This window comes from Mustelus asterias, chromosome 26, assembly GCF_964213995.1.
Source record: "Mustelus asterias chromosome 26, sMusAst1.hap1.1, whole genome shotgun sequence".
NCBI lineage: Eukaryota > Metazoa > Chordata > Chondrichthyes > Carcharhiniformes > Triakidae > Mustelus > Mustelus asterias.
In genome coordinates this window covers 25,408,457-25,696,814 of record NC_135826.1, presented here as the reverse complement: position 1 = coordinate 25,696,814, position 288,358 = coordinate 25,408,457, and the positions used below count along the sequence as shown (strand labels likewise).

Here is a 288,358-nt window from a genome sequence, read left to right as displayed (position 1 = left end):
TTTGTATAGCACCATAACACATCTTTCAGATGTATCACAAAATAATTTTAAGTTCATTTATTAGTGTCACAAGTAAGTTTACATTAACACTGCAATGAGGTTACTGTAAAAATCCCCTAGTCGCCACACTCCGGTGCCTGTTTTGGGTACACCGAAGGAGAATTTAGCATGCCCAATGCACCTAACCAGCACATCTTTCAGATTGTGGGAGGAAACCGGAGCACCCGGAGTAAACCCACGCAGACACGGGGAGAACGTGCAGACTCCGCACAGACAGCGACCCAAGCTGGGAATCGAACCAGGGTCCCTGGCGCAGTGAGGCAGCAGTGCTAACCACTGTGCCACCGTGCCATCGCAGAGTACTTTTCGTGTCACTATTGCCACAAAGGCAGTTGCAGCAGTTAATTTGCGTACGGAAAGATGCCATGGGCGGCTGAGAGAGTAAAATTTAACAGTTAAAATTGCGTATTATTATTAAGGACGGTCAATGTCTAAGATTTGCTAATATTGAAAGTACTGGTTGGCCGCGTTGGGTAAACCATGCATAACCTTTACCTGCAATCCAATTGATGCATTAAAATGAAAATGAATCAGGAGCAACTGCAAGTAAATAATTAACTGAGGTGTCGAAGTGACACAAGCAAAATTACTTTGTGAATGAGGAGGCTGTTAATATTTTACCACCATCAGTTTATAGGATTGTCATTCCAAAGACATTTTCCTTTGTTCACAACAGGTACTGCTGATTGCTTAATTTGAATGTGGACACTGGCTGCATTTTGATAATGCATCATGGCTTTTTAAATTGGCTTACTTGTTAAATGATTATAATGGCTATTTATCTTTCTGCACTGGGTGTGGGATTGTCATGGCTCCAGAATTAAAACATTTACTTTCTGAAGGTTCTATTATTTGCGTCTTTTTCAAAGTAAATCCATACTTTCTAATATCGTTTCCCGTCAGGTCCCGAGTTCCTCTGCAGGCTTTGAGTGCATACTCGAGGCAGGCACACAGTAAAGGTTGTGTTATCAGAGAAATTTAACACCTATATATTATAAGATTATGAAGGGAATAGATAAGATAGAACCAGGGAAGTTGTTTCCAGAGGCAGGTGAAACTAGAACTAGGGGGCATAGCCTCAAAATAAGGGGGAGCAGATTTGGGACTAACTTGAGGAGGAACTTCTTCACACAAAGGGTTGTGTGGAATCTGTGGAATTCCCTGCCCAGTGAAGCAGTTGAGGCTTCCTCATTGAATGTTTTTAAGGCAAAGGATTGATAAATTTTTGAATAGTAAAGGAATTAAGGGTTATGGTGAGCGGGCGGGTAAGCGGAGCTGAGTCCACAAAAAGATCAGCCATGATCTTACTGAATGACGGAGCAGGCTCGAGGGGCCAGATGGCCTACTCTTGCTTCATGTTCTTACATTCTTTTCTAACTCAAGCCAATGAAGTATGGTCGCTGTTGTAATGTAGGAATCTGTCGCTGCCAATTTTCCCACAGCAACATCTCACAAGCATCAATGTGATTGTAACAGTTCAACTGTTCATTGAGAAATCAATGCTGGCCTGGACAGAATCTTTTGGATGAGGTATTTAACTGAAGCCCCTTTTGCCTGTTCAAGTATAAAGTGTAAAGTTGAAGCATTGGAAGAACTGGGAATTCTCCTGGTGGCCAAGATAACATTCATCCCCGAACTGCCATTGCCAAAACGGTTGACTTCTTGTGAAACCTCACCATGAACAATTGGCTACTCCTACCTCTGTCTATATTACATCAGCGACTCCAGAAATAATGTGAGGGGCAACTTTTTCATACAGAGGATGGTGCGTATATGGAATGAGCTCCCAGAGGAGGTGGTGGAGGCACGTACAATTACAACATTTAAAAGATATTTGGATAGGTACATGGATAGGAAAGATTTAGAGGGATATGGGCCAAATGCAGGCAAATGGGTTTAGGAAACGGGACTAACAGGGTAAATATGTGGGGTTACTGGAATAGGGCCTGGGTGGGATTGTGGTCAAATGGGCCAAATGGCCTCTTTTTGCACTAAGGGGATTCTATGAAGCCTGGTCAACATGTAAGAGTTGGGCCAAAGGGCCTGTTTCCCTGCTGTATATCTTTACAACTATGACTCTAATTCATCGGCTATGAAACATTCTAGACAACTCGAGGTGAAAGATGTGATATAACTGCAAGGTCCTTCTCTTTCTAATTATGGTGGACTTTGGTACATATTTCAATTGACATTCAACTGTGCAAATTAACATTGAGGACTCATAGAATGACATTGATTTTGTGGGACAGACAGAGGGCATCTCGCCCACTGGCCGGAGAATAGGCAGGAATCACTCTCACTTCTGTGGAAGAGGCCCAATGGAATCAAATGCCCTTCAGACACTCTCAACCTCTGCCATTTCCGAGGTCCCTTGTGACGGAAGCCCCGCCCACCAAGAGGTGCTGGCCAACCAAGGCTGGCAGCTATTTGTTGCCACCAGCATTGGCACCTGGCTACATTGCACCCACCGGAGACCCAAGAATGCCATGGGACCCCAGACCTCACATTTATCTACATTATACTGCATCTGCCATGCACATGCCCACACACTCAGCCTGTCCAAATCACGCTGAGCATCTGTGCATCCTCCTCACAGATCACCCTTCCACCCAACTTTGTATCATCTGCAAATTTGGAGATAATACATTCAGTTCCCTCTTCCAAAACATTAATATATAATGTGAACAGCTAGGGTCCTAGCACAGATCCCTGTGAAACCTCACTTGTCTGCCTGCCAATCAGAAAAGACCCATTTATGCCAACTCTTTGCTTCCTATCTGCTAACCAGCTTTCTATCTCTCTCAAGACATTAACTGCAATCCCATGCGCTTTAACTTTATACAGTATTCTGTTATGTGAGACCTTATCAAAAACCTTTTGAAAGTCTAAATAAACCACATCCACTGGTTCTCCTCGGTCAACTCTACTAGTTACATCCTCAAAGAATTCCAATAGATTTGTCAAGCGTGATTTCCCTTTTGTAAATCCATGCTGATTTTGTCTGATTATACCACTGCCTTCCAAATGCTGAGTTATGAAAACCTTGATAATAGACTGTAGCAACTTCCCCAGTGCCAACATTAGGCTCACTGTCCTATAGTTCCCCGTTTTCCCTCTACCTCCCTTTTTGAATAGCAGGCTTAGATTAGCTATCCTCCAATCTATAGGAACTATTCCAGAGTCCAAAGAATTTTGGAAGATAACCACCAATGGATCTACTATTTCCAGGGCCACTTCCTTAAGTACTTTGGGATGTAGTTTATCAGGACCTGGAGATTTATCCACCTTCAATCCCATCAATTTCCCCAAAATAATTTCTCCACTAATGCTGATTTCCTTCAGTTCCTCACTAAAACATGTTTCTTTCAGCACTTCTGGTACATTATTCATGTCTTCCTTTGTGAAGACTGACGCAAAGTACAAATTTAATTCCTCAGCCGTTTCTTTATTCCCCGTTATGAATTCTCCCGTTTCTGACTGTAAGGGGCCTGCATTCATTTTTGTCAATCTTTTTCTCTTTACATACCGTGGTCATTAACAGAGAATTTAACATGATAAGGAAAAATAAGATACCTGGAGAAACCAGAGTGACGAGCTTAGAATAGATACTGATTGCGGCTAGCAATGTTGGAGGCACGATTTGCTGAATGACCTGCTTTGCTGAAATGTCTATCGCTCTATGGATGTAATTGAACTTGCATTTATATAACACCTTTTACACTCTCGGGGCAACTCAAAGTGCTTCACAGTCAATGGAATAATTGCAACACATCTCAGTAATCCAGAATAGTTGAAACATCCAACCCAGTAGCACAGAAAACAGTGTTGACAAAAGGATTGATTGACAAGCACAAAGGTCTTCTTCCATGCATTGAAGTAACTTTAAGAGCAAGTTGGGTAGCTATTAGAAAGAGAACCTAATAGACATGAGAGATAAAGCAAGAGATGACATTTCTCAAACATTATGTTCATGCAGACTGATCATAATGGTTTATTGTTTTGCACGTTCCTAAGTTCTTACATATATATTACACTTAAAAATACATGTGTTCAACTTCACAGGAGACTTCTCAAAACTGTCCAACTACTAATGTTCACACCTAAGGTTTCAATACTCAATAATATGTAAAATATTAATAATTTACAATTTAGAAGATAGAAAATAATACTGATCCAAAGGTTTTATACTGCTCAATGGAATGTAGATTCATAAAGAATTATAAAATATTTATTTAAATGTTTACCAGAACGCAGCCCTGAAGAAAAAGCGTCCTGTGAATCCCATAGGATCCTACAGTGCAAAAGGAGGCCATTCGGCCCATCGAGTCTGCACCGACCACGATCTCACCCAGGCTCTATCCCCATAACCCCATGCATTTACCCCAGCTAGTCTCCCTGACACTAAGGGACAATTTAGCATGGCCAATCCACCTAACCCAGCACGTCTTTGGACTGTGGGAGGAATCCGGAGCGCCCGGAGGAAACCCACGCAGGCACGGGAGAGAATGAGTAAATTCCACACAGACAGCGACCCAAGCTGGGAATTGAACCCGGGTCCCTGGCACTGTGAAGCAACAGTGATAACCACTGTGCCTCCCGTGAAGAAGGTCATGGGTGAAGGCCAAGCCCAACGTGAAAACAGCAAAAGCTCAGAAATCAGTGTCAGGAAAGAAGTGAAACAACCCGAGCAAATTGTAAACCTCTGAACCCAAAGGCTCTTCTCAGAGCCATCCACATCTTTGAGGAAAGAGCCAATTCCTCAATCAATAAATCCCTGTTCTGGTGCTGGGAGCAGATTTCAGATAGAAATGATTGATCTGAAATTGAAAAATGCGGCAGGGTGGCAATGTAGTAAGCACTGCTGCTTCACAGCGCCAGGGACCCAGGTCCAGCCTTTCGGTCACTGTCTGTGTGGAGTCTGCACGTTCTCCTTGTGTCTGCATGGGTTTCCTCCTGCTGCTCTGATTTCCTCCTAGAGTCCAAAGGTGTGAAGATTAAGTGGATTGGCCATGCTAAATTACCCCTTAGTGTCCCAATATGTGTAGGTCAGGCGGATTTACAGGATAAATACATGGGGTTATGATGATGGGGGGGGGGGGGGAGGGGTAAGTTAATCTTTCGGAGAGTCAGTGTGGACTCAATGGGCTGAATGGCCTCCTTCAGCACTGGAGGGATTCTATGGTTCTATGTTGCACCCACATCATGAGCTTTTAATTTTACACAATACTCATTTCAATTGGATGATTTCTTACACATACCATCATTTTATCACCTATTAAAAGTGTATACAATCTGCTCCTTGTTTTGGTATTATTTGCAACATTCCTGTCAAACATTTTTGAGACTAAATGCCTTCACCATCTTTATTTTTCTCCTAAAGGATTTCTAGGGCTCTTTAAAATGAAAACTATGGGCAGAATTTTCTGGCCCTTCCTGTTGGTGGGATTTTCCGGTCTCGCCAACGGTGACCCCCAACGGTGGAGGATGCAGGCCACGCCAAACCCCACAAGCATCGGCAGGACCGGAAGATTCCACCACCGGAAAACTGGAAGGGAGCTGGAAAATTCTGCCCCATATTTTCTTTGATGGAGGACTGTGGATTTGGTCAGACTTACAATGATTCATTTCTGTCGGGCAAAAAGGATGGCAAAGGCATTTAAAATGCCTTGAGTGGATTATCCAGTCATTTGTTTTCTGTTTCACACTGGTTCCCATTTTTACTTCACTGAGGAGGCAGCAAAGGCTTCTTTTATAAATACGCAGTTAAGAGTCCGGTGACATCCAGTCCGATTGTATATTAGTTATGTTTAATTTGTTACATGTGTGAGATTTTATAAGATGATTATGTTTTGAACTGTCTCTTTAATTTGAGGTAAAATGTTAGATAGATTCATACTAAACAAAGGTGGTTGCATGTATGAGGGTTTTGGGTTTCACTTCAAACTGTGCCTCACTATGATTAAAGTGTTTAAGGTGTAAAAACCAATTGTTAAAGAAAGACTAGGCTTTTGCCTAGCAACCAGGGCCACTTTAAGCTAGAAAGACATTTTGAGTTTAGTTTTAAGGTGGACCCAGTAGCAATTGGAATGAGGTGGCTGGTGAGGAATATCTCACAGACATTGTGAGAAGCAGAGAAGTAGAACAATGGAGTAAGATGCAGAAAGCAAGTCCCAGAAGTTAGAGAACAGATAGCCCCAGAAACCAGGGAATGAAACGAGAAATTCCAGGAAGACTGAAGTCAAAAGGACAAAAGGAATTAGAAATTGAATAAGGTATTGTTTACTGAAGTTAAAGGAAGATGCAGAGAGAGAGGCTCCCAGTTAAAGATAGGGCTGAAAGGTGCAGAATTGGTAAAGTTGACTAGCAAGAAGACATCTGAAATAATTAAGGTTGGTGACCTTAGTACAGCTTGTGAAGCAGTAGTGTTTTGTTGGCCTGAGAGACTGTGTAGAAGCTTGAATGAATGTGGCAATCCAGGGCAGACGAATATTGAAAGGAGAGATTAAAATCCTGGAAGTGGATCCTTGGTGAAGCATCTGAAACAAAGCATTGTTTGGGAGAAGATTCTAAGACATGTTTAGTCAAGAGTGGAGATTGGAGTTACTCATGTGGAAGTGAGAGTTTCAATGAGGCCACTTGGCTCACAATGTGAGAAGCACCTGGAGTGGGGGGGGTGGAATTTGATGAGAAATCCACATAAGTTTTATTGGGGTGGTGTCTGCCACTTGGTTTCAGAATGTGTCTGACCACATTTGGCCTGTTGGTTTACAGGGAGTGTGTACTTACCAAGACCATTATAGCACAAGATATATATTGTAATCTATGTTATCCTTAAAATCTGTGTATATTTGTGAATATATAGGTGGAGTGAATGAGTATTGTATTATAGTCAAATTTTTCATGCTCAATAAATGTGTTTATTCTTTTGTTAAAAGCTAACTTGCAGTCCTGGGACTCTGTTCACCCATGATTTTAAAAAAAGTAAACATTACGGTCTTTTGATAGGGTACCATTGTGGGACCTTCCTGTCTAATAGTAACATCAGCTGGGACCATAACAGCTCCTCCCACCACCCTTTGTCCTAACACCATCCTTGCCAACTCACTCAGCATCCAGCATGGGCAGACCTTGGAGCCGGGACGAGATAAAATAAAGTTCTACGTGTCCATTGCAAACTTCCCTATATTTAAAAGAGACACTCCCATTCAAGTATTTAATCAATATATGAAAACAAACATTTTGTATTTGTAGCCACACATAAAAGACTTTATAACCACTTGGAGCTGTCAATCAAACTGTGAATTTACAGTCTCCCCACTGTGATAAAGATAGGTTGTGGAATCAGACATGCAGCATTAATCCTATCACACAGTGACACAGTGGTTAGCACTGCTGCCTTACAGCACCAGGGACCCAGGTTCAATTCCCGGGCTTGGGCCTGTGCGAAGTCTGCACATTCTCACCGTGTCTGCGTGGGTTTCCTCTGGGTGCTCCGGTTTCCTCCTGCAATCCGAAAGACATGCTGGTTAGGTGCATTGGCCATGCTAAATTCTCCCTCAGTGTACCCGAACAGGCACCGGAGTGTGGCGAATAGGGGATTTTCACAGTAACTTCGTTGCAGTGTTAATGTAAGCCTACTTATGACACTAATAAATGAACTTAAACTTAAACCCTCAGGCTTATGTCAGCAGACAGCTCGTGAAATTGAAAGCAGCCGCAACAGGCTGTTTATTTAAAAAAAAGTCTTGGAGATTCAAGTGACTTGACAGCTTGGCAGTTCCACTGAGCTTATCCACATTATACACACATTAACAATCCCAAAGGACACCTTACCTCTCCCAAAGAACTTTATTTTGCCAAAAGGGACACCTGATCTCTCCAAAAGGGTACCCCCTACCTCGCCAAATAATCCTGGCAGCTTTAGACCTTTCCCCCCTAGATGCCTAGAGCCAATGAATCGTGTTTTGGGCATCTCAGTTACAAAAATTGCATCTGTTTGAAAGCAGCTGCACATTCTCCAACCTACAGCCTTTCACTAACACCCCGCAATGGCTGGGCAAAAATAGTGGGTGCCAGGCTTGAGACAGAACTTTCGGAATCAGGGCTCTTGCACGATTTCCCATAAGATGTGGAGCTCTTCCAGCTTTGCAAAAAATTCAGTCTGTCTCACGGAATATCATAAGTTTCTTCCTGGATAGATTCACAATTTTGTGACATATGAATGCACAGGCAAATCTTCTAATGACAGCGCAAGTGGTTAAGATGATCAAGAAGTTTGAGTTATAAGGAGAGGCTGGATGGACTGGGACTTTTTTCTCTGGAGCGTAGGAGGCTGAGGGGTGATCTTATAGAGGTCTATAAAATAACGCGGGGCATAGATGAGCTAGATAATCAACATCTTTTCCCAAAGGTAGGGGAGTCTAAAACTAGAGGGCATAGATTTAAGTTGAGAGGGGAGAAGTACAAAAGGGTCCAGAGGGGCAATTTTTTCACTCAGAGGGTGGTGAGTGTCTGGAACAAGCTGCCAGAGATAGTAGTAGAGGAGGGTACAATTTTGTTTTTTAAAAAGCGTTTAGACAGTTACATGGGTAAGATGGCGATAGAGGGATATGGGCCAAATGCGGGCAATCGGGACCAGTTTAGTGGTTAGAAAAGGGGCGGCATGAACAAGTTGGGCTGAAAGGCCTGTTTCCATGCTGTAAACCTCTATGACCTTTTGACACTATGAAGGCACACAGCATGATTGCGTTCATCAGGCGGGGCATCGAGTATAAAAGTTGACAAGTTATGTTACAGCTGCATATAACTTTAGTTAGGCTGCATTTGGAATATTGCGTGCAGTTCTGGTTACCACACTACCAGAAGGATGTGGATGCTTTGGACAGCATGCGAAGAAGGTTCACCAGGATGTTGCCTGATCTGGAGGGTTTCAGCTAGGAGGAGGGGTTGGATAAACCAGGATTGTTTTCACTGGAAAGAGGGAGGCTAAGGGGTGACCTGATAGAGGTCTACAAAATTATGAGAGGCATAGATAGGATTGATAGTCAGAGGCTTTTTCGCAGGGTGGAAAAGTTGACTACAAGAGAGCACAGGAGGTTCAAGGTGAGAGATGGTAAGTTTAGGAGAGACGTGTGGGGAAAGTTTTACACCTAGAGGGTGGCGGGTGCCTGGAATGCGCTGCCAGTGGAGGTAGTGGAAGAAGGCACGTTAGCAACATTCAAGGTGTATCTAGCTAGACACATGAATGGGAGATGTACAGAGGGATAGAAACCATGTATCGGTGCAGGCTTAGTGGGCCGATGGGCCTGTTCTTGTACTGTATTGTTCTTTGTTCTTTGACTTTTACATTTCAATTGGCTGAGTGTAAGGCATTGATGCTGAGTGGTGGCAAACTGGTACGGATATGGGGGAGGGAAGAAATCTGATGACATGAAGATTACAACAATTTACCTCCATTTGAGACCATGTAGCTTCCTTGCAAAAAGGTTTTGTGCGTCAAACTGTCCTTTGCAATTACAAGCACTCTTTGTTGAAATGACTTTCAACTGTTAGAGATACACTCGATAATGCACATCATGATTAACAATGTAAATATTTTAAAAGGTTTCCTACAGAAAGCTTTCAGAGGGCAATGGTTTTTAGGCAGATGCAGATCTGACCAGCATGAGTCAGCTTGTTATTATTTAATTGCGCACGTAAAGGTCATCAAAATATTAATCTTGACTGGTGCATTTTCAATAACCGGTACATGTAAGTTTCTTCAGCAGAGTTTTGAAGATATTCAGAAAGGAAATATACTTCATGCAGGTATAGCTGGCAAGGGACAGTGGTATCATCTCAAAGTTTAATTATATCTTCCCCTAACTGAGCTTTCAGGAGCTGTTCAGCAGTGCAACTCATAGAAAGGTCTCAATGTAGAAATGACAACTAAACATTGTACTGAGTGTGTAATATGAAGCAGTGCTTCAACCTAACCGCCATCTAATATGACTCCGCAAATCAGGTAATGCTCTGAAATATAATTGATCCAAATAAAGTGTCCCTATCTTGAACTGGAATGAAAATCCAATTCGTATCCATTCACTGCATATTGCCATTGAGATATTGGCCGGAACTTTACCGCCCCGCCCTCCACGGGAATCAGAGTGGGCGAGGGACGGACCGTGGGAAGGTCAATTGACCTCGGGTGGGATTTTACGGTTTCTGGACGAGCGAGGCCATAAAATCCCACCCATGATATCTTGCATGAGGTGGCATAGTTCCACAGTGGTTAACTCTGCTGCCTCACAGCGCCAGGGACAATGGTTTGATTCCTGGCTTGGCTGACTGTGCGGAGTCTGCATATTATCCCCATGTCCGCATAGGTTTCCTCTGGGTGCTCTGGCTTCCTCCCACAGTCCAAAAGACATGCTGGTTAGATACGTTGGCCATGCTAAATTCTCTCTCAGTGTACCCAAACAGGCTTACTTCACATGGCATGTACCACACATAACAGCAATAAAATTCGAGGTCACGATGTCTGTCTGAATGTAAACAACTTCCCTTGTTTAATCAACACAGGAAGCTTCAGACACAGCTCCCAGTCCTGATACCTGAGTCAGAGCAACTTTACAACCTGCATCTGGTATTAATTATAAGTTGACCAAAAATCCCAGCATACTTAACTCTGAGCCAGAATAGCCATTTTAAAGCCACTATTGCCATTATTGTTGTTAAATCGTTGTTACAGCCATTCTTTCTCCATCCACACCTCCTACAGTCCAAAGATGTTCACATTAGGTGGATTGACCATGCTAAATTGCCCTTTAGTGTCCCAAGACATGTAGGTTAGGTGGATTAACCATAATAAATGCACGGGTTTACAGGGATAGGGCGGAGTGAAGGCCTGGATGGAATGCTCTTTCGGACAGTCAGTGCAGACTTAATGGGCCAGATGATATCTTTCTGCACTGACTCTCTATGGTTCTATGGTACTCGAATGAAGATAAATTTCAGGGCACAGGGGAGTGAATGTTACCTTCCCACATTTTTCCCTCTCATAAAGATGAAACTCAGGCCTGGGAATTAAAGGCAACCAACTGCCTTCCCATTGAGAACACAATTAGAGCCAGTGGAAGAGAAGGTTCCTTTTTATTCCCACTCTAGCCTGGTTCTCCTTACTGCTCCTGGCCTATGGATAGTCACCAGCTCCAGATTGGAAACAACCGACATTAAGGCTCCTTTTCTCTTAAAGCAAGCTCTGTTTGCAATAAAAACCAAAAATGCTGGATAAACCCAGCAGGTCTCGCAGCATCTGTGGAGAGAGATACAGAATTAACCTTTTGAGTCCATAAGACTTCTTCAAAGCTGACAGGGGGTAGAGATGGGATGGATTTTATTCTGTGAAAGAGGGGATGGAGCAACTGGAGAAGAATAGAAGGTCAGTGATTGGTGGGAGCTAGCAGAGATTGAAACAAAGATTTGTAGATCATGAGACAGAGGAAGGATTAATGGCAGTGGGAAGGACTATAGAAGGTGCTGCTCGTGGCATTAAGATAAGGTAACAGAATGTGTTCATGGGAGAACAGGGTTCAGTGCTCAGCAAAAGCAGAACTTAAGAACGGATGACAGATGGCTCAATTAGCACAAACATTTGGATTAAAAAAGGGTTTAAAATGGAAGAGAAAGGTCACAGTCTAAAGTTGTTGAACTCAATGCTGAGTCCCAAGAGGTGTAAAGTGCCGAAGATTAGGCACTGCCGTTCCTTCAGTTTGTGTATAGCTTCACTGGAGCATTACCACAGGCCAAGGACGGACATGTGGGCATCAGAGCTAGATGTTGAGTTGAAAAGGCAAGCGACAGGAACATTGGGGTCATGCTTGCAGGCTGAGCAAAGGTGTCCTGCAAAGCGGTCACCCGGTCCGTGTTGAGTCTCTCCGATATAGAAGCGACCGCGTTGGGAGCAGCGAATACAATAGACCAAATTGAAGGAAGTGCGCGTGAAATGCTGCTTCACCTGAAAGGAATGTTTGGGGCCTTGGACGGTGAGGAGTTAAAGGGGCAGGTGTTGCACCTTCTGCATGGGATGGTGCTGTGGGAAGAGGGGGGGGGGGGTCGGGGGGTGAGGATTTGGGCATGATGGAGGAGTGGACCAGGATGTCACGGAGGGAGCGTTCCCTGCGGAATGCTGATGGTGTTTGCATCTGGAGCAAGAGAAATAATCTTTATTATGTGCGCTGTGCCACTCCTGACACAATTTAAGATGGCAATGTGGACTTGTGTGAAAGATTGGGGATTGCAATCACTATTTTTACGTTTTTAACCTATGCTTCCCCCCCCCACCTGATTATTTCAGGTCAAGTTGGGGAAAGCCTAAACTGACGAAAATTGAATTGAACTACAGTTTGGGTCAAGTATTTTCTTCAGGTAGATTGTTATTATCTTTGGCCTTTTACATTTAGTGTTTGTTCCTTGAACATTACACATAAAATCACCGCCTCCTATAGAACGATGCAGCTGCAGCATATTAGTAGGAACATTGATCATGGGCTGTTAGCATTGTGGTGATGTAATTGCACAGTGGATATTTTTTGCCATTCATATCAAATTTGCAAGATGACATTTCCCTTTTAATTCATCATTATTGATAAAGGGTTCACGCAGAGGATTACAACACTGGTTCTTTTCTTCAAGGTTTGAGGTGTAGTGGCATAATGCCAATGATCCAAATGGGATGAAAGAACACAATCCATATTGAGCCTTGATATTGGCACAGCTGGAAACGGACTGAAGCGGAATCTCGCGTCAATGTTGTTTAAAGGTTTAGCATCATCAGGAGCTTGTTGTGCACAAAGATCTACGCTTTCTGCCCCAAATCTAAACCCCAAGTGAATGTACAGAACCTGCTTAGCAATGCAATTCACAGAATGGACGCAACTTGAGTCACTGTCTGTGTGGAGACTGCATGTTTTTCCCATGTCTGTGTGGGTCTTTTCTCCCACAGTCCAAAGATGTGTGGATTAGATTGATTGGCCATGATAAATTGACCCTAGTTTGGGTGGATTAGCAGGGTAAAAATGTGGGGTTACGCGGATAGGGTGGGATTGTTATCTTTGCCAGCTCGATGGGCCGAATGGCTTCCTTCTATACTGCAGGGGTTCCTGATTCTATGATTCTATGAACTTGGAAATGAGCGCCGCTCCCTTTAGCAATTTCAGCCACTGTGCGGTAAATGGGTTCAGCTTTGCTCACTCACCCTCTCACCTTTTTCCAATGGGAAGTGCCATCTTTTTGCAAAGATGGCTCTTGTTTTTAAATATGCCTGAGGAGAACAATAATTTCTTGTGCATGGAATTAGGAACAGTCCATGTTGGTTTGCTTTTGCTGGGGTGTAGATGTCATTGACAATGTCATTGTTTCCCATTCCTGTAATTGCCGAGCTAAGCCGTTTCAGAGGGCGGTTCAAAGTCGACCACATTAGTTTTAAGTTTTATTTTAAGTTTATTTATTAGTGTCACGAGTAGGACTCCGTAAGTGCGTACAGTTTTAGTCTAGGTAGGCATCATGCTCGGTGCAGGCTTGGAGAGCCGAAGGGCCTGTTCCTGTGCTATACCTTTCTATGTTCTTTGTTCTTTAGGCTTACGTTAACACTGCAATGAAGTTACTGTGAAAATCCCTGAGTCGCCACATTCCGGCGCCTGTTCAGGTACACTGAGGGAGAATTTAGCATGGCCAATGCACCTAACCAGCACGTCTTTTGGACTATAGGAGGAAACCGGAGCACCCGAAGAAAACCCACACGGGGAGAATGTGCAGACACCGCACAGACAGTGACCCCCAAGCCGGGAATCGAATCTGGGTCCCTGGCGCTGTGAGGCAGCAGGGCTAACCACTGAGCCTGGAGTCGCACAACGGCAGATTTGCTTTCTTAAAGGGCATTCGTGAACCGGATGAGTGTCATGGTCGCCAATCATTTTATATTCCAGATTTTTTATTTAGTTGAATTTAAATTTCACCAGTTGCCATGGTGGGATTTGAACTCATGATCATCTAAATTACCAACTCAGTGGCATTATCACCGAGCCACCATCTCCCCTGTTATTCTGGAGCAGATTGTGAGAAATAACTTTAAGAGGAAAATGTAGGAACAATAAAGGATAACTTTTACAGAATTTAACTAAGCACACATCTACAAAGATGTTGGTATTCGCTTTGAGTGTGCAAGTCACTGGATGAGAACATTGTAGCTCTCTCTCTAATAGCACTGTAGGTGTACTGACACCACATAACCTGCAGCGGTTCAAGATGTCTCTGAGCCTTCTTAGCAAGCTGAAACCTTTGAAAACTCTCCACCTTCTCAAGGGGAATTAGAGTTGGGCAATGAATGCTGGCCTAGCCAGCGATGCCCATATAATTTGGATGAATAAATAATTTCACAATAAATTAGTTTTGCAGTTGGCAATGGGAAGATTTGTATATTAAATAGAATATGTAGAATAAAAACAGGCCATTTTACTGGTCCGATGCTTACCACAAAGTCTCCTTCCATTCCATCTGCCTCATCTCAGCCTTTCAGACAATCTACCTATTTCCTTTCCTCTCATGCATTGGTTTCTTCAAAGGGAATAAATGGTTTCACTTCCTCTTTTGCAGACTAATTATTCCCTTTGAAGAAACCACAGCTGTCAATCAGGCTTAGCTCCTTTGTAAACATTGTAAAAATGGAGGTACTTGAGATGCATTCAAGCATGAAAGGAAAGGTAAATAAACACAACTGACTGGAGGCTAAGTAAAAATTCATTAAGGTGTCAATGCAAGCCTATTTCAAAGCACTGCACTATGAAATTGACAAAGATCAAAGGTTTTCAATGGAATAGAGAGGGTTGCAAATGTTTCAGCTTGCTTGGGTGGCACAGTGGTTAGCACTACTGCCTCACAGTGCCAGGGACCTGGGTTTGATTCCTGGGTTGGGCCACTGTCTGTGCGGAGTCTGCACATTCTCCCCGTGTCTGCGTGGGTTTCCTCCATGTGCTTTGGCTTCCTCCCACAGTCCAAAAGACATGCTGGTTAGGTGTATTGGCCATGCTAAATTCTCCCGCGATGTACCCGAACAGGTGCTGGAGTGTGGCGACAAGGGGATTTTTAAATTAACTTCATTGCAGTGTTAATATAAGCCTAATTCTGACAATAATAATTTAATTTAAACTTGCTGGGAAGGCTCAGAGACTTCAAACATAAGCTGTGTGAATACATTGGGGCTGAGTGCACAGCTGTGGAGAAGAGATTCTTCCCCCCCCCCCCAACCCAGTGAAATTGACATCTCCTCTCTGTCAGAGGACTTCAAAGGGGTCTGCTCACAACTGCAGCTTCTGACGGAGAGAAAGGGAGATCCCTGCTGCAGAATGGAGTGCTGCAGTAATTTGAAAGCTGGTCAGATGATCAGGGGCATGGAGATTAAAATGGCCAGGCTGCTTCGAAATTTCATAGCTGGCAGGCAGGCGTGAAGATGTTGATCACAGAGCTGCCTGAAATCATCATGCCAGGGCTGATCTTCAGGTCTGCCAGGGCTAGAAGGGCCATAAGACTCCCATTCTGGGGAAGAGTAGCGAGGTCACCCCCTTTTCCCCGGCCTAAGCCCACCCAACCCTTGAGGGAACCCTCCCCCTGCAGCCTGGCAGCAGCAGAGGGGCAGATGGCCACTGAACCTACCTCCTTGACCTCCTTGGGGCCCAAGGCAGGTTGTCAGTGCCAGGGTGCCAGGATACGTGGCCTAAAGGGGGGCTGAGGGGGAGGTGGAGATTGAGGGTGAGGAGGGGCTGCTTGGGGGTGTGAGGGGGGAGGGGACCAAAGGGGGGAGGGTCAACCTTATGCTTGCATGTTGGGGGGGTTAGTGAGCCATTATATGAGTGTTGGGGTTGGTGGTGCTCCCCGGTCCTCAGGGGAGCTCAGGGTCCAGCACACCAGTTCCACATTGGTGATTACCAACACTAAAGCCTGCGCTGTTAATTTCCCACTGGCGAGGCGGGTGAATGGCAGGGGGCCAGTGAATGTGTTACAATTAACGGGTTTGCATAATTATCGGGTTGCTACTCGATCTGGGCGGCGATTCAATTGGGGCCAGTGGCGTGGGTCGGGTAAATCCCAGTCGGCCTCACACCTGGTGGGAATCCCAATTTTTGGCTGACGCCCATTCACCAGGACACCTGAATCCCCGCTGGCCCTCTGATGAGTGGGGGGTGAATCCCGTCGGGTCTTTATTTTAAACTAATCCTTTATAAACCAAAATGACTCTAGAACAATACAGGGAGAGCAGAAACTGTTTAAACAAGTCAATCATTTCATAACTTGATAAGCTACGTGACATCAAATTCTGACAAAGCCAAGCTCAAGATTAATGTTCGGCGTCCAATCCAACCAGGATTAGTAAATAAGAAAGTTATTGTCTTGCACAAACTGACTTTTTGAACCAATGTGTCAGTATTAATCCAATGTATTATTTAGCTACCAGTCAGCAATAATGATTGAATAATTAGTGAGCCTTTCTTGAGTTACATTTAATGAATCAATAAGCCATCAGTAGTTACATTAGAAAGAATGAGATTTTTTTGCTCTGAAATGTAAAAGTTTAATTGCATTAGACCGATCTTCTTGACCAGATTTTTGGTCATCACTCCTCAGATCTTGGCCGGGATTCTCCCAGAAAGATTCTAAGTTCCCAATGTGCTGGAAAATGGTAGTAAATCCCGCCTTTCTTTAGTGTGATTTTGAGAATGAATCTCCCACACTCTGTGCATCACAGAGCGCCCTAGCGGGATTCACTCTGGAAATCAGGGAACGGAGCCTATTCCTGCCCGAGAAGCCAGCAGCATAGGGCCGCTCTGCACCTGTCAGCGCTGAGATCGGCACCTGAGCAATGCCCCCCCCCCCGCTTCCACCCCCCCACCCCCTCCTACCCACCCCAAAATGCCGGCCTTCAGCTTGCTGGCCAGTCCAATCATAGCCCCCACAACCCCTATTGCTGGCCTTCCGAACCCCCCACCCCCTGATCGCTGGCCTCCCAGACCTCTGCGGGCCCGCCCCCATGCTCCCCCCCCCCCACCCCCACCAGTAGGGCATGTTGGAAGCCATGCACAACTATTCATTGGCTTATTGCCGTAGTGAGAGAGGGACACAATTCTGGGTCGGTATTGAAAAGGACTTGGAAGTCCAAAATTCTATCAATGATACTTAAAGGATTAAGTTAACATTGTCACCACCACACTCCTCATGCAATCTGTTGGGTCCATACACATAATAGACCAACCAGATTCAGAAAATCAGGGACTGGACTCAATCTGTGCCAAAGTGAAGCTCTACTGAAGCACCATAAAACAAAAGGACGGAATTTTCCAGCCGCACTCGCCCCAAGGCTGGAAAATCCCACCCAAGGTCAATGGTCCTTTGCATGGTTCGTGTGCCACCCGCTACGATTCCTGTGGTGGGCAGGACGGGAAAATTCCACCCAAAAAATTTGGAAAAGAAACCGACTCTAATGATTTTTTTTACAAAGTGACTCCAGTAGAACTTCCAAAGCATTTAAACAGAGAGAATTCAGGTGGAACTACAGTCCTCTTGGGGGAAAAACACAGGCATGGCCTAGATTTTGTGGCCTGTCGTATTATCGCAGTCATTAAAATAACAACAATCAGAAAATCTAGGCCAAAGTTAGATGTTTTTGCAGTTTTCGCTGAATTGCTGTCTTTAGTTATTTTCTGTGCCACTTAGGAAATGAAGTACAGGAAATTACTGGGAAAGGGGGAGATGGACATTCTTCTGGGTAGAGGGTGTGGACTCTGGTAGATCTTATTACATCTGTAAAAAATATTTTTTATTTTTCAGTGTGGTTTGCTTTTCTCTCCTTAATTCTGCCAGTCTGCAAAAAGAGCTTGGTGTTGCTGTGAACATTGTACCTAAAGTAAAATAAAGTTTATTATTTGTATTATTCACAAGTAAGGCTTACATTAACACCGCAATGAAGTTACTGTGAAAATCCCCTAGTGGCCACATTCCAGCGGCTGTTCAGGTACACTGAGGGGGAATTTAGCATGGCAAATGCATCTAACCAGCACGTCTCTCAGACTGTGGGAGAAAACCAGGGCATTCGAAGGAAACCCACACAGGCACGGGGAGAACATGCAAACTCCACACAGCCAATGACCCAAGCCGGGAATCGAACCCAGGTCCCTGGCGTGTGAAGCAGTAGTGCCACCATGCCGCCCACACCTTTATGGATATCTTACCGGGAACAACAATTGGGACAGGAGTAGGTACTCAGACCACTCAAAACCTGTTCTGTTATCTAATTAGACCATCATTGACTTGTACTGTATCTCAACTCCATTTCATCCCTTTTGCTCCATAATATGGAAGGCTGGCATGTGGCACAGTGGTTAGCACAACTGCCTCACAGTGCCAGGGACCCAGGTTCAATTTTTGGCTTGGGTCACTGTTGTGTGAAGTCCTTCTCCCCGTGTCTGCATGGGTTTCCTCCGGGTACTCCGGCTTCCTCTCACAGTCCGAAAGACGTACTGGTTATGTGCATTGGCTGTGCTAAATTCTCCCTTAGTGTACCCGAACAGGCGTCAGAGTGTGACCATTAGGGGATTTTCACAGTAACTTCATTGCAGTGTTAATGTAAGCCTACTTGTGACACTAATAAATAAGCTTTAAACTCAACATATGTTTACCTATTGAACTCAATCTTGAAAATATTAGTTAATCTGACCTTCCTAGACCTTATGGAGGAATAGGTTTCAAATTGTCACTACTTCTTGCGTGAACAAAAATGCTTTTTCTTTTCACTCTTAAATAGCCTAGATCTTATTTTAAGATCTTGTCTAGATCTCATTTTAAGATCATGTCTTCTGGTTTTGAATCTCCCCACCAGAGGAAATAATTTCCCCACATCTCCCTTAATCATTTTAAATGCCTTTATAAGTCTCCTCTTTGCCTCCAGGGAATTTAAGCCAAGTCTTATTTCACCCTTTATGGTGTGGTGACTCTGTCCTGCACTCAAAGAACAAAGAGAACAAAGAACAATACAGCACAGGAACAGGCCCTTCGGCCCTCCAAGCCCGCGCCGCTCCCCGGTCCAGGATTGAATCCTGAATCCAGGATCCCCGCCCAATTTTCCAGCCTATCTACATACCAATATCCTATCCACCGAGCTGTCCCTCACAGCTATGATGCTTTGTTCATTACAACCTATTAACTTACCCCCACCCCCCCATTCCAGACCATGTGATCTCCAGGGAGAGGCGAAAACCCAGAGTGAAAAACCCCAGGGCCAATATGGGGAAAAAAAAATCTGGGAAATTCCTCTCCGACCCCCTGAGGCGATCGAAACGAGTCCAGGAGATCACAATGGCCCCGATCGGAAAATGCTTCCCAACCCTAGTCATTTCCACTTCCACGAACACCATATGAATTCCCTGCCCCCGAGACAGGTTCCCAACTATCCGCAGTCTCACTCTGTACTGGCACCAGCAAGATGATCGTAGAATGAAGCCTTGAAACGAGAAACCAGGAACAATTAGCCCGCGCCGCTCCCTGGTCCAAACTAGACCACTCTTTTGTATCCCTCCATTCCCACTCCGTTCATACAGCTGTCTAGATAAGTCTTAAACGTTCCCAGTGTGTCCGCCTCCACCACCTTGCCCGGCAACACATTCCAGGCCCCCACGACCCTCTGTGTGAAATATGTCCTTCTGATATCTGTGTTAAACCTCCCCCCCTTCACCTTGAACCTATGACCCCTCGTGAACGTCACCACCGACCCGGGGAAAAGCTTCCCACCGTTCACCCTATCTATGCCTTTCATAATTTTATACACCTCTATTAAGTCTCTCCTCATCCTCCGTCTTTCCAAGGAGAACAACCCCAGTTTCCCCAATCTCTCCTCATAACCAAGCCCCTCCATACCAGGCAACATCCTGGTAAACCTCCTCTGTACTCTCTCCAAAGCCTCCACGTCCTTCTGGTAGTGTGGCGACCAGAACTGGACGCAGTATTCCAAATGCGGCCGAACCAACGTTCTATACATCTGCAACATCAGACCCCAACTTTTATACTCTATGCCCCGTCCTATAAAGGCAAGCATGCCATATGCCTTCTTCACCACCTTCTCCACCTGTGACGTCACCTTCAAAGATCTGTGGACTTGCACACCCAGGTCCCTTTGCGTCTCTACACCCTTTATGGTTCTTCCATTTATCGTGTAGCTCCTCCCTACATTATTCCCACCAAAATGCATCACTTCGCATTTATCAGGATTGAACTCCATCTGCCATTTCCTTGCCCAAATTTCCAGCCTATCTATATCCTTCTGTAGCCTCTGACAATGTTCCTCACTATCTGCAAGTCCTGCCAATTTTGTGTCGTCCGCAAACTTACTGATCACCCCAGTTACTCCTTCTTCCAGATCATTTATATAAATCACAAACAGCAGAGGTCCCAATACAGAGCCCTGCGGTACACCACTAGTCACAGGCCTCCAGCCGGAAAAAGACCCTTCCACTACCACCCTCTGTCTTCTATGACCAAGCCAGTTCTCCACCCATCTAGCCACCTCCCCCTTTATCCCATGGGATCCAACCTTTTTCACTAGCCTACCATGAGGGACTTTGTCAAATGCTTTACTAAAGTCCATATAGACAACATCCACGGCCCTTCCTTCGTCAACCATTTTGGTCACTTCTTCAAAAAACACCACCAGGTTCGTGAGGCATGACCTCCCTCTCACAAAACCATGTTGACTATCGTTAATGAGTTTATTCCTTTCTAATTCCGCCCATACTCCATCCAATGCAAGTATGGGCGGAATTCTATTGCCCTCATTGGGGCAGGGACAGACCTGGAAAATACGGCGGGTTTTTCAAAATTCCATTGACTTCAGCAGGACTGGAAGGTTCTGTTGGCGGAAGGGATCCACAAAGTTCCACCTTCTGTCTTTCCCATGGTTCGGCACCTAAATCCGAATGCGGCACCTCCTGATGGAGTATGACCCAGGTTCCATATAACTGATGCGCGACAATCAAGCACGAGGTACAAGGCTTCAGCGATTGAAGGCTTTTATTGACAAACAATGGAACTATCTAACACGAGTACACCAATCCAGATTGGAGGGGTCCCACCTGAGCAGAGGGTCTTATACCTCTCCCCAGGAGGCGGGGCCCGACCGGGATGTGCCATAACAGCATCCACCACAGGTATATTAATCCCACAGTGTAAACACCCTAACCCAACAACAACATTATAACAACCCCCACAGTGGCAACACCCTAACCCAACAGTAACATTGGAATAACCCCACAGTGGTAACCAACGATGGTTCACCACATTCACCCCTCCTTTAAAAACAAAGGCCGGCGGGGTGCGAAAACAGATCACATATATACAAAATTCACAAGTCCAGATGGTCTGGAGGACCGCACCGTCGCTGTGATCTCCTCAACACCGGTTGCGACACCGGAGCAGGTGCTTGCGGTGGCGTTCTCTCCAAAACAGCGTCCGGCTGTCCCCTCGAGGACTCCCGGGCCGGTTGACCCTGGTGAGGCGGTGATGCAGGGGATCCTGGTACCGTCTGTGGTGGTGCCGATCTCCGAGTCTCAGGCAAGCTGTACATGGGAGTATAACTGTTATGCACTGGTCCCGGTGCTGACCGCGCCACGTCTGGGGAAGAAAGAAGTGAAAGGGGGTTCGTGACAGGGGGTATAGGAGCGACAGGAGTTGCTACGTCCCCTGCGGGCACCAGGTCTCGAATCGAGACCGTGTCCTCTCGCCCGTCAGGATATGCCACATAGGCATACTGAGGGTTGGCGTGGAGGAGTTGGACCGGTTCGACCAAGGGGTCGGACTTGCGGGCCCTCACATGTCGCTGCAGAAGGACGGGTCCTGGGTACGTCAACCAGGCTGGTAAGGAGATCCCCGAGGACGACTTCCGAGGGAATGAGAACATCCTCTCGTGGGGAGTAGCATTGGTTGCCGTACACAGGAGGGAGCGAATGGAATGAAGCGCATTTGGAAGGACCTCCTGCCAACGGGAGACTGGAAGGCCCCTGGACTTCAGCGCCAATAGGACAGCCTTCCAGACTGTAGCATTCTCCCTCTCCACCTGTCCGTTACCCCTAGGGTTGTAGCTCGTGGTTCTACTAGAGGCAATCCCGTATGAGAGCAGGAATTGCCTCAAGTCGTTACTCATGAACGACGAGCCCCTGTCGCTATGTATGTAGCAGGGGTACCCGAACAGGGTAAAAAGATCACTGAATGCCTTAATCACTGTGGCAGTTGACGTGTCCGCACAGGGGACAACAAACGAGAACCGGGAGTATTCATCTATGATATTGAGAAAATAGACATTCCGGTCCGTTGAGGGAAGGGGGCCCTTAAAATCCACACTCAGCCTCTCGAAGGGGCGAGTGGCCTTGACCAATTGTGCCCAGTCCGGTCGATAAAAGTGCGGTTTGCATTCCGCGCAAATCCGACAGCTTCTCGTTACTGACCTGACATCCTCCACCGAGTAGGGCAGGTTGCGGGCTTTTATGAAGTGGTAGAGTCGAGTGACTCCAGGATGGCACAGGTCATTGTGGAGGGCCTTCAAGCGGTCCTCCTGCATGATGGCGCATGTTCCGCGCGAGAGGGCATCCGAGGGCTCATTGAGCTTCCCTGGACGATACATAATATCGTAATTATAGGTGGAGAGCTCAATTCTCCACCGCAAGATCTTATCATTCTTGATCTTGCCCCTCTGCGTATTACTGAACATAAACGCCACGGATCGTTGATCCGTGATCAGGGTGAACCGCTTCCCCGCCAGGTAATGGCGCCAGTGTCTGATGGCCTCCACAATGGCCTGAGCCTCCTTCTCCACCGCTGAATGCCGAATTTCGGGACCTTGAAGGGTGCGGGAAAAAAACGCGACGGGCCTGCCTGCCTGGTTTAGTGTGGCGGCCAGGGCGAAATCCGATGCATCACTTTCCACCTGAAAAGGGATGGATTCATCCACCGCGTGCATCGTGGCTTTCGCAATGTCGCTTTTCAAAGCCTTGAAGGCCAATTGGGCCTCCGGCGTGAGTGGGAAGGTCGTGGACTTGATGAGCGGACGGGCTTTGTCCGCGTAGTTGGGGACCCACTGCGCATAATAAGAAAAGAAGCCGAGGCATCTCCTCAGTGCTTTTGCGCTAGCGGGCAAGGGAAGTTCAGTAAGGGGGCGCATACGGTCTGGATCAGGGCCGATGACCCCGTTTTCCACCACGTATCCAAGGATAGCTAACCTGCGCGTACGGAATACACACTTCTCCCTGTTATAGGTCAGATTCAGGCGAGATGCAGTGCGCAGAAAGTTTTGGAGATTCGTGTCATGGTCCTGCTGGTCATGGCCGCAGATGGTGACGTTATCCAGGTACGGGAAGGTAGCCCGCAACCCGTTCTGGTCCACCATTCGGTCCATAGCACGCTGGAAGACCGAGACCCCATTGGTGACACCAAATGGAACCCTAAGAAACTGATATAGACGACCATCCGCCTCAAAAGCCGTGTATTGTCGGTCCTCTGGGCGGATGGGGAGTTGGTGGTAGGCGGACTTAAGGTCTATGGTGGAGAACACCCGGTACTGCGCAATCTGATTGACCATATCAGATATGCGCGGGAGAGGATACGCATCCAGCTGCGTATAACGGTTAATGGTCTGACTGTAGTCGATGACCATCCGGGGTTTGTTCCCGCTTTTAACCACCACGACCTGCGCTCTCCACGGACTAGCACTGTGCTGTATGATCCCTTCTTTGAGGAGCCGCTGAACCTCAGATCTGATAAAGATCCGGTCTTCAGCGCTGTAACGCCTACTTTTAGTAGCGATGGGCTTGCAGCCTAGTACCAGATTCTTAAATAAAGAAGGTGTGGTGATCTTTAGTGTGGAAAGATTGCATGCGGGGCGCTTTGGGCAATTTGGAGGCTGCGGCTGATTCCCTACTGCCAGCGAAGGGAGTGGCCCACCATACTGTAGGATCACACTCTTCATGTGGACCATAAAGTTTAGTCCGAGGAGAATTGGCGCGCAAAGGTGCGGCAACACAAGGAGCCTGTATCGCTCGTAAATTGTGCCCTGCACCTCTAGGGTTACCATACAACGTCCTTGGATCGGTACAGACCGGGACCGTGATGCCATAGAAATTGTCTGTTTGGCAGGTAGAACCCGGAGTCCACACCTTTTTGCAGTGTCAGGGTGAATAAAACTCTCGGTGCTCCCACTGTCAAACAGACAATGCACAGTACGACCATTTACCTTGATGTTCATCATCGAACAGTGAAGCCTGTGATGCTTTGTCTGGTCCAGAGAGATCGACGCCACCGTTGGCCCTAGGGCGTCACTGCATGCAGCCGAGGTTGATACTGAGGACCCCTGCTGGTCGCTCCTGGTCATCGTCGACCATGATGGCCGCCCCCATGAATCGCACGTGGGTGAGGGCGCCAAGCGTAGCGACTCCTGGTGGTCATCCTCCTCCTCCGTCAGCCACGATGGCGCCGTCCTGGATTCGCACGTGGTCGGGCCTCGCGGGTACTGCGACGCCGAAGGAGATTGTCTCCGCTCTGGAGGGTCGCAGGCTGCACTGCCGTTCTTGGGCTTCGACCTGCAGACTTTAGCATAGTGCCCCTTTTTACCGCACTGACTGGAGATCGCCGTTTTTGCTGGACACTGTTGCCGTGGATGCTTGGCTCCTCCGCAAAAATAGCATCGCTGGCCGCCTGGAGCTGCCGCCGTCATCGGGTCGATATGGGAGCGCGAGCCCGTGGGGCGAGGAGGGATTTGTGCTTGCTCCTGCCACGTTGTCTCCACGTGGTCTTCGGGGTACAGAGCCAAGCTTTTCGACGCTGCCTCCAGCATCTCAGCCATCTCCATCGCTTGGGTCAAGTTGAGGTTCCCTTTCTCCAATAGCTTAAGCCGGATGTACGAGGACCCTACCCCTGCTACAAACGCATCTCGGGCGAGGTCGTACATATACTGCTCAGCCGACACAGCTTTGCAGTCGCAGCCCCTGGCAAGCTGCAAGAGCTCATTGGCGTAGTCCTCCATGGTTTCGCCTGACTGCCGACGTCGTGTAGCGAGGAGGTAACGAGCGTGAATCTCGTTGGGTGGTCTCGTGTATCGTTTCTTCAAGAGCTCGATGGCCCTCGGGTAAGTGGTGGCCGCACGAATCGCGAGGTAGACCGTGTCGCTTACCCTCGCGTGGAGGACCTGGAGTCTGTCGTCGTCCGTAGTAACTGCTGCAGAGGCCGCCAGGTAGTCCTCGAAACACTTCAGCCAGTGGTCGAAGGTGTTAGAGGCACCGACCGCACGTGGGTCCAGCGTCAGACGCTCTGGTTTCAGCATTTGCTCCATACTCTCTTTACTGTCGAGAGTTTTATGTTTGTCAATAAAATTGATGCGCGACAATCAAGCACGAGGTACAAGGCTTCAGCGATTGAAGGCTTTTATTGACAAACAATGGAACTATCTAACACGAGTACACCAATCCAGACTGGAGGGGTCCCGCCTGAGCAGAGGGTCTTATACCTCTCCCCAGGAGGCGGGGCCCGACCGGGATGTGCCATAACAGCATCCACCACAGGTATATTAATCCCACAGTGTAAACACCCTAACCCAACAACAACATTATAACAACCCCCACAGTGGCAACACCCTAACCCAACAGTAACATTGGAATAACCCCACAGTGGTAACCAACGATGGTTCACCACAATAACTGAGCATCACTTCTTAACTTTTCAATTCCGATCCTCGCAAGATAAACTGCACAACTTAGACTGTCGCTGACATATTTCGACAGAGAAGCCAAAAGTGAGGTTGACAGAAAGGGATTACTGAATTGGTGGCACAGTGGTTAACACTGCTGCCTCACAGAGCCAGGGACTCGGGTTCAATTCCGGTCTCAGGTCACTGTTTGCACCTTCTCCCCGTGCCTGTGTGGGTTTCCTCCGGATGCTCTGGTTTCCTCCCACACTCCAAAGATGTGCAGATTAGATTGATTAGGCTATGTCAAATTGCCCCTTAGTGTCAGGGGTACCAGCTGGGTAAATACGTGAAGTTACGGGGTTAGGGCCTGGGTGGGATTGTGGGCAGTGCAGACTCGATGGGCCGAATGGCTTCCTTCTCACTGTAGGATTCTATGATTCTATGAAATCGACAATTTTCAGTTCCTATGTCAGTTTCATAATTGAGATAAAGATCTGATGCAGATTTTAATCCTTAACCATTGTCATATACTGTTTTCATTCCGGACACAAGTGTTTTAGTTGAAATAAATACTGGTTTATATCTGATGCTTTACACAGTATTTTAAAAACTCTACAATTCCATTTTTCTCTTCCTGAGAATCTGTTTTATTTTACCTTCTTTTATTCACTTGTAGGACATGGGGGTCATGTGGAGTTTGCACCTTCTCCCCGTGTCTGCGTGGGTTTCCTCCGGGTACTCCGGTTTCCTCCTACAGTCCAAAGATGTGTAGGTTAGATGCATTGGCCATGCTAAATTCTCTCTCAGTGTACCCGATCAGGCGCTGGAGTGTAACAACTCGAGGATTTTCACAATAACTTCATTGCAGTGTGAATGTAAGCCTACCTGTGACTAATAAATGAATATTTAATTAAAAAAACTTCATAGGCTCCTGTAATACAAACTTCAGATGGTGCACACCTGCACAATTGCAGCTTTAGAATTCACTTCTCAATTTTCCCTCTCTTCCTCTACCTCTTTGGATCTGTACAATCTGATGACACCTTCAAAGATTCAGGGGAAAGTGAATGTGGAAATTGCAGAGGCACTGGCCATAATTTTTCATGATGTGGAGATGCCGGCGTTGGACTGGGGTAAACACAGTAAGAAGTTTAACAACACCAGGTTAAAGTCCAACAGGTTTATTTGGTAGCAAAAGCCACACAAGCTTTCGGAGCTAAGGGGCTAAGAGCTCCGAAAGCTTGTGTGGCTTTTGCTACCAAATAAACCTGTTGGACTTTAACCTGGTGTTGTTATACATAATTTTTCAATCAGCCCCTGACTTAGGGATGGTACCAGAGGACTGGAGAATTGCAAACGTCACACCCTTCTTCAGAAAAGGGTGTAAAGATAAACCCGGCAACTATAACCCAGTCAGTTTAACTTCAGTGTTGGGCGGCTTTCTGGAAATGATTCAGGATAAAATTCACAGTCATATAGACAAATGTGAGTTAATTAAGGAGGGCCAGCATGGAATCCCTCGAGGATAATCATGTTTAACTAACTTGCTGGAGGTTTTTGAAGGGGGAACAGAGAGATCTGATGAAGGTGACGCTGTTGATGTGGTGTAACTCGGCTTTGAAAAGGTGTTTGATACAGTGCCACACAACAGAGCAAAGTTACAGCTCATGGAATAAAAGGGACAGGAGCAATAAGGATATGGAATTGGCTGATTGAAAGGGAACAGAGAGTAGTGGTTAATAGATGTTTTACAGGCGAGTGGAAGATTTGTAATGGAGTACGCCAGGAGTCAGTGCTGGGACTCTTGCTTTCCCTGATATATATTAATGACCTAGATCTTGTTGTACTGGACACAATTTCAAAATTTGCAGATGGTAAAAAAACTTGGAAGGATTATGAACTGTGAGGGGGTTTTCATGTAGAACTTCAAAAGGATTTAGACAAGTTGGTGGAACAGGCGGACAGTTGGCAGATTAATCATTGAATCATAGAATCCTACAGTGCAGAAGGAGGCCATTCGGCCCACCGAGTCTGCACCGACCACAATCCCACCCAGGCCCTATCCCCATAACCTCATGCATTTACCCTAGCTAGTCCCCCTGACACTAAAGAGCAATTTAGCATGGCCAATCCACCTTTGGACTGTGGGAGGAAACCGGAGCACCCGGAGGAAACTCACGCAGACACGGGGAGAATGTGCAAACCCCAAACAGATGGTGACCCAAGGCAGGAATCGAACCCGGGTCCCTGGTGCTGCGAGGCAGTTCATTGTGGAGAAGTGTAAAGTGTTTCACTGTGGTAGGAAGAACATGAAGAACATACAACTCTAGAGGGGGTGCAGGAGCAGAGGGACCTGGGTGTGTATATGCATAAGTCATTAAAAGTGGCAGGACAGGTTGAGAGAGCAGTTAATAAAGCATGTAGTATTCTGGGCTTTATTAGTCCAAGCATGGAGTACAAGAGCAAGGAGTTATGTTGAACTTGTATAAGTCACTAATGCAGCCTCAGCTGCATCCAGTTCTGGGCAATGCACTTTAAAGTTTTAAAGTTTATTTATTAGTCACAAGTAAGGCTTACATTAACACTGCAATGAAGTTACTATGAAATTCCCCTAGTCGCCACATTCCGGCACCTGTTCGGGTCAATGCACCTAACCAGCATGTCTTTCAGAATGTGGGAGGAAACCGGAGCACCCGGAGGAAAGCCACGCCGACACGGGGAGAGCGTGCAAACTCCACACAGACAGTGACCCAAGGCCGGGAACCGAACCTGGGACCCTGTGAGGCAGCAGTGCTAACGACTGTGCCACCATGCCACCCACGGGAAGGCATTAGAGATAATGCAGAAAAGATTCACATGAATGGTTCCAGGGGTGAGAACATTTGGTTAAGAAGACAGATTGGAGAAATTAGAAGTTTTCCTCAAAGAAATAAAGGTTGGGAGGAGATTTGATAGAGGTATTCAAAATCATGAGGTGTCTGCACAGAGCAGACAGGGAAAAGCTCTTCCTACAGGTAAAAGGATCAAGAATGAGAGGACACAGATTTGAAGTATCAATAAAAGAAGTGATATGAGGAAAACTTATTCACACAGCGAGTGGTTAAGGAGAGGGCCTGAGAGTGTGGTGGAGGCAGATTCAATTAAAGCATTCAAAAGGGAATTGGACTGTTATCTGAGAAAGAAGAGTGCACACAGGGTTACGTGGAGAAGGCAGGAGAATAGCACTAGGTTAGTTGTTCATTCAGAGGGCTGGTGCAGACAGATGGGCCAAATGACCTCCTTCAGCGCTGTAACATTCCGTGACACAGCCGTGCCCAGAAATTTCATTGATGGGATTGTAAGACTTCTTTAAAATTACATTTTCACTTTATCAGGTCCCTGCTGCTAGCTGTCCAAAAAGCAAGGATGAGTCACGTATTGCTCCAGGGAATGTCTGTCCCTTTAAAATCAATCCACACTGGGCTGATGCAGCTAACAGCTTGGTGATATCTAATTCCACCAAGCTCTCTGCTATCATAAAGATCTCCTGGTTCAGATCGTGGGAAGTCACTTATTGAGGGTGAAAATTTCAAATATCATTTAAGATCGTGAGAGAGAGTCACACAATTTAATTGCCCTTAGCTTTGAAAAATAGTCAATTTATCATCAGAGATCCTTGAGCTGGATTTCCCAAAAGTTGTCCCTACAATTTCTCTTTGGCAGGCTGGTTTGCCTCTTCTCACTGGGCTTAAATCTTTCCGCGACTTGCCCGGGGAAGAAGGGATGCTGACTGGGCGGCACGGTAGCACAGTGGTTAGCACTGCTGCTTCACAGCTCCAGGGACCTGGGTTCGATTCCCGGGTCGGGTCACTGTCTGTGTGGAGTTTGCACATTCTCCTCGTGTCTGCGTGGGTTTCCTCCGGGTGCTCCGGTTTCCTCCCGCAGTCCAAAGATGTGTGGGTTAGGTTGATTGGCCATGCTAAAATTGCCCCTTAGTGTCCTGAGATGCGTAGGTTAGAGGGATTACAAAGAACAAAGAACAAAGAACAATACAGCACAGGAACAGGCCCTTCGGCCCTCCAAGCCCGCGCCGCTCCCCGGTCCAGGATTGAATCCCGAATCCAGGATCCCCGCCCAATTTTCCAGCCTATCTACATACCAATATCCTATCCACCGAGCTGTCCCTCACAGCTACGATGCTTTGTTCATTACAACCTATTAACTTACCCCCACCCCCCCATTCCAGACCATGTGATCTCCAGGGAGAGGCGAAAACCCAGAGTGAAAAACCCCAGGGCCAATATGGGGAAAAAAAATCTGGGAAATTCCTCTCCGACCCTCTGAGGCGATCGAAACGAGTCCAGGAGATCACAATGGCCCCGATCGGAAAATGCTTCCCAACCCTAGTCATTTCCACTTCCACGAACACCATATGAATTCCCTGCCCCCGAGACAGGTTCCCAACTATCCGCAGTCTCACTCTGTACTGGCACCAGCAAGATGATCGTAGAATGAAGCCTTGAAACGAGAAACCAGGAACAATTAGCCCGCGCCGCTCCCTGGTCCAAACTAGACCACTCTTTTGTATCCCTCCATTCCCACTCCGTTCATACAGCTGTCTAGATAAGTCTTAAACGTTCCCAGTGTGTCCGCCTCCACCACCTTGCCCGGCAACACATTCCAGGCCCCCACGACCCTCTGTGTGAAATATGTCCTTCTGATATCTGTGTTAAACCTCCCCCCCTTCACCTTGAACCTATGACCCCTCGTGAACGTCACCACCGACCCGGGGAAAAGCTTCCCACCGTTCACCCTATCTATGCCTTTCATAATTTTATACACCTCTATTAAGTCTCCCCTCATCCTCCGTCTTTCCAAGGAGAACAACCCCAATTTCCCCAATCTCTCCTCATAACCAAGCCCCTCCATACCAGGCAACATCCTGGTAAACCTCCTCTGTACTCTCTCCAAAGCCTCCACGTCCTTCTGGTAGTGTGGCGACCAGAACTGGACGCAGTATTCCAAATGCGGCCGAACCAACGTTCTATACATCTGCAACATCAGACCCCAACTTTTATACTCTATGCCCCGTCCTATAAAGGCAAGCATGCCATATGCCTTCTTCACCACCTTCTCCACCTGTGACGTCACCTTCAAAGATCTGTGGACTTGCACACCCAGGTCCCTCTGCGTCTCTACACCCTTTATGGTTCTTCCATTTATCGTGTAGCTCCTCCCTACATTATTCCCACTTAGTGGGTAAAATATGTAGGGATATGGGGGTAGGGCCTGGGTGGGATTGTGGCCGGTGCAGACGTGATGGGCCGAATGGCCTCTTTCTGTACTGTAGGGATTCTATCTTCTATTCTATCTAAATCTCAGTCACAGACCCTTACTTGGGCAATTGGAGGGTCTGCCCCAAGCAAACAGCATTGAAAGCTCTGGGAAAGGTTTGGAACTTGATGGACGGAATTTTACGGCTCCGTCGAGACAGAGGCAGGGCTGGAAAATGCAAGGAGCCATTTCAAAGTCCACTGACTCCGGCGAGACTGGAAAATCCCACCGGCAGGAGGGGCCACAAAATTCCATCAGATATATCTGACTCTTGGACTAATCTTTTGCCAGACTCCTCATCAGTAATATGGCAGGAGTATGTCAGATGGATAAGAAATTTTAGCTTCATTATGTGCACAGTCATCATTACCCAGGGTCTGAATTCAAAGAGATGGATGCTTCTTCTGCACATTCCCCCCACTTGGCATGTCTTTGTAGATCTCCTTGCTCATTATGCTTCTTGTACAGCTTGTGATGATTACAGTTGCATAAAGCAGGTACACTTGTTATGCAGGGATTGTTGAGAGGCCCCATTGTGACATTTAAGGGATCATGCATTCGATTTTACTGTTGCGTCATGCCAGTTTCCAGGCGTGAAAACTTGGTAAAGTTGGGCGTGAGGTGATTAGCGCATCATGCAGATGCCCGCTTTACCAAGCCCCAAAAATGGCCGCAATCCAAACCACGCCTGAAACGGGCGCAACAGCAATTTAAATGCATTTGCATGCATTTAAATTGAATTAATGGGCTGCCCGCCCAACTTTACCAGCCTTTCCCCTTTACCATCGCGTTTGCCCATCCAGATTCGGCGCGAATGTTCGGCAAAGGTCTGTTTTGGGCACTCTAGCTTCTGAAGAGGTAAGTTCAGAGCTTCCAACTGCTCTCTAACTCAGATCGGTGGTGGGTGGGGTGGGGGGGCGGTGGGGGGGTGGGGGGGGGGGGGGCAGAGAGCGAGGTGGGCCAGATCATTCTCCAGTGAGGGGGGGAGGAGGAAGGAGGCCCGATCTTTCTTTGGTGGGGGGAGGGAGGAGGGAGGCCAGATGGTTTTTTGGCGGGGTGGTTGGGGGGGGAGGGGAAGTGGGAGTGGGAGGCCAGGTCGTTCTCTGGTGGGCTGGGTGAGGGAGGGAGGCCCGATCATTCTTTGGTGGGGGGGAGGGAGGCCCGATCGTTCTCTGGTGAGGGGACGTAGGGGGGAGGCCAGATAGCTCTCTGGTGGGGGTGCGGGGAAGGAGGCCAGATGTTTTTCTGGTGGAGGGTGGGAGGCCAGATCGTTCCCTGGTAGGGGGAGGATGGAGGAGGGAGGCCTGATCATTCTCTGGTGAGGGGAGAGAGAGGGGAGGCCAAATCGCTCTCTGGTGGGGTGGGGGGAGGGGGGAGGCCAGCTGTTTTTCTGGCGGGGGAGGGAGGGAGGCCAGATCATTCTCTGGTGGCGGGGGGGAGGGAGGGCAGATGGATCTCTCGTGGGGAGGGGCGGGGGTGGACCGCTGCCACTCTGCAGGCGATCGGTGGGGGGGAAGGGGGGACCGCTGCCACTCTGTGGGCGATCGGTGGGGGGGGGGGAAAGGGGGCAGAGGGTCACGATCGGTCTGGGTAGCGGGGGGGATGGGTGGTTGTTGGTGCAGGCTCAATGGGCTGAATGACTTCCTTCTGCACTGTAGAGATTCTATGATTTGTGAGGAGTCTGTTTTGCGCTGTTGACATTAACTGATTTCACTGACAACTGTTAAAGCTGAAACTTCAAGGACATATTTCAACTTCAGTTAATTAATATCTCAACAATGATATCTTTGATTAAAAGACTTCTTTGGCGTATATCTCACTGCTCACCCTAAGCTGAGTCCTAAATTTTCAGAGGTGTGTTTAACTAGGGGAAATAGTGGTGCAGTGGCATTGTCACTGGTCCTGGTAATCTAGAGACCAATACCCTGGGGTCCTGGGTTCGAATCCCACCATGGTAGACTGTCACCAACTTTTACAGATGCACCATAGAAAGCATTCTTTCTGGTTGTATCACAGCTTGGTGTGGCTCCTGCTCTGCCCAAGACCACAAGAAACTACAAAAGGTCGTGAATGTAGCCCAATCCATCACACAAACCAGTCTCCCATCCATTGACTCTGTCTACACTTCCCGCTGCCTCGGCAAAGCAGCCAGCATAATCAAGGACCCCACGCAACCCAGACATTCTCTCTTCCACCTTCTTCCGTCGGGAAAAAGATACAGCACAGGAACAGGCCCTTCGGCCCTCCAAGCCTGCGCCGCTCATGTGCCCAACTAGACCATTCATTTGTATCCCTCTATTCCCAGTCTGTTCATGTGGTTATCTAGATAAGTCTTAAACGATCCCAGCGTGTCCGCCTCAACCACCTTGCTTGGCAGTGCATTCCAGGCCCCCACCACCTTCTGTGTAAAATACGTCCCCCTGACATCTGTGTTGAACCTTGCCCCCCTCACCTTGAACCCGTGACCCCTTGTGTTCATCACCTATGACCTGGGAAAAAGCTTCTCACTGTTCACTCTATCTATGCCCTTCATAATTTTATACACCTCTATTAGGTCCCCCCCCATCGTCCGTCTTTCCAGGGAGAACAACCCCAGTTTACCCAATCTCTCCTCATAGCTAAGACCCTCCATACCAGACAACATCCTGGTAAACCTTCTCTGTACTCTCTCCAAAGCGTCTCTCCAAAGCCTTCTCCTAGAGTTTGTGATGGCATTGTACGATTAAATCCTCACACCATTGCACTCCAAGTGGCATAGCAACACGATGGCACAGTGGTTACTGTTGCTGCCTCACAACACCAGAGGGTTCAATTCCGGCCTTAGGTCGCTATCCGTGTGGAGTTTGCCTGTTGTCCCCACGTCTGCATGGGTTTCCTCCGGGTGCTCCGGTTTCCTCCCACAGTCCAAAGATGTGTGGGTTAGGTTGAATGGCCATGCTAAATTAACCCTTAGTGTCAGAGAGACTAGCAGGGTAAATATGAAGGGTACATATGTGGGGTTACGGAGAAAGGGCCTGGGTGGGATTGTGGTCGGTGCAGACTCTATGGGCCAAATGGCCTCCTTCTGCACTGTAGGGATTCTATGAACACGGCTGGGATTTCTGGGATATATTTTACTCTTAAATGGTGAGATTCAGAAGTCCTTAGTTCAAGCAAATGTCCATGATGACTCATTCATGCAGTGTTCACACGTTGTGAGTTTGCCTTGGGGAGTAGTTGCCGTACTGCAGTGTTGCAAGTAATAGATCTGATACCTTTTCAGATTTCAAATACTAATTTAGCATGTTATTACAATTAAAGCAACAAAACTGCCTTCCATTTTTTTTTCAGATCACTTAGAAGTAAGTAGTTAACAAATATACAAATGAGTTTATATTATATTCATTGTCATAGCACACAGTCAAATCCAATAACAATGACTTCTAATGGGATTGGCCCTTATTAACTATGGAGTACTCACTGACTTTTTCGAAAATAGGTACAACAAAGTTCCCGACTGTAGCTCCTGCTTAATTAGTTAAACATCCCTTACCATAAGACCATAACACATAGGAGTAGAATTAGGCCACTTGGCCCATCGAGTCTGCTCCGCCACTCAATCATGGCTGATATTTTTCTCATCCCCCATTCTCCTGCCTTTTCCCCATACCCCTGATCCCCTTATTAATTCAGAGTCTATCTATCTCTGCCTTAAAGACACTCAATGACCTGGCTTCCACAACCTTCTGCGGCAAAGAGTTCTACAGATTCACCACTCTCTGGCTGAATTCCATGCTTTGCGAATTTATAGACTTCCACATGAAGATTAATATTTCTTTACATACAAGGAAAGCTAAAATGCTGCATAAAAATTAGTTCAATTTTTGCTTCAAGTCCCCTTGTGCTTTTTGCAATATCACTGAAGAATCAGGCATAGAAATGTACAAGAACAGAACAAGAACAAGAACAGTAAATACCAGTGTCCTTCTGATGGAAGAGGTTGCAAGTTTGGAAGATGCTGTCAAAGGAGCCTTGATGAGTTGCTGCACTGCATTCACTGTAGTTCTCTCACTACATTATGAAAAGTGGGGTGGCACGGTAGCACAGTGGTTAACACTGCGGTTTCACAGTGCCAGGGATCCAGGTTCGATTCCTGGCTTGGGTCACTGTGTGGAGTTTGCACGTCCTTCCCGTATCTGCGTGGGTTTCCTCCACATTCTGAAAGACATGCTGGTTAGGTGCAATTACCCAAACAGGCGCTGGAGTGTGGCGACTAGGGGAATTTCACAGTAACTTCATTGCAGTGTTAATGTAAGCCTTACTTGTGACTAATGAATAAACTTTACTTTATTTACGCCATTATTTACCCAATCTGCCAATCAGAACCTCTCTGTCTTTATTTGCTTGGGCGGCACGGTAGCACAGTGGTTAGCACTGCTGCTTCACAGCTCCAGGGACCTGGGCTCGATTCCCGGCTTGGGTCACTGTCTGTGTGGAGTTTGCACATTCTCCTCGTGTCTGCGTGGGTTTCCTCCGGGTGCTCCGGTTTCCTCCCACAGTCCAAAGATGTGCGGGTTAGGTCGATTGGCCATGCTAAAATTGCCCCTTAGTGTCCAGAGATGCGTAGGTTAGAGGGATTAGCGGGTAAATATGTAGGGATATGGGGGTAGGGCCTTTGGTGGGATTGTGGTCGGTGCAGACTTGATGGGCCCAATGGCCTCTTTCTGCACTGTAGGGTTTCTATGATTTTATACCGTGCTTTGGTCCATTCCAGATTTTGACAAAACATCCTCCTCTAATGTTGCAGATGAGCAGAAAACATCTGTATTCTATCCATGGTCAATGTTATAGAACGTTGTCCCAGCTGAAACCCACGTTATGAAATGCACAACAATTTCTCATTTCCAAACCGATCAGTGCAGTGTAAAGCTCCTTTCTTATTACCAGTATGTCGCTGGTTCATTTAATGAATTGCTCTGACTCATATGCCAGAGAAGGCAAGAAAACGTTACTTTCCCCAGCCATCACAATCGGTACAGTCAGTCCTTAGTTATGAGTCACCTTAAAGTTAGCAATAAAGGGAAAAGAAAAATGTGATTTCTTCCTGTTAGTTTAGTCACTCTAGGTAGACGGTCTGACTCATGGATGTGGAGGAACTTTATTCCCTCAATCATTGCTTGCAGGTTACCTCCATAATGTTTTTCATGTAAAATTACTCACAAAGGAACTTGTGGGTTGAAATGTGTAAGCTAACAAGTCTTCAATTTTAATTAGAATTTCAGTAGCTAATATTAATAATATTTGTATTGCATTCAGTGTGCTAACATGAAATAAATAGAATGAATTCTAAGAACATGCTTTCTTGAAGGTCAAAATGGAATATGACCATTCTGAATAACATATTTGCATTAATATAGAACTGTTAATGTAATAATGTGGTGGCGTAGTGGTACTGTCACTGGACTAGTAATCCAAAGGCCCAGAGGACATGGGTTCAAATCCCACCAAGGCACCTGGTGGAATTTCAGTTCAATTAATTAATCTGGAATTGAAAGCAAGTCTAAACGAAGCCATTGTTTGATCTACATGTGACTCCAGACCCACAACAACGTGGCTGCCTCTTAACTGCCCTCTGAAATGGCCTAGCAAACCACTCAATTGTATGAAACTGCTACAAAGTCCGTAAGGAATGACACTGGATGGATCACCCGGCATCGACCCAGGCACTGGAAATTTCAACGGCAAACCCAGCCCAGTCAATCCTGCAAAATCCTCCTTACCAACAGCTGGGGCCTTGTGCGAGAGGTGTTTCACAAACCAGTCAAGCAACAGCCTGATGTAGCCATACTCACCCAAACATATCTTTCGGACAATGTCTCAGACATCCCATTACCTACCCTGGGTCTTCTGTGCCCCACTCGTAGGACTGACCCACCAGAAGGGGCAATGCAGTGGTATACAATAAGGAATGAATTGCCTGGGAGCCCTTCACATCAACTCTGGACCCCATGAAGTCTCATATGGCTTCAGATCAAACATGAGCAAGGAAACCTCCTGTTGACTATCACCTACTGCACCCACCCAGGAATGTCCTGTACACAAAGTAGAACAAATTTAATCCAGCCAATTACGGCCCCATCTGTCTACTCTCAGTTCTCAGTGAAGTGATGGAAGATATTGTCGACAGTGCTGTCAAGCAGCACTTACTCAGCAATAACCTGCTCACCGACATTCAGTTTGGGTTCCATCAGCGCCGCTCAGGTCCTGACCTCATTACAGCCTTGTCTCAAACATGGACAGAAGAGCTGAATGCCAAAGATAAGGTGAGAGTGGATGCCCTTGACATCAAGGCTGCATTTGACAAAGTGTGCCATCAAACAGCCCTAGCAAAACGGGAGTCGATGGGAATCAGGGATAAAATTCTGCACTGTTTGAGTCATACCTAGCACAAAGGAAGATGGTTGTGGTTGATGGAGGTCAATAATCTCAGACCGAAGACATCACTGCAAAAGTTCCTCAAGGTCCAACCATCTCCAGCTGATTCATGAATTACCTCCCTTCCATTGTAAGGTCAGAAGTGAGGATGTTCGCTGATGATTGCACAATGTTCAGCATCATTCACAACTCCTCAAATACTGAAGCTGTCCGTGTCCATATTCAGCAAGGACTGGACAACTTAGACTGATAAGTGGTAAGTAACAACTGTGCCACACAACTGCCAGGCAATGACCATCTTCAACAAGAGAAATCTGACCATCTCGGCTTGACATTCAATGGCATTACCATTGCTGAATCGCTCACTATCTACATCCTGGGGGTTACCATTGATGTGGAGATGCCGGCGTTGGACTGGGGTAAGCACAGTAAGAAGTCTCACAACACCAGGTTAAAGTCCAACAGGTTTATTTGGTAGCAAATACCATAAGCTTTCGGAGCAGAGCTCCTTCGTCAGATGGAGTGGATATCTCTCGTACTTGTTTCTCAATGTACTTCATTCTCAAGAGCAATGGTTATCCACTCCATCTGACGAAGGAGCTCTGCTCCGAAAGCTTATGGTATTTGCTACCAAATAAACCTGTTGGACTTTAACCTGGTGTTGTGAGACTTCTTACTGTGGTTACCATTGACCAGGAACTGAACTGGAATAGCCATATAAATACTGTGGTTATGACAGCAAGTCAAAGTCTAGGAATCTTGCAGTGAGTAACTCATCTCCTGACTCCCCAAGTCTGTCCACCATCTACAAGGCACAAGTCAGTGTGATGGAAGATTCTTCACTTGCCTGGGTGAATGCAGCTCTAACAACACTCAAGAAACTTGACACCATCTAGGACAAAGCAGCCCGCTTGACTGGGCATCCCATGTACCTCTTTCAACATTCACTCCCTCCACCACCAACCCACAGCGGCAGCAGTGCATGCCAATCACAAAATGCAGTGCAGCAACTCATCAAGGCTCCTTTGACAGCATCTTCCAAACTTGCAACCTCGACCATCTAGAAGGACAAGGGCGTCAGATGTATGAGAACACCACCCCCTGCAAGTTCCCTTCTAAGCCACACACCATTCTGACTTGGAAATATGTTACCGCTCCTTCTTTGCTGCTGGCTCAAAATCATGGAACTACCTCCATAACAGCACTGTGGGTGTCCCTACACCACATGGCCTGCAGCGGTTCAAGAAGGCAGCCCACCACCACCTTCTCAAGAGCAATTATGGATGGGCAATATATACTGGCCTAGCCAGTGAAACCCATATCCCATGAATGAATAAATTAAAAAAAAAAAACAACCCAAGGAAAGTAACAAAAATGTTGGTCATAAATGTGGGCTTTAATAGCATCTTAAGGAAGAGAGAAAGGTGGAGAAGTTTGGAGAGGGAATTCCACAGTTGACAGGCTAGGCTGAATGCTTGATCACCAGTGGTGGGGCAACGACTGCGCAAGAGGCCAAAACTGGACAATTCGAGAGATCTGAGAGGAGTGCTGGAGGATGTCACAGAGGTAGGGACGGATGTGACCACGGCAGAACTTGAAAACAAGTAGGAGATTTAAAACTGTGGCATTGCCAAACAGCGGTTAGAGCGCACAGGTAAACAGGAATTGATGCACATTAAGATACGGGCAGCAGAGTTTTGGATGAGCTTAAACAACTGAAGGGAGGAGGGTTGGAGGCTGATATTACGTTCAAAGTATTTGCACTTTTGTACACTGCTTCTGTGTAATTATTATCCTTCTAAATAAATTTGCTTTTTTACTTTTAACCTCTCCTGTTGATCTGGCATTGTGTTTCTTTCCCCTTTAGAGGGGGCACAGGTGCACAATCAACAGCTATTTTAGTCTCTAGTGCGGAATATCACACGGTAGAGAAAATGGTGCATCCACTCACGGTGTACATAAAATTGAAAGGTTCAGATCACATGGGCGGGATTTTCTGGCCCTGAAACCAGAAAATCCCGCCCGAGGTCAGCGGACCTTTTCATGGCCCACCTCTCGCCTGCCATGATCCCTGTGGCGGGCAGAATGAGAAAATTCAACAATTGTATTTTGTCAGAAAAAAGAACAAAGATAGAAGGGAATCTGACTTATAACAAGAAATATGGAATGGGAAAAGGCCTATTAGTCTACCTAACTTATTCCTTCAAAAGACCATATGTACAATCGATCATACTATAGATTTCCACTCCAATTTAAGTTCCTATGGGTGAATACTTTAAAAGCACTGCATGAATCCTTAAAGGCAATTGTATTACACTCATTCTTACCACACGGATTTGTTTTGTACAGAGTTCAATAACAATTTGTTTTAGTATTTTCTGTGCTCAGATTCACTGAGCACTAGATCTCAAAATTACATCCATCGTTCCCTAAGTGGACTTCAAGGGAATGCTAGCATCATTTATCATTCGATGTTGATGAATCTTTTTAGTGGTTAATATTCAATGTTCATTGCGTGTCCTAAATATTGTGCATAGATTTCAAGAACCCTAGAGTTTAGATAAAGTGTACTAACCAAGTAATTTATTGACAGAATTTAGCAATTTTTACTCATGAACCAAAGGCTTAAAAATTCTGTTGAATTGTTTGGTGTGTAGCTATTTTGTAAGTACAGCAACTTCATGCCATGCTATGTGTTTCAATGTGAGTCTGTCAGCCAGCTTATGCAATGTTAGCATTCATTTCGAGAGGATTAGAATACAACAGCATGGATGTACTGCTGGGGCTTTATAAGGCTCTGGTCAGACCACATTTGGAATATTGCAAGCAATTTTGCACCCTGTATCTCAGGAAGAATGTGTTGGCCTTGGAGAGGGTCCAGAGGAGGTTCACAAGATTGATTCCGGGAATGAAAGGCTTGATGTATGAGAAGCGTTTGAGGTCTGTGGGTCAGTACTCGATGGAGTTTAGAAGGATGAGAGGGGATCTCATTGAAGCTTACAGAATACTGAAAGGCCATAGAGTGGATGTGGAGAAGATGTTTCCATTAGTCGGAGGTTTTGATTTGATTTGATTTATTAGTGTCACATGTATTGATATACAGTGAAAAGTATTGTTTCTTGTGCACTATGCAGACAAAGCATACCGTTCATAGAAAAGGAAAGGAGAGAGTGCAGAATGTAGTGTTACAGTCATAGCTAGGGTGTAGAGAAAGATCAGCTTAATGCGAGGTAGGTCCATTCAAAGGTCTGATGGTAGCAGGGAAGAAGCTGTCTTTGAGTTGGTCGGTACGTGCCCTCAGACTTTTGTATCTTTTTCCCGATGGAAGTAGGTGGAAGAGAGAATGATTGGGGTGCGTGGGGTCCTTAATTATGCTGGCTGCTTTTCCGAGGCAACAGGGAGTGTAGACAGAGTCAATGGGTGGGAGGCTGGTTTGAGTGATGGATTAGGCTTTGTTCATGATCCTTTGTAGTTTCTTGCAGTCTTGGACAAAGCAGGAGCCATACCAAGCTGTGATACAACCAGAAAGAATGCTTTCTATGGTGCATCTATAAAAGTTGTTTATATAAAAGTATAAAAGAGAGTCGTAGTGGACATACTAGGATCCGAGGGCACAGCCTCAGGTTAAAGGGATGGCCCTTTAGAATCGAGATGAGGAGGACTTTCTTCAGCCAGAGTTTGGTGAATCTATGGAATTCATTGCAAAGAAAGCTGTGGAGACCAAGTCATTGAGTGCATTTAAGACAAAGATCGATAGATTCTTGATTGGTGAGGAGATCAAAGGTTACAGGGAAAAGGCAGGAGAATGGGGTTGAGAAACATATCAGCCATGATTGAATGGCGGAGCAGACTCGATGGGCCGAATGGCCTAATTCTGCTCCTATATTTTATGGTCTTATAGTGGTATGTTGCAGCTTCTGAAGGAACAGAGGAATTTGGTCAACAACTTCCTGATTTTCATACTTAGTCACTCTGCACTGACTGGAAGTGACTGCTCAGTTTAGCCTCACCATTATTTCTGCAACAAAATCTAGGCGATATTGTGAATTCTCAGCCCCATTATTTTCCTCATGGTATATCTCTATGTTTATTTTACTCTCATTTCTTCTTGTGTGTGGAGTATTTTAGAAAGAACTTTGCTCCTGAAGTTCTCACCAATACACACATTCTATCTGAACAACAAATAGCTACCAATAGCCTTTCACTTGTTTCTGATTTTGCTGGCTTTTGATAAATACTTTTGATTAAACACTAAACGTTAATGGATAGTCCTGATGCCAGGTGTTGTGGGAATTGGCCAGGAGTCATTACCGAGACTGTCAGCCTGATGCACATTAATTAACAATGGAGTTGTAGTCATTAACCAGATGTACCTCAGCTTCAACATTGCCTGTTCAATTAGCTCTCACACAGGGGCAGGGAATAAACTGATTGTCTGACCCACATTCCCAAGCTACACAGGCCTTTCGGTGGACTACAGGGCAAGAAGAGTGTCTACAATGGCAGTAAATTATCAAATTGACAATTAAATTCCTGATTTCCTGATCAGAATTTTTTAAAAGCTAAATTTTGTCGCAGAATACTAATTAACAGAGGTTGTAAAATGGCTGTGCTTCTCATAGAATCCTATGGTGCAGAAGGAGGCCTTTCAGCCCACTGAGTCTTCACTGAACACAATCCCACCCAGGCCCTATCCCCATAACCCCATGCATTTACCATAGCTCGTCCCCTTGACACTAAGGGTCAATTTAGCATGGCCAATCCACCTAACCTGCACATCTTTGGACTGTGGGAGGAAATTGGAGCACTCGGAGGAAACCCACACAGACACGGGGAGAACATGCAAACTCCACACAGACAGTGACCCAAGCCGAGAATCGAACCCGGGTTCCTGAAGATGTGAGGCAGCAGTGCTAACCACTGTGCCACCGTGCCGTCCCTTTACAGAAGAATGACTTAGTTTCACAGATAGACATTTAATCAGTTATTTCATATCTTAAACCACAAGTCAAAGGACAAACAAAATGTCAAGGGTGATAAAAGATAATATGGTCGGTTGTAAGTTATTTTCATTGTCATCACTCTCCCCTCCCCCCCGCAAACTTTTCCCAGGAGTTGCTTCACACAACTTCTCATTCCCAAATTCCATACCCTTTCGCATCCACTCCCAACACACTACTCCAAAATATCCTGATCATCAAATTCTCCAATAATCCCCTTCCCATAAATATTCTTTATCAGTTATCTTGAATATAAATGCTACTGTAGTAAAAAGGTCTGGCACATAAAGGGTTAACGTGGGGCTGAGTATAGTACCATCCACATAGTGATGTAGGAGAGCACATGACACGCACCGAGGGGGTCAGTGTAGTTTTGGATAGAGCCATGTGTAGAAGAAAGCATGGAGACAACTCCAGCTTGGACCTTTACTGTACCTACGTATATAGCTTCTAGTAGTTAATAAAGATTTACTTTGGAACTACCTAAGACTATGGATACCTTAATAAGACCCATCCATCTAGGCTCACCACTGTACAACATAGGAGCAGCAAATGCACATTTCAAAACCTCCCAGAGACTGCAAAAGAAAATTAAAATCCTGAAAAACTGAGGGAAAAATCAAATAAAGTTTTTAAAATTTATTAGTTACAAGTATGCTTACATTCACAAAGCTACTGTGAAAATCCCCTAGTCACCACACTCTAGCACCTGTTTGGCCATACTGAGGGTGAAATTAGCACGGCCAATGAACCTAACCTGCACATCTTGGACTGTGGGAAGAAACCAGAGCACCCAGAAGAAACCCACACAGACACAGGGAGAATGTGCAAACTCCACACAGATAGTGATTCAAGCTGGGAATTGAACCCAGGTCCCTGGCACTGTGAGGCAGCAGTGCTAACCACTGTGCTACCATGCCACCAGCATTCTGGCCTGATGAAAAGCTCAAGAAATGAAGGCACAGAAGGAAATCACCAGAGAAAAACTTTAAAGAAAGTCTTGGAAGCTGAAGGCAGAAATTAAAATCTTCACTGCAGCACAGGACTCCATTGAATCACCTGGAAGTCCAGCTTCAATATCCAGAATGTACAGAGTCAGCAGACCTAGCAGGAGTGAACTAAAAACCCTGGACAAAACTGGTCCTGATAAAAGTTAAATATTGCAGTGGTCAGAAAAAGCTGTTAAAATCGCAGTCTGAAAAACCCAATTCCTGGGCCAACACCCAGACATGAGATGGAAGAGCTCACTCTAAACAAAGGAAAAAGATTAAAAGTTAATTGTGACTGAGTAGGCAACTTTTAAAAATCAAGCCAAAACTGGGATTGAAAATTTCTATGGCCTGAGAATCTCGTGCTAAAAATGGGGAATAATCAAACTGGTCAAACCAGGCAGCCAATTGTGAAAAGCTTAAATGCTGAGATTGCAAACTGAACAGTTCAACAAAACCAACAAGCGGAGGAACATCCTGGTGAAGAAACATACGGTGAGGACTCCAACTTGGATTTTCAGAAAGTTTTTAAAGCTGAACCTGTAATTTAAAAATTTTAGCCATGGATCAGAAATCCATTCTTCCAGATCTGTTTGAATTCATGCAAAGCCCAAACCCGACACTAAATTGGGCCTCCTGGAGAAGGAATTTTAAAAATTACTGGAATACATCAGGTCTAAGAAGAAAATCAAAAATCCAGATTGATCCATTGTTGATCTAGTTGGGGTGAATTTGCTGATAAAATAGTCCTAATGCAATGAGTTGATGAAGCCTCAGCTGACTTCAATTAAATATTAAAAGCCTTTGACAAATACTTTACACTTCAAGTTGTGGAGCATACAGTGATGGAAAAGAGGGATGGAAAATCCCAAGTAAATCTATGAAAGGGAAAAAGACACTACCCATGCAAACCACACAAGGGTGTTAAAGAGTCAGAGAAACCTCTGGAAGTCTCAACAGGAAAAGATTAACCTGCCAAATAGGCCAACGATAATGATGGGAGTAGAAATTGAATGCCCAAGCTATCGCTTCTCAGCCTTTTGGATAAGATCAAGCATCAGGTCAAGTCCAAGATGGGATGCAATTCCTTATCTTGTCAGTTTGGATCTTGTTTGTCTCCCTTGTGGGGACCATGAATTGGATTCATAGAATCATAGAATCCCTACAATGCAGAAGGAGGCCATTCAGCCCATCGAGTCTGCACTGACCACAATCCCACCCAGACCCTATTCCCGTAATCCCACATATTTACACTGCTAACCCCCTGACACTCGGGTCAATTTAGCATGCCCAATTCACCTAACCTGCACATCTTTGGATTGTGGGAGGAAACCGGATCACCCAGAGGAAGCCAATACAGACACGGGGAGAACATGCGAACTCCACACAGACAGTCACGTGAGGCTGGAATCGAACCTGGGTCCCTCGCGCTGTGAGGCAGCAGTGCTAACCACTGTGCCACCGTGAAATGGGTGACCATCAGACAGTCAAAAAGGAATAAGCAGGAGAAGGACACCCCGCCCCCCCCACCCCACCAACAGACTTTTGAATGGACCTAACTCGCATTAAGTTGATATTTCTCTACACCCTAGCTCGGACTGTAACACTACATTCTGCACCCTCTCCTTCCCTTCTCTATGAATGGTATGCTTTGTCATATTCAGAAGTGAGTACAGTGGGAGAAAGGGATGCATTTGGGAGTTGGTGGGGGTTTGATTTGATTTGATTTATTATTGTCACAGTGAAAAGTATTGTTTCTTGCGCGCTATACAGACAACGCATACCATTCTTAGAGAAGGAAATGAGAGAGTGCAGAATGCAGTGTTACAGTCATAGCTAGGGTGTAGAGAAACATCAACTTAATGCGAGGTAGGTCCATTCAAAAGTCTGATGGGGGGGGAGCTTCCTTCTCCTGCTTATTCCTTTTTGACTGTCTGATGGTCACCCATTTCACGGTGGCACAGTGGTTAGCACTGCTGCCTCACAGCACAAAGGACCTGGATCAATTCCGGCCTTGTGTCACTGTCTGTGTGGAGTTTGCACATGCTCCTTGTGTCTGCGTGGATTTCCACCGGGTGCTCCGGTTTCCTCCCACTGTTCAAAGATGTGCGGGTTAGGTGGCCCAAGCTGGGAATCGAACCTGGATCCCTGGTGCTGTGAGGCACCAGTGCTAGCCACTGTGCCACCGTGCTGCCCCAAATATTGAGGTACTTATTCATACTTCTAGATTTAGGTTCCTTCTAAAAGGAATGCAGGAATTGTAGATTCAGGTGCCAATTAAGAAAAAATGCCCAGGCAATTGAAAATGACCTCTAATTAGCCTTGATCTCTGCCTGAGAGCAATGGCTTGGAATTGGTCAATGTGTAACCCATCCACATTAACTATCTGAGGGCCCTTAGAATGCTGGACTTTTAACAAAAATCATGCTTGTCCTTACCAAGGGTAATATCCCAGCTGCTAGCTGAATGGTTAAAATTTGAAATAAATTCTTAAAGATTAAAGATTAAAAAATTAAGATTAAAGATTAAAAAATGTCAACATCCCTTTCAGGAATATTGTTACCATTTTCAGGAGCTCCTCACAGCACCAGGGACCCGAGTTCAATTCCAGCCTTGGATCACTGTCTGTGTGGAGTTTGCACGTTCTCCCCGTGTCTGCGTGGGTTTCCTCCGGGTGCTCCGGTTTCCTCACACATCGAATCGGTTTACTCCCAAAAATATGTAGTGTCGCTGGTTGGATTGGGCCGCTGATGGTTTAGTGGCAGAAGGCAATGTGAATTTTCATGGTGCATCTTTTGTCTGGGGCTGTTTCCTTTTGCAAATATATATAGATTTAAGATTCAGGGACGTGCTTGATAGCACGTATGACATGATTGCGAGCGATGCCCTGTCAGAACACACAATGCAGTACGCGCTTGGTTCTACTCATGAGGAAAAAGTACATGACTTATCCATTACCTCAGCGCTCAAGATATATTAGACTCTATGCGATAAAAAAATCCTGAAAGAGCCAAAAAATGCTTTTCGCAAGCTTGTCCTCCCACACCCCCAAACTTGGTAATGCCAAATATAAGGAGACAGATCCTGTTGTGAAGATAACAATGAGGTTAACTGTGTTCACCATTATTAGTGGTTAAGTGGGACAGCAACGTCTGGCAACCGGGAATGCGCAGTTCAAAGCGAAAATTAGGATGGTGCTATCCATGAGGCAATAATCCTCTGTGAGGGCCTCACAAATGGCACCTTCCTGTCAGAATCCCCACTCAAATGTATTGAACAGCATGACATTGCTGCACTCATCTCATCTCAGCTATAATTTCATGTGTGCTAAATACAGATGAATAATATGTTATTTTAATTTCTGTGGACCAATCTGGAATATCCTATTTTACACTTATTGGCCTAAGGTTTCAACTCAGCAAGTAAAAAAGTGTATTTATTAGTGTCACATGTCGGCTTACGTTAACACTGCAATGAAGTTACTGTGAAAATCCCCTAGTCGTCACACTCCGGCACCTGTTCAGGTACACTGAGGGAGAATTTAGCACGGCCAATGCATCCAACCAGCACGTCTTTCAGACTGTGGGAGGAAACTGGAGCATCCTGAGGAAACCCACGCAGACACGGAGAGAACGTGCAAACTACACACAGACAGTGGCCCAAGCCAGGAATCGAACCTGGGTCCTTGGCGCTGTGAGGCAGCAGTGCCAACCACTGTGCCACCGTGCCCTGAAGTTCTGTGAAGCTCCTTATGCTCACCCGATTGCCAAAATCAAAAGTAGAAGTTGGGGACCAGGCTAATTTCATAATATATCTTGAAGTGTCTGATCTCATCCCTAACAATTAATATTCCTTTATTGCCAGTGCTTATTTTCATCCTCCCACAGCACCAGTATCAAAATCTTTCATAGTATGCATTACTGCTGATGTTATTTTAAGGGTGGTGACATTTGATGCTTTAAAAAGTTCCAGTCTTTGGATTCAGCTTCAGTGTAACTTAGTTTCCTCTTGTTCTTCAAGTTGGTAGGCTGTAACGAGGTTAGTACCACAGGGAGCCTCTGCTATTTACAATCTATAATAATGACAGCCAAAAAATAACATATCTAAATTTGCTGATGAAAAAAGCAAGGTGGGAATGTAAGCTGTGAGGAGAACACAAAGAGGGTGCAAAGAGATATGAAAGGGTTAAGTGCGTGGCCCACAAGGTGGCAGATAGAGGATGACGGAGGTAGTTATGAGGCTATTCACTTTGGTCATAAGAACAGAAAAGCAGACTATTTTTCAAAAGGTGTGAAACTCAAAGCACAGATGTTCAGAAAGACACCCATGCGCAAGTACAAGGAATACAGAGGGCGGGATTTTCCAGCCTCATTCAAGCAAGACCGGAAATTCCTGCCCGAGGCCAATGGAGATTTCTGTTGTCAGACACTCACCCGCTCCGATTCCATGGCGGGCGAGGTGTTAGAGCTCCGGCCAGAAAGTCAGCATGCAGGTACAGCAAGCAATAGGAAGGCAAATGGATGCTGCCCATTATTACAAAGGGACTGGAGTACAAGAATAAGGAAGTCTTGCCACAATTGTACAGGGCTTTGGTGAGATCACATCTGGTGTATTGTGCAGAGTTTTGGTCTCCGAATCTAGGGAAGGGAGGTTCACCAGAAAGTTCACTAGGTTGATTCCTATGATGAGAGCCTGAGTAAATTTGTCCCAGGCTCTCTGAAGTTTAGAAGAATGAGAGGTGATCTTATTGAAATACAGAAGACTTTGAAGGGATTTGACAGGCCGAGAGGTTATTTCCCCTGTCTGGGAATCGAAAACATGAGGATAGTCTCAGGATTAGGAATTCTACATTTAAGAACAAAGAACAAAGAAAGTTACAGCACAGGAACAGACTCTTTGGCCCTTCAAGCCTGCACCGACTATGCTGCCTGACTGAACTAAAGCCCCCTACCCTTCCGGGGACCAGATCCCTCTATTCATATCCTATTCAGGTATTTGTCCAGATGTCCCTTAAAACTCACTATCGTATCTGCTTCCACTACTCCCACCGGCAGCAAGTTCCAGACACCCACCACCCTCTGTGTAAAAAACTTGCCTCGTACATCTCCTTTAAACATTACCCCTCGCACCATAAACCTATGCCCCCTAGTAATTGACTCTTCCACCCTGGGATAAAGCTTCTGACTATCCAGTCTGTCCATGCCCCTCATAATCTTGTAGACTTCTATCAGGTCACCCCTCAACCTCTGTCGTTCCAGTGAGAACAAACCAAGTTTCTCCAACCTCTCCTCATAGCTAATGCCCTCCATACCAGGCAACATCCTGATAAATCTTTTCTGTACCCTCTCCAAAGCCTCCACATCTTTCTGGCAGTGTGGCGACCAGAATTGAACACTATATTCCAAGTGGGGCCTAACTGAGGTTCTATAAAGCTGCAACTTTAGGACTGAGAAGAGGAGAAGAGTCTTCACTTAGAGAGTTGTGAATCTTTGCAAAGTTCTGCCACAGAGGGTTGTTGGTGTTGAATATATTCAAGGCTGAGATGTTTGGTCTTCTGAGGAACATGGAGAGCAAGTGGCAACATGGAGTTGAGGCAGAAGATCATGTTTGGGGTGGTGGCACAGGCTCAAGGGGCCAAATGGTCTATTCTTGCACCTATATCCTATGTTCTATAAATAGCCCAGATCTTCAATTGTGAGAAAACATTTTAATACCACTGGTGTACACACTATTTTCTGGGCTCTTCACCACCAGAAGCACAAACAGGTTGATTGAAGATAGTGTGAAAATCATAGAGTATTTGTATGTTATGTTATTTATCATCAATCCTCAGAGGTATCACCAGTTCCAATTTTTCCTTTTGGAACAGATTTGTAACAGCTTTCTCATAAGACTTTAACTGTGTTGTGTGTAGGAGTGTACCACCAAATCCATGGTGTCAGCATTGATCAGATGTAAGCTCGTCTAAGGTGACCAGATTTTCACATTTCAAAACTGGGCATTGGGGCTCCTTGATGATGCGTATGTTGGTTGACTAATGGCAAGAGTCTTGGGGGTTAGGGGGGAGGGAGGGTGTGCTGGGGAGACAGTTGAAGCTAGTAGGAGGTTGTAGGATGACATCTTCTGGAGTATGTCCAGCCAGTGTTAGAATCATAGAAGCCTACAGTGCAGAAGGAGGCCATTTGGCCCATCGAGTCTGCACCAACCACAATCCCACCCAGGCCATTTCCCCACAACCCCATGCAGTTACGCTATCTAGTGCCGCTGACATTAAGGGGCAATTTAGCACGGCCAATCCACCTCACCCGCACATCTTTGGACTGAGTTGGACTGGGGCGGCACGGTAGCACAGTGGTTAGCACTGCTGCTTCACAGCTCCAGGGACCTGGGTTCGATTCCCGGCTTGGGTCACTGTCTGTGTGGAGTTTGCACATTCTCCTCGTGTCTGCGTGGGTTTCCTCCGGGTGCTCCGGTTTCCTCCCACAGTCCAAAGATGTGCGGATTAGGTTGATTGGCCATGCTAAAATTGCCCTTAGTGTCCTGGGATGCGTAGGTTAGAGGGATTAGTGGGTAAATATGTAGGGATATGGGGGTAGGGTCTGGGTGGGATTGTGGTCGGTGCAGACTCGATGGGCCGAATGGCCTTTCTCTGTGCTGTAGTGTTTCTAAGATTTCTAAGAGTTAACAAACCAATTAGAAGACCCAATCATTGAAAACAGAACAGACCAAAGATTTTTGTTCCCATGACATTTCTGCTTCACCTCTTAAAAAACCGAACCAAGTCTTCATTTGTCACACGATCCCAACCAGAGACCTCTATTCCACTCTAACTTTACTGAGTTATGCACAATGGTGAGACCAAACTCCATTTAAAAGCCTTTTTTATTTTCATTTGCAAACTGGGTTTGAACAACAGACGTCTTTCAGTCAGAAGCTGGATTCCAAATTGACAAACGTGTGGGAGATTCTGTTTACACCCACAGCCATTCGCAGAAAAGCAACCGATCTGTCAATTCGAAGTTTGGTTGAATGTGCCATGGCTCATCCAACCTTGATTTGATTTATTATTGTCGCATGTATGGGGATACAGGGTGAAGTAATGTTTCTTGCCCGCTATACAGACAAAAATATGCTGTTCATAGAGTACGTAAGAGAGAAGGAAAGGAGAGGGTGCAGAATGTAGTGTTGCAGATACAGATCGGGAGGAGAGAAAGATCAGCTTAATATATTCAAAAGTCTGATGGCAGCAGGGAAGAAGCTGTTCTTGAGTCGGTTGGTACGTGTTCTCAGGCTTTTGTATCTTTTCCCGATGGAAGAAGGTGGAAGAGAGTATGCCCAGGGTGCGTGGAGTCCTTCATTATGCTGGCTACTTTTCTGAGGATGGGAGGCTGGTTTGTGTGATGGATTTACCCTGCCACCTTCCTCTTTAGCGGTTAACCGATGGGCACTGTCCCTCTTCAAATGCGGCTTATGGTTGGCAGACACCAGTGTCACTCTTCTTTATCACCCAGAGACTGATTGTCTGAAGGCCCTGGATGTTGGGGAGAACGATTTCTGTGCGTGCGAGAACATCTTGGTGAATGGGCAGCATTCTGCTTCCCAGGTGCAGTGCAGCTCAGAGCAATAGGGTTTTTGTTTTTGGGGGCGGTTTTGCAGATAGAATCATAGAATCCCTACAGTGCAGAAGGAGGCCACTTGGCCCATTGAGCTTACACTGACAATAATCCCAACCAGGCCCTATCCCTGTAACCCCATTTATTTACCCTGCTAGTCTCCCTGACACTCAGGGGCAATTTATCAAAGCCAATTAACCTACCCCCATATCTTTAGACTGTGGGAGGAAACTGGAGCACCCGGAGGAAACCCACGCAGGCACGGGGAGAATGTGCAAACTCCACACAGCTGGAAATTGAACCTGGGTCCCTGGCGCTGTGAGGCAGTAATGCTAACCACTGTGCCACGTGCCATGGAATGCGAGGGGCAGGTTAAAGGGGAGGGGACTTAGAAGAGCAGAAAAACAGAACATTTGAGATATTTGGAGAACACTGTCTGTACACCAGAACGTTTAATGGAAAACCAGGACTGTCCCAGCAAAACCAAGATATCTGGTCAGCTAATTAATGAACATAAGAACAATGGATGCTTAGGGCCTAATTTTAACTCTGTACAAGTGAATGTGTTTTGAATGAGTTTAAATCTTGGAGGTTTGGTCCATGGAAATTCTTTCATGATGGACAGCTTTGCTGTCTCTGTGGGGTGTAGAATATGATTTGCATATCCCATAAACATCCACTTCCAATGCCCAACTTGCTGTAACCTTAGCAATCTGTCCTGTGTCACTATAGACGTCTTTTTCTTTGCATTTATCGAAGAACAACTTTCCTTCATAACCATGTGTGTTCTATGCTCACGCTGCACACTCCTACTCATACTTTCTCTTTGATCTCCTTTTGAAGTCATGAAGCATCTTCCTTACTCTCTATTAGGCTCACCGAGCCTCTGGAAACATGAACCCTGTGACTTCCTGCCATAGTTGCACTGTCATGAGACATCCCTTTTGACCTGTAGCTGAGAAGCAATGATGTGCAGTGCCTCTAGAGTCTGAAAAATGGACTTTTAAATAGTCTTTGATTGATTTATCACGTTTCATGGTGGTACAGTGGTTAGCACTGCTGCCTCACAGCTCCAGGGTCCCAGGTTCAATTCCGACCATGGGTAACTGTCTGTGTGGAGTTTGCGCATTCTCCCCGTGTCTGCGTGGGTTTCCTCTGAGTGTTCCGGTTTCCTCTCACAGTCCAAAGATGTGCAGGTTAGGTGAATCGGCCATGGTAACTGAAGAAGGGAAAGGGTTAATGTTTTTTGTACTCAATGTATTTTGTACCTAAAAGGTTGAACTTTGTACCTGGAATGTATCACAAACCTAACGTTTCCTTGTGGCGAGTCATCCCTTTTTTATATTGCTCCTGGTAGTAGCATAAGCCATTTGTTCATGTCTTTCATCTTTTACTTTAGTATAAGCCATTTGTTCATGGTTCTCTCGCTTGTTTATATCATTCTGATAAAACAGACAGTTGAATATAGATGTTAGGAGGCTTTCCCGGAGGCTTGTCTGTGATTTAAGCAGAGGAAGCAGCCACCAAATGGTAGAGTGCGAGAATGGCCGTTTGAAGGAGGACTCCAACTGGGACAGTGGCACTCAGTCACTCAGTCACTTCAAAGGAAACGCTGCGGGAAGAGCAGGGGACCAGAGGTGACACCTTGACTGCAACGACCAGAAGAATTGTGCTTTATGACCCAAGGATACCAGATGGTCTCTAACCATGATCCAAAGACTATCAGAAGCTGTTAAAGGAACTATAATTTACGATCAAGGACTGTTAACTGGACTTTGCTTCATGACTTGTATTGGGAACCCTGATGTATAAATATCCATGCTTCTTGTGTTCAGTGAGAACTTTGGCTTCCGCTTTCAAGGGGTCAAGTTCTCCCATAAGCTTGTGAGAATAAACCCTGACTGTATTTTTGACTCATACCAGCTTATAGAGGTATATTTTCCGACTTCAGTAACTTGCCCCTTAGTGTCCCCAGATGTGTAGGTTAGGTGAATTGGCCATGGTAACTTGCCCCTTAGTGTCCCAAGATGTGTAGGTTAGGTGAATTGGCCATGGTAACTTGCCCCTTAGTGTCCCCAGATGTGTAGGTTAGGTGAATTGGCCATGGTAACTTGCCCCTTAGTGTCCCAAGATGTGTAGGTTAGGTGAATTGGCCAAGGTAACTTGCCCCTTAGTGTCCCAAGATGTGCAGGTTAGGTGAATTGGCCATGGTAACTTGCCCATTGGTGTCCCAAGATTAGTGGGGTAAATACATGGAGTTACAGGAAAAGGGCCTCGGTGAGATCCTCTTTTGAAGAGTTAGTGAGTACTTGATGAGCCGAATGATCTCCTTCTTCACTATAGGCGTTCTATGATTTTGCACAATTAACGGCTGGATAAATGATATTTTTGACATTCCTTCAAATTAAATGTTGCTGTGGTTGCCTGGGAAATCTCAAAGCTTCACGAGAGTCTTTCAAAACAAAATACTGCCAACGTAATTATATCCTGATGAATGGCACATCCTTTAATTGTGTGTTCTAATGATTCTGACAGCAAATCATACACTTTGATGAAGTACAGATATTTCTCTTCACTGGGGAAGAATATAGCCTAAGGCCTTGTATCCACTGTTTAAGTTTGAATTGTAGGTTGAATTTATTGAGACAATCAAAGAGATTTATTTTCTTGAGTTAATCAACAGCTCTGTTGTTTTGGAGGTGAAAGAACGCTCATTGTACAAAGTCATACAATGGAACCAATCAGTGCAGATGTGGAAGGGGCAATGTCTCCTCTGTTGTTTTGGTGACATTGGCCAGCCTGTGCTTAATCATGCTGGAAAATCTCAGCAGGTCTGACAGTATCTGTAGAGGGAAGATTAGATCCAAAGGGCAGGATTTTCCAGCTGCACTCACCCCAAGGATGGAAATTCCCATCTGAGGTCAACGGGCCTTTGCATGGTCTGCCCCCGTGGCGGGCGGGATGGAAAAATTCCACCCTATGTTTCTAGTCTGGATGAGCCTTTGTTAGAGCATGAATCGTGAATACATAAGCACATAAGGTTTGTTGGAGAAACTCTTCATCAAAGGCTTAGACAACTGTATTGGCTTTGACATCTAAATGGTGGGGCCAACCAGGCAAAATCTTAAAGTAAAGTAGGATGCAATAATCCACCTACTGGATTTAAAGCCACAGTGTTATAAATAACCAGATTGTCTTTAAATGGCACAGCCAAGGTAACTTGGAGGTGAAAAGCCACATCCTTCATATGATCTTCATAAGACTTGTAGAAGTGCAAAAGGAAAATTGTGAAATAGGACAACCAGCCAATCGCCTTTGGTTTTATACATCTGTGTGTTGGCTTTGACATGAGTGGTTAAACGCAGGCTCTAAAAACAGCACTGAGATTATTTCAAAAAGCGATTGCATCGACCATACCAGTAATCTTGGAGATAGACTGCGGAATTTTTCAGCAGCAGAGGTGCCTTGTCTTGGCCGCCAGGAGGATCTTCCAGTCCCGTCGATGTCTACAGCGGTTTGTGCGATTTGCCTGTCTGGCTGCTGGGGAACCCACTGTGAGCGGTCGTCTTCCAGTGGGAAGGACTGGAAAATTCAGCCTCTTGTTTCAAGATTGGAGTGGCGATATATTGGAAGAGGTACAGTGAATATTTGTCAGAACGATACCAGGGCTTAAATGGTTAAATCAGAAAATTGCGTAAACCTGGCTTGCATTTCTTTGCGTGTGTTTTGTTCTGGGGGAGGAGGTGGAGGAGTAGTGGTGATCTAATTGAGACATTTAAAATGATTAAGGGATTTGAATAAAGAGAAACTATTTACGCAGTTGGGGCAAAATCTTCAATTAACAGCTACGCAATTTTAAAAGTTTTTTTAAGGATTATTTATCAGTCACAAGTAGGCTTACATTAACACTGCAATGAAGTAACTGTGAAAATTCCTGAGACGCCACACTCTGGTGCCTGTTCAGGTACACCGAGGAAGAATTTAGCATGGCCAATCCACCTAACCAGCACGTCTTTCGGATTGTGGGAGGAAAAATGGAGCACCCGGAGGAAACCAACGCAGACATGGGGAGAATGTGCAGACTCCACACAGACAGTGACCCAAGTCGGGAATCAAACCCGGATCCCTGGCACTGTGAGGCAGCAGTGCTAACCACTGTGCCACCATGCTGCCAGTTTAGGAGTGATATCAGGAAGCAATGTTACCGCACAAAGGCAATAATGCATAAATACTACCTTAGCTTTAGGATATTCTGAAGACTTGGAAGGGGATATATAAATCCTACTTCTTCTATTTTGTGGATTTTCCTTTTGCACTAGTACTGATGTTATGACAGTTGTTTGCTAGAAGGATATCCATTTCCAAGTTACTTTTGGTCTGTGCCATTCAAAGGCAATTTGGTAATTGTAGAACGGTGCTGCTTTAAATCCAATGAGTAGATTATTGCAACAGGGTTAATAGTGAATTTCTTTACTAATCACTGCAACGTAGATAAAAGCATAAGAATAGTAGGCCATTCAGCCCCTTGCTCCTGTTTCGCTATATAATTAGATCGTGGCTGATCTAAATCTCAACTCCATTCCATATTGCTTTATACCTATACATAATCAAAATGAATTGAACTAAAGATATTGAGTGATCCAGAATTCACAACCTTTTTGAGGACTGAGTCCCAGATTCTCATTAACCTTTGTGTGGTAAAAATGCTTTCCGACATCACTCCTAAATTGTCTATCTCTTACTGGAAGATTTTGCCATCTTTTTCTGGGTTACCCCACTTGCATGGATAGTTTCTCTATATCCCTTAATCATTTAAAATCTCTCAATTAGTTCACCATTACACCTCCCCCTCCCCCCCAAAAAAAACTTTCTACTGTCATACAAATACAATAAGAAGTCTCACAACACCAGGTTAAAGTCCAACAGGTTTATTTGGTAGCAAATAAACCTGTTGGACTTTAACCTGGTGTTGTGAGACTTCTTACTGTGCTTACCCCAGTCCAACGCCGGCATCTCCACATCATGAATACAAATACAAGCCAGGTTTATTCAACTTTCTGATTTAACTACTTAAGCTCTGGTGTCATTCTGATATTCACTGTACCTCTACCAGTATATGTAGGAGAGGTTTACCAGGATGCTGCCTGGATTAGATGGTATGAGCTATAAGGAGAGGCTGGACAAACTAGGGTTGCTTTCTCTGGAGTGCTGGAGGCTGAGGGGAGACCTGATAGAAGTCTATAAAATTATGAGTGGCATAGATAGGGTTGACAGTCAGAATCTTTTTCCCAGAGTTGAAATGTCTAATACAATGGGGCAGCACGGTGGCATAGTGGGTAGCACTGGTGCCTCACAGTGCCAGGGATTCAGGTTCAATTCTGGCCTCGGGTCATTGTCTGTGTGGAATTTGCATGTTCTCCCTGCGTCTGCTTGAGTTTCCTCCGGTTTCCTCCCACGGTCCAAAGATGTGTGGGTTAGGTTGTTTGGCCATGCTAAATTAACCCTAGTATCAAGGAGATTAGTAGGGTAAATATGTGGGGTTATGGAAATAGGGCCTGGGTGGGATTGTGGTTGATGCAGACTTGATGGGTCCTTTTGCACTGTAGGGATTCTATGATTTCTATGATTACAAGGGGGCATGCACTTAAGATGAGAGGGGGAAAGTTCAAAGGAGATGTGAGGGGCAAGTTTTTTACACAGAGAGTGGTAGGTGTCTGGAACTTGCTGCCAGGGTGGTGGTGGAGGCAGATACGATAGGGGCGTTTAAGGGGCTTTTATGTTGCCCATGATTATGCAGACTCACAGCATAGGGATATGGGCCAAGGGCAGGCAGAAGGGATTAGTTTAATTTGGCATCATGTTTGGCACAATGTTGTGGGCTGAAGGACCTATGTTACTATGATGTAGTGTTCTATGTTCTATATGTCAGAGGCCAGTATATCTTTTGTGAAGTTTGGTGCCTAAAGCAGTGATTTTGTTGCAGTCTGCCAAAGTCTCAATACAACTGAAGCATCACTTTTTGACTTGTGAATTTCAATCCCCTCAAGAAAAGCCACATAATTTACATTGTTAGTGACATGTTTTGACAAAATGATTGTGAGTAATATTGACAGGTATGGATTGTAGAAATCTACAATGTTCAGTTTCTATTGTCATTGTATTAGTTGGGATCAGGATTCACTGCATTCTTTAAACCATAGCGATTGTCAGGTACTATTTTGATGTCAGGATATAGGTGCTTTAGCTGAAATAAATGCTGTTTTAGATCAGATTTTACTTTTAAAAAGAATCTTCCAATTGCATCTTTTCTCTTACTGAGATGAAGTCTTGCAATTACGATTGCGTCAATTGCAGCTCCTCTTAGATCCTTCCTTCCTTCCTATTCTGCCTTTGATCTGCACAGCAGCTGTGATCACCAACTCCACTTGTGGGATTATAGCAGTTATTGGAATTTTATTTTCCATGCATCGGGACCGACTGCTACTGTCCACTGGGACATTTTCTAACCTGTAATTGAAATTACAAGTTTAAAATTCTCACCCTTGTGTTCAAAAGCCTTCATGGTCTTCTCCCTCCCTATCTTATTTTTTATTTCATTCTTTCATGGCATGTGGGCGTTGCTGGAAATGCCAGTATTTAATCGCCCATCCGTAATTGCCCCTGAACAGAGTGGCTCGCCAGGCTACTTCAGAGGGTATTTTACGAGTCAGCCCCATTGCTGTGAGTCTGCTAGGCCAGACCAGGTGAGGAAGGCAGATTTCCTTCCCCATATGTTATTAGGATGGGTTTTTACAACAATAGTTTCACGGTCATCATTTTCAATTCCAGATTGTTTTTATTGAATTTAAATTTCGCCATCTGCTGTGGTGGGACTTAAACCTGAGTCCCCAGAGTGATCCCCTGGGTCTCTGGATTACTAGTCCTGTGATAATGTCACTATGCCACTGCACCCCCAATATCATTTAGCCTTCTCCAACCCTACAACTCTCAGTGAATGCAGTGTTCTTTCAAATCTGGCCATTTGTGCATCTAGATTCCCTGCACTGCATCATTAGTGGCCATACCTATAGCTTGTTAAAGCTCGCAGTTCTATTCACTTCCTAAGTCTCACCGTCCCTCCCTCTCATTCTCCTTCTTTAAGAATCTCTTGACTAAGGGCGGGATTTTCCAACCCTTCCCCCAGCAGGATCTTTCAGCCCTGCTGAAGATGACTTTCCAAGATGGGCTCCGCGGCGGTGGGGCAGGTGAGCCATATAAAACACCATAGATCTCGGGGGGACCGGAATACCCTGCCGGAAAACATGCCGCGGAAGGCCAGGAAATTTCTGGCCAAAATATTTAGTCACCCATTCCAAAGTCTCCTCAGGATGGATTACTGTCTGTTTAAACCTGTGCGAAGCACCATTGGATGATTTTCCTGCACGGTGACGCAGTGGTTAGTACTGCTGCCTCACAGCACCAGGGACCTTGGTTCGATTCCCGGCTTGGGTCACTGCCTGTGTGGAGTCTGCACATTCTGCCCGTGTCTACGTGGGTTTCCTCCGGGTCACAGAGTCATAGAGGTTTACAGCATTGAAACAGGCCCTTCAGCCCAACTTGTCCATGCCGCCCTTTCTTTTAAACCCCAAAGCTAGTCCCAATTGCCCGCATTTGGCCCATATCCCTCTATACCCATCTTACCTATGTAATTGTCTAAATGCTTTTCAAAAGACAAAGTTGTACCCGCCTCTACTACAACCTCTGGCAGCTTGTTCCGGACACTCACCACCCTCTGTGTGAAAAAACTGCCCTTCATAGGGGTGTTCTGGTTTCCTCCCACAATCCAACGATGTGCGGGTTAGGTTGATTGGCCATGCTAAATTGACCCTAGTGTCAGTGGGATTAGCAGGGTAAATGTGTGGGGTTACAGGAATAGGACCTGGGTGCGATTGTGGTCAGTACAGACTCGATGAGCCGAATGGCCTCCTTCTGCACTGTAGGGATTCTATGTTTCTGTGCTCCATAAATCTGAATTGATGTTGTTCCAACCAGTCTGTGAGGTTAAAGTATAGCCAAATAACACATTGAATGAAAACAGCATTTATTGATTTTCAAGATAAAAACAGTGGCTTTCTCGCCACCCCTCAACGAACGGCATGCCTGTATCTGAACAAAACAATTAGAAAGGGATATAAGAATTGGAGACAAAAGGGACACACAGAGGATACTGTAATGCTCCGAACTGAAACAGTAGCATCAGTTTGGAGGAAATCCAAAAGCACAACAATTTCTGACTGAAAGAAAAAACAACGGCTTCAACCTGGAGCTACATTTGTCAACAAGGAAACATCTGCCGAGCACAACTAGGCCAACCTCAACTTGTCATTGGTATGTGGGAGATGTTGTCCACGGTCATTCAGTTCAATGACAAGTGTTGCCTTTGCTCATGCTTCGAATGACCATCAATGGACTAAATGCGATTTGCAGGAAAGTTCTGACGATACCATCTACAATCTGAAACAATATGGCGGACAACACAACATTACACGATCCAGCATTTGCTTAATTTTGTTACATGGCGACCACGGGACAGCAGCAGCAGCCACAAACTCGAGTTACAAATGCCACGATTATTGTACAATTACTGCCTGAAGGTAACGAGCAAGGCTACTGGCTTACAGTGGCTGGATGAGTCGAATCCCATTTTGATTGAAGGGAGATGAAGGATTCGCAACAGCTTGCGAGTGGTGCTCTCCCCCGGTTCAGTCAGTTTTCTCCCGAAAGTTGATGTCCCAGTGACCTGGGTGATGAGGTACACTGCACAACGTTGCTTGTGAGTTCCTCGTGCGATTTACACCTTGGCGCCTTTGCTTTCTCTTCTCCTGCAGAGACGCTAACCATTCAGACTGAGAAGGCTGTGTACGAAAACTGGAAAAGCGCACGTTTCACTGTGCAGGTCTTCAGAACCATTTCCATTCATTTCCTTCAAAACTCAGCTTAAACTCAGGGACCTGAAGGGAGGGGAAACAAGAGAATCAGGTAACTGTCAGTTCTGCAGCAAAATACAATTGAAATTATTGCCATTTTCTGATTATTACAAATTTAATGGGTAAAACCCAAAGTATACAAAAATAACTTCCCAAATTTTGAAACATTACCCCTATCACACATGTAGCAGTTTAAAACTATTGCATTTGACTGCATGTCACAATCAGCATCCATAAAAGACTCCAAGAGTTGAGGCAAAATAAATCGTTTCATTCCAATGGAAATGTTTGCATTAAATAGCAGCTTATAATGCAACTGGAATGTCGCAAAATGCTTCTCCAATTAATTATTGAAAAAAGTTTATTTACTAGGCTTACAAGTAAGGCTTACATTAACACTGCAATGAAGCTACTGTGAAATTCCCCTAGTCACCACAGTCCAGCGCCTGTTCGGGTCGGTGCACCCTAACCAGCATGTCCTTCAGAATGTGGGAGGAAACCGGAGCACCCGGAGGAAACCCACACAGACACGGGGAGAATGTGCAAACTCCACACAGACAGTGACCCAAACCGGGAATCGTACCAGGTCCCTGGCGCTGTGAGACAGCAGTGTTAACCACTGTGCTATCATGCCATCCAATTGAAGGAAATACTTTGTTAAGAAGGCAAAGATATTGGGCAGAGAAGGGGATTAAGTGATGGTTATGTTGCAGATTTAATATGAGCATTCATCTGATTATGCAGACACCCTATAGCTGTTCCTTTCTTATTCCTGTCTTTAGTTTTCTCCAGACAGAATATTATCCTGATCTGATGCTGTCAGATTCGTTACAAGGTGCTTTACAGTTTGCAGTTCCCATTGATACTTACATTGATATGCAAATTGACCATCTGGTCCCAACCAACAGTGTTTGCGAACCAAAGAGTGAATAAAAATAACTACGTACGTGGTGGCATTTCAAAAATAATAATTCACTTCCTAACATGAGAATATTTTACTTTGAAGATGTGGTGAATGTAAAATTGAATCGGTTGAGGGTTTGCATGCAAGTCTCCAGCTTGTCCATTCTCTCATTATAAAATACCTCAGGTTTTTAAGCTAGTTTTTGATCAGCCCCCATTATCACTTTAAGAATGATTACTCACTGCCCTATGATGCCAGTTGGAATCTTGCCTAATGTTTGTAGCTTGGGCCTCCGTATTTCTAAACTGGTTCTTGTTGCATCCATTTTTCATGCGCGTAACAATCTCTGTACCCTGTAGTCAACAAATCCCCGGATCATTAATCATATTCACCTTATCTTGAAATTAAGGGCGGGATCTTACCAGCCGTTCATGCCACGCTCCCGCTGCAGTGAAGTTGGAGAATTTGGTGGCCAGCCAAATCTTCGTTCACTGCGGCGGGATGGGAAAATCTCACTGGCATGAATGGTGGTAAGATTCCGGCCTAAGGGTGGGATTCTCCGACTGCGCTCGTCCCAAAACTGCACCCCCCCCCCCCCCCCACCCCCAAGCCCGCTACGATTCCCGTGGCGGGCGGGACAGGAAAATTCTCCCCTAAATCTTTCCATAGGCAGTGACCCAATTTCCAAACTTTGATTATCTATATAGGCCGAATATCCTTCATCCATAAATCCGGAACCAAAGACATTCAGAAGTTGTACTTTTTTAAAAACCTCATTGACCTCTAGTACGGCAAGTCTGTGGCTCGGGCTGACACAAACCTCACCCAATGCACCTGGCCTTTGTTATTCAGCGGTACATGTTACTTTTCTGGCCATTTTGTTTGACTGTAGGCTATAGCTTGCCTAGGCTTCAACCATTGTAATGTAATCTTGCCTAGGCTTAGACGCGGTATACAGAATTATCTGGAATCCAAAATGCAATTGGCCCCGAGAATTTCGGATGAAGGATACTCGACTTATACTAATGAAGACCTTTCTCTTTCCCCTGGTAGATTATGAAAATTGGCCTTCAAATCTTCCATCAATATGAATTGTGAGTGAACTATTTAGTTTAAGCATTCTGAAAATATTAAACTGCTGGTTTCCAGTTGTGAGACACACACCTGAAGCAAAAGGCCCGGTACAGAATCAAGAACGCAAACAGTTGGAGAATGATTAATTAAGATTCCACCATTGCAATTTATACCATTTTTTCCCCCCAAATCATTCTTTGTCTGCAAAGGCTGGTGTCAATTACATTGATAATTTTTGTATATAAATGTAAATATTAACAATGAGGAGTACAAAAGCAGAAACGTAAGTTTAGAAATGACTATTGACTGTATTCATTGGTCAACCTGAAACAGATTCACACATTATTTTCCCTGTTTAGAAAGGCATTGCACAATTATTTTAAATGGTCAATGTCTCTGTTTTATAAATGATACAAATTGATTGATATAAATTAAACCAAATAAAGCAATTGGGATATGAAGTATTGGAAAGAAAAAAAGTTAGCCTGTTTAAATGACATCATTTTACAACAAAAGACAAAGTAAATAGTGCCATACAGGGCGGGATTGTACAGCCTTGCTGGTCCCGAAACCGTTAAAGCCTGCCTGAGGTCAACTGACCTTCCCTTGCTGTGCCCACCACCCGCTCCGATTCCCGTGGCGGGCGAGGCAGTATAATTCCAGCCATAGTGTCATTATCATCCCCCAATGCCAATGAATCTTACACCTCATTGGATGGACTGACACGACTCTTTGTTTTCTGAGTGTTTATTAATCATTCAAGCACCGGTTCTTAAAGTTAGAGCGAGGTAGTTCTTTCTGAAGGACAGTAGTGGGAGTGTAGCTTGACCATTCTAATAGTGGGCCATGGTTGAGACCCATGTAGTGTGGGTGTAGCACTGGAAGAATCACATGGTAATTGCAGATGGGTGTACTTTCCAAGAAAGAGACCATAGTCTTCGCTTTAGAACATAGAACAGTACAGCACAGAACAGGCCCTTCGGCCCACGATGTTGTGCCGAGCTTTGTCTGAAACCCAGATCAAGCTATTTCCTCCCTATCATCCCGAAGTACTCCTTGTGCCTATCCAATAGCTTCTTAAATGTTCCTAAAGTTTCTGACTCCATTATCCCTGCAGGCAGTCCATTCCACACCCCAACCACTCTCTGAGTAAAAAACCTACCTCGGACATCCTTCCTATATCTCCCACCATGAACCCTATAGCTATGCCCCCTAGTTACCGCTCCATTCACCCGAGGAAATAGTCTTTGAACGTTCACTCTATCTATCCCCCTCATCATCTTATATACCTCTAAGTGATGAACTTTAATGATGAATCAATGAAAGGCCTCATAATAAAGTCCTGGTAAACATTCTGCGTTGTGACAAAATCTGCTTGGTAATGAATGGCTGGTCGAAGAATGCTAGCTGATGTCAATTGGACCAGAATATACCTTCTGAAACTTTGGACTTTGAAATGGTGAATAAGATTGGATCAGGCTGTCTGGAAAATTATCGAGATCGCAAGCACTGCTTAGAGTTCTCAGGAAAGGGCACAATGCACAAATCCAGTGAGGTGACATTCTTGCCCAGCTAGTTGGGGGAGGAGAGGGGGGATCTTCTAGATTAAAAAGTGTTATGGCCAGACAAAGAATGACAGTACAAAATCTGACTCATCACATGTGCCATCTGGTGTGTGCCTTAGGTTAATAGAATGACTTCTGTCAGAGTGTTTGTTATAGGGGGGGCAAGTTCATCAGAGCAACTGGAGTTAGATTCCCTGCACTTCCCCAACCATGTTTCTTCTGAAAGTGAGTTACAATCAAGTCACGCCAAAAAGTCTTTGTTTTGAATGAGAAAAGAATTTATTTATATTAACATGGAAAGCAGAAGAAACCCAATGGGACGGTTGTTCAGGGCTGTTTTTACAGTTCAGATACACAAAAATAAAAACAGGAAAAATGTCTTTGTAAGAAGTTCTTTGTGAGTCATATAATAACACATACATATTTTATAAAACTATTTTTATATAATTAGTAATTGTGAACATAGCCTAAAGACATAACATAGATACCTAGTTCCTGGCATATGTAGTAGCCACCTTGTTTGAACGTTGAGTGCAAAGTGATTGGTGTGAGCCAATCTAGTAAAAGCCTTTGGAAACAAGATTTCTATAAGAATTAAATTGAAATCAGAAACAAAAAAAGTTGTCCATTTATTGCGCCGAGCCCATAGTTAAATACAAAATAGCACTGTTTGTGTTCAAAGATAAAATTACAGCAGACACTTCTACATTTGAGGAAATGTGCACATCTTGTTTAATGCTTTTAGGAATTTGCTCTCTAATTCACAAACCAGGACACAGAACGATGATTACAACTCAACTCCACTGAAATCCAAAGTCTAGGGGAGAAAATTATATTTTATAAAAATCTGAAAAAGCTTCAAAAAGTCTAAGTTACTTGCACCGATAATGATATTATAATATAGAACTGCAATTGTAGAGGAATCATTTCTGTAACGCTATTCTTAAGAATGAAAAGTATGCATGCAGATCTAGCAATGCAGCCCACTCTCAGAACAGGAAGCTTCTGGTGTACAAGGCTATTCATCTAGGGTTGATTTGATTTTCTTTTCAAATGCTAAAAACATTGAAGGGTATTTTCGGAAATACAGAAACAAAATGACAGGCAAAATGATTCGAGTCTAAAGCTTCCCCAGGTCATTCATTCATTCTTTAAAAGAAAGCAAGCTATTTTTTTTCTCTAATAAAACATTTATATGTACTAGGGATTCAAGTTCCACAGACATCTAAAACATTCTTTGATGGAAAGAAACATGAAGCATGTCGTGTTTATAGCAGCAAACATTCTTTGTGTGGTTGTCCAGAGTGTCTCATAGTAAAGACGAGCGAGAATTTTACAAAAAAAACACAAAAATTGTGAGTAACCCTTCTTCCATGACAAAACAAAAGGCTAAACAGGGCTGTGGTCCGGTGAAGCATGTGTGACAGCTACTATATAATCAACATTTTCTTTTGATTTCTTAAGGTTGGTATACAGCCTGTCTTCAATGCTAGTAGTTAATTTGTCTATGGGGTCTGCCCCTATCATCTGAGGCCCATATGCAAAGTTTGTGGAACTATGTGTCTCTGTGAAGCCACTGATTTGACCTAAGGACTGCGGGATGTCTGTTTGGTCTGGTTGTTCAGTTTGGTCAATGACGTTTCCTTGCTCGGTCGCCTCTTCCTCGATTATTTGGATTCTTTCCTCAAGGCCGGTGTGTTCCGAGCCTGAGGGGTCTGCCTCTGAGTGTTTGGACGTTGGTGATTTGATGGGTTCCTGGCCACTCTCGCTTGGTTCTTCATCGGTGGCGCTGACAATGCGTGGCAGGGTGCTCTGGTATCGATGGTCAAGTGGATAGTTCACGCTGTCGCCTCTGCGTAGAGGCGTTCGGTGCCGTTCCAGTGCGGGGGGATAACGGATTCCTGGATCACTGTATTGCTTGGTTCTCTGCCATTGCTTGCGTAGATGGATACGAGACCGGTGCTTAGATTTCAGTGGCGAATCATCAAATTGAGGGTCATGCCGGAGAAATTCATTGAATAAGGCATCTGTTTTCTCATCAATACTGTAATCCCGTCTATGTAAATAGTCTCTGGTTACAAACATTTGGCCATATGGTGACCACCCAATGGGACTTTCTAGTTCACCACCTACTGCTCCTTCCTCCTCTACCTCTTCACTCAAGGTTTTTGCATCATAACTTTCAAAGACAGTCCCTTTGCGCCCAGAGCTTGTGAAGAACCTTCTTTTCTCTGAAGCAGTTTTGTTCTTTGTTCCACTTTCACTTCTTTCTTCAAGCGCTCTGCTGGGAGCCTCGATGGACGCGTAGCCGCTGTCCATCTGCAGCAGCTTCCTCGTGTTGGCCTCGCTGTCGCTACCACGCTCTGACTCCACACTATCCTGCTTGGCCCGCTTGCTTACGGATTTCTCTTCAAGATCCTCGGCTTCGTCGGCTGTGTCCTGGGAGAGGGTACTGGGCAGGCCGCCCGTCGAGCATACGCTCTCCGCGTCGCTTCTGACCGAATCCTTATCGTTGCTGCTCTGGTCCGATGATATGTAAAGCTCGAGGGAAGCTCGAAGGTTCCAGATATCCCGGTAGATCCTCTGTTGATCTGAGCTCTCCCTCCTTTCAGCACTTTCACTCCCGTTTGGCAGATTCTCTGCCGCATCTAACCTGAAAAAAAACCAAGCTGATCTCAGGAAAATGTGGCACACAGCAGCACAGCATTTATAAAACTTAACTTCAACACAGCTTGGTTTTTCACAATACTACTGTTATCTTCCTACCAATAGGAGATAGATTGATTTGGCTGACGTGCTGGTTGACCCTGCCAACTCAAGCTCAGTTCTGAGCTGTCAAAAATAATTAATTTTTCTGCCTCCTAATTCCTAACCAGTGATTTGTAATAAAACCGTCTTCCCAAATGACGAGGTCTCTTTTCACAGCCCCGACACTCTGATGTCTGTCCACATATGAGAACGCGCCAGCTTCGTTTTAGAGAGGAAAAAAAATGACAATAAGCCGGGAAAGATGGGCTGTGACCAACTCCGCTCCATCTTTCACTAACAGAAGGGTGTGTCCTGTAGTTGATGCAATGTCAGCTGAAATGATCCATTAGCAACAGGATGTCCAGCTGAGAACTGGAAAGAAAATCTTACAACGCTTGTCTGGTTGACTTAAAAGGATTTAAACCTTTGCCATGGGAATGGGAAGTAGCACCTAAGCTGCCCTGCTACCAGCCACCATGTATTTTAAACAATTACTCTTGCTGCTTACACGTCCTTTTCTGATGATAATGTCACCTCTTTCCCCCGTCTAATCGATTCTGCTCTGGACTGGAATTGAGCAGCGAATTAGCATTTGAACTGGCAACGAGGATAAAATTAACTAAATGTGCGCTGTCAGCAAAGAGCATCATGGGAATTGGTTTGCCCTATACAAACGAGTCAGTGGGAAGGGAGGTTAATTGTTTGTTTGTATTCTGCCTCCTGCACATGCTCAGTGGGAATTTGCACAAATCTCACCAGGAAAACTGTGGGAAGGCATTCTAGCTTGGATACACTCATTCATAGAATCCCTACAGTGGAGAAGGAGGCCATTCAGCCCATCGAGGCTGCACCGACAACAATCCCACCCAGGCTCTATCCCCATGAGCTCAGGCTCGTCCCCCTGACACTAAAAGGCAATTTAGCATGGCCAATTCACCTAACCCACACATCTTTGGAGTGTGGGAGGAAACTGGAGCTCCTGGAGGAAACCCACACAGACACAGGGAGAATGTGCAAACTCCACACATGATATGGAAATGCCAGTGTTGGACTGGGGTAGGCACAGTAAGAAGTCTCACAACATCAGGTTAAAGGCCAACAGGTACCAAATGAACCTGTTGGACTTTAACCTGGCGTTGTGAGACTTCTTACTGTGCAAACTCCACACTGACAGTGACCCGAGGCTGGAATTGAACCCAGGTCCTTGGAGCCATGAGGCAGCAGTGCTAACCACCGTGTCACCGTGCCACCCTCATTCATTATTCATTATCTTCAGATCAGAAATAATCCATGCAGCATCATGCTAATGCAGCCCTGTTCGGGAAAGAGGCACTTAACGTATAACTTTACCTTTGAATGCCAAAACTCTTTAGCTTCAGGTGGCAGTGGTTAGTTTTCAATTTAAAGTTAAAATCCAGACAAGTTCCAGGTCAAGGTTTAGAAACACTGATGTTGGTCTGGATTTAATGGTTGTGGCAGTGGGCCTGTCCACCAGCTGGAGAGCCTGTGGCAACCTCGTGGCCATTGCTGGGATCCCTGGTGTGATTTAAATAGTAATCGGGCAGTTTGCTGTCCACCATCAGGTTGCCGGGGCCTTCAAGAGGAGGGTTCTTGAGTGCTGCCGACCAATCAGATGCTTTGCAGACTCAGACCTCACTGGGGGGGTGATAGGCTCTCCACCCTGTGCCGTCCCACTCGGTTAAACCGGCCCTCCCCTCCCCCCTGCGATCCCACCCTCTCCTTAGCCTCCCAGAGGTAGCTTTAAATTCCACCCACTGTCAAAACTGAATCAAGTTTCAGAGATTATGGTCAAGCTAACATAAAATTCCAGCTGAAATATTTTCTCAAGTTTGTTTCCGAGTTGAGGTTAGGAGTGGCCAAAACAGTGAAACAATGGAACGTAAAGAGGTTGATGGGTTAACAAAATGATGGCTCTTGGAATAGGAGGGTCAGTGTCAGTTTGGATCAAACCATGCCTTAAAGGTCAGAAAGCAGTGAGTCTTGGTAAATGGTTATTTTTCAGACTGGAGAATGGAAGACAGTCGTGTTCCCCCGAGTGTCAATACTAGGATCGCTACTTTTTTCCTAAGTATAAATGATTTGTAGATTGGAATACAGAATAAAATTTCAAAATTTGCCATCTTGAAGGAGTTGCAGACAGTGATGATGATATTAACTAACGACAACAAGACGTTAGCAGAATGGGCCGATTCATGGCAAATGGAATTTAACGGACAGAAGTATGAGTTGATGTATTTTGGCAAGAAGGATAGAAAGGTGCGATATAGACTGAACAGGACAGTTCTAAAGGGTGTGCAGGGATAGAGGGACTTGGGGCTACATGTGCATCGATCTTTCAAAGGAGCAGGACACATTGAGAGAGTGTTTAGCAAAGCATATGGGATCTTGGCTTTCACATGTCATTGAATAGAAAAGCAGAGAAATTATGTTGAACCTTTGTAAAGGTCTGGTTAGGCGACGGGCAGAATTTTAATACTGGAGCGATCTGCGCCACTCCAACAGGCATGCACCGGACTGTAATATACCCACGCTCAGTCACTTTTTTGGATGGTGAGTTGCACATTGGCACTGGAGGGAGGGGGGCCTAAACACACCAGTTGGCCAGCTGCATAGCACTCAAGCACCATTTGCAAGGGCGCCCCAATCTCACAGTGCACTGGGAGACCCCTCCCTCCCCCACAGACGTCAGGGCCCCCCTGCTTCATTGGCAGCATGTTCCCCCACCCCCTCCCCAACCCGGCATTGGGGCACTTCCAAAGGGTCCCCCTGCCTGACATCTAACATGCCCTCCCAAGATGATCCCTTACACTCCCCCAATTATTACCCCCTTCATGCACAACCCTTGCATGACCCCCTCCGTATAGCCCCCCCCCTTGCATAGCCTCCTCTGAATAGCACCCCCCCATTATAGCCCACCAGCCCCCCCCCGCCCCCCCCCCCGCATAGCTCCCATTCAGTCCCCACACCCCACTTAGGCCCATCCCCTTGACACTGCCTTGGCACACTGGCAGTGCCCAACTGGAAATGCTAGGGTGCCTGGTGGGCACTACCGGGGTGCCAGGTGAGCATAGCCAGATAGGCACTGCCCAATGGGCACTGCCCAGTCATGCCGTCGACTACCAGGGGGCTTCAAAAGGCCTTTGAGCCCTCTGGCATGGCCATCACCTTGGTCTCCGCTAGTGGGGACCAGTTGTGATTGTTGCTGTTCTCGCACCACGCCCAAAGGTCAGACGATCCCGGAAGCTGGGAGAATTCGGTGTTGAACGGGCTATGCATATTTAAATGCTACTTTAAATATGCTAATCGGCCTCACGCCCTTTCTGAGCGTGACCTGGTTTGTGCCATTAGAAAGGGATCGGGATGATTGCAAACTGCTAGGTAGTGGGATCAAAGCCAATTTTTAGGCTTGCACGCTATTGCTCGATCTGTGCCCCCCACAACTAGAACGTTACATCCAGTTCTGGATGCCACGCTGGAAGAACGATGTGAAGATCCCTGAAGGGATGCAGAGGAGATTTATCAGAATGGTTCCAGGGATGGTGGACTTTAGCCAGAAAGCCGGTGTTGATCTCCTTGGAACATTGGGGATCGTGGGGAGATTTGATCGAGGTGTACAAGCATGAGTCGGGTTTGGATGAGGTAGAGAAGGAAAAAGCTGTTCCCATTAGCTAACGGTACAAGAACCAGTTGAGACAAGAGTTAAGGTTTTGGGAAGAAATGCAGAGGGGATGTGAGTGAGACATTTTCACACAGCGAGTGGTAAGGTCTCGGAGCTCACAGCTGAAAACAGAAATGATCAATGATTTTGAAAGGAAATTGGATCGATACATGAAGGAAACAACCTGCAGAATAATGGGGACAGAGCACAAGACTGACTGGTTTGCTCCACATAGAGCTATCATGGAATTGATAGGTGCTCCAATGACTCCAAGAGTGCGATCTTACTGGCTGTTCACGCCCTGCTGGCGCAGCAGCAAGGACAGAGAATTTGGCGCCCAGCCAAATCTCCATTCTTTGCAGAGGGACTGGATAATCCCGCCGGCGTGAATGGCCATAAGATTCCACCTTCAGACTTTGTGCAGTGAATGTTTAAATTCATTTTCTCTACTTATATTTGCTATTGAAGATAAGGTCGCTGTTTGCGATATCATTCCCCATTTGTGTTACAAGTAGAACTAGCAGTTTGGTTCGGGGAGCCCACTGACCACCTTGGAGTAAAGAAAAGTTATCTGTTATTGTGCCTGCACGTCACAGCTGAGATTAGGCAATCCACATCTCACACATTTTAAGCCTTCATAAGGAACCTGTGCCAAATCCAATTTGAGTGTTATAATAGTTCTTAAAAAATAGCAGGTCTTGCAGTTTTGTGGGTGCAGTCAGCTCCTGGGATGACTCTGCGTACAAAAACCTGTGCTACCATGGTAACCTCCCCATCCTGCTCCTGGATTGGTTCCCCATGTGACCCATACTCAGCCGATTGATCCTTAAAGGGACAATCACCACAAAAGTTGCTTGAGGAACAGAAGTGCCTATTTGGTAGTTTGCCTCAGAACTGATTCTACTAGAATTGTTTCTCCATTGCCTGAGACTCCCATGGGCCCTAAAATCTGCCCTGTTTGCATAGCATTGGCTTCAAAATTTAAAAAAGACCTGTTTGTGTGTAAGTTATTCCTAGTTCAATTTTTTGTCAGTTCATTTAGGTGAAGGTCCACACAGATCAGCAAAGCTCGCCCCAAGCTGTGACCAAAATCACTGTGCAGCAGTGGAATGTTCTAGATAGCAAAGTGTGATTTTAGTGTACCTTTAAGAGTTTTTAAAAAAATTCATGCTCATAGCCTCAGGTGATGACATTGTTGGGAGGAGAAAATACTTTGGGAAGCTCAGGTTCAGGGATTTCATTTTTAGTTTCAGTTTGGAGCTGCAGGTTTGAGTTTTTAGTTTTAGAAGGGACAGCAAGTTAAGAAGAAATGTTTTCCCTCTCTCCCTGCTGTTTTGAAAATTCTGTTGGTTCGCTGAAAACAAATTCTTGTTTTCCTGAAGGGTGAAAATCTGTTGTTGTTGGGGGCTGGACCAGAGTGTCTCTGGTGTTTTGGGAAACTGTCTTGTCTTCAAACTGCTTTGAGTCTCAAGAGCATTTGACTGCAGAATTCATCTAATGGCCTCGATCCCAGTGCCACGTGAGCATTAGTCTGTGCTGTGTTAAAGTTGTGAAAAGGGTATTTTGTCTATGGAGGTTGGCTTTGATTGGAATAGCTTATATATATTCATTAAGGATTACACATTATCATGATTGTTTCTTGTTTGTAATTGATAAAAATTCTTGCTTATTTTCTTACTATACATATTAACTATATTATTAAATAAACATTGTTTGATAAAAGCTCCCTAGTGGGTCACTTGAATCATACCTGAAGTGAAACATCTCATGCTTACCCTAGCCAAATTCAAAATGCAAAAATTATGATTCGGCGAGCTTCATAAAACACTTTGGAGTTTCGAACCTGAACCATAACAATAGGGAAAAGCCATCAACAAACCTGCATTATCCACCACCCCCCCCCCCCCCCCCGCCCCCCCACCACCACCCCCCCTCCATATGCTATTCTTCTACATTTTATAGACAAATCCTCCAATTCATTTTAAGGCTGCATTATCATCATCATCAGATCAATCTTTTCCTCATCCATGGTTTGTGGGCACCTGGACCAGCATTTATTACCCCTCCCCCTTAATAGCCCTTAAACTGAGTGGTTTCATAGGCCATTAAGGAGGTAGTGGCGCAGTGGTATTGTCACTGGACTAGTAATCCAAAGGCCCAGGATAATGCTCCAGGAACCCCAGGTTCGAATCCCACCATGGCAGATGGTGAAATTTGAATGCAATAAAAACCTGGAATTAAAAAGTCTAATGAAGATCGGAAAACTATTGTCGATTGTCGTAAAAACCCATCTGGTTTACTAATGTCCTTTCGGGAAGGAAATCTGCTGCCCTTATCTGGTCTGGCCTACACGTGACTTCAGATCCTCAGCAATGTGGTTGATTCTCAACTGCCCTCAGAAATGGTCTAGCCACTCAGTTCAAGGGCAATTATGGATGGACATCAAATGCTAGCCTTGCCGACGATGCCCACATCCCAGGAATGAATAAAATAAAATTGCTGTGAATCTGGAGTCTGGTCTTACCAGACCAAGTAAGGATGGCGGATTTCCTTCCCTAAAGCACATTTTGTCTACTGGGTGCCACAATGGCTAAGTGGTTAGCCCTGCTGCCTCACAGCACCAGGGACCCAGGTTTGATTCCCGGCTTGGTTCACTGTCTGTGCAGAGTCTGCACGTTCTCCCCGTGTCTGCGTGGGTTTCCTCCGGGTGCTCCGGTTTCCTCCCACAGTCCGATAGATGTGCTGGATAGGTACATTGGTCGTGCTAAATTCTCCCTCGGTGTACCCGAACAGGTGCCAGAGTGTGGCACCGAGAGGATTTTCACAGTAATTTCATTGAAGTATTAATGTCAGCCTACTAATGTCAGCTGACACTAATAGATTAACTTAAAACATTAGTGAACTTGACGGGTTTGTTTTTAAAACAACAACCAGCAATGACCTCACGGTCATCAGTTGACTTTATAAGTCCAGATTTTTAAAATTGAGTTCAAATTTCAACATCTGCTATGTTGGGATTTGATCCCAGAACCCAAGGCATTATCTTGGGTTTCTGGGTGACTAGTCCAGTGACAATACCATTGTATCAGTGCCTCCCCAGTTATGGGGAAGTGAGTACTCGATTAGAACCTACCCCCACAATTTCTAAGGGCAATTCGCCAACCAAAACATCAGCCTTAACTGGGGCAGAGAGGAATGTGAAAGTGGAGAAGCTGAGTGTAAGAAGATTGAAGTAGAGCTATTTTAATTCGTGTAAGCTTTTACTTGTTAGAGCAACTCAAAAATTCAATAAAGAATTTACACAGAATAATGGCATAGAAATGGTTAATTTGGTCCCACTAATCAATGTTGGCCTGAATTCTCGGTTGTTCACGCCTCACCATCGCTGTCAGAGAAGACGGAAAATTTGGCACTCAGCCAAACTTCTGTTCCCTGCAGGGAGAGTACCGCAGGTGTGGACGGCTGGAGAATTCCATCCGGTGTCTTTTCTGCCACAAATGTGTCAGTTCCCACTGTACTCATATGACCGTGTATTAATTAAAGTTCATTTATTACTGTCATAAGTAGACTTAGTTAATACTGCAACAAAGTTACTGTGAAAATCGCCACACTCCGACGCCTGTTCGGATACACTGAGGGAGAATTTAGCACGGCCAATGCACCGAACCAGTACATCCTTCGGACTGTGGGAGGAAATCGGAGCACCCCGAGGAAACCCACTCAGACGTAGGGAGAACGCGCAAACTCTGCAGACAGTCACCCAAGCTGGGAATTGAACCTGGGTCCCTGGTGCTGTGAGGCAGCAGTGCTAACCACTGTGCCATCGCGCCGCCCCATCACAATGTAAATTACAAAACAAAAGCCTGGAAAGTCTCCAACGGCAGCTGAGAACTAATTCTAAGTGGATGATCGGCACAACACAGCACACAATAATGGTGAGTCGGACAGCATGAGTAGCAATCTGTAATATGCTACTATTATTCACGATTCGAGTTTAAGCATTTATCTGCCTGGACAATGTGGCTTGAAATCAGAGAAAGAGTGCAGGACAGTGGCAATGAAGTGTGAACAAGTTATAAGGGAAGAAAATGAATGTGTGGAACTCAAATTGCATTGCATTAAAGTGAGGCAGAAGAATTTGGAGGGACAATTCTCACTATAGCTCCAGTCCAACCTGCTAACATTGCTTTTTGCTGACAGGTTTCTCACTTCGTTTCCCCACTGGACTTGCTATAGAAACAAAGAATTCCTACAGTGCAGATGGAGGCCATTTGGCCCATCGTACCTGCACTAACAACAATCCCACACAGGCCCTATCCCCGTAACCCCACATTTTATCCTGCTAATCCCCCTGACACTATGTCCGGAATCTTACCGTCCTGCCCGCCATGGGCATCGGAGTGGGCAAGGGGCAGACCATGGAACGGTCCGTCGACCTCGAGTAGGGTTTTATGGTTGCGAGACAAGCGAGGCCATAAAATCCTGCCCTAAGGGGCAATTCAGCGTAGCCAATCAACCCAACCTGCACATCTTTGGACTGTGGGAGGAAACCGGAGCACCCGGAGGAAACCCACGCAGGCACGGGGAGAAGGTGCAAACTCTACACAGACTGTGACCAAAGCCAGGAATCGAACCTGGGTCTCTGGCGCTGTGAAGCAGTAGTGCTAACCGCTGTGCCACCCGCAGCTTCTTGCCATTAGGAAGGTGGAAGGCTGGAATGTTATCGTTGGCATAACAATCAACGGTATCATCGACAGAAAATGATGGAAAATCTCAGCAGGTCCGATAGCATCTGTGGAGAGAGAATAGAGTCAGCGTGCCATCCAGACTCGAAACGTTGGCTCTATTCTCTCTCCACAGATCCTGTCAGACCTGCTGAGATTTTCCAGCATTTTTTGTTGTTGTTTCAGATTCCAGCATCTGCAGTATTTTGCCTGGTATCATCGATGCTGCTAACAAGAAGTATATTCACAGCAAATCCAGTGCTATTATATTTCTCTGCTTTGTAAGGCCATGGTTTTGGATGTTATCGATCCAGCCAAGAATGAATGAAGTTCTCTCCAAATAGGAAGCTCATGCACCTGAACATCTGGTTGGAAAGCAGCCATTTCCAGTGTCTGACATGTTGCGATATTTGCATTTTAATATATAATTTTAAAATATTTTATATTATATATACATTCACATATTCAGTTTGTGTGCACATGTTCAATTAACTATATCTTCATTATGCAGAAAGCGTCTATTAAAAGTAAATGAAGAGCAGAATCCTTTGCAAATTGTCGAGTTATTAATTAAAGGAAAATGTTACAGTGCAAAAGTATTTTCAACTGTCTGGCTGGAGTTTTCCATCTGTTCACGCTCCACCTCCATTGCAAGCAAGGATGGAGAATTTGGCGCTCAGCCAAATCTTCATTCTTTGCAGCGGGACCGGAAAATCCCGCCGGCGTGAATGGCTGGAAATTTCCGACCTGTATTTTTCTTTTGAGTTGAGTTTACAGGACAAATATGGAGGGGATTTGCACATATAATTTATGTTTTAAAATTTCAGCTCCCCGCACCCCCCCCCCCCCTCCCCCCCCTGCCACCGCCCCCCGGCCCCTGCTGCCTTTTAGATTTTAATTATAATTCCCACTTGGTTCCAGCAGTTGATTAAAGAAAAACATAAATGAAACCATAAATTTTTCAACAGTCTCCAGTGTCACAATGCAAAAACAGCTTGTCTGCTGTCTACTTGCCGTAAGGTTCCTCCCTATCGAGAGTTTTACATTCACAAAATCAGACAGGAGTTGAATTTGCATTTGCAGTACAGTGTGCTTACTCTTGCTTTTTTTTTTAAGGACTTGGCTAATTTAACTCTTGGCGACTCAGACAGAATGGGATTTCTGTTCATTACGCTGCACCAACCTCTGGATCTCTTGCGCATGATGCATGGGGGGATAGTCTGCTTCATTAGGGAAGGACGAGGACATTAAACGATGTGATTCCAAACGTACAATTTGGCTGTTAAGATGTCTTTGAATTCTCTAGACGAGACTTAAATGTGCTGTGACCAGATATGTCTCAAAGCCAGTCAGAAATTAGCACATCATGAGGTCAGTTAGAGGATAATTGTTTTTCAGACTGACTTTTCCCCAAGGTTACACAGCATTGCAGAAAATGACTGTCTTCTGTTTCCCTGAGATTGTTGTACAACAGGTTGACATCTCTGACGTGTGATGGATTCCAAAAAAGCCGACACCCCACACAGAACATCCCAGTTCATCTGGGAAGCTGGTTACAATAGATTCTTGCCAATTATTACCTTAGAGACACAGTTATGTACAAGTGACAACGCTAGGTTTGTTAGATTTGCAGAGTCCAACTTCCAACTTTGTTCGGCGGGTGGGGGTGGGGGGGGGGGGGGGGGGGGGGGGGCGGAGGAGGAGGAGAGGGAGGGGGGGGACAAATATGGGGAATTTTGGTGCTGAGGTCAGTTTACTCAACACCAACTTTCCAGCAATTAAATCAATGTGGGTCATGCTGAGATTAGAGCCATGTGTGCCTGGTGTAGGAAGCTCAGCACTGGGGAGTACTAATCCATACATTTTACCCCAAAATAAATAAACTCCAAAGCAATACTGACAGATGTTTTATCCTGGCAGTATTGTAAATTGGGAAAAATCACATGGGCTGCCACTTCCATCCACCACAAAGTATTCACAGAGTATCATAGAATCCCTACAGTGCAGAAGAAGGCCATTTGGCCCATTGAGCCTGCGCCGACAATAATCCCACCCATGCCCTGTAACCCCATACATTTACCCTGCTAATCCCCCTGACACTAATGGGTAATTTATCATGGTCAATCCACCTAATTCGCAAATCTTTGGACTATGAGAGGAAACCGGAGCACACCCACGCAGACACGAGGAGAACGTGCAGACTCCACAAAGACAGGGACCCAAATTGGGAATTGACCCCGGGTCCCAGGCGCTGTGAGGCAGCAGTGCTAACCACTGTGCCACCATGCCTATTCAATTACATTGAAGCCAGATAGGACAGGGGGGCACTTCTACCCCAATATGTCCTTAGGAAGTTTTAATTCGTTATTTAAATAGTTGCTACATGAGATGCATGCTACCTGTCTTTATCCAATTGCCATCTATCAAATCGGCACTTAGAATCATAGAATCCTACAGTGCAGAAGGAGGCCATTCAGCCCATCGAGTCTGCACCAACCACAATCCCACCCAGGCCCTATTTCCATAACCCCATCCATTTACCCTAGCTAGTCCCCCTGATACTAAGGGGCAATTTAGCACGGCCAATCCACCTAACCCGCACATCTTTGGACTGTGGGAGGAAACCGGAGCACCCGGAGGAAACCCACGCAGAGAACGTGCAAACTCCACACAGACAGTGACCCAAGCCGGGAATTGAACCCGGGTCCCTGGCGATGTGAGGCAGCAGTGGTAACCACTGTGCCACCGTGCTGCCCTTTGGGAATGCAATTAAGCAAGGAGGGTTTTGCAGTGTTCACTTGATGCTACATTGAGTATAAAATAGAAAATGCTTCTCCTTTACAACCGCTTGTCATCACTCGTTCCTTTTAACAAGACATTCAGAAAGATGAGGGCGGTTCACTGATTGCGACACAGCTACTTCTGAACTCCATCGACCTTAAGGCATGCCATGCACTCATGTTTATGAAGTGATTACGTGAGCTCAGTCTGAGCAGTTACAAATTTTAGTGAGGCTCAGAGGACTTGGTCAATATGTGCCATTCACAATATTTGATAATAGATTGAGGGGCCTTGCTAAGATCTAGGGGGAAGTTAATATCTACCTCGTTCCTTGGACAACTTGTCATGTTGGAGAGGCAATATGGAAACAATGAAATGAAACTAAGGGGGTAGTTTAGATGTGTGCAGGGATTAAAGAGGAAAAATAAATACCCAGGCATTGGGCACCCGATCTGCATCCTTTCATCTCTGGATTTCGATTGTGAGTGAAGGGAGGTTGGTCAGTAAATTAAATATGCAAAAACGCAATTGTTTGATGATTTAATTCTGCATTTTGCCATTGCATGGGTTTGCTGGGCTGTCTGAAACTGAGCAGGATGAATGTTGGGAAATGCGGCAACATTTTGAGCAACATCTTCACTTCCATGCGCAACTTTCGCCATCTTCTGTCTCATGGTTGACCTGCACTTCCCTGCAAACTAAGAGCTGGAGAGCGCTGAATGGCTAATCTGAGGCTTTCCTCCAAACTATTTAAACTGAGGACTGAGGGTGCAGGTCATTGGTGAGCGTCAACATGTATTCAGTTGCCTGCTGTGCTAGCCGGTCACTCTTTCCACGGAGGTGAGCAAAGACCCCAGACATCACGCCACTCAAGCTGGAGGCAAACTCCTCCCATCTTTCTCCATTCGTGCATAGTTCCCTGGAAATGTTGTCAGAGTGTCACCAATTCTCTGCTGTGGCTCCAGCCGGGGGCATTCCAGACTCAGGCATATGCCTCCAGTTGAGCAGAGCTTGGGAGGGGTGGGTGTACACCCTCCGATGTGTGTTCTCCACTACTGTCCTTGTCTTCTACACCTGCTCCTGCTCACTTGCAGTGTGTGGCTCACCATGTGAGAAACTGGCTACCTGCCTGAAAGGCATCACCGTGTTGTGTGTATCTGAGCTTGTGGAGGGTGGGCAGGAATCGTGTGACGGTGTTTCCTCAGGGTGTGCGACCTGGCCTGAGGACCCCTTGGCCTACTCCTGCACCATCTCCTGCATTACCTGTGAAGGACCTGTGGGAGATGAAAGATGTGAATTAGAACTGACAATAGGAAAGGGTTCAAAGTAATCACTGTGCAGATGATTGTATTTCAGTTGCAGGTGACACTGCATCAATGTGAGTAAGTGTTCTATTTGGATGTGTGATATTTAATTGTGGTTGCCAGGTATCTGTGAGACCTTCATCTCTCCATCTCCGACGGCCATGTTCTCCGTCACTCCGCTAATATTTTAGTGTGTGGTTCTCCACAGCATTTGGAGAGTTCATTACTGTTGGGCGCACCCATAGTCTCTGCCTCTCCCTGGAGCTCTGCAAGAATAGAAAGCAGAGTTGGGGCGGCATGGTAGCGCAGTGGTTAGCACTGCTGCTTCACAGCTCCAGGGTCCCGGGTTCGATTCTCGGCTCGGGTCACTGTCTGTGTGGAGTTTGGGGAAACTGGGGTTGTTCTCCTTGGAAAGACGGAGGATGAGGGGAGACTTAATAGAGGTGTATAAAATTATGAAAGGCATGGATAGGGTGAACGGTGGGAAGCTTTTCCCCGGGTCGGTGGTGACGTTCACGAGGGGTCATAGGTTCAAGGTGAAGTGGGGGAGGTTTAACACAGATATCAGAAGGACATATTTCACACAGAGGGTCGTGGGGGCCTGGAATGTGTTGCCAGGCAAGGTGGTGGAGGCGGACACACTGGGAATGTTTAAGACTTATCTAGACAGCTATATGAACGGAGTGGGAATGGAGGGATACAAAAGAGTGGTCTAGTTTGGACCAGGGAGCGGCGCGGGCTAATTGTTCCTTGTTTCTCGTTTCAAGGCTTCATTCTATGATCATCTTGCTGGTGCCAGTACAGAGCGAGACTGCGGATAGTTGGGAACCTGTCTCGGGGGCAGGGAACTCATATGGTGTTCGTGGAAGTGGAAATGACTAGGGTTGGGAAGCATTTTCCGATCAGGGCCATTGTGATCTCCTAGACTCGTTTCGATCGCCTCAGGGGGTCGGAGAGGAATTTCCCAGATTTTTTTTTCCCCATATTGGCCCTGGGGTTTTTCACTCTGGGTTTTTGCCTCTCCCTGGAGATCACATGGTCTGGAATGGGGGGGTGGGGGTGAGTTAATAGGTTGTAATGAACAAAGCATCGTAGCTGTGAGGGACAGCTCGGTGGATAGGATATTGGTATGTAGATAGGCTGGAAAATTGGGCGGGGATCCTGGATTCAGGATTCAATCCTGGACCGGGGAGCGGCGCGGGCTTGGAGGGCCGAAGGGCCTGTTCCTGTGCTGTATTGTTCTTTGTTTGTTCTTTATTCTCCTCGTGTCTGCGTGGGTTTCCTCCGGGTGCTCCGGTTTCCTCCCACAGTCCAAAGATGTGCGGGTTAGGTTGATTGGCCAGGTTAAAAAAATTGCCCCTTAGAATCCTAAGATGCGTAGGTTAGAGGGATTAGCGGGTAAAATATGTGGGGGTAGGGCCTGGGTGGGATTGTGGTCGGTGCAGACTCGATGGGCCGAATGGCCTCCTTCTGCACTGTAGGATTTCTATGATTCTATGATTCTCTATGAGTTGTGTGGGAATGAGGTGGATTGTAATGAGAGGATGGAGGGACAGCATTTGTGGTGACAGGGTGACTGCAAGGGATGGAAATAAGCTGGGGGGGAGGTGAATGTCAGTGGTGGTTGTTCAGGTGAGGATGTAAGGAGATGCCTCGATTGTGAGAGGTGAAGAGTGGAGGAGCAACTTGTGTTGAGGAATGGTGTGCTGGGCAAGTTTGGTGTGGTCAGAGTGAGGGGTGAATGTGGCATGGCACTCACCTTTCCTGCCCTGATGAGGTTGATGGATCTCTTTCAGCAACGTATCCATGAGCGAGGGACCCGCAGCCCCCTTCTTCAACCACTTCCAGCAATGCACACTTTGTTTCAGAGGCAGAGCACATCCTCCCATCCATTGGGTGAAGTATCTTTATTCTGGTCCAATAAAGTCCACAGTGCGACCACCAGGAATGCCTCCGAGAATTGGGGTGCAGTGGCCGGGGTTGTGGCGGTGGGGGAGGGGTGTAACCCTCCCACATTGCGGCTCCATCACTGTTGCCTGACAATTGTAACCCGGAGCCATCCCAACTCCTGGCAGGGTCTATTTACCCTATTAATCCCCCTGACACTAATCTTCAATTCAGTGGCTAATCCACCGAACCTGCACATCTTTGGACTGTGGGAGGAAACCGGAGCGCCCGGAGGAAACCCATACAGACACGGGGAGAATGTGCAAACTCCGCACAGACAGTGACCCAAGCTGGGAATTGAACCCGGGTCCCTGGCACTGAGAGGCAATAGTGCTAACCACTGTGCCACCGTGCTGCTCCTATTTAAATAGTGAAGCTGGAAGACTCGAACAGGTAGTGATCGCACCCACCTGCTCAGATTGGCTGAGAAGCCAGGCAGTGGGATACGAATGCCATGACGGAGTTAAAAAGCTACGGCAAAGCTGGTGCCACTAACCTTTGCGTCCCTTCCCCACTGCTGTCAGGTCCATCAGTTAAAATTCTGCCCAGAATTTCAAACAACACTTTCAATTGTAGACGCTTCTTATATTTTTATATGAATGGCACGTGGATTGTTGCAGGATACAATTAGATGCGTTAATAAAGTAGGCGGCACGGTGACACAGTGGTTAGCACTGCTGCCTCACAGCGCCAGGGACACAGGTTCAATTCCCGGCTTGGGTCACTGTCTGTGTGGAGTTTGCATGTTCTCCCTGTGTCAGCGTGGGTTTCCTCCGGGTGCTCCCGGTTCCTCCCACAGTCTGAAAGACATGCTGGTTAGGCGCATTGACCCGAACAGGCGCCAGAGTTTGGTGACTAGGGGAATTTCACAGTAACTTCATTGCAGTATTAATGTAAGCCTTACTTGCGACACTATTAAATAAACTTTAACTTTAAAGTTCTCAAATTAGAATTATCCATTTTTGCTTTTTCCTGAGCGACAGTGAGGTAAGACAAAGCAGTGAGAAGAATTGTATCTCCATTGGGTGGAATGATAAGTCTAAGAAACATCTACTTCCCACCACAGCAGTGGTGAAATTTGAGTTCAATTCGTAAATCTGGATTATAAAGCTAGTCTCAGCAGTGGACAGGATTTTCTAGTCACGCCTGTCCCAAGACCGGAAATTCCTGCCTGAGATCAACAGAAATGGTCTGTTAAATTATCTGTCCCGCCCACAATGATTCCTGCAGCCGGCAGGATTGGAAAATCTACCCCCATGAAACTATCACTGAGGGTCATAGAAGCCCACTGATCACTAATAGGGAAGGAAGTCTGCCGTCCTTACTTGGCCTGGCCTGCATGTGACTCCAAACCTACAGTAATGTGGTTGACTTTTAACTGCCCTCTGCAATGACCTAGCAAGCCACTCAGTTCAAGGGCAATTCAGGATCTGCAACAAATGCTGGCCCAGCCAACGACACCCACATCCCATGAAAGAATTAAAAAAAACTTCAATATGATATTTTAAATCCCATAGTGCTTCTGAGAGCCGGATTTAAATATAAGGCTCACCAGCCAGGTTTCCCAGGAAACCCAACAGTTAAGTGGAGATGAGAACATCCCAGATCATCCCACAGTCCAAAAATGTCCAGATTAGTTGGATTGGCCATGCCCCTTAGTGTCCAGGGATTTATAGGCTAGGTAGATTAGCCATGGTAAATATTTGGGGTTACAGGGATGGGGCGGAGTGGAGGGCCTAGGTGGGATGCTCTTTCGGAGAGTCGGTGCAGACTCAATGGCCCAAATGGCCTCTTTCTGCACTGTGGGGATTCTATGCTTGTGAACCAGGAAGAACATGTATGTTCCCCTTTGACCTTCAAGCAAACCTACTGCCAAATGTACTCTCTGCCATAATTGGTCAATTTACCCCACCGGCCCCATTGAACCCGTGATCTGGGACATGTCTGGGAAACCTGGCTGGATTTCTACTGCAGTGGGAGTTATTTTTACGACAAAGTTCATGTTATTGTGCCACAACCATCTTCCCGTAGATTGAGGCTTGCATCGTTGCCTGTAGATCTGGTCCATGCCAGGCACGAAGCTGATTTAAAAATGATAACAATGTCCTGCTATTAAACTTGTCAAGTTCTGCTTGTTCCCAGAACTTTCAGGTTTTCAATCACAACTGTGCTCACTAACTCCCTCCCTGAAAATATCAGGGAGAATGAGCCAGAGGAAGAGATTGTGTGATGGAGGAGGAAGAACTTATTGGATGACACACTTGGAGATTAATGAGGAATTGGAGGCTAGATGTGAGAAAAGATCAATAATCACCCAAGTTTTTCTTTGTTCCAATGATGCAAGAGAAGCAAAAAAAAGCTTCCTGCAAACATGGAGAAATATATCAAAGTCTCAGTGAGATTTGTGCTCTAATGAGATTGAAGAGTATTGTGGGAAAAAATGTCTGGTATGAAAGAGGAAATTGGGTTTTTTGTAGGTATTTTTAGCAACGGAGGATATAAGTTTGTTCTATTCGGGTTCAGGTGCAATATGTGGAAGAGGAAAGGCTAAAGGTGAAGTCTTCAAAGACCAAAGTTAACTTCAGATGGACTTGCGAGACATGAATGAACTCTGGGCCAAATTTCTGTGGAGTTGGGAAGACTCTGCGGACTACTGAAAATGGTGGGCTCGATCCGGATGTGGAAGACCCCTCCCCATTTCCAAAATTCCAAATTTTGTTTGGCGGGCGAAGGAGGCAAGGTGTGATTCACACAAGAGGGAAACCCAAGCTCAAGGGGGCCATTTGGACCTATTACTGAGTTCAAACAGACCACACTTTGACAGTTGCAAGGGCCTTGACCCGCAGTGTGGAAGGCACAAATTGATGGAGTTGACACAAATGCACTTGGAGAGTGGGTAACGTCTGTGGAACTGTCATGATCTGAATGTTTTTAAATGCCTTGCTTCTTTAAACTTAAAAAAAACAGACAGTAGCTATCAGTGAGAATTAAAATAAATTGTCTTATGATTGACAAGTATAGGTTAGGACAAAATAGTCGCATCTGTTTGTGCAGTTTCAACAGACCTCATTTTCCAAAGGGCTATCACAGTGTCATTATGAATGCTTGGGTGCATTTCAAAAGCTTAAATTATCTCATTGGGAATAATGAATACTTCATAGCTTGATTGTTAGTTTAAAGAGTCTATTCAAGGATTAGCTGTCTTTAATGTGGGTCTGAATAGAAATGTGTTTGTTTTTGTAAGAAATTATCCACTTGAGATTTAAGTGCTTTTATGGGAGGTTTTTTCACGATCAAGTGTGTAGTATTAAATTATAGAACTGTATTAAATTGTAACAAGTTTATTCTTTTCATATCCACATGGCTCCTAAGGTCTGCCCACAGTCAATACTGGGTAGGTAGCTCTGAATATGGTATCGAGGGGTGTGAGGGGCCATGGGGATGGGTGGGGAGCATGAGGTGGCACTCAGTGGGCATGGAGGATATGAGGGACCATGGGGTTGGGGGTGAGGTGATGGGATGTCAGGGGTGAGGACAAGAGGGCCAGTGACTTCTGAAGCAACTGGGATGACGCCCCAGAGCACTGAAGTGGGCCTGCTACCCTGCCTGCCTTGGCACTCCACACGGTGTTTCTGGGTCAACAAGCCCAACTCCACCCAGCACACTCACCCTTCCCCGGGGACAAAATCACGCGTTTCGGGGTTCTTTTTATCGTGGCTGGTCCGGCGAGTCAGCCAATTTCTCAACTTGAGCTACCCACCCTGGCAGCCAAAATCTGGCCCTCTGTCCCTGAGCTGCCAAAGGAGACTCTTTAATTCAATATTGTACCATTCAACATGGAGGAAATCTATGCCAATGTCAAGTGAAGTAGATTTATAGCCTGTAGGTAATTTAAAGACCCCAACGATTGCTTTCAATTTGCTTCTCAGATAGTCTCATTCATGTTGATTTCATATCAGGACAAATCTTGCTTGGTATAAACTTTGGGAACTAAGTGGCAATATATCCCTCCCCTATACTTGTCTCAGGATGGTATGGAAATCCACCCACCAGTCACAAGTGTTTTTAATGATAGGATACTGTTAATAATGGCAGTTTAGGTGGGCGTTTAGCCTCGGGCTGTGTGGAGTTTTTGATCTAATTGTATCTCCAGTCAGGATGTGACGCTGGTGCAGTGACACCCGATATTCTTGCCCAGCTGAAAACTGGATAGGAAATGTCTAATTCTCTCTCCAAGCCTGGGTTGCTCTCTAGAAAGGATTTGCCATCAGTCTAAGTGCAAGGACGGCATGGTGACACAGTGGTTAGCACTGCTGCCTCATGGCGCCAGAGACCCGGGGTTCAATTCCTGGTTTGGGTTCCTGTCTGTGCAGAGTCTGCACATTCTCCCCATTCCTGCGTGGGTTTCCTCCAGATGCTCTGATTTCCTCCCACAGTCTAAAAGACGTGCTGGTTAGATGCATTGGCCATGCTAAAATTCTCCCTCAGTGTACCCGAACAGGCGCCAGAGTTTGGCGACTAGGGAATTTTCACAGTAACTTCATTGCAGTGTTAATGCAAGCCTACTTGTGACACTAATAAATAAACTTAAAATCGGAATTCAGGATTTGCCTGGTTAGAGAAGAGATACCGAGATCGCTACTTCCTTTTCTGTTATGAACCAAGCCACCTTCCCTCAAAACCTTAGAATGAATCAACCGTTGTTGCTCCAGTTTGAGTTCAAGTGTGAATAAGCCATGTTGATACTCCCAAGTTACATCCGACTCAAAAGATTTCCGAGCATTTACATTCCTTTGTGCACCAAGTCATGTTTTCAGGAGGCTGCCACTAAATTACTCAACCTAACGCACACATGGAGGCCAAACTTGAGACAAAACAATGCAAAGATGTCCTTCTTTGTGACTGTATCCTACAGCACATCTCAAGAGAGGTAGCACTGTGTACTCCACTTACCAATTGGAGTATGGATGCTACATCATTTACATTCAAATTATCCATCAAATTAGCTGCAAAACTTACAACAAAATCTAAGCAATAAGTGAACAATACAGAGTAACAGTAAAGTTTCACAAGATGATTTGGGGAGAGGCAGTGGGGTGGGTGGGTCAGATGATTTGCTCTTGCCATATATAGCAATGCCAAATGTATTCAACTCATGTATTCAACAATGCCATGGCATGAAGTAACCAAAGACATTCTGCTCGCCAACCCATCCCCCACCCTCCCCACAGCCACCCCTGCGGAATTACTGTTTGTCTACTTTGTGTGATACAGATCTCTGGAAGAATATATGTCAAATAACGTGCTGAATAATATCCTGAACTCCCATGCTCAGGGAAGAATCGAAAATTCTTAAATTTGCCGTAAAACATAAAAAGTGAATGGAAATAATTTAACAGCATCAGATGAACAGCAAGATTTAATTATGGGTTTTAAAACTCTTAGCGGTATCTGCTATATTCTACACTGCAGTCAGTTTTGAAAAATATCTATGAAGTCATCTGGGTAAAGTGTCACCTGCAGTGTAGCAGGGAAGTTTGCCCTAACAGAGCCTCCAGGATTGAACTTCCATTTATATTTCAGGGAAATCTGGTTGACCCTGTTACTGGCCTGTGATTCACTCCTCCAGATTTTCCTTTCCGCACATCGGGCAGGTGTTGTGTCATTTTTTAAATTCATTCGTGGGACATGGGCGTCACTGGCTGACCAGCATTTATTGCCCATTGCCTAGTTGCCATTGAGAAGGTTGTGGTGAATATGCCCATCATAGTTGCAGTGTTTAGGTGTATTTCCTGCAGTGCAGGAGAGATTATTTAACGGTTGCTCAGTCTTTGGTGTTAGTTCAGGATAATTCAGATTCCGCACCCACTAAAAATAAGCCCAATTTGTTGCCTTTAATTTTGACTCTCCGAGGTAGTGAAAAATGGGCGTGAGAGAGTCAGTGGCTCACTTTAATTTCCCTTGAAACCAACCAAATTTAAGTCGAGGGATACTTAAAATAAGCTGCTGACCCACTGTTACCCATTGTACATTGCTGCGCAATGTCAAAATGACCCTCATTGTGACATGTTCAGAGCAAGAGAATATTAACTCACACAGAAAATTGGTCAGTTGCCATTCAGTACTTAGAAATATGTTATTCTTTTCTCAACAAGTTTGGCAAGGTTGTGAGTGTATGCACTCGTGCATGTGCATGTTACACGCACACACACACTCTTGTATGTGCACACTCATACGCATACATTTGTGTACACAGGATCATTTACATTTGTGTTATACAGGTACACCCATGTACATGCACACGCACACTTGTAACTGCACACTCTCACTCCTATATGCATACATTTATGCACACAGAATCATACATATTTGTACCATATACACACATGAACATGCACACTCACACTTGTATATGCTCTCTCATATGCATACACTCGTGCACACACAGAACCATTTACACTTGTATCGTACACAAACACACATACATTCACACTTATATATGCATACTGATACTGTGCACACAATCATACACACTTGTATCATACACACACACATCTCTTAATAAATAATTTAAATTCACATTGCAAATGCAAGAGAAATTGTTCTGATTCATGAATCATAACAGATTGAACAATACCTGCCAGTTGACGGAGGTGGACTAGACGGAGGTTGTGCAAATGGAGTTGAAGGGGTGCAAAAGGTGACGTCATCTGTGTGGGCAATGTACTGGATGATATCAGTCTGGTGAGGATCCAGGTCTTCACGTTCCATGCTCTCACTGGCAGCACGCTGTCGATGGAACTGGTGCCTCTTTGGAGATCCTAACAAGTACAAATAATTCCATTAGTAAATGCAAATGTATAAGTGAACACTGAATGCCTTTCAGACTGCAGTTATACTGCTTGCAGATGGACGTAAATAGGATACCCTGCTTCCAAAGAGACATTGAAAACTATTTGTCTTCACACTCTTCCTTGAAGGGAGACTTAATAGAGGTTTATAAAATGATGAAGGGGATAGATAGAGTGAACGTTCAAAGACTATTTCCTCGGGTGGATGGAGCTATTACAAGGGGGCATAACTATAGGGTTCGTGGTGGGAGATACAGGAAGGATATCAGAGGTAGGTTCTTTACGCAGAGAGTGGTTGGGGTGTGGAATGGACTGCCTGCAGTGATAGTGGAGTCAGACACTTTAGGAACATTTAAGCGGTTATTGGATAGGCACATGGAGCACACCAGGATGATAGGGAGTGGGATAGCTTGATCTTGGTTTCAGATAAAGCTCGGCACAACATCGTGGGCCGAAGGGCCTGTTCTGTGCTGTACTGTTCTATGTTCTAAGTACCATTTGCTTGCATTGCTATCTCCATTTAACCTATTGTATCCATAATGTGCAATTTATTGATATTATGCAGCAATATATTTTATATCTTTTCACTTTCTCTCACTTGTGTCATCGGTAAGGATATTTCAAAATTCCTACGATGTAAGCTTGCAAACGTATACAGCCACCCAAGCGAGCTCTATTATTCATGGATATTTGACCATGCTGTCACAGGAATTTGAAGCCTCCCTCACTTCCCTAATTACTCAACATTGTCTGGCTTCATTTCAAAGAGTCTGAATTCCTCTACACTACTTTTAGCACACTAATTAACATAGTGGCAGCAAGCGCTTTGTATGTACCAGATTAACAAAGCCATCTGTTTTAAACAGGTTCAAAATTTGGTTAAAATGGAGAATGTCTAACACATGTCCATTAATCAGCACATTGGTAACATGGCTGAAGAATTTTACTGTAAAGACCATTTAAAAAAAATCTTTATCTTTATCCACCTATCTCTAGATCACATTCCAGCACAATTCCCCTTATGAGGCAAGACCATTGCCCATATATGGGACGATTACCCACAAACTGGGCCATTTCCTGTTGAAAGGGGGTACAGGAACCTCTAGGATTTTGAAGACTATTAAAACAAAGTAGGATAGTTTAGAATAGGGATCACAGTGTGCCTTATATATACAATAAGGAATCACAAAGTGCCTCATATATATATATGTCATGTGAAGGTATAGGCTGGTATTTTATGACCTCGCTTGGGTGAGGCTCGTAAAATCCCATCCGAGGCCAAAGGAGAATTCTTTTCTGCGAGCCTCGCCCGCCTCGGAATCGGGACAGACGTGCCAGTAAAATTCCAGCCATTGTCTGCATAGACACATACATAATGATTGGTAGAGAATTTTGAGTAAGTATTGTCGATTGCAATAGTACTTTCAAATGTCTTGTAAGCTTTAACCAAGATGTCGCCTGCCCCAAAGCATAATGGGAAACCAGCAGAATTAGACAGCCTGCATTCAACAATAAGGTATCGAATATATTCAGTATTATCAGTAAGAGACTCTGCAGCTGCAAGCTACCAAGGTTTTAAAATGAATAGAGGCATTTAGCTTCTGGTTGCAATGAACAGACGTATTCAGCTTTTACTGATAAGGGGGTAGCTAGCAGACAGGATGAAATGACCCCCCTCTCCAATCCCATGGTTTGCAGGTGGTGAGGGCGATCCCTAGAACCCACCAGATTTGCATAGGTAATGTTGCTAGGCAATGGGGGAAGAACTTCTGGGTCCGGCTGACCAATGAATTCCCAATTCTGTTAGAAGGTAGAATGTTATTGGCCAAGGTAAATAATGTGCATTAATGTAATTGGATCATCCAGTTTGGATGACAGGTTGGGCGGGAGAAACGAACCTTCGAAAAGGTATATCTGTTTTACACATGCACTGTAATGTCAGAGAGAAGTTGGAATCCTCCTGCTCTCTCCCAATGCGTATTGGTCAAATAAAGAACGTCTTTTAACAGCATACTGTTTTTTGCGAGTCTTTGAATTAGCTGAGTTCAGCTTAATACATAAAACCAGTGGGAAGCCCCCTGGAAAACCCCCTAACATTTTCCATAGACAGGGCCATTACCCACAGACAGGCCATTGGCCATAAACAGGAACACTTCCCATGGACCGCACCATTTCCTGTTATATATTAAGGTTAACAAAGACACCAAACATTGAACTAAAACAGTCAAAGTTATATAGAAAACCCATTGAAGTTGCAAATATAATGGAGGGAGAACACACTTTAATGTAAATGATTAGACAGTGTTTGGGCTTTGCAGAGTCACCTGTCAACAGATTGTACACTGAGAAGCTGGGTTTTTGTGGTCAAATTCAGGCAAATGTAGACTTGATCAAAAAGGAATTCCAATTGAAGGTCAGAACCGATTTACTCCTATTATTCTGAATTCTATTGGCTGTGAAGTGTTTTGGACGATTGGAGGCTGTGAAAGATGAAAGTATTGATGAAGATTTACAAATATAAGCTCTTCCTAATATTTAAATCCAAATTCTTGCTGTTTAGATCTGTTTTAAGTGCTCAAGATTACTCGGAAATTAATAAGTGCTCATCGGAAACTTATGATAACTTCTATCTATTTCCAGATTGTTTTGAGATATGGACCTCTATATTGGATGTCTAATCACTTTTATCACTGTTTTTCTGTTGGTTTTTGTCGTGGTTTGCACTGAATCTCAAAACAAATGGCTCATTGTACCGTGGTACAAAAGTTTTTAATTTGTGTGTCTTTCTCTGTAACTTTAAAGACAGACTCATTTATTATCTTGGTACAAGCAAAAGTACTTGGCAAACTAATCATATACTTATCAGGTGGGTGGTCTGTATAATAGGGAAGTTTAATAATTATATGGAAATTGAAGAGCAGTTTAAGAAAAAGAGGCAAAACTGAGAAATGGAAAAAGAAAAGTGGTTTCATGAGGGGGAAAAGGGAAATTTTGGGACAGAGTTTATTCACAGGATGTGGGAATCACTGGGTGGCACAGTGGGTTAGCACTGCTGCCTCACAGCGCCAGGGATCTGGGTTCAATTCCTGGCTTGGGTCACTGTCTGTGTGGAGTTTGCACATTTTCCCTGTGTCTGCGTGGGTTTCCTCCGGGTGCTCTGGCTTCCTCCATAGTCCAAAGATGTGGGGGTTAGGTGGATTGGCCATGCGTAATTGCCCCTTAGTGTCAGGGGGACTAGCAAGGTAAATGCATGGGGGTTATGCCGATAGGGCCTGTGTGGGATTGTGGTCGGTACAGACTCAATGGGCCGAATAGCCTCCTTCTGTACTGTAGGGATTCTATGGATTTTATGAACCACAGGATTTATTGCCAACTGAGTTCTGAGGAAGAGCCACACGAGGTGGAATTTTCCAACGGCAAAGTCAATGGACTTTTGAATGGCTCGCCACATTTTCCATCCCCACCCTCTACATGATGGGGCCATAAAATTCAGCCTGCGGACTTAAAACATTAACTCTGGGCACGATTATTCGGCCTCCCTCCCCCCTACCCCCCCAACATTGTGGCATATTTTTCAGCTGCAGAGACTGCCCGCCATTGGCCCGTGTTGGAATCTTCCAGTCCCGCCAATTTCAATGGCCCACGCCCTCTGCCACTGCGGGATGCACCATGGCAAAATCACACTGATGGGAAGGGCCAGAAAATTTCAGTTTTTCTCTCTCCACAGACACTGCCGGACCTGCAGAGTCTTTCCAGCATTTTCTGTTTTAATTTCAGATATCCAGCATTCACAGAATTTATTTATCAACCGACTTGCTAGACTATTTCAGAGGGCAGTTAAGGGTCGTAGAATCGCTGCAGTGTAGAAGGAGGCCATTCAGCCCATCGAGTCTGCACCGACAACAATCCCATCCATGCCCTATCCTCGTAACCCCATGTATTTATCCTGTTATTCCCCCTGACACCAAGGGGAAATTTCGCATGGCCAATCCACCTAACCTGCACATCTTTGGACTGTGGGAGGAAACTGGAGCACCCAGTGGAAACCCACGCAGACATGGGGAGAACATCCAAACTCCACGCAGACAGTGACCCGAGGTCGGAATTGAACCTGGGCCCCTGGAGCTGTAAGGCAGCAGTGTTAACCACTGTACCACCATGCCGCCCATCAATCACATTGCTGTGGGTCTTGAGTCATCTTAGAATCTTAGAAACCCTACAGCACAGAAAGAGGCCATTCGGCCCATCGAGTCTGCACCGACCACAATCCCACCCAGGCCCTTTCCCCATATCCCTACATATTTACCCACTAATCCCTCTAACCTACGCATCCCAGTACATGAAGGGCAATTTTAGCACGGCCAATCAACCTAACCCGCACATCTTTGGACTGTGGGAGGAAACCGGAGCACCCGGAGGAAGCCCACGCAGACACGAGGAGAATGTGCAAACTCCACACAGACAGTGACCCAAGCCAGGAATCAAACCCAGGTCCCTGGAGCTGTGAAGCAGCAGTGCTAACCACTGTGCTACTGTGCCGCCCATAATTAGGGCAGACCAGGTAAGGATGGCAGATTTCTCATCCTAAAGGACACGAGTGAACAGATGGGTTTTTACAACAGTCTGGTAGTTTTGTGATCATCATTACTGAGACAGGCTGTTTAATTTCAGATTTATTTAATTAACTAAATTTAAATTGCCATGCTGGGATTTGAACTTGAGTCCCTGGATCATTAGTCCAAGCCTCTAGATTACATAACCACCATTCTTGCCTATCCATATTTAAAGGTATGCAAAACCAGAGGTAATTCACTGAGGTAGAGTTGATTAAGAAGTTCAATTTTTATTTCTTCCGTGCATTTTTTTTCAATGCGCTGCTAATGTATTCAACTTAAACGCTGCACTAACTCCCCCATTAATATAGCAGAGAGATAAATCTAAGGGAAGGTGTCAGCTACTGTGATAAAAACAAAATTGCCGAGGTAGTTAATGCACTGAAATGTTTTTCTTTCCTTCACTGGCTCCAAATTTCAAATCAGACCCTGGGCAGAAATCAGATCTTCCTGCCTGCCCTGATGTTTGAGTAGAATATGGCTGTTCCTGCTGGTGCCAGCCCATAACTCAGCACGTTTATTGAATTCAATTTCTCAACTTACCATAGTAGGCTTTTAACCTCTGTGTTACTGGCCAAATAACCCAACTGACTCGGTCATTAGGAAGGCAAATGCAATGTTGGCATTCATTTCGAGACGACTAGAATACAAAAACAGGGATGTACTGCTGAGGCTTTATAAGGCTCTGGTCACATCACATTTGGAGCATTGTGAGCAATTCTGGGCCCGTATCGAAGGAAGGATGTGTTGGCCTTGGAGAGCGTCCAGAGGAGGTTCATGAGAATGATCCCAGGAATGGAAGGCTTGATGTAAGAGGAAAGTTTGAGGACTCTGGGTCTGTACTCGATGGAGTTTAGAAGGATGAGGGAGGGGATCTCATTGAAACTCACAGAATACTGAAAGGCCTGGATAGAGTGGGCAAGGGGAAGATGTTTCCATTAGTAGGAGAGGCTAGGATCTGAGGGCACAGCCTCAGAGTAAAGGGACAACCCTTTAGAATCGAGATGAGGGGGACTTTCTTCAGCCAGAGGGTGGTGAATCTATGGAATTCATTGCCACAGAAGGCTGTGGAGGCCAAGTCATTGAGTGTATTTAAGACAGAGATAAATAGGTTCTTTATTGGTAAGGGGATCAAAGGTTATGCAGAAAAGGCAGGACAATGGGGTTGAGAAACTTATTAGCCATGATTGAATGGTGGAACAGACTCGAGGGGCCAAATGGCCTTATTGTGCTCCTATATCTTATGGTCTTATGGTCTAATTGTTAGACTACCACAGTCCATGTGGAATTGTGAGACAATTATTCGTTAGATTTAACTTCTGCCGCTTCATAATCGAATTGTACGATATTTTCTTTTTCAGTTACTCTGTTTTCCGGTAATAAAAAAGCTGCAGGAAGTTGTCTTGACCAGCAAGGCAAAATGGATGCAATTGTACAAGGTTGCCTGCCAAATAGCCAGCCTGGTATAACTGGTGAGATATTGTTGTCTCCCATGCCCAGGAAAATGATGCAATAATATATCCTGTGGAAACAACAGTTTCTTTCAGGTCCAGTACCACACTGACTGTGCTGATAGTCACTGTGCTGTAAACACAGCTTCCTGTTACCAACAACTGCCAGTGTTAGTGTCCTTTCTTACCCTGAGCCGAGCTGTCTCAATAGCTCTTACTTAGCCAAGAATCATGATCAATCACTCCAGTAATGTCAATTGCGGGTAGACACCAGTCAATATTGAAAGATAGTGTGTGGCAGGGCTGTAACATAATGAAATTGCAATACATTTGTGCCACTTACACCTCTAGGGCTGACTTGAATCCAAGTTTGCTGAGACTCTGCACCAGATAAATTCCCCAGAACAGTCGTGTGATCTGAAACACCTTCTGTCCAAACAAATAGGGCGGCACGGTGGCACAGTGGTTAGCACTGCTGCCTCACAGTGTCAGGGAGCTGGGTTCGATTCCTGGCTTGGGTCTCTGTCTGTGTGGAGTCTGCACGCTCTTCCCATGTCTGTGTGGGTTTTCTCCGGGTGCTCCAGTTTCCTCCCACAGTCCGAAACACGTGCTGGTTAGATGCAATGGCCGTGCTAAATTCTCCCTCAGTGTACCCGAACAGGCACTGGAGTGTGGCGACTAGGGTCCAAGGATGTGCCGGGTTAGGTAGATTGGCCAAGTTAAAATTGCCCTTAGTGTCCCAAGATGTGTAGGTTAGGGGGATTAGTGGGGTAAATACTTGGGGTTACAGAGAACAGGTCTGGGTTGGATTTCCCCTTAATGTCAGGGGGATTATGTTGGGTTACAAGGATAGGTGGGATTGTTGTCTGTGCAGACTCGATGGGCTGAATGGCTTCCTTCTGCACTGTAGGGATTCTATGATGGGGGATTTTCACAGTAACTTCATTGTACTGTTAATGTAAGCCTACTTGCGACACCAATAAATAAACTTTAAACAAATGCCTGTTTTCTATTCCAACACAAAATCAACTTTTTCCTTAGTGCAAATCTGGGATCCGCACCTCATTTTCTTGCTCTGATCTTTCACCGGTGTTTGTAAGTTGGCAATGCAGCAGTAATATGGAGTGAGATATGTAGGTCCTCAAAGGCTCCGATAAGAGAAGGTTTCTTCAGTGGCAGGACCCATTGTGAGCGAACAGAGTATCTGGCATTCCAGACACAACTCCATTCACTCTCAGCGGCACCAGAGAAATCCCAGCCACGAACGAGGGCGGCAGATTTCGGCCAGAAGACTGAGTGCTGCAAAGCATTGTGGGTGGGATTTTCCACTCCCGCCAGCAGTGGGCATCGTCATGGGTGGGTGGGACAGGAAATTCTGCTCTCCCAAACTTTCCGAGTCTCACCCGCGATGCTGCCCCCTGCTGGCAAGACTGGAGAACCCCAACCTCTGGAAAGGTAGAGAATGAAAAACATGAGGGGGTGCCGTGACAGCATTGAGGAAAGATATTGGAAAACACTGCATTGCGATGATGTTCATGAGGGTTCAAAGACAGAAACTATTTGGTTTAGAAATATGGAGCAGTAGTGGTGAATTAAATGGTCAAATTTGGTGAGATGGATTTTATCATCCTGCTCTTGGAGGAGATAACATAGAATCATAGAATCCTAACAGTGCAGAAGGAGGCCATTCAGCCCATCGAGCCTACACTGACATCAATCCCACCCAGACCCTATCCCCGTAACCCCAGGTATATACCCTACTAATCCCTCTAACCTATACATCGTGGGGGACTAAGGGATAATTTAGCATGGCCAATCAACCTAACCCGCATATCTTTGGACTGTGGGAGAAAACTGGAGCACCCGGAGGAAACCCACACAGACACGGGGAGAACGTGCAAACTCCACACAGACAGTGACCCGAGGCCGGAATCGAATTCGGGTCCCTGGCGCTGTGGGACAGCAGTGCTAACCACTGTGCCACTGTATTGGCCTAACATAATCCGCCTATGTGAATGTTTCTGTGAGTTCTCCTTTGCAGCAGATGACAAAAAGGCTGATAGGCTCTTCAGAATTTTCAGTGAGGGATATGCCTGTATTCACGCTGTGTGGGTTTCCTCCGGGTGCTCCGGTTTCCTCCCACAGTCTGAAAGACGTGCTGGTTGAGTGCATTGGCTGTACTAAATTCTCCCTCAGTGTTACCCGAACAGGCGTCAGAGTGTGGTGACTAGGGGATGTTCACAAGTAACTTCATTGCAATGTTAACATAAGCCTCCTTGAGAGACACAAATAAATAAATAAAAATAATAGAGGGTTGCTGTTACAATGGAGGATATTCTTGGCCTTCCTTTAAAATCAGTAAAGGGCAGGTAGTTTAAGGAGGTTCTCGTCTTGTCTGTAGAGTCTATAAAGATTCAATGCCATAATTCTCCAGAGTCTGACCATCAAGTGCTAGTGATTGAATTGTAAAGGCTGCACCCTTCTTCAGGTTTGGGGAGCTCAAGGTGTTGGAAGTGTATTGGTGCTTTCTTGTCAGCCTATAGGTATCTGCAGAAGCATATCATGATTTGGGAAGTATTGGGATGGGATTCTGTGTCTGAAAAAGTCAGAGAAGTGACAAAGTACACTCTTCATCCCCCCTCAGGAGGGCTGTGGGCAAGGCTGTCCTATTAGCCATGTCACCAATGGGTCATCAGAATGGGGTTGTGAAGCCAGTCAGTTTTACTGATGTACAGAAGCCCCAGATCCTGACTATATCACGGTGTTTGACCCGGGAATTGGTGTGGAGATGTCTTGAGTGAGGGGCATTTCTCTGTTTGGAAACAGTTGAGTTTGTGCCTTGAGAAATCATCAAATTCCTTAATGTTTTTTGATAGGTTCTGGAGTGGAAAAGTTAAAAGCAAGTTACTGCAGATGCTGGAGTCAGAAACAAAAACAGAAGGTGCTGGAAAATCTCAACAGGTCGGTCAGCATCTGTGGAGAGAGAACAGAGCCAATGTTTTGAGTCAGGATGACCCTTCGTCAGAGCTGAAGACAACAGAAAATAGGATGAGATTTATACTGTTAGGGCAAGGGGGTGGGGAGAATTGACAAAGATGTCATAGACAAAAAGACAAAGGGAATGTAACTGGTGGAGATCATGGTTAAGAAGGGTGCTGATAGCGGCCATTAAGAGATCAGAATGTGTAAATGACAGAACAAAGCAGGATGCCAAAGGATAACCTGAAACATGTAACAAATGGCCCTAGTGGGGTGGGAAGAAGGGAGATCCTGGTGGGAGAAAAAGGATGGATAGTGAGATTTACAAAAAGAAGAGAAATGAAATGATAGAAGAATTTTAAAAATTCAAAATTTCAAATAAAAAAAATTGAAATAAAATAAAATAAATGGGATGAAGGTGGAGGAGAAAGTTCATGCTCTGAAGTTGTTGAACTCAGTGTTCAGTCAAGAAGGCTGTAAAGTGCCTAACCGGAAGATGAGATGCTGTTCCTCCAGTTTGCGTTGGGCTTCACTGGAATATTGCAATAGGCCAAGGACGGACATGTGGACAGGAGAGCAGGATCGTGTGTTGAAATGGCTAGCGATATGAAGATCTGAGTCCTGCTCGCGGATGGACTGGAGGTGTTCCGCAAAGCGGTCATCCAGTCTGCGTTTGGTCTCTCTGATGTAGAGTAGATCACATTGGGAGCAGCGAGTGCAATAGACCAGATTAAAGGAGGTCCATGTGAAGTGCTGCTTTACCTGAAAAGATTGTTTGGGCTCTGGGATGGTGAACAAGGAGGAGGTAAGTGAGCAGGTGTTGCCCCTGGAAAAGTAAGATGTCAGTGGCATACATGTATATTTAAGTTCAGGTTTTCCTTTTGGTGTCCAATTTGACTCTAATGCGTGTTGCTAGGGGCTTATTGCCAGGCGATCTCGGGCCTGGGAAAGGAAGAGTGGCAACAGAGGACATCCTTAACATGCGAGGAAACAAGCCATTGGTGCAAGTACTGAGAGTTGAATTGGAGTACGATTCTAACTACTTTCCAAAATGCATCACTGCAGACAATTGATTTGAGTGCAGCAAAAGAGAATGATCATTTCACATGGGTGGGGAGCCTCACTTAGGTCTGATGTTAGTTTACCCTCTACATTCCTAAAGCTTGCTATTGAAGAGATGGGTGCTGGGTGCTCTTGCTCAGAATATTGTGCCTACTAATCCCTTTTTAACAATGGGTGTAATTTGCTACGCAACCCGCAGTATGTTTCGCAGTGGTGAAGGTGCCCCCTCCCCCATTGTCCAGTGGTGGGAACGGCTGGTCTCGCCATTATCAATGGGATGTTGTGTTGAATGCCCCCCTCACCATTGAGAAACCTACGGCGGGGTGTGCTGCCGGCAGGACCAGAAGATCCTACCAGCGTCAATGGCTGGCAAATTATGGCCAATAATTTACCTTGTTTTATTGGAAGGAGCCTTTCTGCTCCTTTTGCTCCCTCAGGCTGTTTGGTTCACCTCTGGCCCGAATTAGAGCGAGTTCATTATCCTCCAATTATTGTAAATTGTTGGAGCTTTTTAGCTCAATAACCTTTGCTCTATATCTTTGGATTTCCAGTCCTCTAAGCTTCTCAGTGACAAAGAGGATGATAATATTTCCTTCCAAACCCGTGACCTCTACCACCTAAAAGGACAAGGGCAGCAGAAGCATGGGAACACCCACCACCTGCAAGTTTCCCTCCAAGACACACACCGTCCTGATATGGAACTATATCGCCGTTTTGTCACTGTCATTGGGTCAAAATCCTGGACCCCTCTTCCTAAAAGCACTGTGGGGTGTACTGATACCACATGGAATGCAGCCGTTCAAGAAGACAGCTCACCACCACCTTCTCAAGGGCAATTAGGGATGGGCAACAAATTCTGGCCTCGCCAGTGATGCCTACATCCTGTGAAAGATTAAACAGGGTAACATCGGGAGCTATCAGGTTTTTATATACAGTGGATTAACAGCAAAGACAGAAATGCTGTGTTTGCCAACTCACATCCTTTCAATAATATGCCTTGCTATGGCTTCTTGAGGTTTCCAGAAAATATCTAATACAATTTTGTGCTATCCTTACACAGTAAGGAGAACAAAACCGAACAGATATCTCCTGTCATCAGCAATATCAATGTTTTTTTCAGAATGTGGCATATTATTATCACACAAACTTGTGTGTAATGGACATTAATCAATAGCAGGAGTCTCTCGGTAATACACTGATCTATAGCAATATAAACAGGATTACACGCAGCTGACACCCGTCAACAGGGACAGTTTAATCTCAGTGATGATTGGGATGGTTTTGAGCCCGCACTCTCCGTCTGTGGGGATGGTGATGCACTCTCAAAATAAAGGGCCAGTCATTTAAAACTGAGGTGCATAGAAATTCCTTCTCATGGAGGGTGGTAAATCTCTAAAGTTCTCTGCCCCAAAAGGTGGTGAAGGTAGAAGTGTTTGAAGTGGGAGGTGAATAAATATTTGGTATGTCGAGAAATAGAGGGTTATGGGGAAATGACACAGTATCGGAGTTGAGGCCGGCATAGATCAGCCATGATCGTATTTCTTTTAGTCATTCATGGGACATGGGCGTCGCTGGCTAGCCAGCATTTATTGCCCATCCCTAGTTGCCCTTGTACAGAGGGCAGTTGAGAGTCAACCGCATTGCTGTGGCTCTGGAGTCACGCGAAGGCCAGACTGGGTAAGGATGGCAAATTTACTTCCCTAAAGGACATTAGTGAATCAGATGGGTTTTTCCGACAATCGAAAATGGTTTCATGGTCATCGATAGATTCTTAATTCCAGATATTTTTCTATTTAATTCAAATTCCACCATCTGCTGTGGCGGGATTAGAACCCGGGTCCCCAGAACATTCGCTGAGTTCCTGGATTAATAGAATCATAGAAACCCTACAGTGCAGAAGGAGGCCATTCGGCCCATCGAGTCTGCACCGACCACAATCCCACCCAGGCTCTACCCCCACATATTTTATCCACTAATCCCTCTAACCTACGCATCCCAGGACTCTAAGGGGCAATTTTTTTTTTAACCTGGCCAATCAACCTAACCCGCACATCTTTGGACTGTGGGAGGAAACCGGAGCACCCGGAGGAAACCCACGCAGACACGAGGAGAATGTGCAAACTCCACACAGACAGTGACCCGAGCCGGGAATCGAACCCAGGACCCTGGAGCTGTGAAGCAGCAGTGCTAACCACTGTGCTACCGTGCCGCCCTGGATAGCACTGGATAATACCACTAGGATAATACCACTGGATAATACCACTAGGCTATTGCCCCCCCATTGAATGGTGGGACAGGCTATAAGAGCAGACTCCTGCTTCTACTTCTCATGTTATTGTGTTCTAAGCCAATGCAGCCCTCACTCAGTAATGCACTGATACGTACGCCTGTATTATCAGCTAAAGTCTATTGGGACTTCAAAGTTTTAAGTCTATTTATTGGTGTCACAAGTAGGCTATGTTAACACTGCAATGAAGTTACTGTGAAAATCTCCTATTCGCCACATTCCGGCGCCTGTTTGGGTATGGGTACATAAGAACATAAGAAATAGGAGCAGGAGTAGGCCATCTAGCCCCTCGAGCCTGCCCCGCCATTCAATAAGATCATGGCTGATCTGAAGTGGATTAGTTCCTCTTACCCGCCTGATCCCTATAACCCCTAATTCCCTTACCGATCAGGAATCCATCTATCCGTGATTTAAACATATTCAACGAGGTAGCCTCCACCACTTCAGTGGGCAGAGAATTCCAGAGATTCACCACCCTCTGAGAGAAGAAGTTCCTCCTCAACTCTGTCCTAAACTGACCCCCCTTTATTTTGAGGCTGTGCCCTCTAGTTCTAGTTTCCTTTCTCAGTGGAAAGAATCTCTCCATCTCTACCCTATCCAGCCCCTTCATTATCTTATAGGTCTCTATAAGATCCCCCCTCAGCCTTCTAAATTCCAACGAATACAAACCCAATCTGCTCAGTCTCTCCTCATAATCAACACCCCTCATCTCTGGTATCAACTTGGTGAACCTTCTCTGCACTCCCTCCAAGGCCAATATATCCTTCCACAAATAAGGGGACCAATACTGCACACAGTATTCCAGCTGCGGCCTCACCAATGCCCTGTAGAGATGCAGCAAGACATCTCTGCTTTTATATTCTATCCCCCTTGCATATAGGCCAACATCCCATTTGCCTTCTTGATCACCTGTTGCACCTGCAGACTGGGTTTTTGCGTCTCATGCACAAGGACCCCCAGGTCCCTCTGCACAGCAGCATGTTGTAATTTCTTTCCATTTAGATAATAATCCAATTTGCTATTATTTCTTCCAAAGTGAATAACCTCACATTTGTTAACGTTATACTCCATCTGCCAGTTCCTCGCCCACTCACTCAGCCTGTCCAAATCTCTCTGCAGACCTTCTACGCCCTCCACACGATTCACTTTTCCACTTATCTTTGTGTCGTCTGCAAACTTTGTTACCCTACACTCAGTCCCCTCCTCCAGATCGTCTATATAAATGGTAAATAGTTGAGGCCCCAGTACCGATCCCTGCGGCACGCCACTAGTTACCATCTGCCAACCAGAAAAGCACCCATTTATTCCGACTCTCTGCTTCCTGTCGGATAGCCAATCCCCAATCCACGCTAACACCCTACCCCCAACTCCGTGTGACCCAATCTTCTTCAGCAACCTTTTGTGAGGCACCTTATCAAACGCCTTTTGGAAATCCAAAAACACCACATCCACCGCGGTGTTCCCCTTCGCCAACCGTACTAGTCACACCGAGAGAGAATTTTAGCATGACCAATGCACCTAACCCGAACGTCTTTGGAGTGTGGGAGGAAACCTATGCAGACACGGGGAGAATGTACAGACTTCACACAGGAAGCGACCCAAGCCGGGAATTGAACCCAGGTCCCTGGCACTGTGAGGCAGCAGTGCTAACCATTGTGCCACTGTGCCATCCAGATTTTAATACTCAGTCCCAAATATTACAGAAGTAAGTGTGCTACAAACTGACCCAAGTTGACACTGGTGGAACTATAAAAAGCATTAGTTCCTAGTAGGACTGGAAAATTCTGTTCACTGAATAAACAGGAAAGTTATTAAACAGGTTCAGGGAACCGGAAAGCCAAGCAGCTTAAAGGCTTTCAAATTCCATCCATGTCTTTATGCATTGAAGTCCGACAGTGCTTCTTGCTTTGTTTTGCTTTTTGCTGCAATTTGGCCCTTTGTGTTTTTGGAGCTTTATCCTTTTGCCAACTCCTGGTCTATTTCATTTTATTTTATTAATTTCTATGATTCATTTTCCTAAAAAACTGACAATACTTTTTAGAGAGTGAAAATTAATGTGTGCAAGTTCATAAAACTTTGGAATTTTCAACACTTGGAATGATCAAGGAAATCCTCGGTTTGATTGCAATTAATTCACTGTGAAACCGAAACAAATATGAATATTGTAGTAACTCTGAATAACTTAGTACTACAACATTAATCTTGTAAAGAAGTTAAAATCACCATTGTACCAGATACCATAGAAAGCACTCTTTCTGGTTGTATCACAGTTTGGTATGGCTCCTGCTCTGCCCAAGACCGCAAGAAACTACAAAAGGTCGTGAATGTAGCCCAATCCATCACGCAAACCAGCCTCCCATCCATTGACTCTGTCTACGCTTCCTGCTGCCTTGGAAAAGCAGCCAGCATAATTAAGGACCCCATGCACCCCAGACATTCTCTCTTTCACCTTCTTCCGTCAGGAAAAAGATACAAAAGTCTGAGGACACGTACCAACCCACTCAAGAACAGCTTCTTCCCTACTGCTGTCAGACTGTTGAATGGACCTACCTCACATTAAGTTGATCTTTCTCTACACCCTAGTTATGACTGTAACACTACATTCTGCACTCTCTCCTTTCCTTCTCTATGAACGGTATGCTTTGTCTGTATAGCATGCAAGAAACAATACTTTTCACTGTATACTAATACATGTGACAATCATAAATCAGGTCAAATCAAATCAAACTGAAAGATGACCATAAGCTGCTCTCCCCTTTGAGGGGGAAGAGCTGACTGGTGGTGATATAACCTGAGGATCACCACACCTCAGGCGAGGGGCAAGGTTGAGAAGGCAGGGCCTTCATGAGTAACCATTATTCATGAAGGCTATTCATTGATCCTACACTACAACATCCAATGCTCAGAAAGCTATTCTAACAGTTTATGGGGGTGGAATTCTCCAACCTCCCAGCCACATGTTTCCCAGTGGTGGAAGGTGGCGCGCTGTTCACTGGCGGGCGGGCTTCTCTGGTGCTGCCGTTGTCAATGGGATTTCCCATTGATGTTACCCCATGCCACCACGAAAGCTGCAGGAGGAGATGCACTGCAGTGGGATCGAAGAATCCCCCCGGCTTGACGGGCTGGAGAATTCCCCCCCCCGATATGTACCTACTTCCAACTTCCAAATTTGGCCTCTTCTGTTTTGATTACTTTAATTGACCGTTTTTAAATCTATAAATTAAATATTATATACTGAATAAATACATCTCCTTCCACTAGTTTTTTAACCTCCCTAGATCATATTATCCATGTCAAAAAAACTAACACAGAACTGCTCTTTCCTAACCTCAAGATTTGGTTCAGTCATCAGGTTTCAAACTATTGAGATGCAGAAGTTGAAGGATTTTGCTTGTTGCTTCATAGTTAGAACTAGGACAACCTCGGAAAGGATTTCTTGAAGTCAAACGTCCTAACTATGTCAGGGGTTTTAACAAAAAGGAAAGGCTGTGGTGTGCACACGTTGATTCAAAGTAACAACAGATTTATTGAGGAGCTGCTCGCTATACAGAGTACAAACTGAAAATAAAACAACAGCCTGTGCTAACACCCTAATGACATCACCATCAAATCATGTGACCATCTCTTAAAGCAACCATGCAACCATTTAAATATATAACAAAACGGAAGCTGACAACTGCTGGATGAGTTATTTTGGCAGTGATACACAATTGGATCATACCTGAAGGGAACATCTCATCCATGGGACATGAAAACTTGATGTTTGCTCCCGAACTTAATTCCCTGATTTTGTGATTTGCAAAATATTGTAATACAGGGCATAGGAATTAATATTCAAGTACATAATTAACATTCAAGTTCGAACAACTGACTTAATAAATAAAAATGATTTCTTGAAGCACACAGTTCCTTTGCTTGCTATTAGCAGATTTTTTCAGGGGCTTGACAGAGTAGATGTTGAAAGGTTGTTTCCTCTTGTGGGAGAGCCTGGGACCAGAGAACACAATCTCAGAGTAATGGGGAGGCCTGTTTAAGACAGAAATGAGGAGGAATTTCTTCTCTCAGAGGGTAGTGAATCTGTGGAATTCTTTTCTGCAGAGGGCTGTCGAGGCTGGGTTGTTAAATATGTCCAAGGCTGTGATAGACAGATTTTTAATCAGTAAGGGAATCAAGGGTTATGGGGGCAAGGTGGGAAAGTGGAGTTAAGGATTGTCATCTCAGGTCACTCATGGTCTTATTGAATGGCAGAATACACTCAAAGGACCGAATGGCCTAATTCTGCTCCTACATCTTATGGTCCATTTAGACTTTAGTTTAGTATCTGAGCTCAATGTAGCCTCAGTAATAACACTAGCAATTAGGTAAATAAATCATACTGCCAAACAATACAGAATGTCAGAGGACTAATGGCCTTTGTCATGGAACAAAGGGATCCAGATTTAATTCCTTAACTGACTGATTTCCAAAGGTGGACTCATGCGCACTATGTGGCACCCCATTATAGGAAGGATATACTAGCCAATGCAACAACAAAGATTCATTCAAAATTGTACTGTGAATGTTAGAGATTTTGCAGTCAGTGGAAAACAGCCACTGGCCAGCCATTGCATTTGAAAGGCCTGAAAAGTTGGAACTTTTACAGAGCAGCAGAAGAGATGTGGGCAGGGTGATCTCATCGTGTGGTCAGGATTGTGAGAGGGTCAAAAAGTCCTGAAAGGGCAGAAAATGAGAAAAATGTGAGGACATATCCTGGCCAGAGTAAATCAATTTTTGCTCATTTGGATAAAGGAAAGTTGGACAAGCATTTGAAGGAGAAGGGAATACAATGGTAGATTTGGAAGGGAAAGATGAAATAAGGCTCTGGTGGAGCATGAACACCAGCATGGATTGGTTGGACCGTATGGCCTTTTTCTGTGCTGTATATCCTATGTAAACATGTGAATGGAGTTTTAGCTGGCTCCTAAACACCAAGATAAGCACTCAAAAATGCGTTTTCCTGATTTTACTTATATATATTAAAACTTTTAATTCTAAAATAATGAAAAATATAGATTAAACCATATTTAGGTACATTTCGTATGGAAAGTTGGTGTGATTAATGTGGTAACATGGCCCCTTTAAGGGGTGATTCTTCGCAGGTCACATGATCAGGCCAGACCCTATGAGGCGGAGGGAAGCTGGGCCAATCGGGAGTGAGTCCTGGGACTGGGAGGACCTCAGTTGGAGCCAGGGAGAAGAGCGCAGACCTGTGCATATGTTCTATCAGACCCTTATTGTGTAGGTAGTTATTATAGTTTAATAAACCTTTTGTTTTGTTAGAACCACATTGAGTTGCCTTCGATCTTTTACACTGAAGATGAGGAAAAAATCTATGTCAGTCTTTGGGGGATGGCAGCACAGAGTTAGCGGGGGAGGAAAGTGATCATTGAAGCTAAGAAGAGAAGGGTACAGATGACCTTAAGATGCCTTTAATCGAGAAGATAGAGCCAATTGACCCATAAGTTGAGAGCAGGGGGCAATATATTGAAAGGTTGAGTTATTTCTTTGTGGCTAATTAAATCACTATGGAAGAAAAGCAAAAGGTGATGCTACTCATAGCCTGTGGCTCACAAACATACAACGTAGAAGCCTATCATTACCTGAAGCTCCGAACATGATGTCTTTCAATCAAATATTGGGACTGGTCTAAGACCATTTTAACCCCTGACCTTCACTCATACGTTGAGGTATAAGTTTCATTCTGTTGTGAGGGAACCAGGGTAGATGGTTTCTGGGTTCGGGGCCAGACTGCAATGTTTAGCAGAGCACAGCGATTTCAACCCAGCTTTGGGGGAGATGTTGAGTGACCGATTGGTCTGCGGGATCAACAGCCTCACAATACAAAAAAAAGCTGCTGGCTGAGATTAAACTTCCTTTGGGACAAGCTGTAGAGGTGGCCCAGGTGACTGAATGTGCTGAGCAAGGTGTGAGTGAATTACAAGGCGTGCCCAGTGAGGTGAACAAGTTGTGGTAGGAAACAACTGCTGCGAGGGACAGCTCAAATGAAGGTGCAGCTGAGTCTGAGACGGGCAGTCCAGCACCAGGAATGGAAACACATTTTCGGTGTGGGGGAAAGTACTCCCAGGAAACGTGCTGGTGCAAATATTATACATGTTTTCGCTGCAAAAGGAGGGATCATTTGCAGGTTTGGTGCAGAGTAAAGCAGGCAGGAAGGAATGCACAAAATAGGGCAGCACGGTGGCACAGTGGTTAGCACTGCTGCCTCACAGCGCCAGGCCTGGGTTTGATTCCTGGCTCGGGTCACTGTCAGTGTGGCGTTTGCACATTCTCCCCGTGTCTGCGTGGGTTTCCTCCAGGTGCTCCGATTTCCTCTCACAGTTTGAAAGACATGCTGGTTAGGGTGCATTGACCCGAACAGGCGCTGGAGCGTGGCGACTAGGGGAATTTCACAGTAACTCCATTGCAGTGTTAATGTAAGCCTTACTTGTGACTAATAAATAAACTTTAACTTTACAAAATGGAAACAGCGGATAAGGCAACGCTGTTAAACCAACTGACTGAGCAAGCCAACAAGGGATCCAAAACCTATACGTTCAACCATCTCCAACTCAACAAGGTGCCCCACTCAACGAGATAGTCCTGATGGTTAGCTGGAGACCTATAAAGGTAGAGATTGACACTGGTGCTGTGGCCACAGTTATAAGTGAACAAGCATTCAGAAATCTCCAGAAAGATCCGCAACCCTTGAGGTTGAGTCATTCCAAGGCCATTTTATCAAATTTTTCTTTGTTCTTTTGGAAGGGTAGGGGTTTTTAATTCGGAAGGGCAACATGGTCGGTGCAGGCTTGGAGGACTGAAGGGCCTGTTCCTGTGCTGTAATTTTCTTTGTTCAATTTTCTTTGCAGATGCTGAAGACAGTGCCGGTATTTTATATGAACTAGACAGCCCAGTTACTAGTTCTAATGATTGCGGGTCACAGACCTTGTCTCGTGGGTTGGGGCTGGGTGAAACAGACAAAATTGGACTGACTGGAGATATCGAATGTCAGGGATGGAAGTTTTCAAGAGCTCCTGAGTTGGATACTCAGAGGTTTTCCAGAAGGAACTGGGTCAAATAATAGGGGCTAAAGTCAGAATTAAACTGAATCCTGATGCCACACCTAAATTCTTTTGAGCCCACCCAGTGCCTTATATACTTTCCCAAAATGTGGAAGTCGAGTTAGAGAGGTTGGACGACTTGGGTGTCATAAAATCAGAGCAGTTTCCTGAACGGGCTGCACCCGTCATCCCTATTTTGAAGCTAGATCATACTGTGAGAATCTGTGGAGACCACTAACTGTGAACTGAGGAACCCAGATAGATCAATACCACATTCCGAGGACAGAAGACCTCTACGCAAAATTAGCAGGGGGCTTAAAGTACACCAAGTTAGATCTTAGTCATGGATACCAGCAGCTGGAGCTGAATGAAGACTTCCAAAGATCGGTCACCATTGACACCCACAAAGGGTTATATGAGTACGCACGTCTGCCATTTGGGGTCTCGTCAGCCTGTGCCATTTTCCACGTCCACTATGGAAAGTTTGTTGCAGGGAATCCCCAAAGTGGTGGTATATTTGAAAGATGTCCCAGTTATTGGAGCGTTCCCCCAAGGAGCATGGGGCAAACCTAGAAGAGGTCCTAAGAAGCTTTAAAGAAGTGGGCATCCGCTTAAAACATGAGAAATGCACCTTTCTAGCAGATGAGGTGACGTACTGCGGTTTCAGGGAAAATGCCAAAGGTTTGCATCCCCTTGAGGACAAGGTGAAAGCTATTAAAGAAGTATCACAGTCTAGGAACATGACAGATTTCCAATTTTCCCTAGTAAATTATTATGGGAGATTCCTGCAGAATGTATCCACGACTCTGGTCCGATTACACCAGCTTCTGATGAAGCATCAATGATGGAAGTGGAGAAAGGGGCAGATAGAGGCATTCATTGAAGTAAAGCAAGCCTTACACTCATCAATGCTACTCTTACATTTTGATACGACCGAACTGTTGATGGTTACCTGTGATGCATCACTGTATGGAGTTGGATCAGTCCTATCCTACAAGATGTCAGACAGAGTAGGGAGGCCAATTATAGAGAACAAAGAATAGTGTAGCACAGCGCAGGAATAGGCCCTTTGGCCCTTCAAGCCTGCACCAATTACATTGTCCTATCTAGACAAACCACCTGCATCCCTCTATTCCCCGTCTGTTCATCCAAATAAGTTTTAAATGTGGCTAACGTAACTACCTCAACCACCTCACTTGGCAGTGCATTCCAAGCCCCCACCACCCTCTGTGTAAAAAACCTCCCCTGCACATCTCCACTGAACCTTTCCCCCCTTATCTTGAACTTGTGCCCCCTTGTAATTGTCACTTCTGCCCTGGGAGAAAGCTTCCAACTGTTCACCCTATCGATGCCCCTCATAATTTTATAAACTCCTATCAAGTCACCCTTCAGCCTCCGTCTTTCCAGGAAGAATAATCCCAGTTTATTCAATATCTCCTCAAAGCTAACACCCTCCATATCAGGCAACATCCTGATAAACCTTTTCTGTACTCTCTCCAAAATCTCCACATCCTTCTGGTAGTGTGGTGACCAGAATTGGACTCCGTATTCCAAATGTGGCCTAACCAATGTTTTATATAACTGTAACATAATTTGCCAACTTTTATACTCGATGCCCCGGCTGATGAAGGCAAGCATGCCGTATGCTTTCTTCCCTACCTTTTCCACCGGTGCTGCCACATTTAAGGATCTGTGGACCTGCACGTCCAGATTTCTCTGTGTACCTATTACACTCACATCAAGAACATTATCCGATGCTGAGAAGAAATATTCACAGATTGACAAGGAGAGTCTTGTGGCAATCTATGCAATGAAGAAATTTCACCACCATATACATAAATGGGAGACAGTTCCTCATTGTATCGGATCACAAGCCACTGTTCGAACTATTCTGAGAGGATAAGCCTGTGCCGCTGATTATTTCTGTGAGGGTGCAGACATGGGCTTTGCTGTTGACTGCTTACAACTACTCCTTCCAGCAAAGACCAGGGACGCAAATTTCAAATACGGATGCACTCAGCTGCCTCCCTCTGCCACAGACCATCACCACTTGTGTGATAAGAAATAGAGTTGGCATTGCACTTTCTAGAGACATTGCAGGTTTCAGTTGCCAGTATAAAGTCCTGGACTGAGAGGAATCCATTGCTCTCCAAAGTTAAGAAGATGGTACTACATGGTTGACACTATGACAAGCGTAGGACAGAGATAACCTGTGAGGATGGCATGTTATTGAGGAGGGCTTGTGATATAGTGCCACCACGGGGCCACTGGCTTTTCCTACAGGAGCTGCATGATTCACACCCCAGGTAGAGCAGGCTGAAGGCACTGGCTTGAAGCTATGTCCAATGGCCTGGTATCGATAAGCAGAGTGAATGAATGGTCAGCCAGTGCGCGCGTTGTCAGATGCAGCAGTCATTGCTGCCACCAGCAAGCATGCATCTGTGGGAGTGGCTGGGCTGGCCATTATCGTGTTTGCACATAGACTTCACTGGACCGTTTATAAGACGTGTTCCGCATTCCGGTTGATGCATATTCAAAATGGCTCGATGTCCAACAATGAATTTTACAATGGCCACAGCCACCATTGACAAGTTGTGGCAGATCTTTGCCATTCGTGGCATCCCTGAGGTCTTAACGTCCAATAATGGCACAGCATTTACAGCTGAGAGTTCCGCCAGTTTGTCAAGCCAGCCCCTTACCACCCAAACTCAAATGGCTTGGCAGAGCATGCCATATCAACATTTAAAGCTTCTAAGAAGAGGCAAGCTCAATGGCCATTGACCTTACACTTGGCAAATTTCTTGTTATTTGTATAAAACTATGCCAAACACGATTACTGGGGTTACGCCAGCTGAATTATTAATGGGGTGCCGTCTATGAACCCACTTGGATTTAGTGTTTCCAGATTTGTCAGGGAGGGTGGAGGCTCAGCAAGCCTCCCAGAAAGAACACCATGACTGAAAGAAAGGAGACAGCGCGTTCGAGGTCGATGACGGAGTCATGGTGAGAAACTTTGCTGGTGAACCGGCCTGGGTGTTAGGAAGAATTGGTCGCCGTGTGAAAAAACATGTGGATAATTTGAGGAAGGGAGCTGGGCCTGATCCAAGAGACCAACAGGTGTGTCCCACTGTGAACTCCTGTGCACCAGCCGTGAAACCAGAAATAACTGCGGCCTTGTTGTGCCAAGGCAGCCTTGGACTTCTGTAGCTGAGGAGGAAGAAGCCACAGGGGGAGGATTTTGACCCCGAGCTGATGACTTTGCCTTTTGCTTCTGCAGGACCGATTCATTGGTTGCTGAAGGACCTTGTATAGAGTTACAACGTTCCGCAATTGTCTGGAAGTCTCTGAACCGACTGACTCTGTGAATGGACTTTCCCTTGCTGTCCCTAATGTGATATTGTGTCTGCATGCCTATGTATAATGGTGTTTCTCTTTTGTTTTCGATCATAGGTGGACTCTAGAGTTAGGGGGGAATGAGTGTGGTAATGTGGCTCCTTTAAGGGGTGATCCTAAGCAGGCCATGTGATTGGGGTAGACCGTATGGAGCAGAGGTGCAGGAAGCCAGACCAGTCGGGAATCCTGGGACTGGGAGGACCTGAATTGGAGCCAGCGAGGGGAAGAGAGTTGACGTCTGCATGTATTCTGTCAAACCCTTAGTGTGTAACTAGTTATTATAGTTTAAAAAACCTTTCTGGTTGTTGGAGCCACATCAAGTCACCTCCAATTTTTTACAATTAACATACTGCAAACTCCTGAAACCGTCGAAGAATATAACTAATATTTTGTTTTTGATGGAGGGCCTATCTGAAGCTATTTGAGGTGGAGAGCAGAGTTGTCAAGGTCCTCCCCTTCCTTCTCCTCTCACACCATCTCCCAAAATGCGCCACTTAATATCCACTACAAGAGCTTTATTCAATAAAGCTGCTTGGGGTGGTTTTGAAATGATTACTTCCCAGCCTTTCAAAGCAGGACAAATAATCGACCCACTGCCATCGCATTAACTCTATTACAGCTGGATTTTCTTTATCTATCCATTTCATTATTCTACTTCCTTTTTCATCAGAGAATATAAAAAAAGTAGCTTCTTTCCAAATCCTGTAAGGCTTGATAGCAGCGACATGTATTGTAATCCCCAAGCATCGTTGGTTCAGTGAACATAATTCATGTCAATTCATGAAAATTTAATGACTGGGTAACGAGCATCATTCCATGTGCTGATACCAACACACACACACGTGTGTCTGGTGGCCACTAAATCTCTTTCATACTCTAGATTGTGACACCTAGCTTCAACAGGAACTCTTTAGGTTTTCAAAAGTGTTGTGTCACTGCTTTTTTAAAGAAATTCTCTGCAGGTTTATCTTATTTTTGCAGAGCTTGCACAGATTGGTCCTGCAAAAAAGTTGTCGGTTAGTTTAAGTAAAAGTAAAAAGTAAAGTTTATTTATTAGCCACAAGTAAGGCTTACATTAACACTGCAATTAAGTTACTGTGAAATTCTCCGAGTTGCCACAGTCCGGCGCCTGTTCGGGTCAATGCAACCCTAACCAACACATCTTTCAGACTGTGGGAGGAAACCCATGCAGACACGGGGAAAACGTGCAAACTCTGCACAGACAGTGACTCAAGCCGGGAATCGAATCCGGGTCCCTGGCGCTGTGAAGCAGCAGTGCTAACCATTGTGCTACCGTGCCCCCCCCCCCCCAACTCCGTCCGCAGAGGATAAATGAGAGAGAGAGATTAATGGTTAACTGAGCAGCACACCACTTTGTGCCATCAGACTGTACAACTGGGCCCAAGGGAGTTTTGTAGCCTTGATCCCACAAGGTGCTATATACTAGATCAAAACCATTTTGCACCTTAACACCAGCAATAACAGGTCGGTAATAGGGATGAGCGGGTAGGGCCTGGGTGGGATTGTGGTCGGTGCAGACTCGATGGGCCGAATGGTCTCCTTCTGCACTGTAGGGTTTCTATGATTCTATGAATAGGTGAGTATTCCCGGCAGTTTGCGTGTCAGAGAAATAAGCTAACTGGGAAAGGTGTACTGTTGAAACTGCCACACACATAACATAAATCAAACCTGACCCGAGCCTTGCATAATAAATGCAAACAGTAGGCAAAGAAGAACTGGCATTACGACAAACTCAAAGCTCCTGTAGAACTTACTTATTATTTCTAAAGCAAAACAAGTATGTAAGATACAATAAAATTGTACAATATTTACAGAGTGACCTGCTATGTGACTGATCTCAAGAACTGTAACACTCTTTAAAGATGAATAGAATATCGATACCCACCTCTTCCTGTTAAGTGAGATTACTGGGGTCTGCAAATATCACAGAAAGTTGGTTTCACGCGAATTGCTGGTTTTGCAATGATCTTACCTCTGGTGTCAAGGCTCAGTGCTTTCTGGCTGCTTTCAAACTTCCACTTTTTGATCTTGAAGTAGGGGCTTGCTGATTCTAGGCTGGCGTGTCTCCGCAGCTTGGTGAAGAACTGCAGCACCGTGCCTTGGCTGGGAGCCGTCACCGCCTCGGCGGCACTGCTGCTGCCGCCTTTGGTGCTGCCGGCTAGACTTTCAATCTGGCCAAAAGGAAAAGATGCAAAAAAGAACCCGTTCACGATATTTGTCGAATTCACTCTGACAGTTTGCCCTCTGGTGGCTTCAGGCAAAAGAGAGATGCGGAAGCATTGAATGAACGAGCACAAGGCAAGTCTTATGTTCGGAATCAAGGCTGATGATACTTCAACCTATTTATACCTTCCTTAATTTATTTAAAGCAAGTCTGTAGCAAGGAAATGCCTGAAACTAATGGAACAGGTGGATTTTATCCCCCAGTCTTTTGCCTGCACAGTAAGCTTGCAAACAAAAAGTATTTACTTCTTTTCCATACAATTGAAAGCAACAAAGAAATACAAAAAGAAATAGTGAGGGATCCTTTAGGTATTTAAGTTACAAGGGATAGGGCCACTATGGAATGAGCAAGATAAACTCACATGAGATGAGGTCGAAATGGCAAGGATACAGAAGAGGTCATCAAAGTGGAAATTATGACAGTGAAAGAAGTCAAAATGAATAATTCAACAGTGAAGATAGAAAGGCAATACTAGACAAATTGGACAAAGCCCAGGGTTCAAGTGGAGTGTAGATGTACATTTTCAAAGACATTAGGGAGGACTGAGTTGAGGTACTAGCATATAAAAATAATACAGAAAGGAATAGGGCCACAGGGCTGGCAACCAAAAAATATAACCTCCAGTTTCGGAAAGAGAGATCGCACTAAGCCAGGGAAATACAGGCCAGTTAGCTTAATGTCAGTGATTGGAAAGATTGGACAATGCTTCTTAAAAGATCAAATAAGGGAACACCTAGAGTCAGAAAATATAATAAATGATAGATTGGGGGATGAAAGAATGGGTCATATATGACCAACCTTAATGCATTTTTTGAATAAATGAAACAAAGGGAAGACAGGGAAATGCCCTGGATGCGGAATGCATGGACTTCCAGAAAGTCTTTGAAAAGTTGTTACATATGAGACTTGGTAGAGCAGCCAGGGTTTGTGGAGACAGGGTCAGAAAGCAGAATGGATTAATAGATGGCCAAATAACTAAAAACAGGTGAGGAGTTAAGGAAAGTGTCACATTCTGATGGGTAGTGGAAAGTGTTTTCTCACAGTTATATATATTGGGGCCATTGTTGTTCACTATTTTATATATATGTATATATATATATGATTTGTACCGAATTGGGTGCCAAGGAAATGTGGAGGATTGTACCAAAATACAGGAAGACATAAATGGTCTTTCAGAGTTGGCAGATAACCTGCTAGAGAGAGAGTGTGGGGTCCTTTAAGTAGATAGAATAAGGAGGCAACTTGCGGTGCAAAGTGATCTGGAAGTACAGGTACAAAAATCACTAAGGCAGCAGCACAAGTTGAGAAGGCCTTGAAGAGTCCAGACAAAGTAGCAGGATTCACTTCTAGGAGCAGAGAAAAAGCAGTAGGCCATTCAGCCCCCCTAGTCTGTACCATCTTTGAATTAGATCATGGCTGATGTGTACCTCAACTCCGTTTACTTGTCTTTGATGTCTTCACCGATGTCCTCACCAAATAAAGTCTGTCAAACTTAGTCCTGAACACTTCAGTTGACCCTGCACCCACAGGCACTGGGGAAAGATAATAGGTGGGATTTTAGGGCCTCGCTTGTCCCAAAACCGTAAAATCCCACCCGAGGTCCATGATCCTTCCCACTGTCCCTCCTCGTCCACTCCAATCCCCGTGGCGGGCAGGGTGGTAAAGTTCCGGCCAATGCCAGATTTCCACAATCCTTTCCTGATTTCAGTTAGTTCTAATCTGAAGTTTGTGTTCCCTTATTCTGGAAACCCCTCCAGAGGAAGTAGCAACTATTCCACCGAACCCTCGGATCATTTTTAAAAACTCCAATTGGGTCACCCCTTAAACCTTTCTAAACTCAATGAAATACAAGCCAGGTGAGAAGAGAATACAAAAGCAGGATGGTCACCTTAAATTTACATAGAACCTTGGTGAGACCGTGCTGTTATCTTGTTTGTTCACAGGATATGAGCCAGCATTTATTGCCCATCCCTAGCTGCTACTGAGAGAGAAGGTGACATCGAGTGACCTTCCTGAACTGAGTGCTGAGGGTTCTTCCACAGCGCTGTCAGGTAGGGTGTTCCATAATTCTGACACAGTAACATTGCAGGAACAGCAACACATTTCCAAATCAGGATGGTGTGTGCCTTGCAGGGTACCTGAAGATGGTGGAATTCCCATGGGCCCTTCCAGGTAGAAGAGGTTTAGTCTGCGCCAAATGAAGAAGCCTTGGTGAGTTGCAGCCTTTGTCATACCCAGAGTAGTGTATGTAGTTCTGGTCTTACACTACAAAACGGCACAGGGAAATAGAGCTCTGGACAAAGCATAACCAGAACTGAGAGGATGCAATTATAAGAAAAGATTTAAGCAACAGGGGCTCTTCTCTCTGGAACGGAGAAGGCTTGATGGAAGGTCTTCAATATTAAGAAGGGTTTGAGAGGGTGAATGTGAAAAAAAACTTTCTATTTGTGGGATAAATCCAGAACGATGGAGCATAAATATGAAATAGGCACTAGCAGATCAAACAAAGAAATGAGGAGTGATGAGACTGTGGAATTCACTGCAACATGGAGTGGTTGAAGTAGATAGCACTGATGGATTTAAGGAGAGGCTTGATGTGTATATGAGGGAGAAGGGAATAGAGGGATACAGGGGTAGGTTGGGAAGTGGTAAGTAATGTGTGAGACAGCCCGTGTGGAGTATAAACACTGGCATAGACCAGTTGGGCCAAATGACCTATTTCTGAGCTGTAGGTTCTGTTTAATTCTATGCAATTTTACTTACCACGCTACTTTCTCCAGAATCAGCAGGTGTAGGAACATTTGCGTCAACAAAGGTAGTATTAACTGATGAATTGAATGTGTCCCCAGGCAAGGCTGAGCTGGGGTTAACTGAGTGGCTTGTCAGAGCGGTTTGTGGCAGTGGATTTATGATGGACTGCAAACAAAATTAGAAATAAGCTAAATTCACAGTAAAAAACAGTTAGCTCACAAAAAATAGATCTAAAGAGGATGAGTCTAAATAGTTTTAATCTCTACTTCTCGAGTGGTTGAGCAGCCTTTGTGGATTGGAAAAATAAACAGGACGCTAACACACTGTGAAAACAACATGTTTTGATTCCGTGTGTTATTTTCGGTGGATTTAAAGGTGATAGCCACAGAACCAGATTTCCTTTCAAAACAGGAGTGAGTCAATGTGGGGGCCGGGGGGGGATTTTCCCGTCTCGCCCGCCACAGGAATCGCAGTAGGCGGGTGGGGGGGGGGGGGGGGGGGGGGTGGACCATGCAAAGATCCATTGACCTCGGGCAAGATTTTCCGGTTTTGGGGTGAGCGCGGCTGGAAATTCCTGCCCATCATGTTTCTGTAAGAGAATCTTGCATTGCTCCATACGTTTCAGTTTTGGATGTATTTTCTGTGGGGGGTGGGGTTTTTGTTTGCCTTTCTATGTAGCTCCCTTCCTCTGGAACCTAAGCTGTCTCTCCTCGGTTACAACAGGGCACTCCTGCCTGTGGTCAATGTCGATACTGCTTTGCAATTAACTCTCTTGATTGACACAAGCAGTCCTCCCTCTCTCCTCCAAGTGAACCGTCTAAAATTGGAGAACTTACCCTCCGAGGGAAACTGGAGTGCGCATGTCTCTCAGGACTGGGATCTCCGAGCGGAGTCCAATTCTCTTGGCATGAAGCTACCAGAGGGCCTCATATTTACATTACTGATGACCGCAGTCAATACTTAATCTCTTTGAGATGAAAAAAGACAGCTCTGATTTACACACATGACAGTCAAACTCAGATCTCTAGCAGTTAGTTTCGTTGAAATAAAGGTGATATTTCTGTGAACGATTTTACAGCAAACACATTTTACCAAGACATGTTAGATCATGAAACATAAGGCCTCTTGGACAAAAATTGAATGGGTTTATATGCACGATGCTGTTCTAACTTAGTGTGCTAGGTTACGTTAAATGTGCAAGACATCTATTTTAAAATGAATGGAAATTAGCAATGTAATAACAAACATGGAAAATATTTGACTATACCATCCTAACCACAGAACATTGATATAAGCATGTTAACATTTTGATGCATGGTAGCACAGTGCTTAACACGGACACTGTGGAGGCCCAGGGGCCAACTGGAAAAATATTGTCAATCTCTGATCAGTTGATCAATGACTTTGACAAAGGGTTATCTGGACTCGAAACATCAGCTTTTTTCTCTCCTTACAGATGCTGCCAGACCTGCTGAGATTTTCCAGCATTTTCTCTTGTGATCAATGACTTTAATTGATTCTTTAATTATCTAATTGCATTACCAAGCTAACCTTGTGCTTCTGGGCAAGGCACGGTGGCACAGTGGTTAGCACTGTTGCCTCACAGCACCAGGGACCCAGGTTCGATTCTGGCCTTGGGCGAATGTCTATGTGGAGTTTATACATTCTCCCCGTGTCTGCGTGGGTCCCCCCCACCCCCCACCCACGGGTGCTCTGGTTTCCTCCCACAGTCCAAAGATGTGCAGGTTAGGTGGATCGGCCATGCTAAACGGATGGGATTACGGGGATAGGGTGGGTGTTTGGGTCTGCATAAGATGCTCCTTTGGAGAACTGGTGCAGACTCGATGGCCCAAATGGCCTTCTTCTGCACTGTAGGGATTCTGTGATTCTGTACATTATTGGTTATTAATTATTGGGTTGCACTTTGGTTTACATAATGCTCCCTCGCAAAATCTTTAACATTCCTCGAAGGAGAGATTTGTTTGTGTTGCACACTTTGCAAGCCTGCATTGATTCTCTGGGGGCAAGCAGCAACGCAGACTGCTACCTGCTTGGCCTGAACATTCATCATAGAAACCCCACAGTACAGAAAGAGGCCACTCGGCCCATCGAGTCTGTACCGACCACAATCCCACCCAGACCCTACCCCCACATCCCTACACATTTTACCCGCTAATCCCTCTAATCTATGCACTAAGGGGCAATTTTAGCATGGCCAATCAACCTAACCCGCACATCTTTGGACTGTGGGAGGAAACCAGAGCACCCGGAGGAAACCCACGCAGACACGAGGAGAATGTGCAAACTCCACACAGACAGCGACCCAAGCTGGGAATCGACAAACATTGTTTGTCATTGATATCAATGAAGTACGCCGCATGGGCTGTGTGCGTTGTAGTCCAAGGCGCTGGCTGCCCCTGGGAAATCTATGTAAGTCTGCGGAGCACTGCTTACATGAACACATTTCGATACCTTCCTCTCCTGGTTGCATCCAATGTTTTTGTTCATCAGTCATAAAAATATGTGAGATTTAGATATCTGCAAACTGACGGGTAGCCAAAGGCATCAGATGGGAATAAGAAGGAACCTGCAGAAAATAACTACCAAGTGTTGGTGATGGCTAAAAATACTCCCCCAAAGACAATAGGTTGAATTTAATTCTTCAATATTTCATTAAGAGTATTGCTGATGCATCATGTCTTTCAGAACCTAGTTGTGCAACTATGCCATCAAATGAATATTCATTAGTCAGCTTCCACCTATTTCCAACAATAACCTGCACCAGGCTGCTGATATTTCACTGAGAAGGGAATCATTTCAAGTCACACCTCAGTGAAGGAAAATTCATTTCCTCCGCAGATAATTAACCCTTTGACTACCATGTTAGATGGCGTGAAAAAGTTGCTTTGGATTCAGTGCTTTAGCCGCCCATGTTTACACACCTTGGAATATCCTATTGCAAATCAGTTACATCATTAACATTTAATCAGTCCCAAACATAAATAAAAGGCTATTTATTTCAATTGCTTTGACCTCCCACTTAATCATAACTTGTAGCAGTCAAATTAATTTAATCTTGTCATAATCATTTTCATACACAGCATAGTCATTTTGGTATTCCTCTGCACAATTAGTGTGTTAACTATGTTAAGTTGGTGTCCCTTCATTTATTTCTTTAATGTATTGCCTACAATGCATACTACATGTGACCCTATACTATATGTGTCACAGTGGTTGGCACTGCTGCCTCACAGCGCCAGGGACCCGGGTTCAATCTGGCCTTGGGTGACTGTATGAAGTTTGTACGTTCTCTGCGTGGGTTTCCTCCGGGTGCTCTGGTTTCCTCCCACAGTCCAAAGAGGTGTGGGTTAGGTTGATTGGTCATGTTAAATTGCCCCTTAATGTCAGGGGGATTAGCAGGGTAAATATGTGGGGTTACAGGGATAGGGCCTGGGTGGGATTGTTGTCGGTGTCCACCTCCCCCCCCCTCACCACTGTTGGGAACACAGCTCTCAGTAGCTTTGCCCAGCCTGCTGGAAATCCCTCAAGGGGGGAGTGGAGCTGGTTGAATAGCTCTGTCAAAGAGCCAGCACAGGCACAATGGGCTGATTAGCCTCTGCTCTGTATCATAAGGTTCTGTGTCAACACTTTGCCTTCCCGTTTCGGTGTCTTTCTTTTAAAGTCTCCTCGAGCCTTCCAAATTCTTTCCCTTGTCTTGGAGTCTGGTCATCACAGGAACTATTCCTACTGAAGATGACTTGGGGCATCTTGTATGCTAGTGGCATCATATAAATACACTTGTTGCAGTTATTATAAGATCATAAGAACGTAAGAACTAGGAGCAGGAGTAGGCCATCTGGCCCCTCGAGCCTGCTCCGCCATTCAATAAGATCATGGTTGATCTTTTCGTGGACTCAGCTCCACTTATCTGCCTGCTCATTATAACCCTTAATTCCTTTACTGTTCAAAAATGTATCTATCCTTGCCTTAAAAACAATTAGTGAGGTAGCCTCAACTGCTTAACTGGGCAGGGAATTCCACAGATTCACAACTCTTTGTGTGAAGAAGTTCCTCCTCAACTCTTATATCCCGAATATATTTTAACAACCAATGTTGAAGTAAACATTAAGTGAGAGATCATAAGCAAATATATCTGATATTTAGCCTTCTTTTCTGTCTTATAGTTGTGATTGTAAAGACTCTTCACACACTACAAATTATCCTCTTACTTTTCTCCTTTGTATCTTCCTAAATCCTGATGTTTCACTGAAAAAGATGGAAGTTGCACCAGGATACAAGATATCGTACTTGGAATGCATCCATCTGGAATCATAGAATCCCTACAGTGCAGTAGGAGGCCATTCAGCCCATCAAGTCTGCACCGATCCACCGACACAGCATCCCACCCAGGCCCAACCCCCACCCCCATATATTTAATTTCCCTAACCTACACATCTTGGGACACTAAGGGGCAATTTAGCATGGCCACTCCGCCTAACCGGCACACCATTGGACACTGGGTGGTGGTCCAGCCAAACCAATTCAGGTCCATCTTCTTACTCTTGTATTTTCCGCTGTTATTCCTGCTGACCAGGTGAAAACAAAACGAACCGCAGCAAGGCCCGTTTGTACATGAAAGGCTCCTCTGATTGACATTGCATTGCTAGGGACCTAACCAGCAGACAGGACTTGCATGGTGTCAAGGGATTTCCTTGAGTTCCAATCCATTTCAGTTGTTCTTGTTGCTCCCATATGTTTTGCCTGAAGTCAACAATGCTACATTAACGTAAGGGCAGCACGGTGGCACAGTGGTTAGCACTGCTGCCTCATAGCACCAGGGACCCGGATTCAATTCCCGGCTTGGGTTATTGCCTGTGTGGAGTTTGCACATTCTCCCCGTGTCTGAGTGGGTTTCCTCCGGGTGCTCTGGTTTCCTCCCACAGTCCAAAAATGTGCGAGTTAGGTGGATTGGCCACGCTAAATAATGTCTGGGGGACTAGCTAGGGTAAATGCATGGGGTTATGAGTTTAGGGCCTGGGTGGGATTGTGGTCGGTGCAGTGTCCTTCTGCACTGTAAAGATTCTATGAAGGTAGTTATTTACTGTCATCTGTGCTTTGCCCCTTCCCTCAGCAATAATTTATCATCCTATTACCATCCTATTATCATCCTACTTACATAAATGCTATTCTGCTTGGGGGAACTTATCGACATTTCTCTGCCCATCCCACTCCTGAGAAGACACAAACCTAAAGGGCAGATAAGGTAACAACTCAAATGTGCGAGAGACAGGGTGAGAGATCCAACCAGCTGCTGCATTAGCCACCGAACACCAACTTATGTGTGGGCTGTCAGCAAAGGCAAATTTTTTCATACATAAAAGAAGTCAGTAATTACAGTACTTTTAAAGACACTAACCGTGTCTTTTGGAAAGTGACCTTAAGGGCATTTTCCACTCGCAACCTTTTCTGCTTAGCAACACGTGATCAGTCTTTGAAAAAGACAATTATCTGGTACTTGCCTGGAAAATGGAAAGGTTGGTTTTGTTCGATGATGGAGCTTGGGTAGTCATTGCCAAGCTATTCTCACTGGATTCACACTCGTGAATTGTTACAATTTTCAGTGAAGGCGGTGAGATGTGCAAATGGGTTAATCGAGCATTCTTTAAATGGTGAAAATCCCCTTCAGTCAGAGTATACCTAAATGAAGAATGAAATAAAAGATAAATAGAAATTTTCATTCCGTTTTGTCCCATGTCATGGACTCCAGTGTAGCTTTTGTGAATTGTTGACAGGCCTGATTATCACGTTGTGTTAAGCTTGATCAGCAGCACAAAGGTCATTGGGTAAGTTCTGCCCAATTGGATTCTTCTCTTTCAGGGAAACTGCACTCATGGGAAGTCTGGGTTGGAGAGTTGAGCCACAGTTCTGCCGTCCTCTCCCTGGCCTGTGCCAAGTCAGGTGCTTCTGCTGGGAGTGTGGGACTGCGAAATTTCCCTCAGTGGGATATTATAGAACACCTTACTCCCGAGACTTGTACTGTGAAATGTGAAATAGCTGTAGACAAACACATGTTCATATGGCATTCATTATTTTAGTGATACCATTAATCAATTTACTTCAAATGAGTTATTGCTTTGTTAAAGTGACAAACAGGGGATATGACATGAAAGCATTAAGCACCCGAGTGTTGATATAGAAAGCAATCTTTTTTTTATTCATTTGTGGGACATGGGTGTTGCTGGCTGGCTGCATTTATTGCCCATCCCTAGTTGCCCAAGAGCATTTGAGAGTCAACCACATTGCTGTGGCTCTGGAGTCACATGTAGGCCAGATCAGGTAAGGACGACTGATTTTCTTCCCGAAAGGACATCAATGAACCAGGTGTTTTTTTTCTGACAATCGACAATGGTTTCTTGGTCATCAGTAGACTCTTAATTCCAGATATTTTTATTGAATTCAAATTCCACTATCTGCTGTGGCGGGATTCGAACCCAGGTCACCAAAACATTAGACGAGTTTCAGTCTGGCGATGATACCACTGGGCCATCGCCTCCCCACATTTTAGGCTGTTGTTCCTGAAGTTCCGGAACTCAGGCAGTATTAAAGTTGAAAGGAGGAATGTGTAATTCATAATTCTCTTGGTGCCATTGGACAAAAGTGAAATAACGGAGTTGCAGTGACTATGATTTTTGGAACATCAAATTGTTCGATTTTGACATTCATTCAGCAAAGTGCTGAGCTCAATCTGGACAGAAACCAGGATGTGGATATTTAGTTATCATGCAACCTGCCATTCCATTAATATTTTATGATTACCTTTTGTATCCACGCACTGGTTTTTAATGACATTGTGGACACCAAAATCCATTTGATCCTCTACAGCCTTTCACCAATTGGAAATATTTTGTCTTTCTTGAATCCAAAGTGAATTACCCTGAACGTCCCCACATTGAGCAGCATCTTCCAATAGTTGCGCCCTGCACAATCTTGAAGTTCATTGTTGGATCATTCCCCCTGCTGCCCCCTCACAAGCCCCCACCTTTTCTCCCCCCCCCCACCCCCGCACCCCCCCCCCCCCGCCACACCACCCCACCACCCAAACCTCTCAGTTTCCATAAAACATATTCTAATCATCCTAAGCCTCTCTTCACAACCACACCTCCTCACCCTAAGCAACGTCGTAATGATTTTACACTTTACCTTTTCCACTGTTTTTGTAACCTATGTCGGGGTTCCTGACACTTCACTATCTTTGAAAAGTAGCCCAATATAGTTTGATAAGTTCGATAGAATGCCCTTTCTTTTGCATTCTTTCCTCGAGACATGAATCCAATAATCTATCATTTTATACCTTAGAATAATATCTGCCATCCTTCCTGCCGGCCTAACTGTGTACAAAATTCAATCATTCACACTCATTGCCATATTTTGCTGCATCCCTCAATTTGGTTTCGTCAGGAATTTTGCTATTCCCGAATTCCTAATTTAAATTTTTGTTTACAGTAAATCCAACTCATCAGTCCATGGACATTCCTCGGCACAACTTTACAGTCTGATAAACTTCATTTTGCCCTGAGAAACCTCCTTTTACACATCTACTGTAAAGCTTTCATTAAGTGTTCCCCCACTGGTGTAGTTAAGTGTTGGAAGTTGAATTGTTTGTGAATTAGGGGGTGTCAGTGTACGCATACTACTCCCAGTGTTATCACGCAAACGTCAATATAGTTGGAAGAAACATCTGCCAGATGACCCCCGTATAAATTTGATATTATAAACCTTCATTGGCTATGTGAATCAATTATGACAGTATTTCCACTGCGATTGGATTGAGACAGTTAGGATTGCTGTTAGCATAAATGCAACCAATTACTAGCTAGCGTTCATTATTTTCTCGTAAGATCAATAAATGAGGGTTCACTCTCCTCATTCTTTCACATGAATGAAACTAATGTTTCTTTAAAGGAGCTATTTGGAGTATTGCATGCGGTTCTGGTCACCACACTACCAGAAGGACATGGAAGATTTGGAGAGTGTGCAAACTAGGTTTACCAGGATGTTGCCTGGTCTCCAGCGTGTTGACTATGAGGAGAGGTTGAATAAACTAGGATTGTTTTCACTGGAAAGACGGAGGCTGGGGCTTGTTAGAGGTCTACAAAATCATGAGAGGCACGGACTGGGTGGATAATCAGAGGCTTTTTCCCAGGGTGGAAGTGTCAATTACAAGGGGGCACAGGTTCAAGGTGAGAGGGAGAAAGTTTAAGGGAGATGTGCGGAGGAAGTTTTTCACGCAGAGAGTGGTGGGTGCCTGGAATGCACTGCCAGAGGAGGTGGTGGAAGCAGGCACATTAGCAACATTTAAGAGGCATCTGGATGGGTACATGAATAGGGAGGGAATAGCGGTATATGGACTGAGTAAGGTTTTTTTTAGTTTAGTTAGGGCATCATGATTGGCACAGGGTTGGAGGGCTGAATGGCCTGTTCCTGTGCTGTACTTTTCTTTGTTCCTTGCTACTTCCCAGAGAGAATACAGCATCATTTTCCAAAAACCTCAAAGTTGTTACCTGCAACAATTGCACAAAATGATGGTGAGTACAATAAATTAATTTTTATATTTGGACAGCTTTTAAGATCTATGAATAAAACATTTTAGAGTCCACAGGTTTACTCAGGCACAGACACTGTTAGAAAGACTACATCAGGCTGTAACCTCAATAATTAACTTTGATAGAGGGGCAATAATTACTCTTTGGTAACAACCTTTACTTCAGAACTCTAACAGCGCTCTTATATACAGTTCTGTGATGTTTCTGTTGTCCGTAAAACATATGAGAAGCAGAAGCATATTTCATCTGCTATTTTGTTTCATTGGGCAGAATTTAATGACTCCACCCCTGTAGCAAGTTTGAAAGTCAAGAGGGGCATTTAGTCATCTGGGAGGATGCAGACTGGGGACTGCGCTGCCTTCCTGCATTTGCCCGATTAAGTCTGGTTGGGGGGCTCACTTAAGGACCTCATCTCACCGCTGCTGACTTTCAATCAGTGACTGGAGTCACCACATGGGAGCCTGAAGAGGAAACTCTGTCGGATTTGCTTGCAGGTTCCCAGGGAGGTTGGGGAGGGAGGTCTCTCATTCAAAGGCACTCGGTTCCTTGTCATCAGGAATGCGGTCCATGTTGAGTGCCGCTCTTCCGTCTTTTTTACCAATGCCCTCCCTACCATGCAGCAACCCCTTTCCCCCATCCCACCTGCACTCACTTGCAGCCTGGATCCCTTGTTGATCCTGCAGCTCTGGCGGGTACGTGAATACAGTAAGAAGTCTCACAACACCAGGCTAAAGTCCAACAGGTTTATTTGGTAGCACAAGCCACAAGCTTTCGGAGCACTGCCTACTGAGACTTCTTACTGTGCTTACCCCAATCCAACGCCGGCATCTCCACATCATGGGTACGTGAATGGCAACTGTCACTGCCCATGGTGACACTGACAGGAAATTGAGAGCCATCAGCCGCCAGCAGCCCTTGAGGGGCAGGATTTTCACCTCGAGGTCTTAAATCCCACAGAAGGCCCATGGCTGGCTGGTGGGTCTTCCCCAATGGAGGTGAAATGGGGCTCCCGCAGGTTCTCCAGCGGGCAAGCAAGACCCCCCCGTTACCACATCATTGCACCTAACAACACTCAGGGGGGAATTCTGTAATTGGATGAAAATGTTCGGGTGGAATTCCTCTGTCTGCCACTTAACAAAATCCTGAGGCTGTTTAAGATAAGGGCCAAAGGGAGGCGTTCGAGCACTGCATGTGCTGAGACCTGTTGTTTCTGGTAAAGGAGAAAGTAGACACCTCTATCGAGAGGTGCCCTACACTCAGCACTTAAATAGCCACAGTTGCTAGACCTCCATTGTGGATGGGGAGCTCTTGCACAGGATGGCCTGTGGGCACATGTGTGGCCATGTAGCTACGGCAACTGATTGGTGGGCGGGAGTGAGAGGAGGGGGATGCTCAAAGCGATCCAGGTGTACTGGATCCTGGTCTGCCACAAGGAGGCTGCTTCCAGGCGCCACCAAGCTCCTGACACTGTGGAGGCCCAGAGGCCAAGTGGAAAATTATTGTTAATCTCTGATCAATCGTTCAATGGCATTCATTGAATTAACAAGCTTGCGCACTGCTTGTGGGTAAGGCATGGTGGTGCAGTGGTTAGCACTGCTGCCTCACAGTGCCAGGGAGCCGGGTTCAATTCTTGCCTTGGGGTGGTTTTCTATGTGGAGTTTGCACGTTCTCCCCATGTCTGCGTGGGTTTCCTCCGGTTTCTTCCCACAGCCCAAAGGTGTGCGGGTTAAGTGGATTAGCCATGGTAAATGCACATGGTTACAGGGCTAATGATGTGGAGATGCCGGCGTTGGACTGAGGTAAACACGGTAAGAAGTCTCACAACACCAGGTTAAAGTCCAACAGGTTTATTTGGTAGCAAAATCCACTAGCTTTTGGAGCGCTGCTCCTTCGTCAGGTAAGTGGGAGTTCTGTTCAAAAACAGGGCATATAAAGACACAAACTCAATATACAAAATAATGATTGGAATGCGAGTCTTTACACGTAATCAAGTCTTAAAGGTACAGACAATGTGAGTGGAGAGAGCGTTCAGCACAGGTGAAAGAGATGTGTATCGTCTCCAGACAGGGCAGTTAGTGAGATTTTGCAAGCCCAGGCAAGTCGTGGGGGTTACAGATAGTGTGACATGAACTCAAGGTTGAGGCCGTCCTCATGTGTGTGGAACTTGGCTATCAGTCTCTGCTCAGCGACTCTGTGTTGTCATGTGTTGTGAAGGCCGCCTTGGAGAACGCTTACCCGAAGATCAGAGGCCGAATGCCCATGACCGCTGAAGTGTTCCCCAACAGGAAGAGAACACTCTTGCCTGGTGATTGTCGAGCGGTGTTCATTCATCTGTTGTCATAGCGTCTGCATGGTCTCCCCAATGTACCATGCCTCCAGATATCCTTTCCTGCAGCGTATCAGGTAGACAACGTTGGCCGAGTTGCAGGAGTACGTACCGTGTACCTGGTGGTGTTCTCACTGTGACCACGACACCACACAACCCTGCCGCAGCAACCTCTGCAAGACGTGCCGGATGCCATCATCTCACGTGAGAACACCATCCACCAGGTACACGGTACATACTCTTGCAATTCGGCCAACGTTGTCTACCTGATACGCTGCAGGAAAGGATGTCCCAAGGCATGGTACATTGGGGAGACCATGCAGACACTGACAACAGATGAATGAACACTGCTGGACAATCACCAGGCAAGAGTGTTCTCTTCCTGTTGGGGAGCACTTCAGCGGTCACGGGCATTCGGCCTCTGATCTTCGGGTAAGCGTTCTCCAAAGCGGCCTTCACGACACACGACAACGCAGAGTCGCTGAGCAGAGACTGATAGGCAAGTTCCACATACATGAGGACGGCCTCAACCGGGATCTTGGGTTCATGTCACATTATCTGTAACCCCCACGACTTGCCTGGGCTTGCAAAATCCACTAACTGTCCTGTCTGGAGACGATACACATCTCTTTCACCTGTGCTGAACGCTCTCTCCACTCACATTGTCTGTACCTTTAAGACTTGATTACCTATAAAGATTCGCATTCCAACCATTATTTTGTAAATTGAGTTTGTGTCTTTATATGCCCTGTTTGTGAACAGAACTCCCACTTACCTGACGAAGGAGCAGCGCTCCGAAAGCTAGTGGATTTTGCTACCAAATAAACCTGTTGGACTTTAACCTGGTGTTGTGAGACTTCTTACAGGGCTAATGCCAGGGGGTGGGCGCGGGTAGGATGCTCTTTCGGAGAATCGGTGCAGACTCAATGGAATAAATGGCCTCCTTCTGCACTGTATGGATTCCATGGTTCTATGGAATCTGTTCCCCGCTCAATCCAGCATCCAGTTAAATAACCAGCAATCAGGACAGTGGCCGGGAGCTAGATACACATCTTTTGGTTCTGGGAAATCCCAGGTTTGATAGCTTGGTTATAAATAACACACAAAGGAATTTCTTCCCTTTCAATGTTATTTTTGCCTCCCACAGGATGTTTGGTGAATTACTGTTATTGGTAAGAAAAAGATTGTCACTTTTGACTTGTGACTCACTTTACATCTCACCTTGTAAAATAATTGACAAATCTCAAATTTAAAAATAAACATTTATAATTGTGTCTAATTTATATATATATTTTTATAGCATCTTTAATTAATAATGATCAACCAGAATTCGACAAAACATAATTGCTTTTAATCCATTTTATTAATGGTATATATAAGGCCTTGATTGTTGCCAATGTTGGATTTACAGACTTCTGGTTTTAATTTATTTCTCTCGCTAGTTGCGACGTTTGGGTTAAATTGATTCTGAGCTGTTTTATCTTTCTGCAGCTCCCTCTCAGGTATGTCAGCTTGGATCAGCTGCTAACCCTTCAGCCTGTGGGTCAGGAAATTGCAGAATCATAAATCTGAATTCATTATTTGAACTATTGCAGTTTCTTTTGGCTGGCCTCCCACTTTTCACTCTCCCTAAACTCAGAGCGCGATTCTCCCAGAACATTCCGAAGTGTGGTCTCCGACAGCAAACGCGATGCAATTTCCACCAGGTGGCCCAAAGAACAAAGAAAATTACAGCTCAGGAACAGGTCCTTCGGCCCTCCAGCCCAGCACCGACCATGCTGCCCGACTTAGCTAAAATCCTCTACCCTTCCGGGGACCATATCCCTCTATTCCCATCTCGTTCATGTACTTGTCAAGACGCCCCTTAAAAGTCACTACCGTATCCGCTTCCACTACCTCCTCCGGCAAAGAGTTCCAGGCACCCACCACTCTCTGTGTAAAATATCTGTCTCGTACATCTCTTTAAAACCTATGCCCCCTAGTAATTGACTCTTCCACCCTGGGAAAAAGCTTCTGACTATCCACTCTGTCCATACCTCTCATGATCTTGTAGGCTTCTATCAGGTCTCCCCTCAACCTCCGTCGCTCCAGTGAGAACAAACCAAGTTTCTCCAACCTCTCCTCATAACTAATGCCCTCCATACCAGGCAACATCCTGGTAAATATTTTCTGTACCCTCTCCAAAGCCTCCGCATCCTTCTGGTAGTGTAGCGACCAGAATTGAACACTATATTCCAAGTGCGGCCTAACTAAGGTTCTATAAAATTGCAACATGACTTGCCAATTTTTAAACTCAATACCCCGGCCGATGAAAGCAAGCATGCCATATGCCTTCTGCCATGAGGGACCTTGTCAAAGGCCTTACTGAAGTCCATGTAGACAACATCCACTGCCCTACCCTCATCAATCATCTTCGTCACTTCCTTGAAAAACTCGATCAGGTTTGTGAGATATGACCTCCCCTTCCCAAAACCATGTTGCCTCTCACTAATACATCCACTTATTTCCAAGTGGGAATAAATCCCGTCTTGAAGAATCCTCTCCAATAATTTCCCTAACACTGATGTAAGACTCACCGGCCTGTAATTACCTGGATTATTCTTGCTACCCTTCTTAAACAAAGGAACAATATTGGCTATTCTCCAATCCGCTGGGACCTCCCCTGTAGCCAGTGAGGATACAAAGATTTCTCTCAAGGCCCCAGCAATTTCCTCCCTTGCTTCTTTCAGTATTCTGGGGTAAATCCCATCAGGCCCTGGGGACTTGTCTACCTTAATGTTTCTCAAGAACCCCAATACCTCCTCCTTTTTGATTTCAACATGACTCAAACTATTTACATATCCTTTCCCAGACTCATCATCCAACAAGTCCTTCTCTTTGGTGAATACTGACACAAAGTACTCATTTAATATCTCGCCCATTTCCTCTGGCTCCACACATAGATTCCCTCCCTTGTCCTTGAGTGGGCCAGCCCTCTCCCTGGCTACCCTCTTGCTCTTTATATATATAAAAAGCCTTGGAATTTTCCTTAATCCTGCTGGCCAATGCTTTTTCATGACCCCTTTTAGCCCTTCCTACTCCTTGCTTAAGTTTCTTTCCACCTTCCTTGTATTCCACACTTGCTTCGTGTGTTCCCAGCCTCCTAGCTTTGACAAATGCTTCCTTTTTCTCTTTGACTAGGCTCACAATATCTCTTGTTATCCAAGGTTCCCAAAACTTGCCATATTTATCCTTCATCCTTACAGGAATGTGCCGGTCCTGAATCCCTATCAACTTACACTTGAAAGCCTCCCACATGCCAGATGTTGATTTGCCCTCAAACATCTGTCCCCAATCTACATTCTTCAGTTTCTGCCTAATATTGTTGTAATTAGCCTTCCCCCAATTTAGCATCTTAACTTGAGGACTGCACTTATCTTTATCCATCAGTACCTTAAAGCTTACTGAATTGTGGGTCACTGTCCCTGAACTGCTCCCCTACTGAAACATCGACCACCTGGCCGGGCTCATTCCCCAATACCAGGTCCAGTATGGCCCCTTCCCTAGTTGGACTATCTACATACTGTTTCAGGAAGCCCTCCTGGATGCTCCTTACAAACTCTGCCCTCTCCACGCCCCTAACACTAAATGAGTCCCAGTCAATATAGGGGAAATTAAAATCTCTCACCCCAACAACCCTGTTACTTTTACACCTTGCCAAAATCTGACTACATATCTGTTCCTCAATCTCCCGCTGGCAGTTGGGTGGCCTATAGTAAACCCTCAACATTGTGACTACACCCTTCCTATTCCTGAGCTCTACCACTATTGCCTCCCTGTATGAGCCCTCTGAGGTGTCCTCCTGGAGTACAGCTGTGGTATTCTCCTTAACCAATAGTGCAACTCCCCCACCCCTTTTACATCCCGCCTGAAACATCTGTAAGCTGGAATGTTCAGCTGCCAATCCTGTCCTTCCCTTAACCAAGTCTCTGTGATGGCAACAACATCATAGTTCCTAGTACTAATCCAAGCTCTAAGTTCATCTACCTTACCTGTTACTCTTCTCGCATTGAAACAAATGCACTTCAGTCCACCAGACCCTCTCTGATTAGCAATCCCACCCTGCCTGCTGTTTCTCTGAGTCTTACTGGCCCTACTCTCTGGTTCCCCTTCAGCTAATTCACCTTTGCTTTGGTTCCCACCCCCCTGCCAAACTAGTTTAAATCCTCCCGTGTGACACTAGCAAACCTCCCGGCCAGAATATTTGTGCCCTTCCAGTTTAGATGCAACCCGTCCTTCTTGTACAGGTCCCATCTGCCCCGGAAGAAACCCCAATGGTCCAGACATCTGAAAGCCTCCCTCCTACACCAGCTGTTTAGCCACATGTTGAGTTGCACTATCTTCCTATTCCTAGCTTCACTCGCACATGGCACAGGGAGTAATCCTGATATTACAACCCTGGAAGTCCTGCTTTTTAACTTTCTACCTAACTCCCTAAACTGCTGCTGCAGGACCTCATCACTCTGCCTGCTTATGTCGTTAGTACCAATATGTACCACGACCTCTGGCTGCTCACCCTCTCCCTTCAGAATGCTTTCTGTCCGTTCAGAGACATCCTGGACCCTGGCACCAGGGAGGCAACATACCATCCTGGAGTCTCTTTCACGTCCACAGAAACGCCTATCTGTACCCCCTAACTATAGAGTCCCCTATAACTATTGCTCTAGTCCTCTTTGTCCCTCCCTGGTTCGCAACAGAGCCAGCCTTGGTACCACTGCTTTGGCTGCTGCTGCTGCTGGTATCCCCTGATAGCCCATCTCCCCCAACAGTATCCAAAATGGTATACTTGTTAGAGAGGGGGATGACCACATTGATTCCAACTCGATTCCAATTGCAATCCACCCACACTTGACAATTGTTTGGAGGCTGGGTGATTTGTGCTGTGAAGGAGATGTGCGAGACCTAAAAATGCCAGCAAGGCTGGCCCCTCAGAGATTGTGGCATCCAGCTTTCAAAGTAATGTGACAAATGCCCCCTCCCCCCACCTACCATCCCAAATTCCACCCCCCCCCAGCCCTGAGTGAGTGACACCCCGCTATGGGGTTCCACCCCCTCAGGTTCCCCTTCAGGCCCCATCCCTTGGTGGCCTGACAGTGTCAACCATGCAGTGCCAAGTTGGCATTGTCAGGCTGGCACTGTCAGGTTGGCATTATCAGATTGGCAGTGGTAGATTGACAGTGCTAGGTTGGCAGCACCAGGGTGTCAGTGCCAGGTTGGTAGTGGTAGGTTGGCAGTGGTAGGATGGCAGCACCAGGGTGGCAGTGCCAGGTTGGTAGTGGTAGGTTGGCAGTGGCAGGTTGGCAGTGCTAGGTTGACAGTGCTAGATTGGCAGTGCCAGGTTGGCAGTGATAGGTTGGCAGTGATAGGTTGACAGTGTCAGGTTGCCAGGGGCAGTGCCAGGTTGGCAGTGATAGGTTGGCAGTGCCAGTTGCCTGAGGCAGTGCCAGGGCACTGCACAGCCATTTCCCTGACCACCTGGGGGGTCTAATGGCCTCTGGGCTCCTCAGCATGATCATCAGGTGGAGCCTCCGTTTTGGAGACCAACAATGATTCCTGTCAGCTTCTTGTTGCGCCGGCGGGTGGATGAATTACAGGAGTTGTGTGAATCTGGCTTCAAACAGTTTCTGCATATTTAAATAAAGGTTCATGCCTTCCCTGGGTATGAATCAGATTATGTCTCCAGCCAGAGGCGGGGAGAATCTCAAAATGAGATCTCCACGACACAAATCACAGTATCGTCCCTGAGAGTCTCTGGTCATCAGGGGGCTTTCATCTGAATGAGTGGGGTCCGAGAAGTGCTCCCTCAGCTTTTGCAGGAAGTCTGCTGTTAATATCTTAACTTGCACCAATTATTGTTCACACTTCGCTCCCCTGATAGGCTTTCGGTCCAGCAAGTGCCTCAAATTTAAAATTCCTGTCTTTGTGTTCCAACCCTCCATGGTCTCTCCAAATCCAGCTATAATCTCTTCCAGCTGTTCGCTATCCGGGATCTTTGTGCTCTTCCATGTTCCGGCCTCTTGCGCAGCTTCAATTTCTGTTGTCCCACTATCGTTAGCTGTGACTTCACCCACCTCAGTCCCAAGTTCAAGAATTCTTCCCTGAACCTCTAAACCTCTCACTGCTCCTCTCCTCCAACCTGACATCAAGCGTTGGGTGACTGACTGCCCTCATACGGCCTCTATGTGGCTCAGTGTCAAATCACGTGTGGTACGGGGTAGGCCATTTAGGACTGAGATGAGAAGAAATGTCTTTACTCAGTGCGTGGTGAACGTGTGGAATTCTCTACCACCGAAGGTCAGGGCGGGATTTTATGGCCTCGCTCATCCCGAAACCGTAAAATCCCACCCGAGGTCAACGGACCTTCCCATTGTCCGGCCCTCGCCTGCTCTGATTCCCTTGACAGGCGGGGCGGTAAAATTTTGGGGTGTGTTTTTTTGTATAGTGCGCAAGAAAATATACTTTTCAATGTATACTATCACATGTGACAATAATAAATCAAATCAAATCAAATCAAAGTCTGGGTGGGATGCTCTTCGGAGAGTCAGTGCAGACTTGATGGGTCAATTGGCCCCTTTCTGCACTTTAGGGGGTTCTATGGTTCTATGGAACATCTTCAAGAAAGAGGGATGGTGCGGGGGAGAAGTTTGGCAAGAGGATCCCAGAGCTGTGAAGGCCAAATCATTGAATGTTTTAAAGAAAGAAATGGAGAGATTTTTAGACTCTTAATTCATCCAGGTGTATGGGGGTAGTACAGGAATATGGTGTTAAAATAGAGAATCAGACACAATCATGTTGAATGGTGGAGCAGGCTCGAAGGGCCAAATGGTATATTCCTTCTCCTATTTTCTTTGATTCTATGTTTCTAACACTCCAATGAAGCACCTTTGGGAATTTGCCACCATAAAGGGCACTTTGAAATGCAAGCGTTTCTGTTATTACTTAAGCTATATTGATGGAGATTTGCCCTTCAAGTTGAGTGTTAATCGCAGTCCCATTTTCCTGTTTAGGTAGATAGCAACGATCCCCGTGTGATTTTCAGAGAAGAGCTAGGATCTTGGTCAACAGTTCTTCCTAACCAATCCACCAAAAGACTTAATTTATTAATCATAAAGGAACTTGCTGTGCATTTCAGAGCTGCCATGTTTGCCTTTTTTAATTTCAATCATGGGACATGGGCGACGCTGGCTGGCCAGCATTTATTGCCCATCCCTAGTTGCCCTTGTTAAGAGGGCAATTGAGAGTCAACCGCATTGTTGTAGCTCTGGCGCCACATGTAGGCCAGACCAGGTAAGGACGGCAGATTTCCTCCCCTAAAGGACATTAGTGAACCAGATGGGTTTTTCCAACAATAGACAATGGTTTCATGGTCATCAGTAGATTCTTAACTCCAGATATTTTTTATTGAATTCAAATTCCACCATTTGCCGTGGCAGGATTTGAACCCAGGTACCTAGAACATTAGCTGAGTGTCTGGATTAACAGACTAGTGATAATACCACTAGGCCATCACCTCCATAGTAACAATCCTTCCATTCCAAAAGTCTGGAAGATGCTTTTGAGCGACGTGATAGAAGGCTACATAAATGCAAGCTTTTTCATTTTTCTTCAATATTACCTACCTGCCTCTATCTTCAGTTCATCTGATTTCTCTTTTACCTCAGTTATCCTTTCATCCTTTCTCATTTATTTACAAGTCAACTAAGAACTCTGCAGGCGGTCTTTAGAACAACTGTGTTTAATGAACTCGGTATGATATGTGGGTTAGAGTTTGTAAATTGCTGGGCTGAGCTTTGGCTACATGAGTGTAATTGTTATTTTTAGCTTCCGGTTACATTTGATTCATGTCCTCAATCACAGCGAAGGCCAGGCTGATAACATGACATTACTGGTTGTCAAAATAATCAATCTTCAGGCCGAACTGTCAGTTCAGCTATAGTTCTGCTGACAGGGATTATTGAAGTATTAGTGTATGGTTGATCTGGATTTAAATTTGTTCAACGATAACAGCTTGCATATATATAATGCCTCGAGTGTGGTCAAACACCCCAGGCACGTCATAGGAACGTTACCTTTCAGAATTTGACATTTAGCCACATAAGGAGACATTAGGATAGGTGACCAACCCTTGCTCAAAGAGACAGTTTTTGAGGAACATTTTGAGAGCGGCACACTGGCACAGTGGCTAATATTGCTGCCAGGGTCCCGGGTTCGATTCCAGCCTTGGGTGACTGCCTGCCTGGGTTTCCTCCGGGTGCTCTGGTTTACTCCCACAGTCCAAAGATGTGCGGGTTAGGTGGATTGGCCATGATAAATTGCTCCTTATTGTTCAAAGATATGTAGGTTAGGGTGATTAGCCATGGTAAATGTACGGGGATAGGGCGGAGGGGAGGGACCCTCACCTTTCCTTCTCCTCTATGTACTCTATGAATGGTATGGGCTGTATTTTACACCCTCATTCGTCCATAACCGTAAAATCCCGCTTGAGCTCAACGGACCTTCCCATTGTCCGTCCTTCGCCCGCTCTGATTTCTGTGGTGGGTGAGGCGGTAAAATTCCGAAGTATGTTTTTTTTCTGTATAGCGCAAGAAACAATGTTTTTCACTGTATACTTATACATGTGACAATAATAAATCAAATCAAAGTCTGGGTGGCATGCTCTTCGGAGAGTCAATGCAGACCTGATGGGTCGAATGGTCTCTTTCTGCACTTTAAGCGATTCTATGGAACATCTTCCTGAAAGAGGATGGTGCGGGGAGAGGTTCAGCAAGAGGATCCCAGAGTTTAGGATCTTGGCAGCTGAAGGCATGGCTACCAATAGTAGAGCAATTAAAACTACAGATGCTCAAGCGGCTAGAATTAGAGCAGCGCAGAGAACTCAAAGGGTTGTAAGGCTAGAGGAGATTACTACGGTTGACAGGGGTGAGGCCATGGAAGGAATTTGAAAACAAAAAATGAGAATTTGAAATTGAGGCATTCTCAGATCAGGAGCCAAGAGAGATCAGCAAGTACAAGGATGATAGGTGAATGACATTTTGTGTAAGTCAAGACATGGATTTTAGATGGTCTCAAGTCTACAGAGATTTGATTTGATTTGATTTAATTTGACTTGACTTGACTTGATTTGATCTATGGGGTGTCCAGAACCAGGGATCACAGTCTTGAGATACAGGGTAGACCATTTAGGATGGAGATGAGGAGACATTTCTTAACCCAAAGAATTCCTGTGGAATTCATTACCACAGGAAGTAGTTGATGCCAAACCATTGCATGTATTCAAGAGGCGGCTGGATATAGCACTTGGGGCGAATGGGATCAAAGGTTATGGGGAGAAAGCAGGATTAGACTATTGAGTTGGACAATCACCCACAATCGTGTTGAATGGTGGAGCAAGCTCGAATGGCCTCTTCTATGTTTATATGTTTCTATATATTATTGTCACATGTATTAGTATACAGTGAAAAAGTATTGTTTCTTGCGCGTTATACAGAGGGTAGAATGTGCGAGGCTGGCCAGGATTGTATTGGAATAGTCAAGCCAATAGGTAACAAAGGCATGGATAAGGGCTTCAGCAGCAGATGAGTCAAGGCAGAGATGGAGTCGGGCAATGTTATGGAGCTGGAAGTAGGCACAGATAGGTGGCCGGAACTCCACCAAGATTGCAAAGAGTCTAGCTCAACCTCAGACAGTTGCTCAAGGATGGATTTGATGGCTAGAAAACAGGTGGGTACTCCTTTTTATTGAATTCTCCAAAGTTTCTCTGGTGTAATGCAAAGTATGACCAATGAAACATCAGGAAATACTTGTAGACATATTTTAAAACTAACATGTTGGCCGGAATTTTCACGCCCCACTAAAGAGGATGGAAGACTTGGCACGCAGCCAAATCTCTGTTCACTGCAGTGAGACAGGAGAATCCCGCCAGCTTCAATGGCCGGAAAATTCAAGCTGTTATTTTTCACCACTTCTCCACCTCTTTCAGAATCACAGATTACTACAGTGCAGAAGAGGCCCTTTGGCCCTTCGAGTCTGCACCGACGCATGAAAGGTCCTGACCTGCCCACCTAATCCCACTTGCCAGCACTTGGCCCACAGCCTTGAATGTTATGGTGTGCCAAGCACTCATCCAGGTACTTTTTAAAGGATGTGAGGCGTCTCGCCTCCAGCACCCTCCCAGGCAGCGCATTCCAGACCATTCCTTCTTGTCCCCTTATCTCTCTTGGAGGGTACCAACTTCTTGTTCCAGATGTTATCTTGTCAGGTGACTATTATTCATGTCCAAGCCTCGAAAGTGTGTGTTGGCAAGATGTCGACCCAACTGGGGTATTACACACAAAACCAATTATGTCCACAGCTGATGTTCATACAGCATCGTGAGGAGCAAGACCCCTGACTGATCTTCTGTTCATATTTTTTGAAGGAGATGACTATAAAAAATATGTTTTGCTGTTATTAATTTGAATCATTTGTAAAGACTTAAACCAGGAAATGTTTGCAAGGCTTCTTCTTGTCCTGTTTGAACCAAGGCAGGAGACCCAGAGGAGCCCCATAGCAGATTTATATAGCAGAAACTGTGATTTCAAGAAGAAATTAGATATTGCTCTTGGGGCTAAAGGGATCAAGGGATATGGGAGGAAGTCAGGATCAGGATAATGAGTATGATGATCAGCCATAATCAAAATGAATGGCGGAGCAGGCTCGAAGGGCCGAATGGCCTACTCCTGCTTCTAGTTTCTACGTTTCTGTAGAACATTGAACGTGCGAGCACTTTATCACAATACAATGTTAGCCCTAATATTCCCTCCAAAGAATTTAAATCCCTGATAGAGGAAACCTACCTAGCTAGATCTGAGAGCAAGTCTTGGGGTAAAATAAACAACATTATCATTTATATTATATTGTGTACAGGACAACCAGGTATGTCACTGTGAAAAATAACCTTAATCCATCCTTTTTACCAATTAGGAGTTTGATTTATGGTATGCTATTGGTTTTATCACACTGCTTGTGTCACCAGTTCACAGAGTCTGCAGCAGCTGTAAGAACTGGGAAATTATTGATAATTTATAGTTTCCAAGAATAAAACTAAAAGGAGTACATTTTTTTACTCATTCGTAGGACATGGGTATTGCTGGCTGGCCATCCCTAGTTGCCCAAGGGCAATTGAGAGTCAACGACATTGCTGTGGTTCTGGAGTCACATGTAGGCCAGACCAGGTAAGGACGGCAGATTTCTTTCCCTGAAGGTCATCAGTGAACCAGATGGGTTTTTCCGACAATTGGCAATGGTTTCATGGTCATCAGTAGATTCTTAATTCCAGATGTTTTTTATGGAATTCAAATTCCACCATCTGCCATGGCGGGATTGGAACCCAGGTCCCCAGAACATTAGGTAAGTTTAACGATAATACCACTAGGCCATCGTTTGACTTTTGTGATCTATACCAGCTGAAGTTGAATACTCCAGGTCCGAATAATATCAACTTCCACTTTACACAGCCAAACTGGTTCAGGAAGAATACATTTTAGATAGAATTGGCAACGTGAATTGCCAGTACTGGCGAAGGAAGGTATTATTTCACAGAAGGGGAAGAAATAAAGACTCCAAAGAGTTTGCCCTGCAGCTATTGTCAGGGATCATCCATCAGCCATATTGTAAGGGAAGACTGTAATTATCCATAATTAGACAGTAATTATGCAGCATGGCGGTTGGTACTGCTGCCTCATAGCATCGGTGACCCGGGTTCGATTCCTGGCCTTGGGTCACTGTTTGTAGAATTTGCATGTTCTCCCCCTGTCTGTGTGGGTTTCCTCCGGGTGCTCCGGTTTCCTCCCACACTCCAAAGATGTGCGGGTTAAGTGGATTGGCCATGCTAAACGCATGGTTACGGGGATAAGACTGAGGGGAGGGCCTGGGTGGGATGCTCTTTCAGGGGTCGGTGCAGACTTGATGGGCCGAATGGCCTCCTGCTGTAGTATGTGGTTCCATCATGGGGAGAAAAGGAAGAGAAAGCCTTGGAGGGGAGGAGAAAAAATTGGAACAGAAGAAGGAGTTAGAGGACAAAACTCTAATTGCTGAAAGTCATAAAGACTGAAAAAACACTCGGCACCTGAAAGTGACAAATAATGTTTGAGGTGGAGGAGACCCTGGAGTTCTGATGAAGGATCTCAGCAAAGATGTTCATCTAACTCTCACTTGAACCAAGTGACTCTCTGGATGTGGACTGCCTCAATTGTATTTGAAGCGGAAATTCAGAGGCTGTTCTGTGTCACATATCCTAAATACAGAAATAAGCTGCGGGAAAAGGATTAGAAACAGTAACGCGGGGCAGAATTAAATGTCTACCCACTGCCCCCAGGAGCGAGCTGGGAGGCGGGGAAGCCCATACAATGCAGATGAGATAGCGGACAGTGGAGTGACTTCCTGAGTCTCCCTGATTAAGTCAAGGGCGGGGAAGGTTGAGGTCGGCCCTGCCAAATGAGACCTTGAAGTGTCCAATTCATGGCCAACTAAGAGCCTCATCCCTATCACCACTGGTAAAATACAAGCGACTGTGTTTCAAAGTTGGGGGGGGGGGGGGGGAGAGAGAGAGAGAGAGAGAGAGGGGGGTGCATCACCATGTGGGGAGGCTTGCGGTACACCCTGCACAGTCCACTGACCTCTCCGAGCCTCCTGCAGTATCATCAGCGGCCATTGCTCACAGTGGCGCTGCTGGGAGTTAAATGCCAACTGCCTTCTGATTGACTGGCAGCCTTTGGAGGCAGGCTCTTTGCCTGAAAGGTGTGGAAACCACAAAGGCAGGGCAGCAAACAGTCTGACAGGCATTTAATTCCATCAGCGCTCCCGGAAATGGGCATGGCGGGTTCAGTCAATGGATGAGGCCACAACCATGATCTCAGACTCAGGGCTAAGATACTAACGTAGAGTATTGGCCCATAATCAATAATAGCATGATTAGTAATAGCAATATCAAAATCTCTCACCACAGTAAATGAAGCAAAATTGGGGAAGATTTCCTCTGGCACGAGGAACAGTTTCTCCCTGTCCACTCTGACCTGACTGCTCATGATTTTGAATATCTCTGTCACATCACCTCTCCATCATCTTTTTTCCAGACAGAACAGTCCCAACTTCCCCAATCCATCTGCATGACTAGAGTTCCTCATTCCTGGAACCATTCTTGTGAATCTTTTCTCGAATGCCTTCAAAACTGGCTGAAAGAATGATGCCCAGAACTGGATACAATACTCCAATTGAGACCAAAGCAGCGTTCATTATGGGTTTAGCATAATTTTTTCCTTTTTTAAATTCTTCGTGGGACATGGGCGGGGCTGGCTGGCCGGCCAGCATTTATTGCCCATCCCTAGTTGCCTTTGGGCAGTTAAGAGTCAGCCACATTGCTGTGGCTCTGGAGTCACATGTAGGCCAGACCAGGTAAGGACGGCAGATTTCCTTCCCCAAAGGACATTAGTGAACCAGTGGGCTTTCCAAACAATTGGCAATGGTTTCATGGTCAAGAGTACATTCTTAATTCCAGATTTTGTACTCTACGCCCCCATGGATAAAATCCAAGAGGCCATATCCATTATTTTCTGCACTCTTAATCTGGCTGCCACCTTCAATGATTTGTGCACATGTGCACTCAGGTCCCTCTGCTCCTGCACCTCTTTTAGAATTGTAGCCTTTGTTTTAGATTGTCTCTCTGCATCCTTCTATCAAAATGAATTGCTTCACAGTTACCTGAATTAAATTTCATCTGCCACTTGTCCACCCATTCCACGAAATAGTTTATGCCCTTCTGAACTTCTATGCTGTCCTTCTTATGGTTCACAATACGTCCAAGTTTTGTGTCATCCACAAATTTTGAAATTGTGCCTTGTACACCAAGTTCTAGGTAATTAATATATACCAGGAAGAGCAGAGGTCCTAACATTGATTCTTCCACTATAAACTTTACGATAGTCCAAAAAGAAACACAACCGTTCACCCCGACTTTCATTGATACTCATTTGCTGAACTGGGATTGATTCTATAATAACAATTGATAATTGATGAGTATAAACGCTCTCAGAAAGTAACTCCCGGTGCCTCTTTCTGGAATGAAGCAGCTTCTTCCCTGCTGCCATCAGACGTTTGAATGGAGCTACCTTGCATTAAGTTGATCTTTCTCTACACCCTAGCTATGACTGTAACACTACATTCTGCACTTTCTCCTTTCCTTCTCTATGAACAATATGCTTTGTCTGTATAGTGCGCAAGAAACAATACTTTTCACTGTATCCCAATAAATGTGACAATAATAAAGCAAATCAAATCAAATTGAATCGAACGTTAAAAATATGAAACTACCCTTGAAATGTAATTAAACATTTCACCACATGAATTAGATTATGATAAAGGGATGCATGGGAGTGAATACAGAAAATGCATTTTAGGGTTTGCCATGTAGCCCACTCAGTTCATCCTCTCTTAGTTCATGATGACATCTCACTTCCTCCATAAAATTGCTGTTTTGTATTCACTTCCAAAAATGAATCGTCCTATAAATAGATATTCTGCTATAAATGAGCATTTGCTGAGCTGACTGATTCTTGCAGCCTAGTTTTATATTTTTGTTTTAGTCAGGAAAACTGCACGTTCATCATTTCTGAATGATCAGCGCTAACCACCCTTTGGACCATTGCACACTTTCCCCCACTGATGTGTCATGAAAATCCAAGTCACTGAAAGTAAAATGTTTAAAGAAAAAGTTTAGCTATCCAAATCACCAAGTCATTTCCTAACCTTTTCCATAATCCATCCTATTACATTGCAAAAGAGCCAGTTTAGTGCCATCCATTTTTTAGTGCTTCAGCCAGCTGCAACTAAGCTTAATTCAACAAGCAAGTGTGCCTGAACCTGGCCTCGGGTAACTGATTTAATAATCCTTTCCCACTTACTTCATAACATTTCTTCCATGCTTCCTACTTTTTCAATTTATTTTCGGTTGGGATTGCATAGGATCAATTCCAAATACTGATGTATTAAGTGGTCTGCGATTCACATTTGATCATGATAATAGAACACAGTACAGCACAGGGACAGGCCCTTCGGCCCACAATGTTGTGCTGAACATGACGCCAAATGAAAATAATCCCTTCTGCTTGTCCTTGGTCCATATCCCACTGTTACTTGCATATTCATGTGCTTATCTAAAAAGCCCCTTGAATGTCCCATCGTATCTGCCTCCACCGCCCCCACCCCCACCCCCACCCCCACCACCCCCACCCCGGCAGCGCGTTCCAGACACCTGCTGTTGTGGATCTGGAGTCACATGTTGGCCAGACCAGGTAAGGATGGCAGATTTCCTTCCCTAAAGGGCATTAGTGAAACAGATGGGTTTTTACGACAAACACCAATGGTTTCATGGTCATCATTAGGCTTTTAATTTCAGATTTTTGCTGAATTCAAATATCACCATCTGCACTGGTGGGATTTGAACCTGGGTCCCCAGATGATTACCCTGGGTCTCTGGTTCAGCGACAATGCCACTACGCCACTGTCTCCCCTAAGCGACAGTGAGAATAGGGAAAGAGCTTCCGTAAAGAGTTTGAACAGTCACCCTGTGAACTTTAGTGGAAAAAAGATCTGGTGTGATATTAAACCGTCTGCTGGCTCTGCTGCCACAGAGCTGTTCACTGATAAGGACCTCGTTCACTCTGATAGTCTGCGGGGATATACCGTTGAGGATATGTCTTGGTCTCTCTAAGCTGAACATCAAAACTAGTGCCAATTAGCTTCTCTCTAATACTGGGGATAAGAAGTGCAGTACCTCCGTCCTTTTTCCTGTGTTTTCTTCCCGTGGTCAAATAGCGACGCTTCATTAAAAGAAACTCGGCGACCAGTAGAACAGGTGGAAAGAAATCGCTCTGTTTCCAGGTCATGATAGCTGCCAGAGGACAAACACTCGGAATCATCAACTTTGATTGTGATTTCTGAAACAACATGGAAACAAAAGTTAAAATCACCTCCAGCGTCACATTGCCAATGTTGATTGGTGGTAGCATGGCAGCACCCTGGAGCATGACCCAAACTCCAAAACTATTACAACAAGAATTGAAAAATGCTGGAAAATCTCAGCAGGTCTGACAGCATCTGTGGAGAGAGAATAGAGCCAACGTTTCGAGTCTGGATGACCCTTCGTCAGAGCCTCTAAAACTATTAGCAGTTTCAAATCGGCATCCAATGAAAACCCGTGTTGAAATTCATATCTTTATTCATTCCATAGAATCATAGAATTCATACAGTACAGAAGGAGGCCATTCGGTCCATTAAGTCTGTACCAACTACAATCCCACACAGGCCCTATTCCCGTAACCCTCATTTACCCTGCTAATCCCCCTGACACTATGGGCAATTTAGCATGGCCAATCCGCCTAACCCGCTCATCTTTGCACTGTGGGAGGAAACTGGAGCACCCAGAGGAAACACATGCAGACACGGGGGAACGTGCAGGGAGTGACGCGTGGTGGAGTTGAACCCAGGTCCCTAGGACTGTGAGGCAGCAGTGCTAACCACTGTGCCACCATGCCACCCAAAGGCTGTTCTTAAATAACTCTTACTGCATTCAGTGGAGCATATCCGATTGTTAGATAACAATGGCACCTGAAACCGCTTTTGAGTTCTCAAAATTATTTAAAAGTTCAAATTATGAAATCTGGTCAGCCCTGGTAAAACACGTTGTCATGGTTTCCGGTTTCCGCCCCCCACACTGCGGTTTCAGCGGGAGTTCATTTCTGCTTGTATGTTTCAGCATAAGTACAGCTGATGGCACTGGAATCTGCCTGGTACACTGCTCTCCCTGAGACTCAAGATGAAAATTGCACAGTCTCTGCCAATCTATAGGGAAATCTCTTCTATCAATGTTGTTCAAGTTTGATATTGAAAGGTATTTTTTATGTGATACTTCTCTGTCCCTTCCCCCCAGAACACAATACCGTTCATACTATTCTCCCCACCCATGAGTCACTTCCTTGCTCGGTCGTTACATATTACCCTACAGTGCAGAAGGAGGCCATTCGACCCACCGAGCCTGCACTGACAATAATCCCACCCAGACCCTATTCCCAAAGCCCCACATAGTTACCCTGACACCAAGGGGCAATTTACCACGGCTAATCTACTTAGCCCGCACACCTTTAGACTGTGGGAGGAAACTGGAGCACTCGGAGGAAATGCATTCAGACACGGGGAGAATGTGCAAACTCCACCCAGACAGTTAACCAAGGCCGGAATTGAATCTGGGTCCCTGGCAATGTGAGGCAGCAATGCTAATTAATCATTGTGTCACCGTGCCATCCATGGTGTCCAGCCTCATCCTTTGAAAAAGTAAAGCCGTGGACAAACCACGTGAGGACTTGGTTTTCGTTTTTACTGGAGAGTTGTGTGTGCTGATCCCGTTGAAGGATGGCAGTATTGGGAAAGGAACATTTTTCTGTTTTATGTATTTAATGTCACTGTCAGAACAGACACATAACATCCAGAAAAAGATTCCCCTTACGCTATTCTGACAGCATATTTTCAAACAGAATTCCCTATTGTACCAATGTGACATATCCATTTCCCACAGCAGCTATTCATCTGACTGCTCACGGTAAGATTGCTGTATTCATGTCAATTCGTGCTCTGATTTGGACAGTTCTTTACCATGGAGTCACACTCACTCAAGAACTGGATTGAGACCATCCAAACTCGGTTTACTTACAACACATCCAAGTGTCAGTGGAGGAACATTCATCCCATGAGTCTGACAGAATTGTATTCAGCATCCATTTTAGCCCTGGCCCATCCACTTCATGCAGTTAAAACATTGATGAATACCGCGCTTTGTTTCCACCGCATGCTGCATCACTTAATAATTTATTTATTAGTGTTAACACTGCAATGAAGTTACTGTGAAAATCGCCTAGTTACCATACTCCAGCGCCTGTTCGGGTACACTGAGGGAGAATTTAGCATGGCCAATGCATCTTTCATACTGTGGGAGGAAACCGGAGCACCCGGAGGAAACCCAAGCAAACACAGGGAGAACATGCAGATTCCGCGCAGACAACGACCCAAGCAGGGAATTGAACCCAGGACCGTGATAATGTGAGGCAGCAGTACTAACCACTGTACCACTGTGCCACCCATGGACATAAGAAATAGGAGCAACAATGGCCATTTGGTCCCCTGAGCCTATTCCACCAATAAATAAGATCATGGCTGAGCTGGTTTAACTCCACTTTCCTGCCGGCCCCCCCAACAATTACTCTCGATTTCCTTGTAGATCAAAAGTCCACCTAACTCAGCCTTAAATATATTCAACGTCCCAGTTTCAACTGCTTTCCAGGATAGAGAATTACAAAGATTAATGACTCTCTGAGAGTATAAATTCCTCCTCATCTGCATCCTTAATGGGAGAGCCCTTATTCTGAAACTGTGCCCCTAATTCTAGCTTCTCCCGTGAGGAAAGACATCCTCTGAGCATCTACCCTGTCAAGCCCCCTCGGAATCAATAAGAACACCTTTCATTCATCTGAACTCCACAAGATACAGGCCCAACCTGCTCAGCTTTTGCTCACTCTCTCCTGCCACCGCCAATGCACAGTGGCAGCAAAGTGCATCATCTACAAGTTGTACTGCACAAGCTCACCAAGGCTCCTTAGACAGCACCTTCGAAACCCGAGACTGCCACCGTCAAGAAGGACAAGAATTATAGAATCAAAGAAACCCTACAGTGCAGAATGAGGCCATTCAGTCCATCGAATCTGCACCAACAACAATCCCACCTTGGCCTTATCCCCGTAATCCCACATATTTACCCCGTTAAGCCCTCTAACCTACACATCCCCCTGACACTAAGGGACAATTTAGCATGGCCAATCCACCTAACCCGCACATCTTTAGACTGAGGGAAGAAACCGGAGCATCTGGAGGAAACCCACGCAGACATGGGGGAGAACGTGCAAACTCCACACAGACAGTGACCCAAGCCGGGAATCGATCCCAGGTCCCTGGAGCTGTGAGGCAGCTAACCATTGTGCCACCATGCCATGCCGACAAGGGCAGCAACAAATGAGAACACCCCACCTGGAAGTTCCCCCCCCCCACAATGATCTTCCTGACTTGGAAATATATTGCCGTTCCTTCACTGTCGCTGGGCCAAAATCCTGGAACTCCCTCCCTAACAGCACTGTGGGTGTGCCTACACCACAGGGACTGCAGCATTTCAAGAATGCAGCTCGACACCATCTTTTCAAGGGCAATTAGGGAGAAGCAATATCCCTGTTTCAATCTAAAAAGAAACACTAATGTCTCCAATCCCATGCACCACGCTTTATTTTCTCTCTCTCGATCACTCAGAACCTGTGTGCCAGAAGAGCTTTGAGATATCCTTGCAACAGCATTTACACACCGGGATGCCATGATGTGGAGATGCCAGCATTGGACTGGGGTGGGCACAGTAAGAAGTCTCACAACACCAGGTTAAAGTCCGACAGATTTATTTGGAATCACGAGCTTTCGGAGCACTGCTCCTTCATCAGGTGAGTGGAGAGGTAGGTTCGCAAGCATGGTATATATAGGCAAAGACACAATTAAGACAATTACATCTTTTAACATAATATATATATTTTAATATAATTTTTAAGACAATTAAAAAAATGTGTCTTTGCCTATATATGCCATGTTTGTGAACCCACCTGTCCATTCACCTGATGAAGGAGCAGTGCTCCGAAAGCTCATGATTCCAAATAAACCTGTTGGACTTTAACCTGGTGTTGTGAGACTTCTTACTGCACACACTTGGATGTCAGTGACCCTGCAGTTATATCCCCCATACATTTATCATTATTAGGGTGTTTGATAATAAATGTGATTTCATATGTGACTTTAACCAAGGGAAAATGTTTGCGCAAATACATGAAACAATAGTGGGTGGATGTAAATTATGTACACAGGAATTCACAAGAACAACACCGATAAAAACAAATTCAACATGAGTCCAACTAGGTCAGTAATCCCGATGTGAAATAACCTTGCAGAGCGAGTTGGCAGCCTCCTACCTGAGACATGACTTTGGGTTTAGCACAGCCAAGCAAGCTCAGGTGGCACAGTGGCAAAATAGTCAGCGCCAGGGATCCGGGTTCGATTGCGGCCTCGGGTAACTGTCTGTGTGGAGTTTGCACATTCTCCTCGTGTCTGCGTGTGTTTCCTCTGGGTGCTGAGGTTTACTCCCCCAATCCAAAATCTGTACAGGTTAGGTGCATTGGCATGCTAAATTGCCCCTTAGCATCAGGGGGATTAGCAGGGTAAATATGTGGGGTTACGGGGATAGCGCCTGGGTGAGATTGTTGCCGGTACAGGCTCGATGTGCCGAATGGCCTCCTTCTGTACTGTAGGGATTCTATGACTCTAAGCGTTAAGCCACTGTGACTTCATCTCCATAAACCACCAACCTCTATTTCTTCCATGGACCAAAGATATGTGTGTGCGTGCATGTGCTGAGTCATGAATAGTTATCCTTTTCTTTTTAAAACTTCTGAGGAAATGTATCACTTGTCTGTTCTGGAGAGTTACACAAATTGGGGAGAGGAGGTGTTGAACCACTTTTCTTTTAAAGCACATCTGTCTTTAGTCAATTGAAGGGGGACGCTGCTGCAAACAAGGATCCACCAACATTGTTGTTTTAGTTCTTAATAAATGAACACCTTACAATGCTGATGAACGTATTGGCAAACACTTGAGCAAAGTGACGAGTTATTAGTCTGCCAGATTTAATTGCCATGCAAGTTTATGCAATTAAGTTACAGGAATAGGTTTGCTGAAACAGAATATGCCTGTAACTAAATTACTAATATATTAAAGACAGTCTCACTAGAAATTTGCTCAGGAGTCTCAGGGTACAGCAGATTGAATGTTTTGGGTTATTTTTTGAAAGGCCAGGGGGAAGAGGAGAGAGAAAACCTCCTGAGTATACCTGATCTCAGTAGAAATCTCCACACAGAACAAACACACCCCGGGAAGATCTGTTGACCCAGCAGAGGAACTACAGGGGTAGCCCGAGAGGGGAGGGAGAGAGGTCAGCAGTGTAACTCATCACTACCGAAGAACTGTAGTTCCCAACTTGCTTTTGATCCATGACTTGAATTTGTGAGTGGGAGGGCGTGTTATTCCCCACATTTTACACTTTGGCTGTGAGGAACATAAGAAATTAAATGAGGCAGTGGTGACATAATTGTTTTCTTTATTTATTCGTCTCACAAGTAGGTTTACATTAACACTGCAATGAAGTTACTGTGAAAATCCCCTAGTCGCCACACTCCGGCGCCTGTTCGGGTACACTGAGGGAGAATTTACCATGGCCAATGCACCTAACCCGCAGTGCTAACCACTGTGCCACCGTGCCGCCAATCGTCCTTTCCTGACCGATCCTGGTACAAGTAGCTGCCGAGTTGGTTTGAGCCGCACCGTAGCGGCACCTCGTGCTCTGCGATGAGGAGATGCAGGCTCACCTCAAGAGTGAGCTGAATGTTAACAGGGGTGCCGGAGGATTGGCACGACTCTCTCTCTCTCAATGGACCACACAGCAGGAGAAGCACATATCCACTCGGTTTACAAAGCAAATCGGTTCCCATTTCACTCAGTGATGTAAACAAGATGCATCCAAATAAAAGTTCAAACTGCTTTTTGGCCACACAAAAGTCAGGTTGAAAACCACTGTCCTATGCATGCATAAACATCCTTAAATAAGGTGATCAAAACTACAAACTGAGTATAGGTCCATCGACGCCATGTAGTCAATTTTGTATCAAGGCTTCCTTACTTTTATACTCCATCAGCCATGCAATAAAGACCAACATTGCATTTGCCATCCAGAAAGATGCTCATTCACAGGTTAGGGAAAACACAACTCATTTATTGATGGGTTAAAACTATACAGGGGCTTACAACCTAGTGGCTGTAGTCAGATCCCGAGATGATTTTGAGTACAGAAACCCACACTTACCAGGGTGATCCTCCCTCCCCCCTGCTCCCTGATTGACTCCTTGGAGTATGTGACTCCTCAGATTGATCCTTACGACGACAATCACAACACCCCTCCCCCTCTAAGTCCTTTTGTACAAATGTGAATACTCAAAACCACGTAGACTGCATAGACTGGATCCTCTGAATTTATGCTGCTTGTTCTATCCCCAAAGAAAGGAATGTCTAAAGGGCTGGATTTTCCATAGCCCGCACCCCACCGCGAAGTGTTTCCCAGTGGCAGAGGTGGCTCGCAATGACCACCGGCGGGGTCTTCCGGTCCTGTCAATGTCCACGATGTTTCGTGTAATTCTCCCGTCCCACTGCTAGGAGACCCGTTGCGGGAGGGATGCCTTTGGCAGGACCAGAAGATCCTGCTGGTGGGAAGGGCTAGAAAATCCCACCCTAAATCTCCATTTACCTCACTTGACATGAGCAAATGCTCTGTTGCAATTCTACATTTCCTGCACAGTTTTGTAAGATAAGCAGTCCTTCTTAAATAGTACCTTCTGTAATGACAAATTTCAGTATATGTTACTGTGTATGCGAAAATCATGCTAACTGGAACCAAATTGAGGACTATTCATATATCCTGATCAGTTTGAGATGTGTGAAGATTCTCACACCAAAGGTTTATTATTTGAATGCATTTGCTCAATATCAGGAATACCACAGCATGTTTTCAGTTGAGATACTATTGGTATCATCTGAACTCACAGACACTCCAGATTATTAGCACTGATTTGCATGCATGCTAATATCTCTCATAGAAAAAAACTCCACTTGTGGGATTTTATCAAAATGATTTCTTCATTTGTTTGGAAGCTAGGACAGGAGTGGAGTAACCTTTGTGTTCTCCAAAACTGTGCAAGGTTAATTAAATAAAATATTCAGCTGTAGCTCTTTAAGGATTGATATTTAAAAGGGTTTGCATTTCCGGCAGAGAAGGAACCACCAACAGTAGTTAGCACTGCTGCCTCACAGCGCCAGGGACCTGGGTACAATTGTGGCCTTGTGTCATTGTCTGCATGTTCTCCCCGTATCTGCGTGGGTTTCCTCCGGGTACTCTGGTTTCCTCCCACACTCCAAAGACATGCACATGAGGTTGATTGGCCATGCTAAATTGCCCCTTAGTGTTAGGGGGATAAATAAGTGAGGTTACGGGAATAGGACGTGGGTGGGATTGTTGTCAGTGCAGCTCGATGGGCCGAATGGCCTCCTTCTGCACAGTAGGGATTCTATGATTCTAGAGTGAGGCAGCACAGTGACACAGTGGTTAGCACTGCTGCCTCACAGCGCCAGGGACCCGGGTTCGATTCCTGGCTTGGGTCACTGTGTGGAGTTTGCACATTCACCTCGTGTCTGCGTGGATTTCCTCCAAGTGCTCTGGTTTCCTTCTTTCCATAGATTCCCTCTCTTGTCCTTGAGTAGGCCAACCCTTTCCTTTGCTACCCTCTTGCTCTTTATGTATGTATAAAAGATCTGCAGGTTAGGTTGATTGGCCATGCTAAATTATAACTGAGTGTCAGGGGGACTAGCAGGGTAAATACATGGAGCTACAGGGATTCATGGGTGGGATTGTGGTTGGTGCAGACTCGATGGGCCAAATGATCTCCTTCTGCACTTGAGGGATTCTATGAGTTGTTAGATGGTTTCATTGAAGGGACTTCTGTTGGAAGTGTAGGAATGGAGAGTTTCCCTGTTTGGGTTACTGGACAAACATCCCTGGTCTGTCTGTGGGTGAAATGGCAGCATATTCCATTGCTCTGGCACTGACTTTCCCAAGAAACTGAACCAAAGTGCAGTTTCCCATTTCAGACACTGAAGTGTAACATCCAGACTGACACCCCAGTGCAGTTCTGAGGGTGTGCTACACTGTAAGAGGTGCTGTCTTTTGGACGGGATGTTAAATTGAGGCCCTGTCTGCCTTTAGATGAACATAAAAGACCCCACGATGCTCTGTTGAAGAAGATCAGGGCAGTTTTCTCTGTTGATGTACCCAATATTTATCCCTCAATCACCATCACTGGAATAGATTATCTAGTCATTGTTTCAATGCCGTTTGTAGGGGCCTTGCTGTGTTTGAACTGACAGGTGCATTACCTCCAATATAGCTGTGATTATACTCTAAGAATACTTTGTTAGTTGTAAAGTGAGTCATAGAATCATAGAGGTTTACTGCATGGAAACAGGCCCTTCGGCCCAAATTGTTCATGATGCCTTTTTTAAAAAATCCCTAAGCTAGTCCCAATTGCCCGCATTTGGCCCATATCCCTCTATACCCATCTTACCCATGTAACTGTCTAAGCCTCTATAAGATCATCCCTCCGCCTTCTACGTTCCGGAGAAAAAAGTCCCAGTCTATCCATCCTTTCCTTATAACTCAAATCATCAAGTCCCGGTAGCATCCTAGTAAATCTCTTCTGTACTCTTTCTAGTTTAATAATATCCTTTCTCTAATAGGGTGACCAGAACAGTACACAGTATTCCAAGTGTGGCCTTACCAATGTCTTGTACAACTTCAACAAGACGTCCCAACTCCCTGTATTCAATGTTCTGACCAATGAAACCAAGCATGCTGAATGCCTTCTTCACCACTCTGTCCACCTGTGACTCCACTTTCAAGGAACTATGAACCTGTACCCCTAGATCTCTTTGTTCTGTAACTCTCCCCAACGCCCTTCCATTAACTGAGTAAGTCCTGCCCTGGTTCAAGCTACCAAAATGCATCAGCTCGCATTTATCTAAATTAAACTCCATCTGCCATTTGTCAGCCCACTGGCCCAATTGATCAAGATCCCGTTGCAATCGGAGATAACTTCTTCACTGTCCACCATGCCACCAATCTTGGTGTCATCTGCAAACTTACTAACTATGCCTCCTATATTCTCATCCAAATCATTAATATAAATGACAAATAAGAGCGGACCCAGCACCGATCCTTGAGGCACACCACTGGTCACAGGCCTCCAGTTTGAAAAACAACCCTCTGCAACCACCCTCTGTCTTCTGTCATCAAGGCAATTGTGTATCCATTTAGCTACCTCACCCTGGATCCCGTGAGATTTAACCTAATGCAACAACCTACCATGCGGTACCTTGTCAAAGGCCTTGCTAAAGTAAAGAGTTTGGAGTTATCCTGAGGACATGAAAGTTGCTATATAAATGCAAGTCTTTCTTTCCTTAAATAATCATAAATAGTTCTTCTTGGGTCTGGTCAGATGGTAGCATAAAGATAGATGAATAGGGGCAATCCACCTCAAGTGCAAGAAAATGTGCCTCACAATCCTCTTTACAACCTAAAAAAAGCACAGAAAAAAGAAAATATCCAAAGGAAGTGTGGTATTCTGATCTTTAATTAGGGCAAATCAAACATGTTCAGACTAAAATTTTGGACAAATACCTGAATTTTTGCAATGAAGAAGAATTCTGGAAGTCCCACCCCCAAACATGGCACCTACTATTTTTGAGGTGGTCAGGATTTGCACATGGATGTTCATGGAGGCAGGTGCCCATGTAAAACAGCAACTACCTCCAATTATGTCTGATGTTGGTTATCCAGGATTGGGAGGTGTGCAGATTAGAAGTGGTCGGAGCAGGTCTAAACTTTGCAGAGTCCTTTGGAGAGTTGGGGTACCTTTTTGGATAGGGTAATGGGATACCTCTGAGAGAGGTACGGTGCCACTTGGGATTGTTGAAAGGTGACTTGGTTGTGTGCAAACTGTGCAAAAACTCACTGGAACTGTCAAGAGAGCCGTCCAGAGGAACTGTCAAAGGTGCCAAAAGTAACTGCCGAGCCGGCAAGGCACTTACAACTCCTGCCCTTTAAATCTTTGAAAAAACTGCACAGAGTGTTAAAAAAAAATTCTCTTGTTATTTCACTCTGTCTGTTGACATATGCCTGAGGGGAATAATTACTGGTGCATGAGTGATTTCACAGTCATCCATTATCACAATAGGATACCTTCCATTTCACAGTTTGATCCACAGCACTAAGTGGTTATACAGACTTTGAAGTGGGACTATGAATTCCAAGGCTTGTTTTTGTAAGGGATTAAGTAGATGAATTAAATGTTTGCTCATATTAAGGAATGTAAATGTAGTGAATAGGTTTTTATGAATGAGAGCGTTTTAAAAAAATGTCTGCAGTAGATACTTTGGACTTTATTTTATTTAGTCTCAGCATGGCTCCTGAGGTTTGCCCATGAATGGTTATTGAGTAAGTTGGCATGGTGGGTGTCAGGGCAAAGGGTGGTGGGTGAGTGGAGCACAGGTTTGCACTAGGTTGTCATAAGGACTATAAAGGGCCACAGGAGAGTGGGTGGCGGGACATAGATTAGCATGGAAAGAGTTAGGGGCTATGGGGAGGTAGGCAGAGGGGCACAGGTTGGCATGGAGGGTATGAGGGGTTATGGGAAGTTTGTGGGGAGTTGAGGGGGCGTGAGTGGTGAGGGCTGGAGGGCTTTATTTTGCCTTAATCGTGGTTTAAAATTCTTTGACAACATGCTGGCGCACCGATGCCACCCTCCAGCTCGCTTCCATAACTAGCACCCTCAGCACTCATTCTGGAGTCAGTCGGCCTGACTCCCAGAGCACCCCGCCACCCCGGAATGAAAATCCCAGCTACTGCGGGATGTTCGCCCAGATCGGGTTTGCTCGGAAATATCCCGCCTCTGCACTCCTGACCACGGAACAGAAATTCAGGCAAATAATCTATTCTGCATTAAGTACGTTACATCATGTACCACAGATGGGTGGCACGGTGGTACAGTGGTTAGCACTGCTGCCTCCCAGCACCAGGGACCTGGGTTCGATTCCAAGTGGGCTTGGGTCAATGTCTGTGCGGAGTCTGCACGTTCTCCCCGTGTCTACGTGGGCTTCCTCCGGGTGCTCCGGTTTCCTCCCATAGTCTGAAAGACGTGCTGGTTAGGTGCATTGGCCATGTTAAATTCTCCCTCAGTGTACCCAAACAGGCGCCGGAGTGTGGCACTAGGGGATTTTCACAGTAACTTCATTGCGGTATTAATGTAAGCCTACTTGTAACACTAATAAACTAAAAACCTAAACAAATAGAATCATGTGTACAAGCCTTATCACAAACTTTTATGGATAAATATGTTGGACTGTCTTTCGTGCCACTTATGTCTGCAGGTGACTCTGTGAAAGGCATTTTCAATTGTGGTGGTGCCAGTATTGCCTGCCAAGGATTCAACCAGGCTGTTGGTACCACCAGGCTGCCATGGAGCTATATGGTTAAACATGGTTGAAGGAAATCTCTTACAATTCGTCAGGATTTCTGAAAACCTTGACATACACTTTGGTTCATTAAAAATTCTATTGCCTAAATTCTAACGAGCATCAAGTCCCATCCATTCATCCACCAATCCCCCTGTGCATACTGATCTGCACTGGCTCCCAGTCTGACACCTCAGTTTGAAAATTCTTATCCTTGTTTTCAAATCTCTCCGAGTTCTCACCCTTCCCTCTCTCTGGAACTTTCTCCAGTCCTTGAGTCCTCGGAGATCTCTGCGTTCCTCCTATTTTGGCCTCTTCTGCATCCCTGATTTTAAATGCTCCAGCACTTTTTTTGCTGAAGATGGCACCAGAGTGTGGCGACTTCTTGCAAGCTGTGCCTGGCATTCCTTCTAATTCTATCTTGTACTCTCGTTCTATGCTTCTAAAACTTCATTCTAGCTTTTTTAAAACCTGTAACAATGTTTGAATTAAATCTCTTACAGATTTGGTGATCCTTCGGCACTAAGTTGATTGTTCGCTACACTCTAGCTATGACTGTAACACTATATTCTGCACTCTCTCCTTTTCTTCTCTATGAACAGTATGCTTTGTCTCTATAGTGCGCAAGAAACATTACTTTTCATTAAATACTAATACATGTAACAATAATAAATCAAATCAAATCAAATCAAAATCAAACCATGCTTTCAGCTGCCAAACCCTGCACTTTGGAATTCTGCTCCATCTCTCTACCTCTGTCTGCTCCTCTCCAGATGTCCCTTAAAACCTCTCTGATCAAGGGCTGGGTTTTCCGGCCCTTCCTACAGGCGGGATCTTCTGGTCCCACTGAAGGCAAACCATCACGGCGGGTTCGCCGATGGCAGGATGGGCGAGCCACGCACAACACCATAGACATCGGTGGGTCTGGAAGATCCAACCGGCGGCCAATGACGAACCGCCTCTGCCGCCGGAACGCTTGCTGCGGGGGGAGGTGGGGGGGCTGGAAAATTACACCCCAAAATTTTGATTGTCTGTCCCAATATCTCCTTTCGTGCCACATTCTGTTTGATAAAGCATAGAAAGCACCTGGGAATGCTTTACTATGCTAAAGGTGCTTTTTAAATGCATGTTTTTGTTGACAACTTTCTTTTGCAGTTCCTTTTTAAATACTCTTGGCCTCAAGGCTCCCATCTTTTGCCACTCAGTTTCTGTTCAGAATACCCAGAACCCCCAATTGTTAAACCAAAAGCTATTATATATTAAGTTGGTGTCCACGAGCCTCTTGGGAAAACTCCTGTACCCACTCTCCCACTGATCCCCCACCCCTTCTCCCCCAGAAAGTGAAAGATTTACAATATTACTGGTTGATTTTTTTTGCCGCTCCTTGCCCAATGTCAATTTGCAGGTTCAAGGTGAAGAGGGATGTGCTAAATCGTCACAAGATCAGCCATTTCTTGGTGATGTTGAAGCGATGGTGATGCCAGCACGCTTAATATTGTAGCTCATCAGAAGTGTACACAGAAGTTCCACTGGCAAGCCTCCAGTAACAGCCTCGTGCAGCAAAACCAGTTACGCTGTACCAGCTTTCATCTCAATGCACTGCCTGAACAGGAGCTCACTCACAAGCTCAATAAATCTGGCGTTCAATCGTAGAGAGAATGATACAGCAACAAAGGAGGCCATTTGGCCCACTGTGCCTGTGCGGCCTCCTTGAAAGAACCTGGGGAGGCGATGGCCTAGTGGTGTTATCGCTAGACTATTAATCCAGAAACTCAGCTAATGTTTTGGGGACCCGGGTTTTGAATCCCGCCACGGCAGATGATGGAATTTGAATTCAATAAAAAAATCTGGAATTAAGAATCTATCAATGACCATGTCAATTGTCGGAAAAATCCATCTGGTTCACGAATGTCCTTTAGGGAAGGAAATCTGCCGTCCTTACCTGGTCTGGCCTACATGTAACTCCAGAGCCACAGCAATGTGGTTGCCCACAGGGAACTAGGGATGGGTAATAAATGCTGGTCAGCCAGCGATGCCCATGTCCCACGAATGAATGCAAAAAAATCTATTTACTCTCGCTTGCACTTTCCCCATAGTCCTGCAATTCATTTTTTCCTTTAAGCATCTACCTGTAACCAGATTCATTTTTACATATGAATGGCCTTTCATCAGTTTGGTGAGAATCTCTCTCCCTCCAGGAGATTTCATAATCCCTGCTGGGGCCCCAAGTAATCCCAGTTTGACAATCACTAAACTTTATTTATTACGCGTCCTCAATTCCACTTGGAAAACTATTACTGAAATCTTCTGGGCTGCGCATTGCGGATCATAGTATCTAAATATCATAGAAACTACGGCACGGAGACAGGCCCTTCGACCCAAACTGGTCCATGCCGACCAAAAAACCCATCTAAGCTAACCCCATTTGCCTGCATTTGGCCCATTTCCCTCTAAACCTTTCCTATCCATGTATCTGTCCAAATGCCTTTTAAATGTTGTCAACGTCCCTGCCTCAACCACTTCCTCTGGCATTCCACACACGTACCACCCTCTGTGTAAAAACATTGCTCCTCAGGTTCCCATTAATTCTTTCCCCTCTTAACTTAAACCTATGTCCTCTAGTTCTCGATTCCCCAACCCTAGGAAAAAGGCTGAGTGCATTCACCCTATCCATGCCTCTCATGATCTTATACACCTCTATAAGATCACCCCCTCAGTGCCCTACGCTCCAAAGAAAAAAGTCCTAGCCTGTCCAAACTCTCCCTATAACTCAGTCCCTAGATATCAATCTCTAAATTCAGCATAATGTAAGCCAGAGCACTTTAGAGGATTGTGAAAAACAAGCAAAGTTCCTGAGTTATGATTTCTCAACTTTAGTCTGCCTCTTCAACACCATTTGAACAGGAAATATATCCTTATATTACTCAGATGATCTTGTCATTGCAGATCTGTGTTCCAGACAATGGTGATTTTGCATTTAAACCAGCCATGACTTCTCAATGTCCATCATTTATCAAAATAGCAATACGATTGCTTTTGTTATTCTTCTTCTTGATTCGATCCTCCTTGCTTTCATTAGGAACAGACTGATGGCTATCAACATGATGATTTTCTTTGTACTCCAATATCTGGGGTGAAATTGGTCTTTGACAGATGGGCAAAAGAGAACAGACAACCTGTTTTACACCCCAGCCAATGATCTTGCCATTGAGGCGAGGGTGTAGAAACAGGTTGCCAATTTGCTTGCCCATTGAAACAACTACTGAAGACCAATTTCACCCCCCACGCATTATTGCTAAAGTTAAGACATTCCCCTTCTGCTCTGACGGATTGAATTATTGTTAAAGAGCTTTGTGACTTTGTTGTCTTACTTGCCAGTTCTAAACTTTCTCACCAATTTCTCACTCCTAATCTGGCTGCAGACACAACCATATTCCACCGTATATTTTCCTTAAAGGTTTCCTGCTCTTCATCAACAAACAGCTGACTCTGATGCTGGTGTCCAGGAGCATAACTGGAGGCACTTGAGCCTGCAGCTGTGTTCAACTGTGCCTTCCCCTCATTATGCCCATGAGGGATGAGCCCCATTGATGCAGCTCAAACCCTTTCAGGCCATGCCAATGGTACAGGGCACAAACATTGTTCACAACTGGGCTTTCACAAGCAGAACGCAGCTTAGGCACACTGTAAGTGTTGGACACCCAGTGAGGAACATTATCTCCGTTGGTTTGTGTTACTTTGATTGCAGCTCCTTATTTAAAATAAAATCCAAAGTAGTTACAAATGACAAAAATTAACCTTCTTCCGTCTATGTCTGCCTTGTAATATTATTCCTTTGTCAGTCATTGGTGGTACCCCCAGACATGGTCTGTCCAAGGCTAAAGAGCAGTTTCAGATTACCTTGATTTTTTTTTCATTCATTCGCGGATCATGGGCGTCGCTGGCTGCACACCATTTGTTGCCCAAAGCCTAGTAGGGCAGTTAAGAGTCAACCAAATTGCTGTGGCTCTGGAGTCACATGTAGGCCGGATCAGGTAAGAATGGCAGATTTCCTTCCCTAAAGGACATTAGTGAACCAGGTGGGTTTTTACGACAATTGACAATGATGACACGGTCATCAGTAGATTCTTAATTCCAGATATTTTTTATTGAATTCAAATTACACCATCTGCTGTGGCGGGATTGGAACCTGGGTCCCTGGAACATTAGCTGAGTTTCTGGATTAAGAGTCCAGTGCTAATACCACTAGCCCATCACTGAATGGAAGTTCAGTATTGTTAAGGATTTTAATCCATGGACACTTTAGTGCTACATGTTAATTTAACTCCACACGCAACCAGGGTCAGCACTCTCTCAGAGTGGCCAATGGCACTATGTAATGAAATGGAACATTCAGAAGAAATAACAGGATTAGAAAAGGATGTTAAGCACATGGATATTTCTAAAACATCTCAACTCAAGATTATTCTGACGATGGTTCTTTAAAAATGCATATTGTATAAACAATAGGCCTTACGAGCTAAATGAATTTTTTGAAGATGTAACTAGACACATAGACGAGGGAAGAATGGTAGATGTAGTTTATATGGATTTCAGCAAGGCGTTTGATAAGGTGCCCCATACAAGGCTCATTGAGAAAGTGAAGGGGCATGGGATACAAGGGGACATTGCTTTGTGGAATCAGAACTGGCTTGCCCACAGAAGGCAAAGAGTGGTTGTAGATGGGTTTTTTTCAGCATGTTGGTCGGTCACCAGTGGAGTGCCCCAGGGATCTGTTCTGGGACCCTTGCTCTTTGTGATTTTTATAAATGACCTGGATGAGGAAGTGGAAAGATGGGTTGGCAAGTTTGCTGATGACACAAAGGTTGGTGGGGTTGTGGATAGTGTAGAGGGATGTCAGCAGTTGCAACGAGACATAGATAAGATGCAAGACTGGGCGGAGAAGTGGCAGATGGACTTCAACCCAGATAAGTGTGTGGTGGTTCATTTTGGCAGGTCGAATAGGATGAAAGAATATAATATTAAGGGTAAGACGCTTGGCAGTGTGGAAGATCAGAAGGATCTTGGGGTCCGGGTTCATAGGACGCTCAAAGCAGTGTCCCAGGTGGAGGCTGTGGTTAAGAAGGCATATGGAATACTGGCCTTCATCAATAGAGGAACTGAGTTTAGAAATCGGGTGATAATGCTGCAGCTGTATAGGACCCTGGTCAGACCCCACCTGGAGTACTGTGCCCAGTTCTGGTCGCCTCATTACAGAAAGGATGTGGAAGCCACAGAAAGGGTGGAGAGGAGATTTACAAGGATGTTGCCTGGATTAGGTGGCATGCCTTATGAGGATAGGTTGAGAGAGCTAGGTCTTTTCTCCTTGGAGAGGCAAAGGATGAGAGGTGACCTGATAGAGGTGTATAAGATGTTGAGGGGTATTGATAGAGTGGATTCTCAGAGGCTTTTACCCAGGGCTGAAATGGTTGCCACAAGAGGTCACAGGTTTAGGGTGCTGGGGAGTAGGTACAGAGGAGATGTTAGGGGTAAGTTTTTCACTCAGAGGGTGGTGGGTGCCTGGAATCGGCTGCCGGTAGTGGTGGTGGAGGCGGATTTGATAGGGTCTTTTAAGAGACTTTTGGATAAGTTCATGGAAGTTAGTAAGATAGAGGGCTATAGGTAAGCCTAGTAGGTAGGGACATGTTCGGCGCAACTTATGGGCCGAAGGGCCTGTTTGTGCTGTAGCTTTTCTATGTTCTACATTCTATGTTCTAAGATGTCACTGGTCACTCGAGTTGCCAACCCTGGTTGGGCGTGTTCTTTAAGGAACCTTGTGGGGGAGTGCAGAACTAGGAAACACAGTTTAAAAAAATTATGGGTCTCACATTTATGACTGAGATAAGGAGAAACTTTTTCTCATAGAGGGTGGTTAGACTGTGGGATTCTCTTTCTCAGAGAGCAGTGCAGGCTGGGTCATTGAAAATAGTCAAGGCTAAGTTTGATGGATATTAATTGGACAAGGGGTTCAAAGGTTGTGGCGGGGGGTGGGTAATCAGGAAAATGGGGCTGAGACCACAATCAGATTGGCCATAATCTTACTGAGAGCAGGTTCATGGGGCCGAGAGGCCTACTCCTGCCCCTAATCCTTGTGCGTTATAAACAAAACTGCTCAAAAGTAAGAAAAAAAAGGCTCTTTTTTAAAAAACAACCTTATGACTTTATTCCGGAGTTGCTTGGAATGGGGTCAAAGAGTTTCATCTTTCATCCCTGGAGTGTCCAGTATAATCCTGAGGGGGAGACAGCCCTATTGTCCATTGTGACACAACAAATAACTCGACTCATGAGCCTAAACAGACTTTTTTGTAATGACATTTCTCAAAGAACATTGTTTTGGCCGCAGTTCAACCAGTTGGTAGTGCAATCCATTGTTACCTCTGGGACACTGGCCATGTAAAAGGACTGTGCACTCCATTAGAAAACTGGGCTTGTGTGCAGACTAAACCATGAGTTAGAATTCAAGATGTTATAACTGACAGAAACCTTATCTATAGCGGTGCAGCTTTCATTAAAATTAGCCCCAAATGATGCACGCTGAGTCACCTGATTGAAAACAAGTCACAGATTACATTATGGGCGGGATTTTACTGCTTCACTCAGGCGAGACCGGAAATTCCCCGCCCCCCCCCCCCCGGAGGTCAATGGAGATTTCCGTCACCGGACCCTCGCCTGTGCCGATTCCCTGGTGGGCGAGGTGGTAGAGTTTCGGCACTATCACAGAATCCCCACAGTGCAGAAGGAGACCATTCGGCCCATCAAGCCTGCACTGACAACAATCCCACCCAGCCCCAATCCCCGACACCTCACATATTTACCCTGCTAAGCGGTAAAGGACACTGAGAGGCAATTTAGCATGGCCAATCAACCCAACCCGCACATCTTGTGGACTGAAAAAAACTCCAGTTTTTTGGGATGAAAAAGTGGAGTACCCGGAGGAAATCCACGCAGACGCAGGGAGAACGTGCAAACAGACAGTCACCCGAGACCGGAATTGAACCTGGGTCCCTGGTGCTATGAAGCAGCAGTGCTAACCACTGTGCCACCCAGAAGACTGCAGATTTTATTCTATTAGTCAGATTTATTCAATTAGTCAGATTTTCTTATATTTAATTTGGCATTAGCAAGGTTAAGTTACTAATTCTCTCCATAATTGTGCATTAAAATATTTTCCATAATATCCTATCATCTATGCTTCATGACGATATCATTGTATAGCTATTTCATAATGATCACAACCTTTTTTAAACTTCAGTTCACCAAAGTGAGGGATAATGGTGGCACAAGTTCCATTCTATACCTGGGGAGGGCAATTTTAATGTTGAATTCTGATGTAAAATTGGCAATATCAAAGTAGCAGCTCATTGGACACCTTGTCCGGAATTCTCCAGCCTCCGAGCCATATGTTTCCTGCTGGTGGGAGGTGGCGCGTTGTTTGCTAGCGGAGGGATTCTCTGGTCCCACTGCTGTAATGGGAATTCCAACTGATGTCACCCCATGCGGCGGGAAACCTGTGGGCAGGGGTGGGTGCCGGCGGGACGGAGAATCCCACCGGCGAGAATGGCCGGAGAATTTCGACCCTTGCCTGATTAAAGTCAATGGAAAGATGTGCTTGGTGTGTGGGGCAGTTAATTTGATATTACGCATGTTACAGCATCACCCAAAGTTAAAATTAAATCCTCCACCACCACCGTACCACCAACCCCTCGCCAGCAGCATCAACAAGAAGCATTCCCATGTTAGATCCGGAATAAATCTGCTTCCATGTGGCCACCAACCTCAGAAAAACCTCACTGCATTAATGCAACATTTTCCCAACTCCCACAGTAGCTGAATTAGATTGTCAACGTAATGCCAAATACCACTAAATTAGAGAGAGCTGTGTCTTGGCCCAGAGTCCACTGAATTAACATTACTCAAAACCTTGCAGTCTTTTTATTCAAGATTTTCCTGCTCCTGGCACTCTCCCAGCACACAGCAGTGAAGTTCCCTTTAAACTGTGCAGACTGACCCAAAGTAGCCAAGAGTGCCTTTCATGAGGACTGACTCTGGTTAGCGCGCCATGCCAGTGAAAGGATGAGGAAATAAAAAGAGAGTTGGGCACATTTCAGGCCTCCAAGGCTGTGAGGATGGAGATCACAGTTGAATAGTCAGGGTGTGAAAGGGACGCAGTTAAAAGATTACAAAGTCGCTGACCTTACTTTTTTCCGCCAAGTCCTGGAATCTCGTCAATGTTTCTATTAGTAGGAGAGACGAGGATCCGAAGGCACAGCCTCAGAATAAAGGGACGACCCTTTAGAACTGAGATGAGGAAGAATTTCTTCAGCCAGAGAGTGGTGAATCTGTGGAATTCATTGCCACAAAAGGCTGTGGAGATCAGGTCATTGACTATATTTAAGACAGAGATAGATAGGTTCTTGATTGGTAAGGGGATCAAAGGTTATGGGAAAAAAGTGGGAGCATGGGGTTGAGAAACTTACCAGCCATGATCGAATGGTGGAGCAGACTCGATGGGCCGAATGGTCTAATCCTACTCCTATATCTTATGGTCTTCCTTACAATCCTCTGCTGGGCTCTCCGACTAGAGTCGTGGCACAAAGATTAGGTGGGAGGCTAGGAATGCCTAATGACCACAGCTACATTGGACATTTGGCTGAAATTCTCCGGCCTCCCAGCCCCATGTTTCCCGCCAGTGGGAGGTGACGCGCTGTTTGCTAGCGGCGGGATTCTCTGGTCCCGTCGCTGTCAATGGGAATTCCCATTGATGTCACCGCACCCGGCGGGAAACCCGCAGGCGGGGGTCCAAACCATTCATAGGCAGTGGTACTGCACATATCCCTGTTCTCCCAAGGAAAATATTGGGGCAACATAAAAGGATTTGAAGCTTGACTAAAGGTGTCTGGGGTACCTTTTTCCTAATCAGGCTAGTTAAACATTAATCCAAATTCTCAAGCTGCTGTGCCGGGATCTGAACTGGCACTCTCGGGATTGCGAGTCCTGGCATCTGAATTATTAGTTCAGTAATGTAATCACTAATCAATTCTACTGAACCACAGCCAGGGGAAAATGCACGGAAGAAAAATGAGAGGACAGAAGATGTGCTATTGATTCTTATTTCTAATGACAGATCTTGTACGTTTATGCAGTCCTGGCCTTTCCCCTATGAATCATATATTCACAGGAAACACTTATAAAAGTGAAGAAAATTAGTCAGATTCTCTTGTTGTAGTCGAATGATGTAAACAGATTAAAATAGCCAACACAACAGCGAATAGCATTGGATAAAAGCAAATTGCTGCGGATGCTGGAATCTGAAACCAAAGGAGAAAATGCTGGAAAACCTCAGCAGGTCTGGCAGCATCTGTAAGGAGAGAGAAGAGCTAACGCTTCAAGTCCAGATGACCCTTTGGGGGATTTTCACAGTAACTTCATTGCAGTGTTAAGGTAAGCCTTACTTGTAACTAACAAATAAATTTTAAACTTTGTCAAAGCTGCTGACAAAGGGTCATCTGGACCCGAAACGTCAGCTCTTTTCTCTCCTTACAGATGCTGCCAGACCTGCTGAGATTTTCCAGCGTTTTCTCTTTTGGTTAGCGAATAGCATTGTCTCGATTGAAAGCTGCAAAGTCCTGCGACTGATCCAACTTTTACAGTTAGCTTTTCTTCTTTATGCCACCACCCAGCCATATCAGCATTCACCACAAGCGTGCGCAGCCAAAGGTACAGCTCCTGAAATCTGAGGCCACAGATAAGCACACATGCCAATACTGTGGAGCCGATACTTGGCAGTATTGCCGTGGCAAAACTGTTTATTTATTAGTATCACAAGTAGGCTCTTTCAAAAATGTGGCGACAATCGGCCAGTAAGCGCTATAAGATTGATGATTCTATGATCTTGTTTGTGGATGTCCTTTTAAATCCAGTGAGAGAACCCAAGTAGTTTCATTTTATAAGATGACTGCAGTTCCGACCATGTCAAACTGATTTAGATATAATAGTGCAGGTTTGGATATTTTGTTAAAGCCTTATTAGTGTCACATGTAGGCTTACATTAACACTGAAGTGAAGTTACTGTGAAAATCCCCTCGTCGCCACACTTTGGCGCCTGTTCGGGTACACTGAGGGAAAATTTAGCACGGCTAATGCACCCTAACCAGCAAGTCTTTCGTACTGTGGGAGGAAACCGGAGCACAAATATGTCAAGAGTAAAAGGATGAGATGTGAAGGCATAGGACCCTTAAAAGGTGAAGGGGGAAAAGTTTGTGCGGAACCGTTAGAAATGGCGGAGCTGCTTAATGAATACTTTACCTCGGTATTCACGGTGGAAAGGGATCTGGGTGGTTGTACTGCTGGTTTGCGGTGGACAGAAAGGATCGAGCATGTGGACATAAAGAAAGAGGATGTGTTGGAACTATTGAATGGCATCAAGGTTGGTAAGTCGCCGGGACCGGATGGGATGTACCCCAGGTTACTGTGGGAGGCGAGGGAGGAGATTGCGGAGCCTTTGGCGATGATCTTTGCATCGTCGATGGAGACGGGAGAGGTTCCGGAGGATTGGAGGATTGCAGATGTGGTCCCTATATTCAAGAAAGGGAACAGGGACAGCTCGGGAAATTACCGACCGGTGAGTCTAACCTCAGTGGTTGGTAAGTTGATGGAGAGGATCCTGAGAGACAGGATTTATGATCATCTAGAGAAGTTTAGTATGATCAAAAGTAGTCAGCACAGCTTTGTCAAGGGCAGGTCGTGCCTTACGAGCCTGGTTGAGTTCTTTGAAAATGTGACCAAACACATTGACGAAGGAAGAGCGGTGGATGTGGTCTATATGGACTTCAGCAAGGCGTTCGATAAGGTCCCCCATGCAAGACTTCTTGAGAAAGTGAGAGGGCATGGGATCCAAGGGGCTGTTGCCTTGTGGATCCAGAACTGGCTTGCCTGCAGAAGGCAGAGAGTGGCTGTGGAGGGGTCTTTCTCTGCATGGAGGTCAGTGACCAGTGGAGTGCCCCAGGGATCTGTTCTGGGACCCTTGCTGTTTGTCATTTTCATAAATGACCTGGATGAGGAAGTGGAGGGATGGGTTGGTAAGTTTGCTGACGACACCAAGGTAGGTGGTGTTGTGGATAGTTTGGAGGGATGTCAGAAGTTGCAGCGAGACATAGATAGAATGCAAGACTGGGCGGAGAAGTGGCAGATGGACTTCAACCCGGATAAGTGTGTGGTGATCCATTTTGGCAGATCCAATGGGATGAAGCAGCAGTATAATATGAAGGGTACCATTCTTAGCAGTGTAGAGGATCAGAAGGACCTTGGGGTCCGGGTCCATAGGACTCTTAAATCGGCCTCGCAGGTGGAGGATGCGGTCAAGAAGGCGTACGGCGTACTGGCCTTCATTAATCGAGGGATTGAGTTTAGGAGTCGGGAGATAATGCTGCAGCTTTATAGGACCCTGGTTAGACCCCACTTGGAGTACTGCGCGCAGTTCTGGTCACCTCATTACAGGAAAGATGTTGAAGCCATTGAAAGGGTGCAGAGGAGATTTACAAGGATGTTGCCTGGATTGGGGGGCATGCCTTATGAGGATAGGTTGAGGGAGCTTGGTCTCTTCTCCCTGGAGAGACGAAGGATGAGAGGTGACCTGATAGAGGTTTACAAGATGTTGAGAGGTCTGGATAGGGTAGACTCTCAGAGGCTATTTCCAAGGGCTGAAATGGTTGCTACGAGAGGACACAGGTTTAAGGTGCTGGGGGGTAGGTACAGAGGAGATGTCAGGGGTAAGTTTTTCACTCAGAGGGTGGTGGGTGAGTGGAATCGGCTGGCGTCGGTGGTGGTGGAGGCAAACTCGTTGGGGTCTTTTAAGAGACTTCTGGATGAGTACATGGGATTTAATGGGATTGAGGGCTATAGATAGGCCTAGAGGTGGGGATGTGATCGGCGCAACTTGTGGGCCGAAGGGCCTGTTTGTGCTGTGGCTTTCTATGTTCTATGTTCTATGAAACTCACTCAGACACGGGAAGAACGTGCAGACTCCACACAGACAGTGACCCAAGCTGGGAATCGAACCCGGGACCCAAGAGGCAGCAGTGCTAACCACTGTGCCACCCAAGAGAATACTAGCGAACGGGATTTCATTTAATAATGTCAACATGGAAGTTTTAAATATTATTATAAGGCTCAGATGCAATCGTCTTTGATTCAATTTTCAGATATTGAAAAATGATTGTACTTCTTCCAGCAGTCAGCTGAATTAGAAAACAGGGCCCTGTGATGTACAGAACAGAAAGGAGGCCATACAGCTCATTGGCAATGAATACTTGCTGTCACCAGCACTAATGTGAAGTCCAATGCACACATCCCTAGCTATTATAAAACCCAAAATAGAAGCTTTGGCCAACCAGTCTAAGATGTCTGATGGCATTATTTTTAAGATTTACGAGAAACTTGGGTCTTGAAATTTCACTGAGGTTCTTCCACCACGATCTTTTTTTTAATCATTCGTGGGACATGGGTGTCACTGGCTGGCCACCATTTATTGCCTGTCCCTAGTTGTCCTTGAAACTGAGGGCAATTGAGAGTCAACAACATTGCTGTGGCTCTGGAGTCACATGTAGGCCAGACTCGATAAGGACGGAGGAAACCTATGCAGACACGGGGAGAATGTGCAGACTCCACGCAGAGAGTGACCCGAGGCTGGAATTGAACCCGGGTCCCTGGCGCTGTGAAGCAGCAGTGCTAACCACTGAGCCACCCAAAGGCTGTTCTTACTGCATTCAGTGGAGCATATCTGATTGTTAGATAACAGTGGCACCTGAAACCGCTTTTGAGCTCTCAAAATTATTTAAAAGTTCAAATTATGAAATCTGGTCAGCCCTGGTAAAATACGTTGTCATGGTTTACCTGTACCTGCCCCCCACACTGTGGTTTCAGCAGGAGTTCGTTTCTGCTTGTATGTTTCAGCGTAAGTACAGCTGATGGCACTGGAATCTGCCTGGTACACTGCTCTCCCTGAGATTCAAGATGAAAATTGCCCAGTCTCTGCCAATCTATAGGTAACGTTCAAGTTTGGTATTGAAAGGTATTTATTATGTGATACTTCTCTGTCCCTTGCCCCCAGAACACAATACCATTCATACTATTCTCCCCACACATGAGTCACTTCTGGAAACCAGAGCACCCAGAGGAAACCCACTCAGAGAACATGCAAACTCCACACAGACAGTCACCTGAGGCCGGAATTGAACCCGGGTCCCTGGCAGTGTGAGGCAGCAGTGCTAACCACTGTGCCACCGTGCTGCCCCTGTGAGGTTACTCTTAGCACTCTCACCAACATTTGCCCTCAACTAAGACCACCGGAAACAGGTTCATCTCTCTTCACTATCTGCAGGATCTTGCAATGTGCAAAATGGCTGTTTGGTTCACCTGCACAACAGTCACTGCACTTGGAGGTAATTCAGTGCATGAAAATTGCTTTGAGATATCTCCGAGGCGTGATAAGTTGTGATTTAAATGCATGTTTTTCTTTTTTTTTATTTAATCACTGCCTGACCAAGAAAAATGTTCTCCAAAATGAATGCATTTTTGGAATGGGCTGCAACAGTAATAAATTTATTGCACGGTCACCCTGCCGTGCTAGCCTGCCGATTGTCAATACTTTGATAAAGTATGCTCTGACCTTTAACATCCACCACAACAGCCGCTGTCAACAGAACTATTGATCCAAAACAACGTGAAACGAATGTCACATCTCTAAAAATATTACACGAGGCACGCACTCCATAAACTTTATTGTCCCTGGTGACATTTTTGAACACATTTTGCATCGACGTTTACCACTGTAAATTGCTATGTTAACATTTTCCATTCAATTTCGCAAGATCATGTGTTGTGATGTGCGTGGAAAATACGGACACAAGCAGGTATTGGAACAAGTATCTGAAGTGTTCCTATGTTGTTGCCAACTTGTATATAAAAATAGAATCATGAACAACACCATGGATAATTTACCAAAATAATCTCTCTGTTATTAATAGATAGACTTGTTTTCTTCGGTTTTGTTGAATTTCATGTTTATGAATTATCACGTTTGAATCCCCCAATTACTGTCTGACAATTACCATAAGGTATCCACTATTCTTGATGCAATGACACCAGAAGTATACCTTTAATCAAATAAACAATACCGCCTTGAAACCCTATGGTTAGGAACGGCTGTTTTATCTCAAGCATTGATTGCTCAATTCAGTGTGCTGGGAGATCGGGGACACGACTGCAGCAGTGGGGTTGGGGGCATGGAAAAAGACTCCCAGAATCAACTTCCTTCAGGGTCGCAGCTCCATGACGATTTATGATAATTAAGTTCAAAACCTGCTCGCGTTCATTTCACCTGCAAGTCTCATCATAGAATCGCTAGAGTGCAGAAGGTCCCTCGGGTGTGCACAATCTCTCTGACAGAGTATCTTACACAGGCTCTCCCCCACAATCTCCCGCCCCTTATTCCACCCCCCTGCCCCCAGGGGCGGCACGGTGGCACAGTGCTTAGCACTGCTGCCTCCCAGCACCAAGGACCCGGGTTTGATATCCGGATCGGATCACTGTCTGTGTGGAGTCTGCATGTTCTCCCCGTGTCTGTGTGGGTTTCCTCTGGGGCGCTCCAGTTTCCTCCCACAGTCTGAAAGATGTGCTGGTTGGGTGCATTGGCCATGCTAAATTCTCTCTCAGTGTACCCAAACAGGCGCCGGATTGTGGCGACTTGGGGATTTTCACAATAACTTCATTGCAGTGTTAATGTAAGCCTACTTGTGACTAATAAATAAACTTCAACTTTACTTTTATCCCATAACCCCACACATTTGCCGTGGCCAATCCACCTAACCTGCGCACCTTTGGAGTGTGGGAGGAAACCGGAGCACCCGGAGGAAACCCACGCGGACACGGAGAAAATGTGCAATTTCCACACAGACAGTGACCAAAGCCGGGAATTGAACGTGAGTCCCTGGCGCTGTGAGGCAGCAGTGTTAACCAATGTGCCACCGTGCCACCCATAGGGTCAGAAGTGCGATGCAAAAATATTTAAGTGAACATGATTCACAATCGGGTATACTTACACAAAATGACTCTAATTGCTCAAGAAGGTCGCTCACCATCACTTTCTCAGCAGCAATTAGGAACGGACAATAAACCCCATGTCCCATGAACAACCTAAAAAGAAATTAGTTCCCCAAGATTTGTGCTAGATTTGCTATTTATTCTTTCCAAGGAGCATTCAATTAGGCCTTGGAAGGGTTTGCAATTTTTACAATTTTTCTTAGTTCTGTGCTGCACTTGACGTTGCTGCTTTAATAATCCCAAATATCAACCAGACAGATTAGTCAGCTGACTATAGGTTAACAGGGCAGAGATTTGTGACTTATGGTAAGGATACCAGAAGCAAACTTGCCAGCTTCAGATACCAGTACTAGTGGTTGGCAAGATCAGTACTTCTCTAAACTGTTATAACTATGGTTCTTCCAACCTCATGACACATGAGGTACCATGTCGGCTATATATGCCTCAAACAGGTGGCTGCCCTTCTGGCCTGTTTTTTTTTTAGTTTATTTCTTTAAAGTTTATTTATTGGCATCACAAGTAGGCTTACATTAACATTGCATTGAAATTACTGTGAAAATCCTCTAGTCACCACACTCCAGCACCTGTTCGGGTACACTGAGGGAGAATTTAGCATGGCCAATGCACCTAACCAGCACGTCTTTCAGATTGTGGGAGGAAACCGGAGCACTCGGAGGAAACACACGCAGACACGGGGAGAACATGCAAACGCCACACAGACAGTGACCCAAGCCGGGATTCAAACACGGGTCCCTGCCGCTGTGAGACAGCTGTGCTAACCACTGGGCCACCGTATCGCCACTACTTTATTTCTTACTGAGCTATTGAACACATGCGCAATGTTACCATTTGGTGCACTTCCCAAAGTGTCAGAGTAGATTGCTGTCCACACAGTGGTGCTGAAGGATGCAAGTGTGGCAAGGTTTGCATTCCATGTTGCATATTGTCAGTGCCCCTTGCTGAGCTATGGTGTACATCAAGGCTGAATGAAGACTTAGACTGGGCAAACAGTTAACAATATGTTACATGACACCAGTGGTAAGTTTCACCTTGCTAGATCTTAGAAACTGTTTCCAATAAACAATTTGAGCCAAATTTGCAAAGATTTGTTTTCAACAATCCAGGCAAGAATTCAAACACGAGTGATTGCCATCATATTTACCACTATTTCCCTTCCCCCTGCCTGCATTACTTTAAAATGCTGACTTGTCCATGGGTACCATTTTAAGAAAACCCAATGCTGCATTGGCCAAATGGTCATTCCTTGTGTGTGAGCGCAAAGATGAGTGCTGGAGGGTTACTGGAACACATTGGCATTGCATTTGTATACAATGATATTTACTGGGTATTTACACACATGCTCATTCTAGTCAAAGTCTGCAGAAAGAATTAGGCATTTCCATCCAGTTTTGTCCAATTTATAAGGCTACAGGGAAGGGATGAGGGAGTGGGATTAATCAGATAGCTCTTTCAAAAACCTGGCAACAATCGGCCAGTAAGTGCTGTAAGATTCGTGATTCCATGATTTTGTTTGAGGATGTCCTTTTAAATCCGGTGACAGAACCCAAGCAGTTTCATTTTATACGACGACTGCAGTTCTGACCACCATGTCAAACAAACTTAGATATGATGGAGCAGGTTTGGAGATTTTGTCAAGTTTATTTATTTGTGTCGCAAGTAGGCTTACATTAACACTGCAATGAAGTTACTGTGAAAATCCCCACACTCTGGCGCCTGTTCGGGTACACTAAGTGAGAATTTAGCATGGCCAATTCACCTAACCAGCACCTCTTTCGGACTGCAGGAGGAAACTGGAGCACCCGGAGGAAACTCACACAGACATGGGGAGAATGTGTAAACTCCACACAGACGGTGACCTAAGCCGGGAATCGAACCTGGATCCCTGGCGCCGTGAGGCAGCAGTGCTAACCACTGTGCTACCGTGCTGTCTGGAGTTTATTCTTCAATTGAAGGCGCTGGAGAGTATTGTTGGGCAAGCTGTAAAACCGGAATTCTACCCAATTGCTTCGACTTCCTATCTGGCGAGTTAGGCTAAAATGATTCCAGTTGATTCTAATGAAGTAATTAAAATGCTGAATTTGAATTCAGGCAAGACCAATACAAAGATGGCTAAAGACAACAATGGCGCACACACACTTCTGATATTTTTCATACTTTCAAAAAACAAAAAACACGAGATCGCGTCACAGCAACAAAATCTCAGATATACTGGGTTACAAATCGCCTCAGCTCAGATTTCAGTTCTGAGCTAATGCTTTCATCCGTACAAACAGGGGTGTTTCAAAGGGACAGTAGAACACAAGCAAAAGGCTGTTGCCTCACAACAAGAATTGAATGGATCAATCAAACTGAATTAAAAAAAAACTACCCTCAAGCAATAGAGAGTGGAGTCAGATATTTCAGTGAAATGTTTGAAACCAGAACACTCATTCATTCCTTTGTTACCTTTCGGCTCAATTATTCCGATACGTTCCTGGCCGTTCTCCCACGTTCTATCTTCTTCAAACTTGAGGCAACCCCAAACTCCGTTGCCCGTGTTAACTTTCAACAAGTCCCGTTCCCTTATCACCCCTGTGTCTACATTGGCTTCTGGTCAAACAACACCTTGGTTTTCAAATTCTAGTTCTTGTCTTCCGATCCCTCTCTCCTCCCCATCGCTGAAATCTCCTTCTGTGCCACAACCCTCTGTGTTTATCTAATTCTGGCCTCATGAGCATTCCTGATTTAATTGCTCTACCACTGGTGGCTGCACCTTCAGTTGCCAGAGCCCTAACCTCTCAAATTCCCTCCCTACACCTCTCTGCTTCTCTGCTTCACTTTCTCCCTGTAAGACGACCCTTAAAACCTACATCTTTGACCAAACCTTTGGTTATCAGACCTCATTTCTCCTGATATGCTTCAGTGTCAAATCTTGATTTATACTCTTGGGATCGTTCATCACGTTAGCACTGTATAAATATAAGTTGTTGTTGTTATCCATGTTGTCGGAATTCTTGTCCCATTGCCAACATTCTGACCTGCAGTCCATGAAATGTTTAAAATGTTTGTAACCCATCGTACTGTAGGTTAAATTATTCTTAAACTCTGTTTTCAGTTCACTCAGGCACACATACCCAATGGTTGACTTTATTGTTTGAGCTTCTGATTCACACATGACTGATCCCAGCTGCATTCCTCCCCAGTGTGTGCGTATCTATGTGTACACAGTTACAGCTTCGTCATCTGATCCCATTTGCAACAAGACAATTGGTATTATTTCTGTCTGGTTGATATTTGGGATTATTAAAGCAGCAACTTCCAGTGCAGCACAGAATAAGAGCCCATCACAGTGTTTGTTTCCATGGGTGCAATTTAATGTCCTCCTCTTGAGGCAGGTTTGGAGGGGGCGGGTAGAGGTGGGTAGGTGGCAGGTGAGGACTCAGCCGCCTGCTTGCACTCCAATTAAGTCTGGGGCAAGAAGGCTTGTGGATGGTCTTCCCACCCCACTGCCAATCCCAATTAGGGAATTAATGCCCACTTCAATGCCTCATCCCAACACCGTTGGTATTCGACCAGTGGCGGGTGAGCAGGGCAGTTCCCCCATGGAAGCCCAAAAAGCATGTTTGATCAGTACCTTATCGAGGGACCCATCATTAGGTGGGGCCTTGAGCCCGCTCAGAGCTGCCATCCCTCACTATTGTCTCTGACTCTCTGGCCCTCTCTCCCATGACCTTCACCCTGTGACCCCCATCCCATCCTCACTCAGCTTTGCCCTGGGCCCCTCACTGATCCTGGGCCTCTGGTGAGTGCCCTGCTGACAGTGCCACCACTTTCCCGGTGGCGCGGATGACAATGAAGGGCTGCCTCTGATAGGCTGGCAGCTCTCAGGGTACAGGATTTCCCCCTGGGGTCCTTGATCACAGGGAAGACAGGTTGCTGGCCACTTAAGTGCCTGACTGACACTTAATATGGGTCTTCCCCAATGGGGTATCACCCACCAGTCACCTGGATTGCACCCTATGTTTTGTATAGTCAGTGAACTATGAGGAGGATGCAGAGATGCTTCAGTGTGATTTGGACAGGCTGAGGGAGTGGGCATATGCATGGCAGATGCAGTATGATGTAGATAAATGTGAGGTTATCCACTTTGGTAACAAAAATAGGAAGGCAGATTATTATCTGAATGGGTGTAAACTGAGAAAGGTGGATACTCAGTGAGACCATGGCCCTATTTTACCATTTTGATTCTAAGTGCTGGGCGGACTTGAAACTGGGAGTGTTTCAGATCCGACGTTTAGACTTGTTCTCAGGCTCCCCCATACGTACTCTGCCTGAAAATATATTAGCAATTCCAAATTGTGCTGCAGAAGATTGTGGGTGGAGCTTAGCGCACCCAAAACCCTGCAGCTCCGATCGGTGCCTCCAACTGCGCATGCGCAGAAAAAAAAGATAGAATGTTGCTCCCCTGTCACATCCCTCCCGGGCCGAACAATGCCTCCCCTTGGTTCCCACAGTCATTGTCCCATCCCCACAACATTACTGAACCCCTTATCCCCTCACCCATCTGCCACCCAGACCGATCACGGGCCCCTTCCTCCCCACTGATCTCAGGCAGAGTAGCAGCGGACCCCCCTTTCCCCAATGATCTCAGGCAGAGTGGCAGTGGACCCCCCTTTCCCTCCCCCACCGATCTCAAGCAGAGAGCCGTCTGACGCTCGGCACCTACCTCCTAAGTAACTGGAGCGCCCGAATCAGACTTCTATGGAGCATATCTGTTCTGCACCGATTCTGGGTGGGCGAACGCGGTGGTAATGGGGGAAGTGTTGGTAAAGATTTGCGTGCAGTCCATTAAGTCAATTTAAATGCATGCAAATACATTTAAATGGCTGTCGTGCCCATTTCAGGCGCGGTCCCGATCGTGGCCATTTTTGAGCCTTGGTAACGGGGGAACCGGCACGGAGGCGGTCGCGGATTGCGCTAGTCACCTCACGCCCGACTTTACCAAGTTTTCGCGCCTGAAAACGGGTGCAATTTGATGATAAAATCAGGCCCTTGGTTTCCTTGTGCATCAGTTGCTGATAGTAAGCACACAGGTGCAGCAGGTAGGAAAAAGGGCAAGTGATACAGTGGCCTTCATAGCGAGAGGATTTGAATATAGGAATAGGGATGTTTTACTGCAATTGTGTCGGGTGTTGGTGAGGCCACATTTGGAGTATTGTGTGCAGTTTTGGTGTCCTTATCTGATGAAGGATGTCCTTGCTATAGAGGGAGTGCAGCAAAGGTTGGCCAGGCTGATTCCTGGGATGGCAGGACTGTCATATCAAGACAGACTAAATCGGTTAGGATTAAGTTCATTGGAGTTTAGAAGAGTGAGAGGGAGTCTCATTTAAACTTATAAAATTCTAACAGGATTAGACAGGGTAGGCTGAGAAAGAATGTTCCTCATTGTGGGGGAATCCAGAACTAGGGGTCATAGTTTAAGGATAAGGAGTAAACCTTTTAGGACTGAGGTGAAGAGAAATTTCTTCACCCAGAGGGTGATGAATGTGTGGAATTCATGACCACAGAAAGTATTTTCGGCCAAAATGTTGTATGATTTCAAGAATGAATTAGCTATAGCTCTTGGGGCTAAAGGGATCAAGGGGTATGGGGGGAAAGGGGGGATCAGGATATTGAATTCAATGATCAGCCATGATCATAATGAATGATGTGGAGATGCCGTGCCAGAGCAGGCTCGAAGGGCCGAATGGACTACTCCTGCTTCTATTTTCTATGTATGTTTCTAAGAACAAGCACAAGCAGTGTCTGCCTTGTCATTCAGGAATGTTTCCTACAGATCAACACCAATTCAAGAGAGTAAAAATGGCAGCAGGCACGTTAGATCACTGTAAAATTTACAACAACTGACTTAAACAGTTTGGAAATGCTTTTTAAATAACACAAGGGACATAGCCTAAAATGAAGAAGAAGGACATCATAGAATCCTGCTTACCTTGTGTAGGTTGAGAGTCTTCCAGGTATGTTGTGTTTGTTTTTTCAGGATCATCATTAGCCCTGGAAGACATGATTTCAAAGATATGAGAACTATTGGAGAAAAACACTAGCTGTTAGATTTATATGTAGCCAGGATCGTGGGAAGCATTACTTTCAGGCATCAATGACAATGGCAGTGGAAACAATGCGTGACAGAATGGAGCCACAGAGCATTGCTGACCCATGCTGTAAAGCTGGATCATTCTGTTAACACAAGATGTTCCAATACATACTGGATAAAAGCAAATCACTGCGGATGCTGGAATCTGAAACCAAAAGAAAAAATGCTGGAAGATCTCAGCAAATCTGGCAGCATCTGTAAGGAGAGAAAAGAGCTGACGTTTCGAGTCTAGATGACCCTTTGTCAAAGCTGGATCAGCTTTGACAAAGGGTCATCTGAACTCAAATGTCAGCTCTTTTCTCTCCTTACAGATGCTACCAGACCTGCTGAGATTTTCCAACATTTTCTCTTTTGCGTTCCAGTATGTCATTGGAATGAGAACTGCAATCTGTTTCTACCAGTGCTGAGCTAATCTAACCGTACACTTCCAGGAACACAAGATACAGTGCTCAACAGCAGAGATGTTTCTGGTGATGATTTGTCTCTCTAGGTGGTTTGACGGTGAGCTCTATACTTCATAAACACTTAATAAGTGTTCATGCTGTTTACAGGGCCTGTCCCATCATTGTGAATGGTTCTGCACGTCACTTTGCATCGTTTTGAATGACATTGCTTCAACGTTGATGCTTTTTATTCTCATTCTTGTTTTCAAATTCTTCCTTGGCTTGACCGCTTCCTTTCTCTGTAACCTCCTCCAGCTCACGACCCTCCAAGATAATTGCGTTCCACTGATTCCGCCCTTTGGAGCTGTGGCTTATAGCCAAGTTCCGCACACATGAGGACGGCCTCAACCGGGACCTTGGGTTCATGTCACACTATCTGTAACCCCCACGACTTGCCTGGGCTTGCAAAATCTCACTAACTGTCCTGGCTGGAGACAATACACATCTCTTTAACCTGTGCTTAACCCTCTCTCCACTCACATTGTCTGTACCTTTAAGACTTGATTACCTGTAAAGACTCGCATTCCAACCATTATCTTGTAAATTGAGTTTGTATCTATATATGCCCTGTTTGTGAACAGAACTCCCATTCACCTGATGAAGGGGCAGTGTTCCGAAAGCTTGTGGCTTGTGCTACCAAATAAACCTGTTGGACTTTAACCTGGTGTTGTGAGACTTCTTACTGTGTTTACCCCAGTCCAACGCCGGCATCTCCACATCATTGTGAATGTAGCCCAGTCCATCACGCAAACCATCCTTCCATCCATTGGCTCTGTCTATACCTCCCACTGCCTCAGAAAAGCAGCCAGCATAATCAAGGACCTCACGAATCCCAGACATTCTCTCTTCCAACTTTTCCCATCAGGAAAAAAATCAGGAAAACACATACCAATCAACTCAAGAAAAGCTTCTTCCCTGCTGCCATCAGACTTTTAAATGGCCCTATCATATGTTAAGCTGATCTTTCTCTTCACCCTATCGGTAACTGCAACACTATATCCTGCACCCTCTCCTTTCCTTCTCCCCTATGTATTCTATGAACAGTATGCTTTGTCTGTATAGCGCAAGAAACAATACTTTTCACTGTATGCCAACACATATGACAATAATAAATCAAATCAATTCAATTCAGGACTGTGTTTCCCAATTGATGCTTCAAATGTGTTACTAATTTTCTATTATAACTTTAAAGATCACTTAAATGAGATGACTCATTAAGCTTATAGTTCTAAAATGGTTGCATGCTATCGTTCTAGGTTTCTGAGGTAATCTGATGAATAATGAATGTGTCGAATCACTTAGAATGTATCCTTTGCTGCCCATTTGATCACAAATTTCTGATATCATTTATAATTCTGTTTCTGCAAGGGCTTGTAGATGATCTGTTGTTTCTTTATCTATGGCTCAAACTTTTCCTGCACTCATGTTATTCCATTTTCTTCCTATTTCATGTTCTGAGAACTCTGCTTGTTCTGACTTGTCAATCCTGAGACATTCATACTTGTCCTTTTACTTTAAGAGTGAGTGCCGCTCTGATCCTTCAACATGTCAAGATCTAAATGATCTCACATCTTTTTCACTTTTGGTATTTTCAACTTACTTTTTGCAACAACGAGAGAATTATCTGAATTGTTATCCAGACTCAGATATGTATGAATGTCCTTTGTACTGTTTCTAAAAAGTTGTTTCATCATCACAATCTCCATTTGATTTCTAGAAACATCGCCTGGACTTCTCCAAGTGTGCAGTCTTTATTTTGGTTGCATATAAAAGGTGTTTGTCACAATCAGATCATTTTCTTGACAAAATTGTATCGCATTTTCATTTCCAAGGCCAGATTGACTGAATGTATTCAGGTGTTCCTTCACTGACTTTAACTTTTAAGTCGCTCATTACAATTACCACAAGTTGATTTAACTTGACGCCAGGGTATCACCATAACATGCCTCCATTTCTTGCTCATTGTGACCTTGTGTCGGGACATAAACTTATATGGCAGCCAGTTCAAAAGTTTGATCTTAATCAAGACCACACTTTCTGAAATTGGTCAGTTGCTGATCTCTTATATCTTATGTTCCCAAGGATTCCTATTCCATTCCTATGTTTCTCACCTCCCGATGCATAGAACACATGATTCTTCTTGTCCATCTGACCAGATTCTAACCATTTTACTTCTGCAAGTCCCAGTAGGTCACTACGTCATCTACCCATTACCTATATGCTGTCATCAAGCTTTCCCACTTGATACAAAGTCCTTACATTGTAATGGCCGTATGAGGAAGGGTGAAATGACTGCCCTGTTCTCCCACTCCAGGTTTGACCATTTCAGGGTTTTTGGAGAGTTTAGAGAGGGTGTGCTTTGCCAATTTGGCAAGAGTCCCACTATTTACGTTTTGAGGTTGTAAAGAATTACTCAGACAGGTTTTCTTCGGTTAAACAAAGAACAAGATAAGTCGATTGAAACTATTCATATGGTCAAACACACATGCATGCACGCACACACATAGAAGAGTACAGGGATAGGCTGACAGGATATTTTGCAGTTCTTAAAACAAAGAACCATATGGTTAGATGTTCCTTGACAGATCTCAAGGTGGTGTTGCACATTGCGGCCGATGTGTTCAGCTGTATTCCTGGGTGTGGTTATATGGAGCAGATTTCCAAAAAGATTTTTTTTTCTCTAAAAGGAGTTTCTCCACTCAGGATGGTTACTTTGCTAACCAGGCACAGCACATTTGAGAGAGAGAGAGAGAGAGAGAGGCAGAGAGAGAGAGACACAGAGAGAGAGGCAGAGAGAGAGACAGACAGAGACAGAGAGAGACAGACCGACAGAGAAAGAGACACAGAGAGAGAGACACACACATAGAGGGAGAGAGGCAGAGCGAGAGATAGAGAGACAAAGAGAGGGCACACAGTTTCAAGAGCCTTTGTTCAGTACTTCATTGTCTTTTCTCATCTCTCCTGCTTGATGAGGGGATCCTTGAAGTACTTCACTTTGTGTATATTAATTCACATCTGCTACAGTTATTGTTTCAGAACAGATTCGATGTCTCATCTCAGAAATATTTGAAAGGGATGGTGTAGATCAGCAGGGGCTGGGCTCTTTCATGCTCCCCAGGTGGTTGAGTGTCTGTTTTCATCCCACTTGGCGGAATGTGGCACTGTATGTATTGCAGCAGTCTGGGCAGTTTTCCAATGTCTGTGGAGTGATCCCAGTTTTTCTTTAAATCCAACCAGAAGGGAAAAATTAGAAACTGCATCTTTGAAAAGCACACCCTCACAATATTATTCCATATTGATCCTCTCAAGAAGCGGCTTCTCCCACTGTGTGTAACAGGCTCAAACACTCCCCTTATGAGTTTAGATCAACTTCATCGTAAATGTGTTGGTTACTTCATTGAGCAAGAGCTCCACCTTGGCTGTCACCATCTACAATAGAATCAGTTGTAGGAGGACTAACCTCTTTCAGTATCCCCTATTCTTTGACTATGGCTTCCCATGACTATCTCTGGGGGTTATACTGTGTGAGGTCCCAGGCTGACTGCATTGCCTTTCTAAGGGTCATGACTGTGCCCTTGGGTGTGTCACATACCTTGCTGGTCTTTGCCTTCTGAGCCATTGTCCAGCTACTGTTACTTGCCTCTTCTGCCTTTCCCAGACTTTGTGCATATCAGAAGAGGTGATGCCCCCACACCAGCTGTAGTTAATGAACCTCTCACTTAGTTTTGCATTGGTGTTGAGTCACGATTCTGGAGCCTGACTGCTGGTGCGCACAACCAACTATTTGGACACGTAAGTGTGAGTTGGAGGGTTGAAAGATACCAGTCTCCCCTACCCACACCTGTTTAACATGGATGTGTGGTACCCTAACCTCCTCCAACACACAACCTTCTCAACCCAGCCCTTTAGAGCATCCCGAATTTCAATCCACCACTCGTGGGTGTGTCTTCAGCTGCCTGAGCCCTCAGCTTTGATATTCCCTCCTTAAACCTTTCCACCTCTTTGCATCCCTTTCCTTCTTTGAAGACAATCTACCTTTTTGACTAAACTTTTGTTTATCTGCCCTGATACCTCCTTATATGGCTTGGTATAATATTTTGTTTTATAATGCCACTGTGAAGCACACTGGGATGCTTTATTACACTGAAGACTCTATATGAATACATGAATATACGAACGCACTGCAGAAATTCATAAAGATTCTTAGACTTCATCTTCCAAACCCACGACCACTTCCATCTAGAGGGATAAGGGCAGCAGATACATGGGAACACCACCAGCTGCAAGTTCCCCTCCAAACCACTCACCATCCTGACTTGAAAATATATCGCCGTTCCTTCGCAGTCGCTGGGTCAAAATCCTGGAATTCCCTCCCTAACGGCATTGTGGGTCAACCCACAGCACGTGGACTGCGGCGATTCAAGAAGGCAGCTCACCACCACCTTCTCAAGGGCTTCTGTACTGTAGGGATTTTATGATTCTACGATCTAGGGATGGGCAATAAATGCTGGCCAGCCAGCGATGCACATGTCCCATGAATGAATAAAAAAAGAACATATTGTTGTTGATAACATGGAGTTAGATCACAGAACAGAAACCCCTGAAAGCTGCCGGCAGTCTCGGGGTTAAGGCTGATGACATAGTGATGTGTGAGATCAGTAGCTTAACATCACATGTGCTTCCAAACTAAATATAGAAAATTATAGGGGACCCAGTGTAACATTAAGTATCCCTTTCGTTTTATTTCTCAGCTGGTGACTATTTCACACTGAAAGCTAGCTAAGATTTTTTGAGCATACATATTAATGGTTACTAAGGCCTACCCCACAGAGAATTGTCAAGTCTTCCAATTCATGACGCACGGCCTGTAAGGGTGATGCACAAGGTCTATGTTAAATTATTGCTTTGTAGAGCAATCCACTGCTCATTTATATCCACCGGTCTTATCTGATGCACAAACACACTCCTATTCAATAGCATAGATGTTGAAACTTCTAAGGCTTACTTAAAATAGCAATGATCCAACAGTGTTTTCTCTTGAGTTTGAACAATGTGTCCGGTAAAGCTTTTTCCAGTAATCAGCTTATACGTTATTGTCCATAATCCAATTCAATACCAAATAAAAAGCTGCTTGTATATTGTTCAGGACCCGTGGGTATGCTGTCTGGTCTTGGCATCTTGGTATTGCATGGCTGACTGCAGATTGACAGTAGATTTGCCAATTTTGGGGAATCTCAACAGGTTTAAATTTGACTTCCACCTGGCCGTGCAGGATCCCCACACTGGCTGTTAACAGTGTTAGCATGAGTTCTTAACAATGTCAGTGGTAGCACGGTGGCACAGTGGCTAGCACTGCTGCTTTACAACCCCAGGGACCTGGGTTCAAGACCGGCCTTGGGTGACTGCCTGTGCAGAGTTTGCACATTCTCCCTATGTCTGTGTGGGTTTCCTCCGGGCCCAAAGATGTGCAGGTTAGGTTGATTGGCCATGCTAAATTGCCTCTTAGTGTCAGGGAGACTAGCCAGGTAAATGCGTGGAGTTACGGGGATCTGGCCTGCTGTTGGTGCAGGTTCACAGGGCTGAACGGCTTCTTCTGCAGAGTCGGGATTCTATGAAAGCAGCTAAAGCTGTAATGTTAAAGCCAAACAGCATTTCACACAGATCTAGTTTATTGCAATAGCCTCTACTTTCTCAGAAGATTAAGGAAATTTGGCATGTCAGCTACGACTCTCACCAACTTTTACAGATGCACCATAGAAAGCATTCTTTCTGGTTGTATCACAGCTTGGTACGGCTCCTGCTCTGCCCAAGACCGCAAGGAACTACAAAAGGTCGTGAATGTAGCCCAATCCAACCCCCAAACCAGCCTCCCATCCATTGACTCTGTCTACTCCTCCGGCTGCCTCGGCAAAGCAGCCAGCATAATTAAGGACCCCACGCATCCCTGGCATTCTCTCTTCCACCTTCTTCCGTCGGGAAAAAGATACAAAAGTCTGAGGTCACGTACCAACCGACTCAAGAACAGCTTCTTCCCTGCTGCTGTCAGACTTTTGAATGGACTTACCTCGCATTAAGTTGACTTTTCTCCACACCCTAGCTATGACTGTAACACTACATTCTGCACTCTCTCGTTTCCTTCTCTATGAACGGTATGCTTTGTCTGCATAGCGCAGAAGAAATAATACTTTTGACTGTATGTTAATACATGTGACAATAATAATTCAAATCAAATCAAAGCAAAATCAAACCACGACTCGCCCAAGGGCAGGTTTGATATAAATTAGTAACATGTCGCACATACTGCAATGTTACAATGTAAAGGTGCTTCTTTTCCGGACTTACATAGTGAGATTTAAAATACTACAGGCAACGTTACTCCGATGTTTCTGTCATCAATGATATTACCACATTTTGTGCTGAGTAATATTCTATCAATGCACCCGATTTCTGATCAATTTGTTTTGCAAAATATTATTTTTTGTTCTGCCGTAACAAAACTTTGTTCAGGCAGAGTAAAAGAGCATGGTCAGGATTATCCACTTCTGTTCGCGCGGGGCGGGTTTGGACAAGGGAGTGGAAAGTATGGTGCCATTTTGTGGCATATAGTTGAAAAAAAAGACCGGCATGGGTCCCACGCCTGTATCGCTGGCGGGCGGCCTCTGATACAGAGTGTTGCCCCTGCATACAGCGAACACATCAGGAAACATTCTTCACACAAGAGCACCCCCTGGCACCCATTCCCAGCTGCACAGAAAGCACGGTGGCACAGTGGTTAGTACTGCTGCCTCACAGCCCCAGGGACCCGGGTTCAATTTCCAGCTTGGGTGACTGTTTGTGCAGAATCTGCATGTTCTCCTCATGTCTGTGTGGGTTTCCTCTGGGTGCTCCCGTTTCCTCCCACAGTCTAAAGATGTGTGGGTTAGGTTGATTGGCCATACTAAATTGCCACTTGGTGTCAGTTGGATTAGTAGGTTAAATATGTGGAGCTATGGGGATAGGGGATGGGAGTAATTGTTTTCGGTGCACACTCGATGGGCCGAATGGACTCCTTCTGCACTATGGGGATTCTATGATTCGCTGGACTCACCTCCGAACTGAGTACTGCTTGCCAATCGCACGCTTTCTGAGAAATTCATACATCACGCTGTTCTGACATTATTGTGCCACAGACAATTTAAAGTTAAAGTTTATTTATCATCATAAGTCAGCTTACACGAACACTGCAATGAAGTTACTGTGAAAATCCCCTAGTCACCACAGTCCGGTACCTGTTCGGGTACACTGAGGGAGAATTTAGCATGGCCAATGCACCCTAGCCAGCATGTCTTCCGGACGTGGGAGGAAACTGGAGCACCCGGGGGAAACCCACGAGGAGAACGTGCAGACTCCACACGGACAGTGACCCAAGCCAGGAATCGAACCTGGGTCCCTGGCGCTGTGAGGCAGTAGTGCTAACCACTGTGCCACCGTGCTGCCCAAATGTTCCAGCTATGTTGATGCTTTTGCTGTATGTATTATCCTCTTTCTCCTATTTTTGATTGCAGTTGACCCATAATGGGCATTTTCTTTTGTGTACTGATCTATGTGAACTGGAGAGTTCCAGTACACGTTACGTTTACATATGGAGAAAGGAAAGATATCTTAACGGTGTTATGTGACCACATGAACACTGAGCCGTACAGAACAATGAATAAGTTTCACAGTGCCACAGCTGTTTCCATGAAAAATGAGTGAGTGAATACAAGTTTAACCAACTGCAAATCATTCTTAAACTTAAATTGCTACTATTCACAAATTACAGGCACGATATAGATAGTAACAAACATTCATAATAAGCTTAATGTTCTGGGATATGAATGTCTTTGGCTATTTTGTATTATGCATTTATTTTTGGACACACTCTCAGTTAATTACGAACCACTTGTTATGGAAACATTTTCAGTGTGTAGTGCCGTTCAAAACTGGCAGTCAACTGAGTAGTTATATTAGTTACGTAATATCACCACACAAAGAAACACCTCTGGAGAAGGTGACACTCTCGGATTTGAACCCGTGATCACAGAAGAGCCTCATTAAACAGGCTGGCTTCTAAAAATACCTCGTTCATTTGGGGAAGCAAGCCCATCCATCGCTGACAAATAATGATTAGTGTAACACAGTTTCACAACTCCATGTAAACACCCCTCAAGGTATAGCTAGCAGCTCTCATCTCTGTGAAGGGTTGTGGACTTGTTTCATTTTTCACTTGATTGGCCACAGCCAAGCCCCAAGCTGTCAATTACAGAGAGATCTTAAATGTGAGATCTTCAGTTGAGATCCTCAGGCATTATTATGCACCAGAAAATACACAAACATGGTTAGAATAAGTAAACTGTGTCAGTCACGTGTTCCACGGGGGATTAGCAAGTAGCCTTCATGTATTCTTCTCTCCCGCACCTTCATTTCCTTATCCTTGACCTTTTTCATATAGTACTCTCTTCAGTTTGCCTCGCTGTTTCCTCCCTCTTGGATTCTCCCAGCGTACAGGGTTGATAGAGGTAGTCAGCCTGGGTATTGCGGGGAAACACCGCCAATCTTTCGAAGCTCATCAGGACAGATCGCAAGGTGACCAACAGCAAAGGGAACAACAATCTATACTACATGAGAAGAGGGTGGAAAGTAGACTCTGATTGGTAGAGGTGTTGCCATGGAGAATGAACTGGGGAATGCCTGCCACCCACCCCTTCCAAGTGTTTGTTTCATTGACATGCTCCTGCAAAACTATGAGGGGAAGAGATAGAGTGGGCAGGATAAAATTGTCTCCCTTGGTGGAGAATTCTAGAACCTGGGGACATAGATCCAAGATAAGTGGCAGTATGTGTGGAGGGAACATGAGGAAGAACCTTTTTTTACGCAGAAGGTGGTGGGTGTCTGGAATTCACTGCCTGAGTTGGTGTTAGAGGCAGAGATCCTAAACTCTTTTAAAAAGTACCAGGATCTATACCTTAAGTGCTGTGAGCTACAGGGTTATGGGCCAGGTACAGGAAAGTGGGACTGGAAAGGGCACCTGGGCTGGCATGACAGATGGGTTGAATGGCTTCCTTCCGAGCTGTAACTTTTCTATGGTTCCACGGCTCTGTCTGCAAATGATAGGGCCCTTATGTGTGTATATATGTGGCTTCTAGCATGTAAGTGGGCCGTGCCGCAAGCCCAACTGATATCTAAATTGGTTTCCAGTGTAATTCTTAATGCAATCAGGATCTGATGTTGAACACTATGCTGGAATTGCCTCGCCACTCTGCAGGGAGTTTTCCCATGGCGGAAGCAGCTCGTCACTGGCCATTGGCAGGATCTCCTGGCTCCTCCAAGGTCAATGGTGTTTTCCATGGTTTGCCTGTCCCCCGGTCAGGGAACACAAGGTGGGGGCTTTGCTTAGATGGGACCTGAAGATCCCGCTGGTGGGAAGAGCCGGATGATTCTCTCATTTGGTTTGAGTTTTGCAAACATGAGCTGGTTGGGTGCAGTCAACACTTTGACTGTTGGAAACAGCCTAAAAGATGTGCTGTTTGATACGATTTGCCAGTTGTTGGGATGTGCAGCCTACCTACCCAGCATCATACTGGCACTGAAATTCATATACCTGATGAAGGGGCAGCGCTCCGAAAGCTCGAGATTCCAAATAAACCTGTTGGACTTTAACCTGGTGTTGTGAGACTTCTTACTATGGAAGGTGAATAGTGTCACCAAAATTGCAGACTATATGAAAGCTGTATCATGGCTGATGATTTACCAATAGGTCCCACACAATGCGAACATGACATTGGATAGAATTCTAAATTCAATGATGCCAGCGTCCAGACAGATGGGTGCACAGTTGGCCAACATCACTTTTAATTATAAAATACCAAGTATACTCTGCCAGTCCTCAGAGGCAGCTGATGATTTTAGTATCAAAAAAATTAACTGAGAGAAGATATTCATCCGGGCTATGATTAATGATAACGCGAAAGACATTCCATTAATTCAACTCTGAACTCCTTGATGTGTACATATACTGCAAGCACAAAGGAAGGAACAGTGGGCTTAGCTAACACAGTGGCACAGTGGTTAGCACTGCTGCCTCACAATGCCAGGGACCCGGGTTCAATTCCAGCCTCGGGTGACTGTCTGTGTGGAGAATGCACATTCCCCCTGGGTCCACTTGAAAGATGTGCGGGTTAGGTTGAATGGTCATGCTAAATTACCCCTTAGTGTCAGGGGAACTAACAGGATTATGGGGATAGGGCCTGGGTGGAATTGTTGTTGGTGCAGGATCAATGGGCAAATGGCCTCCTTCTGTACTGTAAGGATTCTATGATTCTAACACACTGCAATGCCCATGATCCAAATGGTCGCATTGGCATTGATAGGTTGCACATATGTGTATCTCTATTTTTAAATGTCAGTGGAGGAATGGAGGAGTAGGAGTTGGCCATTCAGCCCCTCGCATTGGTTCTGCCATTTCAGACTCAAATAGAAGGATTAAAATTACTTATTGCAATATTGAAGTAAATGTACAGGACCCTAAAGTTTAATTATTAATGTTACAAGTGGGCTTGCATTAACACTGCAATGAAGTTACTGCGAAAATCTCCTAGCCCCCACACTTCGGCGCCTGTTCGGGTACTGAGGGTGAATTTAACATGGTCAATGCACCTAACCAGCATGTCTTTCGGACTGTGGGTTGAAATCGGAGCACCAGGAGGAAACCCACACAGACACGGGGAGTATGCGCAGACTCCGCATAGACAGTGACCCAAGCCAGGAATCGAACCCGGGTGCCTGGTGCTGTGTGCCGCCTGGTGCAGGAACAGGCTTTGCGAATGAGGATTGGTTTAACAGGTCAGAAAGTGTGCCTTCCGAAATAGGAAGAAGTGCCATCTGTTAATACAATATGAACTGTTCACCGAACAAATGAAAAATCAGTACAGCTCATCAACAGAAGAAAACATTAACCATTGCAATGAGGCTGCTTTGCTGATGAAGGATGTTGGCATCCTTGCTGGCTCTAGTTTCAATGAACCTGGACGGGGCGAGTGTTGATGTGCTTGTGGTGAACCATCGTTGGTTCACCACTGGGGGTTGTTATTATGTTACTGTTGGGCTAGGGTGTTGTTACTGTGGGGGTTGTACAATGTTGTTGGGTTAGGGTGTTTACCTGTTATAAGTGTTATCATGGCACATTCCAGTGGGGTCCCGCCTCCGGTGGCGAGGTATAAGACCCTCTGCTCCGGCAGGACCCCTTCAGTCTGAACTGGTGTATTCGTGTTAGTAGTTCCATTGTTACACAATAAAAGCCTTCAATATCGAAGCCTTGGTTCCACGTGCTTAATTGTCGCGCATCAATTTTATTGTGTAACAGAAAACTCACAGCTGTACAAAAAAAGAGTATGGAACAGATCTTAAAACCGGATCGTCTGGCACTGGACCCACGTGCGGTCGGTGCCGCTAACACATTCGACCACTGGTGGAAGTGTTTCGAGGACTACCTGGCAGCCTCTGTAGCTATCACTACAGACAGTGATAAACTCCAGGTCCTCCACGCAAGGGTAAGCGACACGATTTATCTCGCCATTCGTGCAGCTCCCACTTACCCGAGGGCCGTCGAGCTCCTAAAAAAACGATACACGAAGCCACCCAACGAGATACACGCTCGTTACCTCCTCGCTACACGACGTCGGCAGTCGGGCGAAACCATGGAGGACTACGCCAATGAGCTCCTGCAGCTTGCCAGGGGTTGCGATTGTAAAGACGTATCAGCCGAACAATATATGTACGACCTCGCCCGAGACGCGTTCGTAGCAGGGGTAGGGTCCTCGTACATCAGGCTTAAATTGCTGGAAAAGGGGAATCTCGACTTGACCCAAGCAATGGAGATGGCTGGGATGCTGGAAGCGGCGTCGAAGAGCTTGGCGCTGTACCCCGAGGACCACGTGCAGTCAACGTGGCAGGAGCAAGCTCAGCTCCCTCCTCGCCCCGCTAACCCGCGCTCCCAGATCGATCCGACGACGGCGGCAGCTCCAGGTGGCCAGCGATGCTATTTTTGTGGTGGGGCCAAGCATCCTCGGCAACAGTGTCCGGCAAGAACGGCAATCTGCAGCCAGTGCGGTAAAAAAGGCCACTACGGCAAAGTCTGCAGGTCTAAGTCTAAAAACGGCAGTGCAGCTTGTAACCCTCCAGAACGGAGACAATCTCCTTCGGCGTCGCAGTACCCACGAGGTCCGACCACGTGCGAACCCAGGACGGCGCCATCGTGGCTGACGGAGGAGGAGGAAGACCACCAGGAGTCGCTGCGTTTGGCGCCCTCGCCCACGTGCGATTCATGGGGGCGGCCATCATGGTCCACGACGACTAGGAGCGACCAGCAGGGGTCCTCAGCATCAACATCGGCGGCATGCAGTGACGCCCAGGGGCCAACGGTGGTGTCGATCTCCCTGGACCAGACCAAGCACTACAGGCTTGAGAATTCCATGATGGATATAAAGGTTAGTGGTCGAACTGTGAATTGTCTGTTTGACAGTGGGAGCACCGAAAGTTTCATACACCCTGAAACTGCTAAAAGGTGTGGACTCCGGGTTCTCCCTGCCAAGCAGACAATTTCCATGGCATCACGGTCCCGGTCTGTACCGATCCAAGGACGATGTATGGTAACTCTTGAGGTACAGGGCACAATTTACGAGCAATACAGGCTCCTTGTGTTACCTCACCTTTGTGCGCCAATTCTCCTCGGACTAAATTTTATGGTCCACATGAAGAGTGTGATCCTACAGTACGGTGGGCCACTCCCTTCATTGGCAGTAGGGAATCAGCCACAGCCTCCAAATTGCCCAAAGCGCCCCGCATGCAATCTATCCACCCTGAAAATCACTACACCTCCCTCTTTAAGAATCTGGTACCTGGCTGCAAGCCCATCGCTACTAAAAGTAGGCGTTACAGCGCTGAGGACCGGATCTTTATTAGATCTGAGGTTCAGCGGCTCCTCAAGGAAGGGATCATACAGGCCAGTGCTAGTCCGTGGAGAGCGCAGGTCGTGGTAGTCAAAAGCGGGAACAAACCTCGGATGGTCATCGACTATAGTCAGACCATTAATCGTTATACGCAGCTGGATGCGTATCCTCTCCCGCGCATTTCTGATATGGTCAATCAGATTGCGCAGTACCGAGTGTTCTCTACCATAGACCTTAAGTCCGCCTACCATCAACTCCCCATCCGCCCAGAGGACCGACAATATACGGCTTTTGAGGCGGATGGTCGTCTATACCAATTCCTCAGGGTTCCATTTGGTGTCACCAATGGGGTCTCGGTCTTCCAGCGTGCTATGGACCGAATGGTGGACCAGAACGGGTTGCGGGCTACCTTCCCGTACCTGGATAACGTCACCATCTGTGGCCATGACCAGCAGGACCACGACACGAATCTCCAACACTTTCTGCGCACTGCATCTCGCCTGAATCTGACCTATAACAGGGAGAAGTGCGTATTCCGTACGCGCAGGTTAGCCATCCTCGGATACGTGGTGGAAAACGGGGTCATTGGCCCTGATCCAGACCGTATGCGCCCACTTACTGAACTTCCCTTGCCCGCTAGCACGAAAGCACTGAGGAGATGCCTCGGGTTCTTTTCGTATTATGCACAGTGGGTCCCCAACTACGCGGACAAAGCTCGTCCGCTCATTAAGTCCACGACCTTCCCACTTACGCCGGAGGCCCAATTGGCCTTCAAGGCTTTGAAAAGCGACATCTCGAAAGCCACGATGCACGCGGTGGATGAATCCATCCCTTTCCAGGTGGAGAGTGATGCATCTGATTTCGCCCTAGCCGCCACACTAAACCAGGCAGGCAGGCCCGTCGCGTTCTTTTCCCGCACCCTTCAAGGCCCCGAAATTCGGCACTCAGCGGTGGAGAAGGAGGCTCAGGCCATTGTGGAGGCAGTCAGACACTGGCGCCATTACCTGGCAGGGAAGCGGTTCACCCTGATCACGGATCAACGATCCGTGGCGTTTATGTTCAGCAACACGCAGAGGGGCAAGATCAAGAACGATAAGATCTTGCGGTGGAGAATTGAGCTCTCCACCTATAATTACGATATTATGTATCGTCCAGGGAAGCTCAATGAGCCCTCGGATGCCCTCTCGCGCGGAACATGCGCCATCATGCAGGAGGACCGCTTGAAGGCTCTCCACAATGATCTGTGTCATCCTGGAGTCACCAGACTCTACCACTTCGTCAAAGCCCGCAACCTGCCCTACTCGGTGGAGGATGTCAGGTCAGTGACGAGAAGCTGTCGGATTTGCGCAGAATGCAAACCACACTTTTATCGACCAGACCGGGCACAATTGGTCAAGGCCACTCGCCCTTTTGAGAGGCTGAGTGTGGATTTTAAGGGCCCCCTTCCCTCAACGGACCGGAATGTCTATTTCCTCAACATAATAGACGAGTACTCCCGGTTCCCGTTTGTTGTCCCCTGTGCGGACACGTCGACTGCCACCGTCATCAAGGCATTCAGTGAGCTTTTTACCCTGTTCGGGTACCCCTGCTACATTCATAGCGACAGGGGCTCGTCGTTCATGAGCAACGACTTGAGGCAATTCCTGCTCTCATTCGGGATTGCCTCTAGTAGAACCACGAGCTACAACCCTAGGGGTAACGGACAGGTGGAAAGGGAGAATGCTACAGTCTGGAAGGCTGTCCTACTGGCACTGAAATCCAGGGGCCTTCCAGTCTCCCGTTGGCAGGAGGTCCTTCCAAATGCGCTCCATTCTATCCGCTCCCTCCTGTGTACGGCAACCAATGCTACTCCCCACGAGAGGATGTTCTCATTCCCTCGGAAGTCGTCCTCGGGAACCTCATTGCCAGCCTGGTTGACGTACCCAGGACCCGTCCTTCTGCGGCGACATGTGAGGGCTCGCAGGTCCGACCCCTTGGTCGAACCGGTCCAACTCCTCCACGCCAACCCTCAGTATGCCTATGTGGCATATCCTGACGGGCGAGAGGACACTGTCTCCATTAGAGACCTGGCGCCCGCAGGGGACGTAGCAACTCCTGTCGCTCCTATTCCCCCAGTCACGAATCCACTACTCCTCATTGCTTCCCCAGACGTGGCGCGGTCAGCACCGGGACCAGTGCATAACACTTTTACTCCCATGTACAGCTTGCCTGAGACTCGGAGATCGGCGCCACCATCATCACCACCACCACCACCACCAAAGGTTCCAGGATCCCCTGCACCATCGCCTCACCAGGGCCAGCCGGCCCGGGAGTCCTTGAGGGGACAGCCGGACGTTGTTTTGGAGAGAACGCCACCGCAAGCACCTGCTCCGGTTTCGCAACCGGTGTTGAGGAGATCACAGCGTTGGTGCGGTCCTCCAGACCGTCTGGACTTGTGAATTCTGTTTATATGACCTGTTTTTTTCTTGCACCCCGCCACCTTTTGTTCTTAAAGGAGGGGTGAATGTGGTGAACCATCGTTGGTTCACCACTGGGGGTTGTTATTATGTTACTGTTGGGCTAGGGTGTTGTTACTGTGGGGGTTGTACAATGTTGTTGGGTTAGGGTGTTTACCTGTTATAAGTGTTATCATGGCACATTCCAGTGGGGTCCCGCCTCCGGTGGCGAGGTATAAGACCCTCTGCTCCGGCAGGACCCCTTCAGTCTGAACTGGTGTATTCGTGTTAGTAGTTCCATTGTTACACAATAAAAGCCTTCAATATCGAAGCCTTGGTTCCACGTGCTTAATTGTCGCGCATCAGTGCTGATGGGTCTTCTAAAGCCTGTCAATGTCAGCTGGGTGAGTTTCACAGAAGGCATAAATCAGCTAATCTCCAAGCCAACCCTGAGCAATGACTCACATCCTGCAACTAATAGTGCGTCCCCCAGAAAAACCACTTCTGCTCGTCACACTTCACATGACGTCACTGCATCGCACACAACCACGTCAATGGCTAATGCTCAGACTGGGGGATGGGAATAAATCTCCTGAAAACAATTGTTGCCTTAGCACAATGAGACTTCCAGAATGGAAATGCGTGGAGCATCAGCCTGAGTGCCGGTAAATTAATGGGAAATAAACCAGTTGCAAATTCGGCCAACAACATTCACCCCATGGTGGCACAGTGGTTAGCACTGCTGCCTCACAGCGCCAGGGACCCGGGTTCGATTCCTGGCTTGGGTCACTGTCTGTGTGGAGTCTGCACATTCTCCCCGGGTCTGTGCGGGTTTCCTCCGGGTGCTCCGGTTTCCTCCCACAGTCCGAAAGACGTGCTGGTTAGGTGCATTGGCCATGCTAAATTCTCCCTCAGTGTACCTGAACAGGCGGTGGAATGTGGCGACTAGGGGATTTTCACAGTAACTTCATTACAGTGTTAATGTAAGCCTACTTGTGACACTAATCAAAGAACTTTAGTTTCATGCATCTCAGCAGGTCCTTGATGGTTAATTTAAGTGTGCGTTCCTGTAATAAGTCCTCGGAGGCGGAAGTCCCTTCACCAGAATTCCTTTATTTACAAGTTCCAACAACACTATACAGAATGCTCTCAGTATGCAGCCTTTACTCCTGTTTAAGTACAGAGCATGAGGCTCCCTGTTTGGACCATTCATTAGGCCCCTAATCGGGGAGTTCATATTCAAGCAGGCCAACCACAATTGCCTGATTAAAGTCATTACAGTTCCTCTTCTTAAAAATTATTTCGCATGACTACGGCAACTGATTTATCGCCGAAATCTGCTCAGTAAATGTCACTCTTGCCACCTCTGCAGATTCTTGTTCATAAAAATGGGGCCTGAACAGCACATCTTCTTAAGTGTGCAACATTTTGAAATTTATGGGGTATATCACAAGAGCCTGCTGCACTGTCAGTGTGAGTGTGTCCGTAAGCCACCACTTTCTGCCGTGTCTACTGTATGTACCCCTCACAGAACAGTCCAAACATGCCAGGAGAACGGGGGCAACAAAACAGTTTTAAGGCTGCGATGGAAAGCTATGAACAAAGCTTCTCCCCGAGAAAGTGCAGTATGTTGATTTATTCTTAGCCTCGAACTTCGCATTGAAGATATAGGGCAGATAGAAACTATTTCCTCTGCTGAGGGAGTCAGACTAGGGGACACAGATTTAAAACTAAAGCTGGACTGTTCAGGGGTGATGTCAAGAATCACTTCTTCACATCCCTGTAAAGGGTGGTGGAAATCTGGAACTCTCTACCCAGAACGCTGTTGAGACTGGGTCAGTTTAAAACTACAAAACTGAGATTAATATATTTTGATTAGGCAAGGAGGTTAATGGATACAGGAACAAGGCAGGTAAACAGAGTTAAATAAGAATCTGTCGTGCGTTAGTTTAATGGTAGAACCAGCACGAAGGGTTGAATGACAATATTCCAGTTCCTATGATCCTATACTGCTATTAAAAAGTAAAAAGTCTCACAACACCAGATTAAAGTCCAATAGGTTTATTTGGTATCACGAGCTTTCGAAACGCTGCCCCTTCATCAGGTGAGTGAAGGAGCAAATGCTCCGAAAGCTCGTGATACCAAATAAACATGTTGGACTTTAACCTGGTGTTGTGAGATTTCTTACTGTGCCCACCCCAGTCCAACGCCGGCACCTCCACACCATGGCTATTAAAAAGAACTACAAAGGGTTGTGAACATAGCCCAGTCCATCACACAAACCAGCCCCCCATCCGTTGACTCTGTTTACACTTCCCGCTGCCTCGGAAAAGCAGCCAGCAAAATTAAGGACCCCACGCACCCCGGACATGCTCTCTTTCACCTTCTTCCATTGATAAAAAGATACAAATGTCTGAGGTCACGTACCAACCGACTCAAGAACAGCTTCTTCCCTACTGCCATCAGACTTTTGAATGAATCTACATTTTTCTACCCCCTAGCTATGACAGTCACATGGATTTTGCAGTGTGTTAGCTAAGCACATTGATCTTTCATTTTCATAATCAAGTCCAAACTTTTGTCTTCTTCCGCTGATGATAAGGATCCCACGTGTTGCATTTGAAACAATCTCAAACCAGTCTGAGTCCACAGCACAGTATTCTCCATAATCTGGTGTGGTCACTCAATATAGCCGAAGAACTGACATAGGAAATGGAAAATTCAGACTAATGTAATATGGGTGCTCTTCCAAACTTGGGTGGAAGGCAAAGGTGAATTAGGTGCTCCCAATACAAGGATGGAATGGCCTCTGCATTTGAGATTAAACCAGGTAAGTCTATTCCATCCACAAATGCCTGTGGAGAAATGTTAGCACTTTGATGCAGCAACACGCTGGGAAATCATTAAATCAGCTCAACAGCTATGCAGGCGTTACAATGAATAAAAAGTGAATGATGTGGTGGAAATTCTATCAACATCGCTGTAAACCCCTGCCCTACTCACAATCCGACTTTGCAAGCAAGCTGTTTTTGGAAAGAATAAAATTGACTGCAAATGATATTATTGTTTCACTTTGTACGAAGTCTCACAATACCAAGTTTATTTGGAATCATGAGCTTTTAGAGTACTGCTCTTTCATCAGGTGAATCCCCTGATGAAGGAGCAATGCTCCAAAAGCTCATGATACCAAATAAACCTGTTGGACTTTAACCTGGTGTTGTGAGACTTCTTACTGTGCTTACCCCAGTCCAACACCGGCATCTCCATCTCATGTTCACCATCTTTGAATTAAAGCGCTTGCAAGAACCCCAAAATCAATAATTTTTCATTAACACCGTATCCACCTCCATATCAACACTGACCCTGGTCCCACAGCATTGCTGCAATGGGTTGGAATTGGAGTGTGATGCTTGCTGTATTATGCTGCTGATTTGTATTAGTACCTCAATAGGAAAAAAAACAGTTCTGCCCGGTATTCTTATCCTGAGTTTTTTCTGGGTTTTCTTCCCTTCTGAAGATTGCTACAGTGATAAGGTAACTGAGTGGCATTGCAACAGTGGTATATTCAGTTCTGTCTTTTGTATATCGAAGGTTACAGTACTGAATATCAGGGATTGTTATGTTGAGTGGCTTATGTTAAAATCAAATATTTTGTCCCTGAGGCAAAATGCATGGAATCTGCCACAGCAGTTTGTTAGGGTCTCTTTTGTGTTATCAATGCCTGGCACAAGGTTACTAACAGAAGCCTGTGAACCATTAACTGGTAATCTCTCTCATGCGAGTCCTGACAGATAAAGTTTGTAAGTGGCTGACAAGTCACATATCAAAATTGGCCACAGTGATATTTGAAAGTAGACTCGGTCTCCACAGCCCATTATCTACTGGGGCGGCACAGTGGCACAGTGGTTAGCCCTGCTGCCTCACAGCGCCAGGGACCCGGGTTCGATTCCCGGCCTGGGTGACTGTCTGTGTGGAGTTTGCACATTCTCCCCGTGTCTGCTTAGGTTTCTTCCGGGTGCTCCAGTTTCCTCCTCCAGTCTGAAAGGCATGCTTGTTGGGTGAATTGACCCGAACAGGGGCCGGAGTGTGGTGACTTGGGGAATTTTAGCAGTAACTTCACTGCAGTGTTAATGTAAGCCTTACTTGTGACACTGATAAATAAACTTTACTTTATTGGCTGAAAACAAAAAAATAAGAGGAACCAAATAAAAAATGATGACTTCACAAGGAAGACAACTTCTGAGAAATGATGACAAGGTTACGAGTGAAGAACATGCATCTGAACTGATTGGGAAAATTACACATAACATACACACACAACAACATATACACCACACATGCAAACACCATGCACACACATGCACACATATACACCACACACGCACACATATACACCACACACACACAAACACCACGCACACACATGCACACATATACACCCCACGCACACACATGCACACATATACACCACACACACAACCACGCACACACATGCACACATATACACCACACACGCACACACATGCACACATATACACCACACACGCACACACATGCACACATATACACCACACATGCACACATATACACCACACACACAAACACCACGCACAAACATGCACACATATACACCCCACGCACACACATACACCACACACACAACCACACGCACACATATACACCATACACACAAACACCACACACACACACAACACCACACACACACACAGACCATACACGCACACAAACATCATCCATACACACACAGTATGATTGGCAGTATTAATCTTCTAGTGACAAAACAAATCTGGAAATCAATTAAACAGAGGCTGACAGATAGCCTGTAGTGTGTTACAAAGTCACCCCAGAGATTCAGCTGACAGGATAGACCACAAGTTGAAGTAGCCTGTAACCAATACTTGAACTCCAGGAGCTGGATTACATCACTGTACCCACTTCCAGTCAGGTTTCAATTGTGCAAATCCATAATTCCCAGTCCTCGGAGGTCAGAGGGGCAAGCCTTGAGGCATCTCTCTACCAGGGCACTCACCATGCCAACTGAGAGGAGGCTTGAAGTGGGAGGCCAGAAACAACATCTTCTGCCACTCCCCCCCACTCACCGCCCCCCAACACACACACACACACACACCACTCCTCGCCCCGCCTGCCAGTTATAACAGCAATGATTGGCTTAGGTCTATTACAGAACAAAAGCAGAATAGAACACACAGAGATTTGGCGTAATAGGTCTTCATCCCTGTCTATGAATCCAAATAATTTCTGTTAATTGGGACAGTGGGGATCTGGACCACTCCACTCAATTTATCACCCAACAAGATGACAGTCCTCTACCTAACACCCACTCTTTCCCCTCTTTTGCCTAGCTCCTTTTCCACCTCAAGAACTTTACCTAGGATACTCACTGTCCTAAGCTTGTGGAACTTGATCAAGGGTTTTCTGGAGTTTAAGCCCACTACATCATTGGACTTTGCAGTGTCTGCTTACTCAAAACACAACTCAATGATCTTGGTGAGGGTTGTCTATCCCTTCTGAAAGACATCCCCTGTGGCTCTCAGTTAATTGAGGGCCATGAGCTAAATTCACAGCGAACAGAAAAGTGCACCACCCAAACTTGTTATTCGATCCTAAATCTTAATCCAATGATTTGAAGCGTAAAGAATCCAGTGCATGAGAGCAAGTAGGAAAAATAGCATCATAACACGAATCCCAGAATATAATTTGCATTAAAAATGGAAACAAAAGCAAAATACTGCAGATGCTGGAAATCTGAAATAAAAGCAAAAGGAAATTGCTGGAAAACCTCAGCAGGTCTGGCAGGATCTGCGGAGAGAGAAACAGAGGGTGCAATTTTCTCACTTTTTATATGTGTGGTGTGTTGCCTGCTGACCCCACTGCTGGCTTTTCCCGTCATATTTCCCAACGCTGATTCCAAAATAGAAGCAGAAGAGACCGGAGCCAGTGGCTTTACGGCGCTCCCTTCGGAAACGAAGATCTCCAATCCAGTTCACACCCCCTGATCCCAGTCCTGCCTCCAATCAATCCCAGGCCGATCTTTAAGCAGCGGAAAAGGCCCTCCCGTGGCGGGGGTGCTGGGGAAGAAGCTGACTTGAATGGGGAGGGATGTTATGATGGCCACGGGGGAATCATCAATAGATCTCCCCGTGGGCCTTGTAGAATATGAGCTCCCCCACTAAGGGAGTGGAGACTCACCCAATAGGGAAGGAGCAGTGGGGGGGTGGGGACGGGGGGGGGGGGGGGGGGGTGCGGACGGGGGGGTGGGGTCTGAAACCAGCTGGTTCCACTCAGGCTGGCAGTCGAAAGACATCGGGGCTGACCCGTACACTGAAGTGCTGAGCTGCACTTTCAGCATGTTGTAAATAGAGGCTGATGATGACGGGAGACTGGCCGCAGTAGGATTATTACAGTGTCCATTTATTTTTCTCATTCTGTACTTTCTCATGTTCATGCTGTAATGCTCATTCTTTTATTAAAAAATTAATGTACCAATAGATCCATATTTACTTTAAAAGTTGTAAAGTAAAATTCTTATCAATAAGTATCCGATATAACAGTGCTCAGCTTATGTTTAGTTCAGATTCCTGTCCAGACATTGCACCTCCGACAACATAAATTCAGAATCCCGACAGTGCAGAAGGAGGCCATTCGGCAACAATCCCACCCAGGCCCTATTCCTGTAACCCCACACATTTCCCCTGCTAATTCCCCGACACTAGGGCCAATCAACCTAACCTACACATCTTTGGACTGTGGGGGAAAACCCATGCAAACATGGGGAGAACATACAAACTTCACACAGACAGTGACTGAGGCCAGAATTGATCCTGGGTCCCTGGTGCTAACCACTGTGCCACCGTGCCTTGAGGGTTTTTACCTGCTGGTGTCTTCAGCATTTAAGTACTTGTGAATTCTGACTTAGATCAGGGTTACCAAGTATAAAGAGGAAGGTTTGGTTGAGCCCAATGATTTCTGTCGCAGGCAAGAGTATGTTTAGGCCAGGAACCAGTTAAACATCGAGAGAAACGTTGACTGTATCTAGTCCAGAACAAATCCAGATCTCTGCTGTCTATTTTGATGAATGTGAGGTTAGATGATCACAAAAAAAGATACTGAGGGAAGTTACCAGGCGCAAAATGAAAATGCAAATCACAAAATCATAATTATACTGAGCTGCTAAAAATTCCCATCTGTTCTCTTCAAAGAGAATGTAAAAGCTGGTGATATTCAAGGTATAGGGACAACGGAACAGCCAGAGCACACTTATACCTCCACTCCCAGTGTCAGTAACCCAGACAGATCCAGACTCTTGTGGCCGGAATATCCACTCAGGTAAGTTCCGGGATGGCGGGACTGATGCATGAGGAGAGATTGACTATGTTAGGATTGTTTTCGCTGGAGTTCTGACAAATGAGGGGGGATCTCATAGAGACTTATAAAATTCTAACAGGACTAGACAAAGTAGATGTGGGAAGGATGTCGCCGATGGTGAGGGTGTTCAGAACCAGGGGTCACAGTCTGAAGATACAGAGTAGACCATTTAGGATGGAGATGAGGAGAAATTTCTTCACCCAAAGAGTGGTGAGCCTGTGGAATTCATTACCACAGGAAGTAGTTGATGCCAAAACATTCAATGTTTTCAAGAGGTGGCTGGATATAGCACTTGGGGCGAATGGGATCAAAGGTTATGGGGAGAAAGCAGGATTAGGCTATTGAGTTGGACGATCAGCCATGATTGTGATGAATGGCAGAGCAGGCTCGAAGGGCCAAATGGCCTCCTCCTGCTCCTATCTTCTATGTTTCTATGAAGCGCAGGGTATAGACATGGAGTTCATTCAGATGTCGAGTTTCTGACCATATTCTGAAAATCCCACCTTTAAGCATAAAAATCTAAGCTGACACTCCGGTGCAGTACTGAGGGAATACTGCACTGTCAGAGGTTTCACCCGTCTTCTATCTTTCTATGTCCTGTGGCGAGGCTGGGAAGTCAGAGGGATTCCCGCCTGGCAGGAAAGTCCGCTGCATCGTGCGATGCTGGGCTAATTAATTATGCAGCCAAGAGTATCTGATGATCTGTGCAGCGGGGTGGGTGGGCAGGCAGCAAGTCCCTCACCCTGCCATCATATCCGGGAGCCATATTTAAAAGGCACCTGGGCAACGATTCATTCATCGTACATTGGACATGGTGGACCATGTTAACCAGCACTGGCCCAAAGATTCAGCGATGCCTCACTGGACACACTTTTGAAGGCAGTGAAGGACAGGAAAGATGTCCTTTATCTGAGGGGTGGGAGAAGGAGGAGGCTCACCCATCTCACAATCCCTAAATGGGAAGCAGGTGCCACAGTGGTGAAGGCAGGACTACCCTTCAGTCCACGATGAATGACCTCGTCCACACGGCCAAGGTAAATGGACATAGAGAGCAACTGGAGGGACTGCTCCTACCATGCCTCTATTGTCCTTGTCCTTCCAGCTGTTCTAGCTGCTGGAGCTTACAGTTCTGGAGGGTGGCACGGTGGCACAGTGGTTAACCTCACAGCGCCAGGGACTGGGTTCGATTCCCGGCTTGGGTCACTGTCTGTGTGGAGTTCGCACATTCTTCCCGTGTCTGCGTGGGTTTCCTCCGGGTGCTCCGGTTTCCTCCCACAGTTCAAAAATGTGTGGATTATGTTGATTGGCCATGCTAAATTGACCCTAGTTTTGGGAGGATTAGCAGGATAATGTTGGGTAACGGGGATAGGGTGGGATCCTTGTCGGTGCATGCCTGTTGGGCTGAATGGCCTCCTTCTGTACTGTAGGGATTCTATGGAGGTTTCTTGCTGAAGTACCCTTGGGGACAAACAGCAGTACGTCTTTCATAAGGCACACAGTTGCCAATGGGTTGGTGGTGAATATTGGCAACATTCACAAATGCTCAGGAACCATCTTTTTTTCCTTTGCAGGACAAATTACACAAAACAGGTGCAAGAGAGAGAAGCCAGGAGGGGCTCGCCCAGTCTCCACCCCCTTCTACAATACACAGAGTGGCAGGGGAGGACAGTGGCCATTCCTGTGATGATGGGGACGCCAGCCTCCCCCAGCTATCCAGTGAAAAGCCTGCTTAATCTATGCACATAAAAACCAGCGGGCGATGCTCGTTGCTATGTAGGAGGCAGTCCATCCAGTCACTCATTCTCTCCTCCTTCCATTCCAGGTGCCAGCAGGAAGAGGGGGAGGCCAGACCCCGCAGCAAAGCCTAGCAGCAGCTCCAGCCCTTGGAGGAGTGAGGAGGATAACAATACTGCACCGTTAGAGCTACCGCAGCAGTCACCTGCACCCTGCACCAGCACAGAGACACACACTGCAGTGGTTACTCAAGCTAGGTCTAGCCTGAGTCTTTGGTGGTCACCGCATGGACATGTGTCCAGGAGGAGGCAGGGTCAGCCAAGGTCACTGGCACTCACTGCTGGGGAAGAGGCCTCTGCCGACTGAGTTTGATGATGAGACTCTGGGAGCAGTCCTGGACCAGGTACCTGTAGTGAGAGGTAGGGAAACATCAGGCAGAGGTGTCAGAAACCTTTAGCAGAGTAGTACATGAGATGGAGGAGTTTCTCCACAGTGGCACCAACATGTGCGCACATCGAGGTCTCCATGGGGAGGATGCTGTCGCTATTGAGATCCTAGTTCAGCGGAACGCCCATTTTTTGCCGGAATATGCTCAGACCTATATTCCATCACTGTAGCCATGGGATGAGCTACTACAGTGGCTAAGCGAGAGGAGGGTGAGGCACCTTGACCTCCCTCCAGGTGCCGCTTCCCTCAAGGAGTCCGGGAGCAACATATATGTTGCACTTAACTGAGGTCTGCTGGGGTTTTTTATTGCTTCTGTTCCTGTTAATCCCTGTCTTCGAGCCCCCACCAGTACCATCCCCCCAAAACTCAAGGGCCAACCCATGCTGGTTCCTTGCCCCATCCCCTGCATCATGTCTATGCATGGAGGCATCAATCTTTGTCAGAGCCTCTCAAGCATGTGCAAGAAGCCTCTCACGCATGTTATTCTCCTCCCCTCCACTGCCTGGTCTATAGAAACATTTATTCTATTATTGCCCATCCCTAGTTGCCCCAAGGGCAGTTGAGAGTCAACCACATTGCTGTAGCTTTGGAGTCACATGTAGGCCAGGCTGGGTAAGGATGGCAGATTTCCTTCCCCAAAGGACATTAGTGAACCAAATGGATTTTTCTGACAATCGACAATGGCTTTATGGTCATCAGTAGATTCTTAATTCCAGATATTTTATACTGAATTCATATTCCACCATGCGGCCCGATCCCCAGAGCATTATCTGAGTTTCTGGATTAATAGTCTAGCCACTAGGCCATTGCCTCCCGATCTTTGCCTCATCAGGATTCCCCTCCAGTTGTTGAGTTGAGCTGACCTACATCTTCACCCACCCCATAAGCCTCCTGCCCCAATCAGCATCTCTTAAGCTGGACATTGAAGGAGTGGACAATGTGTCAACAACAGAATGGTGCGCACTTCCATTCAAGTAGTCTCTAACACTGTCTACCCTCCACCTGTAACCCATGCCTCACCCCCATCACCTTTGAACCCCTTGGGTACCCTTTACCCTTCCATCCATCACTCTTGAACTCACCCCATAACTAAGCAACCCACTGTCGCTGATCACCTGCCCTCCCTCCCCCAAAAAGCCCGCCCAATCACAGTCCCCATGCCCATTCTTATCCTGCCCACCTCCCGGATCCGCGTCCACCTCTGAACCCCCTCGAATGCGGCCTTTAAGAGGCTTATTTACTATCAGTACCCGCCAAGACAAACTTTTTGTTGAGTTGGGGCTGATAAATTCAGAGTTTAGGTGCCCGGGTGAGTCATTGCATTATCGTGAAATTCAAAACTATTCAAGCAATGAATATTAATGTTTACATTCAAAAGGAACAAGGGGATCGTGACAGACTACAGAAGCAGCAAATCTCAGGAAGATCAAAGGAGTGTGGGCTGAAAAGAAGAGTGCAGGAAATCCCTGAATGTGGGAATTAATTTAAAACTCCTAAACACAGAAAACAAAGGATAAACACCACTGCTCAAAGGCACTGTCTCCAGTCACAACTTAGTTTTACCCTTGAACAAACAACAAACAAAAAAGAACAAAGAACAGTACAGCACAGGAAACAGGCCCTTCGGTCCTCCAAGCCTGTGCCGCTCATTGGTCCAACTGGACCATTTGTTTGTATCCCTCCATTCCCAGACTGCTCATGTGACTATCCAGGTAAGTCTTAAACGATGCCAGCGTGTCTGCCTCCACCACCCTACTTGGCAGTGCATTCCAGGCCCCCCCACTCTCTGTGTAAAAAACATCCCTCTCTTATCTGAGTTATACCTCGCCCCTCTCACCTTGAGCCCATGACCCCTCTTGATCATCACCTCCGACCTGGGAGAAAGCTTCCCACTGTTCACCCTATCTATACCCTTCATAATTTTGTACACCTCTATTAGGTCTCCCCTCATTCTCCATCTTTCCAGGGAGAACAAGCACAGTTTACCCAATCTCTCCTCATAGCTAAGACCTTCCATACCAGGCAACATCCTGGTAAACCTTCTCTGCACTCTCTCTAAAGCCTCCACGTCCTTCTGGTAGTGCAGCGACCAGAACTGGATGCAGTACTCCAAATGTGGCCTAACCAGCGTTCTATACAGCTGCAACATCAGACTCCAGCTTTTATACTCTATACCCCGTCCTATAAAGGCAAGCATACCATATGCCTTCTTCACCACCTTCTCCACCTATGCTGCCACCTTCAAGGATTTGTGGACTTGCACACCGAGGTCCCTCTGTGTTTCTGTACTCTTGATGGCTCTGCCATTTATTGTATAACTCCCCCCTACATTACTTCTTCCAAAATGCATCACTTCGCATTTATCTGGATTAAATTCCATCTGCCATTTCGCCGCCCAATTTTCCAGCCTATCTATATCCTGCTGTATTGTCCGACAATGTTCATCGCTATCCGCAAGTCCAGCCATCTTCGTGTCATCCGCAAACTTGCTGATAACACCAGTTACACCTTCTTTCAAATCATTTATATATATCACAAATAACAGAGGTCCCAGTACAGAGCCCTGCGGAACACCACTGGTCACAGTGCTTGCATAATAGATATTCCCAACCATAACCATAGCATTTAATAAGAGCCCATGTATCTCATTTGGTTTATAAGTTTACAATAAGATTTATTACTATTGACACAACTTACAAATCTACATATTGCAAGTTTTGAATTGCAGCGAAGATTTTTTTTTACATTAAATAAATCAGGTCAGGCAGCATCTGTGGAGAGAGAATAGAGTAAGAAGTCTAACAACACCAGGTTAAGGTCCAACAGGTTTATTTGGTAGCAAAAGCCACACAAGCTTTCGGAACAGGCTGTCCCTTCGTCAGGTGGGTGGGAGTTCTAACCTGTATTGTCAGACTTCTTACTGTGTTTACCCCAGTCCAACGCCGGCATCTCCACATCATGAGAGAGAATAGAGCCAACGTTTTGAGTCAGGATGACCCTTCATCAGAGCAGGGTGACGAAGAGTCATCTAAGCTCGAAACGTTGGCTCCCTTCTCTCTCCACAGATGCTGTCCGACCTGCTGAGTTTCTCCGGCATTTTCTGTTCTTATTTCAGATTCCAGCATCCTCAGTATTTTGCCTTATCTCAATATATCAGGTGTTAGCTATAAAAGTATTTTGAGTGGGATGCTGAATTTTGCTTCTGGGCGACAGCGATTTAATTTATTTTTCTTTACGGAGTTCATTTTTTAAAATAAATGTGTTACTGAGACTGGGACACGTCACACAATTTGAACAGGCAGATCGCTCTGCAGCTTCTCCCTAAATGTAAGCTCCTCAAGCAATCGGAATCTGGTGGAAAGTGCTGTGAAGCAAAGCTTTCCTAATTATCTGTTGCCATATTGATAGCACCGGAGTCCTGGACTTGCAGAGAATTAGCAACCTGTATTGAAACCATTAAAGACGTGGCCAGTGCAGCTTTCTCTTTTATTTCTTCGATTTGACGCGTGCCTCTTCTGTCGAAGAATGTTAAGACACGTCCTTCTTGGCCACTGGGACAGGAGGCTGAGGAAAGGGCATCTTTGGGCGAGAGGTGGAAACTCTACTGAGAAAGCATCCTTTTTAGATGTATCACAGATTGGTATGGCTCCTGTTCTGACCAAGATTGCAAGAAAGGGTTGTGAACGAAGCCCAGTCCATCACTCAAACCAGACTCCCATCCACTGACTCCGTCTACACTTCCCGTTGCCTTGGCAAAGCAGCCAGAATAATTAAGGACCCTATGCACCCTGAACATACCCTCTTCCACTTTCTTCTGTCGGGAAATAGATACAAAAGTCTGAGACCAACCGACTCAAGAACAGCTTCTTCCCTACTGCCATCAGACTTTTCAATGGATCTACCTCATATTAAGATAAAAGCAAAATACTGCGGATGCTGGGATCTGAAACAAAAACAGAAAATGCTGGAAAATCTCAGCAGGTCTGACAACAACTGTGGAGAGAGAATAGAGCCAACGTTTCGAGTCTGGATGACCCGTTGTCAGAGCTGGCTACCAACACCTCAACTGCCCTAAAATTACCCTCTTCATCGTCTAGACTCAGCATCTCAGTCCAGCTTCTCAGATCTTCGCTCCCCCTGCACCCTTTGGTAGGATCTCTTTGTTGCTGTCCCTCTCTTTGCCACCTGCTCTTGGTTACTTGTGTGTGTGAGAACCAACCATCTGTCTTACCAATCCCACCATGGTGTGTATCTGAGTTGCTGTGTGAGTCCTGTAATAGTGCATCCTCATACTGAGTGCCTCCTCTGAAGAGTCTTCTTCCTCCTCCAATGCCACCTCCTTCAGGAGATTGACTAGATTGGCTTATGAGGAGAGACTGAGTAGACTGGGGCTATACTCATTGGAATTCAGAAGAATGAGGGTAGATCTTATAGAAACATACAAGATTATGAAGGGAATAGATAAGAAAGAAGCAGGGAAGTTGTTTCCACTGGCCGGTGAAACTAGAACTAGAGGGCATGGCCTCAAAATAAGGGGAAGCAGATTTAGGACTGAGTTGAGGAGGAATTCCTTCGCACAAAGGGTTGTGAATCTGTGGAATTCCCTGCCCAGTGAAGCAACTGAGGCTACCTCATTGAATGTTTTTAAGGCAAGGATAGATAATTTTTTGAACAGTAAAGGAATTAAGGGTTATGGTGAGTGGGCGGGTAAGTGGAGCTGAGTCCACGAAAAGATCAGCCATGATCTTATTGAATGGCGGAGCAGGCTCGAGGGGCCTGACGTCCTACTCCTGCTCCTAGTTCTTATGTTCTTATGTGTCCTGGGCCTATGGGAGATGAAAGCCTTGGTTTAAAGCTGTCCGGGTCTGAAGTTATTATTGAGCAACTGATCATTTTCCTTGGCTGTGGAGTGCTATTTATTTGCGACATTTAATTCTGTCACTATGTAGCTGGGAGACTGAGCGCTCCATCCCCTAGAGGCAGCCTTGTCAAGATGAGGCAGTGTGTCCTTCTCTGTGACTGCTAATTGCTGCCTTGTGCCTTTTCCTCCTTGATTTTTATTCATTCATTAGACACGGGTATCGCCGGCTGGCCAGCATTTATTGCCCATCCCTAATTGCCCTTGGAGGGCAGTTCAGAGTCAACCACATTGCTGTGGCTCTGGAGTCACATGTAGGCCAGACCAGGTAAGGATGGCAGATTTCCTTCCCTAAAGGACATTAGCGAACCAGATGGGTTTTTCCGACAATCGACAATAGTTTCACGGTCATCAGTCGATCCTTAATTCCAGATACTTTTTTATGGAATTCGAATTCCACCACCTGCCATGACGGGATCCGAACCCAGGTTCCCAGAACATTAGTTGACTTTCTGGATTAATAGTTTAGCGACAATACCATGAGACCATCACCTCCTCGTACCAGGGGGCCATGTTTCTGAAGCATCATTCTCCAGAAAGTTCATCTGTTTTCAGGAAATTATTGTTAAAGCAACTCTTAAAGTCTGCTCTACACCAGCAGATTTTGCCTCATTTTAGAAATTTGCCCATTACAGATAGTTATCATCTTGCGGAGACATTTATATTTCGTGAGGCTCCTGAAAGTGGGAGGGTGGTGTGTTCAGATCACGACTGTAACGAAACCCTTGTCAAAACCCCTGACACAGAAATAACTATATCATTAGCAATCAGAATCTGCAGATGAGAACACAGTTTGGGTGGTTCAATGGTATAGTTGAATTTGCTACTTAAATTGCTACATTTTGATCTTAGCAATTTGCTTCCATACGTTAGAGTTGAACTGATTTGAGGATACTTAAAGAATTTATCAATGATCCACATTTGGAAGAACTTAATAGAAAATAAATTGCCCCTCAGTTTCCAAGAATGTGTAGGTTAGGTGAATTAGCCCTGGTAAATGCACGGGGTTACGGGGATAGGGTGGGGGGTTTGGGCCTGGGCATGATGCTCTTTCAGTCGGTGCAGACTCGATGGGCTGAATGGTCTCCTTCTGCACTGTAAGGATTCTATGGTTCTATGAGAAATAGATCTGAACTTTAGTCTTTTGTTGAACTCTGAAGGTAAAGTATTTAACACAGACCCTGTTTTATACATGTGTTGTACATATATCATACAGATGTGGTTTTAAGCCACCCTGATGGCTCAGAGTGTCCATTCAGTGAGGAGCTGAAACATGTGGGTCAATAAAGTCCGAGGTTCATCCTTATACACAATTCAGGCAGGTTACGGGCAGGGATGCTGCGTGGTCAGACTTGCCAACCTTAGGTTACAAATGGGGAGAAAAGCTGAGCATTCTTCCCATTCGTGAAGACTACATGGTGATCCATTGTGGAACTGGGGGAAAATTTTCAGTTGTCCACCGGGAGGGAAGAGGGCAATGTCATCCTGAACATGATGGTGTATTACTTGCTGGCTTGTTTGATGACAAGGCCAGTGCTATCTTTCCAGGAGCCTATTGTTGGATGGTTGGAACATCAGATTGAATAAGGTGGTAGGCACCTTAAACAGAGAATTTTGATCCACTGGAGGACATGAAACTCTTCCAGCCATTATACGCCTGATACAAAGGCAAGGTGCGGTGGCACGGTGGTTAGCACTGCTGCCTCATGGCGTCAGGGACACAATTTCAATTCTGGCTTTGGGTCACTGTCTGTGTGGAGTTTGCACGTTCTCCCCGTGTCTGCGTGGGTTTCCTCCGGATGCACCGGTTTCCTTACAAAGTCCGAAGATGTGCAGGTTAGGTAGATTGGCCATGCTAAATTGCCCCTTGCGGACTTTTCTCATCCCGCCCACCGTGGGAATCATAGCGGGCGGGCCACGGACCATGCAAGAGTCTGTTGACCCTGGGTGGGATTTTCCGGTCTTGGGGGGAGTGAGGCCAGAAAACCCCGTCCTTAGTGTCCCATGATGTGTAGGTTAGATGGATTAACCATAGTAAATGGGTTATGGGGATAGGGTGGGGGGGAAGGACCTGGGTAAGATACTCTGTCAGAGAGTTGGTGCAGATGGGCCGAATGGCCTCCTTCTGCACTGCAGGGATTCTATGATCTCAAGTGGTCAGTCTGCGTTTTCATTCTTCTCACTCTTGGATTAAACTTGAAATTATTGTTAGGATCACAGCTGTGACAGCAGGAAGCGATCACCATTTGGAACATTGCGTGTGTAGGTTTCTGACAAGTTGTTTATGAGAAAGTCAGTGCTGACTTAATGAGGAAAGGAGCGAAAGTTCTCGGTGCGATGACATGCGATAATTGAAGAAGAGAGATTATTGATAATGTATTAATTTGAGTTTTTGATTACTTCACGTCTTGAAGCATTGTTGCAAAACCAGCGTTGCAACACCGTCCCCGTGCTGGATAATCAGGTTGCAAAATTAATTGTGTTTATTTCTGACAGATTATGTGACATGCTGATGCCTAAAAATGAATTTTTGAATAGGGCCAATTTACTTTGTAATTTACAGTTGGAAATGTGATTGATGTGTAAGTTCGGTGAGATAACAGGGCTGCGGTTATAATTAGTGTAATCAGCACGAAAATGTGTCTGACACTCCTCATTACTGAGTGGTGTTATATTCCTTTTATAGAACAGCCTGTTCTTATGCACATCGATGGCAGTCATGATGTGGAGATGCCGGCGTTGGACTGGCGTGAACACAGTGAGAGTTTTACCTGGTGTTGTTAAAACTCTTACTTGTGCACATCGCCATGCTAAGAGCCTTATTCCAAGGGACAGGATTCAGTGATCATGGAAGCCGCGGATCTCATCAAAATTGATCATGTTTTGGTAACATTTTCTGCTCCCTGGGAAAATTCTGGAGAAGGGGAGTATTGGAAATGTGTCAAATGTACAACTTTGGTCTTTGACAACCAGTTAATCTTAACAAAAAAGGGTTTTGTCACTGTAAAGAAAGAGAAGAAAGATCTTGCTTTGATATAACACTGTCCAAGACTATCAATTACTGACTGAAGTGTGGCTCCTATTGTAAAACAGGGAGTACTGATATTGGCAGTACAAGTATATCATAGCACTGCTGCCTCACAGCGCCAGGGACACGGGTTCGATTCCCGGCTTGGGTCACTGTCTGTGTGGAGTTTGCATGTTCTCCCCGTGTCTGCGTGAATTTCCTCCGGGTGCTCCGGTTTCCTTCCACAGTCTGAAAGACATGCTGGTTAGGTGCAATGACCCGAACAGGCGCCAAAGTGTGGCGACTAGGGGAATTTCACAGTAACTTCATTGCAGTATTAATGTCAGCCTTACTTGCAACACTAATAAATAAACTTTAACTTTAATTTACGCTCCACGCCGAAGTTGAATTAACAGGACATTGATATGTCAATGAGAGTTAGTGATGATCAGTGGGTGGGGGGAGATGGGTGGGTGGGTGGTGCTCGAAGGAAAGTAAAGTGAAAGTAAAGTAAAGTTTATTTATTAGTCACAAGTAAGCTTACATTAACACTGCAATGAAATCCCCTAGTCACCACACTCCTGCGCCTGTTTGGGTACACTGAGGGAGAATTTAGCATGGCCAATTCACCTAACCCGCACATCTTTGGCCTGTGGGAGGAAACCGGAGCACCCGGACGAAACCCATGCAGACACGGAGAGAATGTGCAAACTCCACACAGACAGCGACCCAAGCCGGGAATCGAACCCAGGTCCTTGGCGCTATGAGGCAGCAGTGCTAACCACTGTGCCACTGTGCCCCCGTCCCGAAGAGAATTTATGTGGAGGTAAGCAAGCCAATATTAAATAATAGAGATATAGATGGCGATTTCTTGATCCTTTGGATCCAGTCTGTATTAATATTCACTCTTTCCCTCCGTTGTTTATGCAAGATTACCGCTTTGTGATCAATCCAAACATTCATTGCTGAAGGAGGTGGTGTCTTTCAGGCCAGATGTTATACCAAGGATGGATGGATGTCAAAGATTCCATAGCACTGTCTCAAAGGATTTGCCCCAGGTTCCTGACCAACATTCATGCCCAAACTAGTATCACTAAAAACAAAGGGACAAAACTGTGTTCAGATGGCCCTACTTTATGCACAAGTTTAACCCAGCTTATCTGGTCATTATCACATTCCTATCTATGGGACATTGCGGTGCCCGAATTAGCTCCTGCATTTTCCTACATTACAAGTAATTATATGCCAAAGGTAATTCACTTGCTTTGGAATGTCCTGCAGTCGTGAAAGGCGCTACATGAATGCAAGTTCTTTCATGCTAAATGAGGTTTCATCTTCTCATCCTCTTTGACCACAGGCAAAATTCCAGAAGACTGGAGAATAGCCAGTGTTGTTCCCTTGTTTAAGAAAGGAAGCAGGGATAATCCAGGATATTGTAGGCCGGTGAGCCTGATGCCAGTGATGGGGAAGCTTTTGGAGAAGATACTGAGGGACAGGATACATGCACATTTGGAAGAAAATGGACTAGTTAGTGACAGGCAGCATGGTTTTGTATGGGGAAGGTCATGTCTCACCAACCTGATTGAGATTTTTGAAGAGGTGACAAAGATAATTGATGAGGGAAGGGCTGTGGATGTAGTTTATGTGGACTTTAGTAAGGTGTTTGACAAGGTCCCACATGGCAGACTGGTACAAAAACTAAAATCACATGGGATTCAGAGTGGGCTGGTTAGATGGATACAGACTGGCTTGGTTATAAAAGACAGAGCGTAGCGGTGGAAGGGTGTTTTTCAGAATGGAGATCTGTAGCCTGTGGTGTTCCGCAGGGATCAGTGCGGGGACCTCTGTTGTTTGTAGTATATATAAATGATCTGGAAGAAAATGTGGGTGGTCTGATTAGTAAGTTTGTGGATGACACAAAGATTTGTGGGGTTGCTGGCAGTGCCTGGGATTGTCAGAGGATACAACAGGATAAAGATAGATTGGAGACTTGGGAACAGAAATGGCAGATGGAGTTTAATCCGGACAAATGCAAGGTGATGCATTTTGGAAACTCAAATTTAGGTGTGAAATATACGGATAATAGCAGAACCTTTAGGAACATTAACATGCAGAGGGATCTGGGCGTGCAGGTTCACAGTTCCCTAAAGGTGGCAACACAGGTGGCCAAGGTGATTAACAAGGCATACGGCACGCTTGCCTTCATCAGCCGAGGCACTGAGTGCAAGAGTTGGGAAATCATGGGGGCGATTCTCCCAAAAGTGCTGAATTGGTGGGAAAACTGGTCTTGATCACGATTGTTTTCTAAGTGCAACTTTAGACCTGAATCTCGGCACTCTGTGCAATGCAGAAGAGACAATTGTGAATCTCATTAAAAACCCACGGGGGTGGAGCCTATTCGGGCCAGAGTTTGACAGTTCTGGAACTCTGCGCATGTGCAGTGTCCCGATCTGTCAGTCCCCCCCGTTTGCTGGCCAGCTCAATTGCTGGCCAGCCTGGGACCCCCACAATGCTGCCCCTCCAGCCCCACCCTCACGTCCCGATCGTGGCCCCCACAACAATTCCCGGGCCAGCCCCGATACCTCCCGACCCCCATCCCGGAGCCCCCTGATGTTCAGCCCATCACCCCCAGCAGTGGTGATTCCTTCACCCCCCTCACCCCGGCAGACCCCCCCCCCCGCCCTCCGCTGACCCCTCTCCCAGGTCAGAGCCCTGCTCCCCCTGGGAGATAGACCCCCCCCACCGCCAGCAGAGCACCCCCCCCGCAGAGCACCCCCCCCCCCCCAGCCCACCCTAATCCTGGCCTCCCTCAAGCCCAGACCAGTCGCCATGTAGAGTGGCAGTGGGACACTCCACCCCACCAATCGCTCCTAGGTCCCACCCACAATAGGCCCCGCCACTTGACACTGCCCAATGCCCGGTGGGCAGTGCCAAGATTCCCCCTGGGCATGGGCACTTTGCCCCTTGGGCAGTGCCAGTGGGCACAGGCTGGCACTGCCAGAATGCCCATGCCCAGGGAGCACCACCCCCCCACCCACCGCCCGATCCCTGGGTGGCCCCAATTGCCCCCCTTCATTCCGGCGGGGTCTCCCGCTAGTTCCTTGAATGTGAGGAGCTAGTCTGAACCCCACCGGAATGAAGTACTCCTGGCGGGGTGGGAGATGCTATCGGGCCCGGCAAGTTCCGTGCCGGGCCCGATAATCACATGTAAACTACATTCAAAATATATTAAAAGCAGATTTAAATTACTTACCTCTCTTTCTGCCGGTTTCCAGCGTGATCTCGACTGCGCCTGTTCTCCGGCTCTGGGAGACGCACATGCGTAATCCCGCAAAATGGCCGACACGCGATTCTCCCAACCGGACCCGCCAGGAAATTAGAGGGTCACAATGGGAGAATCGCCCCCCCATGTTGCAGCTATTTAAAATCTTGGTTAGGCTGCATTAGAGTAGTGCAGTTCTGGTCGCCACACTACCAGAAGGATGTAGAAACTTCGGAGAGAGTGCAAAGAAGGTTCAACAGGATGTTGCCTGGTCTCGGGGGTGTTGGCTATGAGGAGAGGTTGAATCAACTAGCATTGTTTTCACTGGAAAGACAGAGGCTGAGGGGAGACCTGATAGAGGTCTACAAAATTATGAGAGGCATAGACAGGGTGGGTAGTCAGAGGCTTTTTCCCAGGGTGAAAGTGTCAATTGCAAGAGGGCACAGGTTCAAGGTGAGAGGGGGGAAAGTTTAAGGGAGATGTGCGGGGGAAGTTTTTCACACAGAGTGGAGGGTGCCTGGAATGCATTGCCAGAGGAGGTGGCAGGCACATTAGCAACATTTAAGAAGTATCTGGATGGGTACATGAATAAGGAAGGAATAGGGGGATAGGGACTAAGTAAGAGCAGAAGGTTCATTTTTGTTTAGTTAGGGCATCTTGATCGACACAGGTCTGGAGGGCCAAAGGGCCTGTTCCTGTGCTGTAGTTTTCTTTGTTCCTTGTTCTAGAGGATTTTCATAGTAACTTCACTGCAGTGTTAATGTAAGCCTGCTTGTGACTAATAAGTAAACTTTAACTTGAATTGGTGGGATTTTCACAATATCACTTATGGTCTTTTGTGCACCGGAGTGGCAGCAGGGCAGGAAGCTGCGAGGAAGGAGACAGCATGTAAATCTGCCCTGAAGTGGAAAGGAAGAAGCAGTGCAAGTGTTAGATTGACACCAGACTCAGGGCTAAGAGGACAGTGGAGTACGATGGCGAAATGGAACTTTTTTCTATTCATTTATGGGATGTGGGCATCGCCGGCTGGACCAGTATTTATGCCCATCCCTCGTTGCCCTTGAGCAGATGATGGTGAGCCGCCTTCTTGAACTACTGCAGTCCATGTGGCGTAGATACACCCACAGTGCTGTTAGGGAGGAGAGTTCTAGGATTTTGACACAGCGACAGTGAAGGAATGGAGATATATTTCCATTGCCTCTTCCCAGAGGCTTATGGGCCTTTCTTTGAGAGTTGCTCTCTATCTGGGGTCTCCTCCAATTTTCCTGTCCGTTGACGTTTCTTTCTTCTTGTGGTTGCTGCTTTAAATGCATTGCCGCATTAAATGTATTACCACTTTAAATACATTGCCGCTTTAAGACTGTCAACTTTTCTTCAAACTGTCACCAGCTGCTAGTCTCGCCATGCTTTTCTGCTGCTTTTGTAGTTTCGGAGGGAATCCTGGCTGCTCCTTTTTGAACCTTCTTAAAACTTTTAAAACTTCTCTTCTACTGATAGAAAGCTCTTCTAGCGGTCCCTGTAGCTTTCCCCCTCACTCCACCCCTACCACTCCCTGCATTCTCCCTCCTGTCCCCAATATGCCAGATCCCCATGTCAATTTCAATGGGAACTCCTATCAAAAAAATGGCAGTGCTGGTTCCGGTGTGAAAAACGGAGTGTTAGCTGCCGACAGTGCCGGCGTGTTTTCGTGCCGAATCTTATGCCTCATTGGCGATCATTTTTATGCCCACGAGTATCACGCTGCACTGTGTTCCATCTGATTCGCCTGCCCTGCAATGACTTTATTGCTGCAAGCACTGGGGAGCTCCATATAAGCAGCTCCCCAGGACTTATTCCACGACGATTGCAGGAGATGGCAACTGAGAAGGTAGCACCACGTTTTGCAGAGGGGTCCCTCACCAGGAGACTCGATGAATTGAAACAGAGGCAGGACACACTCTACCCCCACTCCAGGAGACAGTCTTCCTGCATGGACACCACCCCCGGCCTGGGATGCAGTGGCAGCCCTGCTCAGTGCAAGCGCACTCCAGAAGAGGAAGGGGCGAAGAAGACGAATGATCTTCTTCGCTCAGCCAGAGTGAGTGAATCACCCCCAGTCTCCCAGTGGACCCCCCTCACACCCCCAACCCTTTTTCTCACTCAGCCATCTCGGTCTTTGCCAATACCAGGCACCAGGTTCCTCCCTCCCTCCCACAATCACCATGTTCCCCCAGTGGCTGCTACGCTCCTCACACTCCAGCTCCCACTCACGTCCCACGCCTGCCACACTTCATCACCATCTTAAATGTCGACACTCCCACCTACACTCTTTCTCTCTGTGTCATTGCAGTACAAACTGAACCACAACAGGCGTGAGTGGGTGCAGCCAGCTGGAGTCATGCCTGGGCTGAGAACCCTCACACGTTTTGAGGAGCGAGTCCTCGAGCTGGCTGGGGAGGAGGAAGGCCGTGCCTGAAGTGGGGGCAGCAGAGAAACGTGAGAATCCTCAACACATATGCTTTCATTCCTCAAGTCTCAAGTGAATAATCAACGCTCCCTCCGTTTCCTCTGTAATGCACTGATGCCATGTCCCTTCTCTTGCAAGCCGGCTGCGGGACAGGCTGGACCATCCTCACGGCCCCTGGACCCACCGGACTCCAGCAGCTTAGAGGGGGACTTCTCTGACCCCACCATTGAGGAGGCGTCACAGCTGCCACCTGCACCCGACACCAGTGCAGATACTCACACCTCGGTGGGATCAGTAAGTATGCAGGTTTCTGGGTCACTCACTGGCGAGGGCCTCACAGCTGAAGATCTGAACAGGTGGAGGCAGGGACATTCCAGGGAACCGGCACTCGTAGGGATGCCAGAGCCCAGGATTCTGCTGAGCCTCTTGCCGATGATGTGCCCCTGGGCCCGGTCGTCCCACAGCTGCTGGTGCTGCAAAGGCAGAGTCGCGAGTGTCAGGGAGGGCTGACAGCAACCCTCCTCCGTCTGCAAGGGCGATTGGAGGAATCACCTTCTATCTGAGGAGATGCTGCTGTCACTGCAACGCACCAAGGCCAACACTGTGAGGTTGGCATCCGCAGTGGAGACCTTGGTGTAGGACATACACTCCATGGCAGGAGATGTCCACGGGGGAGTAACTGCACCGCTCCACAAAACCGGCCCAGAATCCTTTTTTCTCTACATCATAATTGGTGCTAGAGTAATCACGCGTGACAATGACACACCAATCACAAACAAGGAAAACACTGAACCAATCAGATATATCAGAAAGCCCCAGCCTGCAACCTTGGACAGACAAATGAACATTATGTAACATCCAATCAGCGAGCTCTTACAATGTTCAGCAAACCGCTGCATAACGCAGTTATAACCTTGATCTAGATACAAGTATTCATGTGATTGTGTCGCGATAATAGCAGTTGTGAAGACTGCTCGAAAAATTAAGGCATACAAATTGAAGGATTCAAAGTTTGAAATAACATCTCACCGTCTAGGACAAAGCCCCCACATTGTTCCAGATCTGGCAAGAAAATAATGGGGAGACTACAGCTCTTATTAACGAAAAAAAAAATCAACAGAAACTTCTGGGTGTCCACGTTGCTAAACAGTGAAAACCTTGAAGAACATGGGAAGACAATATAAAATAAAGGGTAAAATTCTTAAAGAGGGTACAAGAGCAGAGCATAGATCATTGAACGTGGCAGGACAGATGGAGAGAGCAGTTAATAAAGCATGTAGTATCCTGGGCTTTATTAATAGGGGCATTGAGTACAAGAGCAAGGAGGTTATGCTGAACTTACATAGGATGCTAGTTAGACTTCAGCTGGAGTATTGTGTACTGTTCTTTGCACCGCACAATCGCAAGGATGTGAATGATTGGAGGGAGTACAGAGGAGGTTTACAAGAATGGTTCCAGGGATGAGAAACCTCAGTTCTGAGGATTGATTGGAGAGGTTGGGACTATTCTCCTTGGAGAGAAGAAGGCTAAGAGGAGATTTGATAGAGATGTTCAAAATCATGAGGGGGCTGGACAGAGTAGATGGGGAGAAACTGTTCCCACTCGTAAAAGGACCACTGAGGGCACAGATTTAAAGTGAATTGCAAAAGAGGCAAATGTGATGTGAGAAAAGATTTTTTCACACAACCAGTGGTGCGAGACTGGAATGCACTGCCTGGAAGTGTGGTGGAGGCAGGCTCCATCGAGCCATTCAAAAGGGCATTAGGTGATTATTTGAATAGAAATAATGTGCAGGGGTACAGGGAAAAGGCAAGAGAATGACACTAAGCCATGATGCCCGTTTGGAGAGCCGGTGCAAACAAGATGGGCCAAATGGCCTCCTTCTGCGCCATAGCAATTCTGTGATTCTGGAAGTTGCTGTCTGAGTTGCCTGTCGGTGCACCAGTGGAGTACTGGTATCTCACCCAAGACACTGATCATTGAAACACAAGGAATATGTGAAATTCTGCTAAAAGGTCGTCCAGACTCGAAACGTTGGCTGTATTTTCTCTCCACAGATGCTGTGAGACCTGCTGAGATTTTCCAGCATTTTTCTTGTTTTTGTTTCAGATTCCCACATCTGTAGTAATTTTCCTTTATCGAATAAGTGAGGTTGTTTTGCTTATTTAGATACTCATGAAACTCACCAGGAGAAGTCAAGGATTATTTATTCCAGTGTAGGTGGAATTTTAATGCCATGGCAAGTCTTAATTACCAATAAAAAGTAATTTTCTACCACTGAAACTTACATTTTACAAGTTTAGAATCTCATTCCTTTATATTTGAACAACTGACAGAAATTTTCAAAAATTAAAAAGTTAATTTCTGTGGGACGCAGGAAATGCTAGATTGAAAATCTTCGTCCCACCCCTCCACTCCTCCCGTCCTCCCCCTACACATCCCCATCCTCTAACAACTGATTGGGGGAGGTAATGGCATAGTCGTATTGTCACTCGACTAGCAATCCAGAGATCCAGGGTAATGCTCTGGGGACCCAGGTTCGAATCCCACCATGGCAGATGGTGAAATTTGAATTCAATAAAAATCTAGATTTAAAAGTCTAATGACAACCATGAAACCATTGTCGAGTGTTGTAAAAACCTGTCTGGTTCACTAATGTCCTTCAGGGAAATCTGCCTACATGTGACTCCAAACCTGATTCTTAAATGCTCCTTCAAGGGCAATTAGGGATTGGCAATAAATGCTGGCCTAGCTACTCCCGACCCAGACTGACTAGCCCTCTGATCTGACCTCATTACCCTTCAATCCACCTGCTATCCCACTCAACTGCTAACATACCTACCTGCCATCCTTACCACCTCATTTGATTTGATTTGATTTATTGTCACATGTATTAGCATAAAATGAAAAGTATTGTTTCTTGCACGCTATACAGACAGAGCATACCGTTCATAGAGAAGGAAATGAGAGAGTGCAGAATGTAGTGTTACAGTCACAGCTAGAGTGTAGAGAAAGATCAACTTAATGCAATGTAGGTCCATTCAAAAGTCTGACGGCAGGAGGGAAGAAGCTGTTCTTGAGCCAGTTGGTACGTGACCTCAGACTTTTGTATCTTTTTCCTGATGGAAGAAGGTGGAAGAGAGAACATCCGAGGTACGTGGGGTCCTTAATTATGCTGGCTGCTTTGCCGAGGCAGCCGGAAGTGTAGACAGAGTCAATGGATGGGAGGCTGGTTTGCTTGATGGATTGGGCTACATTCATGACATTCTGTAGTATCTTGCGGTCTTGGGCAGAGCAGGAGCCGTACCAAGCTGTGATACAACCAGAAAGAATGTTTTCTATGGTGCATCTGTAAAAATTGGTGAGAGTCGTAGCAGACATGCCACATTTCCTTAGTCTTCTGAGAAAGTAGAGGTGTTGGTGGGCTTTCTTAATTATAGTGTCAGCATGGGGGGACCAGGACAGATTGTTGGTGATCTGGACACCTAAAAACTTGAAGCTCTCGACCCTTTCCACTTCATCCCCATTGATGTAGACAGCGGCATGTTCTCCTCTATGCTTCCTGAAGTCAATGACAATCTCCTTCGTTTGGTTGACATTGAGGGAGAGATTATTGTTGCCGCACCAGTTCACCAGTTTCTCTATCTCATTCCTGTACTCTGTCTCGTCATTGTTTGAGATCCGACCCACTACAGTGGTGTCATCAGCGAACTTGAAAATCGAGTTGGAGGGGAATGTGGCCGCACAGTCATGGGTGTATGAAGAATATAGTAGGGGGCTGAGGACACAGCTTTGTGGGACACCGGTGTTGAGGATGATCGTGGAGGAGGTGTTGTTGCCTATCCTTACTGATTGTGGTCTGTGAGTTAGGAAGTTCAGGATCCAGTCGCAGAGGGAGGAGCTGAGGCCCAGGCCATGGAGTTTGGAGATGAGTTTCATCTACCTACTACCCCACCCACCTAGCACCCAAAGCTACGTACCACTCTATCCATGTAACGCCTCAAACACTTATCATCTCACTCATGTTCCACTCTACGCACCTGCCACCCTACTCACCTGCTAACCCACTGTTGTGCTGGTCAGGATGTCAAATCATTACAGGGTCAAGGGCAAAAGTCCACTGAGAGTCGACTGGCAAACATAAATATAATAAACTGTTGTTCACCAGTCTAATCCTACCTGCTTAGCATTTGAAAAAATATGTATCTAGCTTCTCAGCGTGAAGTTGCTTAATAGAGGATGAAGCAACAAACCAGACCTTGAACTCAGCCACAGAGTGCCACCAATGTCTTCACTTCTACCCCTAAATAAATCCCACTGAGGGCATATCTGCATCCAGTGCACTGCTTCACCCTCCCCTCGCCCCTGACACACACCCACCCCCACGCCAACAAATGGTGTACAATGGTGACTTTTATGGGCTGTAGGAAATGTGGAATCATCTCCATTACTCTGGAGTCAGCTGACAATTAAAAACAGCCAAAAGGGCACTTGAGGTGGGATTTTCCAGGTCCTTCCTAGTCGGCGGGATCTTCCAGTCCCGCCCAAAATAACTTCTCCTCCCCCGTGGCGAGTTCCCCAGTGGTGGGACAGACAAGCCACGCAAAACGCTGTGGACTTCGGTGGGACCGGAAGACCCCACTGGCGGCCAACGCAAACCACCTCTGCTGTCTGAAAACACGCTGCGGGAGGTCTGGAAAATGTGCTAAATCTGTGCTGTCTTTATAGGTTCTTCTAGTCATTGTGACTAGATGTTTTCCTGCATACAGTTTGCTATTTTGCCAGAATCTAATACTGTACAGCAGCCAGTTTTAAAAATTCTTTCATGGGACATGGAACCAGCATTTATTGCCCATCGCTAGTTGCCTTTGGAGAGCAGTTAAGAGTCAACCACATTGCTGTAGCTCTGGAGTCACATGTAGGCCAGACCAGGTAAGGACAGATTTCCTTCCCTAAAGGACATGAGTGAACCAGATGGATTTTTCCGACAATGGTTTCATGGTCATCAGTAGATTCTTAATTCCAGATTTTTTGTACTGAATTCAAATTTCACCACCTGCCGTGGCAGGATTCGAACCTGATCCCCAGAAAGTTAGCTGAGTTTCTGGATTAATAGCCCAGCAATAATGCCACTAGGCCATCACCTCCCTCTTTGAATTTGGAGCTGGTAATATTAGGGAAATGTTAGGATTGACAGTTGCGATCAGTAAGAGTGACACAGAGACTCGAAACCTACTTAAAAGACAAACATACCCAAGAGCAGAGTGCTTTAAAGTAAGTAACTGTTGTGAACCAAAATAAACGATTATCACTCCACATGAGTGACACTTTGGCGTAAATGATAACCTAATCCTGTTTGTTCATTTATGTCTTTTAAAGAGCTGACGATATGACTCAGCTATGTTGCAGTCTAAACAGGAGCAGTCAGCTGGATAGGTTGTAGGCCCTCAGTGATAAAGGGGCTGGTCTTTGTGAGCAGGACGAGTTGCATTAGCGACCGAGGAGATATTGTTGTGTGGTCAACATCTCACATAGCACAGCAGCCACAGTCAGTTTTGCAAATAGAACGCTGCTTTTGTATAAAAGCAAAATGCTGCGGACGCTGGAATCTGAAACAAAAATACAAAATGCTGGAAAATCTCAGCGGGTCTGATAGCATCTGTGAAGAGAGAATAGAGCCAACATTTCAAGTCTGGATGACCCTTCGTCAGAGCCCAAGGATCATCCAGACTCGAAACGTTGGCTCTATTCTCTCTCCACAGATGCTGTCAGAGATTTTCCTGTTTTAGCTGCTCCTGTAGGATTAGCCTCAAACTGTGTATATTTCTTCCTGTAAATGTTCTTTCTCATATATCCCATTGCTCCATCAATCTCAAAGCCCCTTCATGAATAAAGTGCTTACGAGGGAGATGAGCAAAGTCCAATTTCCTTTCCACCTAAAGTGCATGACTGCCCTTCCCCTGGTAGCGTGGTTGGGTCAAAATGAATCATTACCCTGGACCGTGATTTCGTTCCACAACTAAAAGAAGAAGAGTTTAAAGTTTATTTATTAGGGTCACAAGTCAGCTTACATTGACACTGCAATGAAGATCCCCTAGTCGCCACACTCCCGCACCTGTTCGGGTACACTGAGGGGGAGTTTAGCATGGCCAATGCATCCAACCAGCATGTCTTTTGGACTGTGGGAGGAAATCAGAACACCCAGAATAACCCCACGCAGACACCGAGGGAATGTGCAGACTCCGCACAGATAGTGACCCAAGCCAGAAATTGAACCCACGTCCCTGGCACTGTGAAGCAGCAGTGCTAACCACTGTGCCACCGCGCCGCCTCTGGAAGAACAACCAATTAAAAATTCTTAATATGTCAAGTTAACAATTTATTGCAACTATGCATTGCAGCTGGCAATCAATTCCTAGAACTACACTGCAATTTCTATTGCATGGGCGGCACGGTGGCAGGGTGGTTAGCACTGCTGCCTCATAGCACTAGGGATCCGGGTTCGATTCCCAGCTTGGGTCACTGTCTGTGTGGAGCTTGCACATTCTCTCTGTGTTTGCGTGGGTTTCCTCCGGGTGCTCCGGTTTCCTCCCACAGTCCAAAGATGTGCCAGTGAAGTTGATTGGTCATGCTAAATTGCACCTTAATGTCCCAAGATATATAGATTGGGGGGGATTAGTGGAGTAAATATGTGGAGTTATGTGGTAAGTCTGGGTAAGAGTCGGTGCAGATTTAATGGGCTGAATGGCCTCCTTCTGCACTGTTAGGATCCTATGATCGCTTTCCTGTTGACACTGGATTCAAACTGTATTAAGTGATGATTTTAATAACCCTTATCATCGTAGAATTTCCAGAATTACCATTATTTTCAATAAGACGCGTCTGACCATCGCTTTATTTGTTGGTAAATTGATCCTTTTTATTCGTACTAGATTATATTGAGCATTGACAATATTAACTAATGCACTTGTTTTCTTTCTACGACAGAACACCCTGTTTGGGACAGAGGGCAGAATTTCAGGGCCCCACTGAGATCAGGAATGGAGGTGGATGGGACCCAAATATAGAACATAGAACATAGAAAGCCACAGCACAAACAGGCCCTTCGGCCCACAAGTTGCGCTGATCATATCCCTACCTCTAGGCCTATCTATAGCCCTCAATCCCATTAAATCCCATGTACTCATCCAGAAGTCTCTTAAAAGACCCCAACGAGTTTGCCTCCACCACCACCGAGGTCAGCCGATTCCACTCACCCACCACCCTCTGAGTGAAAAACTTACCCCTGACATCTCCTCTGTACCTACCCCCCAGCACCTTAAACCTGTGTCCTCTCGTAGCAACCATTTCAGCCCTTGGAAATAGCCTCTGAGAGTCTACCCTATCCAGACCTCTCAACATCTTGTAAACCTCTATCAGGTCACCTCTCATCCTTCGTCTCTCCAGGGAGAAGAGACCAAGCTCCCTCAACCTATCCTCATAAGGCATGCCCCCCAATCCAGGCAACATCCTTGTAAATCTCCTCTGCACCCTTTCAATGGCTTCAACATCTTTCCTGTAATGAGGTGACCAGAACTGCGCGCAGTACTCCAAGTGGGGTCTAACCAGGGTCCTATAAAGCTGCAGCATTATCTCCCGACTCCTAAACTCAATCCCTCGATTAATGAAGGCTAGTACGCCGTACGCCTTCTTGACCGCATCCTCCACCTGTGAGGCCGATTTAAGAGTCCTATGGACCCGGACCCCAAGGTCCTTCTGATCCTCTACACTGCTAAGAATGGTACCCTTCATATTATACTGCTGCTTCATCCCATTGGATCTGTCAAAATGGATCACTACACACTTATCCGGGTTGAAGTCCATCTGCCACTTCTCCGCCCAGTCTTGCATTCTATCTATGTCTCGCTGCAACTTCTGACATCCCTCCAAACTATCCACAACACCACCTACCTTGGTGTCATCAGCAAACTTACCAAACATACTGGCACCGGTCAGTAACCCTGTGCCCAGCATCAGCTGTTTTTGCAGAGGTGGGTGTGTGACTGTCAGAGCTATCTGACCCCATGGCTATCTGACCCCCATGGCTACCTGATCCCCATGGCTACCTGATCCCCATGGCTACCTGATCCCCATGGCTACCTGAGCCCCATGGCTATCTCATCCCACAACTACCTGACCCCATGGCTACCTGACCCCATGGCTACCTCACCCCATGGCTACCTGACCCCATGGCTACCTGACCCCATGGCTACCTGACCCCATGGCTACCTGACCCCATGGTCATCTGACCCCATGGCTCCCTGACGCCATAGCTACTGACATCATGGTCATCTGACATCATGGTCATCTGACCCCATGGCTACCTGACCCCATGGCTACCTGACCCCATGGCTACCTGACCCCATGGTCATCTGACCCCATGGCTACCTGACCCCATGGTCATCTGACCCCATGGCTACCTGATGCCATAGCTACTGACATCATGGTCATCTGACCTCATGGCTACCTGACCCCATGGCTATCTGACCTCATGGTTATCTGACCCCTATGGCTACCTGATCCCTATGGCTACCTGAGCCCCATGGTTACCTGAGCCCCATGCCTACCTGATCCCCATGGCAGTTAAACATGTGGTTGCAGGGATGGTGTAGGAGGGAGGGTTTCAGATACGTGGATAATTGGAACACATTCTGGGGAAGGTGGGACCTGTACAAACAGGACGGGGTGCACCTGAACCAGAGGGGCACCAATATCCTGGGAGGGAAATTTGATACGGCTCTTCAGGGGGGTTTAAACTAATTTGTCAGGGGAGTGGGAAAAGGAGTTGTAGTCCAGAAGTCAGTGTTGAGGGTGGTGAGGTATTGGGGAAGGTATCAGGGTCAAGGGTGGGTACCAGTAGACAGGAAGGTGGGTTGAGGTGTGTCTACTTCAATGCAAGGAGCATCCGGAACAAGGTAGATGAACTTGGGGCGTGGACTGGTACTTGGGACTACGATGTTGTGGCCATTACGGAGACGTGGGTAGAACAAAGACAGGAATGGTTGTTGGACGTTCCGGGGTATAGATGTTTCAGTAAGTGTAGGGAAGCTGGTAAAAGAGGTGGAGGAGTAGCATTGTTAATCAAGGATAGTTTAACGGCTGCGGAAAGGCACTTCGAGGGGGATCTGCACACTGAGGTAATATGGGCTGAGGTTAGAAATAGGAAAGGAGCGGTCACATTGTTAGGAGTTTACTATAGGCCCCCAAATAGTAATAGAGATGTGGAGGAAGAAATTGCTAAGCAGATTATGGATATGTGTGCGGGTCACAGGGTAGTTGTCATGGGGGACTTTAACTTTCCAAATATTGATTGGAACCTTTGAAGGTCAATTAGTTCGGATGGGGCAGTTTTTGTGTCGTGTGTGCAGGAGGGTTTCCTGACACAATATGTGGATAGGCCGACAAGAGGTGAGGCCACATTGGATTTGGTACTGGGAAATGAACCGGGCCAAGTGTTAGATTTGGTTGTGGGAGAGCACTTTGGAGATAGTGACCACAATTCGGTGTCTTTTGTTATTGCAATGGAGAGGGATAGGGCCGTACGGCAGGGCAAGGTTTACAATTGGGGGAGAGGTAATTATGATGCGATTAGGCAAGAATTAGGGGGCATAAATTGGGAACAGAAACTGTCAGGGAAAGGCACTAATGAAAAGTGGAACTTTTTCAAGGAACAAATACTGGGTGTCCTTGATAGGTATGTCCCTGTCAGGCAGGGAGGAAATGGCCGAGTGAGGGAACCATGGTTCACGAAAGAGGTGGAATGTCTTGTGAAAAGGAAGAGGGAAGCTTATGTAGGGATGAGGAAACAAGGTTCAGATGGCTCGATTGAGGGTTACAAGTAAGCAAGGAACGAGCTGAAAAAGGGGCTTAGGAGAGCTAAGAGGGGACATGAGAAGTCCTTGGCGGGTCGCATCAAGGAAAACCCCAAGGCTTTTTACTCTTATGTGAGGAATAAAAGAATGACCAGGGTGAGGTTAGGGCCGGTCAAGGACAGTAGTGGGAACTTGTGCATGGAGTCAGTAGAGATAGGCGAGGTGATGAATTAATACTTTTCTTCAGTGTTCACCAAGGAAAGGGGCCATGTTTTTGAGGAAGAGAAGGTGTTACAGGCTAATAGGCTGGAGGAAATAGATGTTCGGAGGGAGGATGTCCTGGCAGTTTTGAATAAACTGAAGGTCGATAAGTCCCCTGGGCCTGATGAAATATATCCTAGGATTCTTTGGGAGGCAAGGGATGAGATTGCAGAGCCTTTGGCTTTGATCTTTGGGCCCTCACTGTCCACGGAGATGGTGCCAGAGGACTGGAGAGTGGCGAATGTTGTTCCTCTGTTTAAGAAAGGGAATAGAAATGACCCTGGTAATTATCGACCGGTTAGTCTTACTTCGGTGGTTGGTAAATTGATGGAAAAGGTCCTTAGGGATGGGATTTACGACCATTGATGAAAGATGCGGATTAATCCGGGATAGTCAGCACAGATTCGTGAAGGGCAAGTCGTGCCTCACAAATTTGACTGAATTTTTTGAGGAGGTAACTAAGTGTGTTGATGAAGGTAGGGCAGTTGATGTCATATACATGGATTTTAGTAAGGCGTTTGATAAGGTCCCCCATGGTCGGCTTATGATGAAAGTGAGGAGGTGTGGGATAGAGGGAAAGTTGGCCGATTGGATAGGTAACTGGCTGTCTGATCGAAGACAGAGGATGGTGGTGGATGGAAAATTTTCGGACTGGAGGCAGGTTGCTAGCGGAGTGCCGCAGGGATCAGTGCTTGGTCCTCTGCTCTTTGTGATTTTTATTAATGACTTAGAGGAGGGGGCTGAAGGGTGGATCAGTAAATTTGCTGATGACACCAAGATTGGTGGAGTAGTGGATGAGATGGAGGGCTGTTGTAGGCTGCAAAGAGACATAGATAGGATGCAAAGCTGGGCTGAAAAATGGCAAATGGAGTTTAGCCCTGATAAATGTGAGGTGATTCATTTTGGTAGGACAAATTTAAATGTGGATTACAGGGTCAAAGGTAGGGTTCTGAAGACTGTGGAGGAACAGAGAGATCTTGGGGTCCATATCCACAGATCTCTAAAGGTTGCCACTCAAGTGGATAGAGCTGTGAAGAAGGCCTATAGTGTGTTAGCTTTTATTAACAGGGGGTTGGAGTTTAAGAGCCGTGCTGCAACTGTACAGGACCTTGGTGAGACCACATTTGGAATATTGTGTGCAGTTCTGGTCACCTCACTATAAGAAGGATGTGGAAGTGCTGGAAAGAGTGCAGAGGAGATTTACCAGGATGCTGCCTGGTTTGGAGGGTAGGTCTTATGAGGAAAGGTTGAGGGAGCTAGGGCTGTTCTCTCTGGAGCGGAGGAGGCTGAGGGGAGACTTAATAGAGGTTTATAAAATGATGAAGGGAATAGATAGAGTGAACGTTCAAAGACTATTTCCTCGGGTGGATGGAGCTATTACAAGGGGGCATAACTATAGGGTTCGTGGTGGGAGATATAGGAAGGATATCAGAGGTCGGTTCTTTACGCAGAGAGTGGTTGGGGTGTGGAATGGACTGCCTGTAGTGATAGTGGAGTCAGACACTTTAGGAACATTTAAGCGGTTATTGGATAGGCACATGGAGCGCACCAGGATGTTAGGGAGTGGGATAGCTTGATCTTGGTTTCAGATAAAGCTCGGCACAACATCGTGGGCCGAAGGGCCTGTTCTGTGCTGTACTGTTCTATGTTCTATGCTACTGACCTCATGGTTATCTGACCCCCATGGCTACCTGATCCCCATGGCTACCTGATCCCCATGGCTATCTGACCCCACAACTACCTGACCCCATGGCTACCTCACCCCATGGCTACCTGATCCCATGGCTACCTCACCCCACGGCTACCTGACCCCACGGCTACCTGACCCCATGGTCATCTGACCCCCATGGCTACCTGACCCCATAGCTACTGACATCATGGTCATCTGACCCCATGGCTACCTGACCCCATGGCTATCTGACCCCAGGGCTACCCACTTCATGGTCATCTGACCCCATGGCTACCTGACCCCATGAGATTTGTAGCCAACTGGGCACAAAAAGGAGGCCAAGTGGGATTTTCTAGTCGTCTTCTAGTTTCCTCATGCCACAGGAGACAGGTGCCCAGCAGCAGGCTGGGGAGGAGTGGGGGTGGGGAGGGAGGTCCATGTTACAGGCTGGCCTTGAGGCTAAAGGCTGCCTTCCCGAGAGATCCCTACTCACCCACTCCCCTAACGCCGCAGTGTGCCGTGGTTGCTTTTCAGCTTTTTATTTAAACTTTTTTAAAATCGGTGAGAAAGCACTTCCATGTTGAAGCACCCCCTCTATTGTTTACCCTTTACCACAACCCACAGCTAATTTCAAGCTACAAGTCTTTTGATTGGGCCTCCAGCTTCAAGAACTTACATTAACTGATCAGAAGCCGATCTTTCTGAAGACAAGGATTTACCTGTCAATTTTCCATCAGTTTCATAAACAGAAAGTGACTAGATCTTCCAGCACTGATTTAGGATGGGGATCAGAATATATTGTCGACTTGGGTAAGTGTTTTCAAATGAACAATGTGTCAGATGACCCAAAGCCAATATTAACCCCATAACCCATCAATATTTCTGTCTCCTCACACAAAGTCTATGTAATCTGCAATGATTTCAAGGACACAATGTATAGGGTTTTAGAATTTCAATTCCATTTTTTACAATGAGACTTCTCAAAAAACCTCCTTCCAACTTAAGCTCAACTATGTTTTGCGGAACCTCTCCCAGAGGAGGCCGGTCCATAATAGAACAAAGAACAAAGAAAAATACAGCACAGGAACAGGCTCTTCAGTCCACCAAGCCTGCGCCGATATGCAGTGTCTATCCCTCTGTGTCTATTAAGATACACCTTGAACGGTGCCAACATGCCTGATTCCACCACCTTCCACCATTGGCAGTGCGTTCCAGGCACTCACCATCCTCTGTGTGAAAAACTTTCACTGCATATCTCCCCTAAACTTACCACCTCTCACTTTGAACCTGTGCCCTTTGTAGTTGGCCCTTCCACCCTGGGAAAAAGCCTCTGACTATCCACCCTATCTATGCCTCCCACAATTCTTCTGACCTGACTCCTATCAGGTTGCCCTTAGACTCCGTCTTTCCACTGAAAAGAATCCGAGTTTATCCAACCTCTCCTCAGACCTAAAACCCTCCAGACCAAGCAACATCCTAGTAAACTTTCTTTGCACCCTCTCCAAAGCATCCACAGCCTTCTGGTAGTGTAGCAACCAGAACTGCATGCAATACTCCAAATATGGCCTAACTAAAGTTTTATACAGCTGTAACATAATTTGCCAACTTTTATACTCGATGCCCGGGCTGATAAAGGCAAGCATGCTGTCTACCTTCTTGACCACCTTATCCACCTGTGTTGCCATTCTCAGGCATCCGTGGACCTGTACACCCAGATCCCTCAGTATATCAATCCCTAAGGAATCCCTAAGGATTCTGTCATTTACAGTATGATTCGCATCTGAATTTGAAATGTGATGATTCTTCAGAGTGCTGCCATTCTCCGCATTCATACAGAGGATTTGACGCACTAAGTTGTGGCATATGAGCAAGATCGTCCATATGTGGTTTTTCCAAAAGTCAATAGCAACTTTAAAGTAATTACAATTGGGAGCAGAACTCGGCTATGACTGGAACACAATGTCGACCTTAGTGTTAAGTGATTCTGCGAGTGGACGTTAATATTTTTCACTGTCAATATTTACTTCCAGAAGATGGAACTAATTCACCTTGTCAGTGTTCAGCGCTCTGGGGGGATATGGCCTGCCAGAGCAGTGCAATGTAGGTACATCTGAAACTCTTCTTCAGTTGGACGGCATGGTGGCACAGTGGTTCACACTGCTGCCTCACAGCACCAGGGACACAGGTTCAATTCCTGGCTTGGGTAATCGTCTGTGTGGAGTCTGCCCGTTCTTCCCGTGTCTGCATGGGTTTCCTCCGGGTGCTCCGGTTTCCTCCCCACAGTCCAAAGATGTGCAGGTCAGGCATGGCTAAATTGCTCCTTAGTGTCCCGAAATGTCTAGGTTAGATGGATTAGTCATGGTAAATGTTTGGGGCTATGGGAAAAGGGTGGGGCAAGAGGGTCTGGGTAAAATACTCTGTCAGAGAGAGAGAGAGTCAGTGCAGACTCGATGGGCTGAATGGCCTCTTCTGCATTGTAGAGATTCTATGTTAAATGGTCTACGATATTCTGTCACATCACAATTATCAATTCATTAAGACAATTTTAGTCAACATCCCCAATTGTCCGTTGATGCAAGAACACTGAACACAAGAACCAGAAACTCAATACAAATGAAATGCATTCATCTTTCAGTTCGGAACACTGTTCAATATCCTGACTTTAAAATGTATTTAACTTTTTATTGTTTTATATAAAGTGACAGGAGCGACACCCAACCAAGTGTAGTGAGTAAATGCTGAAAAGTTTTGTATTTTAGGTTAGGACACTTCCTGCAACATCTACTGAACAAATAGTTAATGTGACACACCGAAGGCAAGAGTTTCCGGCCGCGCTCGTCCCCAAGACCGGACAATCCTGCCCAAGGTCAATGGACCTTTGCATGGTCCTGTCTGGCCCACTACGACTCTCATGGCGGGCGGGACGGGAAAATTCTACCCTCAGTATACAAGAATACAATTATACTTTGACGGAATGTACTGTGCGGTTGTAAATTTTGGATTGGGCATAGGAAACTTTACAACAAAGCTAAACTTTTAACAGGAACAAACAAGGTCAGGCAAAATAAATATTCATATCAGAAGCTGTCTCGACTTCCCTGTACTAAATGTCAGTAGGTTCTGTTTTCTTAAAAAACACAAACATTTGCTATGTTATTTGTACACAAGCTTTGATTATAGAACATAGAACCTAGAAAAAATATAGCACAAACAGGCCCTTCGGCCCACAAGTTGCGCCGGTCATGTCCCTACCTACCTAGGCTTATATATAAGCTTACCTATAACCCTCAATCCTATTAAGTCCCATGTACTCATCCAGAAGTCTCTTAAAAGACCCTATCGAGTTTGCCTCCACCACCACTGACGGCAGCCGATTCCACTCACCCACCACCCTCTGAGTGAAAAACCTACCCCTGACATCTCCTCTGTACCTACTCCCCAGCACCTTAAACCTGTGTCCTCTCGTAGCAGCCATTTCAGCCCTGGGAAAAAGCCTCCGAGAATCCACCCGATCTATACCTCTCAACATCTTGTACACCTCTATCAGGTCACCTCTCATCCTTCGTCTCTCCATTATTATTATGATTATGAACTGTGTTTAGACAAAGCAGAGCTTTGGGAGCAGGGGGGACATTTCACTTTGCTGTAACAAATGACAGAAGGAACAATGGCTACAAAGTGGGGTGAGTCCCTTCCATGATGAATTAACTCAATGCAGTATACGGATTGATTATGCATGCAGTGAGTACTTAGTTTTGTGCCTAACTAGATGACAGCCAGTATCAAGTATAAAGTTTATTTATTAGTGCCGCAAGTAGGCCTACATTAACACTGCAATTAAGTTACTGTGAAAATCCCCTAGTCGCCACACTCAGGTACCCTGAGGGAGAATTTCGCATGGCCAATGCACCTAACCAGCATGTCTATCGGACTGTGGGAGGAAACTGGAGCACCCAGAGGAAAACCACGCAGACACAGGGAGAACGTGCAGACTCAACACAGGCAGTGACCCAAGTCAGAAATTGAACCCAGGTCCCTGGCGCTGTGAGGCAGCAGTGCTAACCACTGTGCCACCGTGCCGCCCCAAGGCAGTGAAGTGAAAAATCTATAAGGGGGAGCCTAATATTGAAATGCAAATTCTGCTGATGCGTACTTAAATTGAAAGGTGGCCGGTGTCATTTTCTGCTTATTATTTGGCAAATATTTGGCTTTTTAATGGATATCTATTTTCTCCTCTCCCTTTGCAAAAGTAAAAACGAAACGTGAAAAGACTTAGGGCATCATAATTCCAACTGCTTAATGGTCTGAAAGATAGAGGCATTACATGGTGCATCGCTGAACAATATAAACCAGGAGGATCCCGGAATCAATCTTGTGCCCTATTAGTTGATCTGAAATGAGGCATCAATAAGACAGTGTAACTGATCTAATTGCTCTGGCGGGAATATATCAGTTGAGTAAGAATAGAATGGCCTTTAAATAGTAAGTAAAGTTCAAAACAATAAACAGCAAATAGCGCTAAAAGATAATCATAGAATCCCTATGGTGCAAAAGGAGTCCATTTGGCCCATCGAGTCTGCACCAATAAAAGTCCCACCCAGGCCTCTATCCCCGTAATCCCATGCATTCACCCTGCTAATCACCCTGACACGAGGGGCAATTTAGTATGGCCAATCCATCTCACCTCTTGGGTGACTGTCAGTGTGGACTTTGCATGTTTTCCCCGTGTCTGCGTGGGTTTCCTCCGGTTTTCTCCCACAGTTAGAAAGATGAGCAGGTTAGATGCATTGGCCATGCTAAATTCTCCCTCAGTGTACCCGAACAGGCACCGGAGTGTGGCGACTTTCACAGTAACTTCATTGCAGTGTTAATGTAAGCCTACTTGTGACACTAATAAATAAACTAGATACATCACCACTAACTGATATCTCTTACCCTCCAGCTATATCGCACAGAGTGCATATATTGCATCTGGGCTTATGAAAGATGACAGTGAACGGAGCTCTGGATTGAAGTTCCTCGGGAATGAAATATTCAGCAACCTCAATCCCGAAATGGTCAATATAGGCTGGTGGGGCTGAATGGCCTACTCCCACTGCTATGTTTCTATGTCTCCTGGTAGAATATTGGACGGAGAAATTAGCTGATACTCTAGTTGGAGAAAATGCTATTTTCAACATAGCTTTTTTTCTATGCAGGGCTGCCAGGTAACACAATGAAGTAAAATGTCTATCATTATCCTAGTCAGAAAATTCACCAACATTGTTCTTCTGTTCTTACATCTGTCTAGCCTAAAACAATTAATCTGAGGCTTTAACAGCTGCAAAATAATATAAAACAGCCTGCCACAACAGGCATGTATTGTTCCTGGTGGGGGAGGAACATCAAGGTATACATTATACCTGCGTGGGTTTCCTCCGGGTGCTCTGGCTTTCTCCCACAGTCTGAAAGACGTGCTGGTTAGGTGCATTGGCCATGCTAAATTCTCCTTCAGTGTACCCGAACAGGCGCCGGAGTGGGGGATTTTCACACCAAGTTCATAAGCCAACTTGTGACACTGATAAATGAACTTAAACTAGATACATCACCACTAACTGATATCTCATACCCTCCAGCTATATCGCATAGGGAGAAGGAGGAAGAAGGTGAACACTTAATTAAAACTCCCACAGTGAGGCTCGGAGCCGGATTTAGAAGTTGGATTTGGTGCATGTGTTTCCCAGGGATCAGGAAACCCAGCAGTTAAAAGACAGCAAATTTCAATTCCCTTAGACTAGTGTCATTCACCGCACTCCTCTTATCTTGTCTTTGTCTCGTCACTGGACACAGATGAGGTCCCAGAGGATTGGAGGATAGCTAATGTGGTCCCGTTATTTAAGAAGGGTAGGAAGGATAACCCGGGAAATTATAGGCCGGTGAGCTCGACGTCCATGTTAGGGAAGTTGTTGGAGAGGATTCTAAGGGATAGGATGTATGTGCATTTAGAAAGGAATAAACTCATTAACGATAGTCAGCATGGTTTTGTGAGAGGGAGGTCATGCCTCACTAACCTGGTGGAGTTTTTTGAAGAAGTGACTAGAATGGTTGACGAGGGAAGGGCTGTGGATGTCGTCTATATGGACTTTAGTAAAGTGTTTGACAAAGTCCCTCATGGTAGGTTGGTGCAAAAGGTTGGATCTCATGCGATAAAGGGGGAGGTGGCTAGATGGGTGGAGAACTGGCTTGGCTACCAAATAAACCTGTTGGACTTTAACCTGGTGTTGTTAAACTTCTTACTGTGTTTACCCCAGTCCAACGCCGGCATCTCCACATCTTGGTCACAGAAGACAGAGGGTGGTAGTGGAAGGGTCTTTTTCCGGCTGGATGCCTGTGACTGTGGTGTTCCGCAGGGCTCTGTATTGGGACCTCTGCTGTTTGTGATTTATATAAACAATCTGGAAGAAGGTGTAACTGGGGTGATCAGTAAGTTTGCGGACGACACGAAAATGGCTGGACTTGCAGATAGTGAGGAACATTGTCAGAGGCTACAGAAGGATATAGATAGGCTGGAAATTTGGGCAAAGAAATGGCAGATGGAGTTCAATCCAGATGAATGCGAAGTGATGCATTTTGGTAGAACTAACGTAGGGGGGAGCTATACGATAAATGGCAGAACCATAAAGGGTGTAGATACGCAGAGGGACCTGGGTGTGCAAGTCCACAGATCCTTGAAGGTGACGTCACAGGTGGAGAACGTGGTGAATAAGGCATATGGCATGCTTGCCTTGATAGGACGGGGCATAGAGTATAAAAGTTGGGGTCTGATGTTGCAGTTGTATAGAACGTTGGTTCAGCCGCATTTGGAATACTGCGCCCAGTTCTGGTCGCCTCACTACCAGAAGGAGGTGGAAGCTTCAGAGAGAGTGCAGAGGAGGTTTACCAGGATGTTGCCTGGTATGGAGGGGCTTAGTTATGAGGAGAGATTGGGTAAACTGGGGTTGTTCTCACTGGAAAGACGGAGGATGAGGGGTGACCTAATAGAGGTGCATAAAATTATGAAAGGCATATATAGGGTGAACGGTGGGAAGCTTTTTCCCAGGTCGGTGGTGACGTTCACGAGGGGTCATAGGTTCAAGGTGAGGGGGGGAGGTTTAACACGGATATCAGGACGTATTTTACACAGAGGGTGGTGGGGGCCTGGAATGCGCAGCCGGGCAAGGTGGTGGAGGCGGACACACTGGGAACGTTTAAGACTTATCTAGATAGCCACATGAACGGAGTGGGAATAGAGGGATACAAAAGAATGGTCTAGTTTGGACCAGGGAGCGGCACGGGTTTGGAGGGCCGAAGGGCCTGTTCCTGTGCTGTATTGTTCTTTGTTCTTTGTTCCTCGTGGGCTAGGATCAGTCGGAGTGCTTCCAGGGGCACTCAAGAAAGACTAAGGCCACCTCCCCGCCATGACTGCCTTCCTCTCCTCCCAATTGCCCTTCTCCAGGGTAGTAATAGGGAACCTTCAGAGACAACACTCCAAACCAAATTTAAGTATTGCTTAGAAAAACACGGTTTAATAAATAGCAGCGGGCATTAATTCATTCGAGGCAAGTTGTGTTAGATTGAATTGAATTGAGCTACTTGTTGAAGCATTGGAGAGGAAGGATGAAGTCAGTTTGATTGATTTTGTGTAAAAAGACTTTCAGAAAGAGTCTGATAAGGCCACATAATAAAAATGGTAGCAAAATGGAACCCTGTGGGATGACATACATTTAAGAACCGGAGATGAGATGAGGGGATTTTCTTTTACTTAAATTGTTATGATCTGGAACGCAATGCTTGAAGGTCACATGGGAGCAGATTCAACAGTAACTTTGAAGAGGGAATTAGATAAATATTTTAAGGAGGATATTTTGCACGACCATGGGTGAAGATGAGGGGCGTGAGACTAATTGGAAAGCTCTTTAAAAAAGAGCAAGCGCAGGTACACTAGGGCAAATTGCGTCCTTCAGGGCTGTATCATTCTGGCACAGTGGTTAGCACTGCTGCCTCACAGAACCAGGGGCCCAGGTTCAATTCCGGCCTCGGGTCACTGTCTGTGTGGAGTTTGCACATTCTCCCCGTGTCTGTGTGGGATTCCTCCGGGTGCTCCGGTTTCCTCCCACAGTCCAAAGATGTGCGGGTTAGGTTGATATGCCGTGCTAAATTAACCCTAGTGTCAGGTGGATTAGCAGGGTAAGTATGTGGGGTTACGGGAATAAGGCCTGGGTGGGGATTGTGATCAGTGCAGACTCGACGGGCTGAATGGCCTCCTTCTGCAATGCAGGAATTCTATGATTTTATGCTTCTGTTATAGCATGGTTTAGGAATCAAACTGTAGACTACAGGCTCATGGCAGCTAAAGATTCACCGCTGACAGTGTGATGGCAAGGGATAATGCAAATTAAACTAGAGCTTATGGCTGGAACAAAGGCTTTAAGATAAAATGAAGGAAGGCAGGAGAGGGATTAGAAAATAAAAGATAGGGATTTTGAGGTCAATTCACTCAGGGCAAGGAGCCAATGGAGGACAGCGAAAGCAAGGGAGACGGATGCTTAAGACTCACCAACGACAGCATATAAGTAGCAGAATTCCAGATACATTTTGAGTTTATGTAGGGAAGAGTCCAGGATGCCAATGAAGAGAACCTTGAGGTGATGAAAAAATGGAAGGCGGTTTGGATAACAATTTGGATGAGGCAGAGACGTTGATTGGGAATATTACCTAGAAACATAGAGAATAAGAGCAGAAGGAGCCCACTTGGCAATTCAAGCTTGCTCTGCCATTCATTATCATCATAGCTGATCATCCAACTCAACAGTCTGACCCCGCCTTCCCCCCATGTCCTTTGATCCCCTTCATCTCAAGTGCTATATCTAACTGCTTCTCAAAAACAATCAATGTTTTGCCCGGTGGCACAGTGGTTAGCACTGCTGCCTCACAGTGCCAGGGACCCGGGTTCGATTCGCGGCTTGGGTCACTGTCTGTGCGGAGTCAGCACGTTCTCCCCGTGTCAGCGTGGGTTTCTTCCGGGTGCTCCGGTTTTCTCCCACAGTCCGAAAGACATGCTGGTGCATTGGTCATGCAAAATTCTCCCTCAGTGTACCCGAACAGGTGCCGAGTGTGGCGAGTAGGGGATTTTCACAGTAACTTCATTGCAGTGTTAATGTAAGCTTACTTGCGACACTAATAAATAAACTTAAAAACAACTACTTTCTGTGGTAGTGAATTCCATAGACTCATCACTTTCTGCGTGAAGAAATTTCTCCTCCTCTCTGTCCTAAACTGTCCACCCTGTATTGTCAGACTGTGACCCCTGGTTCTGGACACCCCTGCCATCGGGAACATCCTTCTTGCATCTACCCTGTCTAGTCCCGTTAGAATTTTATAGGTTTCTATGGGATCCTCTCTCATTCTTCTGAGCTCCAGGGAAAACAATCCTAACTGATTCAATCTCTCCTCATATGTTAGTCCCGCCATCCTAGGAATCATTCTGGTCAATCCTCTCTGTATTCCCTCGGGAGGTAGAACATCATTCCTCAGATAAGGAGACCAAAACTGCACAAAATATTCCAGGTGTGACCTCACCAAAGCCCTGTATAATTGTTACTCGGTGGAAATAGGCAGTCATGATAAATGGTCCAGATGTGGTATTTGAAGCTCAGCTCAATATCGGCTAATTAGAATACTAAAGACATTATACAGTCAGGCTTGGTCTGAAGAAGCAGCCTAAATAATGAGTGGGATTGGTGCAAAGTTTGTGATGGGAGCCAAGCAGAATGGGTTCAGCCTTTGCCAGTGTCAAACCAGAGAAAGCTCTGACATAATATATTGTGCTTTGATATTGGACAGGCAGCAAGACAGCGTGTGCAGTTGAAGGTGGAAACAAGGGAAGAAAGTTGGCTGTCAGCTATTTCTAATTTGGTCATGTTAACTGGAACAAGGTGGAGTCTTGTTCCAATCCACCTTGAAAATAGATATTTGTACTTGTGAAGCTTTCCTTTAGCCATCATTATAGAGTACTCTTAATAGCCAATTCATCTTAAATTCTACTTCCGAGACAGCGCAAGGAGTCCCTCAGGTCTATCAAATTAGCGGTTAGTGAAGATAAATTGGTGTGTCCTACTGCTAAGCAATGTGACGTAGACTGTCAAATGCAACATTGGACAAAAGAAACATGTGTACAAGGATACTGACCATATACTTTTTCCACTATAGCTATTTTACTGTCATTAATTAACCACCCAAAGCGTACATCACCGCCGCCATCAAATTAATCAGTTGCAATATTCCAGGATATATCTAAAATACTCCTTTCTGAGAATGGACACTTTTGTTTAATTAGAACTAAAATTATTTAACAATTCTTGCCCTGAAATCTGATGAACATTTGGGCTTTGGAATGAAAGAGTCAACAAATGATTGGACTGGAGATAGATTTTAAAACACAATCTTTAACATTTTTAAATTGGTTCTGAAGCTATGGCTGACTCGCCACATATCACTTCTGGGCACTACTGTCCCTAAGGATCATTAATTATATCATGTATCTTCAATTAAGACTAAGGTTAAGTTTTGAGTTTCCATTATAATTAAACGGATTGAAATTAGGAAGATACTTCGCTCTTTGAAAATTTGGGGGTTTATTTCATTCATAGAAATCCAGATTTGAATACTGTATGATGTAGTTGAGTCAGTACACTGTCAACTTGTTTAAAGTTAACTACAGGTCCCCGGTTTCAAAAATCTACTCTGAAATCCCCACTTATACAGTGAAGTGCTTAATGGAATAACGGCATTGAATCCCAACAGAAGAAATCCCTTAAGCGAAGCTCTAAATCAATTCCTTTGATGCCCTTAAGATTAATTGAGAAAAATGATTTTTTTCAGCATTTAATGTAATTAATGTATTTTCCCATTTTGTACGGCATGATTGCCAGTCACAGATAGCTAGCATCATTGCTAATGATCTTGGTAAGTGGCAAAAACATACTCTTGATACAGCACCACTACTGATGTTTCACAGAAGTACCAAAAGCACACCAAATAAAGTAGCGATTAGCAGGGTTGACCAAGAACTGCAATTATAACTCGTTTTTCTATTATTTTTGGTGTAAAATTTTTTTTTAACCAAGCATATTCTCCTTTTGCTCTCAATATAGTGACTGCTTAACTTGGTTGTATGAGCCAAAACATTGTGGGGTCCAAGTCCCACTGCAAATTATCCAAATTGACGGCCTGCATATGCAACACTGAAGGAGTGCGGTATTGTTGCAGGTGCTACCTATTCAGGTGGATGTAACTGTTTGAAAAGCAAAGGGTTCTGCTCATGACTTAGGCAACATTCCTCCCTCAGCCAATACATCAAAAACTGCTTGGTCTGGGCATTCATTTCTTTATCGTTTGTGGGGTCTTGCTGTGCATTATTTGATCTTTGTTGTTACCTTCCTATTCACATGGATGGCAGTCCAGAAAATATTCTATCGGTAACAAACTAATTTTGGGATATCCTAAAGGTATGATAAAGCGCTAAATAACACTTCCTTTCTGTGCTACCAGGCGGCGCGGTAGCACAATGGTTAGCACTGCTGCTTCACAGCGCCAGGGACCTGGGTTCGATTCTCGGTTTGGGTCACTGTCTGTGTGGAGTCTACACATTCTCCCCATGTCTGCATGGGTTTCCTCCGGGTGCTTTGGTTTCCTCCCATATTCTGAAAGATGTGCTGGTTAGGTGCACTGATTCCAACAGGCGCCAGACTGTGACGACTAGGGGAATTTCACAGTAACTTCATTGCAGTGTTAATGTAAGCCTTACTTGTGACTAATAAATAAACTTTTTCTGAGGTCATGGCTAACATGGTCTGTGGAGCTTTGCGCAAACGGTCCCAACAATTGAAGTGAAAAGTAGACGACTATCGCAGCAGTGACATTTCTGTCTCCCACAATGCCTATCATTATGGCTTCTGCTAATGAGATTGCACAATTGTTGCTGAATTATGAACAGTTTATGCAGTAAACCTGTTTTCACTAGGAGCCAGATTGTTACTGTCAAGACTCATTTGGATTAAAATATAGAACAGCTGTCATTGATAGGGGACTTTCATTCCAACTGTTGGGGTTGAATCTGAGACAAGTAGTGTTACAACACAATACAGCTTCTAGTCAGAACAATTATACCAACTTGGATGTACAGTACAGTACAATACAATCACAGCCAGCGACTATTGCTTGCCATCTGGATATTACTTTGTTACATTAACAACATTTTTTACATGCAAACGTATGAACAAACCAAGACACGAAATATGTACACTAGTGCTAAATATTTGGAAATCCCGTGCAAGGAAATGCATACTTTTATCCATTGTCTGCGTTCGAAACAATGTTATTGGCTAGATAGGCAACAAGTCTCTTCCCATCAGTTAAAGAAATTGAGTTATGCCACATGACTTACCTTGAATACCTTCGATCAGTTTCACAGCATCTTCTGCAGATAATCAAGATGCCAGAAAGTAGGACCAAAGTCCCACCAATGAAGACAGATACAAGGACAAGCAGTAGGACATAACCATCCTGGACACTCGGATCTTTGGGAATAGCCTGTCACAAAGCAAAATGCTGCGATCAATTAAAAAGCCAAATCTTTGCCAATCGAAAAATGATTGTTTTTAAACAATGAGGAGGGGTGAGGGGTGGGGGTGGTGGGGGATAGCAAGGTAAATGTACACACAACCCGACACAAATACTTGAACACTGGGGAATTAGAAATGGGAATAGTCAGAAGCACTGCGTCAATTAGAACAAAGCCAAACACTGCGGATGCTGGAATCTGAAACGAAAACCAAAAATGCTGGAAAACCTCAGCGGATCTGAGAGCATCTGTGGAGAGAGAATTGAGCCAACGTTTCAAGTTTGGATGTCGAAACGTTAGCTCTATTCTCCCTCCACAAATGCTGTCAGACCTGCTGAGGTTTTCCAGCATGTTCTGATTTTGTCAAGTAGAACATTACCTGGAGTAAAGAAGGAATTAGTTAGGAGGACCGTCTAACATCCAATCTCTCTCATGCTGAATGCTTCTAATAATTCAAAGTTACTTTTCTGAGCAGGTATGGTGGCACAGTGGTTAGCACTGCTGCCTCACAGCACCAGGGACCTGGGTTCGATTCCCGGCTTGGGTCACTGTCTGTGTGGAGTTTGCATGTTCTCCTCGCGTCTGCGTGGGTTTCTTCTGGGTGCTCTGGTTTCCTCCCACAGTCCAAAGATGTGCAAGTTAGGTGGATTGGCTACGCTAAATTGCCCCTTAGGGCCAGGGGGTCCAGCTAGGGTAAATGCATGGGGTTATGGGGATAGGGCCTGGGTGGGCTTGTGGTTGGTGCAGACTTGATGGGCTGAATGGCCTCCTTCTGCACTGTAGGGATTCTATGATTCATAAATTTGCATGATCAAATCATTTGAATTAAACTGTGTACATAATATATCAAAGTGGGAACTTGGGACTGAAAAGAAACTGAATCATCGAAAACTTGAATTAAGAAGAGACTGTTGGATCTAGACTACCATTGGCATCATGATCAAAACTCCAGGGCTTGGTTACTTGAGCTATTTCATATTTATCAGTGCCATTGAAAATGTAGTTGATTTTATCTTCCAATACAAATACTATTCTTAGCTTGCCTGATACTACTGAAAAATGTGTCACTGTAGCTGGTGGGGAAAAAACATCTAAATGTCACAATTACAGCCTTGTTGAGTTTAACATACTTTTAGAATCAGAGCATAAATAGTGGTGTGACATTTAGTTAACACACTTGTTCCTGATGTTACGCAGTGGGATATTTGTGAATGTACGCTGAAGTGTTTGTCTGAAATCCTGTTCAAGTAACGCGTTTAATGCCTCCACTAAAATAACAAGAGGAGTTTCAGGTAAGTATGTCTTGTACAGGCCTTTCCACCATGGGAGTAACACCAGAAGCCATGTGTTGAAAAGGATAGTCATGATGTGGAGATGCCGGTTTGACTTACCTGACGAAGGAGCAGCGCTCCGAAAGCTAGTGGCTTTTGCTACCAAATAAACCTGTTGGACTTTAACCTGGTGTTGTGAGACTTCTTATTGAAAAGGGTAGCCTAGAATAGCTAAACTTCAAAACCAATGCTAAAATAACTCTGCTGAACCAACACCTTATTTTGCCCTTGGGATGTGATCTGATGTAAGAGTTTCTTGTAACATGTTACACTGTGGAATTATCACTACTTTATTAATACGATCGCATGCAAAGCTAATGAATAAATCAATCATGTGATTGTAGAAACTTATCCCACAGCTGGAGGATGCAAACAGCACAATTGGGTCAATGCATCAGCAGTGCAAAGCAAAAAGGAAATAACTTTATTGAGTTATATAGACCAAATTTCAAACTAAATAATTAGGCAACTGAACTGCCATATTAAAGTTTGTGAAATTATAATGTACTGAGTCAACCATAATTTATGCTGACAATATGCTTATCATCAGCATTAATACTTGAATTTATCTATTCTTCTTGTTCTTGAGAAGGGAAATTAGTGCATTTCCTGTAAGCCGAATTGAAAGGGATTCAGCGTCTGATATGATGAAACATTTGCAATCATTCACTGAAGTATATTTTTGGAAAAATATGTTTGTGTAGTATATGGTCTTCATGAAGGTGTGAAAGTCCTATTTTCTAAATGATCGGCAAAGATCACATGAGAAAATGTACCAAGAAATTTGGTGTCAGTGGCAAGTGCCGATACCGGTGGAATAGTAATGACCCCAACCAGGCCCATGAGGTGGGCCTCTTGGAGTACGAGCTCCCTGATTGAGGTAATGATTTCCTGCCCTATCAGGGGGTCTCACCTCTGTATATATTCTGAATTTGTACCTGAAGCACACTTAGTTGTGGAGATAAGTTTGTAAATAAAGGGAATCTGGTGAAGGGACACCAGCCATTTGAGGAGTTATTCAGGAATACACTCTGGTCCTGGCCACAGAACAGACTAAAGTTGCACAAATAATCATTGGCCTGAAGCCCAAAACCACCCAGCAGGAGAACTTCAAGCATCTACCCAATTAGGACAGCGTCAGTAACAAATTATAATTGGCTTGTCCAAATTAAAATAGATGCTAATTCTAAAACTATTTTAAAAGCTTGTGTCGATAAAGATGCACACTGGTGGAAGAAGCTTCTAACAAACTATTGTTCCACACAGCAAACCCAAACATGGATAAGCAATCTAGTGCGTCATCCCTAGTAATTTTGTGTAATCTGAATTATGCAGGACAGGTTTCTCACCTGTGTAAGTAAATTCATTCAAGGGCCTCAATGCTGTTAAAAGCCAAATAAGATAAAAGCAAAATACTGTGGATACTGGAATCTGAAACAAAAACAGAAAATGCTGGAAAATCTCAGCAGGTCTGACAGCATCTGTGGAGTGAGAATAGAACCAACGTTTCGAGTCTAGGTGGCCTTTCGTCAGACCTTAATCTAAGACTAAGTCAGAGACTAAAGCTCTGACGAAGGGTCATCTAGACTCGAAACGTTGGCTCTATTCTCTCCCCACAGATGCTGTCAGACCTGCTGAGATTTTCCAGCATTTTCTGTTTTTGTTTTAAAAGCCAAATAATATTGGGTAGAAAATGAGGAGTAGCCTCTTTAAATATTTTTCAAATTATTATAAAGTTAATTTTAGTTAACAACAAAATCTAGTAAAATGTCTTATTATTTTATATATTTGGATTATTGGGATCATTTCTGAATTCTATATTTCTGTTAAAGCATAAGCAAACCTACAAAGCACTCCTTAATATCTTTTAATCCTTCCATCCACATTTTGACACAGAAATCATTTAAAAGTTCATATTTCTGCACCAATTAAGTGTTGTACCATTACAGTAAGGAAAACTTAAACATTATAATTAGTGATTAAGCAAACTACAGGGAGACCCAGATCTTCAAACACATGACAAGTTGAACACCTCCTCAAATTCCTTAAGGCTTCTAACATGCTACTATTTGAGAGCTGGAAGAAGAGGTTGTCATGCAAAGACACACAAGTTGTGAGGTCGGCCTCCTGTTATGTCCTGGATTGTACAGCGTGTCCTGAAGGGAAAATGCACATTTTCCAGCAGTAGCTCAAATGACTTGCAGAAACTTTTGTTAGTGGGCATTAACATTCTTAGGCTTGACAGTTCGACAACAAAACTAAACAATGAGGAACAACAAGCTCAGCAGTTCAGGGGATCATTATTAACACTGCATAAATTACTTCCCCAATAGGGAAAGGTGGCATAGTGCTTAGCACTGCTGCCTCACAGCGCCAGGGATACGGGTTCAATTCCGGCCTTGGGTCACTGTCTGTGCGGAGTCTGCACGTTCTCCCTGTGTCTGCGTGGTTTTCCTCCGGGTGCTCCGGTTTCCTCCCACAGTCCGAAAGACATGCTGGTTAGGTGAATTGGCCATGCTAAATTCTTCCTTAGTGTATCCAAACAGATGCCAGAGTGTGGCAACTAGGAGATTTTCACAGTAACTTCCTTGCAGTGTTAATGTAAGCCTACTGTGACACTAATAAAATTTTAAAACTCTAAAGTCAAGCTGGTTTTGTCTCTGGATATGCATCGCTCATTTTTTTCAGAAAGCTTTTGTGTCCCCTTGACTTTCTACATACATATATTTGGCCATTTGCGAGCTGGCACAAGAATAAAATCACTTTTAAATGCTGGATTGCCCTAAAAGCCCAACTGGTAGTGATTTAGGGGCAGCACGGTTGCGCAGTGGTTAGCACTTCTGCCTCACAGCGCCAGGGACCCGAGTTCAAATCCAGCCTTGGGTTACTGTCTGTGTGCAGTCTGTATGTTCTCCTCATGTCTGCTTGGGTTTCCTCCGGATGCTCCGGTTTCCTCCCACAGTCCAAAGATGTGCAGGTTAGGTGGATTAACCATGCTAAATTGCCCCTTAGTGTTCCATGGTGTGTAGGTTAGGGGAATTAGTGGAGTACATACGTGGGGCCTGGGTGGGATGCTTTGTTGGAGAGTTGGTGCAGACTCGATAAGACCATAAGGCCATAAGACCATAGGAGCAGAAAGGGCCACTCGGCCCATTGAGTCTGCTCCGCCATTCAATCATGGCTGATATTTTTCTTATCCCCATTCTCCTGCCTTTTCCCCATAACCCCTGACCCCCTTATTAATCAAGAACCTACCTATCCCTGTCTTAAAGACTCTCAACGACCTGGCCTCCACAGCCTTCTGCGGCAAAGAGTTCCACAGATTCACCACTCTCTCTGGCTGAAGAAATTCCTCCTCATCTCTGTTTTAAAGGATCATCCCTTTAGTCTAATGTTGTGCCCTCTGGTTCTAGTTTTTCCTACTAGTGGAAGCATCCTCTCCATGTCCACTCTATCCAGGCCTCGCAGTATCCTGTAAGTTTCAATGAGATTCCCCCTCATCCTTCTAAACTCCAACGAGTACAGATCCAGAGTCCTCAAATGTTCCTCATACGACAAGCTCTTCATTCCAGGGATCATTCTTGTGAATCACCCCTGAACCCTTTCCAAGGCCAGCACCTCCTTCCTTAGATATGGGGCCCAAAACTGCTCACAATACTTCAAATGGGGTCTGACCAGAGCCTTATATAGCCTCAGAAGTACATCCCTGCTCTTGTATTCTAGCTCTCTTGACATGAATGCTAACATTGCATTTGCCTTCCTAACTGCTGACTGAACCTTTATCCCCATTCTCTGCCTTCTGCCAGTCCGCCAATCCTCTATCCATGCCAGGATCTTACCTTTAACACCATGGGCACTTAATTTATTTAATAGTCTCTCATGCGGCACCTTGTCAAAGGCCTTCTGGAAATCTAAATGAATCACGTCCACTGGTTCTCCTTTATCTAGCTTCCTTGTTACCTCCTCAAAGAACTCTAACAGATTTGTCAAACATGACCTCTCCTTGACAAAGCCGTGCTGACTCAGTCCTACTTTATCATGCACTTCCAAGTACTCTGCGATCTCATCTTTAATAATGCACTCTAAAATCTTGCCAATGACCGAAGTCAGGCTAACCGGCCTATAATTTCCCATCTGCTGCCTCCCTCCCTTCTTAAACAGTGGTGTTACATTAGCTACTTTCCATGCCTCTGGTACCCTCCCTGCCTCCCGTGATTCCTGAAAGATCACCACCAATGCCTCCACAATTTCCTCAGCTATGAGCCAAATGATCTCCTTCTGCACTGTAGGAATTCTATGGTATACTAGAAAACAAACCAACTTTACCCAATGCAATAAGATAAGTTTCCTAGCCCAACTCAGAGAGATTAAAACTAAAAAGAAACCTTGAAGATAGACCTGTGACAAAGTAGGGCTTGAGGAATATATACAGCTGGGACCTTAGATAGAAGATTAAGATAGCTAAAGAGACAGATGGAAAAAGATAACAGATTATAGAATAATATTTTTTAAAGCATAAAGAATAATTAAAGCAAGGTAGATAAAGCTATGAAAGAAGTGAATAGCTTTTTGAATTTTATTTAAAAAGGGGTACAGGAAGGAATGAAAAATTTGACAAAGGCAATAGCTAAATCACAAGTTACAGAAATGTGGTTGAATAGTGGTTATGTTACTGTTAATCCAGAAGTCTGGGTTAATAATTTCAGAGAATTTGAGTTCAAATCTCATCACAGCCATTTGAGAAATTGATTTTTTATTGAAATTGAAAAGCTGATATGAGCAAAAGCAATCACGAAGCTCTCAGATTCATGTTCAAAAAATAAATAAATGGCTCACTAAAATCCTTCAAGGGAAATATAGGCCTGGTCTGGCCTCTATGTGGGCCTAAATTTTTCACTCATTAGGCTCATGCACTCGAGGACCAGAATTGGGCTAGACAGGGTAGGTTCAGAAAGAACGTTCCCGATGGTGGGGGGAGTCCAGAACTAGGGATCATAGTTTAAGGATAACGGGTAAACTTTTTAGAACTGAGGTGAGGAGAAATTTCTTCACCCAGAAAGTTGTGAATGTGTGGAATTGTAAAATGGTATCAATAATTATGAACCAGCTAAGTAGTTGAGGCCAAAGTGTTGTGTGATTTGAAGAAGGAATTAGATATAGCTCGAGGGGCTAAAGGGATTGAGGGATATGAGGGGGAGGAGGGATCAGGATATTGAATTGGATGATCAGCCATGATCAATATGAATGGTGGAGCAGGCTCGAAGGGCCAAATGGCCTACTCCTGCTTCTATGAAATACTCTTCTGTCCTTGGTTGGCCCCAGGGTGCAATTTCATACTGGCTGGTCAACTTATGGCCAGTTAACGTGAAGCGCGCACTTTGAAAAGCTGAGCACTGGTAGGGAGGGCAGAAAGAGGGCAGGCGCCGAGAGAGGTGGCAGCGCTGGCAGGCATTTTCAATGTGCTCCGGCGGCACAGTGGTTAACACTGCTGCCTCACAATGCCAGGGACCCAGGTTCGATTCCCAGCTTGGGTGACTGTGTGTGTGGAGTCTGCACGTTCTCTCTGTGTCTGCATGTGTTTCCTCCATGTGCTCCGGTTTCCTCCCACACTCTGAAAGACGTGCTGGATAGGTGCATTGGCCATGCTAAATTCTCCCTCAGTGTATCTGAACAGGGGCCGGAGTGTGGGATTTTCACAGTGACTTCATTGCAGTGTTAATGTAAGCCGACCTTTGACACTAATAAATAAACTTTAAACTGAATGGCTTACAACAACCTGAGGGAGCTGCAGTATTGTTCCAATGACAACAGCACCAAAAAGAAAATGCCGCGAACTCTCTGTGTCATGCAGAATCAAGCAACTAGCAGCTTAAGACATAAAACTTCAACCCACAAACATTTTCTTTTATTTGATTTCATCCCGAGCATTTTACCCTGCCCTGGATCGGGGATGATGAAAAAACGTGAATGCCACCTGGCTGCTTGGCCGCTGAGCCAAGCGTAGAAGCGCACGGGCCACGTAAACTTGGGGCCAAATGTATGCTTCATGGGCATAATTGCCTGTTCAATTGTGGATGGGCGGGCTTTTGATTCTTGCACGCGCCCACTGACTTAAATATTGCGTGAGTGCGCCATGAAATTGGGACACGCGCATGGTGTCTTTCTCCGCGATTTCACAGCCACCTGCTCGCTCAAGCTCCATAAGATCCTGGCCATCATTTTACTCCCATACCAGTCCAGTTAATTCTTAATTAGCCTAGCAAGCCCTTCAGTTATATCAGATTACTTTGGGCGGCACGGTGGCACAGTGGTTAGGCACTGCTGCCTCACAGCGCCATGGACCCGGGTTCAATTCCAACTTTGGGTCACTGTCTGTGCGGAGTCTGTACGTTCTCCCCGTGTCTGCGTGGGTTTTCTCCGGGTGCTCCAGTTTCCTCCCACAGTCCAAAGATGTGCGGGTTAGGTTGACTAGCTATGATAAATTGTCCCTTAGTGTCAGGGGGACTAGCAGAGTAAATCCGTGGAGTTACAGGGATAGGGCCTGGGTGGGACTGTTGTTGGTGCAGGCTCGATGGGCCAAATGGTCTCCTTCTGCACTGTAGGGGTTCTATGATTCTATGATTATCAGCAGTTGAAGTGAAGGCTGACCACTACCTTCTTGGGGTAACTAAGGATGGTTACTGAACACTGGTCATGCCAGTGATGGCCACATTGCAGATTGATTCTTTTTCTTAATCACAGCTTCGGGTACCCTGTTATAGAAAAGATATTAAAGTTATGGAGACCATAAAATTATTAGTGACTAGCATTGCACTATTGCAAAAATGGAAATAGGGAATTATTGTTATGAGGAGAAACTTCATTTACTGGGACTTTTTCTGTTGAAATAAAGAAGGGTGAAAGAAGATTATTAAGATTATAAGAATTTTGATAGGGTGAACAGTGGTAGATAATTTTGTCTGATTTCGGAGTCAGTGACAAGTGACTTCAATTAAAATTCTCTTGAAATGAATGGGGAAGAACAATTTGGAGAAATGTCTTTACAGTGGCGGGACCGTAGCATGCTTTGCCTCTAGGATTCGCTGAGGGAAATCATTGTGTGTTCCAGGGGAACATACAATGATTAGAATCCCTCCAGTGCAGAAGGAGGCCATTTGGCACATTGAGTCTGCACCAACTCTCCATCAGATCATCCCACCTAGGTCCTATCCCCGTAATCCCATGTATTTACTCTCTTAATCCCCCAATCTACACACCTTGAGACACTAAGGGGCAATTTAGCATGACTAATCCACCTAAACTGCAAATCTTTGGATTGGAAAGAAACCGGAGCATCCGGAGGTAACTCATGCTGACAATGCAAGGTCATAAACGATACCAGAGTAAAAATAAACGAAACCCCATTTCAGCCATTGAAGTAGCAATAAAAGGGCTCCTCCAGAAAGCCCGGCAACAATGAAAAAAACTGAGGCTGTGAGAGCTGCAGAGATGATGATTTTTTAAAAATTTTGTAAAGTTACACAAACGCCACATCCTGCTAACCCCTCTGACACAAAGGAACAATTTAGTGTGGCCAACCAACCTAACCCGCACATCTTTGTGGGAGGAAACTGGAGCATCCGGAGGAAACCCACGCAGATACGCGGAGAACGTGCAAACTCCACACAGACAGTCACCCAAGGCCATAATTGAACCCAGGTCCCTGGTGCTGAGGCAGCAGTGCTAACCACTGTGCCACCATGCCACCCAGTGCGGAAATGTGGAAAAATATTTAGAATAAAGGCATATACGAGTTAACAGGAAAGAGCAAAGCAGTGTAATCAGTTTTCCATCACTTTAGCAAAGATCTAGCACAGTTATGAAGAGTTGAATGGCCTCCATCCCACTAAATCTTCTATGGGTCTATATGATTGCATTGTGTGAAAAGCAATATGAACCTAATGACCTTTAATCGATGGAAAGACAGTATTCCTTTTGTTGACCTCTGAACATCACATAAAGTACATAGAATCCCTTCATATAGTTCTAGCCCTTTCATAAAGCTCCTCTTTCTTCAGGCATAGAATGAAATATGTACAGTGGAAAGATCAGTCATCTGTTTTTGGCAATCCATGAAAACATACTTTGTTAAAAAGAGTACCAAACAGTTCACAAAAGAAATTCCAGCAACATGTGTGAAAAGTTTTAGAGCGCGGAAGATTGAGATTCCTAAAACAAGCAACCTTTAACCTTTAAACCAGATACTGTCTTACATAAGTGGTATTGCAGGCAGTGACATTGGTCGATGGCAAAACCACAAGCAGTAAAAGTTTGACTGCCCTCGAGGGAAACTGTCCTGTAAACTGTAACACAGGGATTCATTCAGGGTTAGTACTTTCATGTTTAACTCATTATAATGCAAGTTTAAGGGTAATTATGTCGATACATCTGTGGGTCCCAGTTTGTTTTTGTTCCTTTAATTCAGCTCCTCAGGAACTCTGGTTCTAATCTCTCGTGCAATTTGCTCTCACCTCCTCAACTTCAGTTTTTAACCTTGGACATAATTATTAACAGTGATCAGGAAGCGATGGATTTGCCCAAAGGCTTCCACGTTTAAAGCTGCTTGCTACTGTTGATGTGCCTGCCACTGTAAGCTAGTGCTCCCTTTAGCTCCTGATGTTTCCACTTGACTCGAACTAAAGTGCTGCTTCAGGCTCCTCAAAAACCAGCTGGGCTGGCCAGCCCCCCACATTGACACGGCCTTTAAGAGTGCACTACATACTGCCGACCCATTAGATTAATATCGCATAGGGTGGCCCCACATTAAATCAATTGCTTCAGCATATCACACTTCCTGACAATTGCTTGCCCAATTTATGCTACAATCAATAATTGTCCTGTACTTCTTTTTGCCTAAAAGTGAAGCTTGAGTGTTAGTTGGTGGATCAATAGGAGAAAAAAATTCTTTGAACCTGAATTATACAATATTTGTTCATTTATTTTAAATCTTAATTTTACCATTTTAAATAACCAATAAAGACATAGGCCGGAGTATTACTGCCGTTCACGTCGGCATGATTTTCCCATCCCGCTGCAGTGAACGAAGCTTTGGCTGGGTGCCAAATTCTCCGACCTCGCTCCGACCACCCGGAGTGTGGCGTGAACAGCAGATAAGATCACGCCTACGACGGGATTTTCCGGCACTTCCCGCCGGCAAGATATGCCAGTCCTGCCAAAGGCCACAACACCAGCGTCCCCCCACCCCTCCCTCCCATCCCCCCCAACCATGGCAGCTTTCCCAGGATCGAGACGGACAAGCCACACAAAACGCCGCAGACATCGGCGGGACTGGAAGAACCAACCGACGGCCAATAGCCGGCCATCGCCATTGCCAGAAAACACACCGCAGGGGCGGGGGGGGGGGGGATTGGAAAATCCCACCCTTAGCATTAGGAAATGAAACGCACCGCATTATTTGGAAATGAAAAACGTGAACCGGGGCCTTTAAGCTAAGATAATCATTAATAAATCCAATAAGGCATTCAGGAGAAATCGCTTTATCCAAAGAGTGGCACTCACCACCACAAGGAGCAGTTGAGGTGAATAGATCTGTTGAAAGGGAAACTTGGTAAACATATGAGGGAGTGTGGAATAGAAGGTTGTGGCGGCAAGAGTTAGATAAGAGGAATGGGAGGGGGCTCATATGGAGCATAAAGTGAAATAACTCCTCCGAGGCCGGTGTCCCTTCACTAAATTTAGATTTATTTACATAGTCAGCAATATTCAGACAGGTACTTCCTCGTACAGAGTATAAAAGTGGAGTGCCAGTAACCCTGATGCTCCACATTATTTACACAGGCAGAGCTTCCTGATGGGACAAGCCATTACTGCCTTAATCTGGGAGCCCGTATTCTAAGAAGTCCACAGTGTGGGCCTCGTTAAAGTCATTACATAAACTATTAAATTATATGTATTAATACTCCACACAACCATAGTGTGTTTCAAAAGTCAAGAATCTTTTAACTTTTAAAGATAACCTTTATTGATGATGTAAAGATATAAGAATACGGTAAGCAGTTATACAACCACTTTCATGTCAACACAAAGTAATTAGGTCCCATAACTCAGGTGTCAGGTTCCAATCTGAGAACAAAGAAAATTAGAGCACAGGAACAGGCCCTTCGGCCCTCCAAGCCTGTACTGATCATGTTCCCCACTGGCTTCCAAGTGGATTCAAGCAAAGCAACGAAAGATCCTTCCAGTCACCTTGCACTGCTTCACATTTTGCATCAGTTGTGGTTTGATGACAGCCCAATGCTACGTGATCCATTGATTTAACTGGGCACGTTTAAGTTTTCAGTGGAACCTATTTACCGTGAGGATATGCCTACTATTTACAAAAAAAATCTTTCATAGGATGTGAATGGCGCTGGCTAAGCCAATAGTTATTGCCCATCCCTAATTGCCCTTGAGAAGCAGCAGTCCCTGTGGTGTAGGGACACCCACAGTGCTGTTAGTGAGACAGTTCAAAGATTTTTACCCAGTAACAATGAAGGAATCATAGAACCCCAAGAGTGCAGAAGGAGGCCATTCAGCCCATCAAGTTTACCCCAACTCTTCGAAAGAGCATCTTACACAGGCCCTATCCCTGTAACCCCACGTATTTTCCCCCGCTAATCCCCCTAATCTACACATCTTGAGACACTAAGGCAATTTAGCATGGCCAATCCACCTAACCTACACATCTTTGGACTCTGGGAGGAAACCAGAGCACTTGGAGGAAACCCACACAGATATGGGGAGAACGTGCAAACTCAACACAGACAGTCACCCAAGACTGGAATTGAACCCGGTTCCCTGGCACTGTGAGACAGTAGTGTTAACCACCTGGCGATATAGTTCCACGTCAAAGTGGTCTGTGGCTTGGAGGGGAACTTATAGGTGGCAGTGTTCTCATGCACCTGTTGCCCTTGTCCATCTAGGTGGTGGAAGTCGCGGATTTGGAAGGTGCTGTCGAAGGATCCTTGCTCAGTTGCTGCAGGCATCAGGAGCCGGGAGAACGCGGTTCATGCATCTTTGTGCCAGTCAGTCTGAGACCAACCTGCAACATGGCAATAGTCTACTTTTTGGAATCATAGGCATGAAAAACCAGTTTCAGGTCATTGCAGAAGAACCGATGGACTAGAATCTTATTTTACCCATCAGATGTAGCATCTCCATCATTTTGCTGAACAATTGCCATTAAGTATTTCACCCCTAACTTCCGAAACTGATTTTCTGTGGGCTTTCCTATTTTAATCAAATAATGAATAAAACTTATTTTATTACTGTCACAAGTAGGCTTACATTAACACTTTGGTGAAGTTACTCTGGAAGTAAAGTGGTAAATGAATTCAGCCAAGAGATTGAAGGTAAATTGGAAAAGGCCTATGGGCAATGGAATGGAGGTAGGCTATGTTCTGTAAGGAAGCTAAATTGGATTATTCATCTTTGCAACTAGTGATTAAAATTATTCCTTTTCATAGAATCCTACTGTGCAGAAGGAGACCATTCGGCCCATTGAGTCTGCACCCACTCTACAACACGGCATCTTACCCAGGTCCTATCCCCATGACCCCACATATTTACCCCTCTTATCCCCCCAAACCTACATATCTTGGTGTAATTAAACCTACATATCTAAGGTGTAATTTAACATGGCTAATCAACCAACCTATTCTTTGGATTGTGGGGGGGAAACCGGAGCATCCGGAGGAAGCCCACACAGACATGGGGAGAACTTGCAAACTCCACACAGACAGTGACTGGGGTTGGAACTGAACCTTGGTCCCTGGCGCTGTGAGGCAGCAGTGCTGACCACTGTGTCACCACGCTGCCCTCTGGTTATCAAATATTTACTTACAACATGCAAGCAAGTATTAATTTATTGGATTTGTGGAAAAATGGTGAGGTAAGTTTTCATTTTAACTCAGTGGGGAGTAATCAGTGGACAATTTGTCTTTTATAACACCCATCTGATTTTCATTCAATGGGGTGAAAATTGGATAGATTTGCTACTCAGGTGACATGGTGTCACAGTGGTTAGCACTGCTGCCCCACAATACCAGGGACCCAGGTTCAATTCCTGGCTTGGGTCTGTGTGGAGTTTGCACGTTCTCCCCGGGTGCTCCAGTTTCCTCTCATAGTCCAAAAGATGTGCTGGTTAGGTGCATTGGCCATGCCAATTTCTCCCTCTGTGTACCCAAACAGGATGTGGAGATGCTGGCGTTGGACTGGGGTGAACACAGTAAGAAGTCTCACAGCACCAGGTTAAAGTCCAACAGGTTTATTTGGTAGCAAATACCATAAGCTTTCGGAGCGCTGCTCCTTCGTCATGGTGCCAGGGTGTGGTGACTAGGGGATTTTCACAGTAACTTCACTGCAGTGTTAATGTAAGCCTATTGTGACACTAATAAATAAACTTTAAAAAATGATCGTCTCCACCAGATACCCAATGTTGTTTAATTTTATTAATTTAGAGTTTTGTCAATTGTTTTCTTTGCATGAATGCATTATACTTTTCAGTGTTGCATACATATGCATGCAAAGCCATAATGCAACAGAACACAAATTCAAGCTCAATCAAATCAGTTACCAGTCTTGATCTATAGAATCCATCGAATCCCATCAAATCCTTACAGTGCAGAAGGAGGCCATTCAGCCCATCGAGTTTGCACCGACTCTCTGAAAGTGCATCTTACCCAGGGGTAGAGGAGCAAAGCCAGGTTCAAACAAAATCATGAGTCAAGTTCACTTATTGGTCTGACTGACATTAACTTTTGAATTCCACTGATGGTTATAGTGATCACATTGATCAATTATTTAGGACCATTCACAGTAAGTAGTCTCACAACACCAGGTTAAAGTCCAACAGATTTATTTTATATAGTGCTACCAAATAAACCTGTTGGACTTTAACCTGATATTGTGAGACTACTTACTGTGCCTACCCCAGTCCAATCCTGGCAACCCCACATCATTAGGACTATTCAAATCATTGAGTGACTTTCAAACTTTCACAAGGAAGGCTCAAGCCATTAACTCTCACAGTTGAGAAGGCTGTAAAAAAAAGTAATAGCTGTGTCTGCAAAGGTTATACAATGGTTCCCAGCCTTTTATATGGCATGGCACGCTGCTATAAAATATATATTTTTCAAAATCATACCTCCTATTATCTCTGTCTTCTTCCCTTACAGGGAACTTAATTTTTAACTTCTCTCGCCTGTTTTTTTCTTAACCTCTCCCTGTCTCTCTCATTTCCCCCAGGGTTTTTGCACTTGTTATGAGTTTTCACTTATTGTGCTTGCACATGGGGACCTTTGTCTCCTGTTCCAAGTCCCATTGGTCAAGCGTATGGGCCTGACCAACATAAAAAATCTAAACTGCGCACGTGCGGCTCTTTCCCAGACAGCGCATGCGCAGGAGGCCTGAGATTCACCGGGTCTTGGAGATGAAGACGAAGGTTAGTTTTAGTTTAATTACATGAATTTTGAATAATTTGTTTCATGGCATACTTGGGAAGGGGGTGGTCTTCATGGCATATCAGTATGCCATGGCACACTTTGGCAGGGAACCATCAACCTACAGCACAGTTTCTTTGTATGAGGGCAGTAAATATCATCGATAGGGCAGAGCTTCTGTCTTGGACACAACTGGCAACCTGGGAACAAGTTATGTTCAAATTCGCGTTGGTATTGCAAAGCGTGTTTTTTAATTCATTCGCTCAAACTTTTGCTCAAACTCATTGGCATTTCATTTGCAAAAGCTTCAATGAAGCAATGCACTTTTGGAATGTAACTGTTTCTCTTCCTGAACTAACAGATATCCAATGGTGTAAAGGTGGCACACACACACACTGGAGCAGTTTTATTAACAAGACAGCACAAAATAAGCACTTTTAATAAGAGGGACATCTCCTGTGAATGGTATGATTTTAAATAACTAAAATGACTTTAAAAAAACTCATTTCATTGGTGTCCGGTGATTAGATTCTTAATAAATTGAATACATTTTAATATTTAGACATTTTCGAAAGTGTGTCTAGTGTATCATTGCATCTAACAAATCCATGGTGACTTTAAGAGCCTCCTCAAAGACATACTTGGTGGAAACTTGCCTTGATGATTAATCCAATATTGGGGAGGGATCAGTGTAGTGCGCAGGAATGACTCCCGGCCCAATGTTTATCACTCAGTCCAAATGTTTGCAGAAACTCAATTTTGCGCTGGGCTTAATTTGCATTTGAAATTCTTTTGCAATGAGTTGGTCAATTTTGGGTGAACTGCGCTGAAGAAAACCAGCAAAATCTAGCAGAAAATACAGGGCAATGTCTTGCGTAAATGAATGTATGTCATTGGTTAATTGATTGTTCAACCATTGATCAACAAATTCACTTAACAGCTGGATCCTGAAGTGAGGTCTGATAATGCGGCTCTGCTACTTTTCAAAGACATGAGAAAGATTCAGTAGCTAGAATCAGTAGCCAGATTCAGCAGGGAGGTGATGATATAGTGGCATTGTTGCTGGGCTAGTAATTTAGAGACCCAGGGTAATACTCAGAGACCGGGGTTCCAATCCCACCATGGCAGATGGTGAAATTTGAATTCAATAAAAATCTGGAATCAAAAGGTCTAATGATGACCTGGGAATTGCTTGTTGCAAAAGCCCTTTTTTTTATTGGGGTGTGGGCATCGCTGGCTGGCCAGCATTTTTGCTCACTCCTGAGGAACATTTAAAAGTCAACCACATTGCTGTGGATCTGGAGTCACATATAGGCCAGACCAGATAAGGATGGCAGATTTGGTTCCCGAAAGGACATTAATGAACTTTTTAACAACAATCGACAATGATTTCATGATCATAATTAAATTTTTAATTGAATTCTGATTGCACCATTTGCCATGGGATTCGAACCCAGGTCCCCAGAACATAAGCCTGGGTCTCTAGATTACTAGTCCAGCAACAAGACCACGATGCCACCTCGTCCCCGATTCACTAATGTCCTTTAGGGAAGGAAATCTGCCATCTCTACCTGATCTGGCCATGTGACTCTTAAATGACCTAGCAAATCATTCAGTTTAAGGAGTGGGCACAGGAAGAAGTCTCACAACGCCAGGTTAAAGTCCAACAGGTTTATTTGGAATCACAAACTTTCGGAGCGCTGCTCCTGCATCAGGGAGTCAGTTTAAGGAGAATTTGGGAAGGGCAACAAATGCTGGCCCAGCCAGCGACACACACATCCCATGAGTGATTTTGTTTTTAAAGTTCATTATCCAGGGCACATCACAAAATCTTACCTGACATCAGAGTTCATGTCTTGAAGACATGAAAAGAAAAGAACTCAACCTACAAGAATGGGATAAAATAGAGATGGCAAAGTATCTGGGATAAGAAGGGCAGGAAATTCCCTACAGATAACATTCACACCCCATCACTACACAGTGATGAAAATCAAGAATTGTGTTTTTGTCCTTCTCAACCTGGGCACAAGGTTGATTGTTGAACCCCTATATCAGTCATTTAAACTTCAAATCAACATGGTTCAATGTCACTTCAAAATCACAAGTTAAATATCTGCGTCAACAGTATACCGTGGTTCTTAGCTACTTAAAGACATTCGTATTTAACTTCCAAATAGGCTAATGGCTACATTAGAACATAACATAAGAACTAGGAGCAGGAGTATGCAATACAGCTCCTCTAGCCTGCTCCACCATTCAATAGGATCATGGCTGATCTCATCTCAGCCTCAACTCCACTTTCCTGCCCGTTCTAAAGTACAACATTTGCTCAAATTAAAATACAAACAGAAGATGCTGGAAATACTCAGCAGATCAGGCAGCATCTGTGGAGAGAGAAACAGGGTTTTCAATCCACAGTCTTTCACCCTCCTTCTTTGTCTCCTTAATCCGGATAAATAATCCTCACCTATTCTTATAAAATAGAATCCCTACAGCGCAGAAGGAGGCCATTCGGCCCATCGAGTCTGCACCGACCACAATCCCACCCAGGCCCTATCCTGTAACCCCACATATTTACCTTGCTAATCCCCTAACACTCGGGTCAATTTAGCATGGTCAATCAACCTAACCCACACATCTTTGGACTGTGGGAGGAAACCCACGCAGACACAGGGAGAATGTGCAAACTCCACACAGACAGTGACCCGAGGCCAGAATTGAACGCGGGTCCCTAGCGCTGTGAGGCAGCAGTGTTAACCACTGTGCCACGTGCTACCCCCTTAGCTTGTCCCCTTCTTTCCTGCAGTTTAATCCCAGCAATAGGGGACACAGAAAGGGGAAAGTGATCATGAGGAGGAGGAGCTGTGGAGTTACTCCCCTCCCCCCAATATAACAATTATAAGAAAAGAGGAGTGTCCAAACGTGAGAATATTCCATGCAGATGCTTTATCCTCTGCTAACTCATTATTTGCAACAATTCCCAAGTATCACTCCGATGTATCAGCTCAGATTCTTTCACAATGGCAGTGAGAATGTGACACTGGACAATTCACGGATCATGAGAAACCAGAGCTAGCTTCCCAGCGGATAGGAGTTGCCAGCTTCCCAGTGGAGATTAAGGAGAAGGCAGCAGGTCATTTTGGAGTCCAGCAATGCATGGGTACTCACATGAGAAGAAGAAGGATGATTTGTGGAAATCCTACCTATGTGCTTGCTCTGAAAGGTGTGACGCACATGTGTACAGATGTTATTTAAGGGAGCAACACAGAACTACTTCTCCCTTGCAAGCAACAATGCAGCGAGTGGCAGTTGCATTGCAATCTGCAACAGAGCCCCGGCCAGGAAGTGGTGGTGCTTCAACCTTCAGGGAGCAAACAGTTTGCAGCTCCTGAGGTAACGGAATACATTGGATTGCAGAATAAATTGTTGTGACTGCAAGGTGTCGAGGCTTTTGGGATCTGGCAGCTGCCATTAGACCAGACATGGCCCACAGGATTAGAGGTGGTAACCATGGTCCCCCATGACCCTTCTGTATGGCATAATGAGTCACCAACCTCCGATGTCAGCTGTAAAAAATGTACATATAAACATCTATGAGATGCCCAGTGCTAGGAAAGAGTAGATTGATTGTTTTCACTTGGCAATTATTGTATCAAAATAGACTGTGCACTGACATGGTACTTTATTATTCATAGAGGTTACAGTCCTTCAGGAAAAAGCACATTCATTTGCAGCTGACATTCATTCAGGTGATGACTATTGGTACAGTCATGTCAGAGTACAGAGTGCTAATGTGTTATCATACAGTAGGATGGATTGCGGATTTGCAAGTGGGGAAAAAAGGAAATCAGGCTATAGTGCCAAAGGCAGTCTGAGTTAGATAAGTGAGAGGTCTTCTGAGAAGAACTGTCTTCTGATGCCCTGTGAGGATACCTCTTAAGTGTCCTTCATCTAGATTGTCTCCTTCATATAGTTCCTAACTGTCTGGTAAGGTTTCCTCCATAGTAAAATCCAGCCATTCCTCAATGATCACATTGTGCAAGTCATAGCAGAACATATTCTGGACATCCCATCTGAAGCATATTGCAGCGCTCCTCTTCATTTGTCCAGACGTTGGATGTGGACTTTCAATACCGTGAGGTTCTTTCAATCACCAGCTTGGTCACGGCTCCTCTGCTGTTGTTCAGGGCATTCTGATTTGGATCATCAGCCCTGGAAGCTGTAGGCACGTTTTATCAGCCAGAATCTATTTGTGGATCACCATCTCTTTGACAGATTCAGGGGGAGCTCAATGTTAAATGGTGCAGGATGAATCCATCATGGAAACTTATTGTGCATCAGGCATTTGATGGAGGACTCCCAGATTGTTGTCATACTCTGCCTGGGCTTTGAGGGAATGGAACCCCTTCCTGTTGAGGTAGGTGTTCTTAGGTGCCATCAATTACATTCTGAGTCTTGGACTAACAACCTCATAAACCTATCAGTCCATATCTTCCCATTGTATTGCTGTGACGCCAAAGCTTACAATTTGGACAACTCTGCTGTCAGGGGCATCCGTGACCTGATGAATAAATGTCCGCACTGCGCCCTGACTGATTCTATGAATGTCACCCTTGGCTGCCAAAATGATCCTGTGCTGTAGAAGCTAAGGGAGGTGATTATCTTCATGGTCTCTGAGAAAACATTGTGAGCAGTTGATTTTGGCTCCAGTTCTTTGCGCGGCTCGTCATACAGAGATACCCCATGGCCTCTTTAGTGAAGCATATTTTTATACCAAGGTCCTCAGAGAGGTCCTGATATAATGACTGCTACCTGCGGAGTTATTGAAAGGATTGTATAGAATACTGCATCATGTGATGACTTCTAGACTTTGTTGTAACACAGCATTTGATCAGTGTCAGGCATTTTGTGGTTTACAGGAATGAATGACATGCCTTGCTGAAGGTACTCATGACACAACATAGTTACATGAAAAATTAGAAACAAAATTTGAGAGCCTAATCATTGTAAGCTTTATGTTGAAGATGTTATGCACTTTCATGTCGCATATTAGTTGTTTTCACAAATGCTTTCACTTTCCATTTTCTGCTATCTTACCAACATTGTTCTGATATACAATGCCACCAATGCAAACTACCTTCTGGCACCTAGAATCATAGAAATTATAGAAACCCTACAGTGCAGAAGGAGGCCATTCGGCCCATCGAGTCTGCACCGACCACAATCCCACCCAGGCCCTACCCCCACATATTTACCTGCTAATCCCTCTAACCTACGCATCTCAGGACTCTAAGGGGCAATTTTTAACCTGGCCAATCAACCTAACCCGCACATCTTTGGACCTCCCTAATAAAGTCATGTGACAGCAAATGTCAATGAGCTAGTGAAATATGGAGGAGGGACAAGCATGATGGACAATGTTAAAATCTGTTCTTAACAACCGCACATGCACAGGCATAGGCATTTTGAAAATCTCCAACAACAATTAATATCTCAAGGAATGAGATGGAACACTTTTAATTATTCTCTTTCGGTATCAGAGAGGTTGGCAGTAATTAACAATTATCAAATCGCTCAAAGGGTTAAAAGGTACTGATGCTACTTATTCCTAATCCTAAATATCAAATTTAGCTCATATCCATTGTACAATACAGCAATTTCACTCCATTCCAATGAATGTCAATCGTGAGTCAGACAATGAGATGCCAATTTCACAAAAGTAGCGACAGAGAGGCACAAGTCAGACAGCAACTTTTGGATATTTAAGTTTAACCAGTTAACCATACTGCAGCTCCCTGTCTGAATATGTGATATGTTGAGCGTCCTTCACCTTACTGTTATTCGGATTGGCTATCAATTGGTGTAAGATTTATTTAACCAATGCAGATTATGCAATGTAATCTTTTTTTATAAAGGACATATAGCCTGTTGTCACATCCGACCCTATTTTATCCATCCTGCATATTTATAATAGCTTTCCGAGATTAATTTCACAGTATTCAATGTAGTCAGTACGGTTTCTTCTACAATTTAATTTAATTTCCAATAAATCCCTGAATAGAACGAGATGTCCATCTGTGACAAGCAAGTTAAGGACTTTGAGATGATGGGTTTTAATTACCGGGTCGCTCTGAGTCCGGAGGTGGGGGGGGGGGGGGGGGGAGATTTTCAAAGGCTGCCAGGAATTGTAGCTGAAATCTAGCATCTTTCAACACGTGTTCACTCCCGAAGGAATATACATTCACCTAGGCAACGGGACAGCGAAAAATGGAGCAGCTGCCTGGTCTGCACTTGGCTAAGAATCACGGGCTGGTAATTAAATCAAAAAAAAATCTAAAAGCCATGCTTTCCCGTGCATTCACATTAAAAATTATAGCCAACAACATTTTTTTTTCTCGATAATAAGAGAAAGTCACAAATGTGTTTGATGCCATTGTAGCAAAGCAAGCCAGGGGAATGAAAAAAAAATTAAACCCTATTCCACTGAAACCTAAAATGGAAAGAAGACACCAGGTAAAATCCAGAGGAGATGGGGGAAATGTGGAATGGACAAAAAGGGGTCAATCCTAAAGGTTGCCAGCAATAATGTCCAGACATCAGGGCTGCTAAATGACAGCAGCGTGGTCCCCTTCTCTCTTCCACTGGGAGACGCAACTACCTGGAGGCTCGCTGCTGTATATCTAAAAAAAAAGGCCCCATTCTTAACCTCCCTCACTAAGGCTGCATATTTCTGGGACTGTGGCTTAACACATTCTCACTGTGAATCCGGACAAGACCATGTCAATAAATACCTGCGCCGAAGATTACCTTTTATCACGGCTGGAATTAGTTGTGCTGCTATGTCTACAAGTTGGTACCTATAGCGGTCACTGGCATACAACTGGTATTTATTGCACTAAATTGCCAATTTTTTAAAAAAATGAACACAAGAATACGATCCTTGCTTCCGGCACAACGAGAAACAGGCCGCCCCTCTGTGCCATCCCTCAGACACACTGGACACTTCCAGCTTTTTTTGCTTACACATATTATTTGGCGTTTTCTAGTTATGGAAAAAATAATAATAAAAACACTTACCGTTGCGTTCTCAGTTATGTATTTCCATGAAGGCACATCATTGCTCATGGTCCACTTCGTCGAAGACAGGCTATTTTATCTCCCTACAACACAAACAAAAAGGAAAAAATAGCATCTTACGCTGGGATGTGCGGATTGCAAACTGTTTGTGGCAACCAGAAAATAATCATCTTTCAGTGTCCGGATGATTTGCGTGTTGGGGGGGGGGGGGGGCGGGGGGAGGAGGAGGGAATAACCGAAAGCGTTAATGCAGAATAGAAAAGTTCCTTAGTTGAAAAGGGAGAGTAAATGAAACAGATAATGGGGAAAAAATGCATCACATTTCCTGCCCCCCCCCCCCCCCCGTACTCACTTGTTGTGTCAGAGAATATTACAGCGCCTCTTTCTGGATTTATTCATGCTATATGGCTTGCGGTGAGAGATTTGCCTCTCCTTGACATCCTCTGAAGAAGAATCTGGACAGGAGTGAGGGAATGAAGCAGCCCCACCCCCCAGCCCAGCCCAGCAAAAGACCACCAGGTAGACCCAGGGTGAGCCCTGCTTTGCTACCCACGCATGTAGACAGCGCACCGCCTTGATCCTGCCCCAAACCTACCCACACTGGGGGCTGGCCACCACCCTGCCACCCCCAACCCCACTCTCTCTTGCTCAATGCCCACTGGCTTTTTTCCAAAAAAAAAGAAAAAAGTTCATTCTTAACCTCTGGAAGGGGCATGGCCACATCACTGCAGCTGAGTTGTTCACCTTTCCGGATACTTGCTTCCTCTTCCTACCTCCCCTCTTCTACACCTTACCCCACCCAACTCCCACCCAGGCTGCTACGGGAAGGGGAGGGGAGACGGGGGAGGGTGTAGAATTGGTTGTGGTTCCATTCTCCCGCCATGTGTATGGTGATTGAGCCAGCTGGAAGGCAGTGGGGTGGCCAGAGGTGTGTGTGTGTGTGTGTGCCAGCAATTTCCTGGCACACTCCTGCCCACATTGTGCCGCTTTTGCACGGGGTTAGGTTCAGTCCATCGCTCAAAGCGCCATTTATCCCCAGCACAGCGTACAACAACAGCAGATGGAGCTCCCGTTCCAACAGCGTGATCATTCCCCCCCCCCCTCTTATATATGTATTTCAAACGAATTATTCTATCTCCTTCCTTGCAATTATCCTGATGCAAAAAAAATTGAGGGGGTGGGGGAGAGAAAGGGGCGATGTTCCCACTTACCAAATGGCATTGCGCCGATTTTTGAGTGCTCTTCCGAGAAATGATGGTAAAACAGTCTGGAAATGCAGGGTAGGCACATCAGGACTCGACAAGGGAGAAGATAGATCAACATTTCAGGTGTGGATCATTTTTCCTTTACAGCTAGTGACAGTACTCAGAGGATCATAGAAAATTAAAACATAGACCTTTTTGAAAGAGCAATCCTTTCTCATTCTTCTATATTATCTTTTTGTCCCCATCGACCTATCCCTCTTGTCTGTTTTCTTTTCAATCTCCAACCTTTGCAGATCTATTTTTTTTGCTCTCTCGCAAGTTCCCGGGCATTGACAAAAGCCTATTTGTTAGCACATGGGTTGGGTTTGATTTTCAGAATGCCCCTTTTTCATTCATTTGTGAGTCTTGGCTACTTTGGCCGTGGAAATTGGAAGACGGAAGAAGGGATTATGCAGTTCTCTCTCTCTCTCCCAGCCTCTTTCCGCACCGCCCCGGGTGCACTGCCAGCTCTGTACCGGAATGAATCAGTTTCATTGTGCACGGGGAACAAACATAGTGGGATTTGCACATTTCCACTGACACACACATCCATATTTCATGCCTGTATATAGGATTAGTGGTGTCATGTGACCCAATCTTAGGCTGGAACACCTATCCGAGGGTACAACATATATTGGAGAGCTCCCAGACAAGATTCCACCCATCCCCAGACCCAACAGACAGTCACCACTTGTGCTGTCTGTGGATTAAACAATTAGGTCCGATTTCATGACTCGCTGATTTTGTTTTGCTTAGGACTACACACCTGCCACCCTCTGTCCTCAGGTATGGTTCCTGATTTATCAACTTTCCATTGTTTTCTTGATTTAAAAAATATATATTTTATGTTAATGATATGGTTATCTAACCGTAAATATGATAACGTGGGAATAATTTGGTGTTTCTTCATTAGAAAGGCATTAATCGAGTATATATTTACATCTTACATCTGAAGGAACCATGGACACTTGGAAAGTGGAGATTATTGAGAAATATTCCATTAGCTGCCTGTTTTTAATATATATTCCTCAACAAAATTTAGGTTAGGTGCATTGACCCGAACAGGCGCCATAGTGCGGCGACTAGGGGAATTTCACAGTAACTTCATTGCGGTGTTAATGTAAGCCATACTTGTGTCTAATAAATAAACTTTACTTTTTAAAAATGTTTTGGTTATTTTTCTCACATTTCCATCTGTATAATCATAGATATCCCTACAGTGCGGACGGAAGCCATTCGGCCCATCGAGCCTGCACCGACAACAGCCTCACCCAGGCCCTATCCCCGTAACCCCACGCTGTTACCCTGCTAATCCCCTTGACACTAAGGGGCAAATTAGCATGGCCAATCCACGTACCCAGCACATCTTTGTGCCGGGGAGGAAACAGGAGCACCTGGAGGAAACCCATGCAGACATGGGGAGAATGTGCAAACTCCACACAGTCACTCAAGGCTGGAATTGAACCCAGGTTCCTGGCACGGTGAGGCAGCAGTGCTACCCACTGTGCCACCATGTCGCCCCATAGTTTATCTGATTATTTAAAGTATTGGCATTGAAATCAGTCACCCGAGAAACACATGTTTGCTAATGGGTTATATATAATATAGGATATATAATATATACAAATTTATATAAATTATATAAATGTTACATAAACAATACAAAACAAATAAACTAAAAAAATAAAGTTTTGAAGCAGCCTGAAAGATTTTGAAGGTTGAATGTTATCCCCTCCTCTCATTCACCTCACTACCCCATGATATTCATTGTACACACATCTTTTAATGTCCTGTGCAAATCCAGCTCCTGTCCATTCACACATTTCTCCTCTTTACCAATTCTATATGCCCTTGGCAAAACCACATCTACTCTAAGAGCCTGATTCTCCAGTCATCTGACCAATCAACATTAACCTTCACAGAGTGGTACAATGGTTAGCACTGCTGCCTCTCAGCTCCAAAGACCCGGGTTCGATTCCCGGCTTGGGTCACTATCTGTGTGGAGTATGCAAATTCTCCTCGTGTCTGCGTGGGGTTCCTCTGGGTGCTCCAGTTTCCTCCCACAGTCCAAAAAGACGTGTTGGTTAGGTGCATTGGCCATGCTAAATTCTCCCTCGGTGTACCCAAACAGGACACGGAGTCTGGCGATTAGGGGATTTTCACAGTGACTTCATTGCAGTGTTAATGTAAGCCTACTTGTGACACTCATGAATAAACTTTTTAAAAAATTCTTTATCATTACCATCACCACAAACCCAGCATCATCCATACCTTGGCTCTTCCACTTTACTGCATATTGCTTATCTTTTTAAAAAATTCATTCATGGGATATGGGTGTCACTGTCTAGGCCAGCGTTTATTGCCCAACCCTAATTGCCTTTGAAAAGGTGATGGGTGAGCTGCCTTCTTGAACCGCTGCAGTCCATGTGGTGTAAGCGCACCCACAGTGCTGTTAGGGAGGAGTTTTGACTCAGCAACAGTGAAGGAACGGCAATATAGTTCCTGATTCTTGATGATGTGTGGTAAGGAGGGGAATTTGCAGGTGGTGGTGTCTCCATGCGTCTCCTGTCTTTATCCTCCTATGTGTTTGAGGTCATGGGTTTGGATGGTGCTACTACCCTGGTGCCTGGGTGAGTTGCTGCAGTGCATCTTGTAGATGGTACACACTGCTGCCACTGTGTCTCGGTGGTGGAGGGGCTGGATATTTGTAGGTGGGGTGCCAATCAAGTGGGCTGCTTTGTCCTGGATGGTGTTGAGCTTCTTGAGTGTTGTTGGAGCTGCACCCATCCAAGCAAGTGGACAATATTCAATCACATCCCTGACTTGTGCTCTGTGGATGATGGACATGCTTTGGGGAGTCAAGAGGTGAGTTACTCACCACAGAATTCCTAGCCTCTGACCTGCTCTCATAGCCACAGTATTTACATGGTAGTCCAGTTCAGTTATTGGTCAATGGTAATCACCAGGTGGTTGATGGGAGTTACCATTGTACAAAACTAGTAGCTGTTGGTGCTTTGCTTGTTGCATAATCACACCCTGTATATCATCTTTCTCTGTAACAATTTACTCTAACCACTACACACACATCCTGTATCCTCAGAGCAAAATTCAGAATTTGATTGACAGATTGCTTTTTGTTGGTTGTGCCCTTGAACATTGAGATAAACAAATGCTTGTAAGCATATGGCTAGCATTTACTCTAATTCAAGTTGGTCAATTATAAAAGACACAGTCATTACATATTGTTCTGGAATTGATGTCCACCTTAGCTCAGCTACACAACCTTCCTCTTTGAGTTATAAGGATGTGGGTTGAAATCCCAATCCACGGACACATCATTTAGTGCAGTACTGATGATGCATTGCACTATCAGTAGTGGCTGAGATGTTAAACTGAGACTCTGTCTGCCCTCAGGTAAGTGGGCAGAAAGTTCTCCCCAGTGCCCTAGCCAACATTCCTTCCAAAATCAACAACAATAAAACAGATTATTTTCTTGCCGTACATGGACCTTGCTTTGCACAAACTGACAATCATTTTTTTCTACATTGCACGAGTGATAAATTTCGACGAGTATTTCATTGCCTGTAATGCACTTTGGGACATTGGGAGATCACAAAAGATGCTATATAAATGCAAGCTCTTTCTTTACATGCTCTAGCTATTGCTCCAATCATTGCATTCTTCCTAACTAATGAAGAAAGATGTATTTTGTCAAAAGGTATCAAAATAATTATTGCAGCCAGAATAAAGATTAAATAAATGGTTTTCTTCTGTTATTTAACATCATAAATGTTACCTTTATTCCAAACGTTCACTGAATCCAATGCAAATTTCTGACAAAATACAACACCAGCCGTACATAAGAGTTTGAACTGTTTATTTGCTCTGGGAATATAATTCCTCACCATAATCCTGCTTGGTATGATTGCTGGTACACTTTGATAATGCTCATGGCTTAGCCTTGATAGCCTTAGCTGGCCAGTCACTGCTGGACACGAGTAGAAGCCACAGAGTGGCTGGCCCACCATTCCGCAAGACCGGAAGTCCCATCTTTTTGATCCAGATTAGGAAGATCCTATGTTGATGCTTGAATGTGTTATGCCACTGCCTTGTTTACACCCAGGATTTCCCTAATCAAACACAGTATGCAACAAAGCAATGACTATGTCGTTCCTACATTTAGTATGGCTATAGTACTTACTATTCTTAAGTCTATTGAACTAATCCCATACAAAACTCAACAAAAATGCCAGCAACAGGAACATTAATATTGCAATCTAGTCTCTTCCTCACCACATCACGATGCATTCCTGTTAGTGCATCTGGAGTTCCTTCCAGTATTTTCCTGATTCACCGTCAACATATTGACTGCATTATGCTGGGGGGAGAAGGCGATGGTTTAAGTTTTGGGTCACCATTGGCCCTTCAGACTTTGGAAGTGCTATAATTAATGTAACCCTCTTAATCCCAATTGTATGCTTCTTGTTTGCTCATCCCATCCTAACCATTTTATGATCTTAATATGCATCTTAACATCTATGGAAAAAGACTGCTGGATGGAAATTTAATACTCCTCAGCCTCTTTCATTCAAAGTATTGATCTGACAGATCTATATGCTTACTCATCTTCAGTTTCTTTCCATTCTATGTTCTGTTTTATTGCTTTTTTTCTCAACAGTAAATGTCAGCACTAAAAGTGCGTCCATTTTGCACTTAAAAGTGCCGTTTATGTTAGGTTTGCGAATCTCTTTGGGATTACAGAAGGTCAAATTTAACCTCTGTTGGTGGAATATTTTCCGGAATAACATTTTTTCTTTTGGGTTTCTGTACAATCGGTGAAATGGTCCTTAATTTCTGCAGCAATCATATACCAGTGTTGTTATTCTTGCTTCAATATTTTGAAAGTAGTAGTAAGATAAGTTGTAGGGTGTCACTTTGTGTTATCTGAGGCATAGATAGAGTTTATAAGAGACGTGATAAAACTCTAAATATACTTAAGGAGGGTGAAGCAAAAAATGCTGGAACTATTCAAGAGGTACTTAGATGTTGTGATGGGGAGAACATTGGTTTCCACAGGAGAATGAATTAGATGAACTCAATGTTCTCCCTCAGCTGTAATTGCCTCTATTGTGGCCAACTTGAGCAGAACGTTGTATCCTGTTCCGTACATTAACTGGCCATAACCCTGCTAACTACACCAACCTCTACTGTACGCAGGACTTGTCTTCCTTTTTAACTTGAACTCACCTTTAACTTCTTCCTGAGATAAAGGCAAAATACTGCGGCTGCTGGAATCTGAAACAAAAACAGAAAATGCTGGAAAATCTCAGCAGGTCTGACAGTATCTGTGGAGAGAGAATAGAGCCAATGTTTCGAGTGTGGATCCCGACTCAAAACATTGGCTCTATTCTCTCTCCACAGATGCTATCAGACCCGCTGAGATTTTCCAGCATTTTCTGTTTTTGTTTAACTTCTTCCATTTGTTCTCAATTACTTTTTACTGGTCATTACCAATGATTTTTACCTTCAACCAGGATCAGTCCAGGTGCACCAGATGGACAGTGGTCATTTTTGTCCAACAATTCTTATTATTCTTTGATGATATTCTTAAGCATAAAGTGTAAAGCAGCCCAAGAAGAAATTGCAAGTCTTCATTAAGTAAATTCTGTATACACAAGAAACTAAACCTTTGTTGAAAGAAAATCAATTTCAGATAAGTTTCAGTAATTGTGTTACATTTAGAAAGCATCCTTTCTGGATGTATCGCAGCTTGGTATGGCTCTTGCTCTGACCAAGACTGCAAGAAGCTACAAAGGGTTGTGAACCTAGCCCAGTCCATCATGTAAACCAGCCTCCCATCCACTGACTCCATTTGCACTTCCCGCTGCCCCAGAAAAGCAGCCAGCATAATCAAGGACCCCGTCCATCCAACCGCCTCGAGAACGGCTTCTGCCTTGCTGCCATCAGACTTTTGAATGGAGCTACCATATGCTAAGCTGATCTTTCTCTACACCCTATTTGTGACTGCAACACTACATTCTGCACCCTATCCTTTCCTTCTCCCCTATGTGTCTGTATAGCGTGCAAGGCACAATACTTTTCACTGTATCTCCATATATGTGACAATATTAATCAAATCAAATCTGGCTTTACTATTCATTGTTATATTTTATGAAAAGTTATATGAAGTTGTACGGGCATATTGGTTATGACAAAAATACTTAAATAGTAGTCAGGAGTAGACCTAGTGGGTCTGCCCTTTGCCAATAGACTATCCAAAGGATGTGTCAATGTTTACCTTCATACAAGACCTTTAAGCATCTTTTCATCATGTTTGTATAATGTCAGGGAAAACCTCATTTAAAAACGAAAAGGTCTATTCCCAGACCAATTATTCAGTCCAGTCAAGCAAGTTTCAAAGGACTTGACTTTAGATATCATAGACTGATTAATTTGAAAGTTGACACATCTGTGCTGCTGAGGAAAGGGATGTCAGCTGGGGAATGCCACTAATTGGAGCTAAACTGCGTGGGCTGTAATATGAAAGAGTATAACTTGATTCCATTTAAGGCTATAGGCAGAAATTTCTGCTCATAGATTCTGTAGACATTACAGGTGTTTGATCAACTCTTGGATTTTGAGTGGGTTAAGCAAATTTCATGCCGATCATACTTTATATGTCAGAGAACTAAATGGCTTTTGCTCTCTTACTGTTTCTTTACGGTCTTACATACTTTCCTGAATGCCTCCATGCGTTACAATTCAGGGCGCTTTGCTCAATTCCTGAAAAACTTTTTAAAAACTATTTGACTAATGTCTTAATCTGAGACTTTTCACACTGCGATATTTAGCAGTGACTCCATTAAGGTATTTGGATGATATCATGTAGACTTCAACAAAAAGCTCTGCAACTGTCACCATTTACAAGCCCAAGGCTTTGACAGCAATACTTTCAAATCAGTATTAGTCCATCAGTTTCATGGATCTGCCTTTCCATCCAAGGAACTGATTTTGCAGATGTTCCACTTTCCAGAAGTTTTAATCATATTTGGCAGACTTTATGTTCATCTTAGATGGAGTGTCAGAATGATTAAAAGTCACTGTGGACTTTTATTCAACATTCATAGAATCATAGAGTCCCTACAGTGCAGAAGGAGACCATTTAGCCCATTGAGTGTGCACCGGCTCTCTGACAGAGAGTCCAACACCCCCCTCGATCCCTGTAACCCCACATATTTACCCCTCTAACCTCCCTAACCTACACATTTTGACACACTAAGTGGCAAATTAGTTTGGCCAATCCACCTAACCTGCACATCTTTGGACTGTGGGTGGAAACTGGAGCACCCGGAGGAAACCCACGTAGACATGCGGAGAACGTGCAAATTCCACACCGACAGTCACCCAAGGCCAGAATTGAATCCGGGTCCCTGGCACTGTGAGACAGCAGTGCTAACCACTGCGCCACCGTTGGTCTGCTTTTCATTGGTCTCCTTTTGTTACTAGACACTTTTAAAACTTGAAATTGCTTCCAGTTGGAGTGAGAGGTACTTTTTAAATTTATTCTCAGTTGAAGTTACCGATCAAGTCACTAATTTTCCAACACAGAATTATTCTTCATTCATTTCCATCAAGCTGGACAGAAGAAAAAAGTGTTTCAGATCCATGACCTTTCTTGCAGTGATGGTCAGTTCATTAGTTCTGATGGAAAGTTATCAACTTGAAGGTTTGGGGGGAATTAAAACCTAGAATAACAGGCAGATCTGGGTTGCTAAAGTCTGAGAAACCTGATCCTCCTCTTGTGTGTTTCTTCTTATGAGAGAATCTAAAACTAAAAGTCACTGTTTAAAGATAAGGGGTCACCCATTTAAATAGAGACGAGGTGAAATTCTTTCACTCAAAGACTCATGAGCCTTTGGAACGCTCTTCCTGAAAGGGCAGTGGAAGCAGAGTCTTGAATATTTTGAAGGCAGAGGTGGATAGATTCTTGGTAAGCGAGGGGCTGATAGGTTACTGGGGCTAGGCAGAATGCAGATTTGAAGTGACTATCAGACCAGCTATGATCTTATTAAGTGGCAGGGCAGGCCCGAGGGGCTGAATGGCCCACTCCTGCTCCTTGTTTGTATGCCTCAAACCCAAGTCCAACCTGCCCCCATTTTCAAATTTAACTAAAACAGGAAGGCAGGTAGGCAGCCAACACACTCCAAGGAGGTGGGTTGGAACTTCAGCAAACCTCAGTAGCATTCAGCTTTGTGACTTGATCTGTGGTCAGCCGGGTTTCCCAAACTCCAGGGAACCCAGCAGCTTCACTGAGGTGAGAACTTAGTGGATATAGGGGGTGAATGCCTCAGGTCTACCTCCTGGATTCAGGTGCCTGTCTGGAGATCCTCTGCATTTGGGCGAATCACCCCACCCTGACCCACTGATCTTCCACTCTGCGGTCTCCAATTCCCCCACGAAACCTCTGATTTTCTCCCTCCATTCCCACCAGGCCTCTGACACCACTTCCGCCCCTCCCGCCCCCATGCCACTGATGCATCTGACCACACCCCCGTCTCCCCCCAACTAGGCCTTTGATTTTCCTTTTTATTTATTCTTGTGTATAGACATCGCCGGCAAGGTCAGAATTTGTTGTCCACCCCTGCTTGCCCTAATTCTTCCTCCCTCCCCACCAACCTCCTTGACCTGCGATTGCAGCCACCACAACCTGTGGACTAATTTCCCCTTCAAGTCCCTGATTCTTCTCCCATCAGAGGGTCATCAGTTCCTCCCTTTCCAATCAACTCATCCTGGAGAATCACCCCTTCTGATCAACCCCCACCTTTCCTGGGTCCTCAGCCTGAATTTACCTTCTGCTGCAGCCTTAATCGTCCAGCTCCCTGCCAAACTGGGAGCCAAGCCAGCCAACCAGGAACTCATCAAGGTTCCTTAGGCAACACCTTCCAAAGCCATGATCGCTATCATCTAGAAGGACAAGGGCTGCAGATTCCTAGAACACTACCCTTGGAGGTTTACCTCCAAGCCACTCACCATCCTGACTTGGAACTATATCACTGCTCCTTCATTGTGGCTGGGCCAAAAACTTGGAACTCCGTCCCTAACAGCACTGTGGGTGGACCTACACTTCAGGGACTTCAACGGTTGATCAAGGCGGCTCACCACCATCTTCTCAAGGGCAACTAGGGATGGGCAATAAATACTGGTCTCACCAGTGACGCCCAGACCCCATGAAAAAAAAACAGGCTGGGCTTCCGACAGAAGAACCAAACCATGAAATCACCATGGAATTAAAATTCCAAAATGTGCGGGCAAGTTCTGAATGGTGGATCCCCGCATGACTTTCTGACCAACCTACTCCCTGACAGTTGGGTAAATATAAATTCCCCCCTTTCTCCCTCCACAGATGCTGCCCGACTTGCTGAATATTTCCAGCTTGCTCTCGATTTCACTTCAAGTTTCCAGCATTTGCCAGTATTTTGCTTTTGTGTTCCTGCCTGTCTGATGGTTGATTTAAGCAATAGAGTACCAGGTCTGAAGCAGAATAATTCAAACCCAGAAGGTCCAAGATTGTGGGCAGAATTTTCCGGCCATTCCCACCGGCGAGATTGTCAGGTCCGGCAGACGGTGAGCCCATGCCGCAGGTTCCTAGGCGGCGGAAGGTGAGAGCAACGCGAAACCCAGTTGACAGGACCAGAAGTTCCCACCACCGGCCAACGGCAAGCCACCTTCACCACCACAAAACACACCGCGGAGGCAGTGGGAAATCCCACCTTCTGTCTTCAGTGTGTTTGAATAAGGCGATCCAAGCTATGTTGCCCATGACAACTGTTGGCATGACGATCATGCTCATCAACTCTGGCTCAGGGAGAGCAGCAACAAGAAAAACTTACATTTAGAAGGCATTATGAGACAAAAACTGACACAAAGCCAAGGAAAGAGATATTGTAGGATGAATGGCTAAAAGATTTTCCAAGTGTTATGTTTTAAGGAAAGTCTTAAAGGCAGGAAAGCAGAATGATTTGGGGAGGGAATTCCCCAATCTCGGGGCTCAAAGTTCGACGGTCAATTATGATGTGAAAAGAATGGAAGAAATATAAGATGCTGGAATTGGAGGAACATCGGCATCTCGGGTAGTGATCGGGCTGACAGATATAAGCCATGAGGGGATTTGAATACAAGGTTAAGAATTTAAAATTTAAGGCAGTGGGGACTGGGCTCCAATGTGGGTCAGTTAGCACATGTGTAAATGGTGAACAAGAGTCGGTGAGGATTAGATTAGAACGGATGAGCTTTAAGTTTCTGAAGAATGGGAGGTTGGCTGGAAGAGCATTCAGATGGTTGAATCTGGAGATGACAAATACATAGATGAGGGTTTCAGCGGCATTTGGTCTGAGCCAGCAGTGGGGATGAGCAAAAAAAACTCATCAAGAGCTGCCATACCAAAACACTATCCAATGGCGGTGCGTCCATTAGGTTAGGACGGGATTGACATCATCTGAGATGTGTGTCAACAGCAGAGGTGATAAAATTGTGGCAAGAAAGATTCCGCTACAATATTAGAGAAAGCTATCTAAGAAGAGAGCGTCAATTCCTGTTTAAAAATTCTGGCTATGGTTTCCTATAAGTTGCACTGTTTTTCTTCATTACAATGCACCCCTAATGGGACAAATGATCACAAGAATTGCAAATTATGTCCCTACAAATTGGCAAGAAAAAGCAATAGACCTGAGGATTAGGAGCAGTTTAAAATTAAGCAATGGCAGACCAAGGGATTGATTAAGAAGGGAAAAATAGAGTATGAAAGTAAGCTAGCGGGGAACATAAAAACTGACTTTCTACAGGTACGTAAAGAAAAAAAGATTGACAAAAACTAATTGACAAAAACCCTTATATTTAGAAAGAGGAGAATTCATAATGGGAAACAAAGAAATGGCTGAGGAACTAATTTCGTACTTTGCTGAATAATGTACTAGAAGTGCTGAGAGAAACAAGTTTTAGTGAGGAGCTGAAGGAAATCAGTATTAGGGGAGAAATGGGTTTGAGGAAATTGATGAGATTGAAGGTGGGTAAATCTCCAGGTCCTGATAATCTTTATCCCAGACTACTTAAGGAAGTGCTCCCGGAAATAGCAGATCTATTGCTGGTCATTACAAAAATTCTTTGGACTCTGGACTAGTTCCTTCAGATTGGAAGATAGCTAATGTAAGTTCACTATACAAAAAGGGAGGTAGAGAGAAAACAGGGTATTATAGACCAGTGAGCCTAACGTCACTAATGGGGAAGTTGCTAAAATCCATTATTAAGGATTCCATAGCTCAGCATTTGGAAGGCAGTGGTATAATCAGACAAAGTCAACATGGATTTACAAAGGGGAAATCATGCTTGACGAATCTATTGGAATGTAACTCGTAGAGTTGACCGAGGAGAACCAGTGGATGTGGTTTATTTAGACTTCCAGAAGGCTTTTGATAAGGTCTCACGTAGCAAATTACTATGTAAAGTTAAAGCGCATGGGGTTGCGGGTAGTGTCTGAGATGGATGGAAGCAAAGAATTGGCATAAATGGGTCTTTTACTGATTGGCAAGTAATGACTAGTGGGGTACCACAGGGATCCGTGCTAACTGCTCACATTATATGTTAATGATTTGGAAGAGGGAACTAAATGTATTATCTCCAAATTTGCAGATGATACAAAGTTGGGTGGGAGGGTGAGCTATGAGAAGGTTGCAGAGATGCTTCAGCGTGATTTGGACAGGCTGAGTGTGTGGTCATAGGTATGGCAGATGCAGTATAATATGGATAAATGTGAGGTTATTCACTTTGGTAGCAAAAATAGGAAGGCAGATTATTACTTGAATGGGTGTAAATTGAGAGAGGTGGTTACTCAGCGAGACCTTGGTGTCTTCGTGCATCAGTTACTGAAAGTAAGCGCACAGGTACAGCAGGCAGTAAAGAAGACAAATGGTCTGTTGGCCTTCATAGCCAAGAGGATTTGAGTATACGAATAAGGATGTTTTGCTGCAATAGTATAGGCGTTGGTGAGGCCACACCTGGAGCATCGTGTGCAGTTTTGGAGTCTTATCTGAGGAAAGATGTCCTTGCTATGGAGGAAGTACAGCAAAAGTTTACCAGGTTGATTCCTGGAATGGCAGGTCTGTCATATGAGGAGACTACAAGTCAGTTAGGATTATATTTACTGAAGTTTAGAAGAGTAAGAGGAGATCTCATAGAAACTTATAAAATTCCAATAGGGTTAGACATGGTAGATTCAGAAAGAATGTTCCCGATGGTAGGGGAGTCCAGAGCTAGGGGTCATAGTTTGAGGATAAAGGATAAACCTTTTATAGCTGAGATGAGGAGAAATTTCTTCACCCAGAGAGTGGTGTATCTTGGAATGCACTACCACAGAATGTAGTTGAGACCAAAACATTGTGTGATTTCAAGAAAAAATTAGATATAGCTCTTGGGGCTAAAGGGATAAAGGGCTGTGGGGGGGATTCAGGATCAGGATATTGATTTGATGATCAGCGATAATCAAAGTGAATGGTGGACTGGGCTCAAAGGGCCAAATGGCCTACTCCTGCTTCCACTTTCTATGGTTCTATGTTTCAGGCACATGCAAGTTACCATTGGCCTTTGTGCTAGTTTTAAAAACATTGTGCTACAAATTGGCCCTGCCCCAAATGTTAGCCTTGCCCCAGATCAATTTGGCAAGTTTCTGCTAATTGCAGCCCTTTGCAGGTATTATAGACCATTAAACAAAACCTTATTAACCTTTCAAAAACATTTTCTTGAAACATTCAATGTTAATCTGGTGCAGTATGGTTAGTAAAGCTTGAAATGGTTTATCACAAAAATTAAGTATTTTTAATCAGTGTCCAATCCATTACTTGCAAGATAAAGTCACCGTATTCCCAGATGACGGGGCTGCTGTCCCCTTTGAAGGGGAGAGCTGAGTGGTGATTCAATCTGAAGATCACCACACCTCAGGTGAGGGACAAGGTTGAGAAGGCAGGACCTTCATGAATAACCTCAACCAGTAAAGGAATTGAACCCACACTGTTGGGCATCACTCTGTATCACAAGCCAGCTGCCCAGCCAACTGAGCTAACCGACTCCCCTATTTCCCTGGCAAGAAACCCGGTTTCAAATTAAATCAAGCAGAGGCAAAATACTGCAGATGCGGGAAATCTGAAATAAAAACAGACAATGCTGGAAAAACTCAACAGGTCTGGCAGCGTCTGTGGAAAGAGAGACAGAGTTAATATTTCGAGTTCGTATGACTCTTAGTCACATTGGACGCAAAGCGTACACTTTGTCTGAACCATTAACCTCTCTCTCCACGGACGCTGCCAGACCTGCTGAGTTTTTCTAGCATTTTCTGTCTTTTAATTAGGCATCTTTTCGGGAACAAGGAGATGTTTAAAAATATTTGATTTTTGTTTTAGCTTGCTAAGAAGCTGACCAGTTAAAACCAATGTAACCAGCAAATCAATCCATACAATCTTTTTAAAAATGATTTCAGTTATTTGAAACCGGGTTTCTTGCCAGGGGAATAGGGGAGTCGGTTAGCTCAGTTGGCTGGGCAGCTGGCTTGTGATACAGAGTGATGCCCAACAGTGTGGGTTCAATTCCTTTACTGGTTGAGGTTATTCATGAAGGTCCTGCCTTCTCAACCTTGCCCCTCAACTGAGGTGTGGTGATCTTCAGATTGAATCACCACTCACCTCTCCCCTTCAAAGGGGACAGCAGCCCTGTCATCTGGGAATACGGTGACTTTATCTTGCAAGTAATGGATTGGACACTGATTAAAAATACTTAATTTTTGTGATAAACCATTTCAAGCTTTACTAACCATACTGCACCAGATTAACATTGAATGTTTCAAGGAAATGTTTTTGAAAGGTTAATAAGGTTTTGTTTAATGGTCTATAATACCGCCTGATTCCACCGATTCATGACCGATTTTACCATTCAGTGATGTGAGAATGAGTTTAAGTGGGAACTAATGCAGCTTTGGGTACAATTTGTGCCCGGCTTGCTGTTGCACCCAACGCAGAAACTCTACTCCATTCCCCATTGAAGGAAATTGTGCTCAAGTTTCACAATGTACACAATATTTGTTTCCACGATTCCATAACAAACTAATTTGCAGTGGATTTTCAGTCCTGAATAAGGATAATGTATCTATGCAGCAGAAAAAATGTTTGCTTTGGCATTTCAAAAGCTCCAGGGTTATTTCTCTGCAAGCTAGTTACCTTCAAACCCATTTTTGCCCACAATTCAAAGAACACAATAAGTTACACCAAGTCATTTGGTGCAATAAAGTTGTCAGTGCAGACTGGAACTCCTCAGGTTTGCTGTATATGTATATTTTGAAGTCCTTAATTCAGATTGACAGCGATATTGCAATATTGCATTTAGTGTTCTTTCCATGTTTAGAGTGGTTTAAAATTCCCTTAGTGGCTCGAAAGCACTCGCAACTGATGACATGAAATGCCAACAAGATTGGCAGTTTGAGTTGTTGTCTTTCTTCCTTTCACTGTACACCAATGGATATACTATTTATAATAAGGAGCTTTGTAAAGTGGTGAGCAATTATTTGAGTATTATAGTTCCCAAAACTGCTGGTTGCTTATCAAACTTGGTGTTCTTATATTATCTGCACATTAAACAATAATGGAAGATTGCACACAAATAAAATGACTGACTGATATTATGACCATTATGGGCGGCACGGTAGCACAGTGGTTAGCACTGCTGCCTCATAGCGCCATAGATCCCAGGTTCAATTCCGGCCTCGGGTCACTGTCTGTGTGGAGTCTGCATGTTCTCCCATTGTCTGCGTGGGTTTCCTCCGGGTGCTCTGGTTTCCTCCCGCAGTCCAAAGATGTGTGGGTTAGGTTGATTGGCCATGCTAAATTGACCCTAACGTCAGTGGATGAGCAGGGTAAATGTGTGGGGTTATGGGAATAGGGCCTGGGCGGGATTATGGTCGGTACGGGCTGAATGGCCTCCTTTTGTACTGTAGGGATTCTATGACTGAATAATGTTCATTTCAAAGGTCATCGGTAGGAAGCTTTTGATTGGCTTTTAGCCATATTAGTGTTTGTCCAATTTGCTAACTCTCCTGCTACATGCACTTTAATGGGAATGGTTCTTTGTCTAGGGCGGCACGATGGCACAGTGGTTAGCACTGCTGCCTCACAGCGCCAGGGACCCGGATTCAGTTCCCGGTTTGGGTCACTGTCTGTGTAGATTCCGTACATTCTCCTTGTCCCGAAACCCACCTGCAGTCAATGGACCTTCCCATACTCCATCCCTCGCCCACTCTAATTCCTGTGGCGGGTGGGCTGGTAAACTTCCGGCCCCTGTGTCTGTGTGGGTTTCCTCCGGGTGCTCCGGTTTCCTCCCACAGTCTGAAAGATGTGCTGGACAGATGCTTTAGCCATGCTAAATTCTCCTTCAGTGTACCCGAACCCGGAGTGTGGCAACTAGGGGATTTTCATAGTAATTTAATTGCAGTGTTAATGTAAGCCTACTTGTGACACTAATAAAATAAACTTTTCTTTTATTGCAATATTGTGGAATTAGGTTTTCACGATCCACAGTGGAATCGATTTGGACGTTTACGGCTGGATTTTATGGCACGGAGATGGGTGTGCATCTGGGTTAGAAAACTGCCTATGGTGGTAAACTGCTAAAAGTTATGGTTTTCATGTAAGGATGCCCTTCATGAGTATAGACACAGGTTTCCTGTCTATTCAGAGCCAGTGGGGGTGGGAACGGAAGCTGATCAGATCAAGGGTCCCACGACAGCTTTCACTGAGGCCTCTGGTTGCCCTGAGGGAGAGATCTGTGATCTGTGCCAAAGCCTTCCACTTCACCAGAGAGAAGCGGGATGTGGTAAGGGAGCCAAAAGCCGGGTACTTGGGCCAGGGCAGTGGGCAGACCCTCACTTTACCGATGCCATCCTGGATCTTCCTCTGCAGACAGTGAGGAAGAGAAAGAAGGTCCTTTTTCTAAAGGGTGACAAACGAGACAAACCTGTCACACAGCAGGGACACCTCTCTGCTCAATATCATCGCCCTCTGCCTCCTCTTTCACCTCCTGTTCCTGCTCCTTCCCGAATGAACTGTCTCTTTCTAGGGCCTCACTGTCTTCAACACCCACTTTGTTGGGGGGAGGGGGGGGGTGGGAGAGAAGGTGGAGGGCGGTGGGGAGCAACACAGCAGACCACCAGGAGGCCATTGCAGGATGCTACCCACCTGTTCAGCATTGGAATCGCATCTTCAGAAGCCTATAGATCTGGTCAATGGCGGCGCTACAGAGCAGGTGGCATTGGTTGTATATCCTTATTGCCTCTGTCTGAGGATCCCACAGAAGGGTGAGTAGCCATCCCGTCGTGGATGTCCTGATGAATATAAATAGCTTCCAGGGATAGAGGGAGGGTGCAGTGCCAAGAAGGGGTGAGGTAGGACTGACAGTGGCCTACTGCATTCGCACGGAGTCAAGAATAGAATTCCTGCTCCCTCTAGCTCCACATAAAGTACATTGAAAACCCATTTCTTGAGTACTCAGTGTTATAGCGTACACATCACAAGCTCTGTCCATATTTCCCTTAAATTTGCAATTGGGGTCCTAACTGTGTCATTCAGACTCCAAACTTCATGGGTAAGAGAACAACTATTTGTTTCATGCAGCTGCTTCTTTTTTTTGGAAAATGTGATTCCTTTCTCAGTGTGTTAGAAAGCCAACGTGCAGAACAGGCAGGGCAAGCCCTTAATCCATCTCCTTGCTTGCTCCAAAAACGAATCATAATTCAAATTGAATCCAATTCAAGGCCCCCATAAAAGGGTGCTTCTGCTACACAGTGGCAGGACCCTGTGAAATTTGCACAGTGCTAGTTGTCACATTTAATGGGACAGTAAGGCTACCGACCTCAGTTTATAGATCAATCATTCCAAAATGGGCTACAACAACGTTTTGAAATGTGACTGCCATTAATGTTCCTTTATCCAGTAACATTCATTTGTCCATTCACATGCCCATTGCAACTTGGCTGAAGATATACAGGGCGTTAAAGAATTGCGTTTTTCCCACGTGGCGTTTCCAGACACACTGAAATTTAACCAAGGAAACAAACCCAATAGTTAACTTGCCCTCTGCTATTGAAAGCAAAAAGTACAAAAATTACCTTCAGCAGGGAAAGAACCACAGCAATCAAGCAAGAACAAATTGTCAAATCTTATCACATTTGAAGTGTATCATATAAAAGCATGACTTGGAAGTTCTATCACTGTTTTTATGTAGGCAAACACATTTGCAATCTCCCATCTCACCATGAACCACCACTCTCCACTCCCTCAGTTACCAAAAAAGATACACATACAGTAGAAGACTTTTTGATATTCAGTCTGTTTGGTTACCTTTCAGATTCTACACTGACAGTCTCACAATACCTCATCTATTCAGTGCCTTGCATTAAAGTTGGACTTTAATGATGCTACAGTTATAAACCCGAGATACATCTCCTGAATCATTTGAGATGCCGCCATGACCATCTTGCTGAGGAAATTCTAATGTTTATTTATTGAAAGCAACAAGGTAGCACCAAAAAAGCTGAATGACAACTGGACAAAGCACAACCAACCTGACTGTTCATCTCAATTTTCTAGTTCTCAATTTCAAATAATGTTTTCTCATTTATGAGAAGTGTTGCCCAGAATCTTGTAACTTGCTTTTATTCTTTCGTGGGACATGGACGTTGCTGCTGGCCAGCATTTATTACCCATCCCTATTTACCCTTGAAAAGGTGGTGGTGAGCTGCCTTAAGGATTGATATAACTTTCACAGTAACTTCATTGCAGTGTTAATGTAAGCCTACTTGTGACACTAATAAATAAACTTTTGAACTGAATGGCTTGCTAGGCCATTTCAGAGGGCAGTTGATAGTCAACCACATTGCTGTGGCTCTGGAGTCACATGTAGGCCAGAGCAGATAAGGATGGCAGATTTGCTCCCCTAAAGGACATTAGTGAACCAGATGGGTTTTTCCTGACAATTGTTTCATGGTCATCAGTAGGTCCTTAACTACAGATGTTATTATTGGATTCCTGCCACAGTCAGGATTCGAACCCAGAACATTAGCTGAGTTTCTGGATTGATAGTCTAGCAATAATACCACTAGGCCATCACCTTCCTCAACGGAATTCTCTTGACTTCTTTCATTCTGATATTATCACTGTCTGCCCCAATGCCTAAAGAAACACTTAGTCTGAAGACAGTTCCATTTTATTCAAGAACAAAGAAGGCTGTTATTTGCAAAGAAAGGAACCTCTAACAAATGTTAAAGCTCTTTAAGGACTTTATAAGTCTAACCCATTCTTTTTAACCCCTCTACAGACAATGTAACTCTGTGTCTTAACTTCCTTAAAGCTTTGCCATGGAAGTCATTACATTTTAGGCTTTGATTCAAATTTGGATATTCCTGATTGAATCTTCACCTGTCCTCCATCCGATCATTAGTGGTTTTTTATTCGAACATTCCACTTGCCGTAACCCTGTGGAGTTTCCTCTAGCCTTTTATCTATCCATTAGATATTGGGAAGCTAGGATATTCTTCTCAGCCTCAGGACTTCATTCTGTCCCTCTGGATTTCACATATAAAAAATGCATCATTCTAAGTTTATATTCTTGATTGTATCACATGGAGGACTTTCATAAGCGACAGATGTCTCCAGGCTGCTTATATGAATAGTTCCTGTTAAACCGAACTTCAGATAAACCCTTTAATGTCATAAAACGCAATCATCAAAATGGACTTTATACCTGTCAACCGCAAATTAGTTCCTTGTTATGCACATATTTCCTGTTTTGATCTGACTTTTATGGGTTCCGTCATTCAACAAGGCTTAGCTATTGGGCTTTTAACATTCTATTTTATTAGCAAATGTTTTGTAACCCTAAACATAGCTTCACTCCATTAGGAATTAGGAAAACAGCATAATGCGACATTCTAAAAGCTTGAAGTAATGATCATATAACAGCTTATTTTAAATTGAGAAATATAGCAAAGGTCTGAGGCCCATACTCTGGAGCACTACCACCTGGTTTATCCATTAGGGCAATGCAATCAGAAAGTCGGATAAGGATTCAATTAACGGGAACATTAAAGTTGGAACCAAAGCACAAAATGTGGGTTTTAAGAGTGGATTTTAGGATTTGGTAGTGGAGTTCATGAGGTGGCAGGAATGGGATCCTTTACAATTGAGTTGAAGCAGACAAGCAAAGATTAGGAGATGCTGCCACGGTGTGTGGAAGATGTATATCGCTCATGCATTTGAGTGGTCATGAGAATGTCTCCCGTGTTAGACTGTCATGGATGTGTCTCTGAGCTGGCCATTGGTTCATTCACTTACTCTTCGGGCTGCTGTTGCTCCTCTGGCTGAACTCTCCTGCCCGGGTTGTGTTCTACCTGCGAAGCTCCTAGGGCAAGATGCTTTGCACGACACTGGAAAGTAGCACAAAATTCCAGATTTCAACTGGACAATATTGACAGCACATCTTTAAACTAATCCAGGCACACCTACAGAATTCCAATTAGTTGTTCAATGATCACAGTGCGCTGATAGATAACACAGTGGCACAGTGGTTAGCACTGCTGCCTCACTGCGCCAGGGACCCAGGTTCGATTCCCATCTTGGCTCACCGTCTGTGCGGAGTTTGCACATTCTCTCTGTGTCTGCGTGGGTTTCCTCCAGGTGCTCTGGTTTCCTCCCACAGTCCGAAAGATGTGCTGGTTGGTGCATTAGCCATGCTAAATTCTTCCTCAGTGTGCCCAAACAGGAGCCGGAGTTTGGCAACTAGAGGATTTTCACAGTAACTTCATTACAGTGTTAATGTGAGCCTACTTGTAACACGAATAAGTAAACTTTAAAAATTTTTTTTAGTGATAACGTTGTTCAGTTGGTGCCCTTGGAAAACACGCAGGTAGAATCATAGCTTCCTTACAGTGCAGAAGGAGACCATTCGGCCCATCGAGGCTGCACCGACCACAATCACAGCCAGGCCCTATTCCCATAACCCCACATATTTACCTGCTAATCCCCTGACACAAGGGTCAATTTAGCATGGCCAATCAACCTAGCCCACATATCTTTGGACTGTGGGAGGAAACCTGAGCACCCGGAGGAAACCCACGCAGTTATGGGGAGAACGTGCAGACTCCACACAGACGGTGACCCGAGGCCGGAATTGAACCTGTGTCCCGGGCGCTGTGAAACAGCGGTGCTAATTGTGCCACCATGCTGCCCATCTGGTATCATCTGGCATTGCCACAGAGGGGAGTCTTAATTTCTCAGGATCCAGCCTGCACGTTGCCTTTCTAGGTACAAGAAGGCTGATATTGGAGACTGCTTTAAAATGATGGCAGCTTCCTTCAAATGAGGAATTGAACTTTTTGATGATCTGTAGCTGATTACAGATGAGCTGAGGATTGGGAGAATGGAATTCTTTGCTTCTGATGTAAGTGATGCCATTGATCAAGGGAATTTATATGGCTGTGTGAGTGAAAGCTATGATTTCTTGCTCCTTGGGGAAGCCTGTCACTGTAAAATTGAATGTTCTGTCATATCAGTGGAGTTGCTTTATCTGAAGCAATCATTACATCTGTGACTTCCTTTAAATAAGAAAGAACAAAAGACTTGCATTTACACTGCGTCCTTTCAGACCACAGAATTTTACAGCCAATTGACTATTCTTGATGTGCAGTCACTGGGCGGAATCTTATGAGAATTTGGCAGAGTGTCTGTTCTGGTAAGAAAACTGGTGTGGAACTCTGCGGATCCACTGGCCAGTATTTTCTCTGGATCTTGTCCCTGCCAAAAAAAAAGATTGGGCGTTGTTTGCATCATCAGTCTGGCGAAGTGGGGACTGAAGGGCGGCCCGATCACAGAAACAAAATCATTCCCTCCTCCCGCACCCCACCCCCTCCCCCAACGTCAGCACAGAGGTATCTGTGGCCTTTCTCCCCCCCCGCCCCTCAATCATCCCAGCATCCCCCACCACCCCCCCCCCCCCCCCCCCATTATGGCCGGTATCCCCCCCCCCCACATCCCCCCACTGATCATTGCCGGCATTGTCCTCCCCTCCTCCAATCATCGTCGGCATTCCCATTGCCTCTCTTGTGTCCATTCACAACCGTCCCGTCCCCCCCCCCCCCCCCCCCGCATCACAAATAGATGAGTCCCTGCAAGTGAGGCCTTTCCTAGGGCCTGCCACTGGCACTGGCACTGCCCCTTGGGACAGGTTGACACTGCCAAACAATGCCAGGGGCAGTGCCAGAGGGGACTGCTTGGCCATGTTCCTCTCCCCTAGGGCTAAAGAGACCTTTGCGTCCTTGACAGGTTCAGGTCTGAGTGAACCGGTTGTAAGCAGCAAGGTATGAAAATCTAGTGAGGGGGTGGGGTGGGGGGAAGGTCCGGTGAGGGGGGTCTTTAATGAGATTCAAATTTCTTGAGATGTCTGGAAGTCAGGTCCTTGCCCATTATGAGCTTGAACCTGATTATGTTGCCGGCGAAAATCAGAGTGTGATCTCGCTGGTAAGATCCACGATTTCTGGGTTTCGTCAGATCATGAGCCCCCGCTGGTGATCATGCAGACAGAGAGTGCAGGATCAAGAACCATGCCCACTGTTGTAGGAAACACAACAGCCAATGTGCATAGAGCAAGATCTCACAACTCCCCTGATCTTCTTTAAAGCTTGGATCTTTTGCATTCACTATTTCTATTCCTTTTAAAGCCAATGTACAGAGTGGACCACGGGCGGCACGTTGGCACAGTGGTTAGCATTGCTGCCTCACAGCGCTAGGATTCCAGGTTCAATTCCGGCCTCGGATCACTGTCTGTGCAGAGTCTGCACATTCTCCCCGTGTCTGCTTGGGTTTCCTCCAGGTGCTCTGGTTTTCCTCCCACAGTCCAGAGATGTGCGGGTTAGGTTGATTGGCCATGCTAAATTGACCCTAGTGTCAGGGGGATTAGCAGGGTAAATGCTTGGGCTTGCAAGAATAGAGTCTGGGTGGGATTGTGGTCAGTACAGACTCAATTGGCCGAATGGTCTCCTTCATAGAATAGAATCCCTACAGTGCAGAAGGAGGCCATTCGGCCCATCGAGTCTGCACCGACCACAATCCCACCCAGGCCCTATCCCCACATATTTTACCCACTAATCCCTCTAACCTACGCATCCCAGGACTCTAAGGGGCAATTTTTTTTTTTAACCTGGCCAATCAACCTAACCCGCACATCTTTGGACTGTGGGAGGAAACCGGAGCACCCGGAGGAAACCCACGCAGACACGAGGAGAATGTGCAAACTCCACACAGACAGTGACCCGAGCCGGGAATCGAACCCGGGACCCTGGAGCTGTGAAGCTCCTTCTGTACTGTAAGGATTCTATGACCAGACAAGCCCCTGAATCCATCTCCTTGCTTGCTCCAAAAGCCAATTCAAGTTGTATCCATTCATGGGGGCGGGATTTTTCAGCACACACTAGATCCAAGAAACCTGCAAATACAGAGCTGATTTCTTAATGTCACTGATGGAGTCAGTTGCAATGGAACTGTGGCCTTTAAAGCCAGGTGAAAAGGGTTGTAGACTGCACTGAAGCATGAATCAAAACTTCACAAGTGGTTTCTTTATGAAGTGCAGCATCCACAAGCACTATCGTCACAATTTCATACCCCCAGTCGGTGAGATTTTAGCTGGAGCGGTGGGGGAGGGAGGGGGGTGGGGGGGCAGTGAAATTGAAGGAATGGGATTCTCTTCGGGTTGCTGCCTGCTCTGACCATGTAGTAAGTTTACATTGGAGTAGACAAGGCGAGTAGACTGGAGAGATGGGAAGCTGGCTCTTGCCCCAATTGAGGCCCTTAAGTGGCCAACTTCTGTCCAGCCTCAATTTTTAGCCTGGCTGGAAGATTTACCTGACAAAGGGGAAGCCCAAAAGGAAATGGGCCTAGATCTCAAGTGGGAAGTGGGGGAGACTGTGAGTGCCTCACCCAGAAGGTCCATTGGCTGCTGAACCTCCCTCCCTGCCCGCTTTTACCCCAACAGCCCGACTGCCCCCTTTGCACTCCCCACGACCTTCCCTAACCTCTCTGCCCTGGGACCTCCTAAAATTGTCTCCGGCCCTGACACTTAGGGTCAAGCATGTTGGGTACACTTCCTCTTCAGTCCACTGCAGGTCTTGTCACTGTAGGGACTGGAGAGTTGCAGGATCATTCAGATTGGCTAACAGCTCTCTAAGACAGGACTTGCTCCTGAAGGAGTGACCGAAATCTCGCCTGGAGACTCTTAATGCACATTTGAGCGTGAAATGGCTGTGGGGCATTCAGAGTCGGCAACTCTTTGGATGGCAGGAAGGAAAACCCTATCACCCGAAATATTCAGGCCTGTGACGTGTGGAGGTTGGAGTTCCTCAGTCTGAATATTGCACTGTAGGTGTACTGAGGAGTCAATGGGATTCATGTTTTCAATGAAGCATTGACATTACTGAACAGCATGGTGGCACAGTGGCTAGCATTGTTGCCTCATACTGTCAGGGACCCGGGTTCGATTCCAGCTTTAGGTGACTGTCTGCGGAGTCTGCACATTCTCCCCGTGTCTGCGTGGGTTTCCTCCGAGTGCTGCGGTTTCCTTCCACAGTCTGAAAGACGTGCTGGTTAGGTGCATTGGCCATGCTAAATTCTCCCACCTGAACAGGCGCCGGAGACGAGGGGATTTTCACAGTAACTTCACTGCAGAGTTAATGTAAGCCTACTTGTCAAAAAAATAAATTTTAAACAGAGCAGGAGGTCATTCGGCATCTCTTTCTGTGCTCCCAGACCTTGAGGCCAGATGTGTCAATCTTATTCCAACTCTGCTTTTTCCAAAAGGAAATATGCAGCGAAAATCCCAATAGGAAACACATTATTACAATTGGGTGGTTTGAGAGAATGGGAGCCCAGTAGCAGAAAATAAACAGTAAAGCAATTCACAGCAAGAAAGTCCAATAATGCACTTTAACTGAAAAGTAAGCTTTGTGTAAGCATGTTTAAAATACCTACAAGACCTTTCAGATTAACTCCCATTTTGGTGTCACAACCTAGCAATGCTGGATGACAGCTTTAAGTTCATTTATTAGGGTCACAAGTTGGCTTACATTAACATTGTCATGACGTTACTGTGAACATCCATAACCCAGCGCCTGTTCAGGTTAACTGAGGGACAATTTAGCATGGCCAATGCACCTAACCAGTACATCTTTCGGTCTACGGGAGGAAACTGGAGCACCCGGAGGAAACCCATGCAGACACGGGGAGAATGTGCAGACTCCACACAGGCAGTGATCCAAGTTGGGAATTGAACCCGGGTCCCTGGCGCTGTGAGGCAGCAGTGCTAACCATTGTGCCACCATGCAGTTAGAAGCTAGACAAAGGGTCATCTGGACTCAAAACATCAGCTCTTTTTTCTCCTTACAGATGCTGCCAGGCCTGCTGAGATTTTCTAGCAATTTCTCTTTTGGTTTTGTCATCATAAGACAGCTTCTCTTTCTCCTGTTGTGCTAGGCTAACCTTGGGGGGACACGGTGACACAGTGGTTAACACTGCTGCCTCACAGCATCAGGGAGCCGGGTTCAATTCCCGGCTTGGGTCACTGTCTGTGTGGAGTTTGCACATTCTCCCCGTGTCTGTGTGGGCTTCCTCCGGGTGCTCCGGTTTCCTCCCACAGTCCAAAGATGCGCGGGTTAGATGGATTGGTCATGCTAAATTGCCCCTCAGTGTCAGGGAGACTAGCTAGAATAAATGCATGGTGTCATGGGGATAGGGCCTGGGTAGGGTTGTGGTCGGTGCAGATATGATGGGCTGAATGGCCTCCTTCTGTACTGTAGGATTCTATGTATCTATAACTATTAATCCAGATAAATTAATTGATGTTCTGGGGACCTGGGTTTGAATCCAGGGCAGCTGGTGGAATTTGAATTCAACAAAAAAAATCTGGAATTAAGAATCTACTGATGACCATGAAATCATTGTCCATTGTTAGATAAACCCATCTGGTTCACTAATGTCCTTTAGGGAAGGAAATCTGCCATCCTTACCTGGTCTGGCCTACATGTGACTCCAGAGCCACAGCAATGTGCTCTCAACTGCCTTTTGGGCAACTAAGGATGGGCAATTGGCCTGCCAACGATGCCCATGACCCATGAATGAATTTACATTTTCTGTATGTACAGTGGACCAGTGAGTATGTTGACAGTACAGAAAATTAAAGTATAAAAAATAGATGAAGCACAAGGTAACATGCCATTAAATTCACATGCAATTCTTGACTGTGGCTGTTGTTTGATACAAGCTTTCAAAATCTTCAAAAGAGAGTCAAATGCTTCACAATGTCCTATCGGTTGTTGCATTGCATAATAGCAAACAACCTCAATAAATCCCTCAAGGATTCAATAATTTCCGCTGGCTTCAGTTCCATTTCTTTTTCCACACTTGCTCCAATTTCAAAAATAACCCTTTAAAATCTTTAATCTGATAAAATCTCGAGCACCAAATGGATCCACTGTCTCGGCAGCATTAAGAAGATAACGATTAGCATGGGAATTTCTGACCTCGTTTCAGTCAATAAAGGATTGTTTGACTCATGTGTGCACATCAATTCCCTTAAGCAATGCTCCCATTCTTTTAGAATTTCTTAAGTATGCAGCCCCATAACATGATTAATTATTTACTGGGATACATGGCTCCACATTCTCTGTTAGTTAAGATGGGGTTATCCTAATGCCGCCAGAAGCTAATTCCATGAACAAAGTGGCTAATGGCAACATTCTCCCAAAATAAAATTCCTGTAAGTGCTTCTATTATTAACTTCAGACCCTGAAATTTATAGAAGCGATTGATGCCAGTGAAGGAGAATCGAACTTTTGCTCTCATTAATAAAAACAAACGGAGAAAGGCCAGGGACTATTTGGTTTATTATTAACTCTGGAGTTTGCTTACCATGCCTTGATAATGCACCTTGATTTATTTCTCAAACAATACGGTTCTCAATTGCTTGTCCCTGAGGGGAAGGTCAGCCACTAAGATCGTGACATTAGCAGAAAAGCTGGGACAACACTGCTGCCTCACAGTGCCAGGGATCCAGGTTCAATTCCAGCCTTGGGTGACTGTGTGTGTGGGTGTTCTCCTAGTGACCGTGTGAGCTTCCTCCGGGTGCACCGGTTTCCTCCCACACTCCAAAGGTGTGCAATTAGGTTGATGGGCCGTGATAAATTGCCCTTTAGTGTCAGGGGGATTAGCAGGGTAAATACATGGCATTAGGGGGATAGGGCCTGGGTGGGGTTGTTGTCGGTACAGGCTCGATGGGCCGAATGGCCTCCTCCTGCACTGTAGGAATTCTATGATAAGTTTGAACTATTATTAGGTCTCTGGAATAAAATACATATATAATTTGCACACACAAATTATAAAAGTATTTTTTGAACCCAAATAAAATAGCTCAGCTGGTAAATGCGTAATATGGTAACTGAATAACAGAAAGGTCCTGAGATCAAAAGAGAAAATGCTGGAAAATCTCAGTGGGTCTGTCAGCATCTGTAAGGAGAGAAAAG

The 288,358-nt window shown here is 45.3% G+C and overlaps 1 protein-coding gene across 1 annotated transcript; it reads right to left on the bottom strand.

Annotated features, from left to right (window-relative positions):
• Positions 1-65,034: 65,034 nt before the first annotated feature.
• On the bottom strand, positions 65,035-260,512 carry cbarpb (CACN subunit beta associated regulatory protein b). The gene is made up of 9 exons (XM_078198020.1): positions 260,465-260,512; positions 238,402-238,547; positions 174,932-174,993; positions 142,334-142,496; positions 121,077-121,254; positions 115,570-115,722; positions 112,555-112,753; positions 87,466-87,649; positions 65,035-66,298 (listed from the first exon to the last, which is right to left on the bottom strand). The coding sequence occupies exons 1-9, from the start codon at positions 260,510-260,512 to the stop codon at positions 65,035-65,037; spliced, it is 2,397 nt and encodes a 798-aa protein (XP_078054146.1).
• Between the last annotated feature and the right edge of the window lie 27,846 nt (positions 260,513-288,358).

Excerpts from the sequence above, each read along its gene's own strand:
- cbarpb (XM_078198020.1), bottom strand. The coding sequence starts at position 260,512 with ATGAGCAATGATGTGCCTTCATGGAAATACATAACTGAGAACGCAACG. Across the intron at positions 174,994-238,401 it reads ACTGATCGAAGGTATTCAAG|GGCTAATGATGATCCTGAAA; the intron begins GTAAGTCATGTG and ends CATGTCTTCCAG. Across the intron at positions 87,650-112,554 it reads ACTGAGCCTTGACACCAGAG|GATCTCCAAAGAGGCACCAG; the intron begins GTAAGATCATTG and ends TGTACTTGTTAG.